At 38.0% G+C, this 230002-nt stretch overlaps 3 protein-coding genes and 1 pseudogene across 12 annotated transcripts; 1 reads left to right on the forward strand and 3 right to left on the reverse strand.

Moving 5' to 3' along the window:
• Window positions 1-23671: 23671 nt before the first annotated feature.
• LOC136259142 (cell division cycle 5-like protein) lies at window positions 23672-40128 on the reverse strand. Of its 8 annotated transcripts, none has more exons than XM_066052575.1 (12): window positions 40058-40128; window positions 38725-38804; window positions 38372-38459; window positions 36237-36480; window positions 36026-36187; window positions 27657-27753; window positions 27479-27601; window positions 26529-26699; window positions 25217-25414; window positions 25084-25167; window positions 24763-24887; window positions 23672-24563 (listed from the first exon to the last, which is right to left on the reverse strand). In XM_066052575.1, the coding sequence occupies exons 6-12, from the start codon at window positions 27702-27704 to the stop codon at window positions 24557-24559; spliced, it is 756 nt and encodes a 251-aa protein (XP_065908647.1). In that variant the 5' UTR covers window positions 27705-27753; window positions 36026-36187; window positions 36237-36480; window positions 38372-38459; window positions 38725-38804; window positions 40058-40128; the 3' UTR covers window positions 23672-24556. The 8 variants fall into 8 exon arrangements, 7 of the variants coding, with proteins under 7 accessions (XP_065908647.1, XP_065908648.1, XP_065908649.1 ...); XM_066052576.1 differs by having other exon boundaries at window positions 38365-38459; XR_010703224.1 differs by lacking the exon at window positions 38372-38459 and having other exon boundaries at window positions 24763-24901; window positions 25082-25167.
• A 3343-nt stretch (window positions 40129-43471) lies between these two features.
• On the reverse strand, window positions 43472-51923 carry LOC136259143 (cell division cycle 5-like protein; annotated as a pseudogene).
• A 9900-nt stretch (window positions 51924-61823) lies between these two features.
• Window positions 61824-216283, forward strand: LOC136259139 (uncharacterized). 3 transcript variants are annotated; one of them, XM_066052560.1, is made up of 10 exons: window positions 61824-61923; window positions 75336-75434; window positions 120262-120360; window positions 166384-166482; window positions 175253-175351; window positions 179955-180035; window positions 206327-208492; window positions 208548-208611; window positions 214455-214523; window positions 215577-216283. In XM_066052560.1, the coding sequence occupies exons 1-10, from the start codon at window positions 61909-61911 to the stop codon at window positions 215870-215872; spliced, it is 3087 nt and encodes a 1028-aa protein (XP_065908632.1). In that variant the 5' UTR covers window positions 61824-61908; the 3' UTR covers window positions 215873-216283. The 3 variants fall into 3 exon arrangements, with proteins under 3 accessions (XP_065908632.1, XP_065908633.1, XP_065908634.1); XM_066052561.1 differs by lacking the exon at window positions 175253-175351; XM_066052562.1 differs by lacking the exons at window positions 61824-61923; window positions 75336-75434; window positions 120262-120360 and adding an exon at window positions 146850-146930 and having other exon boundaries at window positions 215577-216282.
• LOC136258336 (tigger transposable element-derived protein 6-like) lies at window positions 109993-111791 on the reverse strand. Its single transcript, XM_066051658.1, has one exon. It carries the CDS (start codon window positions 111789-111791, stop codon window positions 110133-110135), a length of 1659 nt encoding a protein of 552 aa, XP_065907730.1. The 3' UTR covers window positions 109993-110132.
• Window positions 216284-230002: the final 13719 nt, after the last annotated feature.

Genomic DNA, 230002 nt, shown 5'->3' on the forward strand with positions numbered 1-230002 from the left:
ACCATTTCGAGCAGCCAAGTGTAAAGGAGTCCATTTTTTCTACAAGATACCATTACGTGTGGTAGTATTTAGATGTATGGAGCATATGATTTCTTATTTATTTCTTATCTATTTTTTTGACACTGAGCAGTCAGCTGCTAGTATAGATGCTCAGGAAAAAAAATCACACACACACATATTGACCATTGAAGTGAAGCCATCAGATTTATCAAACGGTCTTTGTAACAACTAGTGTAATCATTCAAGATGTATTTAGTGGCACGACGTTGAATTTTTTTAAGGTTTAAAATGTCTTTCATTAAGTGAGGATGTAAACTTGCGTAAAGTAGAGTAACTGTGATCTTAACAAAGAAACATACAGTCTAACCAATGTGGAAGATGGATGGGTGGGGGCAAAAGTACGGCGAATTAGTCCAAGCATTTTGTATTAATTTAGATTTTGTATTTTAGTACAAAAGTTTGATAGTAAGAGTGACTGACTGCAGACACACCATTCCCTGATTTAATTAAGAATACATAAATTCATAATTGTATCATAGCTGACACCATTTTGTTAATATTACTATTAAGGATCAAACATATATGCTCAATCTATTACCTGCTACATTTTGTATGCATAGTTTGTTGAATAACTATTAGTTTACTGCTGAGTAGGATCAGAGGCAGTGTCTAGGAGGGGCTGGGGGTCTAGCTTGGTGATACCTTGGCCTAGTTGTAAGTCGAAGACAAAAAAAGGTCACTATCTGCTGGCAATAGTTGCCCTCCACCAATTAGACTATATCTCCTATAACTATATATGTGGCTTGCTACACTGCTCCTCTAAAAATACTGTGACTGCTCTATTACAGTATCTCGATCTTAACTGCTCTATTAGAGTACATCGAATTACAGCTACAGATGATTTTAGGGGGCTAAGCCCCCCATCCTTTTTTTCACAGGGGCTGCAGCCCCCCTTGCTCCCCTTCTCCGCTACTCCTGAATAGGACTGGGTGGTATTGGGCGTTTAGTGCTCAATATACAGGGGCGGATCTAGGATTTATAAAAGGGGGGGCTAACTCAAGGTACTGATCTCTTGGGTAGAGGTGCAAAGCACACTTCCCAGCATGCAAAGCATGCTGGAACTAGGGGGGTCTGGGGGCATGGCCCCCCCAGGAAAATTTTGAAAAATAGATACTAAAATACTGCAATCTGGAGACATTTCCACATAAAATTCATACTATTTTCTGCCTGTAGATATTTTATATACTGCCTTTAGATTATAGGTATGGCTCTCTGAAGCATTTTGTTAATGGAAAAGTTTGGGTAGGTACAGACAACCAAGTACATGATGCACCCCTCTTACAATTGCACAACACTGAATAGGTGCATGTTAAAATAATAATGTTGAAAGTGGAAAATTTTGAAATTTGAACAATACAAGATTGAATTTGAGAGCATTTTCAATGGAAATTGTGTACCTGAATCAAGTATTGCCATACATATTAACTACACCCTTTAAACAGACCAATGCACTTCATTGTATGTATAGATGCAGGCAGATTTGGAAAAATTCCATAATGGAACCAACTATATGCTTCCAGTGAATGTTCTATTAGAGTAGTTAGGTGACTGCTCTATTAGAGTATCTCGATCTTGTACGCCTCCAATGCTGATCCGGGTCCTTGTTGCATAAACTTTAGCCACTGATAATACCTTGGAAAGATGTTTATAAGGTGGTTTTATGAGTATCTGTATTATTAGTGATCATATAATTATGCTAAGACAAAATTTCATTATAATACTCAGCATATTGATCAAGTAAAGCCTAAAAGTGAAAGGGGGGGCTTCAGCCCCCTAACCCCCCCCCCCCCCCCCCCCTGAATCCGCCCCTGAATATAGCTATAATGTATATCAAGACACACGGTAGTGTGTCGTGCGGCCCAAGAAGTCGGCGCGCCACACCGTGAGTATATTAACAGGAAGAAATAAAACGCAATTTTCACACCTATGTAGCTCTGTGATCCCTCTTCCGATTGGAGCCAAATTTTCTACAGACGTGCCGCCCAGTTAGGGGAGTCTACATACCAAATTTGAAGAAAATCTCTCCGGCCAATTCTGAGATACGAGCGAACAAAATTTCGTTTTAATTTCTTGGTTTTTTTCTTCTTCATCTTCATTTCGCACACTTCGCAAAATTCGCTATAAAACACGAATGCGTCTCGGATTGGACTGAAATTTGGCACACTTAAAGGGCTCATTTAGGCGGATCTCCGTACCAACTTTGGTAGGAATCCGATGAGCATTCACGGAGTTATGACCGATTATTTGCGTAAAATATGGTTGAAGGTCTGTCACGCCTACAGGGTAAACCCCTTGGAGGAATCAGTTGAAAATTGAAATGTAGATGGAGCAACCATTGTAGGAGTGCCTTTTTGTAGTTTGAAAGGAATCGGGATAAAGACCATGGAGATATGACACAAACCCCAACCTGTGTCAAAATTACGCGATCGATTTTTATGAATAAAAAACTATTAGTTTTCGTGTCTACAAGGCAAACCGCTTAGAGCAACGAGCTGAAAATCAGTATGTAGCTGGAATAATCATCATAGAAAGTCCTTGCAGTAGTACAAAAGAATCGGATTACAAATCACTGAGTTATGATTTGAAAGGCAACTACGTGCAGCAAATGCGAGATCGAGATACTCTAATAGAACAGTCACCCTAATAAAGCATTCAGCTGCATTTATAATTTACTCAGTTATATTACATTGCAAGTTATTCTGTAGGGAATTCAGCTACAAACAAGTCACCCTGTAGTCAGATCAGCTAGAAGAAGGTAGGGGGACAGAGAGTTCAGCTACAAAGAAGCCATCATGTAGAGAGTTCAGCTCAAATAAATCACCTGTAGAGAGTTCAGCTAGGAACAAGTGACCCTGTACAGAGATCAGCTAGAAGAAGTTACCTTGTAGAGAGTTCAGCTACAAAGAAACCATCATGTAGAGAGTTCAACTACAAACAAATCACCTGTAGAGAGTTCAGCTACAAAGAAACCATCATGTATTGAGTTCAACTACAAACAAATCACCTGTAGAGAGTTCAGCTACAAACAAATCACCCTGTAGAGAGATCAGCTAGAAGAAGTTACCTTGTAGAGAGTTCAGCTACAAAGAAACCATCATGTAGAGAGTTCAGCTACAAACAAGTGTATACAAACAAGTGGTCCTGTAGAGACATCAGCTAGAAGAAGTTACCTTGTAGAGAGTTCAGCTACAAAGAAATCACTATGTAGAAAGTTCAGCTGCAAACAAATCACCCTGTAGAAAATTCAGCTACAAACAAATTGCCCTGTAGAAAGATCAGCTAAAAGAAGTTACCTTGTAGATAGTTCAGCTACAAACAAATCACCCTGTAGTGAGATCAGCTAGAAGAAATTACCTTGTAGATAGTTCAGCTACAAGCAATTCACCCTGTAGAGAGATCAGCTAGAATAAGTCACCTTGTAGAGTGTTCAGTAATAAATATATGTATTATATATATATATATATATAATTTGTACATTTACTGATAAAATCAGAAATATTTTAAGTATTTAACATCTGCTTCATCTTTTCTTCTTCCTGTGGTAAAGAAAAAAAGATAGGTTAAAAAATCCCCAAAGCCGGCCATAGACCAGCTTTGTGGTATACAAAATACAAAAAGAAGTGAAATCTAATCAAAAACAGCTAAGCTGTAAAAAAGGTGCAGCCCCCAAAAAGGCCATGGTGAAAAAAGATGTGAAATCCAAGGTGGCGGCCAAGAAATGGCTGTGATGGTAGGTTAATGGTAAAAATTTTAATAACAACAATTCAGGTGAATTTTGTGCCAAGACCAAGCGGCACCAAATTCACCTGAATTGTTGTTATTAAAATTTTTACCATTAACCTACCATCACAGCCATTTCTTGTCCGCCGCCTTGGATTTCACATCTTTTTTCACTATGGCCTTTTTGGGGGCCGCACCGTTTTTTGCAGCTTAGCTGTTTTTGATTAGATACATTATACAACAATAACTTTGGGCTTGCACATACTGGGCACTTGTCTTCAGTAGCATCATGTGCTTATTTGTGCAATAATCTGCTGGTCTCACAAATACTTAATGGTGAAAACTGCAGTATACCGATGTCATGACCTCGTGTCATAATATTATTGATGTTTCACTGAAGTCTAGACAATACAGGTATTGTTTCATTCTAATACCACAGTATTACTATAATACCGATATACTCTCCAGCTCTACTACTCACCAAACAGACAAATGTAAGAAAGCACAAAATATTTTAATGCCACTTGGGACACAATCATAACTGCACTTAACATCATAGTGTAAGCATAAATTTCTGCTTTATTCATAAAGCTATCATATAGTAGTGCTGTTTTAAGCTAAGACTACTTGAGCATTAAGATGATTCTTGTAACTGTGTTTTATTGGTTGTAATCCATACATATAATACAGGGAGTGGTACATGGAAATTGTCAAGGAATGAAATTTCAAGAATTTTGCAATTGATGACACTTTTATGTAACTATAGGTTACATGTATCACCATTGGCTGTTTCTGAACAAAAATATGAATACCTTGTTTTGTGAAGTCTATGGCTGTGCGATATTTCTTCTTCTGCTGTTATTTGTACTAGTAATAGCATGGGTAGCAGTGAAATTTGGGATAAATATCACGAGTGTTGTATTGGAAATGGGGATAAATTTCACGAGGCGAAGCCAAGTGAAATTTACCATTTCCAATACAACAAGAGTGGTATTTATCCCAAATTTCACTGCTACCCATGCTATTCCCAGTTAATACCATACTCGCTGCATATACGCATGCTGTGCATTAGCGTTGCCATGTACGCAATTTGTCACTATGTACTAAACACGCGTCGACACTAATTGGTGCTACATTGTTAACATAAATTCTAGCCAATGAAATTGCAATTACAACTTTTTCACTGCTGTCAGTGAAATACGGGATAAATTTCACTGCTACTATTGAGACTTTTGTATGGGCAGTGAAACAGGTATGGTATTATACATTAAACTTCACACCCACTCACCACTTGAACAGCACTAACATCAGCTCCTGATTTGATAAGTGACTCAACAACTTCAACATGACCATTTCGAGCAGCCAAGTGCAAAGGAGTACATTTTTTCTAAAATATGTACATGGCACATTTTAAGACAAATCTTACCATATTCGACTTCATTGAACATGCAATATATTTTACCTCTTGAACAGCACTAACATCAGCCCCTGATTTGATAAGTGACTCCGCTACTTCAACATGGCCATTTTGAGCAGCAATGTGCAAAGGAGTACATTTTTTCTATATTTAATGCAGAGGACACAAAATGGTTGTAATTAGTTTACCATAAAACCATGTTAACTATCTGTCTTGTATATAATCACTGGCATAGCTACCAACAGCTTATCCAATGTGTGCATTATACAAAAGTCTGATCAGGTTTTAAGCATAATGTTATGTTGATGTACAAATACAGGAAATTTTATAAAAATCATATTATTCGGTAAGGAAAGGGGCAACATTATTGTCATGGATCACTCCTTATTTTCAAGCCAAACTAAATTGTTTTTAATGATGCTCAATTTCATGAGCATAATAACCTTATCATGCCTATGCACACATAATGGTTGTACTTACAACAGAAAAGTAAAAAAAAAAAAGGCCATATACATCATAGATACACACTTTGTGAACATGTGCATGTTCTGTTACAATTACAAACTAACTTCTTCCACACCCCTAACTTCTACTCCATATTTGATAAGTACATCTACCACAGTAGCATGACCACTTTGGGCAGCAAGGTGCAGAAGATTCCACCTTTCCTAAAGTGGAACATTATAAATGTATGCTTTGCTTGATCATTTCACTTTACACATAAACTACTATTGACTCTGCATAAAATTATGATTTACTTCAGTAAGGACTCTAACATCTGCTCCAGAAGAAATAAGAGACTCCACTGCATCAGCATCACTATTCTGAACAGCAAAGTGTAGACGGGTTTCTTTACTTGCGAACTATGTATATACATTAAACACATACATAATTATGTGCAGATACTGCATATCCTCGTGTATTATACTGTATGAATTACTGTCCAGTGGTTGTTTGATATGTTCAACTAAGTACACAATTGAGTAGGTCTTGGTATTTTACCACCTATCCATAATCCTATACATGCAATATGGAAGCACTACAACTTTCAATCAGGCATCCACCACAAAATTGGGCATCCACTACAAAATTTGGTATAGGTAGTTTTCATGTGCACAACTTTTCAAACAATTCCCAATTTCTCTGCTATAGTCATGGAGAATTTTTTTTTATGAATGCATTCAGCTGGATGCTTTGAACTGAATTACTTTACTAACACATACATGTACTATCACAAAATTGATGAAGATTACAGTAGTTACCTACCAGCCAGTTATTGTTATTGTTATTAGCACTTTACAGTGACCAGCACTGAAGGTCTGACAGCAACATGTTCTGCAGCCTTAGGATTACCTAACCTAATTGTAAGGACTTAGACTTAGTGACAGTGCATAGAAACTACACAGAGATAGTTATGTATCTAACCTTAAGGTGACTAACTTTAACGATACACTATATAAATTTAGCAAATTTGTATATCGGCGAATTATGCACTTGTCAATTTCATACCCCACCCCCATGCGTCCCCACACCCCAGGTGGGGATTTGACATTGCTTCTTGTCCCCACCCCTGGGGCAATTGACAGTTGTCCAATTCACCGACCGATTTTCGGTAGTTGCATTTCTAAGCAATAAAATTGCACTTGCTATAATTTTACTAGCTACAGGGCAGGTTTATTACTAGTCGCATGCATGAAATATGCGCTTAGTCATCCTTGAAGTGTTGTCAAATCCCCTACTATGAAGGTGGGGCATGAAATTGACAAGTGCATTAGCGCAAACAAAATTTAGCAATTTTATGAATTTGTGAATTGGTGCAATTAACTAAGCATACATTTTGCAGGTTTAGTGTGTACTAAATTTAGCAAAAAAAAACCAAAGTCACTAAAATCGCTAAATTTAGTATATAGCTAAATTTAGTCACCTTAAAGTATATGGACTCAGTTGATCCTGATTAAATGCTACTATATTATTGATAATATGCTTATTCCACAAGGTAAATACATAGCTATAAATCCTCCAAGTAGTACAACCATGGTAATAATGGTTTTATATGAAAATGGTTTCCTGCACTTGCTTGTCACGCAACTACAAGTGTTTCTTCTTTGCTACATACCTAACACAATATACACATCTTTCACAATGTGATAATTGGTAACATGTAGTGTTTACATGTCATCACACCAATGTCAATGTAACCAAAAATGCTAATCTGCAAATTTAGGAAGTATTTATAATATAAACTTGAACATAGTAAACTCACATCATTTCTTGCATCAAGCACAACTGTTGAAGAGATTTTCAAGTACGCAAAACTTTTTTTGATAAACTCAGTAATGTTTCTAGTAGCTGTTTCTGCCATGTATGAAACAGCTGTCTTAGGAATGATAAATTCCAGCAGTAAAGAAGACACAGCTGCTTTGCAAAATGGAGGAATCACAAAAGGCTTAACTCCACAGTATCGGCCAACAAACTGTTTGAGTTCATCGTATTCCTTTTTGGTAATACGATAGAATATTTTATTGCTTACAATTGCTACCATTTTATCATAACCCTTAGGAACCTTTTGCTTTTCAGACATACAGTAGTTGTAAATTTCTTGCAATTTCATTTGACTGTTTAGTTTTTGCTCATATTGTGTTAGCATTTGCTCACAGCGATCAGCAGATTCCAGTGATTGTATTAGAATTTTGAGCAAAGCAAAATCATCCCATCGCCAACATCCACGTAGATTTTTAATGAACATTATTCTAATACATTTGCAGGCTTCTATTTCTTTGAGTTGATCTTCATTAAATAAGAGCACACTTGAATCATCCTTGATAGTCAGATAAGAGCATACGTTCTTTATGACCTCTAGATTCTCATGTTCGTTCAGCTTTAATTCTCTAATGATATTTGATATAAGAATTCCAAATTCACCACTTGCTTGATGTGGTGTGGTGATCAGTGCTGATGCTGGAGAAGTATTGCACTTGATTTTCAATTTATCAGCATTTACCTTGCAATTGTCTGTGAATAAATGCATAGATACATACAGAATATTGTACACATGAATGTAAAAACCGGCTACATATTCATAGATGGATCTAGGAGACACTGTTGGGGGGAGGGCATGGGAAAGGGGCAAGAAACTTTATGGTGAAACATTGTTTATTTTACTAGGAGGAGAAAATATAACTCTATCAGGAATTGTGGTAATTATTCTTATTGGGCTTTCATACATACACATTATTTCTTGTAATTGCATTTTTTGGTGTAAGCCACTAGGGCATTACTTGTATTGTGGTTAATTGTACATAGGTCTTACTTTTTGTATGGTATTCAGTTGTCGTAGTTGTCTTGTAATTTTGTGTTTCATTATATTCTTTGCCATTAGCTGCTATCTAAGTGGGTTACTACATATTGACAATGACGACCCAAGTGGCTGCTCCAATTCCTGCTGCTATTGATGAACTTTACAGCCAAGTTGAGGACCGGCAATCCTATACTGAATGCTTGCAACAATATTTCATGGCTGCTAGTGTTACGAATAAAGCTAAACAGCAAGCTATATTGCTAAGTGCATGTGGTGCATGCGCTTACAGACTAATTTGCTCTCTATCAGCTCCTAATAATCCAAAAGACACCTCTCTGTCTGATTTGATCAAACTGATGTCTGAACACTATCAGCCAAAACTGTCTGTTACAGTACAGCAATTCAAGTTTCATTCTCATTTTTATACTGTACATAGAGCATCAGTGGCAACCTATGTCGCTGGACTTCTTTCTTCCCTTTCAGGTGGTCAAGAATTCACCAAACTAGATTTGGCACATGCTTATCGCTATATTCTTTCACATAACTTTGGTTGGCATGGCTTGATGAATGAAGAACACTTACATCCTAAAAGCCTATTTGTGTGTCTTCTGAGAATTTTGTTTAAATTAGACTTTCTAGTTTGAATCTGAGAGCACTTTTTGACAGTTATTGAACTAAGTGTACAGTTCAAAAAGCATGTGTTAACTTAAAAATATCTTTCTGAGATAGAATCTGCTTGATCACTTGGTGCATTTAATGAGCTAGTGTGGTATAATTCAATTAGAATAGTGACTGTTCTATTAGAGTAGTGACTGCTCTATTAGAACACAGTATCTTGATCGTGGCACAAAATGCAAACTTATTTGCCAGAATTTCTTCATATAGCATTTAGTTTATACATGCATTTATAACTTTGTCTTCTATTTACTCATTGGCTGTCAGTACTTTAATATAGTGTGAATAATTCCCAGCCTGTTCACGGTAAGTGATGCAGCTATACAGAGTGAATAATAACAATATGGAAAGCAGTAATTGCTTTATGTGCTATTTTACAATTACATGCACTGTACCTGTTTGCAACTGAATCTTCACATTTACTGCCAATGAATTCAATCCAACAGTGGTCAGTGCAGTGACTAACTGACTCCAACTAGCATCAGGCTTCATCATCAGCCACTTTTCGAACATGATAGTACAGCACTTGCTAGCATCATTAGGATGATCAGCTTTGATCACATCCAGTACGCCAGTGGCATTGTCCAGTAACTGTACACCTAGATCATACCACTGTGCTGCTACCCCACTGACTTCAGGTTTCAAAATGGCACGAAGCTGTTTTTGAGTTGGATAATCGTGATCTATGTAAAATAAATTTTTAAGGATAAAAATCTCAGTTAGTAATACTGTTTATGCCATTTTATTGCAGGGCTTGTATATTGTTTTGCCTCACCTCTCAAGTCTTGGATGTCTTCCATCAGTGAATAAACTGAATCACTACAGGAAATACCCACATACCTATATAGTCCATTAGCAACACAATACCCATCTCAAGCAATACACTACTAGTGAGTGTATTTATAAAATAATCAGGTAAGGATCCATGTAAAAACAAGCGGCATGATTCATATAAATCTTGTAGTTATAAGTTGTTCTAAGTAGCTACTGTATGCCAAACTATGTATGGGTTTCTCACATAAACATTTTGGTATACAATCATACTCATACTTCTTGTTTCACTATACTCTTCTCTTGTAGATCCAAACGTAACATGACATTTGATAATTTTAAATACACTAGTTTGCTTACTTTTTGCTATAGCTATCATGGAGCATTGGGCAATGGCAATATCCCGGATATGCATGATCACTCAGTGTTGGTGTAACACACAGGATATTATTTTTGACTGGTTGAAAATTAAAATTGTTCACAGTGTGCTCTATACTATGCCATGAATATATACACTACCATATTTTCCTATAAACTTTATGAGTGGTTTTGTTGATGAAATTGTATTTGCTTATTTCAGCTTTCTTTGTAATTTCAAATGCATTTTGTACATCGGAGCACTCCTGAGGAGTACGAGCTACTTTGCTGATGACCCTTCACTTTTAGATGCATTACGCAAACAGTATCCAATTACTTTAAATGTATCACTTTCACACTTTATTGTAAAGAACAAAAAAGCCAGTGTATATATCACACATTCAACTAGTTTTTGAAATGGCATTGTGCGAATACAAGTACATACCTCAACTGTGCAATATTTTGATAATGCTGATATTAGTTATCAGATTACCTTGATGAACTTTTCTTTCTTTTGCTATGTCTCTCCTCAGTAATATAGTCACACCTCACAAGAATTAATTTTTCTTTTCTTCATCAAAGCCTTAAACAAAAAATGATAATTGCAGGTTAGTTTTATGTTACTGTTCTGATATTAATCAGACACCTGGCTCGACATCACATAACATGGTTTGACTAATGGATTGAGCCATAAGTGTATTCACAAATTAATAGTGATTGTGAGTACAGTTAGCAAATGAACACACTTTTGCACAATGCACTGATTGGAATGCAAGTTGATAAGATTGTTTTAATAGTAGCTACATAGTGCTAATCAACCTTGTCATATGCTTAACTTGTGTCATTATCCCTATATGTTCAAACCCTTAAAGCAGTTGTTGATATCCCATAATGTTTATCCTAAATTCACATGGAATACATTTGGGAAATGTGTCTGCACATGTAGGTAATTCACTTATATACTACAGGAACTTGCCATGACATCTGCACAAGCCCAATAGATACAGGCCCAAGGAAAAGACTATGAATGTGTTATTCAAGATGCTACTACCAAGTGGAATTCCATCTCATTCTTGAGTCGTACGCTTTGCTCTGTTGCACTACGAGCAATGAATAGAAGGGAACCGGCAATTTACATAATGTATAACTTGGAAAATACTATATCTACACAGTACTGTGACTCTTTTACCACAGTTATATACCTACTTAATATAATTTTTAGCTAGTGCTATAGACAATATTACTATATATAGCGTACAAGTGTGTGAGTGTGTGTACACTCCATACCATTACTTGTGTTAACAGAAGCTTTAGATAGAAATAAATCCCCTTTTAATTTGAGCAAATTAATGGTATCAATATCGTGGTTTCTATTTGCACAGATAACCTTATAGTACTACACAATTGAACAGATGGCTACAAGGAAGTATGTACATTGTGTCCATTGTGGCTTCTATTTCATAGCTACGTAATTATTAAAAGGTCTTGGAATGGTGCAGTTAGTATTAACTTAGCTATCTACAATACTGAACCAGGATTTAAAGATCCACTTGAATCTCTTAGCCCTCTATAGGGTTGTGTTCCATTACATTATTAGCTCTTCTTATTTAAGCCATTTTAATCATTTAGAATCAGAGCAAATTCTGGTTATACAAATATTTAATGGATACAAGTACCACACATACTGTGAAAACTACCTGACTAAAAAAACAAATCTCTGTGCTCCAAGAGCATTGATGGTACTAGTACAAGGTGCATTTAATAATTCATATAAAATTTAAAGCTACATGCTTTTAAAAGAAATTGCTGACTTTTCATTATCAAGATGATAAGGATAGTATGTCAATTTCTATATCATACTCAAAATTCCAGCTCTATGGCAGGTGTACATATCTCATCTCTAATGAGAACTACCAGTTTTCTGTTGCATTATACTCCCATTTATATTTAGTCAAATACTAGCTACACCAACCTATGATGCTGATAATTACATTAAACAACACATACACTGATATGTCTATGTGGGCTGCCATCTAGTCACAATTAAGATATTGATCCTTATATAGCCATAATAAAAACAGAACACTCTTCTATTGATTGAAACCCCTACTATGACCTGTTTACATTGTTCCCCACACTGTTCATGCAATCATATACATGCAGTATAGCTAATTGTGTATCGCAAATATCTCTTTTATCTGTCCAATATTTACTTGCAGATTTGAATTCAATTCCATGTATGATATATAGCTATACATATCTTAATTTTCGTTATGGCCATAACCTATAGCTGGGTGCTTCACACACTGGTGAGAAGAACTTGCATGCTACTTTCACTGACACTTTTATCACACATGCCTTCTCTTCACTACAGTTTAACATATATATTACAATCATGGGACTAGCTCGCTATATATAGACCACAAAACACTTAAAAACGCAAAATAGAATTCGTGTAGCTATCAATCATATGTAGCTAGGCTAGTTCTCTTCAGCTTAACTTCCCTCCCATCCCCCTCCTCCCCCAACTCCTTCCGTTCTTTAGAATTACGTTTTAAGAAAGTTTACAAGGCGACAAACAAGTACAAGGCTACAACTTACAGCTATAAGTCACATGTAGCTATAGAGCTAGCAACAATGAACTCACTAACTACACAGCTATAGCCTCAAGCCTGTCGCTACTGTCCGGAATTGGAACTAAAAATTAAACACAATTTTTTTATGTGTTCCAGTTTAGTTAACGCTGCGGGATGAAATATATGGATTCCCATGCAGCAGCGGGTTAGTCTCGCGTGGCCATAATCAACTCTCCACCTGGCGTTTATCGATTACTGAAATAAATAAATAAAAAGCGCCTGCATTAATCTCTAATCGATAAGCGCCGCGCGGATAGTTGGGTGTGGCTACGCGAGACTAGTAGCGGATACAGTAATTCGGTTTTTCTGGCCGTTTTCCAATGTATTACATTGGTTTCCATACACGGAAGCACCCTGTACGCTAGCTCACGCGAGCAGACCAGTTGCAGTTTACGGAACTATCGATCGGCTATGCATGCGCAGCTAGCTATTCCGAATAATCGGTATGCCCTATACCATAGATAATATATTGTGACAGTTACAAAAAAAGGGCTGCTTCTTTTTCAAATGGTTCGATTCTCCGCAAACTTTAATTGTGGGTTTTGTTTTCTATAGTTCAAATAATTATGGCTATAATTAGATAATTGTATGGTAAGAGACACTTGATGATTACGTAATGGCAGATTCAGGATGGGGAATTTGGGGCAAATGCCCTCACCCCCCACCTTGTGGAGGAGCCATACTTCTGATTAAAGTATACTAAACTTAAGATCAGCTCATAAAATTCACAAAAATATGCACATTTTACTAGAATTTATTATAAATTCACCTGAAACCAAAGTGAACCAAAGTCAAATTAACTATGAAATTTGTATTAATTCATAATTATTCAAGAAAATAAATATCCTCAGTTAAATTAATTTAGTGGTCATCATTTACTTTACGAACATGGTTGAAATCCATGCAGAATTTATATGTTTTACACCTTCATTAATGGTTTTTATTTTACTGCACACACCATACTGTATAAGTACGTACTGTACATTTAATATGTAGCAATTTTAGCTACACCTCTACTGTACATTCATATACTGTAGACTGCCAGAGTCCAGAGTATTTGGTGATTATCAAATACTATAGTAAACTGATTGATACCCTTACTGCTAAAAAGTTAAGTAGTTATTTTGTGTCACACAATACTGTATCATATCAACAAAATGTGAAGAAGAAATCACAAGCCTACTACATCATCAGTGCAAGCAGCTATACTCTACTGCTTAGTAGAGTTATTATTCCATTGAAGGAAGGATTTGAAAGTTGTACCAATATGCATTTCTTGACATTACCAACCAATATGGCAGTGATTACATTAGACATCTATCAGCAACTATCAGAGAGAAAGTAACTGAAATGAAAACAGAAGCTGATACGAAAGGTGATGTGTCTAATGTGCACATAATTTAAGACAAGTGTGCTATCATGAGTCCCTTTTAATTAAAACCGATTCATTACTGAAATATTAAGGAAGCCCTATATCGAAGACAAAAACTGGAAGTATACAGTATAGTTAAATCTCCGATATAGGAAGTTTTCTGAAACTCAAGTAGGTTCTTATGACAGACATGCACCAAAATGCCTATTTTCCCACATGCTTTGTGTTCACAGGCCTAGTGGCACACTCTTGTTTCTCTGAATAACTTAGCTATAATTATTATTGCTGAAATGTACAAACTGCCCAATTTGTGCCTTTAACTGTACCTACAGGAACACAACTCTGAGGATTTTTCTATTTCTTAACTGCTCACAGTGGAATTGAAATAAGCAAAGGCTTCATCATTCCCAAATAAAACAACAACAAGTACCAGGGCAGCACACTTCTTGTCTTCTCAAGTAACGCATGAACACATCAAAACATGATCAAACAACTTGAAACTAAACAACATTTGATCCTAAAGGTGGTGTTTAACTATAACCTGTAGATATATGTACATTATATTCAGCTTGTGCAAACAAACAGAGATGCTGTACTCTAATAGAGCAGTCACATAAATAAGTTGTGTGCAGTCTAACATTAATAACAAAAGATAATGCAGATTGTGATACTTTGTAGCTTTTGAATTGTCATGTCCCACCTACTAGATGGAAACCACGTGTGTTCAGTGTTGTACCAAATCCTCCCTTTTTCAAGTTAACAGCTATAAATTGCAATAGGCTAAAATTAACTGAACTTATTTATTACATAGTCATGTGGCACCGTACCATTCTTATACTTGTTAGAGCAAAAGTGTACAGAGCCACAACATTTGTTTATCTAATCATTACCTGTCCATGATTCCCATGAATAATATACCATGCATATACATAGTTATTGTTGCATGGAACCATATTGCGTTACAATACAATTGCCGCAGATTGATACATATGCAAACATGTTGTAGTCTTAAAACAGATTTTATAAATAATTGATCCTTATGTACTACTGCAGGTAGAGATGATAAGAGTGCAGCACTAACCATGCACACAGGTGGACAACAGCAAAATCTTAACTGAATATTTATACACAATTACACATTATTTAGCTATAATTTAGTTTTCCCTCCTAAAACAGAGTGAGGTTTAATTTTTTTCACATTTTCAGTATTCTTGTTTGCTACGTATATATATAGCTAGCTATAGTAATTATATCTTTATGCAGTTTCATATACTTTTGGTACTGAAAATTAAATATAGCTTTGCACAACACTTTTTAAATTATAAGGGTATAATTGGTATTTTATATGTACATATATACATTGTTTGAACAGTATCTAAAAATCAGGTCATGTGGTCTGTTAATTCATCAGGTGATGGGCATTTGTGCTATGCCATTATTCTATGAGCTAGTTACTCACTTCATTAATAATGCTTGTGCTGTTCTAGTTTATTAGAGTATAGCCTGCACTATACTGACTGTCTATTATATTGCAAGAAGGATTAGTCTCACATATACACTATTTTTTCTACTATATAGTTTGCGAACTGTAGCTCTAGATTATCAGCTTTTAGTGGTAGTCTTTGTTATCTCCATGTACTGCTCTGCACATTTGCATGGAAATATTCTAACATGCTTCATGTTTTCAAATTTTGTGTTAGCTCATGCACTGCTTGCAGCAAGAAATGCTCTATAGTGGTCAAAAAATTGTCATAGGCAATTATCATGCATGAATCCAGTAGAAATTAATAATTGTTCTACATGCACCACTTGACATTATTTGCATATAACCAAACTACACTATCACTTAATAGGTTTAGAAATAGTTATAGCGATGAGGAAACATGTGCAGTAAGATGATGCACCAGGGGAGGAGGGGAAGAGCCTAAATAACCACCAATAAAAATACACAGGCCTTTAAAAATCAAAATCCTTTGTGTATACATATGTAATCATGTGTTCTCACCAGTGTGACACACACTCAGCATGAGCATATACTGTAGCATGTTCCAGTGAAGGAGTCTGGGGGGCATGATCCTCCAGGAAATTTGAAAATTTTACAAGATTGAATCATTTTAATGGATTGAAAATTGTGAAAAAGTGTAAGAAAGGATTAATATCTGGATGCATCCTTAAGCAAATAGCTAGCCATATTTTAATTAGCCCCTGAGAGATACAATAGAGCATGCCAAAATAATGCTTTAAAGCCTACACTTGAAATTTTTGTGCACAAATCTCTATTCAGGCTCAAGAGATATGGTACGGAGTATGAGAAATATACTGTAGGTTCCATCACTTCTAGAATTTAGAAACCATAAATTAAGAGTGAACAGCTAAGCAAGTTGTTAGTTGCAATTGCTTGCTGCAATATAAGAAAATAGTTTGCTGCCTTACATCACATAAACTAAACTTGTGTGTTGCCAAACTGTTTAAACTAGCAAGTCAAATATGCTCAGAATTTTGCCCAAAATGCTTTCAGCATAATTTCCCAAAATTTTTCCTACTATGCTCTTCAGTGTTCCCATTATGCTTGCATTATGCTCCTAGGTTAGCAACATTTCTTACCAATTATCTTGTAATCAGTGAATGCTCTATTAGAGTATTTCACTACAAAGTGACTGTTCTATTAGAGATGTATCAGAGCTATGGACTTTGTTATAATTATTATGTTTAACTGTGTGTACACATGCATACAACATATTGAGAGATGCATTTAATAAGAATAATAGACTCACCTTGTGGACCAGTCCTTGTCCCATAGTGGGGGAATCCCAGCCTGTTACAGAGAGTATCAATCTAAGGAACTGTGTATAATACATTTGAGTGCTCTATTGCAGTTTCCACTAACTGCTCTATCAGGGAGTATCAGTCTATTTTTGTGGAATTAACTCCATAGTTTGAAATATCCACCTATGTAATATACTAACAGTATGCTGGCATAGTACTCCAGCCACAATAATTATGCTTTTTATTATGCTGACATATTTTACACAGGCCTACTAATAAGTGTAGCTATATAGTTCTTTTGCAAATTATTTTAATTGCTTGCCCAAACATCAATGTACACTAGAAGAGTTTGTATTAAAGCATCCAGATGTTGTAAAATCTGCTGTTACTCTTATGTAGAACACATTGGGTAGAAGGAATAAATGCTTTGAAAGTACATATTGCTAGATAGATATAGATCCATTGGAAGTTGTTTTGAAAATTTTTGTCACATTGAAGAAAATTCTGGAGTAGAGAAAGTGTCATTCAGGCATCGTCACTCATAAAGAGGATTGATTTTGAATTCATCATCAACATACAGCACAAAAGGTAATTGTTTATATAATTGTAATGACAATATTTCTACAGAAAAGAAGAATTGATCTGGCCAAACCAAGTTCAGTTGGCAATTAAAACTCTTGAAGATGCCAAATGTTTCAAATTTTCACCATGATTTCGACAAACAAGCCACTAAGCAAGCAAGTGTAGATGAGACAATCACATTACTGAAATGTTTTGTCAACCACTGCAGGTGAAACACCACACAGATGGTCATGGGTTACTTTCAGGTTATTGTACATAACTATTCCATTCCTACAGTATATAATATTATTACAGGTTTACAACAGAGATTTTCTGATGGTCAAGATACTGCAATAAAAAGAACTATGCTATTGACATGCAATGTTATTACTAACCCTGTAACCCAATCTGGAAGAACATTTCAGGAAAATTTTACTCTGATGAGGTTCCTAGGTTCCCTGTTGCCATGCATGGTGTTGAATCAGAATTACAGTGGTTTAGTAAAATGCATGTAGAAAGATCAGTCAGAGTTCTATCAGCTTTGAAAGAATACTTGAACATGATTAAAGTTAACATTACATTAACCACTGCTACCCTGATTTGCCCAAACATTTATTATATTATAACAATTTTGGCTATTTTTTGAAGCAAAACAAACATATTCTACTTTATAATGCAACTTAAACATGAAATACAGTGGAAAATACTGTAGTAGATTTACCAGTTTGGCATGCACTAATGCATATTCACAGAGACATGCCAGTAGATACATACCACATGTATAGATAATTGTAGAGTTTGCTATTAAACACACCTGCACAATCAAATTAAACAACAATCTCACTGATAACTGATGGTCCTTTCTCTTGAAATCTCAATGAGTGTTTGAAGTGTATGAAAATAGTAAATGCAATCTGAGAGCTTACATTTTCAAAATTTTCCTGTGAAGCCACCCATGCAGAAACCCCTAAAACTACTATGCTTCACATGCAGGGTGCTGTGCATGTGTTCTTATATATGGATACCAATCATCAAAATTTCTAGAGCTGCCATTCATTGGTTGAATTGTACAGGGTGGCTTTCTGTAGTTGAACTCTCTACGAGATGTGGAAAACTCTCTACTGGGTGACTTGACTTGTTTGTGGCTAAACATTGCATTGTGACTTGATTGTAGTTGATCTCTCTATGAGGTGATATCTAACATAGCTAAACTCTATCTAGTTTAGCTGGTGACTTATTTGTGGCTGAACTCTCTACAGGGTGACTTATTAGCTGAACTCTCTAGGATGACTTGTTATGTAGTTGAACTCTACAAACCTCATAAGCCAGCTTTGGGGCTTGCAATTACAAAAAGAAGATATCTACACCAAAGTAGTCAAGATGTGAAAAAGATTAACACAGCATAATTCATACACAAATACTGACTGTATTTATTCCGTCTATGTTTTGGTGTTGGAACCAATAGTCCAAAAACTCTACCTTGGCTCAAACATAAACAGACCACAGCCCCCAATAGTGAATAACATTAGAGTCATTTGTAGATTTGAGGTTCGTTCTGTCTCATTATAGGGAGTTTTTAAAAATAGTTGTTCCAATACTGAATAAATATGGGGTTAGAATAGGTAGTATTTTGGAACACTATTTTTGCTGTGTAACACCCTCCAAAAAAGGTTTAAAAGTTGTGAAATTAAAAATGGCGGCCATGAAATGGCTGCAATGATGCTAATACCAATCATTTCAATCATGATGGCATGATCATTGGCATAAGCATCATGCCCCCACTTTTGATTTTGCAATTTTTATCACCTATGGTCTTTTTAGGGCCACAGCATTTTTCCACAGCTTGGCTTTTCTGGCATAGATACCCTGATAGAACAGTCAGAAATGTTTTACTATATAGTAGCTAACTATCCATTCAAGGATCTACATTGACAGCCTGTGAATTTGATTGATTATTACAATAGCTGTCATAGATTAAGTATATAGACTAGCTAAGTCATCAGCAATGAAAGCTTGCTACTCCTTTGAAACCATAAACATTTTAAAAGATTCAACTATTAAGCATATAGAAGTTTACAAAGTATTCTATTAGTTAGGTTGCTTAAAGCCAATTTAAAACTAATGTGCAGCTAAAGACACCAGTCAGTCAGTAAAAATTCAACTGATAAAATTTCATAGCAGCATTTTGGAAATGTTTCAGGTCATGCTTAAGGTACTTTTGAGTGTGGTGATACCTCACCAATACTGCCCGGTAGGTTTGAGCAGTCTATTATGCTCCAAAATTTGCCTATCATATTAAAAGTGTAGTATTCATTACAATACTTTCCCAAACTTGTAATGGAGCCAAACCATACATGACTTAAGGAGTGGCTATTATCACTAACCAATGACTCTAATTGACGCATATATACAATTTTTTTTCTAATTCCCATCAAACATAAATTATGGAACCAACTCCCTGCTGATGTAATTAATTCCTCTACCCTAATGAGTTTTGTAATAACTTAAGTAATTTTATGATCACGTACACCTGTTCATTATAATCTTTCGATTGCTGGACTGTAATAATTATAATAGTCTATTGATAACACTTTTACTGTCACCACACTAATCATCTGGTTGGCTGAAATGTTAATTCTCTTGACAAAATTCACTTTTCATTTTTAGCTATTTTTCAGGATCCAGCTCAATTTGTACACACTTTAGTTTTTGGAATTTCCCCAATTTTTTGTCTATTGATTATGCTTGCTTTTATGCATTTCAGAAAAATATATACAATATGCTTTTATTTGTGAGTTTTATCTTTGTGCAGAGACATTTTCATATAATAAACTGTAAACTGACTTCATCTGCAACATACATATTATAGCAATAGCTTGTAGTGTTGCACCGATAATCGGATCAGTTATCGGAAAAACCATATATCAGCTTGTTTTTTGTATATTGGTATCGGATTGGCACCACACTGAAAAAAGCAGCAAATACAGATAATAATGTGTATGTATTTATAAATACATGATCATGTACACTGAATGGTGTTTACAAATGCATTTACCGTAGATTGGAAAATATGTGACAGTAAGAATATTTCGTGGTTGCTTATACCAATGAAAATAAATTATGTGAAATATTTTCACTCTAGAATATTTTCTATTTGAGAAAGGCTGAGCCGTCAAAATCAAAGTTAAAGCACTCGAGGAATGAGTGCACTGTTGGAGAAGAAAGACTAATGGCCTACTGTCAGGGTTCCAATACCTAGTCTCACGTGGCCAGTCACAGCTGGGCAATTTATTTATTTTTATTTTGGCAAAGCGGCTAAAATAGCCTGTACACCAAATCATGATAGAAAAACATACGTATTATTAGTCCGATACATATCCAGCTCTGACTTGAAGTCATTCAATGAGTGTGCCTCAATAATATGCTGTGGTAAATTGTTCAGTCCAAGAATTCACTACATAATGAGAAAAAAAGTTACTTTGTAGCAAACAAGAATGGCACTTGTAAATTTTTAAATGATGTCCTCTTGTAATTCCTGATGACTGTGTGAAAAATTCAGTTACATTGATATCCACTAAATTATTAAATATCTGATATAGAAGTATCATGTGACCATGCTGACGACAATAATTAAGTGAAGGCAACCTTAATTCTGTGAGTCTTGTCCCATAGTCACTATCATGCAAATTGTTTATCAATTTTGTTGCTCTTCACTGGATTGCCCGTTCAATGTACAATAGGTACCCGTATATCAACTTTTACTAATCGTATCTTGCAAGTTCATTTCTGGCACACCAGCGTAATTATTTGCTGTACAGAAAAATTCGCTAGTAAAATATTTTCATGGCTTAGGCTGTCCACGAAAATATAACATTGAATTTGTTTTTAAACTAAATTTTCTCGAATGAAAATTTCCCAATTTACAGTAGTGGCATTTCTTGTATCACAAATGTTGTTATTTCTGCTTCAGTGTACTGTCAGCTGTTGTTGTAGCAATACTGCTGCTATAAACAAGCTAAATTGGTCCTTCACAATCAAATGTCAAGTAAAAATTGCTTCAAAATAGATATGATGTGCTATATCTGATCTGCTACATTTATCAGCTTGAAAACATTATTCAATATTGGTTATCAGGATATCGGCAAAATAGCTTGAAAAGGGAATGTCCTCCAGTTAGTATTCATATTAGAACAGGAGGTTGGGGGCCATATTTGTAATCCCTTAGATTCTGAAGCTATAGACATTTTATTGTCTAATAAATTATATTGTTTTTTATGCAAATAATTATAATAACGTATGTGTATAAAATATTATGCATGCTTTCTGAATAGCTTGGATTCATCTACTAGTGCTGGGTGATATAGATTTTTCTTATGTCATGTCATGGCAAAATTTATTCACGATATGAATGTATAATTATATCACGATATAACGGTTGATAGCTTACAAGTTACAATATTTTAATAGTCTTAAGGTTGAATCTGCAATACCTTTGTCATCTTATCTATTACAAGTGTAATTGAATTGGTTCTTTGAACTACTGTTCTTACTGCTAACTGCATTGTATTGACCATTGTAAACATATTTGTTTATTTACCTAGCACCTTTTAAAATAGAAAGGATACTAGATTGGGTGTACATGTTACCAGAATATCTAATGGTACAACTACACTCTCAATGAGGGTGCAGTGCAAGGCTTGGAAAAACTAGAGACACCATTTTACAAGCTTACATAGTACTGGGTAGATCACGTGAGTTCTATCATGATAATAATTTCTAGCTATCATATCATGACATAAATAAATATCACAATACATAATATATTCATTATATTGCCCGGCACTATCATCTACAGAGTTGTAGTAATAAACTAGGATAGCAACTGCTCGGTAATTGTAACTTGCATTTGCAGCATCCCACGCCAAGAACATAATTTAGGCATTCACCAGCCATCAATATCATCAGAGATTCACTGTATTGTCTTCCAATAATCATAATCATCAAATCATATTTTGTTTAAAATCAGACAATGAGATGTGCTAGATGAAACTGCTTTGGTACTACTGTAATTGGCACATGACTGAATGTGTCCTATAAAACTCAAACCCACAATAAAAAGCATTCATTCCATCGAACATAAACTTGCAGTAAGACTGTAGTGCATCTTTCTACTCATTGTCATGAATCATTTTACCATCCAAAACAGATTAGCCCTCAACTGTTATTTGTATTGTGGCAGAAATTTCCCCATTATGCTGCTAATTATGCTCCGTTATGCCAGTATTTTGCTCTATACTTTCATCCCGTTTTCCCAAAAATTACGCCGGCATAATTGACACAAGCTTAATACTGCCCAGGCACCATGAAGGTATTATGAGGCTGGTTTAAGGGTAATAATTTGGCTTAGTACATATAAAAACCCAAACCTTCATGATCCAATACTATCGTATTGCACAAAATTTGACAGGGTAAACCCTCCCATAAGCCCCCTCATCCAAGTTCCTTGTGATCTAGTTTGGTAACTCCTTTCAGAACTAGACCTTGAAAATCATCACTGGAAGCCATTTTAAATTCTCTTGGAAGACAAAAGATGGGTGTGGCTCACAAAAAAATGTGCATGCATCATCTATTATTAGCCATCTCACAAATTATAGCACAAACCAGTGACTGTTACCTGCATACTCATCATAATAGACTACTTGTCTCTGCATCTAGGCATATTAGCGTGTGGGTGAGCGATCCATTACAACAGTACAAGACTGGCAATATTGAGTGCTTCCTCTGGAGCATTTCTTTTAACTAACTCATGTAAGCCCAGAGTGGCGGAACAGAGTTTGATGATAGAGCAGTCGATACCATTTCAGGCACCAAAGCCATTATTGATAGCAGTCAGTGTTTACGCTAAGGGTGGTTGGGAGGGACTTCCCCTTAAAATTGTGAGTGCACTTATTTTTAAGGTTGTTTTAAAAATTTTACTTACCAACAATCCTTTTGAAAGATGATTGTGACAGCAAAAACAGTATCCCTAGTGTCCACCATAGAGAGAATACTTGGGTAGTATTACATAATATACACAAGATACAATGTGAAACAAGTGTGTCATAGCAAAGATGAAATATCATACGAAACATACACATACATACACTGTTACAAACACACTGAGTTACACTAAGATATATGTCCCTGTATAAACAAGTGTTGTTTGTCCATACTGAGATTAGCATATGTGACTGGATCTACGAAAACTGTTCTTATCGCCCAAGACAGAAAGTTTGATTTTTTCACACAAACACAAAGCTTAATGAATGCACTATCAAGTTTCACTACCACAGTCGACCAGAGTAAAGTGATCTGCTTTTGCTGTCTGCTTTTCTAAAGCACAGTAGCGAGCCGTACGAGTGGTCTGGAGTCTTGATGGAGCTCTGGCCAACTAGGAGATGGCTGTGTGTGGCTGTGCAGCTCCGTGGTGCTGGACAATGACCTGTGCTGTAAATTTCCTTTCATTTTAGCCAGTTCTAAGCCCTGAATGGCCCATAACTTGGCCTAATTCACCCCAACACGTTTCTTTTCAATTTTTGAACACCATCTTGCCTGCCTTCTAGGGCCCCCACCTCCCACCCTTCTGGAGCTTGCCTGATACAGACAACCTCAGTTTAAAAACTATCTAAAATGGCGGGAAACTTAGCTGGTGACTACTTCTTCACTGGATGATCAGGAAGGTAAGAAATTGTTGTAAAATGTGTGAAAATTTAGTATGCATAGCTACCACCATTGGCCAGCAGGTATACGTAGCCACTCTGAATATTTAAAACTGACATTTCTCAATACTTTTAAATGGGCGATAAGACCGGTTTTCTCAGAGACAGTCACATATTTCATTTGTAATTGGTTCTGTTGATCCATCTGTCTTTGAACCTCTTCTTTCAATTGCTGTAACAAGAAAATGTGTGTATATACTGTATGTAAAATCACTGAAACTTGTCCAATAAGGTCACATCAAAGGGATGACTAGTGGCAGTACTAGGTGGGTTGCTCTACACAAAATAATGATTTTCTGGTTGGCTGTTTATACAGGTGACCTTATTACACAATGAGCAGGTCTCACTACATATCATACACAAGTTATTACCTGTATTCTTTGTGGGATAGCTTGTGGTTCTTGACTTCGCAGACCTTCAAAAGTATCCAGTTCCACAAAACACTGCTCCACATGTTCATGTACATCTGATATCTGTTAAGGCTGGCAGCATGAGACTGTTTTTAGAAACACCCAATAAGTAAAACAAAGTGTGTGTATACCTGAACATGTGCGATGTGTGTATGCATGCACGTACTTACGTATATACTGTATGTATACATGGCATTGCAAGTGTGCACTGTACGTAAGTGTCTCAGCTGCACTTTGTGAATTCGTATGTGTACTGTGTGTGAATACATTGTACATACGTACCTGGTAACTGCCTGTAAGTATTTTGAGCTTCTTCTCCAACTTTGCTGCCTTCTTAGCTTCCTTAGACATTAGTGACCTGTTATCCTAAACACATACACATCAACTGTCACCATTAATCTAGCCCTTTACTTACTTGTAGTTTCTTCTCCAAGGACTCTAGCCGATCTTTATTACTGGCCATGGAGGCTCTTGTGTACTTGTTAACACCAGGGATGAACAGTACTTGCTTGTAGCACTCCTCCCATACAGTGCTGTACATGTCCGGTGAGATCTCACCATGGTTCATGCCATGTTTTACAACCTCCATCTCTGCCTCTAGTAACTGGTGTGCCTTTAGTAGGAATATAGTAACACTTCACTTAATGGTCAACACAATAAGGACACCTCATTATAATGGCCATGTTTTGGTCCCATTACGGTTGTGCTGTATATTAGGGATCATGGAAGTTTGGGTTTTTCTGGCCAAAAATATCACCAAAAAATCAGCTTCACAATGCCATCCTGGTACCTTGGTAGTATTTACAACCAAGCCAAAAAGTACCTTCAGCAAGACACAAAAAATGCTTCCAATAGGTAGCTACATATTATTTAAATATTTATTCAATGAAATTTTCTACTGACTGACTAACTGCCAGTCTGATGTCTTCAGACAAGTGTAACTCGATAACAACTAAGGCTACGGGCTTTATATTTTCACCGCTTGATCCTGCTTTGTCCCGGAGATGTGCCTTTTGGCATACCACAGTACATAAAATGCATGCATCACGGACTTACCTTTGTCCTCCTTTGTGTCCTACTTCGACAGCACAAGGTGTTGATTTGCAGTAGCGTGATGCATGGCTTCCTATTTGTTAATGGGAACCGTCCGTATTTTCCGTGGTGACTGGATTGATTGCAGAGGCACTTCTTCTACTGTTATTCGTTTGTAGTGCTGTGTAATGGGCTGAACATAGCTGAAAGCGAAACACTATGACCACTTCACTTTCAAGTCAGTAATTCCTGCAGTAATTGATACTTGGGAAGCACGTTCAGACAAAAACATTAACTCTGGTGCCATCCTTTTCTTTGATGTGGTATGCGCAGGTTCACCAACCTAAAAAAAAGTAAACAAACAAGTATAAGGAAAAATGAGGAATTTTAAGGTATCATAGAAAAAAAAAGGTCGCCTACACCTGCAGATATACTAGTGAACATTTAATCCTAATTGAAGTCATGGCTGTTGGGAAGTAGGTATTAAACGTTCACTAGTACATCTACAGGTGTAGGTGACCTCCTTGTTTCCCTACTTTTTTTCCCTATGATCTCTAATCGAATTTTTAATTCCTTATACTTGTTAACGATGCAATATAAAGGGTTCATCTATAGACAATGTATCTTTGTTTACACTCAATATACAATCAAATCATTTACAATAACCAAGTTCTAGTCATACAGCAGTGTTTTACCATTTGCATATCCTCCAGTGATATCACTTCATAAGGCTTCTCCTCTAGTACCTGTTTGGCCTTCTCTATAGCAGCCTCGTGTTTGACAGTACTACCAGCTTGTGGGATAGGGAAGTTGGCCAGTTCATAATGTAACGCATGCAGTGTCTCCTTCTTGATTAGCTCCTCTGCCTACAAGTACACAATATTATGTACACTGGCACCTCATCTGTTCTAGACAAGTTATAGAGGAGGTGGGACATGTGTTGTACACCACAGATTTAATTATATTTGGTAGGCTCAATAATCACAAGTACAAAACCAGCAAACCATGGGGTTCACTTGGGCTCAGTGGATATTCAGATAGCACTTCGTGTAAGCTTCAACCCTTACACCAACAAAGAACTTTTGGGAAATGCATGGTTACACAATATGGGCACACACGGTGACACTAAGTGGGATAACTTACCCTACAACTACACATTGATTAAAAGTCTGTTCACTGGGCTACTTGAAGAAGGTTAAATGAATACTGTAACTACAGCAACTTACTTGTTATGAAGCAATGAACAACAGCAAGTCACCTCTATGGGCTTTCTAGCCACGTGTTTAGCTTGATCGTGGATTTACTCATGTGAGTTGTATATAACCTGATGGAAATTTAATGGCAAATCAAACGGAACTTGTTGCAAGGTGATAGGAGCAACCACCATCAAGTCATGGATCATTTTATAAAGATATGTAAAGGGTTTGCACATTTCTTTACCGAAAATTAATTTACACGGCAAAATGTACTTTATTATTTTGAAACAGCCTCTTGATAAGTGCAGGTAATAGCATTTTTTTTTTTGCTACTTAGCCAAGAAATCTTACGAAACAATGTACATCACTGTTAAAGTGTTATCTGAATATCCACTGAGCCCCAGTGACACCCATTGTTTATTGGCTGGTCTCACACTACAAACACATACCTCATACAGTGACTTCATCTTCTGATCACGATGAACAGCTCCTCGTAATATGGTGGTGTTGACATCATTAGGACGAGGCAATGATCTCTGTACTGCTTGAGACCGCAGTAAAAAGTCTTGCTTCTTTGTAAGGCAATAGATAACGGTATTACACATTACTGCAGACACTAATGTTTACCTTTCTCTTGTAGTCTTCTGGTGTTCTCCTCATCCAGTTCAGCAGCATCTGGAGTGATCACATCATCTTGATCAGGGTGTTCTTCTGTTAGTAGCTCCTGTGGTGTAGACAAGCAGTGTATTGGGGACAAGAAAACTGGGAAATTTTAGCTGCATATTGTACCTGTATGGCTGAGTAAGTAATAATGGGATCACAGGTGAAGAGCTATCATATCAATAAATCATGTCAATGACATTATTACCAGTGAGACCACTACAGCTACCAGTCACACCAGTACACCTGTGATACCAATGAAACTATCAGTGAGACATGACCATTAGCCAGACCCATCACCACTGGCCATGCAGCTGAGCAAGAAGCCGAATGTTTTGCAAGAATAAACCCAGCTATGTGATTGTTTTAAGGCTTGTACCACCTTATCCCAAAGAATTAGCTCCAAAAGTCACCCCAAAACCAATTACTAATATGCACAGCCAATATAAGATGGCAATCATGTAGCAACTATGGTTCACACATATAGCAGGGTGTATTACTGCTTCCAATTTTAAAGTGACTGCAGTTACAAATAGTTGTATGTTTTTATTTGCCACCTTTGGTATCCTGAGAACCACAAGTTGTCTACTACAGCTACAAGGTACTGTATAAAACTTCATTGTTAGGTAGCCTTACTTTAAGAGGCAGAGGACAGAGGCACACAGGTATAGGGCTCATAACCAAGAATTGCAGTTAGGCAATTACCACCCTCAGGAGAGGTGGACAGATCCTGGAATGAGAACAGTGCCGTTCCCCACATTGCCGCCACACTCATGTATGCAGTAGTTGTGGAGGAAATCACCAACAGTGTGCCCCTCTTAAAGAAAAAAATCACGTGACAAATGATTTAGGACAACCAATTTCATAATTTCTGTTCATAAAATTGTGAATAATTGGTAATTGGAGAATGTCTGTTGGGTATCAGGGGTCAGCATCGTAGCACAGATCACAATAGTGTAGGGTAAATAAAAGGAAATTGAGTAGGATGAATTGCAAGGGCTGGCACTCCGGTAAGAAGGACAAGGGGCCATTTGACAATAAAGTTTGCACACATAACAGTATAGGCAATGAAGACAGTTAATGATCATTGCTACAGATGACATCAGAGACCTGTGTCAACTAGATGATTGTCAACCACAAGAACACAGGATGGTATCCACATGGATGACAGGCGTTATAACCCAGTTGAAGCGAGAAATGTGGGAGCAAGCACTCGCGCATCATGCGGACCACCAGTTCAGGGACTATATTTGAGAGGGATTCAGATTGGGTTCAACTACAAGAATGACTGTAAGCCATGCAGCTAGTAAGAACATGAGGCCAGCAATACAAGCAAGGTCATTGGTCCACCCCATCAGGCTAAATCCGGTTCAGGGTGAATCCTAAGGGAACACCAGGTAAATGGCGATTCATAGTAGATTTGTCCTTCCCTTGATGGAGTAGACTCTGAAATACGCTCCTCCAGTATGTCAAGGTTGACGATGTAGCCTGAAAAGTAGCAAGGCAAGGTCATAATGCAAAGATCAATGTCCAACATGCTTACAGAAATGTCCCTATCCATCCACAAGACCGGTAGCTTTTGGGAATGCTATTAAGGTTTCATTGACATGACAACGCCTTTTTGGACTTTGTTTGGCACCAAGATTTTCACCACCCTTGCTGATGCAGTGGTATGAGTGCTAATTAAGACAGCAAGGAGTAAAATTTGTGATTCATCACTTAGATAATTTTCTTCTAGTGGGCAGTACTGAGTACTCAGCCTGTGCAGCTTGGCTTTGATGAACTAGATTTACAGATAGCCATGAATATGTTGGAGGGTCCAACATCCTGTCTGACATTTGCGGGATTTGAATTGGAGTCAATAGCAATATATGGAAGTACGATGAACTTAATCCCAGACTGAAATGCAAAGAGTCATGCTAAAAGGAACATGGAATCCTTAGTGGGAAAGCTAGCTTATGCATGTAAAGTGGTGAGATCAGGAAAGACGTTCTTACGACACTTGTATCAGAAACTAGCTGTGTACTGACATATTCACTTTAATGTACCAGTGCAATTAGATCTATTGTGGTGGGCAATGTTCATACAGTCTTGGAATGGAGTGCCAATGCTGAGGGAATACGAGCCATAGCAGGTCAATTGCAAGATCTAGATGGATGCATCAGTAACCAGGCAGTATGGGGCAAACATTGGCTACAGGCTAGGTGGTTAAGTATTTACAGTGACTCCCCTTGCAAGCGAGAGGAAAGCATTTTGGGAGGAAAAGCAAAATCTACTGAAAGAACATATAAAGTCAGGGAATAAGCGATATCTAGATTTTTGCTGTAAGTTTGGTTTAAGTCTCTTCCTAATGGTGGAATCCAATTTGGCAGATTTTGTGGTGCTTCTTTACGAGGGGCTATCGGCAGGAACTGTCAAGAACTACCTGTCAGCAGCAAGATACACCCTTGGGTTTTGGGGACTATAAAATTGCTGGAATATCGCAACTAGAGTTTGTCATTAAAGGCTTAAAAAACAAAAGAGCAACCGGACAGAGTCGGGCAAGACTACCAATAATCCCAGAGAATTCACATGTATTGAAAAGGATCTGTTATGCTAAGGGAAGCAGTGCGTGTGTGTGTGTGTGTTTTCAGTTTCCTCTGCTCAGGCAAAACAGTAGTCCCAGTGAATCGTAAATATAATGCAGAAGTTCATTTATCATCTGGTGATGTGAGGGTTGACAACACAGTGGACTCACAGTGAGGATTAAGGCTTCAAAGACTGGCTCTTTCAGGAAAGGGGTGACAGTGCACTTGGGCACGACACCTATGCCCTGAATGGCAATCCTGGCATACATGGTGAAGAGAGGCCCCCCACAAGGGGCCATTTACTTTCGGTTTGCAAAGGACAGTTTGCTTACCTGGGAGTGCTTAGTGGCTGCAATATGGGAAAATGGGGATGGACTCTCAGAGGTATATGCAGTACGCAAAATAACGGTCGGTCACTAGACAATATCCGGAAATTATTAGCACCTGTCCGGACGAAAATTAGAATGCACGGAAACTATGTCTGGACATTCCGATTCGAGCAAGAAACGAGTGTTAACACGTAGAACAGTTGAAAAGTGGATTGTAGAGAATGATAAGGAGTTGGATACAACGATATGGCTGAAATATGAGATGGTACCTGGCGACCGCAAGCACGTGTCTGCTCTTAAGTGTGGGGTTTGTATACAGTTTAACGACCGACTAATTTCGCTGCGAAATTATAACCCGGCTTTTGTCAATGGATCAAAGAATACAAGAACATCGGCATTTAAGGAACACGCCAATACAGACATGCACGCGCGTGCTATGCTGCTGTACAAGAAACAACACTCTACAAATGTGTGCGAGTACGCACCAATAGCTAAAGCTATTCTACAGCCATCGATGAATGAATCAACTAGGCTGAAACTGAAGCGTAAGTTCGAGATCGCTTACATGATGGTGAAGGAAAATCTAGCTTTCAAGAAAATGAAGCCTTTGTGTGACATGGAGGAGCGGCATGGAGTGGAAATTGGTGCAAGCTATCGAAATGATATTGGCTGTGCTTCATTTGTAGAATCCATCGCTACAGACCTCAAAGGAGATTTAAAATATAAAATAGCAAAAGCCAAGTTTTTTTTCTCTGTTGATAGATAGCAGCACTGATTGTGCTAATGTAGACGAGGAGCTTTTCTTAGTTCTGTATTTTGATCCCTACTCTGGTTCAGAAGATGGCAAGGTTCATGTGAGGGATAAATTCTTTGCAGTTCGTCATCTTGCACGGGGGACTGGAGAAGGTCTTTATATTTGTGTCAAGAAAACTCTGGCCTACATGGGTGTGACTCCATTAGAATGGCAGTGCAAGATGATTGGGCTGGGGTGTGATGGTACTAATGCCAATATAGGAAGTAGGAATGGTCTTAAAGGATATCTCACGGAAGACATTCCATGGCTTATTGTATCTTGGTGTCTTGCTCATAGGCTGGAGCTTTCTGTTAAGGATGCTTTAAAAGACACATTTTTTTAAGGAGATCGATGAGTTGCTTTTACAAGTATACTATGTATACGAAAAATCACCCAAAAAGTGTCACGAACTAAAGGAAATTGTGGACAATCTCAAACAGTGTTTAACAGACACAGAAATGCCAACTAAGGGGGGTACCCGACCACTTCGCGCAAGTGGGACAAGATTTATAGCACACAAGGTGTCTGCTCTGGCAAGATTGGTTGACAGGTATGGGGCTTACCTTAGTCACTTAATCACACTATCACAAGATACAGCAGTTAAATCATTAGATAGACAGAAATTGAAAGGCTATGTCTTGAAGTGGAGGAAGTCAAAAGTCTTATTAGGTTGTGCTCTTTTTCATGATGTGTTAAAGCCTTTAGGAATACTTAGCAAAGTGCTACAGGAAGATGAGTTGTGTATTGTAAGGGCAATAGAAGCAATGGTTAAAACAAAAAAATGTTTGGATGAGCTAAAAACAAAGAATTTTGAGGACGTCCTAACTGTTAAAATTTTTTTGACCAGAATTCAACAAAATGAAATACCCACTGATACAGGCACTAAAACAGTCTACTGTTATCAAGGTGCTGATTTGCGCTATCATCCTGAGGCTCTATCTACTTTGAAGAAAAATTACAAGGTTTGGATCACTGCTATTGATGAGTGTCTTGTGCATCGACTGAAAGCACAAGAGGAAGAGCTTGCACTGTTCACACATGCTGTGACACTGCTTGCAACTCATGGTTGGGAGAGGACTGCTACTCCTTGTTTTGGGCATGCTGCATTAGACGTCGTCAGTCATAGGTTTGCCATTTCTTTAGAGAAAGCTGGCATAGATACGTCTGCTGTACAGGAGGAATGGGATGATATGGTGGAGTATAGCAAACGATATCTTAATCTGGTGCAAGATTATAAGAATGTTTGGTGGAAATTGTTCAATTGTGTGGACTCCAAGCGTTGGTCCAATGTATTAGGGCTAATAGAGCTTTTGTTTAGTCTCCCACTGTCTAATGGTCACTTGGAAAGAGTCTTTTCTCAGCTAAAACTGATCAAGACTGATCACCGCACCAACTTGTCCGAGAATAGGCTAGACCAGCTAGTAAGGATTAATGTTGAAGGTCCACCATTGGAGAAGTGGGATGCCTCCAGTGCTATAGATACATGGTATAATGACAAATCTAGACGGTTGACTGCCAGCAGTAGAGCTACCAGTACCACAAGTCATGGGTCCAAGGATACTCCTACTGAAAGAGGTGACAAACATGCTTTTTCCTTGGATGAATGGAAGGATTGGGTACAAGTTAGCATTGATGAAGAGCCTAATGATGATGATGATGACGACGAGGAGCCTTTAAGTTTTGTTGATGATGAGCCTTGTGAATCTGGTGATGACGAGCCTTGTGAACCTGGTGATGATGAGCCTTGTGAATCTGGTGATGACTGTGTGATTATAGAGTAAGTGTAATCCACACCAGAATATACAACACCTTACCTAATTGCATATCATAAGTTTGTGATTTGTATTTTGTGATCTTGTAATATTGTTGTGCAGCTGTATTAGACAAGTATGTAGCCTTTTGCTTTTTGTAGTAGTGTAAAACTGTCAGTCTCTGTGATGTGTGTGTGTGTGTGTGTGTCTCAATATCATATACTTAGTTGTAATTCATTATATTGTATTTTAATTTACACCATGAATTTTATAACCACTGTGCATACATGAACTTTTTAATGATATAATATAAATTTATTATGAAATAGTGATGATGATCATTCAAAGTATATGTCCGGACAACTTTGAAAATGTCCTTCCAACTTTTATTTTGTCCTGACAGTAAGTCAGGTGGGGTCCCAAAAGTTATTTTGCACACTGTATATGGAATATAGTTTCCAGATTGGGACAGCAACAACAGCAGCTTGATGCTCCCAGATCAAAACACTTGGGAGATGGGAGAGTGCAGCATACACATTGTACGTCAAGATTTAACAAGTTGATGTTGTGCTATTTCTATAAACCAGGTGCCATGCAGCCAGCTAACTCATCTGGAATTAACCAACTATGTATTATTTATTACGTTGTGCAATAATAAATAATTAATTTACTGTAATTCTCGGATTTCATAATTCATGAAAATTTTGTAATTCTTCAATTGGTTGCTATGCACTGCTAAGGAAGCACTTGTTAAATAAACCTCTTTTAACAACATATTACGAACAGAAGTATCTTCTATACTGTTTTATAGTTTGACTATTGTGTTCCCCCCCCCCCCCCCCCCCCCCACAAATTCTCTTGACAAAGCCTCGAAGCTGTTCTTCATTTTCGTTTGCGTATGTTTGGGATACGCCCCCTTTCCAACTGAAGGGATAGGCTATTCTGGATAGTCTACGAGGCCTGCACTGTTATTTCTCAATTGTTAAATGCCTCTAAAAACCGAAGGGAAGGTAATTCACGAAGTCTGAGGAGAGTTGCCATACCCTTATTTCAGACTGCCGAAAAGAAACCACAAAGTTTACCAGTATGTAAGTTAATACAGACTTCATTTTGCTTTTACTTCTTACACGTAAACACTGCTTTAACATTTAATGATTTTGCTCACAACAATTAACTGTGTGATACATGAACAAATGTGACCGTCTCAGCTAAAACCCACCTAGTTTGCACCACAACTTCCCTTTCTCAGTGTTGTTTCTAGTGTCCAAGAAATGGATCACCATACCTGTAGTTTCAGCCTATTGTGGTACATAGCTTTGGAATTATATATGTGCAAGTGACTACAGGACTACAAGGTTGATTTTCCTATCCATGGTGACATTTTAAGCCAATTCCAATGCTGTAGATTAATACAAATGGAAGTTATGATTGCAAATGTAAGAGCCTGTAGTTTATTCAAGAATAGTTGCTCTACAAATCGATTTCCTTGCTCTTCCTAACCAGTATACAGAAAAATTTGGAATTTTCAACTAGAGTAGGGACCATAGCACATCGATAAAAAGCACTGAAACAAGTTGGAGTAGTTCACGATATTAAATCACAGTAAAACAATAAGAAGTGTTATATCCCTACTGTGCTCATGTTACTGTAATTTAATATCATGGACTACTCCAACTTGTTTCAGTGCTTTTTATCAATGTGCTATGGTCCCTACTCTAGTTGAAAATTCCAATTTTTGCGTATACTTGTTTGTTAACTTTTTTTGTAAATAATTATTATGACTCGGTGGTGAACCCACGTATACTGCATCTGAAATGGCACAGTGTGCGTCAATTATCGTCTGAAAAGTGAAGTGTCCATTACACTTCATTGTCAGCTTTGTTCAACCTGTTACGCAGCATTTTGAATCAAGAACTGTTCGAAAAGCACCTCTGCATTCCACGCATACCAAAAGAAATGGTGCCGCGCACCCCAGTTATATCATTATCATCTGAAAAGTGAAGTATCCATTACGCTTCGTTGTCGGCTATGTTCAACCTGTTACACAGCAGTATGAATCAAGGACTGTTTGAAAAGCACCTCTGCTATCAAATAGCCACTATGACAAATACGGACAATTTCCGTTATGAAGGGAAGCCATCATGTGCTATCGCCAAATCAACACTTTTCGCTATCAGCAAAGATGAATGAGACACAAATGAGGACACTGGTAAGTCCATGAAGAATGCATTGTACGTACTGCGGTATGCCAAAAGGCACCTGTCGGGCCGAAGCGACGTCGAAGAGTGAAAAAATCAACCTCGTAGCCTTAGCCGTTATCGAGTTACGCTTGTCTGAAGGCATCAGTCAATCAGTCACTAGAAAATTCCATTAAATAAATTATTTTTAAAATTCTGTAGCAACTTGTTGAAAGCGTTTCGGGTTGATCTGAAAGCTTGCTTGGGCTCAGTTTTACCTAACCAGTACAGCCTCATCGTCATCAGGGAAAATAGAAATAGAGGCTGTTTTTTGGGTGATATTATTTTGTTGACCATGCCTACTCCTTTGTGGTCCCTACTATACAGTTACTATTGTACTGTATGATGTCTAGTGTTAGGTATGAAGGCAGTATTGTGACGACAATCTTGTTTATGTCTATCATATTGTAAACAAACACATGTGACATGTGTACTGTTGGAGCTACAATAACGATTTTTAAACTATCCATGAGCAGGCTAATAATACCGTATACTGTATAGTTTTAATCGATTTGAGTCTTCCCTCTCTGAGTAATGGCTCAAGTTACATACTTTTTCCTTTGTAGCATGCATAATTTCACTAAGTTTAAATTACCAAAGCACATGCTTGTGTGAAATAAGCGGTTTTTTGCTGAGACGGTCACAAACGTTATGCTTACCCTCAGCCTGAGGTGTTCTGTAGGGAGTTCCAATAACAACATTAGGGGTTTGAACTGCCTGCCTCTTTGGCATGGCTCCTTCAAAACTCATTTCATGTAGTGGTGTGTTCTCTTCTCCCTTCAATGGTGTTGCAACATTTTGTAGTGCAAGTAAATTTTGTGCTTCGTACAAAATGCACATATGGAATTACCATTTAAAAACAATGCATACCTGTAATATAACATCTTGAGCTGCTGGTGTTCTGGGGGTCCTGGCTGGAGTGATTTGTGGAGTGACTGAGTAGCTAGCTAGTAGATCTTGTGTAGCCATCTCACTGGCTCTTGTGTCTTTAGCTAGTAGTCTAGACTTCTCACTAGTCATGCCCAACTTGACCACCTCTTCTAGCTCTGAATCTGATATCTATGATGCTGGGAGAACTAGCTTACTATGCTTCTAAGCATCCAGGTTATGTGCCCTACAAACATTACAAGACTTCTTAATCATTACAAGAACTAGGGTTTTTAACCTCAATTAGAAAGTAATGAAAAGTAGTGAAACAAGGGAGGCTGCTCATACACCTAAGATATACTAGTGGACATTAAATCCCTAAATGTCCACTAGCGTTTCTTCAGGTAGGTGTAGACAGCCTCCACTGTATCACTACTTGTATCACTACTTTTTATTTCTTTGATCCTTAATCAAACCTCACTCGCCCCAACTACCAATTACTGAAATAGCGAAGTGGCCTTACACTTTGTTTTCAACTATGTTCAGCCTGTTACACAGTGAAGGAAGAACACTACGAGAAGGACCTCTGCAATCAATTCAGTCACAACGACAATCTCGGACAACACCAATCTCGGACAACACCTGATACAAACATAGGGAAGCCATCATGTGGCACTATTACAAATTGACACCTTGCACTGTAAGCAAAGATAAAAGGGACACAAAAGAGGACAAAGGTAAGTCCATGAAGCATGCATTGTATGTACTGTGGTATGCCAAAAGGCACCTGTCAAGCTGAAGTGACATCAAATGGTGAGGCACCATGAAGGTGTTGTGAGACTGATTCTAGTTAATACTGTTTTAGTGAGAAAGCCCAAACCTCCATAATCTAATATACACAAGTACACAAAAAATTTGGAATTTTCAACTAGAGTAGGGACCATAGCACATCGATAAAAAGTACTGAAACAAGTTGGAGCAGTCCATGATATTAAATCACTGTAAAACAATAAAAAGTGTTATATCCCTACTGTGCTCAAGATACCATAACGGAAATGCACAGTAGGGATATAACACTTCTTATTGTTTTAGTGATTTAATATCATGGACTGCTCCAACTTGTTTCAGTACTTTTTATCGATGTGCTATGGTCCCTACTCTAGTTGAAAATTCCAAATTTTTTCGTGTACATGTTTGTTAACTTTTTTTGTAAATAATTTTATTATGACTGGTGAACCCATGCATACCGCATCTGAAAAGGCACCGCGCGCCCCAGCTATATCAATTATCGTGTGAAAAGTGAAGTTGGTGTTGTCCGAGTACACTTCGTTGTCAGCTATGTTCAACCCGTTACACAGCATTTCGAATCAATAACTTTTCGAAAAGTACCTCCACAATCCACGCATACCAAAAGAAAGAAATCGTGCCGCGCCCCACAATCATTGTCTGAAAAGTGAAGTATCCATTACGTTTCGCTGTCGGCTATGTTCAACCCATTACACGGCAGTACGAATCAAGAACTGTTTGAAAAGCACCTCTGCATATCAAAATAGCCATGATGAAAAATACGGACGATTTCCATTTCGAAGGGAAGCCATCACGTGCTCGCGCCAACTCGACACCTTTCCCTGTCAGCAAAGATGAATGGGACAAAAAGGAGGACACTGGTAAGTCCATGAAGAATGCATTGTACATGCTGCGGTATGCCAAAAGGCACCTGTCGAGCTGAAGCGACGTCGAACAGTGAAAAAATCAAACCCGTAGCCTTAGCTGTTATCGAGTTACGCTTGTCTGAAGGCATCAGTCAGTCAGTCAATCAGTCAGTCAGTCAGTAGAAAATTCCGTTGAATAAAAAAAATTTAAAATTCCGTAGCAACTTGTTGAAAGCGTTTCGGGTCGATCTGAAAGCTTGTTTGGGCTTAGTTTTACCTCACCAATACTGCCTCATTGTCGTAAGGGATAATTGAGGCTGATTTTTGGGTGATATTATTTCTTGGGCCACGCCTACTCCTTTGTGGTCCCTACTATACAGTTACTATCGTACTGTATGATACAGTACTATTCAAGGTTTGGAAATATTTCACAAAGGATGTAGTATATAAAACATTTTTGTCTTTTACTGGTGACCTACTGTATACCTTTTCTTCTCCACACTGGTTATGTGGCTAACAGTCACAGGAGCAGGTATGATGTCATTTCACACGCATCAGGCAATGTGCATACTCCCTAGACAGAGTAAAAGAGAAAGCAACTATCATACTTCCTTTAACAATGTTCTCAGGTTAACTACTACAGAAACAGCCTATAGAAAAGCCTTTACATTTCAACAGAGTATCAGACTGTCAGTCACTATTACAAACACAAAGTAATGGTTTACAGAGAGGTTTGACAAAATAGTGACAATCAAGGATGCAAAACCACCACAGAAATAAAGCAAACACAGGATAATTTACAAGTATCACAAGTCTACAGACATGCACACATTACATACTTGTTCATTTGCATTACTGCTGCAGGTAAATCAGATTCTTTCCTTTTCTTCTGCTTCAACTTGTCTTTTTGATGTTCTTTCTAAAGTGTACAGATGACAGCACAATAAACAAGTTTCTATTAGTACCAATAACTAAGGGGTGGTCCACAATTTTCTGCTTTTTAGCGAGCATACAAAGAGTACTCTTTTTTCTAACCCCCTCCTCCCCCAGCCCAAAGCGTACTGTATAAATGTTGACATATTGATGTATTGTAAAGCAGAACAAACACATGGATACTTTTTAATATTGCAAAATTCATGTATGGTATTTGTTTTGTCTTTTAGCTTATCATTTTGATGCTTTTGAAGCTGATATATACCCTGGAAGAAACATTCCTACACACAGCAGGCATTAGTACCTGATACACATTTGCAAATGTGTACAGAGCTACACATCATAGAAACAGTTCTTGACTATCTTCAACGTGTTCATACGGTACAAAACCATCCCAACACTGGCAGTTGCAACAGTAGTACTAGTTTGTTGGGTATTCACCATAGTCTGAGGTGGACTTGAGTCAGGAGTTGTGGGTACACTTTGCAGAGACAGGTTTTCTCTATTAGCAACCCACAACTACCACAACTATGTAGTGTAAACAAATTAGTACCCACATAATCCAGCCTCCCATACCCAACAGTATTCCTAAACCCACAACAACACCTTCTGCAGGTAAAAAACAAAAGCAACAAGCAGTGTAGTACAAGCTATTCAGTTGTAACTGTTTATCAGTGTTAATTGCTAGGCTAAGACTAAGGAGAAAGAAAAGTAAGTGCTGTTATAAAAGTATATAAAGCCTGTAGTACGTGTTATCATGCTGATAACTGTCTTACCTGTAGATTCAATGAGCTTTATCTTTCCTTTCCTTTAAAAAGGTTCTTTTCATTGGTAGCTAACCTTAGCTACACTACTGCTTTCCAGAGTTCGCCGAAGCACAATTTCGTCCAATCATGTGTAGGCTTGGGCCCATACATTAACAGCATCAGCTTGCTTTAGTCCACCATTTATAATTGGACACTGAATATGTAGCAGTAGACGTTTACTACTAGAGCCTTATTACTACATTTGGATTTCTCGCCAACTAACGTGATCGACATTTTAAAAAAGCGTACATGCGATTTTACCCCCTCGCGTACGGTTTGTACGCTCACGAAAAAGCAGAAAATTGTGGACCACCCCTAACGTACATAGTACACTAAATATTCTAGCACCCTGTGACTAAAACACCAGTACCCCATGACTAATACACATCAGTACTCCGTGACTAATATACCAGTACCCCACATACAAATTCACCTCCTCTTCAGCACTTTTTCTTACACCATCGACATCTGAACACTGCATCTTCTTGAAGTCAGGCTCTTCATTTTCAACAGTTTCTTCAGACGTATCATAAACCCTGGAACAGGCTTCTTCTCAAACAGGATCTCTGCATTATAATAAATTTGTTGATTCCCTTTACGGTAGTAATTCTCGACCCTGTAACAGAAAAATTAAACCACCTCATTACAGTGACCATGTCAAGTAAGTCCACATAGCTAAAGGTGTACTTCATGACCACATTAATAAGACCACCTCATTATAGTGACCACGTCAAGTAAGTCCACATAGCTAAGGTGTACTTCATGACCACATTAATAAGACCACCTCATTATAGTGACCATTTCAAGGGCCTAATCTATTCTGCGGCCTGGATTCATTGACTCGTGGACTGATGGACAGAAGGGGAGCAGCAGCTAATTCATAGCTTGTGTATTGTAATTAAGATAGCTTTTGTATAATTACTTTTTCAAACCAACCAATTCACACATACATTGTAGTATTAGTAGGAGCCACATCTAAGTCTAACATCTGCCCCAATTTATTTGAATACAAATCCGTACTGACTAAATCTTCACAACCGATTTGCCGTGGCCACCAGTTGTGGTGTTATTAAGTTGTTGACCAGGTATGGAATGAGATGTCTATTCGTTCTGTATTCTACCCAGGATGATAAAATTTGAAGTTTCTGTTAACATACAGGATTCATCCGACCTAGCACAAGGCCTTTGTAGAAGCTGCTTTATGCTATAGGCTGGATGAATTCTGTCTACTGACAGAAATTTCACGTTATCATCCTGGGTAAAAAAAAAAGAATTACAGAACAAACAGGCATCTCTTGGCCAACAACAATAACACTGCAAACGGTGGTCACACCCACAGCAAAAATCAATCATGAATATTTAATCAGCACGTATTTATATTCCACTAAATTGGGGCAGACGTTAGACTGACTTCGATGTGGCCCCGACTAGTACAATATACAAGTAGAATTAACTGCATCTTTTATAGGCTATATACAATCCTGAACTTGCTGAGCAGTGTAATAAATCACCGAGCAAATCAACAATTTTGCTGTATCCGGTCTGACATGCATCTGAAACTTATTTCACTTTTTGGTGGACTCTGTGACTGCATGTATTAATACAATATCATTCCTTCATGCAGAGAAGGAGATGTTAGCTGAGGCAAGAGCTCGTCTAGCCAACACTCAAGGGAAGAAGGCTAAACGGAAGGCTAGGGAGAAACAGATGGAAGAGGCCAGGAGATTGGCTTCTCTACAAAAACAGAATTACAAGCAGCAGGAATTCTGTAAGATATTATGTTAAATAGTATACACTTAACATGTTATAACTCGATCTGTTTTGATTGGCAGCTTGCATTATAATGGAATATATTAATGACATTACGAAGCTCACCTTAGCTATGTTTGGGACCTGCATGAAATGGGCCTACGAACTGGACTGGCAGACTGAAGGGAAATGTATTTTCTGTCGGTTGAACTAGTGAATTTAACAGAAAATAACCTCCTTCTGGAGCATGTGTGAACATTCACGTGCCAGACAAGTGAGGTGCTACTTAAAGTTGTATGTGTGAACATGTGCTCACTTTTACACTGTTATTTGTAAGTGTAGGGCTACCATTGGATTACAGTCGATCTTTTTTTCTTTTTTTTTGGCCCTTTTCTGTTTCACTTTATTGTTAGCTAGGTCATGTAATCTTTTAAGTCTCCAGTTCCAGTTTGTTAGGTTAGGTTAATCCAAAGGCTGCAGCACATGTTGCTGTCAGACCTTCAGTGCAGGCCACTGTAAAGCTTTAATTATACAACCAAATACTAAGAATAATAACGAAATGCGGTTAAAATTACATCATAAATAAATACATAATAATGAATAAATAAATAATGTTTGAGAAAACTATGAGGTCTAGAGACATAAACTAACCAGGGATCGATTCGCCTGTGAACGAAGGCACAAACGTATAATCATTGCACCTGTTCATGCTGATGACTTGACCATACTTGTAATTCTACATAACGCCTAGTACCACACCCTTGCTTAATTACAGATTGCGTGAAGGAGAAGATTGGCAAATGTCTGTGGAGTGACTGCAGGAGAGCCAGAGGCCACTATACACGTAAACAAGATTACAAGTAAGTTTTTATGTTTGTAACACCTCGAGTCTCCATGCCAGCTGCCAGTCACATAAAATATTATGTAATTAATTAACAATACAAGAAAACATTAAAACTTATGCCATGCTCTTTACAATACAGTTACATATAAAATACAAGTAAACAATCTTGTCTTGTGCAGCTGGCATGGCGAACTTTCTTTGTGTTGGTGTCAGGCAATTCAATACATGCTTAATCTATTTTGCCTTCATCTGGTATAGCTACTAGGCTCTGGCTGGCTTGGCTGTCTTCCTTTATCTGGTTCATCTGGCTTGCATACTCCTACAGTATTGTGTAGCTATCTCCTGCAAGTTGTGTATGCATAATTATAGTGTGTCACCCGTCACTGTGCCATTGCTACACCACTGATGAACCTTATTTCGTTCTAGTTGATGTTGATACTGTATATTGGCTAATAATTTTTATCCAGTGGCGGATACAGGGGGGTTGCAATGGTTTCAGCTGAAAACCCCTCTGAAAATAGTGCACGCCCCAAATTTATTGACGAGTCGTCATGTGAGTGATAAAATCACCATGTGTGTTATAGAAGGACTCTGTACTGGCGAAAAACTTCATACTTTAGCCTTTGAAATGAAACCCTCTCTGAAAATTTCTAGATCCACCACTATTATCTGTTGATGTTGCCTATAATGTATTGCCGCATACAATACTGCAATAATGTATAGTTATCTCCTGTACATTTTGTATACATAATTACATATACTGTGTACACATCACTGTGCCATTACCACACCAATGATGTACTGGCACTTAGCTACTGGTGGCCTATAGTTATGATGCCACTATTGTGTTGCATCTAACTGTGACATATTGAGTTGATTTGGGGATAGTGCCTTCACCACCTAATAGCCTCACCAGGGGGCTGTCACGTTGGTGTATGTACTTGGTTGTATGTGACGTGGTCCTAGTTATACAACCAAGTACTAAAGATAATACGAAATGCAGTTAAAATTATGTCATTAATAATGAATGAATAAATAAATGCTGATGGGCTCGTAAACAACCAGCTGGAACAACAAGGTAATGAGTAATGTAATACTTGTACCAGTAGTTGTATTATATATCCTTCATCTGGTTTGCTAGCGGTTGGAATTATTTCCCACTCGGCTTAACTACTACTCTACTGTGAGTCTGTAATAACTAATCAAGAAGCCAATGCAGTGCTGCATATACAACAATGTGTAACTATTTCCTGTATGTTGTGCATGGCTGTATGCATAATATTATAGACTGTGATCACTGTGCCAATGCCACACCGCTGATATACTGGCACATCACCAGTGGCCTCTAGTTACAACAGAGTCTGTTGTGCCATATTGGCTTGATTGGGATCAATTGCTAATTGTGCCTTCACCATGTCCCTTGTTCTGCATAGCCTCACTCCACCGCTGAGTCATCTTCAGAGACACGTCACACCTACAATATATAGTTACTTTCAATATAGCTAACATAACTTGGTTTTTGTGTAGGTTGTGTTTTAGTATTGTGGTTTTCTGATGCCAGTTAAACTCCCTTGCCTGTGTATGTATGCATATGTATCATTTCCACCGGTACACACACACTGCTCTGAGTGCTGCCTATGGCACTGTTTATACTTTCCCAATGGGTAGGTTGCAATGTTGGTGTATGTACTTGGTTGTATGTGACGCGGTCTTAGTAATAATAATAATTATATAACCAAGTACTAAGAATAATACAAAACGCGGTTAAAATTACGTAATAAATAAATAAATAATTAATGTTTGAGAAAACTACGAGGCCTAGAGACATGAACCAACCGGGGATAGATTCGCCTGTGAATGAAGGCACAAACGTATAATCGTCGCTCCTGTTTGTGCTGATGACCTGACCATACGTGTAATTCTATATAACGCCCAGTACCACACCCTTGCTTAATTACTTACATATTGCGCGAAGAAGATTAGTGATGTCTGTGCAGGAGAGCCAGAAGCCACCTGTGTAAACAAGAAGATTACAAGTAAGTTTTTATGTTTGTAACATCTCAAGTCTCCATGCCAGCTGCCAGTGGATTCATTCATGTAAATAAACAATACAAGAAAACATTAAACTGACATATGCCACGCTCTTTACAATAAGCTTACAGTTACATATAAAATACAAGTAAACAATTTTGTCTTGTGCAGCTGGCATGGCGAACTTTCTTTGTGTTGGTGTCAGGCAATTCAATACGTGCTTAATCTTTTTTGCCTTCACCTGGCGTAGCTACTAGGCTCTAGTGGCTTGGCTGTCTTCCTTTATCTGGTTCATCTGGCTTGCATACGCCTACAGCATTGTGTAGCTATCTCCTGAAAGTTGTGTATGCATAACTATGGTGTGTCACCCATCACTGTGCCATTGCTACATCACTGATGAACCTTACTTAGCTCTGGAGGTTCCTCTGGACTACAGTATAATGGCCTAGTAAAACACTAAAGCTGTACCATTAACACATACCCCCAGTGCTGGAATTGTAATGCACAATGACTGACTCCAATGATACTAGCTAGTCTTTTAAGCTTCAATACTACCAGCACATTCAGCCTGGGATAACTACTCTTTAAGAAATGTGATCTTTTCTGTGGCACTGAAATTTGGCCAGCTGCTAGATCAAGGTCAAACCCCAGTTGTTCCACAGTATGCCACTAGTCCTCACTTGCTTCAGCCTTTCCTCACCTTCAATCCCATCATAAAGGTACAGAAGGGCCTGGAGTCTCTGCGTTCGTCATTACTTAACAAAGTTTAGTGAATGCATAACAGGCTGTAGGCCCTAGGTACCTGCAGGCTGACCTTGCCATACTTCTGTCTTAAACTGCCAAGATAGATCATTACCACCCTCATAATTTGGTAATTACAGTCTTATTAGTTCCACAAGCATACACTATGCATACAGTACATACATTATCCGTACCACTCTCGTACATTGTACTATTATGTTAAAGGATAGCGATGATTGGCTGGGCAGAACCCGAATGTGGCCTACCTGGAAACAAGGTCCCAGTGGTCTACCTGTAGTGGCCACCCCCCTAGGTGGTAGTAGTAAAGGCACTGGGGGAGGGAGACACATACACATCTGAGTGTATGGTGGTGGTGTGCTAGTAGCTCTGGTACATATGGCCTTTTACTGGGCACCTGAAAGTTGATGTTGGCCTTCCTTTTATTAATTCCTGCCAACTGGTCTGCATTTACCATGTTCTTCTGGCTTTTCTTACTTGACATCAAATCATTACCTACGTACTGTATGCTGCAACTGCACCCCAGCTGTTTTCTGACTTGGTTAGGCAGATATGCTTTTAACGTATAGCCAAAGCTTCTTCCAACTTTTTTCTATGGAATCTGGTGCAATCTTGCTGAGTTGCTGTACAGCGCAGCAAGATGGTCCTGCATATTTTCATTGAATGCATTTCATGATCCTTCTGGCAGAACTCGTAGGGCTGGTCGCGCTTCACCTTGTGTAGCGTGCGTCCAGTAGTTCAACCAGGCTCTCCTTCATGGTGGCTACTTCCCCTCTAACAGATATGGGTTTTTGTCAAGGTTCTTGCTAGCCACTTTCTGGACTCTTTCTTGCTGTTAAAGGACATGAATAGAGTGTCCAATTTTTTCTCGGTAGTAGATATCGTGAATATACATGCATGTATATAATTATTATTATTATTATTATTACTAGGACCGCGTCACATACAACCAAGTACATACACCAACGTGACAGCTCCCCGGTGAGGCTATTAGGTGGTGAATGCATTATCCCCAAATCAACTCAATATGTCACAGTAGTGACAGATATAACACTATAGTGGCATCGTAACTAAAGGCCACCAGTAGCTAAGTGCCAGTACATCATTGGTGTGGTATAAATGGCACAGTGATGTGTACAAAGTATATGTATACAAAACATACAGGAGAGAACTATACATTATTGCAGTATTGTATGCAGCAATACATTATAGGCAACATCACCATGCAGATAAAAATTATTAGCCAATATACAGCAATGCATATCAACATCAACTGCCACCACTAAGTACCTCAGAGGCTATAGGAGATGGAAGTAGTGGATACAAAGGTCCCAATATTCCTGACACAGGTAGGGGTGCTTTATTTACAGCATCTGGGTGACACCAAAAGATCCAAATCCCCAGTGGAAGAGGCTTGGCATGCATGGCTCACTCATGCCAGGGATCCCACTTTCACGGACTTGCTTGTCCAGACTGTTCAAGAAATTACAGTGAAACCTGTCTATTCCGGTCATCATAGGGACAAAATTTTTTGACCTCATAAAGGAGGTAGCTGCATTAAGCAGGTCACTTTGTACACAGTTACCGTACACAAGGAAATTTTGACGCCACAAAAATTTGACGAATTTGACGAATGGGTTTAATTCGTCAAATATAAGCGCCCTTAAAAGTACAGGTTGTGCCTACAATTTCTTGATTTTCGTCAACATTTTATTTGTCAAATCTGAATTCGTAAAATTTTTTTTACGTCAAAATTTCCTTGTGTATGGTAGCACATGGGGGGGATTTTTATAATGGCCAGTTTAGACAGGTGACCTCATTATGCAGTGACTTGATTAGACAGGTTTCACTGTACTTACAAAATCACTCAAAAAGAAAGCTCCAATAAGTCTTGCACATAACCGTTCTTTATGTTTTCAGATCTATATATGCTGTGTCGTTTGAATACATGGTCTGGTACTACTGATTCTTTGAAAGACCTGAATACGGGTTACTAAACAATTGGGTCTGTGAGAACGAGGACTGAGGGTAACCTTGTGTTAGTTAACACACTACACCCGCTCTTTATAACCTTAGCAGTGTTTGGTAATAATGAATAAGGTAGCAGCTACATTAGCTAATATGGTGATGTATGTTGAGTGCAAAGAAGGAGTAACTAAAGTGTAGGAATTCTCTGCATATAATACTGGCTAAATAGTGGTCACCACTCAAACCTCCAATTTTGGTATACACTTTGTAGTTTGTACCTCAATGTAGCTTAGCGTTACGAGAGCACAACAGCCAGCTTTCAAGAATTTTAAAAATTGTGTTAATACAAAGTGTGCAACACCACCACCACAATTCAGTGAATACTCTCTCACCTTTAGGAAACATATCCAGGGATGTGCCCACAGTGGTCAGTACCGACCACCACTCGAATGAAATAGCCACCATTACCACTCAACAACCACTACAAATTCACCTCTGCCATACACAAGTTAAGGCCCCACACAACATTTTTGGACTCATCCCTATCTCTTGTAGCCACCACTATTCTAAACCTGAGCACATCCCTGCATACCCTGACTATAATGACTGTAAAGTGCAACATACAGGTCACTTTAAACTGGCTGGTCAAAACAGTTGACACGACAGTGCAAGTAATACAGTATGCTTAAAATCTCACCATCTTCATCCATATCAATAGGATTAGGTCTGGCTGGTTTTGTTTCAGGATTGAGATCAATTTCTCCTGGACGAAGTTTCCTTGGATCATCAATCTCTGACTCCTCTTCTTTCTGCTGTGCTTTATCCCTAAATACACAAAAGTACAAGTTTAAATTGTATACTTAAAGATGCCAATGACAATATTGCACTGTGGGTCCTTTTGGGACTTAGGCTGACATTGTAAGTATTACAGGTTTGGGATCTGAGGATCACTAACTAGCTAGCTGAGTGTAGCACTGGATAATTTTATCCCCTCTCCAGGTCCCTTCCCATTTATTCCTTTCCACTATCTCATAGTATCAAGCTATGGCCAGTTAGTGATTGGGATGGCAATTCAGCTTGGATGGACCAGTTAAGTTGGTACATACCACTAAATATACCAGCCAAACTTATATTATAGATGAATGACCCAACCTTGATCTCATCATATAGTACGATAGTACTGTATGGTAGGGACGATGAAGATGTGGACGTGGTCTACGAAGATAAATCAAGCCAAAATCATCTTTGCAAACCCTTCACGGCCACTTGACAGTATTGGTCAGGTATAACCAAGCCCAAACATGCCTTCAGAACGACCAGAAGCATTTTTGATTAGGTGCTATGAAGTTTTAAAAAAAAATTATTTTCACAAACTTTCTATTGCCTCACTGCCTGCCTGCCTGCCTGCCTGCCTGCCTGCCTGCCTGATGCGTTCAGTTAAGCGTAGCGGAAAATTGGCTACAGCTACAGCCTTACTTCTTTGGTGGAAATGCTTCGAATTTCATGGAGATGAAACTTTTAGTATTTTAAATATCCTACAATGTATGCGCTATTGCTTACTGATTTTCCTTTGATCCTTCTTTATCGTGGCCATTGCTCATCAGTAGGGCTTCCATATCAATAGGGCTTCCATAATCATTGTGAATACACCTGTTATCGCACCAAACTTTTAGAATACGTTTGTGATTTGACGATTGGACCTATCATACGTCCTGGACAAGATAGATGCATAAGACATCTTGTTTAGTATTAGTGTGTTTGCAGTATTAACACTTCTTTATGTATCCTTGCATGTGCTTACTATTGTCTACACAAGTCAGCAAAACCATATACATACATGATTGGAATAGTCAAATAACTATCTAAAGCTGTTAACACTATTAAGTGTAAAATGCATATACAAAACTTCTAATTCAATGCATGAATAATAATGTATTAAGTGCATAATCTCATAGAAACCCTGCATATTATGTTTTGTCACAATTCCCTGTCAGTCGCTCCAGCAGCATCGTCCTTATGTGCAACAATTACTTATTGTGTTCCACCATATTCCCACTACAATGATCAATGTGTACTGTATAGCTAACCTATGACAGGTACAAAGAAAGTATAGCTTATTTGGTAACATCATTGTTAACAAAGTTATAGCTAACGAATGTGTAAAAGGTAGAGTAGGGCTTATCATACAGTACAATGGTAACTGTATAGTAGGGACCACAAAGGAGTAGGCGTGGCCCATAAAATAATATCACCCAAAAATCAGCCTCAATTTTCCCTTACAACGATGAGACAGTATTGGTGAGGTAAAACTAAACCCAAACAAGCTTTCAGATCGACCCGGAATGCTTTCAACAAGTTCTTGATTAAAATGCTGTGTAACGGGTTGAACATAGCTGACAACGAAGCGTAATGGTAACTTCACTTTTCAAACGATAATTGATATAGCTGGGGCACGCGGTGCCTTTTCAGATGCGGTATGCGTGGGGTCACTAGCTATAATAAAATTATTTACAAAAAAAAGTTAACAAACAAGTACACGAAAAAATTTGGAATTTTCAACTAGAGTAGGGATGACAGTACATTGATAAAAAGTACTGAAACAAGTGCATAGGGGTAGTGAACAATACTAAAATACAGTTAAATAATAAGACGTGTTATATCCCTACTGTGCTTAAGATGCCATAATGGAAATGCACAGTAGGAATATAACACGTCTTATTATTTAACTGTATTTTAGTATTGTTCACTACCCCTATGCACTTGTTTCAGTACTTTTTATCAATGTACTGTCGTCCCTACTCTAGTTGAAAATTCCAAATTTTTTCGTGTACTTGTACAGTATGACACCTAACAGTCGTGTCTTAGGAAAATAGCACTTTACAACCTATTCTCCCAATCTCAATACTTTACAATATGACATACACTACACCAGAGAAATACTAAACAGTACCTTGTAAATTTCTGACCGACAACTTATCATACAAGAATTTTTAAACTATCAAAATTTCTTGTTAATGCTAGCTATAATGCTATATGGATAAGCAAGATAACACAGTTAACTTACAATAAGAATTCAGTGTTCTAAACACTGGGCTGGAGTTCTCCCAACAATTGGTCCAATGGTACACCACATACATGGCATCAACTTGGCCAAGTGAAGCAATTTCTTTTCTTCCTCTCTGCTCCATTCAGTCTATAAAAAGTGATAGGTTACAATTGTATGTGTTTACAGAAAGCTTTGTGTGGTATACAGTGTGTGTGTGTGTGTGTGTGTGTGTGTGTGTGTGTGTGTGTGTGTGTGTGTGTGTGTGTGTGTGTGTGCGTGTATGTGTGTGCGTGTATGCGTGCGTGTGTGCATTTAAATCATGAGACGTGTGCTGTGTAGCATACTGTACATATAATGACTATTGGTACTCACCTTTTTAATGCTAGGGTCAAACCACTCATACCTGTCAAGAACACAGTGTAATATACAGAAACATTAATTTGCAAAATTGCCCATACTCAAATTCCACCTCACTGGAAACTTCCCTCATTACAAAAATTATAAATGCTCTAACTCCCTACACCCTATTGCAACCAAAATCAACTGCAACAGGACATGCTCTACCATTCACCAAAATGTTGAATAAAAATAGTCTTTCCAATGTATGATAGAATTTATACTGAGAAATTCAACTGTGGGTAGCAAATTTTCATCCTTGACCATTAACTTGGCACAAATTTGGTGGCCTTCACCTGTGACTTAGACTGCGGTCACACATCTATCTACAGTAAATACCTGTGTGTCAACCCCTATGTTACTAGTTAGTCTGGCGCAGCCGACCCTAAAAGCGCCCCGAAAATAGGGTCTGGTCTGTCTAGCATTCAGGACTTGTGTTTAGGAACTGTAATTACACTGCGGCTCGCGTTAACAAACATATCGAACAGCGAAGAATTCAATCACAACAGTAATGTTTTGAATTCAATCACAACAGTAATGTTTTAAGGGTTTCAATCAGTTAATTTCTATGAGCAGTTGATGTTTAGGCTGTGGAGACGACATTTCTACTTTCCAACGGAAGGTATCTATTACACACGAATCGTAAATGGAAAACCGTCACTGGGTTTATTCAACCTGACACAAAAAGAGCTCACGTAACTTTCGCCCCAGTATTTACTCACGTCGTGCGGCCAAAATACATTTAATTGGCAATACTGCGATTTGATTGGACGCGCCAGTTTTCGGTAACGGTGGCACAAGTCCTTGATTCTAGACAGACCAGACCCTATTTTCGGGGCACTTGTATAAGCGCCTAAATAGGGTCGGCGGCGCCAGACTATTTACTAGTGACAGTTTTGCCCACCGTTCTAATTATTGCTCACCATCTTGCTTCGCATTGTTTGGCCGACTTTTTATGCAAAAGTGACGTCTAGACCACTGGGGGTTCAACCCGTACTTCATAACTGCAGCCTTCAAAATCTCATCCTAAACAGTAAAACAGATTTAAATACACGCGCTATTGTAGACCCTATTCCTATACCTCTACGTTGGTCCAAATGCTTCCTTTAATCATAATACGAGGCATCTTGGCGGCTGTTGTAGCTAGTGCAACAAATGCAGGGGCGTAGGTAGGATTTCCAAAAGGGGGGTTCTGCCCTAAGTATAGAATTTCGTAGGTGTGCACATGTAAACACGTGTACACGTGTATTCTTATAAATTCATTCGCAATAGCGAGTAGAGGTACTTGAATTCCTCTGCCTGAAGACCTGTAGCTACCCATTTCAGTGGATTTGTGTAAGTTCTAGTTAACCAGTATCACGATTTTAAAAACTTAACTCTGAAAAGGGGGTTCGTCCGAACCCTTTGAACCCCCCCTGGCTACGCCCCTGAAATGCTCACACTTGCTCTTCTTAGCAACTTTCCCAAAAGAAACGTGGATACTCAAAATTTCGAAATGGAAGTCGGCGTATTTTGCAATGTTAAAAACTGGTGTGTGGGCGTAAATGGTGCTGGGTGAGCTGCAGTGAGCGGTAAAACCTAGTGTGGACATGTAACTCGACGTGCGAAGTGTGAGGCTTTTCACTAACCATATGCACTAACAGACATGATCCTGTAGCTTTCTCAGTGCTATTGTGATGGCTACTGGATGATTACTAATGGCCGGCTTGACTAGAGTTCATCTGGTAAAGGGGTTGTGAGTATTGTGTACCCATAAGTACATTATCAACATTAAACCAAATTGCACACAACAACATAGCCTTATTGTTTGCAGCTACTAGTGTGGCTGTGCTGAGAAAAAAAGTGTGCATTCATTGTGAATCATGTCCGATAAAAGGATGTTACACAGTAGGTAGATCTGCAATGGTGTCAATGGTCATAGCCACAAAATCACTTAAAGGTTAAGATCAGATGAAGAGTTAAAATCCACAATCGAAACTATGTGTATTAAAAGCCAATTATACACAACTCACATGACGTAAGAATCTCCAATAATGAGATGTTTCAAAGCTCCAGCAGACAGTAGTGTGATTGTGAAGATTTTTTTTTCCACAGCTGTTGGTAGCACACATCAAGAAATCATACTAAATTACAAGCACATAGAAAATTAGGAAATAAAATGGTAGTAGAGAAACGTCTAAAGTGAGTAAAGTCACAGGTAAGCACTGATAGACAGTTCAAGCCACAAAACAAAGTGAAATTTTGCCCGGTCAAGACTTTGACTGCAGCTACAAATCAACCTACAGCACTTACTTAGATGATACTTCCTTGCTATGATCATGCCTGCACTAATACTCAAAGTTTTAAGTGCTGTTACAGTAGTTGCACAACTACATGTGAAACAGTAATTGGGAATTGTGTATATAGTTTTTATCCTTGCAATTGATTTATTTTATTGCCAAAAGGGCTGGGTAAATTATTTCTAGTTGTGACTTAAGGAGCGATTTCTTTGTAACCACCAAAAAGGATAGTTCATGTTCATAGGAGATTGGTCACACGTCATATCCCTGTGACTTGCAATTCAATTGTGTACCAAAACATTGTGTGAGATGTTTGAAGGAATGTGCATGTGGTACTAAGAATGTAAGGGCTCTGGGATGCATTGACATGTACAGTATGAGGTGTTCATGTTGAATTCATTCAAAACACTTCTTTGAGATCAGAAATAATGAAACACGGCCAACCTTCATTTAGTTTTGTGTATGCAGGTGCTTACCAATTGAAAATATATTGCCAGGGTTATTGGTCAGTCACACAGTGTTTACCTCATGATATTATTATTTTGTTAGGCCACTTTGTTGTTTCTGGCCACTGTGTTGTGCTGCAGTACTTCATCAACCACTGTGATAATTTGCTTAGTGGATGGAAGAGTTTTGTCGATCTTTATCACTGGATCAAGTGTTGACTGAAATCAAGTTAATGTAATATTATGGCGATACCTTGGTTACCTGTAGTACCACTCATTGTCTACTGGCCTTCATTAACCTATTACACTAGCTATTTAGCAGACCTATAAGGGGAATTAATCACAGTGTAACCACACCATCCTCCTTGGACACTTGCGTCCTAGAATGCTCATTTCACTTAACTACTCTAATAGAACATACACTTCACACACCTATATAAAAAGTGTGAGGGACTACTAGAGCTGTGAAACTGTTTCACAGAATCTCACAAACTGTTGGCTATCCAGTTAACAAAATTTAATTTCCTGCAATTTTTATGCCGTACCTAGCATGTAAATTATGTAGCCTTAAAATTTGTAATACAGTTTGTCAGATTGTCCTTACAGTGGCCAAAGTAATATGCACCAAGTGATCATACCAATAGCAGAATCCTTATCAATGTTAACAATGAGAAAAGTACCCAAAACATACATTTTGAGCAAATATCTTAGAAATCAGTAATCCAGTTATGCAAAAAAAAACAAAAAAAAACTGGAACAACTGGCCAGTTAATTGGTTTACCCAGTATGGTGTCACAGTACTAGGGACTACCGTAAGGCTAGAATCTAAGGCTCACAATGAAACCTATACTGCTGTACTGATTGTAGTATTGTTATAAATATTGGGCTATTACTACTGTTATTATCAGTATCGTACCAATTATTAGTATAGCGGCACAACCAAAAAATCATGCACTTTTTCAAAGAACCATGAAACTTTCCACATAAATAGTAGCCCTCAATACGACATGTAATTTTAGATATATTTCCATCGCTGATTTGATCTTTGGTGACCTTTACAGCCATTTTGTGATCATTTTTGTCTTTAACTCCCTAAGGCAATGATTAACTTGTTAAAAAAACATGGTACATACCAAACAAGAGAACTTGCTGAAAGAAACAACTTGGTTTTTATTTGAAGTCAATAGATAATTTCATTACAAAGTAATGATCATTTTTATTAGCTGCAAAATTTGGTAAATTTATGTGCAATCTGCCCACAGGTAATTCACACCTGGAGGGCAGAATATATCGAGTTTTGCAGCTAATAAAAATGATCATAACTTTGTAATGAAATCACCTATTGACTTCAAATAAAAACCAAGTTGTTTGTTTTAGCAAGATCTTTTGTTTGGTTTTAACAAGTTAATTACTGCCTCAGAGAGTTAAAGACAAAAATGATCAATTTTTAATACAAAAATGGCCCTAAAGGTCACCAAAGGTCAAATCAGCAATGGCACTATATCTAAAAATACATGTATCGAGGACTACTATTTGTGTGGAAAGTTTCATGGCTTTATGAAAAGTGCACAATATTGCCAATTTTGGGGGCTACGCTGCTATACTATATGATTATGTGCAAGAACAAAATGGCTATCGTTTGTGCCAGTCTATTATTCTATTGGTTTGTTTACCTAAAAGTGGCAAGCATAATGGGCACAGAGTTATTTTCTATGCTGAAGCTCCTCTGCAAGAATGCAATGAGGATCTATAGAATAATATTTCTGATAAAGGTTGTACACTGTTTTATTAGAATATTATAGGGTATAGTTATAGATTTCTGTAAGCACTGCTCATTATCTGTCAGTCTTCAGCACCTTAAGCAGAAGTACAGTGTGGTACAGCGCAGATGATTACCTGGCTTTTTAAACAGAAAGCTGTTACAAAAGGATGTGTTTAAAATAGCTCTCACAACATCTTTAACTTTCCACTATTAAAGCAGTAGTTTATTTTATTGGGCATATCTACCCAGGGAGAAATGAATTGCAAGATTCTTGGAAGGCTGCATAGTGACTTGCAAGATCTTGCAAGAAAAGTGACACTTTCCGTGCAAGAATCTTGCTTACAAACTTTCATGTCTTGCACATCATTTCTCTTTAGTGCATGTGCACACCCACCAAAGGCGTCTTCATTTGATAAAAAATTTTAATATTTTTTTCCCTTCTCCACCTGAATGCCATTTTTTCCAAGCTCCTGGGTCCACCTAATGGTTGAGGTTTCACTGTAAGTGTTATGTGCAGCCATATGTACTGCTTATTTATGTTTACTGCATGTAGGTCCCAAAAGGCTTGGACCACAAGAAGATAGTTTTGAATCCTTGCTAGGATCACCTGATACTAAGTCAGATCGGAACACACCTCAGTCCATCAATGTTGAGCCTCACTGCACAGTGATAACATGGTTTACTGTAGTCTGTATACTCCTAATGCATTGTTATTGGGTGGAAATATTCTACTGTTAAGTTTACAATCAAAAATCTTACCCAAGAACAAAAGTGCTACTTGCATTAATGGTTACAATGCTTCTTCATCATCAGAGTATTTTCATAACTTTACTATAACAAGTGAATTTAATTGTTCTTCAATGTTAGTTATTTATTCAAGTTGTTGTGTGGCTGGCTCAACAAGTACCTTGGTTTATAATCATCTTTTAGTATCTTTCTTTGGTCCAGATGTGGCATTGTGTAAGTCCCTGTACCTATGTGTGATACCAGTTCTTGTACTAGTGAATTGAAGTTACATTTGCTATTATCTCTTGAGCAAGCATTTGTGGACATTTTTGTAGTCAGACTTTGTTGGCCACATTTATACTATTGATGAATCATACTTGACAGACTATTCTGCCTAAAAAGGAAATGACTTACAAAAGGTGGTAACTCAAGTGTGTGAGATTTCAAAGAAAGTTGATGGGTTAAAAGATAACTTGAAGGTTACAGAAACTTCGATAAAAGAAGTGAATAATGTTATGGCACTTTTTCATGACTTAAATATTGGAATTGGCAGCTTCGGAGAGTGTCTGTTTACGTGGTAGTTGCTACCAAAAATATACTGCAAGGACATTGGTGTTGAGCTGCAGTCGACTTATCACGGAACTCTAATACTTTCTGATGATTGGTATATATGTGTGTGCTTTACGTTCCCCAAGTTTCATCACCAACTCTTCTTCCGTTTACCACACCTTAATGGAGGCAATACTATCACTCATTTAATGAAGGTAGCAGAAAAGAGTACCATTTTGCATCAAATGTATACTATATCATATTCCTAATGGTACTAGAGCTCCTGTGGGTGTTAGTGTGGTATTGAAACGGCTAGGAGATGTTTGATGTACTGAAATTTGTGAAAGTTTCAGACAAAAACCTGCCACATTCTTCAGCTTGCACTGTAAAAGGTTGCTTGAGAGTGAGTAAACATTCTTTGAAAAAGTGGGAAGATGGCATCAGTACCAATGACGTTTCAATGACAAATAATTTGTTTTCTTGCAGAAGGATGGGTAAAGGCCAGTTAACATTCCAAGATTCTTCCATGATTGCTAAGACTGGTGACTCAGCTGTTGCTTATTTGTATAAAACCATTCAAGAACACTGTAGTTGTTAACTTGTTGACTAACTCACCTTCTTTCATTTGTGAATTAAGAGCAGCCATCTTTGAGAGATTAAAGGTAATCATAGCCAAATTATTAGATTTTAATTGCACTGTTGCTTTGCTAATCTTTTCATTGAGATACCCCATCATTTTTAAGCTGCACGTTACAGATGAGAAGTCAACTACAGGTGAGTGATCATAGAGTGTTAAGTAAATTATACTGACTGACTTAAATGTGTCTTAACAGATTTACAATTGTTATTTTCTTGTTAGAGTATTCTGAATCAAGTACAGCAAATTGGTAACCAAATGAGCGTGGCAGTTCTCAACAGAGAGAATCTTGCTAAAGGACTGTTTGGCATCTATCAGCAACTACATGAATTTTAAATGATTCATAATTTAATAGTTATTTGTGTTCATAATATGTATGGGATTTTTTTCTGACCATTGTGGTTGCAGCAAAAGGTACAGTATTAAAAGAACTCGTTGAGTTCATAAGGCCATACCTATTTGGAAAATTATTGTTTGGACCCAACTGACCTTATCTTGTAAGCACATGAGCTGCAACTTTCAAATATGTATGACCTTGAGTGAAACAAACCATGTACGTAGCTTGTGCTCAGCATGTATGCATATAGATTCAGGGAGTTTTTCTTCTTTTTGCCTACTGACTGACCCATTTTGCTGTAAAAACAACCCTGTATAATCCAAGAGTAAAAACATCCATGCATGTCACAATGTGGCTATTGCATAATATAATGATAACATAAAAATATATACATATAAAATGTTATTTTGTACATTATTGATGGGATCATAGCTGAGTGACTTTATGGTGGGTACTTACTTTTCTCTCTGATGATTTGAAGAATTTCATTCTTTTCACTAAAGATGATCGGAATGCATAAATGTGACTGAATTTTGGAAAATCACCCATATGGGTGCGTGTGAAATAATTAGAATTTTCATGTTTAGTGGGTTGCTAATAAGAGCAGGGCACAGTTTTAAAAATATTTCAAGAATTTTCTTGTAATTTAAGGTATTGAGAATGGCTTACAACCATTAACAAATAGGCTTGCACTATAAAGTTTGTGATGTGATTATTAAATATTTTAGGTGTCAAATGCGCCCATATGGTTGATTTTCCAAAATTCGGTCACAAATATGTGTCAATGTACTTTTGTCGTCTCACTTTCTAAACAAGTAATGAACAGGTCGAGCATCATGGCAGTCTTTCTGAACCAACTGCCACATACCTGTTACACCTGTTGTACATACAGACCAATTGCAGTAATACATTGTTGAATTATTATCACAGCTGGGAAATAGCTTAAGAAAAATTATAGGAAAGGTTTCGTTGGATTTGAGAAAAGGCCTTGTATCCACTAAAGATCTCTAATGGTCTGATTCCCCTTGGTGGTTTATGCCCTTGTGCCAGTGTGTGTATAAGGTGTAGGTGAATTTTAGCATCATGTGATCTATATACAATGCATTCACACATCCTTACCATCGGAGTCTGATAAATCATACACAGAAAACTGCTCAAGTGAAATTGCTGCTGAGAATTTACTCTCTTCTGGTTTCAAGAGTGTAGCCTGAGGACAAAACATCAATAAGTGTTTTGTACTACTATTAGCTGTTAACACAACATGTACCAACAGCTTTCTAGTAGCCTGCATCATATTGTGATGACAAGAGAGTTTATAATTGGTGTATTAAAATCTATTTTTAGTTTAGTTTGGTCACAGTGGTTGGTATGGTATTTGAATAGCTTATATAGCACTAGAGTGACAATTACAAAGGTCACTCCACTATATACAAACATGATACAATTTTATTTGAATGGAATTACGTCTATTCTATGAAAATTTACCTTTGATTCTCTTCTTGTTCTTTTCTTTTCCAGAGTAACAACAATTGCAGACATGAAGGCAACTAAATACACAAAAATGGTATGTACAAGCTTGTCACGTCTATTAATTTCTGTGTCCATAAAAGATTGTATAATACCATCGTAGTCTTGATAGATAGAAATAAATCAATTAGGGACAAGGTGCTCTATAATTGCATACACCAGTGACAGATCTAGGATTTTCGAAAAATGGTTTCTGGGAGGTGTTTTTTATTTTTCATAATGCCTTTGTAAATGAGCTTGTATAACGTTAACATTAGCTAGCTATATGTTGTTACACTATTGTGCTACCATTTAGACATCCTTCTACTTGCTCAAAAAATCAAGAAATGTAATGACATTGTGTTTTTCCTTACTTTAAGTTCTCATCAGGGTCTCTTCTCTTTCATTTTACTCACGCAGCAACAAATGCTTGAAAATAATTATCGAGTAAGCAAGCTACTTGTGCATTTGATCATAGATATTATAATACCATTTATCTTGTTGGGCTCAGAGATGAAAACGAACACATTCTGTATATAAGTTAAATGTTAGTGTTATGATAAAGAGCGATTTACAACAGAAAATGGCTTATTCAGCCAGAATCATTTTTTTTGAAAGTGAAACTTTGGAGGGGTTTCTGTCAAAACTACTTAAATCCTTCTCTAGATCCACCACTGTGCCTGCTATAGTGCAATACATCAGCATATCCAGGATTTTTCCAAGGTGGTTACCAAATTTGGTAGTAAGTTATAGGTGTGGGAGTCTGAAGGCAACCCCAGCTACTGGCAAATTATGTACATAAAAATGCTTCTAGATTCATGATTTTATGAGTGATAAACTGTTTTCATGCTTGATTCCCTTTAGTCTATAAGGTCTCAAAACCTTAATCACTATATTTACTGGCCAGGTAATGTAATAATCCAAACGGCTAAATATTCACTAAAAATTAAAAAAACTCATTATTATGCTGATCTATTAGAGCAGTTTGACTGCTAATACACCTGACAGGTCTATTAGAGTATCTAGTAAAAGTTTTTCGATACATAACCTTGTATAAGGTTCCTAATGCACTGTAGCTATGTGATGTTCTTATTTATTGTGAATATTCAGTTGTGCTGCTAAATTAGACAGTCTGGTGCTCTGAAAGGAAAACCATCAGTAGGATGTTTAAAGCAAACAGAGTAACTAAGTATTAATGTAATTACATCAGCCACTGATTAGCTGTGTATATAGGAGGGTGGAAGTCCCTCCACTCTTGTTCAACAGGGTGTATCCTGGCAGCTTTCAAGATCGAGACACTGTAATGGAGTAGTCAGAAACTGAAATAACAAGACCAAAGTGTAGAGTAGGTGATGGTATTATGAAATGGCAGGTATTACAGGACACCATGCTGTATTGTCATTCTCGTCATTAACACTTGTTTATACTTACTGTGAAAATATGTGCTATAATACATTCTCCAGTATTGCAGTACTCAAAATTTATAGCAAAAGTGGGCCTAGCTAAAAAAATGAGATGAATTTAAAGCTGCACATATGCACTGCTATACACACATTAGCTAAGATTTTTGATTGTGTGAACACAGTGGCAACCTGTAAATGTGAGAAATGCTATTGGATAATTAAATTTCAACTATTTGAATAGTTGGAATTAAGCTCGCAAATCTGTGTTGGCAGCAAAGTTTACACACTAAAGAGGCATGGCTCAAGTATTTTATAATTAATATCATCAGTGAGCTGAAAATAATACAAGAAATCATTTTCTTCCTTATTTGCAACAGTAAACTACATTGAGTGTATGGTGTCTCATAATTATTGCAAGTGTCCCAAAATTAGCTGATTGAGCGTATCTTTATTTAAAAAAATATATAACACCACCAGATAGAGCAGTTACAGTGACTATAATAGCTACGTACATCTCAAGTTTCAATGCTTTGGGTGATTTCCTTTTGGTTTTACAAAGGATTATGTGTGTCCCCATAACCCATCCAAGATCCCATTATTGAATCATTGACCATGCCATGCTCTATATACTGTGTATTGCTCTGCTCAGAAGAATTATTATTGAGATTAAATACCACGCATAGAATAGATATCAGGATAGGTACACTATGCATGCCTTAAATTTGGAAGTCTGAAACTATTACTCTTTTGAACAGCACGAATTTAAATTTTCATGTCTCTGCTCTTCATAACTGCAGCATCAACTCTATAGTTAATAATCAATAATCACTGCATCAGTTTTTGATCCACTGGGTGACGAGAATCAAGAAATATGTGACTGGATCTGTGAAAAGGGGCCTTATAGCCTTTCCAAATTCCCATGTTTACTATAAGGCTATTTTTATTAATTTCTTGTTTCCCATCACCGCTCACATCAATTTTTAGGCAGCCACACTAAATTTTAATTATTTGATTATAGATCATGTGAAAAGCACCATTTTGTGATAGAAGGAGGCACAGAGTGACCAAGGTTTAAGGTAAATGCATTAACTGTGCATAAACATAGCAGAATTAGGGTGGAAGTGCCTCCACTCTTGATTAGTAGGGTGCATGGGTGTACAGTACTGACAGCTTTCAAGATCAAGATACTCTAATAGAGCATTCAGAGACTGAAAAGTATATCATTAATAACCAATAATAGCCTCCTGCCAGCATCAGTTTTTCTTCCATTGGGTGACGTGAAACAAGCAATACAATAAATGATGGCCTAACCATAACTCGTCATGTTTTTAATATACTGATCATCATAGACAATATGCACACTTTATTACTCCAACGAAAAATGATTAATTAAGCGTAGACGGCGCAAAACTCAACGGTGACTTACAACCGGAAGTTCCATACAAAAGTATGGGGAGCAAATGCGGCTCGAGCAATAACTCACCACTCGAGCTAAGGACAGGCCATCTAGCCATACACTTCTTTCTGTGCAAAAGAAGTGTATGGCAAGCGTTTGCGCCGTCTACGCTTAATTGATCATTTTTCGTTCGATTAATAAAGTGTGCACACCAAGCCATAGTGCTGTGTTCCGAGTATCAAAGTTCAGGGCGCTGTCATGTTCAATTGTCAAGTTATGGAGTTATGGATCGACAACTACGTGCAATTGGAAAGGCTATTCTCTGGCGCGGCCGCCCTTTAATCTAATGGGAAGTGAAATCACGTGATCATTTAAGGCGTGGCGTTTCTCTACCGCGGCCGAGACAGAGGCAGAGGACTCTCGCACAAAAATAGCTCTTGATGAAATAATATGGCGAAAAAGGAGGTACTTTAAATACGTAGTGTAACTCACACAAATACATACAGCACGTGTAAGTCCGTATATATGCGCAGCCGGTGTTATTCTTTTGATGTATCGATACCATCTAAGAGGAAGTGTGTTTTATATTCCATAATATGCTAAAGTGTATTTGTCCATCAAAATCTGTCCTTGTATGGCAATGAAGCACACTTTGTGTGGGGTAGTTGGAAAAGGCGGATAAGGTCGGACGCGGACACGGACACAGACATTTTCAAAAAGGACTTTTACATTTATATAACAATTATTTTCATACCTAACGCTGTTTTTACCGTAGTCTTCGCTTCCAGACCCAGGCATCGATCTTGTCATAGCGCTTAGGCCACTCCAAATAAATTCTCTGTTTCCCGTCCTGGGCTCAGGCATATTTGCATGTTGGCGGGCGGTCCATTTCCATTATTCCATTATAAAATTGGCAGCCTTTTCAGTCATTATTAGTCTGGCACAACTGTAAAAAGCTGTATAAAGGCATGCTTAAGCTTATACCTTCCTTTTAAGTTGCAAAATAACACCAACGTGGCACTGCTGACATGGCAAGGGGGTGTCACTCCAATAGGCACTGTACTACGATCTGCGACCGTGGTCAAAGCCGGTCAAAATCGATTTTCGTCTTTGACCATTGACTTTCTTCGAAATTTTGTCTTGGCCACTGACCTGGTACCGTTTATTTTTGCTATATTTTCGTGCACTACTTACTCGTGCAGCTTTGACCATGCTAAGAAAACAGCTTGACCGTTGTCCTCTGGAAAATTGGCTTTGTTCATTGACCTTTCGCTTTAGAATCTATGGGAGTGACACCCCCTTGCATGGGAGCTAACACTGTTACAAGATGGCTTTACTGAACCTGTACAGAATGCAAGAATAACCGGAAAATAATGGAAGAATGCGGAATAATGGAATATTTTGAGCTAACGGTAATCAGATACGGGCGGTGGATGGGAAACAGAGAATTTAGTTGGAGTGGCCTTATCCATTTATAAGCGCACGTGCGAAGGACTAGACCAGCACTCCACAGCATTCTAAAGACCATATTATAGTGTTGTACACATGCTCTAAAGTCTAATACAGAGTTATATAGTTGTAGAGATTAGCTTGTATGCCCCATGAACTTAGCTTAGCAGGCCAAATCCACAATCTTAATCCTTTTAGTATAAGGCGCAGGTGCTTATACCGAGTGTTGAGGGTTTCAAGGACCTGGCCTATGAGATTAGGTTGAAACATGCCAGATTAATCTCTGTGACCCTGAATTAGATTTCTAGAGCACGTATACAACACTATAATACTAGTATACTAAAAATTATAAATTTAAAAATAAAGTAGGAATCCAAGCGATAAAAAGTAGTGAAACAAGAGAAGAACGATGGTAGCTATTACAGCATAGCTCGGTGGGAAATCCCTACTTTGGCGTGGTATAGCCATTGTTTTGTGTTCAATGCCAAAGTAGGAATTTTCCACTGAGCTATGCTGTAATAGCTACCATTGTTCTTCTCTTGTTTCACTACTTTTTATCGCTTGGATTCCTACTTTATTTTTAAATTTATAATTTTTAATATACTAGTTAGTTTAGTTTTTTGTTAAGGCATACAGCTAGCTATAAACATGTGACTGTTCTATTAGGGTGACTGCTGTGTTAGAGTATCTCAAGGCAGCCTGCAAGACGTGTGCTTGCCCAAAAGGGGCTTGGCTTCAATCGATTATAGAGTATGTTGAGTCAGCCTTCCAAATTGAAGGTGTGGTCACTGAAATACAGCTAGTACAAAAGGGGTGTGTCATCGTGGTTTCAATCGATAGATGGATAATGCGTAGAATGAAGAATGGACGTGATCTTGTGACCTATCGTGAAGCTATCTAGTACCAGTACCTCCGTACAGTACCCTCCGTCATAGATTATATCAGTAAGGAATATAATCTATTCCTCTGTACAGTAGCGTAGCCTAAGCGCCTTAAATAGTCTTGTTGCGTCTATTATGCTGTTAAAAAAAAGTGTTGATACAGAAAATTAACGCCTCGATATGGTTTCGTTGGATGAAGAAGAAGGCAAGCAGCCTGATTGAAGATAAAAGAAAAGACAAGGTGCAGAGGGCACACACTTGTCGGAACCCCAAAAGGCACATCCCACTGGTGAGTTTGTTATTGTGGCGTAAAGTGGTTGCCGTGTGCTGCTTTGTTTGGCCTGTAGCCTTGCGAATGTGGTCAGTGAGGCAGTGAGGCTAAAATTCAAGTTTTGGCGATTTAAAAAAAAATTATATCTGGCCACCTGTAATTGTTTTGTTGTATTTAATGCTGTTTATGTACTATATGGACTAGTACTATTTTGTAAAGGTGATATTCGTCTCGTAAGATATCTCTAGAATAATTTTTAAAGGTGGAATTTTGGGCGGCGCTCAAAAATTTCACCTGGATTCCTACTTAAACGGTATGACCGTACCTTTTGATTATGGTCTTTATAGAGTGCTAGTCTATCCTTCGCACCTGTGCTTATATTATATATGGATAAGCACTGTGACAAGATCGAAGCCTGGGTCTGGAAGCGAAGACTGCTGTAAAAACAGCATTAGGTAGGAAAAATAACTTGTATAAATGTAATTTTGAAATTGTCTGTGTCTGTGTCCGCATCCGACCGTATCCGCCTTTTCCAACTACCACTTTGTGTAAATGTGATGCAACCATAAACGCGACCCACAGTGACACCGGAATGACCACAATCACACCCACTAACAAAGCTGTCAACAACGTTACCATAGCAGTTAACAACAAATTAATGGCTACCCTCACAAATGTTTGTGATTTCACTCCACAGCCTTATTTAATATTGTCCACTAAACTAAACTGTCCATCATTGTAATAGCCCCTTCATATCAGTTAAAGTTTTCAACTTTGTCTAATTGATGGCAGCACTCGAAAACAACAAGTGGATAGCTGTACAAGCTGTCCATTGCTCACATACACTGTAGCTAACTTTCCTCAGTTGTTCTCATCCTCCAGTCTCACTACTAAGTGAATTGTGGATCTGATGTATGTATCACATGTCATGTGATCACCTTTTGTAGTTAATCATGTGTACTTACTAGTTTCTCACAGCCCGTGCACTACAGAACATATACGTAACACTCTGGTTTGGCCATGCTCCACATATAGCACTTGGCTTCACCTCATACTATGTTTGTCTCTAGCCTGCTATATTTTTTATATTGCACTTGCTGCGGTACTTTAACTAGTGTGTATGTCAGTTCCACCCACCTTTAATCACCACAATACATAGCCCTACTGAGGGGTCTGGTTAGTCTTGCCCCTGAGACTGCTTGGCAAGACTAGAATCTGGTGATGTTGGAACTCGAATCAGAATTATTAAATAATAGTTAGACACCAAGGCCAAGGGAACTAAGCAATTTAGTAACCCCAATGGCATAAGGATGTAGCATCCTGAGCACAGCGAGGGTGCTACTAAGGACCAGAGTGGTTACTAAATCGCTTAGTTCCCGTGGTATCTAACTTATTTAGACTATGTTTTAAAGTACATACCTTAATAGCTAGAGCATGAGTGTGGGGTGAAAGAGCAATGCAGAACAACAGAACGGTTTCTTCCTGAAGTCCTTACAGTGCCTACAAAAATAATTATTCGACCGGTAACCAAAATAATGGCTAGAGCTACAGTACATATGCCGGTTTAGTCTACGATTTGTCTAGAATTATTTGTGCAACACGGAGAAGAAGACCATTACAATATATCAAGTACTGCAGTGTGCCTTCTGTGTTACAATTATTTATCATGTATAAAATTGCTCGAGGGCGGGTTAGTAAATGAGCATGTCAGGTGACTAAATGAGCATGTCAGGTGACTAAATGAGCATGTCAGGTGACTAAATGAGCATGTCAGGTGACTAAATGAGCATGTCAGGTGACTAAGTGTTTTAGTAAACCTGTAAATGAGCCATACCATAGTCTAAATCACATTGGTGTAGCCAATAATCTAACAGCATGTAAGCATATGTGACCGGATTTACGAAAAGGTATCTTTTCCACACATTTTACATACCAGCAAACAATACTTGGGTCCTTACACTGATTAACTTGCTTTTAGTATCAGAATGCACTTGGATACTATACCTGTAGCTATACCCATGGTAAATTTCAGGCAAATTTACAACATGATTAAAAAGTTATGAAGTTTCAAAGTTCAAAAAATAGGTCAAATTTTGTGAATATACAACACGGAATATCAACATCAACTAGAGCTACATAGGGTTCATCAGTGGTGTAGCAATGGCACAGTGATGGGTGACACACTATAATTATGCATATACAACTTGCAGGAGATAGCTACACAATACTGTAGGAGTATGCAAGCCAGATGAACCAGATAAAGGAAGACAGCCAAGCCAGCCAGAGCCTAGTAGGCCAGGTGAAGGCAAAAAAGATTAAGCATGTATTGAATTGTCTGACACCAACACAAAGGAATTTCACCATGCCAGCTGTACAAGACAAAATTGTTTATTTGTATTTTATATATAACTGTATTGTAAAGAGCATGGCATATGTTTTAATGTTTTCTTGTATTCTTTATTTACATGAATGAATCCACTGGCAGCTGGCATGGAGACTTGAGATGTTACAAACATAAAAACTTACTTGTAATCTTGTTTACATGTAAAGTGGCTTCTGGCTCTCCTGCAAAGTGGCCTCTGGATCTCCTGCATGGGCATCGCTAATCTTCTCCTTCCTGCAATCTGTAAATAATTAAGCAAGGGTGTGGTACTGGGCATTATATAGAATTATGCGTATGGTCAAGCCATCAACACGAACAGGAGCGAAGATTATACGTTTGTTCCTTCATTCACAGGCGAATCTATCCCCAGTCAGTTCATGTCTTTAGACCTTGTAGTTTTCGAGACAATTATTTATTATTTATTTATGACGTAATTTTAACCGCATTTCGTATTATCTTTAGTACTTGGTTGTATAATTCTTTTTTTTTTTAGTAGAAGTCAAGGGATTATTTGACTTTAAATGCTTTGACTGAGGACAACACAATGCATTGGAGTGCTACCCCTTGTAAAGTCAAGATTGACCATGTACTTAATTTGTTTTAGGTGATTCTGAAATCTCACAGGTCATTAAAATTATATTTATGTATTTCAAGAAGTGGGCTCCTCCCCCACTACTTGGTTTGTGGGATATGATGTCTGAATATGTTTGTCATGCCCTTTAAGGTAGTAGCATTTAATGAAAAGGCACAAGTGGTGCTGGACACAATGATATAGTGACGTGATTAATTTACTGTTTAGCTTGGGGGATCAAGTTTGCTCTGTCAAGCTTTGACAGTTTCACTGCTGTAACTGGATTTTTCTGGTGCAGTGGAACAAAATATGTACTCATTGCAATTCCAACGTGCTGATGCTTCTATTGTACTGGGGTAATTGGAAACAGTGGATGAAAAATTGAAATGGTCAAGTTCTTGTATGTATGTATGTGTGTATCCTAGAGCAAAAACCTCACTTAATAGTCACGTCTTAAATACCACATTGTTCTAGACAGCTAAGACATACTTAATGATCTAAAAGATTAGACCACTTTATGGTCACCTTTTATAAAGACTACTTCTTTACAAAGACCACCTCATTACATGGTAATATTTGGTAAGCTCCAAATGTGCATTTCATGACTTATAGAAAGGGGTCAATGTCATCTCCCATATTTTGGTCCACACTTCACTCAAGTCACCTGGCTATCTGTATCAATTAGGTTGTACCAGAATGTGTCATGCAAAAATAGTCCACGCAAGTGAAGTGTATATAGCTACTGTAGTACACTATGATCTACTGTATCAAAGTCTCATAAAGGAGGTGGTGACCTTGAGAGCCTAGCCTTTTCTAGCTGTTATGATATAGATGTTTGGAACTTAACAATGTGAAGTGGTGGTCTTTGTAAAGAGGGTGGTCTTTTATGAAGTGATTTATTTACATATAAGTATGTCTTAACCATCTTTGAAATGTAACTATAATGTGGTCTTTGTACAGAGGTGGTCTTTGTAAGAGTATGGTCTTTTAAAGGTGGGTTTTACTCTGCATGTGGTACATTTATATGACAATTTGACCATTTCCATTTTGTTTTCTGTTCCTGTTTCCATTTCCATTGTTTCCAACCATTCACATGTGTATATACACATGCGTTACACCTGAATTGTGATAAATTTGAAGAAACCAGCCGTGATGATGATCACTCAGTAAGAAGACATTATAAGCTATGTAGTTCATAATTTCGTACATTGTAACACTGGTTTATGAGATGCTTTATTTGTGGCCAACTACGTTTAAGGCTGTTTCTAGCAAATTCTGTGGTTTTGTTGTGTCATAAATATTTTGTGGTTTCATTTATGTAAATAAAACACCATAGTTAAGATTGTTATCCCATAGTGTTTACTTAGAGGTGTAACCAAGTAGTCTAGTGTACAGTGAGACTTATACAGTTTAAGTTGGCATGCCTTGTGTAAAGTGTACCATAAAATTTGTCTGTTTCTAGTGAACTGAGGGAAGTAGTGGTCCCTTACAAAAGTGTTTTATATTGTTACTTACTTAATACAGACATGTATGTATTGCTTTATGGTCTGTGAACTGCTTGCTACAAGTAGTAAGATTGTTACATGACTGTGTAGAGCTGTTGTTTTTAGTTAGCTAGTACTACTGACCTGTAAGGATCACCTAAGTATGCCACAGGCCTGTTATAAACACCCTCAAATTCAAATAATTATATCCTGTGACTCTCATACAGTAATTACAGATGTCACAAGCCTATGGTATTATCCGTATGCACAAATTATCCGTAGTTAAAAATATTGTCATTTCAATTTTCACAATATCCTTTTGTATTGTATTAGATGTGTATACTGCATTTCGTGGTACATTTTCAAAATGATTTTGTAAAATTTAATCTCCACTGTCAACTAGGAAATCCATCAAGCTTTTAAAATTACCAGGATTTTGGTCTGTATTTGACTCTCTATGTCCCCGCAAAGAAATATTCTGGCGGCCACAAAATAATTATTTGTTTTCTGTTCCGGTTCCATCAATGCATTGTTTCCGATTGCCCCTAGTATCGTACATTTTATAGAATGATGTGCTTATCTTGAAATGAACGTATCCAAAGAGGATTCATTTTGGGGTGGCCAGATTATTTCCAGGATGGGTCCATTTACAGGATGGTTCCATAATCCGTCCCCTTGTGGATGGTAAGGGGTAGTATTGGTTTTCTGAATCTGTAATAGTTTACACAACTCTTTAATGATTTTACTTTCAAATTGCCTGCCTTGGTCCGAATGAAGTCTATCTGGCAAAGAGAACCGAGAAACACATCTCATTTAACAATTTACAAGCAACTGTCTTGGCTTCCTGATTAGGTATGGCCCATGCTTCCAACCATTTGGTAAAGTAGTCCTCAGCTACCAAAATATAACAGTTTCCATATTCGTTCTGAGGAAAAGGGCCCATAATGTCTACAGAAATCATTTCCTTAGGGTACTGAACCTAAACAGGCTGCAAAGGAGCCCTACCATGTGGTGGTATAGTTTTCCAAGCAAATACACTTGCTACAAGTAGCATACCAACTCTGAACATCATTAAAGTGGCCCAGCCAGTAAAACCTTTCTTTCAACTTTGCAACTGTTTTCTCCACTCCACCACCAACATCTTCATGGACCCACTCTTTCTTGAGACTATCAGGAACAATCAATTGGGCCACTGCATTGGTACCTGCCACATTCTCAAAAAGTTGACATAAGATCCCATCCTTAACCAACAGCTGATCCCAAAGCTGTACCAGTTTTCTCAATTTCGGTCCTCCATGAGCAGATTGGAGGCAAGTTACCAGCTTCCTTAGCTCTCAGAAAAGGTCCCACAAGGCTGTCCTCCAACTGCTGGTTTCTCAGGTCTTGAAAGGTGTAAGTAGATGACGGATATAGTGGCTACCATCTGATCAACCAAAGCATCCGCATTTTGATCACAAGGAAGGCGAGATAGTGCATCTACATTATTATGCAACTTGCCACTACGATGTACTATTTCAAAATCAAATTCTTCCAACTGTTCTAACCAGCAAGCCAATTGACCCTCTCGCTCCTTAAAGTTCCTAATCCACACCAGTGGGCCATGATCTCTACGTAATTTAAATTGCCTTCCCAGCAAATATGGTCGAAAATGATTTAGAAATGTAACCACTGCTAACAACTCCTTACGAGTAACACTATGCCTCCTCTCAGCCTTGGTTGAAGAATGACTTGCGTATGCCACAACATGTTATTCACCATTGTGTTCCTGAGAAAGAACTGCCCCAACACCGTGGTTACTAGCATCTGTGTCCAATATAAATACCTTAGAGCAGTCAGGAAAAGCCAGTACTGGTGCAGATACCAAAGCCCTATATAATGCCTCAAATGATTCCTGACACTGAATGGTCCATTTAAAAGGGCAATAAAATTCAGTAAGCTGGTATAATGGTCTTTAAATCTGAGCACAATCTTTAACAAACCTTCTATAATAATTGATGAAGCCCAAAAACTGCTGCAACTCTTGTTTATTTATTGGTGTTTGCCACTGGAGCACCTTTACCACCTTCTCAGGGTCAGTGGCAATACCTTCAGGAGAAACAATATGCCCTAAAAACTTTACCTCCTTCTTACAAAATGAACATTTCTTAAGTTGTACCTTGAGATTAGCATCACGGAGCTGGTTAAAAACTTTAATTAAATTCTGGAGATGTTCATCATATGTGTGGCCCAATACAATAATATCATCAAGGTAAACTAAACAATCATGTCACTGTATCCCAGGCAACAAAATATTCATCAAATGCTGAAAAGTTGCTGGGCCATTACACAACCCAAATGGAAGAACATTAAACTCATACAGGCCTTCTGATGTAATGAATGCAGTCTTCTCTCTATCGTTTGGCTGCTCTTCTACCTGCCAGTAACCGCTGGCTAAATCTAAAGTGCTAAACAATTGTGAACTAGACAAAGTTTCCAAAGTATCCTCCACTCGTGGCAATGGATATGCATCCTTTCTGGTGATGGTGTTAAGTTGATGATAGTCAACACAAAAGTGGCTAGTGCCATCTTTTTTCTTAACCAAAACTATTGGTGAGGCTCATAGACTATTTGATGGCTTAATAATCTTCTTTGCCAACATATCATTTAGAAGTGTGCGCATTTGTGGTGACATTCTACAGAATCTTTGATGAATAAGTGTAACATTTTCGGTAACAATCTCGTGTTGTAAAACATCTGAACGACCCAGCTGATCCTTTGACACAGCAAATATATCTGCATAATCCATCAGAAGTGTAAACAAAAGATGCTTCTCAATGAAGTATTTTCTACTAATTCCTGAAAAATATCTTCAAGAGCAGACAATTCCTTGCCAATATCATGCGACACAGTGGAGACAGATATTCCGCTATCTAAATTAATATCATTCACTGACTTGTGATTATCAACAATTTCAACAGCTTCCGACAAAGTGAACACTTTTGCTCCTGAATGTAGAGTGATAGGCTTCCCTGTTGGATTCAACAGATGTATAAATACAGAACTACCACTTTTGACCAGTGCTCTTGCCACAAACAAATCAGAATTCCTTAATTACTCTCTAACACATAACAACTGCTGAGATTCTGGGTGCACCAATTAACACAAGCTAAAATTTCCATTTCAGTGTAGCTAGGAATTCTAACATTATCTTGCACCTTGACAGAGAAGACACACAAAGACTTCACAGATAGATCATCCACCTCCTGATTGTGGCAAGTTAAACTATCTTGTTGAAACAACTCGACATTACTCTCCTGTTGGGGTGACTCAATGTGTTGGGATGACTCGAAATTACTACACATATATGATGTTGCATCACTACCACCAGGGTCAGCTTCAATCTGATACACATCAACAAGCTCAGCTGTCAGTTTCATGTTCTGTTGTTGACAATGTAAAGTGACAACATGTCCAACACCTGTTTATGTAACAGATCAACAGTACATTGTGACAGCAAATCCAAACCAAGGATGGCCTCTGTTACTAAAGGTTCAATAACTACAACTGACAGCTGGAATTTCTCACCCTGAATATCCACAGTCACTTCAGCAGATCCAAACACGCGCAACTGACTACCCTCAGCACCCACAAACCTCTTCTGATTCCATGGCCTTAAATCCTGTCCAGATTCTTTACACTTCTCCCAAGTGTCCTTATGCATGGAGTATAGTCAGGGCAGAACCTGAATCTACCAAAAATACCACTGCACTACCATTTATTGTGGCTGTAACTGAAAAAGACATGCTAGGATTAACAATTGACACAGCAAAGTTAAACAATTCAAATGCTCTTGTCATTTCCCTTGGGGCCAGGGCGGTCTCCCCAAGGGTTGTCAGTTTCCCTGACTCGAGGACTTCTTGGGCTGGGCACAGCTCCTAGCAAAATGCCCTTCCTGTCCACATTAACATACCACTACTCTTTGCTTTGCTGTTGTCTCCCGGTCTAATGGGGGTTCCTCTACCCTCCTCTTTGGAGCCACTTGTTTAGATGATTGTTCTTCCAGCTAATCCAATCGTGCCATTAACTGTGTCATCATTTCCAACAAAATGCTATCATTTGATTCAACACGCACTGGTACCACTGCTCCAGCACTCGCAGAAGTGGACTTAATTAAGAAAGACTCACATTCCAAAGTAATACTGACAGCAGCCTCAATAGTTTTTGGCTTCCTCTGTTTCACACTAAAAGCCACCTGTTCGTTATCTAGCTGAAATAAATATCTCTGAAGCGCTAGCTGTTGCCGAGCTTCATCATCCAATGAAGGATATGTCTTGTCTACCAGAACCCAAGTCCTCACCAAAGTCGGGCCAACTCTCAGTCTTTGCCTTATATCGCGTCTGAAACTCTGTAAGATACAGATCCTTATGACTTTAGGGTTTAAACCTTTCCTGTAAAGCTTTCTTAGCATTCTTAAATGTTGAACGAGCAGTTACAGAAAACTTCTTGTAAGCCATCAAAGCCAAGTTTGATAGTTGTTTTACCAAACTGAAATCTTCTAACATCTTCCATCAGTGTAAATCTGTTAGGTAGTGATGAGTTTGCTATTTTGTTTTGGCATGGTGTGTTTTGTAGACTGGACTTATGAACTGAGCTGGTAACAGTGTTAATAATCCAGGCATTATCTGGCTCCTGTAATCCTGAACACACCATTATCAAGCTACAACTGCTGGTACTGCTCTTCCTTAGGGTTACTACGTAGTTTTGCAATTGGCACCTATGTAGTTTTCAATGAAGCACTATAATGTTGCTTTTCAGTTGCTCTGTACAGATGCTGTGTATGAGCTCATGTGAGTGTGTTGTACCTCCTCTGATTTGCAGGTGTACATTCATATTACAGTAATTAAACTATAGGAATAGCGAGTACTGACACATTTTGTATATGTGTTCTAATTAATTAGTGCATGCATGACCTTTGTTACTTATAAGGAAGAGCAGTACCAGTGGTTTTAACTGGATAATGGTGTCTTCAGCATTATAAGAGTTAGATAATGTCTAGAATATTGTTTAAGAGACTGTTTCTAGCTAATTCCATGAGACCAGTACACACAATGAATTATGCCAAATAATTTAAACCAGGTGTTCTCCTATAGCTGCATGGTTGTAGGTATTTATTCTGTGTAACCACATGTGTGTGCCTATCTGTACCTACCTACGTACCTACCCACCTATCTAAGTTTGTCAAAGCCCTCTCTCATGTGAGCAAACCATTCAATGGTAAAAGTGGTCAGCACATGAGAAGGAAAACTTTCATGCAGCAAGCTTTGCTTTGAAGTGGACGGGTTTTTTGCTGGTTTGAAATTACAGGTACATGTAGCAGCTCTCAACGGACTTTGTGAACATCTTTCCCCCATAGCCACAAAGCAGTACTTGTAGGCTACCAGCAATAATGTATTACTAACAAATAGATGAATAAATAAATAAATAAAAATAAACTTTGAGTTGAAAGGGGCATGTACTCTTTGTATGTAGTGTAAGCAATCGATTATCAACACCCTTATTACCATGGAATGTACCATCCACTGCAAACATTCCTCAGACACAAATTTCAGTGGAGGTATTCCCCTAGATATAATTGTGCTGTGCCCTAAGTTTGACGTCAGTAGCTGCCTTCCATAACCAGTAATAGATAAAAAGGTGCGGAGTCGAAATAACCAGTTACCGGAACCATAACTCGCTTACCAGAGCTCACACATGCTTGCATGTTTCAAATACAGAACAGTATCTAACCACTAATGAAGTGGTTACAGTAATAAATAGCGGAACAACAAGCTTCCAACTAATTCTAGATCCTTTGCTTTGCACTGTTCTCGATCTCTCAGTTTCAGATGTTTTGTAGGGATAGTGTGGCGGCATACTACACTTTCAGTGATGAAATTGAGTACCCACGCTTTTTAACAGTTGGTGTGATTGTAGTACACTATTCTAGACTGTATTCTCACTAATCTCTGTCTTCACCACAGCCGCTATGTCCTCTTTGAGCATGCCAGTTCAACTCCCATGTTTGGTAGTAGCCATATCCAATGTTTATTCGTGGAAGTTTCATCGAATCCTGGCCTTCACCATGGCTTGCCTTGTTTCTTTTATTGTTTGGTGACTAACATCGAATCAGAAATCAACAGTACTCTCTCATAGTGACGGAGAACAAATGGGTGCAGGATAAACTTGCATCCAAACACAGCCCCAAACCTATATATAGTACAAAAGTCAAACAAACTGTAAACCTTTGTCCATTCCTTTATCAGTAGAATTATAACCTCAACAAACATAAAACAGTCTTCGTCAACCATTCCACTTCTTTGTACTACGGAATTCCACCATTTTTATTAGTAAATGCCCACCAGATAGTTGAGTTTCCGGTAATTGAGTCAATCTGATAAATGATTGCTTATGCTATATGAAAATAATGAGCAGTCTTGATTGAGATTTCTCTAGATCATTTGTGTGTGAAAACATGATATACAAAACATGATATACAAAACATGATATATATTACAAATAGTGGTTTGTCTGAGCTACTTTCCTTAGCAGTACATGGCAATGTATACATATAATGAGTTACAAAATATTTTGTGAATTACAAAATAATTATTATTAATGTATCATTACAAAACAATACCTAATAATCAGGTTGTGGATTATTTGTATAGTTATTAATTCCTTATCATCTATCAAGGTAGTCATCCACTTGTTATAGGGATAAAAATTACACCTCTAACTTACCCCACCATGTTGTGTATTGTGTCCAGTAGTGTAGCTGTATAGTACATGACATGTTATTTGTTCCATATGTACACTATAGTATACCATTGAGGGATTAACATATGCTGCTTACAATGGCAGACTTTATGGAGTACAACAGCACCTGCAGTATGGTGTAGATATCAATGGGAAGGATGAGGTGGGTGATACAATGTGTAGTGTGTTACTATATATGTTACCATATATTGTATGTAGTATCATGTTTACACATATTAATGTTTGTATTGTGTGTAGTAATAGATTTCACACATTTAACTGTTCCATATAGTTTAGTTGTTATGTACATGTTTGTACAATGGATCATTTGTTAGGTGCACGTGCTTAATATAGAAATGTCCCTGAGCATATTATGGATTCACTTCTCTAGGGATGGTGTTATCCATGGTGAACACATTTGTAGTGGGTGAATATAACAGAAGGTAGTGCAATTTGGTATACAGTAGTACTACAGTAGTGAAATTTGTATCATACAAAGCTTCTAGCATTTCTTTAATATTAGCTACACCTCATGTTGGATCTTCATATTTGGACATGGTTAACAAAGTGAAAGAAATTACAAATGTAAAGAAAATTTAGTAAATTTTACAAGCTTATATCAAACAGTGTGGTAGTACTATTTAGTAAGGTACCCCTGAAGTGACGGGCATTACTAAAATTCCACTTCTAAAAACCATCATAGGAATATCACATACAATGAAAATCACCTTTACAGAATAGTCTTACTCCATTCAATAATTGAATACATGTTAAAACAAGTACAAGTACTGTACATAGTTAGATATTGAATCTGAAAACAATCATCAAAAATTGAATATTGGTCTTCTAGGCTGTCAGTCTTCATGCCTGCCTAACAGTTGTAAGGCTAGAGACCAAACAAAGCAGTACATAACCAACATTTTATTTTGTGGTTCTCATGAATGTCTGCCTTCGGTGCTTTGCCATTCCTTTTATCTTCAATTAAATAGTAACCGTCATGCTAGGAAACCATACCAAGGAGTTAATTTTCCATATTGACACTTTGAGTGTATTTATATTAGATGCCTCAAAACTATTTGTTAGAGTTAAAGCACTGCCACGCGTATGTACAGAAAGTACAGTACGAGAGTGTGTGTCGAGAGACTAATACAGCACGAGGTGAAGCCAAGTGCTGTATTTGCCTAGAGACACCCCCCGAGTACTGTATTTTTCGTACACACAAGCAAGCTGGTGCTTTAAGTGTTATATTGTACTTCCTGGTCGCATCTGGCTCGGAGCGATTTTCTCTAGTACTCAAACCACTACGATTTTCGGTGATAAAGATATCAGTAAGTGTTCATATAATCTATTTCTAGTCGTAGAATAAACTAATAGGATTAGTTTGGCTAGTTTTAGTGATTTACAATGTCACACACGTGATCAATCATGCTGTCTTAGTGGAGTCGTGTTTAAAAGCTTTGTGATCAGACGATCAGTAAGTGTTTATACAACCTAGCCGTAGAATGAACTTGTAGGATTAGTTTGGCTGGTTTTAGTGATTTCCAGTGTGTTGTTTACGTAACATTCCTTAAATAAATTCTCCGCATTACTGTACAGTATTTGCCCAAGTGTGCTGTATTTGCCCAATTAGCTGCATAACTGTACTGTATGACTCATACAGTACAGTTATGCAGCTAATTAGTACTGTATGGACAATATAATACTCGGCATCGCTTTGATCCTCCCACGCAAAGTACAATATGAGGCATTTAAAGATTGTAGTATCCCTAGTACCAGTTTGACAAAGGCTTATGCTGCATACAGTTTGACAAAGATTACTGAACAAAAAATGGCTGCAGTGGTGTCATTAAAGTTGTAATGTTCTTGTTAAATTTTTTTTTTACATTTACATCACTTTGGATAACATACAGTACTGCTCAAATGCAACTAGCCTACAAAAATGTTTTCACAGTTAATTGCCTACCAATAATTGGCAATAACTGGCAGGGGCGTAGCTAGCCTTCAGGGTTGCCCGGGCACTAAGTACAGCAGTCCCCATGCAAGCTACTTAGTAAAAACACGAGCCCATCTCTGTGGACTCTTTATTACACATTTGCTTTTGAAAAATTGTTTAAAAGTGCGTACGTGTACCTAGCTTGCTACCACACTGCTGTTTATGCAGCTAAGCTATTAATATTACTGCATGAATATTATAGAAACAACTGACTTAATTAATGCTCCAGCCCCAGTAGCGATTTCTTTTTCACTCTTTCGTACTTGTATACAACTTTTCTTTAGGCGTACTTCATATATCCAAGTGCTTTATATATATCCAACACTAATATTTTAATCGAGATTTTAATCTTGCTTCCGGAATCCTTGACAATGACATGACCACAGCTCTTCCCACCACGACCTGGAAGATGACGGTAGCCACAACATTTGTCAGTTTTTCATCGGTCTACCATTACTGTTTTCAACTAAGAAATTTCACCAAAATCGCGTGTGCTCAATCCGCAACCGCTCAGATTTCAAAATGTAATCACGTGATGCTGTGCATTATATAGAACTGTACAAAGGAATCTTCAAAATAGGCAATCTTTGATGATACGTAACAACTGCTCAAAAAGTGTCATAGATGCGCAAAAAAAGAGCAAGTATGTATTTTAGTTCATTTCAGTAGGGGCGTGCCAGGGCAGGCGCTGTAATTTATTATGCTCGTAGCCTGGGCACCAGCAGTGATTACCCAGGCCTTTGCCCAGGCAGGCCCGGGTGTATCCACTCCCCTGATAACTGGTTAATTGGCTTGTGTATATTGGCAGACATAATACAGTATGTACTCAACAAGCCTGCTGGTACCAAAGTGACCATCAACATCTTGTCTTACAATAACAGTAATTACAGTCAGATATCTATACATATGCTTTGAGGTTATGTTATGATGTTAATGTAGCTCCAGAGGAGGTTGGTCACGCCATCTTGTGATCTCAAAGAAAGGGTTGAACTAATTCAACCTTCACACCTCTTAATATTCTAAAAGACAGATTTTATATCCATACCAGCATGTCCCAGCACCCTTACAAACCTTCTCAGTACAATGTGCTGCTTTCATAGCTGCTAAACAAGTCTTAACACCTAGAACAATGCTTGGTTGTGTAATGTTACATCATAGGCTGATGAGCTTGACCAACTTCCTCTGATGTACATAGCTCCTTGCTGTTAGAACAATAAGCCGCTAGTCTGATCCTGTCGTGAGTCAGTTGCCACCATCAACAGATGGTAGTTGTTTTGGTAAGGTGTGCAGGGTTTCACAGATTCTCCTATAAGCCTTATAATAGGTCCATGTTCAGAACACGTTTTTCTAAACCTTAGTTAATACTGCATGTTTTACTAGGATGCTTGGAGGTAGGAATTCTTGGGACTCTGTGGAAGCCACAGGAATTTCAACAGGCCCCTAGGTGAACACCTGCACTTTCACACCCTGAGCTAATCTCAGGATGGATAATGAGGGAAGTGGAATTGCATAAGTCACACCTTCTGTACCAAATAAAACAAATAGAAAAGGTTCCAAGCAGTGCTGCCTGTTTTGTTACAAACAATTTCTCTTATCACAGTAGTGTGACTACCATGCTTGAACACTTAAACTGGCTGTCACTTGAACACCGGAGAAGCTTCTTAAAACTGGCTTTGTTTGTCGAAATATTACCTGGTCTTGTTGACACAATTACTGTACATCATCTACGTACCTGTAGACACAGCAAGTGCTTCACTATTTTGTTTACCAAAACTGACACATATTTAAATTCTTTCTTCCCTTCTACCATCAAATTGTGGAATTCTCTACGTGATTCTCTGGTCGTACTGGATGATATTAATCAATTGAAGGGGTCAGTGGAAAAAGGGGACATGTGCCATTTTAAATTTTCCTGACCATTTCTAATAATTAGAATGGCTTGTTTTAGCTATGTGAATAATGTTGTCACTAAGTAAAGAACAGAATTTTAAAATTCATGGTAGACTCAAACTAATTTTTAGCAAATGTTACAATAATTCAATTATGTCCCAAAATTCTGTTTAATGCCCACTACATAGTTACCTAATTTTTCAAAGTGGCACTTGTCCCCTTTTTGCCGCTAACCCCTTCAATTTAAAGATGACGTGACTTATCCTTGTACCTCTTCTTCCCTTAACTGATTTATGTATAATTATCTCAGGGCCGTAGTAAGGTATGTTGAAGTGGTCCGGCCAATTTTCTGTGAGATAGCTAGCAGCTGGTCACAGTTGTGTAAAGCACACAACCGACATGCGAAGCATGGAGCTGCTAGGGGGGTCTGGGGGCACGCTCCCCCCCCCAGGAAAAATTTTAAAAATTAGCACTCTGAGATGGAATCTGGTGCATTTTCTGACTAGTTTTTGACACTTAGACTATACTGTACCATGATTTTTTTATTATTTCATATTTTATGTATGCCACATTGTTTGGCATATAATTGTAGCTCATGCACATTGAAAATGATTTGGTGATGGTCATGATCATGATGTACTTATAATGTAATAATAGTGTTACAACTGAAATGATGAGAAATGCTAGTTATATAATAATGCAGGGTAAAAATCAATTGCAAAACTGATCCATATAATTATACACACTACATGTCACAACAAAATAAGCATGAAAGTCACAACTGCAGCTATAGCTATTATGCATCATATAAGTCTATTTACAACAGGTACTGCAACCCAAGACTTTTCCACAATTAAGGCAAACACTTACACCTACAGTATCTCTCTCAGTAAATTTCCCGAAGATATATACTTAATCTGGGTTCAGTAGATTTGTTGCTAACAAACTCGTTAGCTACTTCAATGAGATGCAACTGGTCAGTTAGTTCTTTGTGTACAAGTAGTACCATTAGGAAATTGAATCTTACTTGAGACATTGTTGACCTAAGGTAACTCTTAATTCTGCGCAATGCAGAAAAATAACTAAAGCATCATTTTCCTATTATTAGCTTTCTCTTTTGCATGCTGCGAGGAAAGCAACTCAGCACAATCTTCATAATCTCTGGGCAGGGCTACTACAGTGTGAACAGCTTCTTTATGGCATTTAGTTCGTTTGTGATTTCTAAAGGCTAGCTACTTTGGCATCTTTCCAATTAGAAAACCCTGTAGATATAAAGACCTTGTCTGCACACCTACTAAGATTTAACGTGTTCTTCCTTACTGCCTTCATGCAAAGGTAACAAAACGCTAAATCTTTACTTTCATCATAGGCTGTCGAACCAACTTGCATTTAATCCCCGCCTAACCACCTTTTTACTTCCACTGAAACGAACGACGTGGAAAATGGAATGAACGAGGCTGGTGAGGAGCATCAAGTATTTGTGGATAGTTGAGACTGTCAGTGTGACGCTGTGATACGAGGGACGTGGCGAGCTGTGATGGGGAAGAATCGTTTTGTGATGCGAGGCGGGAACCGGATGTGGCGAGCTGTGATGGGGAAGAATTGTCTTGCTTGGATGATGGCACCAATGATGACGATGGTGAAGATACTGTAGATGATGATGAAGAGGATGAGGTAGACGCAGAACTTGACTTTGAAAACCAGGAGAATAACGTTGCCATTTTCAGCTGTCGTATTTATCGAAATGCATCAAAATAATTGAAATTACGAATTCAAACAACACGATTATTGTAGGGTTGCAAAGTGGTCCGGCCATTGCCGGACAAACCGGACCGATTCCTACGGCCCTGTATCTGTGTTTTTATACTCTTGTTGAGTTCTACATGGTAAATAACAATAACATTCATGGTCACCCTCCTATGCTGTAAAAATATTGTATCACCTAGCAACCAAGTGGTTGTTATTATATATAGTAGAATAAACAACCACTAAACAGGTAAACAGCAACCTTTAGGCTCCATCTTTGTGCTTTCATTGAACCCAAACTTCCTTCATTATGATCAATAGACTACAAGCTCCACAAGTAATTTAGGCTGTACAGACAATGGAGGTGCCCAGATAATAGAAGTCCAGATAAGGGAAATTCCACTTCAGTGTTTCAGTAACATGTTTCTGGCTCTCTGTATTCACAGGCTTTAGCCTTCCCACAGGTCCCTAGTGGGATAGCATTTAATAATAACACTGCACATTGCTTATTAGAAATTAGTGTATGATTGATCTCGCTACCAAATGCTGTTGTGTTCCATGACTTAAGGTGAATAGCGTTGTCAGAAGGTATCATGTTATAAAGATATGTGGGTTCCAGTTATTGGAGAGATCTTATTCTGTGAACAGGAACTTGAAACAAAGAATGGATTGTTTTGTGGTAGCCATAATGTCACACGATTATATCATTATTCACTTGTTCCCTGAACAATTTCACATTTGCTACTTCATCCAGCTTTGAGGTAGGATATCATGTGATGTCACTGGGAATTGTTAGTGCTCAATAGATCTTCATCAGCTACAGGTGCCAAAAAATCAGCATGTTTATAATTATAAACTTTGTCTTGCTTGCCAAAATTTCGAGCATGTTGTGTTAAATACATGGAGAGTGTTGTATATTTAGATATGCCAAGTTTTAGGGTGATGATATAAAAATAGCCCTTTTTGTCGTAGGAAAAGCTATAGACACAATACTAGTGTATTGACATTCAAAAATACTGTAGACAGGACACAAAGGTAGATCCATAATGTGTGCACTGTATGTACTGTACTGCAGTATCCTGTTGAACTGAAACAACATGTAGTATTGAAAAAATTAAGCCCGCAGCCTTAGTTATTATCAGGTTATTTTTGTCTGAAGTCATCAATCGGTCATGCGGTTAATTTGTTGGTAGTGGTATTAATTTTAATAAATTAGAAGCAACTTATTGTAAACATTTCAGATCGCGATAAAAGTCACTGCGCTTACTTATAGCTATAATACTGCCAGGATGTCATGATGGTATTGTGAGGCTGGTTTCTGGTTAATGATTTTATTACAGTAAAACACACACCTTCATGATTCCTATTGTACAATACTACTGAACTACACACATAATAGTTTATAGGTCAAAACCAGATAGTGTGGCCACAATGTATTATATTATACATACATATTATACACCCAATGTAAACTGTCATTGATATGTGCTCAATATACACCAGATTGCATGTACTACGTATTCATCATCTGATTGAGGTGGTACACAGTGTTCAAAATATGTTCAAAAATTTTCTAGGTAATATTGCATATTTCTGGTTAGGGATATGCCGATTTTGCCTGCAAAATGTTTGGAAAAATACGTTGGTAAGAGCAAAGAGCAAAATGCTAGAAAAAAAGGTAGAAAATTGGAAAAATGGGCACCAAGGAATGGCAACTTAGCACATTTTGCATGATAAAGATCAAGATACTCTAATATAACAGTCACACATGGTATTAGGACAATAGGAAACGGTGACTAAAGATTGAGATATTCTAATAGAGCAGTCACTATGTATGAAATTCTAATATAGCAGTTACACATGCTTGTAAGCTTGGATTTTGTAATTAATTGTTACTAATGTTCAGCAAAACAGAAAAAAAATTGAGCAAAATATTGAGTAAAATAAGTAAGAAATAAAAAAAAATTGTTGGAAAGAAAAATAGGTGGAAAAAAGCAAAATTTACTCATTCCTATTTCTAGTCAATTTCATTTCTGTCCACAACACTTTAATCTGAGTGACTTGTACCACTCTACACCTACTAGAGGGCAGCCATACAGTTTAGTGGTATTCATTAAATGATTTCTTAGAGTTGAATGTAGGTGACTGCTCTATTAGAGTATCTCAGTCTTTTTGAGTACTGAATCATGACACATGGTAGTGTGTCATGAGGCCAAGAAAGCTGGTGCACCATGCAGTGAGTATATTTACAGGAAGAAACAAAACACAGGGTTCATGCATATGTAGCTCCGTGCTTACTTCTTGAATTGGAATCATGTTTATACTGCAATTGCCCTCCACCTTCAGGACCCCACATACCAAATTTGAGCAAGATTGCTTAACGCAATCGTGAAATATAAGCCTTCAAAATTTGGCTTATTTCTTCATTTTTTCTTTGTTTGGTGGGCTCGGGTAGCTTAGATTATTCTTTTCGCACACTTTACAAAATCCATTATAAAATGCAAAATTGCAGCTCAATTGTCTGAGCTTTGGTACACTTTAAGAACGTATTGTGGCACAATCACGTACCAAGTTTGGTGCAAATCTAATTAATATTCATAGAGCTATGGACAGTTATTCGTGTTAAAAAAGGCTGACTTGTCATGCCTACAGGGTAAATCACTTATTGGAATAATTTAAAAATCAGTATGCATATAGGTTAGCTCAAACCTTTTGTGGTTTAAAAGAAATTGCATTGACAGCTACAGAGTTACAAAGCAAAAACCAAACAACTATAAATCGTGGAGTCAAAATACTCTAATAGAACAGTCACCACGTGGTAAAAAATGTTGAAAAAAGTTACTGACCAGCGTTCGAACCAGGGACCTCCATACTGTCCTTAACCACTAAGCCACTGCTATCACGGCTGATGATCTCACTTTATTTCTACTTTATAAATGAAAATCCTAGCTAAAATCTACTCAATAGTCAAGTTCATAATTTCATAGATCTACCAATGGAAAATCTAGATTGTTCTAGAACATTCTACAAAAACTATGAAAGCCGTGTCATGCAGCCAAGTACAGCCAGTGTGGGTGGGCGATATACTCGTTTTATGTAACCAGAAAATACTGTTTTCATGCATCCGTTGCAGCCTCTTTACAGGTGAGACCCGTCCTTAAATATGCAGCAGCAGCAGCTAATAATGATGATGGAGCTCGTGTAGATGTTTATGCTCCAGGATTCTTGGGAAGTACGTAAGCAAACATCTGAAGGAACTTTTTTTTGATGTCAAAGTTAAGGCTGTTGCACCTTCATATCATGATACCCAAGTATACTCACCATAGTTTATTACAATTTGAACGTGAGAAGTAATGGTAGTATGAACAATGAAATTGAGATAGGTTCTTTTACCCCACTTGTATTTTCAACATTAAGGGCTGGTATGGGTCATGCTGCTCAGTGCTATATTTCACAAAAGACTTGCTCTCCTTGTCTCTTTTCAGGAGTAGTGTCATATCAGTGTGTGAAATGACTTTTCAGACATGTCCTGCCGTACTGTCAGGGTATTGCAAAATTTGAGTGGACATTTTAACTTTTACTGTTTCTCCTTACCTGTGTTTCTACCACTGACATGTTTGTTTCAAACATTGGGGCCACCAATGTACTGCAGAGCTGATTACTTATCAAACACTCACTGATACTGATAGTACAGCAATTTAAAGAGTAGTTACTGGTCTCATGAAGGGCTTCTATGGAATCAATTGGACCTTTGTAGGAAAGGAAGTCATAAGACTTCAGTCTAGACCATCTGCTTGCTTTGGAATGATACAGTTATATGGTCAAACTTAGCTTATGCTGCTATGGCTTAGAAAATGGTATGCATAATTAACTCTTTGATCTTTGGGAGATAATGAGATGCACTAATGCCTTGTTCATTCTAGCTTAAAAACTGGTTGTGCAGGTGATCTTGAATACCACAAGTAAAAGTACTAATGGCAATCAGGTTATAAATAATAGTTATATGGGCACAATGTGGAGTCTATGAAATTTATAAACCCTCAGGCCCTTAGTAGCGCCCTCGCTTCCCTCATGCGCTACAGCCCAGGCCTTCAGGTTTATAAATTTCATAGACTCCACATTGTGCCCATATAACTGCTTTAGACTCTATTTCACATTACACTCATATTACTTACCTCATCCATGGCTGTTTCTGCTGTAGGCTCAGCAAAAGCGGCTGGTTTTCTTGTGATGATACTAGCGCCATGGCAACTATGTATCCTCAAGTGACAAAATAATAGTGCTTGTTAAATCACTGCACGTGAACAATGCATAGCGATTGGATAAACCTAGATTTTGAACATATGTTATATTGTGCCTGAAGGCGTGGAGTATATTAGAAAACAAGGTGGAGTATATGAGATTTATTACCCGCCCAAAACAGCCTAAATAGAGTCTAAATACATTTTACTACTGCAATAAAGGTGACTGATACAAGTAGGATGGCACAATGTAGTAAACTGTTAACCTCAGAGGTTAACTTGGGCATACCCTTGTGGTCAGTACAAGCCAAAAACATATAACTTAATTACATGTCAATACCATCATGTCTGGCCTCCCTCCTGGGTAAGTAAAAACAGTGGACCCGGGACCAGTGGAAATCCAACTCTTCTCAGAATTTTATACACTTCACAGTATTCTATACTTGTACTGGGTACCTCTGCAAGTAGTCTTGCATGGCCAATCCACTTTTCCCCCCTCGTGGTGTCTCATACGATGTTTACACCAATTAGAAATTATAAGCGCCTCTGAAAAAGTGTCTGAACCTGACTGCATTAATTATAGGTCACTTGCTATTCCCCAGAATATGTGTTTGCACAATGTTTCTAAACTTTAGTAGCTAGGTGACATAATAGACTAGCATGCGCATTGTGTAGTGGGCGAGCAATTACTAGCTAAGTCGAGCTACAGCAGCTCTTCATACGTCATGATGCATTTACACAATGTCCCTAAACTACTCTAGTAGCTAGGCGGCATAATGGACTAGTATGCTTATTGTGCAGCAGGCAGTGATCTATAAATGCAGTCAGCTTCAGATTTATTTCAGACTCGCTTATAATTTCTAATTGGTGTAAACATCGTGCGAGATGCCGCCAGGGGGAAAAGTGGATTGGCCATGCAAGACTACTTGCAGAGGTACTGTACCTACACCCTGTAGTACAAGTGTAGAATGTTGTGAAGTGTATAAAATTCCAAGAAGAATTGGATTCCTGCAGGTCCCCTGGTCCTGGGTCCACTGTTTTTACCTACCACTCCCTCCTAGCAAAATCCTAACTTTGAAAGGACAGTACTTCCGGACAAATTCAATCATGGGCTGACACCTGGTGTAATTGACAGGAAATTGTCCAGTGACCGAACGTTATTTTGTGCACTGCATATAGTTCTGTGATGTAAGGGTGGTGGCAAGGGGTGCTGGTAACCCTGGGAATAATAATAAAAAATCTAGATAAACAAGTTTTCATGTTTCCGTAGCTCCATTGTGCTTGAACAGTATAATTAACCATTTCTGCAGTGGAAGCTTCCTCAGGGTAGGACATCTCCCATTCCTAGTTTGGACTGAATCTGCCCAGCTATCATTAGGGTATACTTACCCTCAAAATTCATCTTAATTCTGCTCTTCATATAGCCACACAGTCTACGATGATTCCTGTAATAAATGAAAAAGGGTTAAAAGGAATTATCAAGGTCAACCATAGGCTGGCCTTGGACAAAAAGAAGTGATACCCGCACAAAAACAGCCAAGCTGTGAAAAAAGGTGCTTCCTTAAAAAGCCTGGGTGAAAAAAAGTTGTGATTTCAAAGGTGGCGGTCAACAAATGGCTGCAATGATGTTAATGCTAATAAATATAGTAATGGCTGTGCATTGTTAAAATTTATCTAATCCAAAACAGCCAAGCTGTAAAAATAGTGTGCGGCCCTCAGAAAGGCTATGGTGAAAAAAGTTGTGAAATCCAAGGTGGCGGCCAAGAAATGGCTGTGATGGTAGGTTAATGGTAAAAATTTTAATAATGACAATTCAGGTAAATTTTGTGAAGCAGCACAAAAATTCACCTGAATTGTCGTTATTAAAATTTTTACCGTTAACCTACCATCACAGCCATTTCTTGGCCGCCACCTTGGATTTCACATCTTCCATAGCCTTTCTGAGGGTCGCACACTTTTTTTACAGCTTGGCTGTTTTGGATTAGATTTCATTTCTTTTTGTATTTGTATACCCCAAAGCCGGCCTATGGCCAGCTTTGGGACTTTTTTAACCTATGTTTTTTTTCTTTACTACAGGAAGAAGAAAAGATGAAGTAGATGTACTTTAAATATTTTATCAGTAAATGTACAAATTATATATATAATACATATGTGACCGGATTTGCGAAAAGGTGCCTTCCACACACATTCAATTTGCCAACTTTGACAATTGATAACTTCAGAATGGAAAGAGCTATTGCCTTGAAATTTGGGCAGTGGTGATTTCTTTGCAGCTGAACTCTCTACAAGGTAATTTTTTCTAGCTGATCTCTCTACAGGGTGATTTGTTCGTAGCTGAATTCTGTGCAGGTGATTTGTTTGCAGCTGAGCTCTTTACAGAATGGTTTCTTTGTAGCTGAACTCTCTACAAAGTAACTTCTTCTAACTGATCTTTCTACAGGGTGATTTGTTTGTAGCTGAACTATCTACAAGGTAATTTCTTCTAGCTGATCTCTCTACAGGGTGATTTGTTTGTAGCTGAATTCTGTACAGGTGATTTGTTTGCAGCTGAGCTCTTTACAGAATGGTTTCTTTGTAGCTGAACTCTCTACAAGGTAATTTCTTCTAGCTGATCTCTCTACAGGGAGATTTGTTTGTAGCTGAACTATGTACAAGGTAACTTCTTCTAGCTGATCTCTCTACAGGATGATTTGTTCGTAGCTGAATTCTGTACAGGTGATTTGTTTGCAGCTGAGCTCTTTACAAAATGGTTTCTTTGTAGCTGAACTCTCTACAAAGTAACTTCTTCTAACTGATCTTTCTACAGGGCAATTTGTTTGTGGCAGAATTTTCTACAGGGTGATTTCTTTGCAGCTGAACTCTCTACATGATAGTTTCTTTGTAGCTGAACTCTCTACAAGGTAATTTCTTCTAGCTGATCTCTCTACAGGGAGATTTGTTTGTAGCTGAACTATCTACAAGGTAACTTCTTCTAACTGATCTTTCTACAGGTAGATTTGTTTGTATCTGAACTATGTACAAGGTAACTTCTTCTAGCTGATCTCTCTACAGGGTGATTTGTTCGTAACTGAATTCTATACAGGTGATATGTTTGCAGCTGAGCTCTTTACAAAATGTTTTTTTTTGTAGCTGAACTCTCTACAAGGTAACTTCTTCTAACTGAACTTTCTACAGGGCAATTTGTTTGTGGCAGAATTTTATACAGGGAGATTCTTTGCAGCTGAACTCTCTACATGGTGGTTTCTTTGTAGCTGAACTCTCTACAAGGTAACTTCTTGTAGCTGATCTCTCTACAGGGTGATTTGTTTGTAGCTGAACGATCTACAAAGTAACTTCTTCTAGCTGATCTCTCTACAGGGTGGTTTCTTTGTAGCTGAACTCTCTACAAGGTAACTTCTTCTAGCTGATCTCTCTACAGGGTGATTTGTTTGTAGCTGAATGATCTACAAGGTAACTTCTTCTAGCTGATCTCTCTACAGGGTGGTTTCTTTGTAGCTGAACTCTCTAAAAGGTAAGTTCTTCTAGCTGATCTCTCTACAGGGAGGTCTGTTTGTAGCTGAACTGTCTACAAGGTAACTTCTTCTAACTGATCTTTCTACAGGGCAATTTGTTTGTGGCAGAATTTTATACAGGGTGATTTCTTTGCAGCTGAACTCTCTACATGGTGGTTTCTTTGTAGCTGAACTCTCTACAAAGTAATTTCTTCCAGCTGATCTCTCTACAGGGTGATTTGTTTGTAGCTGAATTCTGTACAGGTGATTTGTTTGCAGCTGAGCTCTTTACAGAATGGTTTCTTTGTAGCTGAACTCTCTACAAGGTAACTTCTTCTAACTGATCTTTCTACAGGGCAATTTGTTCGTGGCTGCATTTTCTACAGGGTGATTTCTTTGCAGCTGAACTCTCTACATGGTGGTTTCTTTGTAGCTGAAATCTCTACAAAGTAACTTCTTCTAGCTGATCTCTCTACAGGGTGATTTGTTTGTAGCTGAACGATCTACAAGGTAACTTCTTCTAGCTGATCTCTCTACAGGGTGATTTGTTTGTAGCTGAATTCTGTACAGGTGATTTGTTTGCAGCTGAGCTCTTTACAGAATGGTTTCGTAGCTGAACTCTCTAAAAGGTAACTTCTTCTAACTGATCTTTCTACAGGGCAATTTATTTGTGGCTGAATTTTCTACAGGGTGATTTCTTTGCAGCTGAACTCTCTACTTGGTGGTTTCTTTGTAGCTGAACTATGTACAAGGTAATTTCTTCTAGCTGACCTCTCTACAGGGTGATTTGTTTGTAGCTGAATTCTGTACAGGTGATTTTTTTGCAGCTGAGCTCTAAACAGAATGGTTTGTTTGTAGCTGAACTCTCTACAAGGTAACTTTTCTAGCTGATGTCTCTACAAGGTGACTAGTTTGTAGCTGAACTCTCTACATGGTGGTTTCTTTGTAACTGAACTTTCTACAAGGTGACTTCTTCTAGCTGATCTAACACAGGGTGATTTGTTTGTAGCTGAACTCTCTACAAGGTAACTTCTTCTAGCTGATCTCTCTACAGGGAGATTTGTTTGTAGCTGAACTCTCTAAATGATGGTTTCTTTGTAGCTGAACTCTCTACAAATTAACTTCTTCTAGCTGATCTCTCTACATGGTGATTTGTTTGTAGCTGAATTCTGTATAGGTGATTTGTTTGCAGCTGAGCTCTTTAAATAATGGTTTCTTTGTAGCCGAACTCTCTCAAGGTAACTTCTTCTAGCTGATGTCTTTACAGGGTCACTAGTTTGTAGCTGAATTCTCTACATGGTGGTTTCTTTGTAACTGAACTCTCTACAAGGTAACTTTTTCTAGCTCATCTTTCTACAGGGTGATTTATTTGTAGCTGAATTCTGTACAGGTGATTTGTTTGCAACTGAGCTCTTTAAAGAATGGTTTCTTTGTAGCTGAACTCTCTACAAGGTAACTTCTTCTAGCTAATGTCTCTACAAGGTCACTAGTTTGCAGCTGAACTCTCTACATGGTGGTTTCTTTGTAGCTGAAATCTCTACAAAGTAACTTCTTCTAGCTGATCTCTCTACAGGGTGATTTGTTTGTAGCTGAACGATCTACAAGGTAACTTCTTCTAGCTGATCTCTCTACAGGGTGATTTGTTTGTAGCTGAATTCTGTACAGGTGATTTGTTTGCAGCTGAGCTCTTTACAGAATGGTTTCGTAGCTGAACTCTCTAAAAGGTAACTTCTTCTAACTGATCTTTCTACAGGGCAATTTATTTGTGGCTGAATTTTCTACAGGGTGATTTCTTTGCAGCTGAACTCTCTACTTGGTGGTTTCTTTGTAGCTGAACTATGTACAAGGTAATTTCTTCTAGCTGACCTCTCTACAGGGTGATTTGTTTGTAGCTGAATTCTGTACAGGTGATTTTTTTGCAGCTGAGCTCTAAACAGAATGGTTTGTTTGTAGCTGAACTCTCTACAAGGTAACTTTTCTAGCTGATGTCTCTACAAGGTGACTAGTTTGTAGCTGAACTCTCTACATGGTGGTTTCTTTGTAACTGAACTTTCTACAAGGTGACTTCTTCTAGCTGATCTAACACAGGGTGATTTGTTTGTAGCTGAACTCTCTACAAGGTAACTTCTTCTAGCTGATCTCTCTACAGGGAGATTTGTTTGTAGCTGAACTCTCTAAATGATGGTTTCTTTGTAGCTGAACTCTCTACAAATTAACTTCTTCTAGCTGATCTCTCTACATGGTGATTTGTTTGTAGCTGAATTCTGTATAGGTGATTTGTTTGCAGCTGAGCTCTTTAAATAATGGTTTCTTTGTAGCCGAACTCTCTCAAGGTAACTTCTTCTAGCTGATGTCTTTACAGGGTCACTAGTTTGTAGCTGAATTCTCTACATGGTGGTTTCTTTGTAACTGAACTCTCTACAAGGTAACTTTTTCTAGCTCATCTTTCTACAGGGTGATTTATTTGTAGCTGAATTCTGTACAGGTGATTTGTTTGCAACTGAGCTCTTTAAAGAATGGTTTCTTTGTAGCTGAACTCTCTACAAGGTAACTTCTTCTAGCTAATGTCTCTACAAGGTCACTAGTTTGTAGCTGAGCTCTCTACATGGTGGTTTCTTTGTATCTGAATTCTCTACAAGGTGACCTCTTCTAGCTGATCTTTCTACAGGGTGATTTGTTTGAAGCTGAATTCTCTACAAGGTAACTTCTTCTAGCTGATTTCTCTACAGGGAGATTTGTTTGTAGCTGAACTCTCTACATGATGGTTTCTTTGTAGCTGAACTCTCTACAAGGTAACTTCTTCTAGGTAATCTCTCTACAGGGAGATTTGTTTGTAGCTGAACTCTCTACATGATGGTTTCTTTGTAGCTGAACTCTCTGCAAGGTAACTTCTTCTATTGATCTCTCCACAGGGCGATTTGTTTGTAGCTGAACTCTTTACATGGTGGTTTCTTTGTAGCTGAACTCTACAAGGTGATTTTTTCTAGTTGAACTATCTCTTTCCATAGTTGCATGAACTCCCTACAAGGTAACTTCTTCTAGCTGATCTCTCTACAGGGTGACTTGTGTGTAGCTGATCTCTATACAGGTTTCTTATTTCTAGCTGATCTCTTGAATTCTCTTCAGGGTGACTGCTCTATTAGGACGACTGCTCTATTAGAGTATCTCGATCTCGCACTTGCTGCACCAAGTTGGATTTCGTGTTATACCTCCGTGGCTTTAAGTCTGATTCTTCTACACCATTGATGAGCCTTTCTAAGATGATTACTCCATCTGTACAACGATTTCCAAAGCATTACCCCAAGCGGTTTATCTGGTAGGCGTGGCAAGCAGTCGTTTTTTTTATTAGCTAATCTCGATTGCGTAATTGTTACATACTGTTGGTTTTTTCGTTGTATCTTCCTGTTTTTTAACTCGATTTCTTTCAAACCACATAAGGTTTGAGGTTCAATAGTTAACCTATTCACCCACCGATTTTCAGCTTCTTCCCATACGCGGTTTACCCTGTAGGCATGACAACATATTGGTGTTATTTTTCTTGAATAATCGCTCATAACTCTTTGCCTGTTTATCGTATTCCAGCCAAAGTTGGTACGGAGATGCGCCTTTATATCCCCCTTCTGTGTGCCAAATTTCAAGGCAATCGGATATGGCGTTCGAGTTTTATAGCAGTTTTTGTAAGTGTGCGACAAGAAAAAGAAAAATAAGAAGAAAATAAAACGAAGAAACTGAGCCAATTTTTGAAGTCGCATATCTCGGGAACGCACAAAGTGATTTTGTCAAATTTGGAATGTGGAATGCTGCTGTTGGAGGGCATGTCCACAGCAAAAATCGTCTTGTTTCATCAAGGAAGCACAGAGCTATGGAGGTGCGAAAATTGCATTTTCTTTCTTCCTGTCAATATACTCACGGGTGTTACACGCCGGCTTCTTGGGCCGTACGACACACTACCATGTGTCTTGATTAGTATTAACATCATTGTAGCCAGTTGTTGGCCGCCACCTTTGATTTCACAACTTTTTTTCACTCAGGCTTTTTAAGGCCGCACCTATTATCACAGCTTGGCTGTTTTTTGTGCGGTTATCTTCTCAGTTTCATAATTTTACCAAGGCACACTTCCTTGGATGTCTCAATTGTAACTACGCCACTGAGCACCATCCTACTTTCATCTTGATCTTGCTTCTATTGAGGTACAAAATGTATGTATATACTTGGTTATTGGTCTGTTTGACTTGTGAGATACAGCAATTTTATTACATAATATATACACTATTTGGATACTATACCACATGGAACAAGTTGATTAACCCTTAAAACTGCATGCAATTATTAATAAAATTAAACTGAAAATGTATAAGCCGATATTTTGGCTGTAATGCGTGACTGTAAACAAAGCATTGTAACTTCCGTACAGTAAGTGCAAAGGCTACGCAATTTGTACCATTCTATCTGTGATGTAATAAGAATTAAAACAATACATAGGGTTTTACCCTTTGGTAAAAACATAAGGCCAAAACTCGCTGTAAATACTAGCTGTCACAAAGTATGAAAACAACTCATTACATACCTTCAGAAAACGGTTGATAACTTCTTCACAGTGTGTCCTATGGAGTTTTTATAGGGACTATTCAATTCTCCATTCAATGACAATCACATCATATTAAGCTGACGTGAGTCAAACAGTTTTATAAATGGCTACCAACTTGATGCGTGTGAAGCAACAGGAAATACAGTCACTGTTTTTCATGGTGTGATAATAAGTGAGCAATTGCTGTTACTATACTTTTTAAGTAACTCAATGAATAAACCTTCCATTGATATAAAGCTTTCAGTTAATATCATTAGACAACCTCGTCTGTACTGGCTGTTTAGTATGGTGTGCCATTTGTTTCAAAATTATGCACTGGCAATGGTGATAATATCAACTCGGTTTGATTGCAAACCGAGTCGGTCCTAAAAAAATTCACTTGGTTTTGATTGCAAACCGAGTCAATCCTGAAATAAACCGACTGAGTTCTGAAAAAAGCCGACTTGATTTTAAGTTAGAACCGACTCGATTCTGAAACTAACCGACTCGATTCTGAAACTAACCGACTCAATTTCAAGTAAAGAGCCTCGGTTAAAACCGACTCGGTTTTGAAATAAACCGACTTGATTTTAGTCAAAATCGACTGTTTGCAAATTCATGCAAATATTTAAATCACAAATTTTGTAACGCTTGTATGCGCCCATTAAATAATTCACGTAAATGAGACGTGGCTGTACTATGTAGTTGTCAATCGACCCAGTATCAGACCAGTACAATTACGCAGTAGTAACTAAACAGGTATGAGACACACTTTAGGGTTTAGTGTTACAATTACGCTGGTTAGTGTTGTACGTAAATTATGTATCCAAATTTCATAGTTAAAAATCATAACTGGCTTGACACTTAAAACATTTAGTACCTAAATCAACAGTTTTTGAGATTTTATTTGAAGAATTGGGATATAATCCAGTTACTATATACCCTCACCCCTGTAAATTCCATAGAACATGGTGGTTCATAGTCACCACAGCTCATCATTTTACTGATTACATGCAACTCAGACTTGAAACAAGTATGTCAGTATAAACAATGCTGGTTACACCTCCCTCTAATTATTCCAGTTTCTACTAACCGATTGTATGCTCATGATAAACAGTTTTGTAAAATGTTGATAGTTAAAAAAGAGACGACAGTTGGCTAAAGTTGGCCATCCTAGATGGTTCAGCAAGGCAGACACACTGCTATGAGACACAATGCAACAGGCAGCCCGCTGAATGTTCTTGTCCAATTAAGGGTCCCATATACTGGTTATGAGTGTTCAAACAAGAAGATTGGATGCACCAGGCTTCTGTATTGCATGGATTGACATCTTCAGTGCACTCACAAAGGTTGCATGCACTTATTGAAATTATAGATGCTTGGGTACAGATGTTACTTACGTCACAACCATTGAGTTGGTAGATAAACAGGGATAGTATTGCATTGTGACCTGCTACCATATAGCCTAGATATGTCAAGGTAGAAAATTTTTGCTGATTTTGTGGTTTTAGGGGTTACCAACGAATATTTTAGCCTTAAAATATTTAGATCTCCATATAGTCTAATACATTTTGGGAGTCTGCAAATCCGCAAAATTTTATTTTTAGCAACATTGCTCAACCTCGAAAAATCTAGGCTATATAGGGTATACTTAGTAAGATTACACACTTGGCTATGTTAATCATATTTGCCAGGTTACATCAAGTGTACAAAATATTGTTACTGCATGGTTGAATGCATGCCTAGTACATTTCACCGCACTTCCAGCTATACATACACGCGCACAGTGATATAAATTTTATAGGGACAAACATTGCCTTATCACACAAAATTACAAACAAAAATTCATGATTTCATGGTAGTAAAATAAAATATTGCACTGTGTAATGTGTTACTGAAATATACATGTACATGAAAATCTGTCTACTCTTAACGATTCGTTTACATTAGTTACAAAGTAATCTGGTAAGTGTGGTTTGTGTCCTTATACAGTTCTGCAGATCCATGCAGAGGAGGTTGGAAGCATGTACACGAGTATAATTTTTCTGAACCTCAGGCTACGGTAATACCTCCTGCTTGATGGATATGAAGAATCCATCATGTAAAATTAAAGTGCAGTATTGAACTTCGATTTCTGTAAAATTAAAGTGCTAAGACCATTGGTATTGAACTCCGATTTCTTATTGAGCTCAACTATGTCACCATTATTCTGCTGTACTATATTATCTAATCAAAAACAGCCAAGCTGTAAAAAAAGGTGCGGCCCCCAAAACGGCCATGGTGAAAAAAGATGTGAAATCCAAGGTGGCGGCCAAGAAATGGCTGTGATGGTAGGTTAATGGTTACATTTTAATAACAACAATTCAGGTCAATTTGATGCCAAGACCAAGCGGCACAAAATTCACCTGAATTGTCGTTATTAAAATGTAACCATTAACCTACCATCACAGCCATTTCTTGGCCGCCACCTTGGATTTCACATCTTTTTTCACCATGGCCTTTTTGGGGGCCGCACCTTTTTTTACAGCTTGGCTGTTTTTGATTAGATATCACTTCTTTTTGTATTTGTATACTGCAAAGCCGGCCTATGACTGGCTTTGGGGCTTTTTTAACCCATGTGTTTTTCTTTACTACAGGAAGAAGAAAAGAACTTAAAGAATAATTTTAGTACTTCAATTATTTTTGATTTTATTAGTAATTATAAAAATTATATACATATATTTATTACATGCCCATTATTCCCCACAGGATATTTTTTTGCAGCTGATCTCTCTACCGGGTGACTTTAAATGTAGCTGAACTATATACAGGATGGTTTCTTTGTAGCTGAACTCTCTACAAGGTAACCTCTTCTAGCTGGTCTCTCTACAGGGTATTTTGTTTCTAGTTGAACTCTCTACAGGTGATTTGTTTGCAGCAAACTCTCTACATGGTGGTGTCTTTGTAGCCGAACTCTCTACATGATGGTTTCTTTGTACCTGAACTCTCTATAAGGTGACTTCGTCTAGCTGAACTCTCTACAGGGTGATTTTTTTGTAGCTGAACTCTCTGCAGGGTGATTTGTTTGCAGCTGAACTCTCTACAAGGTGACTTCGTCCAGCTGATCTCTCTACGGGGTGATTTGTTTCTAGCTGAACTCTCTACAGGTGATTTGTTTGCAGCTAAACTCTCTACATGGTGGTTTTTTTTGAAGCTGAACTCCCTACATGATGGTTTCTTTGTAGCTGAACTCTCTACAAGGTAACTTCTTCTCTACAGGGTGATTTGTTGTAGTTGAATTCTCTACAAGGTGGTTTGTATGAGGCTGAACTCTCTACATGACGGTTTCTTTGTAGCTGAACTCTCTACAGAGTGATTTGTTTGCAGCTTAACTCTCTACATGATGGTTTCTTTGTAACTGAACAGTCTACAAGGTGACTTCTTCTAGCTGATCTTTCTACAGGGTGAATTGTTGTAGCTGAACTATCTACAAGGTAACTTCTTCTAGCTGATCTCTATACAGGGTAATTTGTTTGTAGTTGAATTCTGTACAGGTGGTTTCTTTGTAGCTGAACTCTGTACATGATGGTTTCTTTGTAGTTGAATTCTCTGTATGATGGTTTCTTTGTAACTGAACCCTCTACAAGGTTACTTCTTCTAGCTGATCTTTCTACTGGGTGATTTGTTTGCAGCTGAACTCTCTACATGGTGGTTTCTTTGTTGTTGAACTCTCTACAAGGTGAATTCTTCTACCTGATCTCTCTACAGGGTGATTTGTTTGTAACTGAACTCTGTACAAGTGCGTTTTTGTGGGTGATGTCACTGCAGGTTGATTTGTTTGTAGCTGAACTCACTAAAGGGTGATTTTGCTTGTAGCTGAACTCATTGCATTGTATCTAGTTTCTAGCTGATCTCTCTACAGGGTAATTTGCTTGTAGCTGATCTCTCTACAACTTGATTTGTGTGTAGCTGATCTCTCTGCAGGTTGATTAATTTGCAGCCGATCTCTCTACAAGGTAATTTGTTTGTAGCTGAACTGTCTGTAAAGTGATTTATTTGTAGCTGATCTCTCTGCAGATTGATTTGTTTTAGCTGAACCCTCTACAGGGTGATTTACTTGTAGCTGAACTCCTTACATTGTGTCTAGTTTCTAGCTGATCTCTCTACAGGGTGATTTGTTTGTAGCTGATCTCTCTACAAGTTGATTTGTGTGTAGCTGATCTTTCTACAGGTTGATTTGTTTGTAGCCGATCTCTCTACAGGGTAATTTGTTTGTAGCTGAACTCTGTACAAGGTGCTTTTTTGTAGGTGATCTCACTGCAGGTTGATTTGTTTGTAGCTGAACTCACTAAAGGTTGATTTGCTTGTAGCTGAACTCCTTACATTGTGTCTAGTTTCTAGCTGATCTCTCTACAGGGTGATTTGTTTGTAGCTGAACTCTCTATAAGGTGATTTGTTTGCAGCTGAACTCTCTACATGGTGGTTTCTTTGTTACTGGACTCTCTACAGGGTGATTTGCTTGTAGCTACTCTCTACAGGGTGATTTGTTTCTAGCTTATCTCTCTACAGGTTGATTTGTGTGTAACTGATCTCTCTACAAGCTGATTTGTTTGTAGCTGAATTCTCTGCAAAGTGTTTTGTTTGTAGCTGACCTCTCTTCAGGGTGATTTGTTTCTAGCTGATCTCTCTACAGGGTGATTTTTTTGTAACTGACCTCTCTTCAGGGTGATTTGTTTCTAGCTGATATCTCTACAGGGTGATTTGTTTGTAGCTGATCTCTCTACAAGTTGATTTGTGTGTAGCTGATCTTTCTACAGGTTGATTTGTTTGTAGCCGATCTCTCTACAGGGTAATTTGTTTGTAGCTGAACTCTGTACAAGGTGCTTTTTTGTAGGTGATCTCACTGCAGGTTGATTTGTTTGTAGCTGAACTCACTAAAGGTTGATTTGCTTGTAGCTGAACTCCTTACATTGTGTCTAGTTTCTAGCTGATCTCTCTACAGGGTGATTTGTTTGTAGCTGAACTCTCTATAAGGTGATTTGTTTGCAGCTGAACTCTCTACATGGTGGTTTCTTTGTTACTGGACTCTCTACAGGGTGATTTGCTTGTAGCTACTCTCTACAGGGTGATTTGTTTCTAGCTTATCTCTCTACAGGTTGATTTGTGTGTAACTGATCTCTCTACAAGCTGATTTGTTTGTAGCTGAATTCTCTGCAAAGTGTTTTGTTTGTAGCTGACCTCTCTTCAGGGTGATTTGTTTCTAGCTGATCTCTCTACAGGGTGATTTTTTTGTAACTGACCTCTCTTCAGGGTGATTTGTTTCTAGCTGATATCTCTACAGGGTGATTTTTTGTAGCTGACCTCTCTTCAGGGTGATTTGTTTCTAGCTGATCGCTCTACAGGTTGGTTTGTTTGTAGCTGAACTCTCTACACGGTGATTTGCTTGTAGCTGAACTCCTTACATTGTGTCTAGTTTCTAGCTGATCTCTCTACAGGGTGACTTGTTTGTAGCTGATCTATCTACAAGTTGAATTGTTTGTAGCCGATCTCTCTACAAGGTAATTTATTTGTAGCTGAACTGTCTAAAAGGTGATTTGTTTGTAGCTGATCTCTCTGCAGGTTGATTTGTTTTAGCTGAACTCTCTACAGGGTGATTTATTTGTAGCTGAACTCCTTACATTGTGTGTAGTTTCTAACTGATCTCTCTACAGGGTGATTTGTTTGTAGTTGATCTCTCTACAAGTTGATTTGTGTGTAGCTGATCTCTCTGCAGGTTGATTTGTTTGTAGCCGATCTCTCTATAGGGTAATTTGTTTGTAGCTGAACTCTCTACATGGTGGTTTCTTTGTTGCTGAACTCTCTACAGGGTGTTTTGCTTGTAGCTGATCTCTCTACAGGGCAATTTGTTTGTAACTGATCTCTCTACAGGGTGATTTTTTTGTAGCTGACCTCTCTTCAGGGTGATTTGTTTCTAGCTGATCTCTCTACAGGGTGATTTTTTGTAGCTGACCTCTCTTCAGGGTGATTTGTTTCTAGCTGATTGCTCTACAGGTTGATTTGTTTGTAGATGAACTCTCTACAGGGTAATTCACTTGTAGCTGAACTCCTTACTTTGTGTCTAGTTTGTAGCTGATCTCTCTACAGGGTGATTTGTTTGTAGCTGAACTCCTTACATTGTGTGTAGTTTCTAGCTGATCTCTCTACAGGGTGATTTGTTTGTAGCTGATCTCTCTGCAGGTTGATTTGTTTGTAGCCGATCTCTCTACAGGTAATCTGTTTGTAGCTGAACTCTCTATAAGGTGATTTGTTTGTAGCTGATCTCTCTGCAGGTTTATTTGTTTTAGCTGAACTCTCTACAGGGTGATTGCTTGTAGCTGAACTCCTTACATTGTGTCTAGTTTCTAGCTGATGTCTCTACAGGGTGATTTTTTGTAGCTGAACTCTCTTCAGGGTGATTTGTTTCTAGCTGATCTCTCTACAGGTAGATTTGTGTTGATTTGTTCGTTGCTGATCGCTCTAAAGGTTGATTTGTTGCAGCTGAACACCCTGCAAAGTGTTTTGTTTGTAGCTGATCACTCTAAAGGGTAATTTGTTTGTAGCTGAACTCTCTCCACAGAGACTTGTGTGTAGCTGAATTCTGTGTAACTGAATTCTCTAGAGAGTGACTTAATTGTAGCTGAATTCTCTACACAGTGCATGACTTGTTTATAGCTGAACTTTCTTCAGTGTGACTTGTAATGTTCTGAATCTCTATAGTGATATATTTGCTTAACTCTCCACATGGTGACTGTCTTCTTGCTGAACTGTCTATAAGATTAACTGTTTGCAGCTGAACTCCCTACAGAATAACTTGTGATGTAATAAAATTCTATAATGGAGTAAATAAATTAGCCGAATGCTCTATTAGGGTGACTGTTCTATTAGAGTATCTTGATCTCGCATTTGCTACACGGAGTTGGCTTTCGAATCATAACTCAGTGGTTTGTAATCCGATTGTTCTGTACTACTGCAAGGACTTTCTATGAAGATTATTCCAGCTATACACCGATTTTCAGCTCATTGCTCTAAACGGTTTGCCTAGTAGGCGTGAAAACTAATACTTTTTTATTCATAAAAATCGATCGCGTAATTGTGACACAGGTTGGGTTTTGTGTCATATCTCCGTGGTCTTTATCTCGATTCCTTTCAAACCACAAAAAGGCACTCCTACGATAGTTACTTCATCTACATAGCAATTTTCAACTCATTCCATGAAGTGGTTTACCCTGTAGGCGTGACAACACATCGATCTTGTTTTACGCGAATAATCGGTCATAACTCCTGAACCATTCATCGGATTTGTACCAAATTTGATGCTAGGATTCGCCTTTGGACTCCCTTTCTGTGTGCCAAATTTCAAGGCGATCGGAGTACGCGTTTGCTTGTTATAGCAATTTTTGCAAGTGTGCAAAAAGACGAAGAAGAAGAAAAAAAAACGAAGAAAAAAAATGAAGCTTTGGCAGCTCGTATCTCGGAAATGGCTTGAGCGATTTCCTTCAAATTTGGAATGTAGACTCCCTTGGCTGGCGGGCAACTGTGTAGCAAATTTGGTTACAATCAGATAAGTGATCACCGAGATACAAAGGTGTGAAAATGACGTTTATTCTTCCTGTCAATATACTCACGGTGTGGCGCGCCGGCTTCTTGGGCCGCACGACACACTATCGTGTGTCTTGATAAAGTTGAAATTCTATATACCTTCAGGCACTTATACATAGGAATTTATATTATTTTAAAAACCATTCCAAAGCCAAGTACTCACATAAATGTAGCTACATACGGTAATGAATACTCTCAGTTTCAGCTACAGTATAAACTGAATGTTCAGGTTTACATTTACATGCACAAATACAATATTAATTCTTGAGGTATCTTATAGGGATACTCATTCAGAATTTACAGACACATCTTCATATAGTAATTCCAGGAATTATTTTATTGAATAGTGTATCTTTCCGATATTTACTGCAGAAAATTTAGTACTCCTTACCATCCCACCCCTAAGTAATTTTCTAGATCCATCCTCTTGTAGAGGGGAGTCCCAATAGAGAGATAGTGTGAACAGTCTGCCAAGAAATTAGCATATAGTGTACAAGTAATCTCTTGTGCTTGACTTGGGAAGTGCACAGAACTACAAAACAGCAAAGAGAATCCTCGTTCGAGGGCAGACAAATGATGGTCACCACTCAATGCTGTTGCTATAATTCAATGCTACGACCTTAGTGAGTTGGAATCTTAATAATTTTCATAGTGCTTATGATGCTTCCAACCCCCTCGACTTCTTAGTGGTTCTGTACTCCTCTTGTCCGCAATCTTGGATTCCATCATGTAACTTCTGCCCTATGAAAACACGAATTGGACTGTGACACATGATTCACTATGACACTGTTTAGACCCACACTATGACCATTTACAGATCAAAAGTAAGTAAGAGGCCACTTTGAAACACAAATTCAACTCAGTAATCTACACACTAATTGAAGAGAAGTTATGTAGCTAATACTTATTACTTAATTATCAATTTCTATAGAACCAGACGCAATCCTCTGTTACCACACTCATGCCATTACATTGAAACTTATGTCATGTAATAACCGTGATGTTTTACAGAACCTAGGTCACTATGGACGTACAAAACATGGGACGTTCTATTAGCATCTCAAAAACCACCACTGCAAATCGGCTTTTGTTGTTATTCACTATACACCCATATTGCCTGTGGAGTATTGTGGCTAAAGCTGCTTAACTGTGACTGTGGAACGAATTTCGCATTTGGTCAAAAACTTCTTGATGATTAAAACATACTTTACTTATTTTCTCCAAAATTTAGCACAGGATATTTTCAGGGCCACCTACTGGGGGGAACTGGGGCAATTTTCCCTGGTCCCAAAGCTACATTAACTGTAGTTATAGGGTCCCACATTCTTGATTTGCTCCAGGCCCCCTAAATTTTCTTGGATTCTCTAGGCGGCCCTGGATATTTTGTTACTATATATATACTGACAAATATCCCTCTTTCACTGTTTCTACGAACAGTCTCTAATAACCGTTGCTGAGTTGAGTTACAAAAAGTCAAACGTCTGGAAGTCTGAAGAGCATCAATTATTTCAGATGACTTCCAATATTTCCACATGATATAAGATCAGACCTAATGGCATCCCATAAATATTAGTGTTTTCGGATCCTCTATACAATAGGCATACAAAAAAATTATTTACCACTGTACTCAGCCCATTTGCTGAACTAACCAGTAATGCAGTTAACATGGCCTTTTTGTGTGGTGCGGGTACACTTTAATTGAATGCATATTGAAATATTTTACTACGCTGGATAACATGACACAAAACCCTAAAGTGTGTCTCATACCTTTAGTTATTGCCACGTAGTCCTATTACCACTGGCTCCATAACTAGAGTACAGCCACAACTTTCACTCGTTTGAATGAATTATTTTAATGGGCGCATACAAGTGTTACAAAAATTCGTGATTTAAATATTTGCATGGATTTGTAAATTGAGTCGATTTTGACTAAAATATCGAGTCGGTTATTTCAAAACCGAGTCGGTTTTAACCGAGGCTCTTTGCTTGAAGTTGAGTCAGTTAGTTTCAGAACCGAGTTGGTTCTAACTTGAAATCGAGTTGATTTATTTTAGGACCGACTCGGTTTGTAATCAAACCGAGTTGATATTATCACCATTGCCTGTGCATAATTTTGAAACAAATGGCACACCATAGTTTAGAAGCCATTCTTTAAGCATGCGTTACTTAAAATATTTGTACGTTTTATGTGCTTTAAAAAAATGGCCGATATATCAGCCTATGCGGCTTTAAGGGATAAACCTGCTGGAGTTCCTGATTAATTGATAGATGTACTATGTCAAGAAAGTCACCCGAACAAGTCTGAAAATCATTTAAAGCAGTGAGTACTCATGTTTAATAGATCTTTTACAAGTAACATTGTATGTGCCAAAGTGGAATAGAGTACCGACCAGTGTTGAAACTGGATCGCTACCAGAGTTGGGATAGTATAGTAACCAGTTAATAAACTTAGTTACAGTTTCTATTTAGAAGTTGCATTACTAGTTACCATATTTCCTTTGTTAAACTCCACATCTATATAATAGTCATCACATCTGAATAGTGGCTGCATTGCACCTTAAAAACAGAGTATAAATTCTGCCTTTGAATGAAGCTTCGGCTATTGTTTGTATCCAGTAGTCCCTTATTGTTCTAAGAAGTTGTCTGCTTGTACATGGTTCAGAAAGTTGAAGTAGACTGCTATTCACAGTACGGAAAGAGCACTAGTCATTGTAGTGTGTCTGGAGGCCATATCTTTCATCTGCTGTTCCCTTTTAGTGCACATCATACTGAAAATATACTAGAGCTAGTAAATATGATTTAAATAAGTAAGTAAGTAAGTAAGTACATGCTCTTGTTATAAAACAACAGTTTATACACTGTATTTGATATACTGAATAGTCGTCACACTTAACAACTGCTTAATGCTATAAATGCTGCCTTTGATTAATGGCTACCTTTGCATAGTAGCCACATAGATTTTTGACACTAGGTTATCTGAGGCATTTAAATAATACTTTCATAGTTACGTATGTTTGTTTATTAATTTTCTAATACGTTTGTATGTTCATTATGCTCAGATTAAAACTGTACATATGTGGACTTCCTAAAATAATGATTTTGTGGCTACTGTATTTCTTCAGCTCAGTTTGAACTATATTGTTCTGTCTGTTACTCAAGCTGAAACATGTATAACAGTATGGAGAATATGTCTATCTTGTGACCAGATGTTACAAAACCAATCCAAATCGCACATCAGGCAAAGTCAAACTAACACTTCCAGTGGATACGTATCTACGCTATCGTACTAGTAGTTTTGACACTCAGTACCACTCAAACTACTCGAGGCTGGTTTCAACAGACGCCTTTTCTGGGGGGTGTCTAGAGCTCGAATGGCGGTTTTAGGCCTTGTGAAGGACCTGGCTTGGCTAGAATCAGTGGTTTACTGGTGGACAGCCTGATAATGTAGGCCAGACTTTTTTTCTGTGGAGTTTGCTACATATCAACCACTAAGGAGCCAGCACAGCCCTGTAATCTCCTCTCTGGACTCCAATCGTGGTCTACCTCCATTTTGAGGTCTAACCCTTTCCCAACCTGCCACCCCCCACCCTCCACCCCTTTGTGAGCACTCGTGATACTACTTCGCTCATCCAACAGCTCAGATTTTCTATCTTATTTGGTGGGAAACTCTACAAGCAGCTACAAGTACTGGAAGTGGCCTGAAAGGTAACAGATTGATGAATCTTTAGTGTAAATTTCATATGCGTGCTTGCTATCCTTGGAGAGTTATTCTGGCTTGAATTCTTTAGAACTGTTTGTCTCGAAATTTCTAATATGCAATTTGGATCGCTTTTCCAAAATCCAGTCACAGTTACTGTTGTAACTTAGTTACTTGATGGACAGTTATTCCTAGTTACAATTACTAGCTACAAGAGATGTGACTGGTTACATTACTAGTCACTGTACTTTAAAAGTATATAACTAACTCTGGTCACTATTGCTGACCCAGATTGTTATCTGGGTCACACCCGGCAACTGTATACGACAACTACACTGGTAAGTTTAATAAGCACTGATCATTCAGTGTGTAGTTCAAAATAAGTTTACAGACAGTAAAACACATGTATACGCTATAAATAGGTGCGGCTTTGTTAACTTCCATACCCCTTACTAATAAGGCTTCATGCCCATACAGACACTATCACACATTCCCGATAATTGGACGTGACTCGCAAAGGAAGAATTAGGGTTTGTGAAACACTAGACTATGTGCGACTCATAAAATAATTCTATTTATGTGGTCACATTCCAAATAATAATAATAATTATTATTATTTAGTAGGCATGACTCCACGTAGGCTTCAGTAATCAAACACTGAGTACAAGGGTCAGGCATCAGTATCAAAAAGCAGTAAGGTATCATGATTCGTGCACAACTACAAACTGTGCTACAAATGGGATTGGCTCCACAGTCTACAGATATGACCACAAAATCAGATTAAGTAAGCGTGGCTCATAAAAAGAAGCTTATAGTAGGCTATGAAAAGTTACTACACCCATTGATATTAGAGTACGTAAAAGGGACAGGGAGCATGATTTCTGGTTTGATTTCTGTCACACATGACTAGAACAGACAATACAGTTTTGTGCTCAAGTATGAGAATTAGTGTTCTAAGTAGCGTAAATAGTAATCCAACAGACTACAGCAAGTATTTAGGTCTTTGTGATAGATTTTGGTGAGAGAATTCAAACCATAGAATTAATTTTGTATCATAGTAACTGTGCCTCATTGTTACCTTCGCTCATAGTACCTTCATGTCTCATCCATATCACTTCTTTTATAGCCGGTTCCACTTTTGAGCACTATTGGTAAGCTAGGTGTGTCACCAACACAGTTTTGTACCCCTGCATTGTACTGCTAATGGTTTTTAACTTTTGCTAAAATAAAAGGGACCCATTTGTTTGTTTCAGCAACTGTTCCTGTTTTGCTTTGATATTCCCTCTGGTTCTCTCTGTTAAATGGTAAGGAAAAGGATTATCACAGTTAAAAATATAATTATACTATATGTGACTGGGCCTGTGACAACACAGAATGTGGGCACAAACTACACCCCGTCACACAACAGGTCATATCTCAGTACCGGAACAGAATATCTAAATTCTGTAACTTGTATCATAAAGCCAATTCAATGATTACCAAGAACTAAATATTGCATTGCAGTAGCCCATTGTTATAAAAAGTTATCAGTGATGGAATCAAATCATCATGTGCCTATGCACATGGCCTATTTTTGCAGGCCCAGTCACATATTTGCGAAAAAAAAGTTATGTTATTTAAAGTACACATACTTTTTGGGCCTTTTTTTACTTTCAAACTAATTTTATTTTGCGTATAACTTCCTTGAGGGTTGGTACCATCCTAGTTCCATCAATTACTTTAGTTCATTGTAGCAAAGTTTCACAATCTTTGGCTACAAAATTCTCTCATTACAACATTTTTTTCTCTTTGTTACAGGCACAGCAACTGTAACAAGTATGTTTGTGATGTAATACATGGTAGAAATGTATGTATTTAGTGACATCACGTTATTGGGTTTCCTATTCTTATGCCATTTTGACATTCTACGTAATTAATTCAATAATAGCATGTCACACCTAAATCCAATCTGAGTCTGACCTGGATATGTTTTTTATAATGGGTCAGACCCAAAAAACTAAAAAAAAATGTGACCCAGTTGACCTGGATGACCTGACCCAGTTGAACACTGGTGCCACATTGACATTGTTTGTTGGCATAGACAATTACAGGTTTTGCAATTGAATTCATCACCTTTACAATTGACTTTGTCCCTTTGCAGTAGAGTTTGTCTCCTTTGCAGTAGAATTCGTCCCGTTTGCAATTGAATTTGTCAGTTTTGCAATTGATTTTGTCAGTTTTGGAATTGATTTAGTCGCTTTTACATTAGAATTCATCTTGTTTGCACAAGAATTTGTCATTGACTGCAAGAAATTTTCTGCTCATCACAAGGTGAATCATTTTTGCCATGGAGAATACCACTTGAGACACTAGAGAGTAATTGAAGCTGGTTGTAAAGCCATTAGCTGCCTGTAAAGTTAATTAACTTGTTTGCGAGTGACCACACCCATCGCCAGTGGTGAAGCACAATTGGGAATGTTGCTGAAGAAGTCCCTTGCCCACCCCTGGTAGAGTAACATTGAATTAAAGACTATCAAACTTAAGTGTAGTCTACTTCTACTGTGTTGTTTTCAAAGGTAAGAAATTGGTATAAACGTGTGAAAATTTGGTAAACACAGCTTCTACCATTGACAAGCTACAACACACTGAATACTTAAAACTGTCATTTCTCAGTACTTTCAAATAGGCAATAAGACCATCCCCCCCCCCCCCCCCTGGGTCACATACAACTACTAATTTGTAGCTAGGTACTCCAGAACAGCTAACCTACCAATTTCATCCTTTAAACACGTCCAGAAGCATTGCTAGCCACTTAGATCAGCCGCACAAGCAAGTTGACAGCTTTGTATTATTGGGTGCATCACGTGACACAGTTGTATAAAACCATTCTTATTACCCACGATAGTAGATTTGATTCTTCACCAAGAATAAAATGCTAAACTATCAAATTTAATATTCACACTTGAGTGGTCTGCTTTTGCTGGCTGCTTTTTCACAAGAACAGTGGCATTCTGTACAAGTGGTCTGGGCCCCCAATGGAGCTCTGGCCAGCCTGGGGATGGCTGTGTGTGGATGTACAGTTCTGTGGTGTTGACCATTACATAATCTTTTGTGACCAGATATGCGAAAACCCGACATAATGGTGCAAGCCTAAATTTTCAGTATAAGCCATTGATTTCAATCGGTAAAATATTTGTGTAATCGAAAAAATAAAATCGTAAAATGTTTAAATGCTTTGTTCTTTGTGAAGAAAGGGCCCAATGATAAACACCTGGATATCATCTTATTCGCATACTCAAGAGGAGTTCAAAAATCTTTGTTTTGTTGCAGTAGACTAAAAGGATACGTAAGTTATGGGCATTTGTTTATGTCATGCCGAAACAATTGTACGCGATTGATTTTTCTTCACTGATTTCATCTCTGTATTTAGTGAAGAAAGGTAATAGAGAAGAAACAACTTACCCAGTAATGAACTCCCCTATTCATGGCGAACACAATGGTGCAAGTTGCAACTCTATACTGCATTGTGTTTGTAAGTTACAGCCGTTTTTGTAAGTGCATGTAATTTATCTTCCCAATACTTGTTGTACAAATCGATCTTTCTGTTGTTGCTACTTTGTAGGGCTGTAACTCCAAAAGTTATTGGCATACAAGGCTAAAACTTGGCCAGAGCATACACTTGGCTAAGTAGATTATAAATATTCTAATATTAAAGAATTTGAAAAATGCACCATTATGTCAGGTTTTCGCAGATCCGGTCACCTTTAACAATACTTTCTCACATAATATATTTTGTTACTGTTAGCTATTTGTAAATTTGTGACAACACTCAGCCTACAAAATGCAATCCCACAATACAAAGCTCTATGACACTTAATATAAAGAATGATATCATACCATACCTTTGAACTGGCTTGTCATCAAAGGCTCTTGTAGCCAGATATAAACTGATATACAGTGGAGAGTGGATTATCAAAACTAATAGCGTAAGCAACCAATTATGATTATATAGATTACAGAGAACTGTAACTTCGGAAGCGAAAGTTGTATGGATTTCCAATTTAGACCAAAAATAAAGTTATAGGCTCCTTTTACTGCATGTAGTTTTGTAGGTGCCTAGCATATTTTGTTTAGAAGCCAGGGACGTTTCATTGTAAAAATTGAGATTTATCTAATATCGTCAGGCGTAACGTAATAATTTATTGTCACCGCAATCAGTATACTGTATCAATTGTCATCAGTTACCAGTTTAGTGCTCTATATCTTGCTTGCAGTGAGTGATAAAAATTGTTCTAAAATATCCCTGTGTTCTGTATATGCATTGTAAACCTTTTATCCGTAATTTGAAAGCATTAGCACCAATTACCAGATCAGTGTGATTTTTCAAGTGAAACTGTTACATGTGCACATACACACTACATACATTTAAATTGGTAAAACAGTTTCCTGAACTTAACTTAGCTACGTATCATTTCAGCTGCAATTTAGTAATGTTAGTGTAGTTCAGTGCTCATGAGTCCATTGCTTGCACACACCCATAGCTAGGATTTGCTCCATACAAATCAAACATCACAGCCTTTTCTTTTTTAGCAAATGGCGAATTTTTCTAGCAGCACTTGAAGCACATCATGGGCTGGATCTTTATTGAATGAGAACAGTTCTGTGGTATTGCTACTTAATTGCTTTACCTCGTAACTGCTGGATTGTGGTAATGCAATCTAAAGAAGTAATCGGCTGTCTGCTGGTAACTGCAGTGACTCTCTACTAGATTTTTCTTTGCCAATTAAATTAATACGCATCCACCCATCGTGTTACTTATGTCATGCAGGTACTTCTGCTATCTTTTTCTTTGGATGGTAGCTAACAAGCTTTGTTTCTTTTGCAGATTTTTCCATGTGAGAAATACGTACAACCAGCTTTTGGCTCCTGTTATAATAAACTGTAGTTGTTTCCACTAAAATAATACTCTCCTTAGGTTGATTCAAGTATGGCTGGAGTCCAGGATTACTGCCATGCCTCACTACTCTTCCAAAATTCCATCTTGCAGTGTCATTCTTGACACTCCACACTCATGTGCAGCACTAAATCCATTCCTACTACCCTCCACGACTTTATAGGTGGAGTTAAATTGCTTTTCTTTCCATATCCTTTGATTCTTTGAAGGATTGGTGACTGTCAGTGCCGGTGAGGATCTACTTCGAGGCTTCCACGTGGCTTTTCCATTTGTTCAAGCTGTCTAAATTTTTGTCTCTTATAAGGTAGCTTCATAGTATCAGCCCATATACCACTTTAGCGTGGGCGTTCAAAGGCGCCGCTCGGTGTTTAACTTGCATATTGCCCGGGCAATATCATGGGAAAGTGGTTTGCCAATGACTTTGATACCTAGCCAGTTCAAAGAATCGATGCGCTTTGACTCATTATATTGAGTGACATAGAGCTTTGTATTGTGGGACTCATTTTTGTAGTACAGTGGAACCTCTATATAGCGGACACCCACGGACCAAGCTTAAGTGTCCTTTATATGGAGGTGTCCTTTGTAAGGAGGTTGAAATATTTTATGCATATAATATCATACACAGCATAATTATAATGTTTGAAGATTGATTACACTATAACAACAGTTCACACCTATGCACATAGTCAGTCACTAAGCTGTTCTTCACTCTGCTTTGAAAAATAACTATCTAAAGTTGTTTGCTTACTAAATACAAGAGATGAACAATACAGGCGAGCTACAGTAGTAACCATTGAACCAACTTTCAAAGCTTCTTCTGTAAAACCTTTGTTTTGTAGAAATAGTTGGACATCTTCTAGATTTTTCATTGCATCCTTGAATGTGTCAATCTTTGGTACAGCTTCAACCACTTCCATTTCTACGTCACCTGCCACACAATCCTCCTCATCGTCTATTGAATCTGGCTCAGAGGAGCAGGCTGCAGCAAGGAACTCTTCTTCCCAGTGCTCCTCAGATAGCTCACGGCACACTGGTAAAGATCCATCACCATCAAGGTACTCGTCAACAGAACAGGCGCCATCACTTACAACTTGAGGGATCAAATCATGGAGGTGAAATTCGCTATCTACTGCTAGGAATGGATCAGCATCATCTTGACCCACATTACAAGTAGTGACATTGAGATCTTTGTCAAGTACACCAGCTGACCGAAAACATTTGCATATAGTCTCTGGTTTCACCTTTTCCCAAGCTTCACTGACAAAGTGGATGGCCTTCAAAACATTCAGCGACTCTGCTACCTGTGATGCAGTATCACATTCTTCAATTTTGGTAAGAACATATTGCAAAAACAACTGGCGATAGTGAAATTTGAAATTCTTAATTATCCCTAGATCTAGTGGCTGCAATCGAGAAGTGGTATTTGCTGGAAGGAATACAACCTTAACATTGCTGTACTTATCTTTTATTTCAGGGGGATGGCATCCAGCATTATCCATCAGTAAAGCAACAAACCGAGACTGAGCCCTCAAACTTTGATTTATCTTTTTAAGAATCCTATCCAAGATATCCCCAGTCATCCATGCCTTGGACTGGCTGAAATAAGAGACAGGAAGAAGACTCTTATTAAGATTTTTAAAACATCTCGGGTTCTCATACTTCCAGATAACAACAGGCTTTTCTTTACCACCATCTGCATTTGCGATGAATGCTATGGTAAACCTTTGTTTGCTTTTCTTTCCACCTTTGCAAGACCGACCTTTTTGAACAAAACCACGTTCAGGTAATGCTTTCCAAAACACACCAGTTTCATCTAGGTTCCATATGTCCCTTTTTGCATAGCCTTGCAAAACCTCAGGGAGTCGCTCTTTCCACGAGTCCACAGTTGCACCAGAAACATCACCGCTTTCTCCACTTACTGTCAGTTGTTTAATATTGTATTTTCTTTTCCATTTCTCCAGCCATCCATTGGAGCCTTTGAATTCGCCTCTCCCTAGACACTCTGCAATTTCTTTTGCCTTCACTGCAAGCTGTGGGCCTGCTGGGTAAATGTTTTTAGAACAAGCCAACAGGTACCACTTATACAATACTTCATTTACTTCACTGAAGTCAGACTTTCGCGTGCGGAGGCTTACTTTGCAAGATTTATCAGAGGCATTACTTTCATACAAAGCCAATAGCTGCTCTTTCTCTTTTAAAACAGTTGCAATCTGAGTCTTCCCACAGTTAAAACGTTGACATAAACCTCTGACCCCTAGCTTAGGATTTTTCTTTGCCTCTTGTATAACTTCTATCTTCTGCTTGAGCGTCAGGTGCTTTCGGCGTGTTGAGCAAGAATCCGCCATTGTCACTGATTATACCAATTAGTTATAGACAGGTGCAATCATTGTCGCCAATTAGTTACTGACAAGTACAATTAGTTATAACACGTGTTTATTGCGTGTAGAAAGTGTAGAAAAGCGTCATCATGGCTCACATTGTTGCTCATCCTGAGCGTGTTGTTGTCTACGAGTTTGATTCATATATCCGAGGGTACCATGCATACATGGATAAGTGGGAATATGAAGTTGGCGAAGTTTTACCGTTAAGAAGAGAGCCTGACAATGAAGTCGATGTTAACTCTGTCGCCATCATGAAAGACGAAGAAATAGTTGGACATGTCCCATTTAATTTAACTAGATTAATATCACAATTTCTTCAAAGAGATGTGAACGTAGGCTTCGTGGAAGTAACCGGTGAGAGAGTTAACCGAGGAGCTGGCTATGGCGTCGAGTTACCCTGCAAATACCGCTTGTATGGACCTGCACCTTACATTAACAAACTGAAGGAATTAATTGCACCTTTGAAAGAAAAAAAGCTATTGTAAATTGTGTAGAATATGTAAATATCATTATAGCTACTATAGTGATTCCTCTCGAGCACCTAAATTAAGCGCTTCAGTGGCGTCCGTTATTTAGAGATAAGAGCATACGCGTATGGTACCAGAGGGTACTTGTCGACTGTCCGTTGTCCGTTACAAGGAGGTGTCCGTTGTGCAGAGGTTATTAATACATTGAAAACAATTAGCAAACGGCTGGGACCATAGTTTACTGTCCGTAACACGGAGGTGTCCGCTATTCGGAGTGTCCGTTAATAGAGGTTCCACTGTAGTTGCTAAGCTTAGTTCATTTGCTAAGATAGACTAGTTGGTTGTTACTAAAGGATAATGAAGGCACAATATAATTGTTTGGGCGATTGTGGATGCGTATTTCTACTCACCACGTATCAGCCCATGGAACAGTAAAGCTACTACTGCTACGTTGAAATAGGTTAGTAACTTACTGTCCTAAGTACTTAATGTAATAACTTACTTACTGTCCCAATAGCGAAGTTAGTTGTGGCTTAACTTCGTACAAAAATGATAACAATATAAACTCCATCCCACAATCGCAAGTTTTCAAACATTGCGTGTTGAAGCATAGTAATGTATTAATGATGTTTTAACGTATGGACAACGTTTTGATGGCTATTAGCCTACACTATTAAAACCACAATTGATCTTCAGATGCTACTGTATAAAAAAAACGGGATGAGTTCTCGTTAGTTCTTTCACCTATTAGGTGAGTGCACCCCCCAAGTGATATATATCACTTGTACCACAGCTGCTTGGGATTTTGCTGACATATACACCCACAGCCATGGTATAACTATTACATGTACTTCACCTATAGGGACAAAAAGGAGACATATTTGTAGAAAAAGAATGAAAATAACTTTGCTTTGTCTAGGCAAGATATCCGAATTCTGAGATATTTACCATAAATGCAACCAGTTTTATTTTTATTAAAGTTTTGTGACAATAATAGGTGATTGACAATAATTGGTTGCCTACACTATATGAGGTATTTGTATCGCTTAAAATTGCACACCCATTCATATACAGAGCTTTGTACAATTACTCTAATAGAACATACACCTGTTTACAAAATGCTCTAATAAAACAATCACTTTGGTGTTTGGATAATTGTTTGTATCATCAACTATCCGCTATACTTATATTTTCAACCGCTCTGTATTCACAGTGATGGGCTTGTAAGAGATGCAGGTGGTGTCTTTTCACTTTGGTGGTTGAATAATTAGGATTGTGGTGAACTGCTGTTTGTCTTGTTTTGCATTACATTGTTGCTAGGACAACCACCAAGAGTGGTATCTCTCATGGTCTTTCCCTTCTTCATCTGCTGGAGCAACACTCTGTTTGTCTTTAGCACCACAATGCTTGAATGATTATACATCTGTTCAGTTTGTTGCTTGGCATTGTGGGAATTACCACCAAAAATATTTTGCAAGTAGAAAATATTCATCAGCAAAAATATTTTGTGTAATTTATTTTCACTGGTCAAGTTAGTCACGAAATATTCTTACTGTTCAATATTTTCCAATTTACAGTAGTTCCCTAAGGCTTGTCTGGAGAATTTACAAACTAAAATTTGATCTACAAAATTTAAAAATGTCGAAAGAATATGTCTTTGTATTTGTAGTTTATATCAAATAATATGTTTAATTACTTGTATAGTACAAGACCTATATCAAGACACAAGGTAGTGTGTCGTGCAGCCCAAGAAGCCGGCGTGTCACCCGTGAGTATATTAACAGGAAGAAAGAAAACGCAATTTTCACACCTATGTAGCTCTGTGATCCCTTATCCGATTGGAACCAAAGTTGCTAGAGAGGTGCCGGCCAGCAAGGGGAGTCTACACACCAAATTTGAAGAAAATCGCTCCAGCCATTTCCGAGATACGAGCGAACAAAATTTCGTTTTAATTTCTTCGTTTTTTTCTTCTACTTCTTCATTTCGCACACTTTGCAAAATCCGCCATAAAACACGAATGCGTGCTCGGATCGGGCTGAAATTTGGCACACTTAAAGGGCTCATTAAGGCGGATCTCCGTACCAACTTTGATAGGAATCCGATGAACATTCACGGAGTTATGACCGATTATTTGCGTAAAATAAGGTCGAAGGTCTGTCACGCCTACAGGGTAAACTCCTTTGAGGAATCAGTTGAAAATTGCTATGTAGATGGAGCAACCATCGTAGGAGTGCCTTTTTGTGGTTTGAAAGAAATCGGGATAAAGACCACGGAGATATGACACAAAACCCGACCTGTGTCAAAATTACGCGATCGATTTTTATGAATAAAAAAGCTGTTAGTTTTCGTGTCTATCAGGCAAACCGCTTAGAGCAATGAGCTGAAAATCAGTATGTAGCTGGAATAATCATCATAGAAAGTCCTTGCAGTAGTACAGAAGAATCAGATTACAAACCACCGAGTTATCATTCGAAAGGCAACTACGTGTAGCAAATGCGAGATCGAGATACTCTAATAGAACAGTCACCATAATAAAGCATTCAGCTGCATTTATAATTTACTCAATTATATTACATTGCAAGTTATTCTGTAGGGAATTCAGCTACAAACAAGTCACCCTGTAGTCAGATCAGCCAGAAGATGGTACCTAATAGAGAGTTCAGCTACAAAGAAATCATCATGTAGAGAGTTCAGCTCAAACAAATTGCTCTGTAGAGAGATCAGCTAGAAGAAGTTACCTTGTAGAGAGATCAGTTACAAAGAAACAATCATGCAAAGAGTTCAGCTGCAAACAAATCACCCAGTAGAAAGTTCTGCTATGAACAGATCACATTGTAGAGAGTTCAGTTAGAAACAAGTCATCTTGTAGAGAGATCAGCTAGAAGAAGTCACCTTGTAGAGAGTTCAGCTACAAATAAACCACCATGTAAGAGAGTTCAGCTGCAAACATATCACCTGTAGAAAGTTCAGCTAGGAACAAGTCACCCTGTACAGAGATCAGCTAGAAACAAGTCACCCTGTAGAGAATTCAGCTACAAACAAATCAACTTTTGAAAGATCAGCTAGAAGAAGTTACCTTGTAGAGAGTTCAGCTACAAACAAATCACCCTGTAGAGAGTTCAGCTAGAAACAAGTCACCCTGTAGAAAGATCCGCTAGAAGAAGTTACCTTGTAGAGAGTTCAGCTAGAAACAAATCACCCTGTAGAGAGTTCAGCTACAAACAAGTCACCCTGTAGAGAGATTAGCTAGAAAAAAGTCACCCTGTAGAGAGTTCAGCTAAAAGAAGTTACATTGTAGATAGTTCAGCTACAAAGAAACTACCATGTAGAGAGTTCAGCTGCAAACAAATCGCCCTGTAGAAAATTCAGCTACAAACAAACCACCCTGTAGAGAGTTCAGCTACAAACAAGTCATCCGGTAGAGAGATCAGCTAGAAGGATAACCTTGTAGAGAGGTCAGCTACAAAGAAATCACCCTGCTTCATCTTTTTTTCTTCCTGTAGTAAAGAAAAAATGATAGGTTAAAAAATGCCTTAAAGCCGGCCATAGGCCAGCTTTGGGGTATACAAATACAAAAAGAAGTGAAATCTAATCCAAAACAGCCAAGCTGTTAAAAAAGTGCGGCCCCCAGACAGGCTATGGTGAAAAATGATGTGAAATCCAAGGTGGCGGCCAAGAAATGGCTGTGATGGTAGGTTAATGATAAAAATTTTAATAATGACAATTCAGGTGAATTTTGTGCCAATAATACCAAGCGGCACCAAATTCAGCTGAATTGTCGTTATTAAAATATTTACATAAAACACGAATGCGTACTTGGATATTGCTGAAATTTGGCACACTTGAAGGGCTCATTAAGGCGGATCTCAGTACCAACTTTGGTAGGAATCCGATGAACATACACGGAGTTATGACCTATTATGTGCGTAAAATAAGGTCGAAGGTCTGTCACGCCTACAGGGTAAACCCCTTGGAGGAATGAGTTGAAAATTTATATGTAGATGGAGTAACCATCGTAGGAGTGCCTTTTTGTGGTTTGAAAGGAATTGAGATAAAGACCATGGAGATATGACACAAAACCCAACCTGTGTCACAATTACGCAATCGATTTTTATGAATAAAAAACTATTAGTTTTCACGCCTACCAGGCAATCCGCTTAGAGCAATGAGCTGAAAATCGGTGTGTAGCTGGAATAATCATCATAGAAAGTCCTTGCAGTAGTACAGGAGAATGGGATTACAAACCACTGAGTCAGGATTCGAAAGCCAACTACGTGTTGCAAATGCGAGATCGAGATACTCTAATAGAACAGACAACCTAATAGAGCATTCGGCTACATTTATAACTTTCTCCATTAAAGAATTATATTACATTGCAAGTTATTCTGTAAGAAATTCAGCTACAACCAGTTAATCTGATAGACAATTCAGCTACAGGTAAGTCACCCTGTAGAGAGTTCACCTAGAAACAAATCACCCTGTAGAGAGATCAGCTAGAAGAAGCCACATTGTAGAGAGTTCAGTTACAAAGAAACTATGCACCATGTAGAGAGTTCAGCTGTAAACAAATCACCCTGTAGAGAGATCAGTTAGAAGAAGTCACCTTGTAGAGAGTTCAACTACACAGAAACCATCATGTAGAGAGTTCAGCTGAAAAAAATCACCCTGTAGAGAGTTCAGCTAGAAGAATTCACCCTATAGACAGTTCAGCTGCAAATAAATCACCCTGTAGAGAATTCAGCTACAAACCGCCCTGTAGAAAGATCATCTAGAAGAAGTTATCTTGTAGAGAGTTCAGTTACAAATAAACCATCATGTAGAGAGTTCAGCTGCAAAGGAGTCACCCTGTAGAGCGTTTAAATCACCCTGCAGAGAGTTCGGCTGCAAACAGTTCACCCTGTAGAGAGATCAGCTAGAAAAAGTTACCTTGTAGAGAGTTCAGCTACAAAGAAACCACCATGTAGAGAGTTCAGCTACAAACAAATCATCCTGTAGAGAAATCAGCTACAAACAAATTGCTCTGTAGAAGATCAGCTAGAAGAAGTTACCTTGTAGAGAGTTCAGCTACAAAAAAACTATCATGTAGAGAGATCAGCTACAAACAATTCACCCTGTAGAGAGTTCAGCAAGAAGAAGTCACCTTGTAGAGAGTTCAGCTACAAAGAATCCATCATGTAGAGAGTTCAGCTGCAAACAAATCACCCTGTGGAGAGTTTCAGCTACGAAAAGATCATTCTGTAGAGAGTTCAGCTAGAAGTCACCTTGTAGAGAGCTCAGCTACAAGAGATCACCATGTAGAGAGTTCAGCTGCAACCAAATTACATTGTGGAGAATTCAGCTACAAGCAAATCGCCCTGTAGAAAGATCAGCTAGAAGAAGTTACCTTTTAGAGAATTCAGATACAAAGAAACCATCATGTAGAGAGTTCAGCTACAAACAAGTCACTCTGTATAGAGATCAGCTAGAAGAAGTTACCTTGTAGAGAGTTCAGCTACAAACAATTCACCCTGTACAGAGATCAGTTTGAAGAAGTTCTTTGTAGAGAGTTCAGCTACAAACAAATCACACTGTAGAAAGATCAGCTAGAAGAAGTCACGTTGTAGAGAGTTCAGTTACAAAGAAACCACCATGTAGAGAGTTCAGCTACAAACAAATCACCTGTAGAGAGTTCAGCTACAAACAAATCACCCTGTATAGAGAGATCAGCTAGAAGAAGTTACCTTGTAGAGAGTTCAACTACAAACAATTCACCCTGTACAGAGATCAGATAGAAGAAATTACCTTGTGGAGAGTTCAGCTACAAAGAAATCATCATGTAGAGAGTTCAACTGCAAACAAATCACCTGTAGAGAGTTCAGCTACAAACAAATCACCCTGTACAGAGATCAGCTAAAGAAGTTACCTTGTAGAGAATTCAGCTGCAAAGAAACCATCATGTAGAGAGTTCAACTTTAACAAATCACCTTGTAGAAAGATCAGCTAGAAGAAGTCACCTTGTAGAGAGTTCAGTTACAAAGAAACCACCATGTAGAGAGTTCAGCTACAAACTAGTGACCCTGTAGAGACATCAGCTAGAAGAAGTTACTTTGTAGAGAGTTCAGCTACAATGAAACCATCATGTAGAGAGTTCAGCTACAAAGAAACCATCATGTAGAGAGTTCAACTACAAACAAGTGACCCTGTAGAGACATCAGCTAGAAGAAGTTACCTTGTAGAGAGTTCAGCTGCAAAGAAAACCATCATGTAGAGAGTTCAGCTACAGTTCAAACAAATCCTGTAGAAATATCAGCTAGAAGAAGCCACCTTGTAGAGAGTGCAGTTGCAAAGAAACCACCATGTAGAGAGTTCAGCTGACCCTGTAGAGACATCAACTAGAAGAAGTTACTTTGTAGAGAGTTCAGCTACAAAGAAACCATAATGTAGAGAATTCAACTACAAACAAGTGACACTGTAGAGACATCAGCGAGAAGAAGTTACCTTGTAGATAGTTCAGCTACGAAGAAACCATCATGTAGAGAGTTCAGCTACAAACAAATCACCCTGTAGAAATATCAGCTAGAAGAAGTCACTTTGTAGAGTGTTCAGTTATAAAGAAACCACCATGGAGAGTTCTGTAATAATTATGTATTTTATATATATATATATATATATATATATATAATTTGTACATTTACTGATAAAATATTTAAAGTACATCTGCTTCGTCTTTTCTTCCTCCTGTGGTAAAGAAAAAAAAGATAGTTTAAAAAGTCCCAAAGCCGGCCATAGGCTGGCTTTGGGGTATACAAATACAAAAAGAAGTGAAATCTAATCAAAAACAGCTAAGCTGTAAAAAAAGGTGCGGTCCCAAAAAGGCCATGGTGAAAAAAGATGTGAAATCCAAGGTGGCGGCCAAGAAATGGCTGTGATGGTAGGTTAATGGTAAAAATTTTAATAACGACAATTCAGGTGAATTTGGTGCCGCTTGGTCAATTGGCACAAAATTCACCTGAATTGTCGTTATTAAAATTTTTACCATTAACCAACCATCACAGCCATTTCTTGGCCGCCACCTTGGATTTCACATCTTTTTCACCATGGCCTTTTTGGGGCTGCACCTTTTTATACAGCTTAGCTGTTTTTGATTAGATGTATTTCTACAACACAAATTTGGTTGGCAAACAATGTCAAAAAAGGCCGTATGTGTGTGTGTGTGTACGTATATATATATGCACCTGAAATTATTTAAATGACAGTAATACAAAGGTTGGTTGATTATAGTAGAAGTTACATTTTGAACTCAAATAGTTCTCACTAGGTACAGATTTAAGCTATGTAGAAATTCCTGTTTGAACTTAATTGGTTGTATAGTATTTTGCTAAAATAATGGTAAAAATTTCACCAAAAGTACACCAATTTCTTGCCTTTAAATACGATCATCAAGTGTTGAAGAATCTTTCTTTAAAATTTCCTACCATTTTAAATATGTTGTTCAGTGGTATTAGTGAGGTGGGTGGGTATTTTACACTAGTCGAAGAGGAAATGAGCACCATAAACCATCCTTCAAGATAACAGCCACACTGATCAAATTGATAATAGCAGTAGTGGACTAAGATTTACCCATAAATGAATAGTACATGAGAGTAGGTACCTGTAACTACTTTTAGAGTTACAACAAGTCAAACTACATTGTGTTGGTTTATATTGAGACAGTCACATTTTACTATTGTTTATATGTTTGTTCATACCCTACTCTACAGTGTGTACAGGTACTATTGTTATCAGTGTGATACATTGTAGACTACATATAAGCATAACATGGTTCATAGGTACATATGACTGTAAGTAGTCAATGTCTTGATTGTTAGTACTGTAGAGTACTCTAATATCAAAGATTGTTTCTACCCTATTGTGATGTTACAATAGTATAAAATACATACATACACATGTTATGACATGTTGTGATTGTACATGTTGTTATTATATAGGCTGGATGGACTGCCCTACATTGGGCAGCTCGTGCAAGAGAATTGGGCATTGTTCAGTTTCTCTTGCAAAGTCAAGCCGATATATCAGCTACTACTAATGTAAGCAATATGTTTACCACTAGTGTATGTAATAGTTATACCACAACTTCTCAGTATTTGCCTAGTGTATACACCTGGAGCCTGAGGGTTCCATGACTGAGGGTTGATGGTGTCTGTGTCACATGCTCCCCAAGAAGTTGTGGTATAAGTGATATATACCACTCTGTATTCATTTAATAGGTGAAATGATAAATGATCATTTGTCCCATTTGTTTTATTTACTTCTGTGTGAATATTAAAAGTTTGGACTGATAACCATCAGAATGTTATTGATCAAGACACACGCGATAGTGTGTCTAGCAAGCTATATTGGGATCTGTTCGCGATAGGTTGGTGACCACGCTCGTCAATGAAAGATGTAATAGTGATAGAGTACGGGGACCATATCTCTTAACAATCTAGCTGTTTACTTAACAGTAAACAAGATGACCTCACCCCTTATTGGTCGCGGCTAGCTGCTGATGCACACTTCTTGGCTGGCTCGAGATATACTCTAATACAACATTCATGTATGGTATTCTATTTGAACAGTAGTTACATTGTAGCTAGCAGCAAAAAAAAAAAAAAACTAAACAAACTAGTATTTTAAAAACTGTTAATTAAAAAGGAAGTAGGGATCTTAGCATTAAAAAGTAGTGAAACAAGAGATGAATGATGGTATTACAGCATAGCTGAGTGGGAAAGTCCCTACTTTGGCATTGAGCAAAATAATTGTTATAGCTAATGTGTGAAAGTAGGGACTTTCCCACTGAGTTATGCTGTAATACCATCATTCATCTCTTGTTTCACAACTTTTTATTGGATAGATCCCTAATTCATTTTTAAATTAACAATTTTTAAAATGCTATTTGATATATATAGCTTAGGTGTGCGGTGCCATTGCTTTCTTTTGATGTGGTATGTGTGGGTTTACCAGTCATAATAATTATTTACCAAAAAGTTAACAAACAAGTACACAAAATATTTGGAAGTGAAAATTACAATTTTTGTGTGCTTGTCAAGAGTTAATTGGGGCGAGCCTGAGCCCCACACTAGGGAGTCAGCGGTGTAAGGGACATGTTTACAATAAAAATTATGATATAAAGTGGATACCTTACATGTGCTTCCAGACCATTCTCCTTATACGGTGTGCACAGTCCATACAAGTGTGTGTAATCGTTCATTCCACAGAGGAGTTAACGGCGTAAATTACTGCTTAGCCATATTTGATATGTGTAATGGTTTATTCACGAAGCAGTTAATGGCGTAGATTACTGCAAAGCCACATTTGGTACGTTTAATGGTTTGAGCTGGGCGATATACCATATTGTTAGTAATTAATAAGTACTGCCAGTGATATACAATATACAAGCCAACACCAATCACTCCTACCAAAACTCTACAATAGAGGTTTGGCAGGTTTGGCAGCTGGGTGTAGGTAAAGCTTTCAACATAGGGTTCTTAATTGAGGGCCCCTCTCTGTTATGCTTATTCTCTACCCTTTGCCTTGGGTAGAGAAGTGTACAAGGATGTATTTATCTCTATGACAAAGCTTAGCCCCTTCAGCTTGGAGGAGAATGAGTGAGAAGGGCCCCCTTCCACTACACCCAGGGGTGAGCTCCTGTCCTTCTGTTTTTCGATACCAGGGCAGGAGTGAACCTCACCCAAGCTGACCTCCAACTTCCTTCTAATCGAATGTCTGTATTGTTAATTATACAATAGGATCGAAAGCAATATCCATCCCAGCACACTGTTAAATTTGATGTGGACATCATTTCTTGCCTGTGTCTTCAGTTGGAATGCTAGAGCTATATACTCTCTGAGTTTCAAGTCACAACCTGCTTACCATCTAGTCAACTATTTAAGTGTTTGAGTTAATTACATTAGGGAAGAATATTCTTACATCGAGATCATGTAACAAGGATTACATAGCCGAGTGTGGTCTTTTACCTATTATGCACAATTATGCCTTCTTAGATTTACATTTCTGAAATTAATCTTGTGCAAAGGTCCTCATATGTTACAATTAACATACAAGTGTCTTGCCAAGCAATTAGGTAGACCCTGTATCACATTAAATATATCACACCTCCAAGGCTACCTAAGAAGTGCACTGTAAGTACATGCCATACTGTACACCACAGTATACACTAGCTGAGGGACAAATCCTGTAGATGGTATCAGTGTTATTGTATTGTCAATTGCATCCACCACCTTTTGACACCCAACAGCAGTACTCACTAACCTGATTTGAAATAATCAGATAGCTGTGCTCGTGCCTGCTAAAAAAATGATATCACAATGATTGGTTACAGTATTGTATGTCCTTTCTTCTTTCTCCAAATAGAAATTGTACTTGTGGCCCCCACAACAGGATTGCCTGTGGCCGATGCCAAATAGTAGTGCACGCATTGCTTCTTGTAAAGCAAAGAGGTGCTTATAGCACTATTAAAATCTCAAATTTCATGTAACACAAATTAATTGTCTATAAAAAGACAGTAAACTTAGGTTGGTGTCTGCTTAACATCTGAGGTGTACCTAGCTTGGGCTTACCACAAACCATGACCAAATTGACAAAATAACTGCCAGCACTTGTTACCTGTTTAGCAGCACTCTCCCACAAACACAAAGGTATAACTACACATCCTGTATAGTGTTGACATCAACACTGCAGCCCATATTAGTTAAAACATGTGGCCTCTCTATGCAAGTAGCCTTCTGTGTGGCTTCAATTTGCTTATAAAATAGGGTTATTGCATACATGCATCATAACCTAATGCCATTGAAGTACTCTTTGGTCATTCTACTGAAACTACTATATATATTTACTGTTACGTTAATATGTATTTGACCACTGTATGCTAATATGTTACACATAGTCCTATTGCATCAGAAAAATAAATATGGCCTTCCATTGCATTTAGCAAAGTCAAGACCACCCCCTAGTACCTTTCTCATACAATATAATAAACACTTCAGCTGTATATTACTCTTGTCGCTATATACAGGCATCATTGCTACTACCAGTTGATCCGGACTGTACTGCAGTGTAATACCATTGATACTTTGGTCGACATTCTTGTAATGTGATTCTTATTGTACAGGGGTATGGTTTCCTTCAATCAAGTGCTGTGGGCCCATACTGTAAATTATACACACAGCCCACCAATAATAGTGTTGTACCGATTCCCACTTTTTAGATATCAGATTTATTTTTACCCTAGCCCGTTTTACCGATAGTTAACCGATACCCGATTGTAGGTCTCTACAGGTTATACTTGTGCATACTCCACTAAAAGTAGTGCTAGTAAAGCCAATGCTGTGAGATTGTACACTTACCTCAACTCCAAGTTGTCTAGGGCTCCAACCATCACTGTTTATCTTAGTGGTTACCACAAAACATAAACAAATTACCTACTGTATAAGTACATGGTAGAACCTTTTTCACCAGCCCTCCAGTGGGGGACATTGGAAACAGTGGAAATTGAAAACTGAAACTGAAAACCGAACCTAAAAAACTGAAACGGAAAAACTGAAACTGAAAAACTAAAATTTGTCAAAACTTCATATTAACAGGTACCTCTTAACAAAGACCACCTCTATAATAAGACCACCTCTAAAATAAGACCACCTCATTATAGTAGTTATGTCAAGTAGGTCCAAAAATATGGCTAAGGTGTACTCATGATGTAATAAAGTATCAATCAATCAGACAGTACTTAAAAGTTGAAATGACAGCTGCAGGGTTGTACAAAAGGATTTACTATCTTATCATGCCAAGACCTAAAATCCATGGTCATGTCACAGATGAAAATGGAGCAATTGCATGCATAATTGAATTTGATAATGGATTTCTCATGAATATTATTGTGCATGATTTAGGAGTTGCATAGTTACAAAATCAACATTAATGATTCTTGACTTTGTGTCTTAATAATTGTTAGGCACACGTAATAAGCATCCTCGAATATTTAAAAACCTGAGGTGACATCAGTGATTACCGAGGCGCAGGTAATTATTGACAAGTTTTTAAATCCTCAAAGACACCTATCACGAGTATCTAACTATTACCAAGACACAAAGTCCAAGATCATTAATTTAACTATGCAACTCTTAAATCATGCACAATTCATGAGAAATCCATTATCAAATCCAGTATCAGCAGAGTAGTTGTGCATGCAATTACCCCATTTTCATTGTGACGTGACCATGGACTTTAGGTCTTGGTATGGTAAGATGGTATATCCTTATGTACAACCCTGCAGCTGTCGTTTTAACTTTTAAGTACTGTCTGATTGATTGATACTTTATTACATTATGAGTACACCTAATGGCCTTTTTGTTGGACCTACTTGACATGACTATAATGAAGTGGTCTTATTAGAGGCATCTTATTATACAGGTGGTCTTATTACAGGGGTGGTCTTTGTTAAGAGGTACCTGTTAATATGAAGTTTTAACCAATTTTAGCTTTTCCGTTTCAGTTTTTCAGTTTCAGTTTCAGTTTTCAATTTCCACTGTTTCCAATGTCCCCTCCACTCCAGGGGTACTGCAGCTGCTGAAATAATAATCTACTGGCCACAGCCCATTACAACTGATTTCTGATTATGGTAAAACAGCTGTTCTGATTTTTGTACAACTGTAACCAGTAACCATTAAAATTGCAATGCAAACCCCCAATTAAACAATGGTTGCAGTTCCACTAGTGACTGCATGTTAACGGTAGCCAGAACCATTGCAGCCATTACAGTAGCAGGACACTGGCCGACCATTAATCCAGAGACCTGATACAGGTCCGTAATTTTCGAAGTCTGCAATCATTGGGCACTGCGTACTTCAAGTTGCTCTTGGACATTGATATCATCCTTAGTAGAACAATCCAACTCCAGTAGATGGACACTGGTCCACCCTAATCCTTAAAGCTCCTATATTTTTTTACCAAAGTAGAACTGTTCGCTGGTTTTTAATTTTAATTTTAATTGATTTTTAGAGATTGCTAAATTAATCAGTTGTAGTACTGGTTATACTTGTAACACTACAATGAATGCATGCTTGCAGAGCTACATAATATAATGCTGTGGTGTTGTGCCTGTCTACAGATAAGAAGCTAGGCCTCCAATTGTGACTGTGTGTCTAGAGGCTGGCTCACTGTCAACATAAAAAACCAACTTGCTTGAATATACAGCACTATGCAGACATACCTGCATACTCATCTAATTATCTGAGAATTATTTCTAAGGATGCTGCCGCTGGAAAAGAAAAGAAAAGCAGCAGATGCAGATATATGTATTATTTAAAATACATGCATGTGCACCAAGCCATGGAATTTTACTGCTGTGCAGTGTTGTTACTACTGATTAAAAGTATTGTCAGCTATTTTTGTAGCACTACCACCACTACATATTTCCTTTATAAACAAATTTATGATAAAATTCACTTAAGAATAGACATGCGGTATTGTATCAGAATATCAGCAAAATATCACATCGGTGCAACACTACACTGGAACACTTCAATCATTAATGCCACCAGGTGCTACCATTTTCATAGCTGATCACTGGTCCACTTCAATTGTTAATAGCACCAAGTGCTACCACTTCCATACCTGGACGCTGGTCCACTTCAGTTATTAATGCTGCCAAGTGCATATAATTCCATAGCTGGACGCTGGTCCACTTCAATCATTTATGCCTCCAAGTGCTACCATTTCCAGCTCTGGACGCTGGCCCACTTCAATCATCAATACCACCAAGTGGTACCATTTCCACAGCTGGATGCTGGTCCATATAGTAATACCCTTTGTACCACACTGACTAAACATAGGATATTATCAGTAATGCTCTTAGGTACTATAGCACTAGTGACTGGGTGCTGGACTAGTTAGTTTATTTGTACTATAGCACTACAGTTATTGGCTGCTGGACCATTTAGTACATATACTAGTGCTCTTAACTACTACAGCAGTACAATAATTGGACACTGGTTTATTAATGTCCCTAGGTACATACTGTTGGCTGGACGCTGGTCCACTTAGTTTATTTGTGCTGTTAGGTACTATACCACTAGTGCCTGGACACTGGACTCCTTTCTTAGTTAAAGTCCTTAGGCGAAACATACTGCACCTGCTTGAACTTAGTTCATTAGTTTTATTTATTTATTATTATTATTATTATTATTTTTATTTATTTATGACGTAATTTTAACCGCGTTTCGTATTATTCTTACTACTTGGTTGTATAATAAGACAAACATTTTACATAGCTGAATGCTGATCCTTTCTTAGTATTCTATAGTACCACCTATATACAGTGTAGTTGCTGAAAAGAATGGGTTCTGTGGTACATCAACAACACACACACAGAGGAGACCTTCACCTGTTTTGATCTAATTAAGATGGCAGTAAGGGTTGATGAAGAGGGGGGAGGGGGGGGAAAGACTACTTTTATTGAGCTGAGGCCTCTTCACTCATGACTTAGCAGGGACTTTCGCCATCCAAATAGACTGCGTACCATATAATTCAGCTTGCTCAAACATAGTGTCAAAGGATGGAACCTAACTTAAACCATATAGTTTACCTGTTTGGTTTATGATTTGTGCTGCTAAACATGACTACTGCTTGGTTGCTAGATTAATAATATTGTTTTAACTATGTAAAGCTAACTCTCTGTTCATGGCTGACATCCTACCATCACCAGTTGAGCCTGCACATGATAGGGCATTATGGGCACTCTAATGTAAAAATGAAATATTTGCTTCTGATTATAGCTTTATACTATTTGTTTAAGGGCAACTTAAAGAATGCTTATGGCATAACCAACATAAGAGGAATAAGCTATCATTATGACACCATAACTTGACAAAAACATACCTTTCACTCAGAAACCATACCCCAAACAAACACTGAGAGTGCCACATTAGAAGCATTCTTTAGGTTTTGGGATACACACCACTGAATAGCAGTAGCCTTAGTGTCTCACAATAACAAGCTAGTCCTAATGTTTATATGTAGTAAGCACCTCTAAAAACAATTAACGACTGAGTGGAACAGTAGGACCAGTTTACTATGTGATAGCACGCTGGAGGTAGACTAGGTAGGTGTTATAATTAATTTATATTATAATTAGTTAGAATTCGCTGTTCTAACAACGTGGGTGCACCACTGCACTTAGTCACTAGACGCTGGTCACCCTTTGTGGCACTCATGAGCTCCTGGTATTGATTAATTTGTGACTGGGATAGGTAGTTTGTCGCTGATAGTATCCCAGTGGGTTGAAACACCACAGCTCCAGTACAACAATGTACAATAACTGAACAACAACAATGTACATGGTATCATACACTGCTGCTGCTTGTGCCTGAGCAGTCGGGCGAATTTCCCTAACATTCATGGGTTGTAGAGGCTGCTCTCCCTTGTAGCGGATATCAACCGCATGGTTTAGTTGTGGGAAAATGAATTCAATGCTGAGTACAAAGGCTCTCACCCCATATGGGGGAAGGCTTCGTCAGTATACTCTGAGTGCTTACCATACCAACGCGACGCATCCCGAATTGGCAGAAAGATGGTTTTGGCGGGATGATGAGTGTCTTACTCAACCTGCCTCCTGGCTGCTTAGGGGTTGTGTCTATTGTATCGCTGACTTTCCCTTCGAGGGTCATGAGGGTGACGAAGCCCAAAGTGATTTCTAGTAGCTGCTCATGAACTTAGCGTCTTTAGTTTCTTTCACCGTCACCAAGAAAGCTTGCTGGTTAGCTTTCTGATTTTCATTCTTTCTTTTAAATTCCACCTTCTCACGCGGTTCCCACAACTATATGCACGTGCGCACAATAAGACCTTGGTTGGTTATTCCAATAAATGCCCTCATGCAAGCCGCACGTCCCTCCATTCTTATTAACCTTGGTTAACTAAAGTTAACCTTCATTCTGTGATATTTAAGTCATACCAGTTTTGATACCGCCTGTTTTTTTTTAATGCCACCATACCATCTGGGCAATATGACCACGCTTTGGGCTTGTTCATCCCATATTTAGAAGGTAACCAGACATGTGACAATGTTTGTAGGTAGGTGCTGATGTAGTCAGCTAACCAAACTATGTAAACAAGTTTGTTTGTGGTAATTTGTACCTGAGGTTTGCTGAGCTACCATGGGTATTTGGTGCTTTTGTTGAGGTAAATGGCAGTTACTTTAATACCAATAGCTTTAACATTAATACTGTGATATTTAGTAATACCGTGATACTTTTTATGGAAGGTATACCGTTTGCTATTTTTCAATACCGCCCAGCTCTAGTAATGGTTCATTTCACAGAGGATTTAAAGGCATAGATTACTGCTTAGCCATATTTGGTATGTGTAATGGTTCATCTCACAAGAATTATTGGTGTAGATTACTGTTATGCCATGTGAGTGATGCCTGGCCACGTGTAACTATTGAATGGATATGGAGGAACGTCTTCAACGTAGGAGGGAGCAGTACAAGCTCAGAAGGGATGGAGAAACTCCTAGAGAGGCAGAAAGGAGTAGGCATAGAAACCATGAATATATGCAGTGTCGAATTCGAAGAGCTGCAATGACATGAAAAGAGGTGGTTAAAGTAGAATACTCTCAGATCAAAGACTTGACCTTATCAACACCTATCATACCATCAATGAAAGATTTGCAGATGTGTACATAGTGAATATGCACAGGCTATATTGATTATTAGACACTCTCCTCCATAAAATATTATGCATAAAATATTGTAAACTCTATATGCAATTCCAGAATTCCTCAGTAGTTTTTACTGCCATCAATACTTCAAAAATATACACTCAGGCTCACCCCACGATGCTGTTAGCATCTGTCTAGTAATGGTGTAGGGACTGACTGACTGAGTAACTGACTGATGGCTTCAGACAAGCAAAACTCAATAACGGCTAAGGCTACAGGCTTGATTTTTTCACTGTTCAATGTCGCTTCAGCCGGACATGTGCTTTTTGGCATACCGCAGTACATACAATGCATTCTTCATGGACTTACCAGTATCTCCTTCATGTCCAATCCATATTTGCTGATAGTGAAAGGTGTTGATTTGGCGGTAGCACATGACGGTTTCCCTTTGTAACAGAAATCATTCATATTTTTGTAGTGGCTACTTTGATTGCAGAGGGGTGCTTTTCAAACAGTTCTTGATTTGTAATGCTGTGTAACGGGTTGAACATGGCTGACAACAAAGCGTAAATGATACTTCACTTTTCTGACGATAATTGATAGCTGGGGCATGTGTCGTCATTTCTTTCTATTGATGCAGTACACGTGGGTTCACCAGCAGTTTTGTTTTACAAGAAAAGTTAGCAATCAAGTACACAATAAAGTTTTGGAATATTCAATCAGAGTAGGATCCATCAATAAAAGTACTGAAACAAGCTGGAGTAGTGTACAATATTATATCAAAGTAAACAATAAGAAGTGTTATATCCCTACCCATTATGGTATCGTGAGCACAGTAGGGATATAACACTTGTTATTGTTTTACTGTGATGTAATATCACGTACTTTGTTTTGGTACTTTTTTTAATGTGCTGTGGTCCCTACTCTTGTTGAAAATTCCAAAGTTTTGTGTACTTGCATGCTGAAGAATGCACAACTAGTACTGCCTTATTTCAAAATAGATGTGGTACTCAGTATTGCACATCATTGTAAGACCATCATTATTAAATTCTTGTTTCCCGCCACTGCTTGAAACAATTTTTAAATGATTATACATAGATCACATGAATGCACCATGTCATGATAGAAGGAAGCACAAAGTGACCAAGTTTTAAGGTAAATGCATTAGCTGTGCATATAACTATAACAGAAAGATGGAAGTTCCTCCACTCCACTCTTGTTCAATAGGGTGCATGGGTGTACAGTCTTAGCAGCCCCTCAAGATCAAGATACTCTAATAGAACAGTCATATGCAAGAGTCAAGTATATAATTAATAGTCAATAATCAGCTCCCACCTGCATCAATTTTTGTTCCATTGGGTGATGGGAAACAAGTAATGTAATAATGATGATGGCCTAATATTGTGTACAGGTGATAATATTGAAATATTTCCCAACCCTATAAAGTATACCTACCACAATAGTTTTATCAACTTGCAAAAGTCTTGTCTGACCATCTTGCCCGAGGAATGCAGTATGTATGTCATCAACAAGTGTTTACAATAAAAATTTTATATCTGAGTAGGAACAATCATACAGTGTGGTATTACTGTATTACCGTACTGTATATTAGGAATCATGAAGTTAAGGACTTTTTTACCCTTCAAAATCACCAGAATTACAGCCACAGTTTTCCTTCAAAACAACTTGGCAGTACCGTAAAGTCAGGTTGTTAAGCGCATGTGCTTATAATTTTCGGATAAAATCTTTTTGTAAAAATCATACTATCTGTTAGGTACATACAGCACAGCTCACAGGTAACGTCGTGAGTATACACATGTGAGTAATGCTCATGCTTTCTCACGGGACCATTCTTTTGCAATGTACTGCACAATAGTTGTGAAACATCGCGTGGATATGCACTAGCCGCGCAAGAAACTTGAGAACACTCGCTACTGAGTTTAGTAACTTCATACAGCACTTAAATCACATAAACCTTTGTGACTGGTCTCATATGTTCGTGCAAGCCTAGCAAGCTAATTTTACAGTAGAATGCAATAAATGCACGCTGGGCCCGCAGAACGCAATGGGTGGAATATTTACGAAATCGAAAACAAATTGTAAATTCTAAAGCGCTTGTTTCACAATGAAGAGAAGTGATAACACCAAAAACCTTGGTAGCATGGTGATCCCGAAAGCAAGAGGAGTTCCAAAATCTTTGTCTCGTGTCAGTACTCCCAAGGAGATGGAAAATATCAGCGTTAGTCTGCCTTGCATTGGACGAGTGGTTCACTGTCGCTTTTTCTCACGTTCGTTTGCCTTCGCCGATCTCCCTGGTCGTAGGAAAGGCCTGAAAGACAAAATGTACCCAGCAATGGATTTGCTTGTTCATGGAGAATTCGATGGTGCAAGTTGCATCTTGGTAGAGGACTGCATCCGTATGTTATAATCATTTTATTAAGCGCCTGTAGTTTATTGTCACTGTATAAATCGATTTTTTGCTGTTACCACTTTGTAGCGCTGTAACTTCGAAATTTCTTGGCTTTTAGAGTTGAAACTTCGGTTGACCATTGCTTTAGCTAACTATATCTAGATAAAGAAAATGTGAATTTGAAAAATGCACTAACTGGGGTTCTGTGGCATTTCTTGGCGACCAATCCATCTAGGTCTACGGTAGCTACTTCTAGCTACAGTACTGACTGTAGTTTGTGATAGGTCAAGTCAGTAGCTAAGTGACCAAGTATTCGGTAGCTACAACACAGGCATTGCAATAGGAGACTTCAGAGCTGGTGGAACTGAGCCAGCGCTGCCTCCCAATACTATAGGTGAGACCTGTTATCTCGTCTTGCGTGATGCTCTCGAGTAAAATTAACTATCGTTGAGCATTCCTGTAGCCTTGCTGCATCCACGTGGGTCACTCGAGCACATCTCACGTGCGTCATGCGTGTACACGCGACGTTACCCGTGAGCTGTACTGTACACCTAATAAATAATTATGGTGAGTGTAGTGCGGAATCACTACGTTGTAATAGAGTAGTTAATAGTTTGTGCCGGTCACCCCGTCAGTATGTAAGGATATTTGACTCCATTTCTGGGTGAGATCCTTTGTGATGAACGAGATTATCACTATCCAGATGGCTGATTTGCTGTATACATAGCGAAGAGAAACCTCAAGGGAGGCGTAAGTGCTTGAGGAGACATTAATTTTCAGTACTTTCAGTTTTTCTTTCCATTTTCTTGCTGTATCAGTTCTATCATCGCGTTTTGCCATGTGTGCTTATCATCCATGGTTAATTACAAGAAATATGTATGTGCTTAACAAATAATATGCACTTAATAGAGATACATGAGCTTAGCAGCAACCCAGCATATCCAAGCCCAATTAAGAGCGTTCCAACAAGTTTCTACAGAATTTAGACTTTTCTACTAGTGATACTTTCAGCCAAGCATAACTAGACAATGCATAAGGCTACGGGACTAATTTCTTTCCCAGTTCAATGTTGCTTTGTCCTGAGATGTGTCTTCTCCAACCGTAGTATTGTACATACCGTACATGCATCACAGACTTGCCTTTGTCCTCTTTTATGTCCCAGTTCTTCTTGCTGCAGATGATGCAAGGTGTCATGATGCAAAGTGTTGATTCACAGTAGTATGATGGTGCTTGGCTGTGGTGGCAGCTACTAAGCTACTCACCTGTGTTATTGCAGTTTCATATTGTTCGTCATTTGTATTTCTGTGTAATGGGTGGAACATAGCTGAAGATGAAGCATACAGTGGCTACTGCTCTTTTCAGTAATTGATTATTGGGATGTGTGTTCATATATGAATTTTTATTTTATGGCATACCTGGTGTCATACTTTTTTTGAAATGGTATATTCCTAATTCAATTATAGTTTATAGACTTAAGTGTATTAGGGATTAAATCCCATTACAGTGGAACCTCCCTTATCCTGATCTCTATTAGGCCATGAAAAGTTAATTATATGTTTCTGGTTCCCTTCCTGGTCATTTTTGCTGAATGAATTGCACAATCACCATATGTACAATAATTTATAATATTTTGTCTGTTGAAAGGTTTTCATGTCTTGTAAACATTCTTTTCTTATAAAGATGCATTAACTTTATACTTTGACTTTGTTTTTCCCTATGGCTTCAATAACTATTAGCTTCATTCAGCTGTAGCTAGCTACATACTGGAAATTTGGGTTTAAATGCTATTTACATACAACTACTATATTGTCAAATGTAGTGTACCACATCTAAGAGTTGTACAAAAAAAAAGCCTGGTCACCTGGTCGATTTTTGTGACTTGGTAGGACCAGATACATATAATTAACTTTGCACAACCTTATCCTGGCACCTTGATTGTCCAGACATTCCAAATTAGTATGTGGCTTGTAGTTTATTGACCATAATGAAGTTTGGGTTAGATAAAAGCACAAGGAGGGAGTCCATAGGTTGCTGTTTACCTGTTAGGTGGCTTGTTTATTCTACTAATAATAACTACCACTTTGTTGCTAGGCGATAAAACATTTTTTATAACCCAGGGGAGTGACAATGAATGGTCTCTACTGACTTCCCCTTCTACCCACTAAACTATTACAAACTGGTAGCAATAATTTAAAAAAAAAAAACAAAAAAAAAAACAGTTACTTCAGTGTTATTGGCATGCATTTCTTAATTACGGACACTAAGATACAGACAGTAGTATGTACCAGACTGCTGGGATCAGAAAGGTTTCACTGTAGTATATATATGTGCACTACTTTTTTGCTGTTTCCTTGTTTCACTACTTTTTTATTCTTTGGTCCCTAATCCAACTTATATTTCCTTTGATGTATACAATTGCTGCACTGGCCCAGTAAACTGGACTGGTGTACTGGACTACTGGACTGTTTGTTTAGCACATATTTGACCAACTATAGCTGGTAGTAGCTATTGTTACATACTATGCAGGTGGGCCTGTTTCCCTCAGCATTCATATCAGTGTTATGTGCAATTAGTTTAGTTGAGCAAGTATTGTTTGCTAATCAGTGTTGAATTGTGATCAGCAGTTGTTAGCTACACTACTGACTTTAAATTAATGATTAAAAATGCATTTACCATTTTACAGTCAAACTTTTCTCTGCATGTTGACATAATCTCCATTGTGTATAGTTAGTATGTCAGTTAGGTAGTGTCTAATCACTGGACTAGACTACTGGACTGGAATACTGAAATGGACTAGTGGACTGACATATGTTAAAGTTTTACACATTTTTAAGGATGGGGTTACTGTACATTTGGGTGACTTGTGACAACATTTCAGCACTGAGTGGTGGATATGGTACTAAAAAGCATAATGTAGCTGTGATAAGTCAATTGGGTTCAATTAAATTTATTCTAATTACTGCTTGACACTATCTACTGATATAGATAGTTGTATCACAATGATCACGTGTGCCTAACAGTGAGAGAAACATTTTTGGGCATACACACATGTCGGTATATCTGCTATATAGTAACCTTTGGTGTGTGTGTGTGTGAACACACAAACTAGATCCCATTGCATAACTTGTTATATTTTGTTACTCTAATGAAATGTCTGTATTCTGTTAATCATATTACAATGTCATTTAGCTATTACTAAGAGTAGAAAATTGGATAGTCATAGCACAATGGCATACAGTACGGCACACAATACGTACAAGTTTTAAAAGTAGGTTAATTTAATGTGTTCCCATTGCACACCATTACATATCATGGACTTCAGTGACTAGTCACAATACACATATGTTATAGAAAGTTGTATCACAATAATCACGTGTGCCTCTAATAATGAGAGAAACATTTTTGCGTACACCACTATCCCTACATGTCAGTATCTGCTATTACAGTAGAGTAGATAGCGTCAAGCAGTGAATAGAACACATTTCATTGAAGCCATCTGACTCATCACAGCTACTTTTCAGTATCGTATTCACCACTCAGTGCTGAAATGTTGTTACCCAAGCCACCCTAATGTACAGTAACCCCACCTTAAAAATGTGTAAAACCAAAAAAAATGTCAGTGCAGTAGTCCAGTCCAGTAGTCCAGTCCAGTAGTCCAGTCCAGTGATTAGACGCCACCATGTCAGTTAGTAGTTTAAAGGATTTTGAGGTCACTCTGAGGAATTTTTGGGTTTGGTTATGATGACCAGCTGTGATGAAGGAAAGTGAGTCTGTTTTTAGGTGAGAAATCCTAAACGGGCGTTACTATTCAGTGGACTGAGCTACTGGACAGGAATAATGAACTGGACTACTGGACTGACATATTTTTGGTTTTTGTACATTTTGTGGTTGCTAGTAAGCTATCACCCTTAGGGCACATACAGCCCACTCGAACGCTGAAGACGAGCAGTGGAATATTAGAAAACCGTTCATTATGCCACTATTACTTATTACTTACCCTGTAATGCTGCAGGCAGTACAGGGAATGTGACAGCAATAGTTAACCAGCGATCAACTTGCCAGTATACAATATCCTTTGAGATATCCTTAGAACAAGCTCGAGGAGAGGGCTAGTCTGGGCCTCTAGTTCAGTGCAGGGGCTTACTAATTAGATATTTTTCAGCATGGGCATTTATAGCCTTTAATTGATAAGCCCCTACACTGAAACAGAAGTCTGGAAGCAAAACTAGCTTGCTCTAACGATATCTTGAAGGATATTGTCTACTGGCAAGTTGATCGCTGGTTAATTATTTCTGTTGCATACCCTGCAGTGCCTGCAACATTACAGGTTAAGGAATAAGTGATGTATAGTGGCATAATGAATGGTGAAATACAGTTTTCGTATATTCCACTGCTCATTTTCAGCATTTGAGTGGGCTGCATGTGCCCTAAGTGTGCTATCTTACAAGCAAGACTCCATAAATCCAACCATAGAATGTGAAAAAGCCAAATATATGCCAGCCAGTCCAGTGTTCCAGTCCAGTAGTCCAGTGTTCCAGTCCAGTAGTCCAGTGTTCCAGTCCAGTAGTCCAGTCCACTGAATAGTAACACCAAGCCCAAACCTTCATTATTCCTACCATATAGCAATACCATACTGTATGATACAATACTATGGTAGGCTTTTGCTATAATTGAATTATTGATATGCTTGTAGAAAGCTGTTAATAACACTAATATTTGTAAGAACATGATTATATGTAGAAGAGGTATGACATACTGTAAGTTGCATGTTGCTTATCAAACGGTACAGTAGTACCATTTAAGTAGGATTCTCCCAAAAAATTTACTGCTCCACCAAAAGTTCCACCTTCGCGAATCATCCTAGAGACATCTTAATGAGATGAAAATCACCTTTACAGAATAGTACTAGTCCATGTGATATATAACACAGCCTTAATTATAATAAAACACTTAAGGGTGGCTGGATATAAATAGAATTTTTTTTTTAATTACCAAAACTTGAATTTTAGACTGACTGCCTGACTGACCACAGTCACAAGGCTAGAAAGGCCAAATGAAGCAGCATACAGCCACCATTTTATGTCACAAAAACAAACTCACCAGTGGGATGTGCCTTTAGGTGTCCTGATGAGTGTAGGCCCTCTGAGCTTTTTCTTTTCTTTTATCTTTAATGAGGCTGTTTGTCTTCTTCATCCAACGAAGCCATTTCGAGGAGTTAATTTCCGTATCAACACTTTCTTTAAGCAGCATAGTAGATGCTGCAGAATTTAAGGCACTTAGATTATGCTACTATACGGAGGTACCGATACTAGATAGCTACCTGTGTCTTCACAATAGGTCACAAGGTCATGCTCATTCTTTATTCTATGTATTATCGATCAAAACCACGATGACCACACCCATTTTGGCAAACACACGCCTTTGCAGGCTGACTCAAGATGCTTTAATACAGCAGTCACTTCAATAGAACAGGAACATGCTTATAGGTAGCTGTATGCTTTAACAAAAACTAAACAAACTACTGTATCAAAAATTATAAATTTAAAAATGAAGTAGGGATCCAAGCCATAAGTAGTGAAACAAGAGATGAACAATGGTAGCTATTACAGCATAGCTCGGTGGGAAATCCCTACTTTGGCATTGAACATCCATGCAAAGTAGGGATTTCCCACTGAGCTATGCTGTAATAACTACCATCGTTCATCTCTTGTTTTACTACTTTATTAAAGATGTTGTTTTGTATAGGCACTTGGATTTCTTGATGAAATAGTGAAAAATGTGCTTTCCATGCTTATCAAGGAACTCTTCATAGTTAACGGCAATTTTTTACAAATGTAATTAGTTACACGATAATGATACTTTTGCTGTAATGAATAATACAACATGCTACACAAGAGGGAAACATAATGGACGTTACATCCGGAAATTGTAGTATAGTGCGTCGGCAGATCAAATGCTGCTGCCAGTGTTACAAATCAGTTGTAAACTGGTTTACAAATAGTTGTAAGTGCCTCCTTTTAGCGACACAGTCTGGCCACTACTTAGTTCTAGTCTTCAAACAAAACCAAACACCAGATTAACACAGGAAGTCACAGTACAAGGATAATACATCATGGAGGTAAATCGCTCTGAAATGACTGTACTCACAACACTGCACTTGTCTGAAAGAAAGGGAAGCAGTACATTTGCCTGTGCTGAGTCGGTAACTGTATACACAGGCTCATTTGCCAATAAATTAAGCTAACCAAGGTTGTTATAGTGCTGCACTACTCAACAATGAATATCAGAAACTTAGGCTACACCCGTCTAAATGATGCGAAACAGTACAATGGCTGTAGTGATTAGCATAGATGATGGCACCTTGTTCTCGCACATGGAATACACACTACCAATAAATAAACTAAACTAGCTAACAATGAATTAACTAACCATCAAGACAGTAATTAGAGAGTAAAATCGTTCCTTGTACACAGCACTCAGTGGTAGCCAACATTAGCCTTGCTTTCATGTTCCTTCCATGTTACAAATGGTGCCTTTGATCTGCGCATGCCCCATACCACCAATCAATTATAAGACACCCATTTGGTTTGTATCTGATTTGTAAACACGGCGCCCGAGGGCCACATGGGTGTATTACAACTATTACTTGTAGCACATTACTTCTTTTTGATGCACATTGTATCCCACACATGATTCATGATGACATGGTTGTATTTTGGGTCCAGACAGTACTGGAGACAACCTTTCAGTTATGAAAAAACAGTGATAGTGTATGGGAAGTGTCCTTGAGACCAATATACTACAGTACAACAAAGTAATTTTTTTGGGGCTGAACCACACTAGAAAAATGCATATACGTAGTTGGATATTAAATCTAGAATCAATTGTCAAAAATTGGATATCGGTCTTACAGGCTGTCAGTCTGCATGCCTGCCTAACAGTTGCAAGGCTAAAGGCCAAATGAAGCAGCACACAGCCAACATTTTATGAAACAACATCAAACTCACAAGTGAAAGATGTGCCTTTTGTGGTTTTCATAAATGTCTGCCTTCTGTGCTTTTGTCTTCAATGAAATGGTCATCTTCATGCCAGGAAACCATACCAAGGAGTTAATTTTCCATATTGACTCTTTGAGTGTATATTATATATTAGATGTCACAAAACTATTTTAGGCATTTAAAGATCTGCTAGTACCTACTGTAGTATATGGTAGCAGCTAAACTGGGCTTGATTATGAAAGAACACAATAGGCCATGCTTGCTTAAACAATTAGAATACACAATCACACAGTATCTCATATATTAAGTGCTAAAGACATGCTGCTCAATAATCTAGCTCAGTATTGTGCCATGCTCCCTAGCATAATCTACCGCATAGTAAGATCAAGATACTCATCACGTGCAAATCAAGATAGTTTAATAATGTTATTAATTGTGGTTTCTATTTTTATTTAGTTGTTGAGATCCTTAATATTATCTTTGAGTGATTGTTACAGTATTCAAAAGCGATGTAGTTATGACATTGATCGCCCTCCTGGATGATATAGACAGTCACAGTATATCTATAGCAACTTTTCTTGTGTATTTCTGATTCAATGTCAGACGATTGATCCTGGAGTGTTGCAGTATGGTCGTTCCACCTCAAGGCATTTCTGTTGGTCCGCACATGCACACAAGCGTTTCATCCAATGAACATATACGCACATATATGCATATATGCATAAATGCACACAAGCGAATCACGCCACACTTCTGGAAAACAGCCGACAGTGATTCTTGGCTGTCTTAGCCTATCAATAACAATCCAGTGGACTTCAAAACATGACTATCAACTCAAGGATGCATGGCAGTCATCTTTTCTAAGAAGAAAAACTTTGCGATATTATGTAACAAACCTGCAATAGTGTGCGAAGGATCCGGTTATCCCAGAAACGGGCCCTCTGTGGGCATGCGCGTTTCAGGGTAAGTGCATCGTACTATAAAACTCATGATAGAAGTGGTAGTGCATTAGAATTGCACTCGAAGCACCTTTTATAGCATCAAACCGGATAAATCCGGTTGAAGCAGTGAAAGGGTTACACCACATAAATATTTGTGACCGGTCCCATATGTTCGTGCAAGCCTAGCTACAGTAGAATACAATAAATGCATGCTGGGCCTGCAGAACACAATGGGTTGAATATTTACGAAATCGAAATTTTTTTTGTATATTCGAAAGGAAAGTGATAACACCAAAAACCTTGGTAGCATCGTGATCCCCAAAGCAAGAGAAGTTCCAAAATCTTTGTTTTGTGTCAGTACTCCCAAGGAGATGGAAGATATCAGCATTAGTCTGCTTTGCATTGGAGAAACGGTTCACTATCGCTTTTTATCATGTTCGCTAGCCTTCACCGAATCCCCCTGGTCGTAGGAAAGGCCTGGAAGACAAACCTTACCCTGCAATGGATTTGCGTGTTCAGGGAGAATTTGATGGTGCAAGTTGCATCTTGGTAGAGGACTGCATTCTCTACCTTATGATCATTTGTGACCTAATTTTAGAAAACCATCGATATCCGCACAATTTTCAAATTGCATTTTATTTGTTCTTTGTTTTCTACAGGGACAGAGGAATGGACTAGCCAAGTTTCAGCTTCCTAAGTTAAGCGGTGTTGGAAATACAGCACTAGACAGCCAGACGAGCAAATAATTTGATATGTACAGAAGCTATCGAGAAAAGAATCTACAGTCGCTTACATAAACCATCATAACTTACTGATACAATGACGTACAGAATTGAATCTTGGTTCATTGTGTTCACCATGAATTTGTGCATCCACCAAGGTATAGTTTTTCCCCAGGCATGCTTCTTTGTTCGAGAAGGAAGGCAAATTCACTGAACAACGATTGCCGGTGAATTCTTTCGTCACCGCAACGTAAACAAACATCTGTAACTTTAGAATCTGTTCGTGTATGGAGATGAAACAAAGATCTTTGTACTCCCTATGGATAGGAGAACACAATGATTCCCAGGATTTATCCATTGGCAGCTTAATTCGCCCACCAGCGAGGCAATAAAAACTTGTGTAATTTGTTTTTTGGATCTTGCGTTTTTTACCCATAGTTTTTAAATGTGTTTTATTACAAAAGTACTGTTGTGCGTATATCGACGGTTTTCCAAAATTCGGTCACATTTTATTAAGCGCCTGTAGTTTATTGTTTTATTGTCACTGCACAAATCAATTTTTTGCCATTGCAACTTTGTAGCAAGATAACTTCAAAATTTCTTATCTTCTAGAGTTGAAACTTTGGTTGACCATTTCTTTGGCTATCTAGATAAAGAAAATATGAATTTGAACAACGCACTAACTGGGGCTCTGTGGTAACCAATCCATCTAGGTCTACGGTAGCTACTGCTAGCTACAGTACTGACTGTAGTCCGTGACAGGTCAAGTCAGAGTAGCTAAGTGACCAAGTATTTGGTACAACACAGGCATTGCAACATGAGACCTCACAACTGGTGGAACTGAGCCAGTGCTGCCTCCCAACGCCATATAGTTGAGTCCTGTTATCTCATCTTGTGTGACGTTCTCGAGTAAAGTTTATTATTGTGGAGTAGAAGTAACTTATTGTAAACATTTCAGATCACAATAAAGTCACTGAACTCACTTATACCTATAATACTGCCAGGATGTCATGATGGTATTGTGAGGCTGGCTTTTCTGGTTAATGATTTTATTGCAACAAAACACAAACCTTCATTAGTTCTACTGTACAACACTACAGAACTACATACGTACATAATAATTTATAGGTCAAGACCAGATAGTGTGGCCACAATGTATTGTATTATACATACTGTACATATATACCACCCCTGTGGTTGAGATCAAAAGTGCCGCGTTGTGGTATATAACTGATATACCACTCTTTGTAGCTACATTTACCATATATGGTGTAGCTTCACACATTCCACGAAATCCTTATCTAAATGGTAAACAAGTCTCTAGTAACAAGCGTCAACAATTATTCACCTGAGCAATTTTCGATGAAGTCTTGTCTTCTTCACTAACTCCTGTCTCCTTCAATAATCACCAGTAGATGGGCGTGGCATCGATTTAGAGTCTAAAACGTCTGATCAATCAAGGATTTCAAGTCTTTAATACTGACAAGTGCCTAGAATCATTCACCTGAGCAAGGAGTATTTATGATGAACTCTTGTCACCTTCACTAACTCTTGTCTCTTTCACTAATCGTGAGTAGATGGGCGTGGCACTGCTAAAGAATCTAAGATATCTGGATGTCTAGACAACAAGTGCTGTTTCACTACAGCTTGCTATCTATAATCGTTTCATCTGCTGGTGTGTAGAATATAATACAGTAGTTATAACATGATTACTCTGGTGTGAGCGCTCGTGCATTAATTTTTGTCATATCCTTTGTAAATGTGCTATAACTATAAAGTATACACCCAATGTAAACTGTCATTGATTTTTGCTCAATATACACAGATTGCATGTACTACAGTACGTATTCATCATCTGATTGAGGTGCTACACAGTGATCAAAATATGTGACCGGATCTGCGAAAACCTGACACAATAGCGCATTTTAAAAATTCCTGTTTATTAAATATTTATAATCTACTTAGCCAAGTGTATTCTGTAGCAATGTTTCAGCCTCATATACCAATAACTTTTGGAGTTACAGCCCTACAACAGAAAAATTGATTTGTACAGCAAGTATTGGGAAAATAAATTACAGGCGCTTACTAAAGCGGTTGTAACTTACGAAAGGATGGATGTACTGGGCTGAAATTTTCATCGTCGTGTTCGCCATGGATAGGGGAATCGTTTACTGGGTAAGTTTGTCCTTCTATCACCTTTCTTCACTAGATACAAAGGCAAAATTCATGAAGAAAAATCAATCGCGTACAGTCGCTTCAACATGATGTAAACAAATGCTCATAACTTGCATATCCTTGTGTCTACAGCAATGAAACAAAGATTTCCTAATTCCTCTTGAGTAGGCGAATAAGATGATATCCAGATGTTTATTGTTAGTCGTTGCCTTCACTAAGAAAGAGGGATTCAAAAAATTTACAGAATTTTTTCAATAATATGTAGAGACCTGACTTGTCACCTGATTTCTACTGATCATGAGACTAACAATAAACAATGATCTAGAAATAATAAACAATGTAATATAGTGTCATAGGTCAACTGAACCTTGGGTATATAATGCTGTACTCTAACTGTTTTAGTTGTAGTTGTAATACTAAGTCATAGTGAAAGATATGTTGAATAAAGCTGTAAACTATTCCTTATCTAAGTTTGACTGCAAGGAAGGGGTCTTCTAAGCTACAAATACACAAATATTTCACCAATTGTTTTCAATGTTGTATACTGGAAATTTAGGCTTGCGCTATTGTGTCGGGTTTTCGCAGATCCGGTCACATATATTCAAAAGTTTTCTAAGTAATATTGCATATTTCTGGTCAAGTTCATTGCTGTCCAGAACACTTTAATCTGAGTGACTTGTACCATTCTACAACTACTAGGGACAGCCATAGCTTAGTGTTATTTCGTTAAATAATTTCTTACTCTGTTAGAGTTGAATATAGGTGACTGCTCTATTAGAGTATCGTATTCTTTTGGGGTCTGAATTATCTTCTCAGTTTTCTAACTTTTCCCAAGTCGACTACTGCCTTGGATGCCTCAATGATAACTACGTATGCCACTGAGCACCATCCTACTTTTATCTTGATCTTGCTTCTATTGAGGTGCAAAATGTATGTATAAACTTGGTTATTAGTCTGTTTAACCCTTAAACCCGCAGAAAACTTTTCGGAAATGCGTGTTTACACAATATGGGCATGCATGGTGACACTAGGTGGGGCAACTTAATTCTTACAGCCTACAAATACACATAGATTAAAAGTGTGTTTACTGGGCTACTTGGATAAGGTTAAATGAACACTGTAACTACAGTGGCTTACTTGCTATGAAGCGGTGAACAGCGACAAGTCACGTCTTCATGTTTCTAAATTCTTGTCACATGTTTAATTTCGATTGTGGGTTTACTCACTTGAGTTATATATGGCCTGATGCAGCATTTCACAAAGAGTTGAATGAAAGTTGTTGCAAAGTGATAGGATCAACTACCATTGAGTTATCGACCATTTTATAAAGGTATGTAAAGGGTTTGTGTGTTTCCTTACCGAAAAGTTTTCACGGCTAGTTTTGGCTTCACCATTTAGCGTTAGGGTAAAACCTTAGGTATCATTTTTATCCTTGCTATACCATGAGTAGAATGACATAAATCGCATAGCCGTAGGATGGACACTTCGAAAGTTACAGCGCTTTGTGCAAAGCATGCGTATTTATTAAGTGTAAATCCAGTTTTCTGGATTATGCGGTTTAAGGGTTAACTTGTGAGATACAGCAATGTTATTACATAATACACTATTTTGACACTATACCACATAGAACAAGTTGAGTAAACCTGCTGAAGCTCCTGATTGAGTGATATATGTACTATGTCAAGAAAGTCTCCTGAACGAGTATGAAAATCATTTCAAGCACTGAGTACTAGTGTTTAAAAGTAACATTGTATGTGCCGAAGTGGAATAGAGTGCCGACCAGTGTTGAAACTGGATCACTACCAGAGTTGGGATAGTATAGTAACTAGTTGATAGACTTAGTTACAGTGACATTTTATAAGTTGCATTACTAGTTACCATTTGTGACCGAATTTTGGAAAACCGTCGATGTACGCACAATAGTACTTTTGTAATAAAATGCATTTAAAAACAATGGGTAAAAATTCAAGCTCCAGAAAAAATTTACAGAAGTTTTCATTGCCTCACTGGTGGGTGAATTAACCTTCCAATGGATAAATCCTAGGCATCATTGTGTTCACCTGTTCATAGGAGGTACAAAAATCCTTGTTTCATCTCCATACACGAAAATGTTGCAAGGTTACAGATGCTTTGTTTTACGTTGCGGTGATGAAAGAATTTACCGACGATTGTTTAGAATGAATTTGCCTTCTCTCTCGAACATGTAAGCATGCCTTAGTAAAAACCTATACCTTGTTAGATTCACAAATTCATGGTGAACACAATGAGCCACAATTCAACTCCGTACACCGTTGTATCAGTACGTTATGATGGTTTATGTAAGCGCCTGTAGATTCTTTTCTTGATGGCTTCTGTATCAAGTAATTTTCCCGTCCGGCTGTCTAGTGCTGTATTTACAACACTGCTTAACTTACAAAGCTGAAACTTAGCAAGTTTCTCTGTCCCTGTAGACAACAAAGAACTAATAAAATGAATTTTTTAAAATGTGTGGATATCGATGGTTTTCTAAAATTAGGTCACATATTTCCTTGGTTAAACTCCACATCTATATAATAGTCATCACATTTGAATAGTGACTGCATTGCACCTTAAAAACAGAGTATAAATTCTGCCTTTGAATGAAGCCTCGGCTATTGTTTGAATCCAGTAGTCCTTGATTGTTCTAAGGAGTTGTCTGCTTGTACATGGTTCAGAAAGTTGAAGTACGTAGACTGTTATTCACAGTAAGGAAAGAGCACTAGTCATTGTAGTGTGTCTGGAGGCCATATCTTTCATCTGCTGTTCCCTTTTAGTGCACATCTTACTGAAAATATACTAGAGCTAGTAAATGTGATGTAAAAAAGTAAGTAAGTAAGTACATGCTCTTGTTATAAAACAACAGTTTATATTTGATATACTGAATAGTCGTCGCACATAACAGCTGCTTTTTGCTATATACATATACTGCCTTTGATTAATGGCCACTTTTGCATAGTAGCCACATAGATTTTTGACACTAGGATATCTGAGGCATTTAAATGATACTTTCATAGTTACGTTTGTTTGTTTGTTTGTTAATTTTGTAACAAGTTTGTATATATGTTAATAATATGCTCAGATTGAAACTGTACGCATGTGCACTTCCTAAAATAATGATTTTGTGGCTACTGTATTTCATCAGCTCAGTTTGAACTATATTGTTCTGTCTGTTACTCAAGCTGAAACATGAAGAGCAGTATGGAGAATGTGTCTACTTAATCTATCTTTTGCATATACACTACAGTCCATTTATAACTTCACACACGCATGACATGTTTTGCATGACGCCACGCAACTTTTCCCGTGGCAAAAGCAAAAATTACACTTGGTACTGGTCATTTCCATGCGTGGAAAAAGATTTCCAAACCACGACAATGCAATGCGTGGTGTCCTCTGATTTCCACTCTTGGAACCATTGCCACATGTGGCTAATATTAGCCAATTCGCTTCTTAAGCTTTGTCTTTCTAATACTATTTAATTTAATAATTTTCTAAGCATTTGGAAAGTGCATAGCAGCAGTACTGAATGACACGATTGATCAACTGTAAATGGGTGTGTCCACTATACTGCAATCATGCATAGGTAAACACCAACTAATGGCTAAAATGACATTACCATGCATTATCTATCACTTTACAAGCTGTTCTATGGCTACAACTATGGTTGCGATCTAAACTGCAATGTTTCAAAAGTGGGCATGGCACATGAAGATCGACCGCAAAGAGACGAACATCGATACTTTTATAATTTGAAGTTTACTTAGTTTCCAAACCTATGAAACATCCGAAGCTTCGTCCCAGCCCAATCGTACAGCACTGTATATGTAACTACTGTTGGCCAGGGCTCCATCAAGACCCCAGACCACTTGTACGGCTTTCCACTGTGCTTGAAAAAGTAGTCATCAAAAGCAGATCACTGTACTGTGGTTGACTGTGACAGTGAAATTTGTTAGTGCATTGAATAAGCTTTGTGTTTGTGTGAAAAAATCAAACTTCCTGTCTTGGGTGATAAGACCGGTTTTCACAGATCCAGTCACATTTGTCAAACTACAGTGTGTTGGTTTGTGTTGAGACTGTCACATTTTGCTATTGTTTATATGTTTGTTCATACCCTACTCTACAGTGTGTACAGGTACTATTGTTGTCAGTGTAGTACATTGTAGACTACATATAAGCATAACATGGTTCATAGGTACATATGACTGTAAGTACAGTACAAACATGCGTAATTACTTAGTTATCACACCATAATTACAATTACAGAATGTAAACGTTTTTCGCAACCTACTGTAATTATAACACAAAAGGCTCACTGCAGTACTTGATAATACTGTAATACTCTTCTTCTCCGTGTTCTGCAAATAATTCTGGACAAATAGTAGACTAAGCGGCATATCTACTGTAGCTCTAGCCGTTACTCTGGTTACCGGTTGAATAATTGTGACCTGGTCTGACAAAACCGGGCATATCACCTATTTACAAGTATTGAAGTATACTGGTTTTAAGTTTTCAAAGTGTTGTAGCTCGCCAATGGCTTTAATTACATGTACAAAATTTTCACATGTTTTTCACCAATTCCTTACCTTTAATACTATGTAGTGAACAAGTAGCCAACAGCCAAGTTTCCCACCACTTTAGATAGTTTTTTTACTGAAGTTGACCATGGCTTGGCTGTATCAGGTGAGTATTGCAATGGATGGTGGTGGAGGGTGGTGGGAGGGTAAGGGGCTAATGAAAGAAAGTGAAAGAGGAAGGTGAAGGGATGAAATTTTCACATGTTTTTCACCAATTCCTTACCTTTAATACTATCTAGTGAACAAGTAGCCAACAGCCAAGTTTCCCACCACTTTAGATAGTTTTTTTACTGAAGTTGACCATGGCTCGGCTGTATCAGGCGAGTATTGCAATGGGTGGTGGCGGGGGGTGGTGGGAGGGTAAGGGGCTAATGAAAGAAAGTGAAAGAGGAAGGTGAAGGTGAAGGGATGAATAAGACCAAGTTATGGGCCATTCAGGGCTCAAACCTGGCTAAAATGAAAGTAAATGAATAGTACTAGTCTTTATCCAACACCACAGAGTTGTACAGCCACACACAGCTATCTACTTATTGACCAGAGATCCATTTAGGCCAAAGACTGCTGGTATAGCTTACCACTGGGCTTGGAAAAAGCAGCCAGTATAAGCAGACCAGTTAACCCAGGCTGATTGTGACAGTGAAATCTGATATTGTGTTCTTGTAGCTTTGTGTTTGTGACAAAAAATCAAACCTGCTGTTGTGGGTGATAAGCCTGGTTTTGCTAGACCAAGTCACAATTATTGTTGTGGGCACTGTGAGGACTTCAGGAAGGAACATTCTGCATTACTTTTTCACCCAACACTCATGCCCTGGCTATAAAGGTACGTACTTTAAAACCATAGTCTAAATAAGTTAGACAACATGACCAATGGGAACTAGACAATTTAGTAACCCCTCATGCCCTTATTAGCGCCCTTGCTGAGCTTGGGACGCTACAGCCCCAAGCCATCGGGGTTACTAAATCACTTACTTTCCTTGTTCCTATTAGAGTATTTAATTATTGTATTAGAGTAAAAACCTTCTTTGATCTCAGAATTTGGACCAACAAGGAGTGGGCACATTTTCTTGCACCCTCCCCCATTTCCATTTTTAGCTGAACATCAGTATCATCAAACCAATCATTATTTGTACAGGTGTATGGTTAAGTATTGTACTGTGTATTGTAGGAGGTGCACTTCCTCCATGTGCACTCCCAGGATCCACCTTTGATGTGTGCCTAATCACACAAGCACTAAATTCTAAAGAGAGATGGTACATGCATGATGCAAGTCATTCTGTATTTTGTTTATATATGGCTTAATAAATTTTTTGCATTAAATTGCATCATGCTGTAAAATGGCCAATTTCTAGCGATCTTCTAAAAGGTAATTGCTTTATCTACGTACATAGTAGGTGAAATAATCAATGAGGATTTGTCTGTTTAATGTTTTTGTTTACTACTGTGTTAATATTGAAAGTGTGGGCTGATAACCATCAGAATGTTATTGATATGTTTTACATTTCAATACACAGTGATAGTTATTAACTAGTATATATACAAGTGCTATAATTTAGGATTGTAAATTTGAAAGCAAAACTGCAAAAAGTTTGAATTTTTTGTAATGATTAAAACCCACAATTAGAGTTTATAGTACATGTATATTGTATCAAAGGAATAAAGAATACCTATGTATTGTAAAACTTATTGTTATAGGAATTGTACACACTTACTTATTGAAATAGTGCTTGTAAAGTATAGTAAGTATATAAACAATTGCATAATACAAGATTTTTTTCTGTTGACTATTTCATACCTAACATTTGTTACATTTCTGGCTTCACATACATCTGACTGTAGACATCAGGCTGTTAAATGTGTGTAAACAATAGTGAAGTACAAGTTTTATCACAGTAAGCAACTTGAATCTGGGGAGTATCCTGTCCTGTAGTTCTCTCAGTTGCATGCACACCTACGTAGTTATAATCACTGGTTACCTGCCTACAGGATTTAAATGCTTTGATTTTACATTTGATTGCTCTTAAATGAGCAAATCTTTGAATTTCAATTATACTTTTGTTTGTGCACTAATCTTAGCAACTGTGGGAATGGTGTATTTGAGTTGTACATACCTTGGTAAGCCAACTAATATCATTGTGTAGACAACAAAATTAATAATAATGGGTTACTGTAAGCACACTGACAAACTTAGTTAATTATCTTTGGCCAAAATACAGCATGAGGAAGCATGTCGAGAGGCTAATACTGCACAAGGCAAAGCCAAGTGCTCAAGACACCCCTGAGTACCGTATTTTTCATACACACAAGCATAGGCAATGCTTTAAGTGTTATATGTGACTGGATCTGCGAAAACCGGTCTTATTGCCCAAAAGACAGGAAGTTAGATTTTTTCACACAAACACAAAGCTTTATGAATGCACTATCAAATTTCAGTCACAGTCGACCAGAGTAAATTGGTCTGCTTTTGCTAGCTGCCTTTTACAAGCACAGTGGCAAGCCATACAAGTGGTCTGGGGTCTAGATGGAACCCTGGCCATCCAGGAGATGGCTGTGTGTGGCTGTACAGCTCTGTGGTATTGTACAATGACCTGTGCTGTAAATTTCCTTTCATTTTAGCCAGTTTTGAACCCAGAATGGCCCATAACTTGGCCTAATTCACCCCAACACGTTCCCCTTCAATTTTGGCGCTCCACTTCCCACCCCTTTTGGTTGTCATCTGATACAGCCAACCTCGGTTAAAAATAACTATCTAAAATGGTGGGGACTTAACTGTTGCTCACTTCTTTAGTGGATGAACTGGAAGGTAATAAATTGTTGTAAAACATGTGAAAATTTGGCACACATAGCTACCACCATTGGCAAGCTACAATACACTGAATATCTAAAACTGGTGTTTCTCGATACTTTTAAATGGGCGATAAGACCGGCTTTCCCAGAGACAGTCACATATTGTACCTCCTGGTTGTCTGGCTCTGAGTGATTTTCTCTAGAACTCAAACCGATGTGATTTTCAATGATCAGGATATCAGTAAGTGTTTGTATAGTCTATTTCTAGTTGTAGAATGAACTAATAGGATTAGTTAGGCTATAGTTTTAGCGATTTGCATTGTCATGTACCTGACCAATCGTGCTGTCTTAGTGGAGTCGTGTTTAAATAGCTTCATGATTAGACAATCAGTAAGTGTTTATATAGTCTATTTCTAGCCGTAGAATGAACTGGTAGGATTAGTTTGGCTGGTTTTAGCAATTTACAGTGTGTTGGTTTCGTAACATTCCGTAAATAAATTCTCGACATAACTGTACTGTATTTGCCCTATTTAGTGCATAATTGTACTGTAGTTGCCCAATTAGCTGCATAATTGTTTTGTATGACTCATACAGTACAGTTATGCAGCTAATAAGCGCTGTATGTACAATACAATATGCGGCATAGCTTTTATCCACCCACGCAATGTACAATATTATTCTACATTGTACTTAGCATGGAAGGATCAAAGCGATGCCACATAGTGTATTCTTCATACAGTACTTACAGTATTAGTATAACTGTACTGTATGAGTCATACAGAACAGTTATGCAGCTAATTGGGAAAATACAGTACAGTTATGCACTTAATTGGGCAAATAAAGAACACTTGGGAAAATACAATACAGTTTTGTGGAGAATTTATTTATGGAGTATTCGAAAACAACACAGTGTAAAACCAGTCCTACTAGTTTGTTCTACAGCTAGAAATTGAAAGCTATTTAAGCATGGCTCCACAAAGACAGCACAATTGATCATGTGCGTGACATTGCAAATTGTTAAAAATAGCCTAACTAATCCTATTAGTTTGTTCTACACCTAGAAATAAATTATATAACACTTACTGATATCCTGATCACTGAAAATCACTGCAGTTTGAGTACTAGAGAAAATTGCTCCGAGCCAGATGACCAGGACTGAGTAGCTACAATATAGTACTAAAAGCATGGCCTGTGCTTGTGCGCATGAAAATACAGCACTCGGGGGGTGTCTTGAGACAAATACAGCACTCAGCTTCGCCTCATGCTGTATTAGCCTCTCGACATACCCACTCATGCTGTATTTTTTGTACACACACATGGCGGTGCTTTAACTATAACATTATGGCTGCCATGAGAAAGACATACAGTGTATGTAATACAAGTATCATTACATAATCACTTTGTGATACTTTCATTTATTTTGAGACTTTTATTTTCAATCATTTACATTACACATAGGCTTGCCGCTCATCTCTGTCATTACTTATTTCCCTGCGATATTTCCTTGCAAACCTGTTGTTGTCCATGGTATGTTGTTGAGGTAGGTCATACTCAGACAGCTGCCTACCTTCCATGGAAATGACTCTCTCCTTAGTACCAAGTTAAAATGTAATCACTCTAAGTGCTCATCACTATATACAGCACATAACTAGTATAAGAAGTCTTCAGCCATTGCCTTTTTGTGGGTGTCATTATATCTCCAGTGCCAATATCAGACATACTTGTTGGTGAGTTGTTATCTATTGCCTCCTCCATTTCCAAGTGATATTAATTGTCATCTCCAAGCAATTCCAGTTTGATACATACCTTACAAAAGGAAGTGCACAGATTACCATTCAACAGATTTTCAGGTCATCAAATCACTGTGGACCCTTAACATTAAATACTGTAGGAAATAAAAGCACTCTCATTGATGTGCACTGATGGGGTAGACTCTATTCAAACCTTGGGCTTGCTTAGCACCAGTATAGTCAGTAACCTCTATTCCTTGTTTCCTCTTCTCACAAGTTCTAGTTATATCACGGTATGAGTATGATATCGTAGTTATTACATGAGTCTGAGGTGAAGCCGAGGACGAGTATTAATAACTATGATATCATACGAGTAAATGTGATATAACTGGCTTGTACCATGACTCACCACACTGCAGACTGGACTCACGGGTTGTGCTGAAAATAGCTTCTTAAACCCATTCTCTCTTGTATTACTGCTGCTACTCCTCTTCCTTACAATTCACAAGTTGTGCATGCACTAATTTATTAGAACAAAGTTACATAAACACATGTATCCATGTGTACTAGTCTACCCGGTACTAGTAGTGCGCTGTAGCAATAGAAGCTAGTTAAAGCTATGGTTGAAGCATAGATTCATTCCTTTGCTCCTGCAGTACTTAGCATGAAGCCAACTATATTTGCTTACCTGGTGCTGTGTCATTGATACCTCACTTTGACTCGTGTTCAAACTGCCAGCTAAGCATGGCCTAACTAACACCCAGTGATGTATCTTAGTTATACCATGGCGACACACTTTGATCTGCCCACGCACCATGGTACAAGACTTGTTATTCTATGTATAGTGCTCTAAAACATCAAAATAGAGTAGTATCTTGTCAAATTGAGGAAACTGTGTCAAAGGAGGTTCCCTGAAACTTGATCCCTTGTTATGTGCTCAATGTAGTAAACGTGACAACCATACTCAAAGTACACAGCTGCTAGTTGTACAGGAGAAAATCTTTTGTAGATGGGAAACTGTTTGATATCCCAGGCTGCTTTACTCTGCTGGTGTAGCAAACATTGTGATACACAAAGATCTTGTCCACTTGGCCTGAGCATAGTGCCAAGGTTGTCTGATCACAACCTTCGTGTACATACTTCAGTACACACTTGATGGAAACTGATGGACATGCAAACTTAAACAATGCAGTGGCAGTTTAATACTCAAAATAAGCACTAGCCTGTTGTCAATCTCCTAGGTAAACCAACAGCCACTTCTGCTCATTAACTCCATCAAAATCTACCAAATAGCCGTATTCCTCCTCACCAAATGGCTAAAATGTTTCCATTATTAATGTTATTATGTGTCATGATATTTTCCAGAAAGCTTGGCGAGTGTTTGGCTTTGTAAATGAGTGAAAATGGACAGTAAGAAGGTCAGAAAAGATCGTCAGCATAATCCCAGGAAGAAGTTACTGAAGTACAGTAATTTGGCAAGACGTAGAAGGGAGAAAGAAACATAGCCTATCAGCCTCAGTCTATGAAATGTGGTCTGTTACTAGCATTCAAGAAATTTGTTATATGTTAACCCTCCTGAAAGTGGCTGCTGTTTTACCAAGTACAGCTATAATTAATACTGATGGTACTCGGGATAAGATTAGCACTACAGTAGAAGAAATGACTGACAGTGCAACCAGAACTATTGAGAGCACTCCTGGAACAGCTTAGGACACTTCTGGAAACAGTTGAGGATGTTACTGGAGCAGTGCTGAAATGATTGTGAATGGACAAGTACCAATAGAGGACACATTTGAGAATAGATAAAGGTCAATGTAGGCACACTTGATACAATTGAAGATGCAGATGACGATGCATAAAATGACAGGATATTTGACTCTGTGAGTATTGGAGATACATAAATACCTGTATGGCGAACAAAGTAAGAACCAAGTGGTGGGAGTACTCTACGTATTTGTATGGAGCAAAATGGAAGTGTCTTTTTCTAAATCGTCTTGTGATGATATAGCACATCAGATGTTAGTAGCTCAAAGTACTGTCCCATACTAATGGAAAAGCATAGCTTAGTTCTGTAGACCTTGACTGTCAGCCAAACCACCCATGTACAGTATTTTTTTGATAATATAAATGATTCTACAGTAGTTCATGCTATATATACTGGCAAACTTAGTGAAGCATACCGTACATGTATTCAGTATTGTATTACTACAATAGTAACCTTGATAATTCAGTAGACATCAAGTTCTTTAATGTTCACCTTGTAGTTTGCCTTTACAGTTTGCTTTTGTAGCAGATAGTAGTAGTACACATGCACAATACACCAAGATTTTAAAACAGTCTGTCACATTATGTTATACCACAAGTACACAGAACAATTTGGAATTTTCAACTAGAGTAGGGACCATAACACATTGATAAAAAGTACTGAAACAAGCTGGAGTAGTGCACGATATTAAATCACAGTAAAACAATAAAAAGTGCTACATCCCTACTGTGCATTATGGTATCTTGAGCACTGTAGGGACATAACACTTCTTATTGTTTTACTGTGAATTAGTATCATGCACTACTCCAGCTTGTTTCAGAACTTTTTATTGATGTGTTATGGTCCCTACTTTAGTTGAAGATTCCAAAATTTTTTGTGTACTTGTTTGTTACCTTTTTTTGTAAATAATAATTATGACTGGTGAACCCACTCATACCGCATCTGAAATGGCACCACGCACCCCAATTATCATCTGAAAAGTGAAGTATCCATTACACTTCGTTGTCAGCTATGTTCAACCGTTACACAGCATTTTGAATCAAGAACTGTTCGTAAAGCACCGCTGCAATTCACGCATACCGAAAGAAAGAAATGGTGCCATGTGCCCCAGTTATATCATTTATCGTCTAAAAGTGAAGTATCCATTATGCTTCGTTGTCGGCTATGTTCAACCTGTTAAACAACAGTATGAATCAAGAACTGTTTGAAAAGTACCTCTGATATCAAAATGCACTATGACAAATATGGACGATTTCCATTACGAAGAGAAGCCATCATGTGCTATCGCCAAATCGAGTACACAAAGGAGGACACTGGTAAGTCCATGAAGAATGCATTGTACGTACTGCGGTATGCCAAACGGCACCTGTCGGGCCAAAGTGGCATCAAACAGTGAAAAAATCAAGCCCGTAGCCTTAGCTGTTATCGAGTTATGCTTGTCTGAAGGCATCAGTCAGTTACTTACTTACTTAGTCAGTAGAAAATTCCATTAAATATATTATTTTTAAAATTCCATAGCAACTTTTTGAAAGCGTTTTGAGTCGATCTGAAAGCTTGTTTGGGCTTAGTTTCACCTAACCAATACTGCCTGATCGTCGTTAGGGGAAATTGAGGCTGATTTTTGGGTGATATTATATTGTGGGCCACGCCTACTCCTTTGTGGTCCCTACTACACTACTATTGTAGTGTATGATTAAATCTTCCATCCTATTGTTGATGCTATGCTTGTATATATGTATGTGCAATGAAGCTACTAATAAAACTTATGACCAAGTCTGCATGTAGGCCATGTGGTTCCCCACCATGTGTCCTCGTATCTATTACCAAGTAGGCCAAAGTAGAGATGAAGGCTCATGATCCAACAGTTGTTGGTAGCTGAAAATGAGCTTTAAGTTCGTCATAACAATGTTTGCTTGATAATAGGAAAGAATTACTCATTCACTGTAAGAGTGTTACCACCATAAAATATATTAAGTGACCGGGCCTGCAATAACTACATCCTGTCACATAACATGTCAAATTTCAGTATTGGGCTAGAATTCTGTAACTTTATTGTAATGCCAACTAAATGTTTTATTATAAGTGCTTATAATTTCATGGCTACACAGTCATGGAATACAAAGTTATGTCAAATCAAAATTTTGAAAAGTTGGCAAATTTTATGTGCCCCCCTATTTTTGTAGGCCCAGTAACATTTTTCTTGTTCATCTCAGCATGCAAGGAAAACGTGGTGCATGGTAAAGTTCCTTTGTTGTGGGCCATGCTGTAAGTATTACCTTTAGCAAAGGCAATGATGAAGGCATGCATATTGAAGATAAGATGCAGACTCCTCAGCTGCCAAATATTTTATGCAGTATTATCCTGACTCACAAGTAATGCTCTGTGAAGGGCATGGTGCCAGAGCTCATACAAAGCATTTAGGTAAGCTAGGTAAGCAAAAGAATTTTTCCTGCTCTGCAAGATACATACAAACATTTCCTGATGTGCTTACAGTGAAATATCATTGTCCCAAATGGAATTCTAAATAGTGTGGCTGTTTGACTAAGAGTTTCTTGTGTGGAACCTATAACAACCTTTCCTACTGTCTCATGCAAGCTGGGCCAGACCCCAGTACCTTTGCTTCCTGTTTACTTCTACTAGGTAAATACCACTCATGTGATGTTTACTCATGGATTAGGTTCAGTGTGACTTTCATGTTCTATTTTATTATACATGTAGTAACTGTTTAGCTGATGATGTGTTGTGTTGAGGTGAAGAGTAGAGCTGGGTGGTATTGAAATAATAGCAAATGGTATACCTTCTCTAGAAAAGTATCAGTGTTACAAAATATCACAGTATCAATGTAAAAGCCATTGGTATTAAATTAACAGCCATTTGCTTCAATAAAAAACACAATACCTGCTGTATTCAGGTACAAATTACCACACACAAACTTGTATACATAGTTTGGTGTGCTGGCTACATCAGCACCTGCCTATAAACATTGTAACATGTCTGGTTATCCTACAAATATGGGATGGAACATGCCCACTACTTGGTGGGTGTCTGGATTCAGTGGAATGGAATGGTGGACTTAAATGGTGGAATGGACTGGAATGGTGGAATGGAATGGTACTTAGGTAATTTCAATTAGTGGTCACCTCTTTTAAAAGACCACCTCTTTACAAAGACCACTTTACTGTAATATCTGAATTGTTGTTTTAGAGCCCTATAAGACAGTCTTATTAATGAATTGTGTGTCACATGTTATTTCCCCTAGAAAAGCCAGTGATATCTGATTTATGATACAATACATGCTATATACCCTATACAAAAAACAGCTTGACTATCCAAAAAAATATATGTCCACGAAACTAAAAGCATGCAACTGGCAACTAAAGGAGCTAATATCTAGAAATGAATGTCAATATATACTGGCAACTAAGTATAATTTACAAAATCTTGGTCCTTTATCATTGACTTGTGCAGTCTGACTGTATTAATTCCCTGTAAATCTAATTGGCTAGTAAATTGGTACCTTTCTCAATAGTCCGGTGTTGTAGAGGAGAAAAAAGGCAGCTAGTTCTAAGTCCTTGAATTAGGTTAGGTAATCCTAAGGCTGCAGCACATGTTACTGTCAGACCTTCAGTGCTGGTCACTGTAAAGTGCTGATAATAATAAATTACTAGCCAATTAGAGTTACAGGGAATTAATTAGGAATGCAGCAAGACTGTACGAGTGAATGATGATGGACCAAATTTTTATAAATTATAGCAAGTTATTTGTCAGTATTTCTTGCTGTACGAGTGAATGATGATGGACCAAATTTTTATAAATTATAGCAAGTTATTTGTCAGTATTTCTTGGCCTCACCCAAATAATAGCTCCTTTAGTTGTCAGTTACTTTTAGTTTGATGGGGACATCACTTCATACAGCCAAACTGTTTTTGCATGGAGTATATTGCTATATTACAATCAGATATCACTCTAGGCATGTGGCGCACAACTGATCAATAAGACCATTCTATGGGGATACACTCTAAAACAACAAGATAGCAGCACTTTAAACATTAAAGTAAAATGGTCTTTATAAAGAGGTGGTCTTTATAAAGAGATGACCACCAATTGAAATTACCAAAGTACCGTTCCATTCCACCATTCCATTCCAGTCCACCATTCCAGTCCATTCCACCATTCCATTCCAGCCCATTCCAGTCCACCATTCCATTCCACTGAATCCAGACGCCCCTGGTTGGCCATACTTCACAGGTCAAAGCCAGTATTATTAAATATCACAGTTTACTAACAATACTGATCTCGTATATCACCCAGCATTAGTGAAGGGTACAAGCCAAAGAATCTGCCTACCTCCCCATTTCATTTCCTTGCATATGAAATAGAGTAAGCTGCTCAGGAATCACAGAATATTCACAGTGAGTTTGGAGTTCAGACAGTGGCATTCTGATTACTGTACCCTAGCTGAAGCTTCGCATATCGTGCTGACAATCTAATCCTTCTTAGAAAATTTGTAGACAAAAGTCAAATGACATGTGAAATTAGATTTACACACACACTCACACGCACACACACACACATATCAAGACACACGATAGTGTGTCGTGCGGCCCAAGAAGCCGGCGCGCCACACCGTGAGTATATTAACAGGAAGAAAGAAAACGCAATTTTCACACCTATGTATCTATGTGATCCCTTATTCGATTGGAACCAAATTTGCTGGAGACGTGCCGCCCAGTTAGGGTAGTCTACATACCAAATTTGAAGAAAATAGCTCCAGCCATTTCCGAGATACGAGCGAACAAACTTTTGTTTTAATTTCTTCGTTTTTTTCTTCTTCTTCATTTCGCACAATTCGCAAAATTCGCCATAAAACACTAATGCGTGCTCGGATTTGGCTGAAATTTGGCACACTTAAAGGGCTCATTAAGGCGGATCTCCGTACCAACTTTGGTAGGAATCCGATGAACATTCACGGAGTTATGACCGATTATTTGCATAAAATAAGGTCGAAGGTCTGTCATGCCTACAGGGTAAACGCCTTGGAGGAATCAGTTGAAAATTGATATGTAGATGGAGCAACCATCGTAGGAGTGCCTTTTTGTGGTTTGAAAGGAATCGGGATAAAGACCATGGAGATATGACACGAAACCCAACCTGTGTCAAAATTACGCGATCGATTTTTATGAATAAAAAACTATTAGTTTTCGTATCTACCAGGCAAACCGCTTAGAGCAACAAGCTGAAAATCAGTATGTAGCTGGAATAATCATCATATAAAGTCCTTGCAGTAGTACAGAAGAATCGGATTACAAATCACTGAGTTATGATTTGAAAGGCAACTAGGTGCAGCAAATGCGAGATCGAGATACTCTAATAGAACAGTCACCCTAATAAAGCATTCAACTGCATTTATAATTTACTCAGTTATATTACATTGTAAGTTATTCTGTAGGGAATTCAGCTACAAACAAGTCACCCTGTAGTCAGATCAGCTAGAAGAAGGTACCTAATAGAGAGTTCAGCTACAAATAAGCCATCATGTAGAGAGTTCAGCTCAAATAAATCACCCTGTAGAGAATTCAGCTACAAACAAATTGCCCTGTAGAGAGATCAACTAGAAGAAGTTACCTTGTAGAGAGTTCAGTTACAAAGAAACAATGATGCAAAGAGTTTAGCTACAAACAAATCACCCAGTAAAAAGTTCTGCTATGAACAGATCACACTGTAGAGAGTTCAGTTAGAAACAAGTCATCCTGTAGAGAGATCAGCTAGAAAAAGTCACCTTGTAGAGAGTTTAGTTACAAAGAAACAATCATGCAAAGAGTTTAGCTGCAAACAAATCACCCAGTAGAAAGTTCCGCTATTAACAGATCACACTGTAGAGAGTTCAGTTACAAAGAAACCACCATGTAAAAGAGTTCAGCTGCAAACAAATCACCTGTAGAGAATTCAACTACAAACAAATCACCCTGTAGAAAGATCAGCTAGAAGAAGTTACCTTGTAGAGAGTTCAGCTACAAAAAAAATCACCCTGTAGAAAGTTCAGTTACAAACAAGTCACCCTGTAGAGAGATCAGCTAGAAACAAGTCATCCTGTAGAGAGTTCAGCTAGAAGAAGTTACGTTGTACAGAGTTCAGCTACAAAGAAACTACCATGTAGAGAGTTCAGCTGCAAATAAATCGTCCTGTAGAGAGTTCAGCTACAAACAAATCACCCTGTAGAAAGATCAGCTAGAAGAAGTTACCTTGTATAGAGTTCAGCTACAAACAAATCACCCTGTAGAAAGGTCAGCTAGAAGAAGTTACCTTGTAGAGAGTTCAGCTACAAACAAATCACCCTGTAGAGAGTTCAGCTAGAAACAAGTCACCCTGTAGAGAGATCAGCTAAAAACAAGCCACCCGTACAGAGTTCAGCTAGAAGAAGTTACATTGTAGAGAGTTCAGCTACAAACAAGTCACCATGTAGAGAGTTCAGCTAGAAGAAGTTACCTTGTAGAGAGTTCAGCTACAAACAAATCACCCTGTAGAGAGTTCAGCTACAAACAAGTCACCCTGTAGAGAGATCAGCTAGAAACAAGTCATCCTGTAGAGAGTTCAGCTAGAAGAAGTTACCTTGTAGAGAGTTCAGCTACAAACAAATCACCCTGTAGAGAGTTCAGCTAGAAACAAGTCACCCTGTAGAGAGATCAGCTAGAAACAAGTCACCCTGTAGAAAGGTCAGCTAGAAGAAGTTACCTTGTAGAGAGTTCAGCTACAAACAAATCACCCTGTAGAGAGTTCAGCTAGAAACAAGTCACCCTGTAGAGAGATCAGCTAGAAACAAGTCACCATGTAGAGAGTTCAGCTAGAAAAAGTTACCTTGTAGAGAGTTTAGCTACAAACAAATCACCCTGTAGAGAGTTCAGCTACAAACAAGTCACCCTGTAGAGAGATCAGCTAGAAACAAGTCATCCTGTAGAGAGTTCAGCTAGAAGAAGTTACCTTGTAGAGAGTTCAGCTACAAACAAATCACCCTGTAGACAGTTCAGCTACAAACAAGTCACCCTGTAGAGAGATCAGCTAGAAACAAGTCATCCTGTAGAGAGTTCAGCTAGAAGAAGTTACATTGTAGAGAGATCAGCTAAAAACAAGCCACCCGTAGAGAGTTCAGCTAGAAGAAGTTACATTGTAGAGAGTTCAGCTACAAACAAGTCACCATGTAGAGAGTTCAGCTAGAAGAAGTTACCTTGTAGAGAGTTCAGCTACAAACAAATCACCCTGTAGAGAGTTCAGCTACAAACAAGTCACCATGTAGAGAGTTCAGCTAGAAGAAGTTACCTTGTAGAGAATTCAGCTACAAACAAATCACCCTGTAGAAAGGTCAGCTAGAACTTGTAGAGAGTTCAGCTACAAACAAATCACCCTGTAGAGAGTTCAGCTACAAACAAGTCACCATGTAGAGAGTTCAGCTAGAAGAAGTTACATTGTAGATAGTTCAGCTACAAAGAAACTACCATGTAGAGAGTTCAGCTGCAAACAAATCGCCCTGTAGAGAATTCAGCTACAAACAAATTACCCTGTAAAAAGATCAGCTAGAAGAAATTACCTTGTAGAGAGTTCAGCTACAAACAAATCACCCTGTAGAGAATTCAGCTAGAAACAAGTCACCCTGTAGAGAGATCAACTTGAAACAAGCCACCCGTAGAGAGTTCAGCTAGAATAAGTTACACTGTAGAGAGTTCGGCTACAAAGAAACTACCATGTAGAGAGTTCAGCTGCAAACAAATTTCCCTGTAGAGAATTCAGCTACAAACAAATCACCCTGTAGAGAGTTCAGCTACAAACAAGTCACCCTGTAGAGAGATCAGCTAGAAACAAGTCACCCTGTAGAGAGATCAGCTAGAAACAAGTTATCCTGTAGAGAGTTCAGCTAGAAGAAGTTACATTGTAGAGAGTTCAGCTACAAACAAATCACCCTGTAGATAGTTCAGCTACAAACAAGTCACCCTGTAGAGAGATCAGCTAGAAACAAGTCATCCTGTAGAGAGTTCAGCTAGAAGAAGTTACATTGTAGAGAGTTCAGCTACAAAGAAACTACCATGTAGAGAGTTTAGCTGCAAACATATCGCCCTGTAGAGAGTTCAGCTACAAACAAATCACCCTGTAGAAAGATCAGCTAGAAGAAGTTACCTTGTAGAGAGTTCAGCTACAAACAAATCACCTTGTAGAGAGTTCAGCTACAAACAAGTCACCCTGTAGAGAGATCAGCTAGAAACAAGCCACCGGTAGAGAGTTTAGCTAGAAGAAGTTACATTGTAGAGAGTTCAGCAGTTTAGCTGCAAGCAAATCGCCCTGTAGAGAATTCAGCTACAAACAAATCACCCTGTAGAAAGATCAGCTAGAAGAAGTTACCTTGTAGAGAGTTCAGCTACAAACAAATCACCTTGTAAAGAGTTCAGCTACAAACAAGTCACCCTGTAGAGAGATCAGCTAGAAACAAGCCACCCGTAGAGAGTTTAGCTAGAAGAAGTTACATTGTAGAGAGTTCAGCAGTTTGGCTGCAAACAAATCGCCCTGTAGAGAATTCAGCTACAAACAAATCACCCTGTAGAAAGATCAGCTAGAAGAAGTTACCTTGTAGAGAGTTCAGCTACAAACAAATCACCCTGTAGAGAGTTCAGCTACAAACAAGTTATCCGGTAGAGGGATCAGCTAGAAGGATCACCTTGCAGAGAGGTCAGCTACAAAGAAATCACCCTGCTTCATCTTTTCTTCTTCCTGTAGTAAAGAAAAGAATGACAGGTTAAAAAGCCCTAAAGCCGGCCTATGCTAAAGCCGGCCATAGGCCGGCTTTGGGGTATACAAATGCAAAAAGAAATGAAATCTAATGCAAAACAGCCAAACTGTAAAAAAAGTGTGCGGCCCTCAGAAAGGCTATGGTGAAAAAAGATGTGAAATCCAAGGTGGCGGCCAAGAAATGGCTGTGATGGTAGGTTAATGGTAAAAATTTTAATAACAACAATTCAGTGAATTTGGTGCCGCTTGGTCTTGGCACAAAATTCACTTGAATTGTCGTTATTAAAATTTTTACCATTAACCTACCATCACAGCCATTTCTTGGCCGCCACCTTGGATTTCACATCTTTTTTCACCATAGCCTTTCTGAGGGCCGCACACTTTTTTTACAGTTTGGCTGTTTTGCATTAGATATATATATACTTGAGTAATAGTATTTGCTAAGCATTATAGACATGTTTGGGACTTGAAAATGTCATTGAATCAATGCAGCCTCATCCATTAGGCTATACAAGTGTAAAGAAAAAAAACAAGCTATGCATAGTAGAAATCATTACCATAAAAATGCTTAAACAAGGGAGAGGGTACATTTAGTCCATACCGAATTCCTGATGCTTGCTTGTTCTTCAATGTATAAGTATATCATTAATGAATTTCTATTACATCACATCAGAGGAAATATTAAACAAGCCATATGGATAAAGCTGTACAGTAATTGTATGACATTACACAAACCTCTATACTAAGAAGTACATAAAAAATTTGGAATTTTCAACTAGAGTAAGGACCATAGTACATCGATAAAAAGTACTGAAACAAGCTGGAGTAGTGCATGATATTAAATCACAGTAGGCAAAACAATAAGAACTATTACATCCCTACTGTGCTCAAAATACCATAACAAAAATTCACAGTAGGGATATAACACTTCTTATTGTTTTAGTTACTGTGATTTAATATCATGCACTACTCCAGTTTGTTTCAGTACTTTATATCGATGTGCTATGGCCCTACTCTAGTTTAAAATTCCAAATTATTTTGTGTACTTGCTAGTTGACTTTTTGTGAATAGTTATATGACTGGTGAACCCACGCTTACCACATCAAAGAAAGAAATGATGCTTCACGCCCCAGCTATATCAATTATTGTTTGAAAAGTGAAGTGTCCTTTACGCTTCATTGTCAGTGATGTTCAGCCCGTTACACAGCAGTATGAATCAATAACTGTTTGGAAAGCACCTCTGCAATCAAGTAGCCACTATGAAAAATATGGACGATTTCAGTTATGAAGAAAACCATCAGGTGCTACTGCCAAATCGACACTTTTTGCTTTCAGCGAAGATGAATGGGACACAAAGGAGGACACTGGAAAGTCCATGAAGAATGCATTGCATGTACTGAGGTATGCCAAAAGGCACCTCTCGGGACAAAGTGATGTTGAACAGTGAAAAAATCAAGCCCGTAGCCTTAGCCATAATCGAGTTATGCTTGTCTGAAGGCATCAGTCAGTCAGTATAAAAATTCATTAATCATTAACTTAATTAATCATTAATTCATTAATCGTCACTACCCTAAATTAGAATTTTCTGTCAAGGCTATAGGATAAACTGAGTATTGAAATAACTCTGAAATTGGTGTGTACATAGGGTGATCAATGTAGCAATGCTTTTTGATGGTTTGAAAAGCATTACATGACCAGGCCTGCAAAAACAGGGCATGTGGACACAAACTACACCTCATCACATAATAGCTCATATCTCAGTGCTGGAATAGAATATTTGTATTCTGTAACTTTTAGTATGAAGTCAATTAAATGTTTACTATAGGCTAAGAATTGCATGACCATAGCGCAGTGGCATAAAAAATTAAAAATTTAAACAACTGGGCAAATTTTATGTGCCCAAATGTTCTGTTATCACAGGCCCAGTCACATATAGTTACAGCTACAAAGTTATAAAGCAAAAAGCAAACAAGTGTATAATCATGGGATTGAGATACTCTAATTGTGTAGTCACCGAGGGAGAAAAGGAAGCACAAAAAGGTTGGAAAAGCTTAACAGAGGGACCTCCATACTGAACAGCCACATTCTTAACCACTGAACCACTGCTATCTTGGCTCACCACTTCACTTAATTTCTGCTTTATAAATAAAAGTTCAAGTCTATTGATAATAAAGCTTATCATTTCACAGATCTACCAATGCTCTATTAGAAGACCTAAAAAAATTTGCACTCTATTAGAGTACAGTGTATATAGTAGAATAATAGTACCAAATATTGAAGTAGACCATACAATAGATCTACCATTAAAAGTTCTACTGTATAGCTAGTATTTTTCGAAAGGTTTTTATTTTTGGTTATTTCGAAGAGGCCCTTCTTTTCGAAAATAAATGTCCATGTCTGGTTGTTCTTCAAAAATAAATTCCCACAAGTTAAAGCAACGATCCAACTTTGGCGATTCGCTTGTGTATTCCTCGAGTTTTAGCTCAGTATTGCTGATGATAATGGATAAACTGTACCATTACTGTTCCAATAACCAGAAAAGAGGTGATCCAGAATGAGATTTGATGCTGTCTGCTCTAGAATCTATTAGAGCTGTACCGATATGGGATTTTGGCATGTACCGATATCCAATATGGATACCACCAAAAGAAGCCAATAGCCGATAGTCGATCCGATATTTGCATTACAAACAAAAGTCATAGTTAATCTATGCAAAAGTGTACAGTTACCTACTCTACAACAACATGTGGATATATCCATTGCTCACTCTATGCCTGTGGTAATAGTGGCTTGGGTTTTTTATTGTGCAATCCAGACAATTAGGCACCCACAAACATTTTTATGCATACTCCCGTGGAGCCTTAAATGGATATTTCTGCATTACTCCGCATTTTATTGGCTTGTGTGAAGGCTGGTACAGTAGGTTTTCTTGTGACTGTTCTTTTATTACAAAGGTACTATATATAACTGCTTCATTTATTTAAGACTGATAAGCTTTCCAGCAACAAACACTAGAATCGCGTGTATTTGTATGGCTTCTCGTAGCGTAGCGCTTGCTGTCCAGTGAACAATAAGTCACTGCTACTGAACAGCCACGTGGATAACGTAGAAAACCAATATTATAATCCGTTTATGTACAAACTATTGCTGTATAAATATCGGTAACGATATCGGTCCTCGTACTGTTCTGTACCGATGCCGATATTGGTAAAAATTGCCATATCGGTGGCCGATATTTTGGCCGATCCGATTATTGGTACAGCTCTAGAATCTATGGTAGGTAGCAGTAGCTACGATCGAGCACAATCAAGCCAGTGAATTTACTCCACTCGAGACTCCCTCAATCTTCTCTCCAGTGCACAGGGATGGGGGATTATTCCATCAGTAAGTCAGTTTTTAGCAAACATTCACACATCTTCATATTTTATTGTGACACGAATTTCTGTTTATTTGAAATCCATCCAGACTTCGAAATATGCACTCCCCGAAATTAAAATCCTTCAAAATTCAGATTTTGCTTCTTGTACGAAATTTTCTGTTTCGATATGGTAGATAGTTCTAGATAATCATCAGTCTTTGTATATTCTATTAGAAGTCAGTATTACAATAATATTACCAAACATTGAAGCACAACTCTTACAATAAAAGTTCTATATATGTATGTTCCATTAGAATTCCTCAAAAAAAAGGTGCTCTGTTAGAGTATTATAATAATATTACCAAATATTGAAGTAAGTGTGCATTACACATTTATAAGTCTATTTTCAGTGATCATCCTTGTGCCTGTATAGATAAGAAGAAATGTAAATAAAAATAAATCCCGAAGTAAGCCATAACTGGCTTTTTGGGACCAAAATGCAAAATGAAGTGAAATCTACACAAAACAGCCTAGCTATGAAGAAATGGAGCAGCCTTACAAAGCCTGGGTGGAAAAAAGTAAAGGTGGCGGCCAAGACATGGCTGCAATGATATTAACTAATATAATATATTTTAATAATTGCATTGACTACACTCTCAAGGTTTCTTAGCATTGTTAACATCATTGCAGCCATTTCTTGGCTGCCACCTCACCTTTAATTTCATAACTTTTTCACTCAAGATTTTTAAAGCTGCACCATATTTTTACAGCTTGGCTGTTTTGTGCAGATTTCTGTAATTTAGTCCCAAAAACCAGCCTATGGCTTACTTTTATTTTTATTCACATTTCTTCTTATCTATACATTAACCTGTAATTGTATCTTCATCAACAAAGCCTGCAAGTTACTAAACTATTTAGACCTTTACATTTATGTGTGTAGCAGTTATCCATAATGTATTAGTACTTGCTAAGTGACTATACAATAATACATTAACAGACCTAGTAGTTTAACAACCGTTTTGGTACTGTTGGGGTTGGGCTGTATAAAAGGGGATCTGGTATAATTACTTATTAGTACACAACGATAATTATACAGTGTCAAGTGTGGTATAGTTTGTGGCACATGTGATTATTGCTAATTTTGTTATAGTATGGGGATACTCCACTACATGATGCTGCCTCAAAAGGTTACCACAGTGTGTGCTCGTTATTATTACAAAATGGAGCTAACATGGAAATGAGGAACAAAGTAAATTTTCTTTTTCAGCTTGTTATATTACTGTGTGCAATAATATCAATGGATGCCTCTAGAGGAATAGTTTGTTTGTCTATCATGTTAGCTGGTTGTTTCAAGTATTCAAGCTTTGGGATCAATAATTAGCTGTAGAATTGAACACTTCTCACCCACATATTGACAGTAACAGCACAGAAAGTGCAGATTTTAGAAGGGTGCTTACATCTTTAATCAAACGTGGGGATTTAATGGGAAAGAAGTCATAAGGACTTCTAACAAACCTTAAAAAGGCTACCTGTGCTCAAACATTCTAGTGCTGCTATTATATACATATATAGAGCAACTCTGTCACCTCACAAAATGTAGTTCATGATTGTAAGAGATACACTGATTTATTGTGCATTCTAGCTTGAAATTTTAACTGGATATACAGATGTATACCACAAGTAAATGCTAATACAGCTAGTGAATAAGTAGGCTAGCTTGTACCAACTCAGAGTTAACCTTGCGATTGGTTATGGCTTTTGGTCACCACAAACCAGCAACACATATCTCAATTACATTCCAATACCATTATGTCTGGCCTCCTTCTTAATCTAACACTATACAATAGTAGAATTTTAGGAAATAGGAATGGAAAGTGGGAATGAGAATGATCAATGGGAAATACCTGATAATGATCATCAGGTTGATATTATACAGATAAAATTTGTATCTTTGCAGCATAGTTGAATCCTTTCTCTACAATCAAAACATTCTTATAGAGCAATCATATAGCAACCAAGAATGTTTTGTTAATAATTATTGCTTTGAAAGCGATGACTATAGCTGGAAGTATATATGTAATCGTAAACCAAACATTAATTGTGTATTTGGAACCTTTACTATGTATTTATAATTATTTCACTTGCCAAGTTCCTGTTCCTATCCCATTCCTGTTTTCCTCACTAAAAGTGTATTCTTTCTGGACTGTTAGTTATATACAGTATTAGGTCCCATAATTATGTGTTTTTTCACATGGTGAATATTAAGCTAAAGTGATGATCATAGGAGAGCATAGTTCAGTCATCCATGTGATGAAATTATGGAACATTCTAATACATGCTTTTGTGGGTTCCTGCATTTACTTTGAAAACATTAAGTTATGGTAAATATATTGTATTCATCTCCATAAAATAACACACGCGTATATGGGCACACTTGAGGGAGGCTTTTCAGCCTATAGTACTGTACAACATTAACTGCTTGTGATGAATCCTCTCTGCTAGGCCCCAGCCAGTTATGCTCAAATTTTTTCCTATTATGCTTTTGAGCAATGCAAGTCAAGCCTGTTATGCTGGATATTGCATATTTAGAAACAAAGATTGGGATAAAAGCTGATTGTATTATTAGAGTATATCAGTATTTCCTGACTATTGTAAGTGACTGCGCTATTAGAGTATCTCAGCTAATAAGTGAAGAAACATTTAACTTATTATAATGAAATGTAGCAAATATTTGTAATGTAATTCTTTCGGGGCATGCACTAAAAATTTATTATGCCTATTATGCTAGCATTATAATGCTCAATGCTTTTGGGTATCTATTACACTAATTATGTTTGTACAATTGACCAGGGCCTTATCTATACGTATGCAATAGCCATACCTATGTAGCTAAATACTTTAGTAGCTAGATGTGTGTTGATGTATAACCATACACTTACTGTATTTGTAATTGTAACTCTCACAATAATTATTACTTTGCCTATTTTTGATCATTGTATCTCTTGTTTACATAGTGTTAGAAATTCTGCTAAATTTTAAGCATCAAATGTGACCAGGTTTGCAAAAAGGTACATTTTCTGCATATTTTGCATACCAGCAAACAAAATGATGTAACACTTGAGTCCTTATGCTGATTAACTTGTCAAAATGCAGCCAGATATCACAGCTACACAATGATAATTTTCAGGCAATTGTAAAACCACAATTAAAAAGTTATGAAGCTTCAAAGTTCAAAAAATGGGTCAAATTTTGTGTGTGAAAAGGTACCTTTTTGCAAATCCGGTCACAAATGACACTCCTTAACACTCCTTATTGTTTTACTGTGAATTAGTATCATGCACTACTCCAGCTTGTTTCAGAACTTTTTATTGATGTGTTATGGTCCCTACTTTAGTTGAAAATTCCAAATTTTTTTGTGTACTTGTTTGTTACCTTTTTTTGTAAATAATAATTATGACTGGTGAACCCACTCATACTGCATCTGAAATGGCGCCACGCACCCCAATTATCATCTGAATAGTGAAGTATCCATTGCACTTCGTTGTCAGCTATGTTCAACCCGTTACACAGCATTTTGAATCAAGAACTGTTCGAAAAGCACCGCTGCAATTCACGCATACCGAAAGAAAGAAATGGTGCCACGTGTCCCAGTTATATCATTTATCATCTGAAAGTGAAGTATCCATTACGCTTCGTTGTCGGCTATGTTCAACCTGTTAAACAACAGTATAAATCAAGAACTGTTTGAAAAGTACCTCTGATATCAAACTGCACTATGACAAATATGGATGATTTCCATTACGAAGAGAAGCCATCGCCAAATCGACACTTTGCTGTCAGCAAAGATGAATGGTACACAAAGGAGGACACTGGTAAGTCCATGAAGAATGCATTGTACGTACTGCGGTATGCCAAACGGCACCTGTTGGGCCAAAGCGACGTCAAACAGTCAAAAAAGCAAGCCCGTAGCCTTAGCCGTTATCGAGTTATGCTTGTCTGAAGGAATCAGTCAGTTACTTACTTACTCAGTCAGTAGAAAATTCCATTAAATAAAGTATTTTTAAAATTCCATAACAACTTGTTGAAAGCATTTTGAGTCGATCTGAAAAAGCTTGTTTGGGCTTAGTTTCACCTAACTAATTCTGCTTGATCGTCGTTAGGGGAAATTGAGGCTTTTTTTTGGGTGATATTATTTCGTGGGCCATGCCTACTCCATTGTGGTCCCTACTATACACTACTATTGTAGTGTATGATTAAATCTCCCATCCCATTGTTGATGCTATGCTTGTATATATGTATGTGCAATGAAGCCACTAACAAAACTTATGACCAAGTCTGCATGTAGGCCATGTGATTCCCCACCATGTGTCCTCTGTATCTATTACCAAGTAGGCCAAAGTAGAGATGAAGGCTCATGATCCAACAGTTGTTGGTGGCTGAAAATGAGCTTTCAGTTCGTCATAGTAATGTTTGCTTGATAAGAGGAAAGAATTGCTCCATTCACTGTAAGAGTGTTACCACCATAAAATATATTAAGTGACCGGGCCTGCAAAAACTACATCCTGTCACATGACATGTCAAATCTCAGTATTGGGCTAGAATTCTGTAACTTTATTGTAATGCCAACTAAATGTTTTATTATAGGTGCTTAAAATTTCATGGCTACACAGTCATGGAATACAAAGTTATGTCAAATCAAAGTTTTAAAAAGTAGGCAAATTTTATGTGCCCGCCTATTTTTGTAGGCCCGATAACATTTTTCTTGTTCATCTCAGCATGCAAGGAAAAGGTGGTACATGCATGGTAAAGTTCCTTTGTTGTGGGTCATGCTGTAAGTATTACCTTTAGCAAAGGCATTGATGAGGCATGCATATTGAAAACAAGATGCAGACTCCTCAGCTGCCAAATATTTTATGCAGTATTATCTTGACTCACAAGTAATGCTCTGTGGAGGGCATGGTGCCAGAGCTCATACAAAGCATTTAGGTAAGCTAGGTAAGCAAAAGCATTTTTCCTGCTCTGCAAGATACATACAAAAACATTTCCTGATGTGCTTACAGTGAAATATCACTGTCCCAATTGGAATTCTAAATAGTGTGGCTGTTTGACTCAGAGTTAGGCATGCGTCTATTATGCCGGCATAATTTCGGGAATAATAGGTACCGAAAAGCATTGGGGAATATTCCGGAATAATTGAATGAATTTTAAGAATAATTGGTACAAAATTATAAGTTTTTGTTGTGGTGTAGTGTAAAAATCTTTTAGATTTATTACCAAAACAGTGCAAGCATAAAAACGGTGAAAACCATCGAGATACTCTAATAGAGCAGTCAACTTCGAGTCCATAATTCTAATAGAGCAGTCACTTGTTTAAAAACCCTAACAAAAATACAAATTTGGCACACATATTTGGGAATAATTTGAGAATAATAGGTAGACTCAGGAATAAATTTAAGCATAATAGGTGAATAAAAAAGAAGTGCCAGAAAGAATAATAGGAAGATTTTGGAGCATAATAGACTTAAGCCTACTAAGAGTTTCTTGTGTGGAACCCATAACAACCTTTCCTACTGTCTCATGCAAGCTGGGCCAGACCCCAGTATCTTTGCTTCCTGTTTACTTCTACTAGGTAAATACCACTCATGTGATGTTTACCCATGGATTAGGTTCAGTGTGACTTTCATGCTCTATTTTATTATACATGTGGTAACTGTTTAGCTGATGATGTGTTGTGTTGAGGTGAAGAGTAGAGCTGGGTGGTATTGAAAAAACAGCAAATGGTATACCTTCTCTAAAAAAATATCAGTGTTACAAAATATCATAATATCAATGTAAAAGCCATTGGTATTAAATTAACAGCCATTTGCCTCAATGAAAAAACACAATACCTGTGGTATTCAGGTACAAATTACCACACACAAACTTGTATACATAGTTTGGTGTGCTGGCTACATCAGCACCTGCCTATAAACATTGTAACATGTCTGGTTATCCTACAAATATGGGATGGAACATGCACACTGGTTGGCCATACTTCACAGGTCAAAGCCAGTATTATTAAATATCACAGTTTACTAACAATACTGGTCTCGTATATCTCCCAGCATTAGTGAAGAGTACAAGCCAAAGAATCTGCCTACCTCCCCATTTCATTTCCTTGCATATGAAATAGAGTAAGCTGCTCAGGCATCACAGAATATTCACAGTGAGTTTGGAGTTCAGACAGTGGCATTCTGATTACTGTACCCTGAAGCTACGCATAATGTGTTGACAATCTAATCCTTCTTAGAAAATTTGTAAACAAAAGTCTAATGACATGTGAAGTTAGATTTACACACACACACACACATATATATACTTGAGTAATAGTATTTGCTAAGCATTATAGTCAATGACTTAAAATGTTTCTGGGATTGAGTGGGCAACTTCACTGATGTGTACCACCTCTCAAGTATTATCCTGGTACAGTAAGCACCTAGGCAAATTGCTAGCATGATAAACGAATAACTTTTTCCATAGCTACATGTATATTCGAAGTTTTCTGTAGAAATTCATTGATACCAGTGTCTTAATTTATTATCATGGTGTTCCTATTAAATGTGTATAGCAATGAAACAACATCTTCGTATTAGTACTTGCATTTTAGATATTTACCAGGTAAGTACATGTTTGGGACTTGAAAATATCATTAAATCAATGCAGCCCTAATCCATTAGGCTATACAAGTGTAAAGAAAAAAAAAACAAGCTATGCATAGTAGAAATCGTTACCATAAAAATGCTTAAACAAAGGAGAGGGTACATTTAGTCCATACCGAATTCCTGATGCTTGCTTGTTCTTCAATGTATAAGTATATCATTAATGAATTTCTATTACATCACATCAGAGGAAATATTAAACAACCCATATGGATAAAGCTGTACAGTAATTGTATGACATTACACAAACCTCTATACTGAGAAGTACATAAAAAATTTGGAATTTTCAACTAGAGTAAGGACCATAGTACATCGATAAAAAGTACTGAAACAAGCTGGAGTAGTGTATGATATTAAATCACAGTAGGCAAAACAATAAGAACTATTACATCCCTACTGTGCTCAAAATACCATAACAAAAATTCACAGTAGGGAAATAACACTTCTTATTGTTTTAGCTACTGTGATTTAATATCATGCACTACTCCAGTTTGTTTCAGTACTTTATATCGATGTGCTATGGCCCCTACTCTAGTTTAAAATTCCAAATTATTTTGTGTACTTCCTAGTTGACTTTTTTTGTGAATAGTTATATGACTGGTGAGCCCACGCTTACCACATTAAAGAAAGAAATGATGCTTCACGCCCCAGCTATATCAATTATTATTTGAAAAGTGAAGTGTCCTTTATGTTTCATTGTCAGTGATGTTCAGCCCGTTACACAGCAGTATGAATCAATAACTGTTTGAAAAGCACCTCTACAATCAAGTAGCCACTATAAAAACTATGGACGATTTCAGTTATGAAGAAAGCCACCACGTGCTACTGCCAAATCGACACTTTTCACTGTCAGCGAAGATGAATGGGACACAAAGGAGGACACTGGCAAGTCCATGAAGAATGCATTGTATGTACTGAGGTAGCACCTCTCGGGACAAAGTGACGTTGAACAGTGAAAAAATCAAGCCCGTAGCCTTAGCCGTAATCGAGTTACACTTGTCTGAAGGCATCAGTCAGGCAGTCAGTCAGTAGAAAAATTCATTAATCATTAACTTAATTAATCATTAATTCATTAATCATCACTACCCTAAATTAGAATTTTCTGTCAAGGCTACAGGATAAACTGGGTATTGAAATAACTCTGAAATTGGTGTGTATATAGGGTGATCAATGTAGCAATGCTTTTTGATGGTTTGAAAAGCATTGCATGACCAGGCCTGCAAAAACAGGGCATGTGGACACAAACTACACCTCATCACATAATAGCTCATATCTCAGTGCTGGAATACAATATTTGTATTCTGTAACTTTTAGTATGAAGTCAATTAAATGTTTACTATAGGCTAAGAATTTCATGACCATAGCGCAGTGGCATAAAAAGTTAAAAATTTGAACAACTAGGCAAATTTTATGTGCCCAAATGTTCTGTTATCACAGGCCCAGTCACATATAGTTACAGCTACAAAGTTATAAAGTAAAAAGCAAACAAGTGTATAATCATGGGATTGAGATACTCTAATTGTATAGTCACCGAGGGATAAAAGGATGCACAAAAAGGTTGGAAAAACTTAACAGAGGGACCTCCATACTGAACAGCCACATTCTTAACCACTGAACCACTGCTATCTTGGCTCACCACTTCACTGCTTTATAAATAAAAGTTCAAGTCTATTGATAATAAAGCTTATCATTTCACAGATCTACCAATGCTCTATTAGAAGACCTAAAAAAATTTGCACACTATTAGAGTACAGTGTATATAGTAGAATAATAGTACCAAATATTGAAGTAGACCATGCAATAGATCTACCAATAAAAGTTCTACCGTATAGCTAGTATTTTTCGAAAGGTTTTTATTTTCGGATATTTCGAAGAGGCCCTTCTTTTCGAAAATAAATGTCCATGTCCGGTTGTTCTTCGAAAATAAATTCCCACAAGTGAAAGCAACGATCCAACTTTGGCGATTCGCTTGTGTATTCCTCGAGTTTTAGCTCAGTATTGCTGATGATAATGGATAAACTGTACCATTACTGTTCCAATAACCAGAAAAGAGGTGATCCAGAATGGGAATTGATGCTGTCTGCTCTAGAATCTATGGTAGGAAGCAGTAGCTACGATCAAGCGTAATCAAACCAGTGAATTTACTCCACTTGAGACTCCCTCAATCTTCTCTCCAGTGCACAGGGATGGGGATTATTCCGTCACTACGTCAGTTTTAGCAAACATTCACGCATCTTCATATTTTATTGTGACACGAATTTCTGTTTATTTGAAATCCATCCAGACTTCGAAATATGCTCTCTCCGAAATTAAAATCCTTCAAAATTCAGATTTTGCTTCTTGTGTGAAATTTTATGTTTTGATATGGTAGATAGTTCTAGATAATTCTTTGTATATTCTATTAGAAGTCAGTATTACAATAATATTACCAAACATTGAAGCACAACTCTTACAATAAAAGTTCTATATATGTATGTTCCATTAGAATTCCTCAAAAAAGTGCTCTGTTAGAGTATTATAATAATATTACCAAATATTGAAGTAAGTGTACATTACACATTTATAAGTCTATTTTCAGTGATCATCCTTGTGTATAGATAAGAAGAAATGTAAATAAAAATAAATCCCGAAGTAAGCCATAACTGGCTTTTTGGGACCAAAATGCAAAATGAAGTGAAATCTACACAAAACAGCTAAGCTATGAAGAAATGGAGCGGCCTTACAAAGCCTGGGTGGGAAAAAGTAAAGGTGGCGGCCAAGACATGGCTGCAATGATGTTAACTAATATAATATATTTTAATAGTTGCATTGACTGCACTCTCAAGGTTTCTTAGCATTGTTAACATCATTGCAGCCATTTCTTGGCTGCCACCTCACCTTTGATTTCACAACCTTTTCACTGAGGATTTTTAAAGCTGCACCATAGTTTCACAGCTTGGCTGTTTTGTGCAGATTTCTGTAATTTAGTCCCAAAAAACCAGCCTATGGCTTACTTTGGGATTTATTTTTATTCACATTTCTTCTTATCTATACATTAACCTGTAATTGTATCTTCATCAACAAAGCCTGCAGATTACTAAACTATTTAGACCTTCACTTTTATGTGTGTAGCAGTTATCCATAATGTATTAGTACTTGCTAAGTGACTATACAATAATACATTAACAGACCTAGTAGTTTAACAACCATTTTGGTACTGTTGGGGTTGGGCTGCATAAAAGGGGATCTGGTATAATTACTTATTAGTGCACAACGATAATTATACAGTGTCAAGTGTGGTATAGTTTGTGGCACATGTGATTATTGCTAATTTTGTTATAGGATGGGGATACTCCACTACATGATGCTGCCTCAAGAGGTCACCACAGTGTGTGCTCGTTATTATTACAAAATGGAGCTAACATAGAAATGAGGAACAAAGTAAATTTTCTTTTTCAGCTTGTTATATTACTGCGTAAAATAATATCAATGGATACCTCTAGAGGAATAGTTTATTTGTCTATCATGTTAGCTGTTTGTTTCAGGTATTCAAGCTTTGGGAGCAATAATTAACTGTAGAATTGAACACTTCTCACCCGCACATTGACATTAACAGCACAGAAAATGGTGCACAAATGGTGCAGCATTTTAGAAGGGTGCTTGCATCTTTAATCAAACGTGGGGATTTAATGGGAAAGAAGTCATAAGGACTTCTAACAAACCTTAAAAAGGCTACCTGTGCTCAAACTTTTCTAGTGCTGCTATTATATACATATATAGAGCAACTCTGTCACCTCACAAAATGTAGTTCATGATTGTAAGAGATACACTAATTTATTGTACATTCTATATAGCTTGAAATGTTAACTGGATATACAGATGTACACCACAAGTAAATGCTAATACAGCTAGTGAATAAGTAGGCTAGCTTGCACCAACTCAGAGTTTACCTTGCGATTGGTTATGGCTTTTGGTCACCACAAACCAGCAACACATATCTCAATTACATTCCAATACCATTATGTCTGGCCTCCTTCCTAATCTAACACCATACAATAGTAGAATTTTAGGAAATAAGAATGGAAAATGGGAATGAGAATGATCAATGAGAAAAGCCTGATAATGATCATCAGGTTGATAATCATACAGATAGAATTTGTATCTTAGCAGCATAGTTGAATCCTTTCTCTACAATCAAAACATTGTAATAGAGCAGTCATCTGCATTACAATAGCAGCCAAGAATGCTTTGTTAATAACTATCTAAACCAAAACAGCCAAGCTGTAAAAAAAAAAGTGCGGCCCCCGAAAAAGGCCAAGGTGAAAAAAGATGTGAAATCCAAGGTGGCATGGTAGGTTAATGGCAAAAATTTTAAGTACGACAATTCAGGTGAATTTGCATTGCCTCCTCCACTAGGATTCGGAACCAAATTCACCTTAATTGTCGTAATTAAAATTTGCCATTAACCTACCATCACAGCCATTTCTTGGCCGCCACCTTGGATTTCACATCTTTTTTCACCTTGGCCTTTTTAGGGGGCCACACTCTTTTTTTACAGCTTGGCTGTTTTGGTTTAGATATCACCTCTTTTTGCATTGCAAGCCACAAAGCTGGCCATATGGCTTTGATGCTTCCTTTTAACTTGTTTTTTGATTCTTAGAATTGTGAAACAAAGGAAGTAATTGTGTGCATAGCTTTTGTCTGATGAAATATTTATATATTTAACATTGAATGATGATTATTACATACTGTAGTTAATAAGGTGACTTCTTGCATAACTGAACTGTTGCTGAAACTCTCATTGTTTGTAGCTGAACTCTTTTCAGGGTGATTTGTTTCTAGCTGAACCCTCTACAGGATAATTTGTTTCTAGCTGAACTCTCTACAAGGTGACTTTTTTGCAGCTTAACTCTCTACATGGTGGTTTCTTTGTAGCTGAACTCTCTACAACGTGACTTGTTCTATATAGCTGAACTCTCTACAGGGTGGCTGAACTTTCTACAGGGTGATTTGTTTGCAACTGAACTCTCTACAAGATGATTTGTTTCTAACTGATCTCTCTATAGTGTAACTTGATTGTAGCTGATCTCTCTACAGGGTGAACTTGTTTCTGGCTGAACTCTCTACAGATGATTTGTTTGCAGCTGAACTCTCTACATGGTGATTTCTTTGTAGCTGAACTCTCTGCAAGGTGATTTCTTCTAGCTGATCTCTCTACAGGGTGATCTGTTCATAGCTGAACTATCTGCAGGGTGATTTGTTTGTAGTTAAACTCTCTCAAGGTGATCCTTCTAGCTGATCTCTCTACACGATGACTTTTTCTAGCTGAACTCTCTACAGGGTGATTTGTTTGCAGCTGAAATCTCTACATGGTAGTTTCTTTGTAACTGTCCTGTCTATAAGGGGATGTCTTGTAGCTGATCTCTCTACTGGATGACTTGTTTCTAGCTGATCTCTCTATAGAGTTATAACTTTCTCTATAGAGTTATAGCATGTTTGTATAGCTGAACTCTTTACAGAGTTGTTTTTTTTTTGATCTGTTGCTGAACTCTCCAGCTACACAGTGACTTGTTTGTACTACAGAGTGACTTGTTTGCAGCTGAACTCTCTACAGAGTGACTTACTTGTAGCTGAACATTGTATAAAGTAACTTGTTTGTAGCTGATCTAGATGAACTCTCTCTACTGGATAGCTTTTTTTTGTAGCTGAACCCTCTACGCAGTGACTTGTTTGTAGCAGAATTCTCTACAGAGTGACTTGTTGTAGCTGAGCTCTCTACAGGATAACTTGTTTGTAGCTGAATTCTCTTCAGTGTGTATTATTCTGAATCTCTACAGCAACATATTTGTAGCTGAACTCTCTACAGGGTGACTTGCTTGTAGCTGAATTGTCTATAAGATTAACTTTTTGTAGCTGAACTCCCTACAGAATAACTTGCAATGTAATATAATTCTATAATGGAGTAAGTTATAAATGTAGCTGAATGCTCTATTAGGGTGACTGTTCTATTTGAGTATCTCGATCTCGCATATGCTACACGTAGTTTGCTTTGGAATCATAACTCAGTGGTTTGTACTCCGATTCTTCTGTACTACTGCAAGGACTTTCTACTGATTTTCAGCTCATTGCTCTAAGCGGTTTGCCTGGTAGGCGTGAAAAATAATAATTTTTTATTCATAAAAATTGATCGCGTAATTGTGACACAGGTTGGGTTTTGTGTCATATCTCGATAGCCTTTAAATGGATTCCTTTCAAACCACAAAAAGGCACTCCTATGATAGGTACTCCATCTACATAGCAATTTTCAGCTCATTCCTTCAAGCAGTTTACCCTATGGGCATGACAGACCTTTGACCTTATTTTACGCAAATAATCGGTCATAACTCCATGAATGTTCTTCGGATTCCTACCAATCTTTGTACTGAGATTCGCCTTAACGAGCCCTTTAAGTGTGTCAAATTTCTTCCCGATTGGGGTACAAATTCGTGTTTTATGGTGGATTTTGCGAAGTGTGATAAAAGAAGAAAAAAAACAAGAAAAAAACCCCAAAGTTTGGCCGCTCGTATCTCAGAAATGGCTGCAGCGATTTTCTTCAAATTTGGTATGTAGACTCCCCTACCTAGCTGGCACTTCTGTAGCAACTTTGGTTTCAATCGGATAAGGACTCACGGAGCTACAAAGGTGTGAAATTGCATTTACTTTCTTCCTGTTAATATACTCACGGTGTGGCGCGCCGGCTTCTTGGGCTGCACAACACACTACCGTGTATCTTGATTGCTATGGAAGCGATGACTATAGCTGGAAGTATATATGTAATCGAAATTGTGTAAACTGGACATTAATTGTGAACCTTTACTATGTATTTATGATTATTTCACTTGCCAAGTTCCTGTTCCTATCTCTTCCTGTTTTCCTCACTGAAAGCATATTCTTTCTGGATTGTTATTTATGTACAGCATTAGGTCCCATAATTATGTGTTTGTCACATGGTGAATATAGGAGAGCATAGTTCAGTCATCCATGTAGTAAAATTATGGACCACTACATGCTTTTGTGAGTTCCTGCATTTACTTTTAAAACATTAAGTTATTCATCTCCACAAACACACACTTATATGGGCATACTTGAGGGAGGATTTTCAGCCTGTAGTACAGTACAACGTTCACTGCCTGTGATGAATCCTCTCTTATGCCCCAGCCAGTTATGCTCAAATTTTTTGCCTATTGTGCTTTTGAGCAATGCAAGTGAAGCCTGTTATGCTGGATATTGTGCATTTAGAAATAAAGATTGTGCTCAAAAGCTGATTGTATTATTAGAGTATATCAGTATTTCTTGACTATTGTAAGTGACTGCTCTATTAGAGTATCTCAACTAAAGTGTAAGTAATAAGTGAAGAAACGTTTAACTTAATTGTAATGAAATGTAGCAAATATTTGTGATGTGTTCATTATCATTCTTTTGGTACATGCACTAAAAAAATTATTGTGCCTATTACGCTGGCATTTAATGCTCAATGCTTTTGGCTATCTACACTGTATTACACCAATTACGTTGGTATAAGTGGCCAGGGCCTACCTAATCTATACATACATATACAAACCTATGTAGCTAAATATAATTTTTGTTAGTAGATAGATGTGTGTTGATGTATAACCATACACTTACTGTATTTGTACTTGTAACTCTCACAATAATTATTACTTTGCCTATTTTTGATCATTGTATCTCTTGTTTGCATAGTGTTAGAAATTCTGCTAAATTTTAAGCATCATAATACTGAATAGTTTACCAGGGATGGTGGCTAGGGTTGCACCCGAGATACCTGCATCTGTTTAATAGGTCATTTTCATTTAGGAAGATATTTGTGTACAACTATTGTACAGTCTATTATTCTTTGTTAAAATGCATGTTCATAATTTGAACACCACACTCTAAAAGTTCAGTCTGCTCTAGGGCCCATGTAAAAGTAGTTCTAAACCATAGATACATGATATTGTACACTTAACATTGTACAATAACTATCAAGCTCTAATTTACCATATAGGATAATAACACACCACTTGATATGGCTAAAAATGGAAGACATGATAGGGTGGTACAGTTGTTCAAATCATATCCACAAAAGGTTTGTACAACATAATCATAATATACTGTACATGTGATCACTGCTCCATGTTGAAAAATTGTTGTTTGGTTGAACCATGTACAATCACTTCATAAACACTCTGACTGTAATGAAGCATGAATTTCAGTGATCAAAAGTTTGCTTGCTACATGATACTACTAATTTGCCTTCAACCTCTTATACACTACCTAAAAATGCTTGGTAACTTTAGCCCCTACATAAAAACAATTTTGTTCAGGATGTTTGTCATCTTGGAATCCATGTGATATTCATGTTATGGTTTCTATTGTACCAGACTTTGGAAGAGTCTGATTGTTTTGTGACAAAATAATGTGCTAAAAATGATCAGTCATGGCATCTGGTAAAAGCAGTGAATTACATGTCAAAGTATTATACCAAGTTATAATATAGGATAAAACTGATGTGCTATGGTAGCACCTAAAAGTGGTAAATTTTTGGTCAAAAAATACCACTTCTAGGTACTACCATAGCACTTTAGTTTTAATAGCATATACATGGAACTAGTTTACCAATTACAATACTGTTATCACACAATTTATACTTTGTAATGCAGTACACTGTGTATCAAGACGCACGGTAGTGTGTTGTGCGGCCCAAGAAGCCGGTGCACAACACCCGTGAGTAGATTGAGAGAAAGAACAAAAAAGCAATTTTCGCACCTCTGTAGCTCTGTGCTGCCTTGATGAAACAAGACAATTTTTGCTGTGGATATGCCTGCCAACTTCAGTACTTCACATACCAAATTTGAGCAAAAATTGCTTCAGCATTCCCAAGATATGCGACTTCAAAAATTGGCTTAGTTTCTTCGTTCTTTTTATCTTATTTTTCTTCCTCTTTTCGCACACTTGCAAAAACTGCTATAAAACTCGAATGCCATATCCGATTGCCTTGAAATTTGGCACACAGAAGGGGTATAAAAGCAGATCCTGGTACCAAATTTGGCTGGAATACGATAAACAGGCAAAGAGTTATTAACGATTATTCACGAAAAATAACACCAATATGTTGTCATGCCTACAGGGTAAACCGCTTATGGGAAGATGCTGAAACTCTTTGGGTGAATAGGTTAACTATTGAACCTCAAACATTTGTGGTTTAAAAGAAATCGAGCTAAAAACCAGGAAGATACAACGAAAAAACCAATAGTGTGTAACAATTATACAATCGAGATTAGCTAATAAAAAACAAACCACTACTTGCCACGCCTACCAGATAAACCGCTTGGGATAATGCTTTGAAAATCACTGTACAGATGGAGTAATCAACTTAGAAAGGCTCTTCAGTGGTGTAGAAGAATCAGACTTAAAGCCACAGAGGTATAACACGAAATCCAACTTGGTGTAGCAAGTGCGAGATCGAGATAATCTAATAGAGCATTCATCCTAATAGAGCAGTCACTCTGAAGAGAATTCAAGAGATCAGCTAGAAAGAAGTAACCTGTATAGAGATCAGCTACAAACAAATCAATGCATGTGCACCAAGCCATGGCATTTTACTGCTGTGCAGTGTTGTTACTACTGCTTAAAAGTATTGTCAGCTATATTTGTAGCACTACCACCACTACAGTTTTCCTTTATAAACAAATTTATCACTTAAGGATAGACATGCAGTATTATATCAGAATACCAGCAAATTATCACGTCGGTGCAACACTACGCTGGACCACTTCAATCATTAATGCCACTAGGTGCTACCATTTTCATAGCTGGACACTGGTCCACTTCAATGTTAATAGCACCAAGTGCTACCACTTCCATACCTGGACGCTGGTCCACTTCAGTTATTAATGCCACCAATTGCTATAGCTTCCAAACCTGGACGCTGGTCCACTTTAGTTATTAATGCCACCAATTGCTATAACTTCCAAACCTGGACGCTGGTCCACTTTAGTTATTAATTCTGCCAAGTGCTATAACTTCCATACCTGGACGCTGGTCCACTTTAGTTATTAATGCGGCCAAGTGCATATAATTTCCATAGCTGGACGCTGGTCCACTTCAATCATTTATGCCTCCAAGTGCTACCAATTCCAGCCCTGGACGCTGGCCCACTTCAATCATCAATACCATCAAATGCTACCATTTCCACAGCTGGACGCTGATCCATATAGTAATACCCTTTGTACCACACTGACTAAACATAGGATATTATCAGTAATGCTCTTAGGTACTATAGCACTAGTGACCGGGTGCTGGACTAGTTAGTTTATTTGTACTATAGCACTACAGTTATTGGCTGTTGGACCATTTAGTACATATACTAGTGCTCTTAACTACTACAGCAGTACAATAATTGGACACTGGTTTATTAATGTCCCTAGGTACATACTGTTGGCTGGACGCTGGTCCACTTAGTTTATTTGTGTTGTTAGGTACTATACCACTAGTGCCTGGACACTGGACTCCTTTCTTAGTTAAAGTCCTTAGGTGAAACATACTGCACCTGCTGGAACTTAGTTCATTAGTTTTATTTATTTATTATTACTAGGACCGCGTCACATACAACTAAGTGCATACACCGACGTGGCAGCCCCCTGGTGAGGCTATTAGGTAGTGAAGGCACGATCCCCAAATCAACTCAATATGTCACTGTAGTGACAGATACAATTAACACAATAGTGGCATCGTAACTAAAGGCCATCAGTAGCTAAGTGCCAGTACATCATTGGTGTGGTAATGGCACAGTGATGTGTGCACAGTATATGTAATTATGTATACAAAACATGCAGGAGAGAACTATACATTATTGCAGTATTGTATTCAGCAATACATTATAGGCAACATCAACAGATAAAAATTATACAGTAAGTATCAACATCAACTAGAGCTAAATAAGGTTCATCAGTGGTGTAGCAATGGCACAGTGACGGGTGACACACTATAATTATGCATACGCAACTTGCAGGAGATAGCTACACAATACTGTAGGAGTATGCAAGCCTGATGAACCAGATATAGGAAGACAGCCAAGCCAACCAGAACCTAGTAGCTAAGCCAGGTGAAGGCAAAAAAGATTAAGCATGTATTGAATTGCCTGACACCAACACAAAGGAAGTTCGCCATGCCAGCTGTACAAGACAAGATTGTTTACTTGTATTTTATATTGTAAAGAGCGTGGCATGTGTTTTAATGTTTTCTTGTATTGTTAATTAATTAGCTAAATATTTTATGTGACTGGTAGCTGGCATGGAGACTTGAGATGTTGCAAACATAAAAACTTACTTGGAATCTTCTTGTTTACGTGTAAAGTGGCCTCTCGCTCTCCCGCAGTCACTTCAGGGACATTCGCTAATCTTCTCCTTCGCACAATCTGTAATTAAGCAATGGTGTGGTACTGGGCATTAAATAGAATTACACATATGGTCAAGTCATCAGCACGAACGGGCGCAACGATTATACATTTGTGCCTTCGTTCACAGGCGAATCGATCCCCAGTTAGTTTATTGTCTCTAAGCCTCGTAGTTTTCTCAAACATTAATTAATTCATTAATTTATTTATGACGTAATTTTAACCGCGTTTCGTATTATTCTTATTACTTGGTTGTATAATTATTATTTTTTTAAGACAAACATTTTACATAGCTGAATGTTGATCCCTTCTTAGTATTCTATAGTACCACCTATATAGTTGCTGAAAAGAATGGATTCTGTGGTACATCAACAACACACACAGAGGAGACCTTCACCTGTTTTGATCTAATTAAGATGGCAGTAAGGGTTGATGAAAGGGGGGGGGGGGGTGGAGAGACTACTTTTATTGAGCTGAGGCCTCTTCACTCATGACTTAGCAGGGACTTTTGCCATCCTAATAGCCTACATACCATATAATTCAGCTTGCTCAAACATAGTGTCGAAGGATGGTACCTAAACCATATAGTTTACCTGTTTGGTTTATGGTTTGTGCTGCTAAACATGACTACTGCTTGGTTGCTAGATTAATAATATTGTTTTAACTATGTAAAGCTAACTCTCTGCTCATGGCTGATGTCCTACCATCACCAGTTGAGGCTGCACATGATAGGGCATTATGGGCACTCTAATGTAAAAATGAAATATTTGCTTCTGATTATAGCTTTACACTATTTGTTTAAAGGCAACTTAAAGAATGCTTATGGCATAACCAACATAAGAGGAATAAGCTATCATTATGACACCATAACTTGACAAAAACATACCTTTCACTCAGAAGTCATACCCCAAACAAATACTGAGAGTGCCACATTAGAAGCATTCTTTAGGTTTTGGGATACACACCACCGAATAGCAGTAGCCTTAGTGTCTCACAATAACAAGCTAGTCTTAATGTTTATATGTAGTAAGCTCATCTAAAAACAATTAACGACTGAGTGTAACAGCAGGACCAGTTTACTATGTTATAGCATGCTGGAGGTAGACTAGGTAGGTGTTATAATTAATTTATATTATAATTAGTTAGAATTTGCTATTCTAATAACTTGGGTGCACCACTGCACTTAGTCACTTGACGCTGGTCTCCCTTTGTGGTGCTTATGAGCTCCTGGTATTTATTGATTTGTGACTGGGATAGGCAGTTTGTCGCTAATAGTATCCCAGTGGGTTGAAACACCACAGCTCCAGTACAACAATGTACAATAACTGAACAACAACAATGTACATGGTATCATACACAGCTGCTGCTTGTGCCTGAGCAGTCGGGAGAATTTCCCCAACATTCACGGGTTGTAGAGGCTGCTCTCCCTTGTAGCGGATATCAACCGCATGGTTTAGTTGTGGTAAAATGAATTCAATGCTGAGCACAAAGGCTCTCACCCCATATGGGGGAAGGCTTCGTCAGTATACCCTGAGTGCTTACCATACCAACGAGACGCATCCCGAATTAGCAGAAAGATGGTTTTGGCGGGACGATGAGTGTCTTACTCAACCTGCCTCCTGGCTGCTCGAGGGTTGTGTCTCTTGTATCGCTGACTTTCCCTTCGAGGGTCATGAGGCTGACGAAGCCCAAAGTGATTTCTAGTAGCTGCCCATGAACTCAGCGTCTTTAGTTTCTGTCAACGTCACCAAGAAAACTTGCTGGTTAGCTTTCTGATTTTCATTCTTTCTTTTAAATTCCACCTTCTCATGCGGTTCCCACAACTATATGCACGTGCGCACAATAAGACCTTGGTTGGTTATTCCAATAAATGCCCTCATGCAAGCCGCGCGCCCCTCCATTCTTATTAACCTTGGTTAACCAAAGTTAACCTTCATTCTGTGATATTTAAGTCATACCAGTTTTGATACCACCTGTTTTTTTTTAATACCGCCATACCATCTGGGCAATATGGCCTCCCTGTGGGCTTGTTCATCCCATATTTAGAAGGTAACCAGACATGTGACAATGTTTGTAAGTAGGTGCTGATGTAGTCAGCTAACCAAACTATGTAAACAAGTTTGTTTGGTAATTTGTACCTGAGGTTTGCTGAGTTACCATGGGTATTTGCTACTTTTGTTGAGGTAAATGGTAGTTACTTTAATACCAATAGCTTTAACATTAATACTGTGATATTTAGTAATACCGTGATACTTTTTATGGAAGGTATACCGTTTGCTATTTTTCAATACCGCCCAGCACTAGTAATGGTTCTTTTCACGGAGGAGTTAATGGCATAGATTACTGCTTAGCCATATTTGGTATGTGTAATGGTTCATCTCACAAGAATTATTGGTGTAGATTACTGTTATGCCATGTGAGTGATGTCTGGCCACATGTAACTATTGAATGGATATGGAGGAACGTCTTCAACGTAGGAGGGAGTAGTACAGGCTCAGAACGGATGCAGAAACTCCTAGAGAGGCAGAAAGGAGTAGGCATAGAAACCGTGAATATATGCAGCGTCGAATTCGAAGAGCTGCAATGATGTGAAAAGAGGTGGTTAAAGTAGAATACTCTCAGATCAAAGACTTGACCTTATCAACACCTATCATACCATCAATGAAACTTTGCAGATGTGTACATAGTGAATATGCACAGGCTATATTGATTATTAGACACTCTCCTCCATATGGAGTTCAACCTGTTAAACAAAGTTAATGGAGGGAGATAATTTGTGTGTGTGTTTGGGTGGTGTAGCAACACATTGCAGCTATCTAGGTACGTAGCACACCTGCATCACAATACTAGATGTAATATAGAACAGTAGGTATTAATTGGAAAACATTATGAACTCATGCGTGGGAAAAATACCGCGTGTAGGGGTCATTCCAATTGGGTGACCAGGTGGTACGAAAATAATTAGACTGCATGCGCGTTGCTGAACTGGCTCGAGTGGGGGCGTGGTCACAACGTTTAGACACGAGAATTGTGCTGTCATTTAGTTTAGGTACTAAGCTGGATGTGTCTGTTACAGTTAATACACAAATATGATGGGGCTGGGTGAGCAAAGTTAATATTGCATGACTAGCACTGATTTTAATAGAGTATTCACACCATATATGCTACTAATCGTTTCCCACTCAGGTTAGCAACTGCAATTAGGGGGCACTAATCCAAATAGCAATCATTGTAGTGTCCATGTATATTATACGGAATACCCCGTAAAAAAAAACAAAAAAAAACTGTTGGAATTAATGTGTGCAGTGGAACTGATTTAGCTACATATATTAGTCTAGCAGACCAGCAATGGATCATTTGTGCTGCAGGCAATTACAATTGTACTCAGGGATCATTTGTGCTGTAAGCAATTACCACTCTACCTTTGGTGCCCAATAGGCCCGATGACAAGTTAACACTTCTTGGTCTCAGGGCCCCCTGGGATTTTCATTGTGATGGACACATGCACCTTTGTAGCACCCTGTGTGTGCCTTCATAGCATTAAATAGTGTGTAGTACAGGTGCCAGTGAGTTGGCTCACTGAGGGGAAAAAATGTTGGTTAGTGAAGACTACTAAGCAAGTGGTATGTGTTCTAGTAGTTGGCTGGCACTGGCATGATCCTCATTTTTAGTATATGTGTAATACAGGTGGCAGTGAGTTGGTTCACTGAGAGGGAAAATGTTGGTTAATAAGAATATTAAGCAAGCGGTGTGCGTTCCAGTGGTTGGCTGGCAATTGCGTAGCTCTTATTTTATTTGTGAGTAGTATAGGTGCCAGTGAATTGGTTCACTGAGGGAAAAAATAAATAAATAAATAAAAAATGGGTAAGTAAGGAATATTAAGCAAGTGGTGTGTGTTCCAGTAGTTGGCTGGCACTGGCATGGCCCTCTTATTAATTTTTCTTTTGTTTTGGAGCAGCCTACCCCTTCTTCTCTCCTTCCACAAAATAAAAATAAATATAATCCCCGTACTTTCCAACTGGTTACATTGATTGTATTAATCCACGACTGAATTACAGTATCGGTATAATATCATAAGAAATGTAAACAATGGTCATTTGCATTAGGGTACTACAGACAGTGGGGTCGGTATGTGCATGTGTACCATATGGGCTGGTGTACAATTTCAATCCAAACTATTCACCTATGTATGAGTAAACATATGCTCTATTAGAGTAGTTGATTGGAATTGTCTTTACAAATATGTTAAAGTTATTTTGAATCACTAGTTCATTGGCGCTGGTCTTAAGATTGTATGGCTAATGTTAATACCACTGGTGGAGCTATGTCAATGGTCTAATAATGGGAGGGTACTTCAAATACGATTGTAATACTTCTTGTATAGCAATGTATTGTATATGATTCTGGAAGTGTGGCTTGCTGCAGGGTGTGTATTCAGCTATCTATGGCTGTATGACTTGAGCCGGGTCAGTAGAAATTACATCAAACAGCAGACTCGGTAGATACCGTAGGCACTACAACAGTACTCTTCCTTCGGTGCCCAAAGGGCCCATTCATAAGTTAACACTCCTTGGTCTTAGGGGTCCTGGGGTTTGCATTGTGATGATCCACCAAGGGACACACATGCACCTTTGTAGCACCCTGTGTGTGCTTTCATAGCACTAAATAGTGTGTAGTACAGGTGCTGGTGAGTTGGTTCTCTGAGGGGGAAAAATGTTGGTTAGTAAAGAATAATAAGCTAGTGATGTGCGTTCCAGTGGTGGGCTAGCACTTTCGTGACCCTCTTTTTATTTGTGTTGAGTATGGGTGCCAGTGAGTCGGTTCATTGAGTAAAAAATAAAATAAAAAAGTTGGAGCGGTGTCAGTGGTCCAATAATGGTTTTCATTGTAATATTATTGTACTTATAAGTTATTATTGTAAACAATGTAGTGTATATGATTCTGGAAGTGTGACTTGCTACAGTAGTATGTATTTAGCTATCTATGTATTGTATGCCTTGAGCCGGATTTAGTATAAATGACATCAAACAGCAGTCTCAAAAGATACGGTATTTACAATAGTTTGTGGGTCTTCATCTGAAGTTTCTCCTTACTAGTCATGTACAGTTTTTCCTTGATGTCAATTGCACATATAACAAGTGGTTATATTACTTGGCTTGCCCATTTTCATTCCTGAACAGTTCTCCAGTATGTGGGTCAACTGTATTTGAATAATTCACATCCAGTGTGGAGGCCATAAGACTGGACAACAATTACATACAAAATAGTGCATTGGACTAGTGTTGGACAACAATTACATGCAAAATAGTGCAGTGTACTAGTACTGGGATATCACAGTATTATCACCAAACTGGTTCAAAGGTATTCATTTTCAAACATATGGGTAGTATTGGTATAAATGCCATTGGGAGTATCATGTTATTAAAGAAGCCAGACATTGGGTCTTTGGCATTTAATTGATTTATGTGTTGATGAAAACAAGTCCTGCCTAACAGTAAATTGTGAGGTTTCAGGTTACAGTGTAGCACTAGCCTACTAGTATGCAACTGCGCATAGCAGTTAGCAAAAGGCATTTATAACCTGGTAGACACCAACAACTTTCACCTGTGGTAATCTCATTTACAGATTAACTGCTGACTGTTTTTAACACAAATAACATTACCAGCTTGATTTAAAAGTTGATTACCAGAATATCAAGGTATATGTCTCAATACCGGATGCAGGAAGCAAAAAATGCAGTACCGCCCAGCACTACATGGTATGGCACGGATATTGCAAGAACATAACGACAGTGTAAAAGTGCAAGTGGTACTCAGAGGACCCAGGTGAGCCAAAAATGTAGCAGTATTTGTAGTCGGTATTCAATTAATATTGCAGTATTGCAAGTATCGCTTAACACTAGGTACACGTATCTGCTGTATGACAATATCCACCATGCATACTATTCATACTTGGTTAGCTAGTTCTATCAGGGACACAGGTTATGAATTAGTGCTATCTTATCCACCACCCCCTCTCTCTCAAGTACATACAGTATTCACTTGTACACACCTGAGGAAGCTTTTGTTTGTTGTGGTCATCAATGTTAGCACCACCTAGGTAAAATATGGAGCTGCCTTGTTGGATCAGTATAAAAATTCTGGAGGCACAGCCACAACTATCATTATGTCTCACAAACAAAGGCGAGCACCCAAAGTCCCATCTGGCCATTGGGGTCAGTGAGCATTCTCATTCAAACACTGGATACACTTTATACGTGTGTCACACATATATTGTATACCCAGATGGGATACATGCACATACAGTTGTATATGAAAGTGAGACTACCATAATCGATGCAAAAGTTCAATCCATATGTACCTACATAAATACCTAACACTACACATCGATACCTGCAATCTGACACTGGCAGGGCTTGTTCAACATGTTCTCCTAGTTTCACGCCAATAAACCAAAAAAATAAAAATAAAAATGTACATACATGCACTCTTTAAGTATCAATACATGCTCAGTAATTATCACCAGTACCAGTCTGTATCACTGACAAGCACCCCAACTGGCATGTGTACACCCAATGTAGAATTCTGGGGGCAATTGGGTATGCAAAGTATATATGGTCAACAACTGACACATTATGCACTACTATTTAACACTGCAATGCCGACAGGAAAAGGCTGTAACACTGTTGCACACAGTTGATGTTATTGGGCATCACAGAGCATTTGTCATCAACGTGTACATAATATAGAGTGGCACAGAGTACAACCTCAAGTAGAAGATCTCAGCACAATTGGTTGTACTCTATAAAGGCGTAGTTGTTTTAAGTTTCTGTTATTATTCACACAGACACAGTGGACATTCTCTGTAGCTGACTGCTTAAAAATATCACATACGCTCTAAATACTGTTACTGAACGTCGGTTTATACCTCTTATGATATTACCTCAGCATATAAATACATTGCTAGTATATTGTCCTAATGAGTGTACCACATTGATACAAACAGATATAAGGACTGAACCATACCTACGTATCTTTGTTTGAGATTATTGACTGGGATACGAGCATGCACAATACCCAGGATAAACTGTCCACCGTTTAGATTATTGCACAGTGCTTACAACACGATGCACACGATTACATGGATTTCCTGTCTTCACTGCATTAACCTCCTCATCAAACCAATTCCCCCTATATGCACAGTACATGAATAGTTGCAACACTCGTCTATTGTTTTCCGTCCGTGGCCCAGATAGTTCATGATGCCCCCTTGATAAGGGTAGATACTTCATTGCCTACTCTTGGTGGCCTAGTGAGGAATGGATATTTACTACCTGGGACTCAGGTTCTTGAATCCTCTATTACATCATCATGCACAATACTTCATTCTTATAGGTTACGCCCTACAATATCTCTTTTTATCAATGCAGGGATCGGTGTTCTGGTTATTGGGTACAGTGGTACAGTGTGGGGTTCCTATATATGTGCAGCTTGGCGGGAAAGGCTGTAGCCTTTCTATGGTCTTAGAAATCCCTGTGGCTTCAAAGTTGGGAACCCCCAGGTATTTCGCCCCCAAGCCTCATGCAATTGACCACAATTTGTGGCTGATCATATCAATGGTCCTATTACGAAATTGTATAGGAGAGCCATGGAACCCTGCACAACTACCAAAACAACCACCATCATTGGACGGCGGTTGACAAGTGAACAATATCAGCTTGACACAAATGGCTGATGGTTTGGGATTCTTTATTTAACGACCGACATTAAATGGAGTTTAACTTGTTAAACAAAGTTAATGGAGGGAGATAATTTGTGTGTGTGTTTGGATGGTGTAGCAACACATTGCAGCTATCTAGGTATGTAGCACACCTGCATCACAATACTAGATGTAATATAGAACAGTAGGTATTAATTGGAAAACATTATGAACACATGCGTGGGAAAATACCGCGTGTATGGGTCGTTCCAATTGGGTGACCAGGTGGTACAAAAAGTCCCCTCCCATAGCCCACCCCTAGGACTAGGAGAATATGTTGGAAATGAGTACATAAAACACCAGTTACGTTAGTGCTGGTGTTTTATGTACCCAAACACCAATCAAATAATTTCCCATCCCTACACTATATCTAATGAATTTGGTGACTGTAAGCATGGGTAGGTAATGGGGGGGAGGGTTGCAACACATGGCAAGCAACTACGACATATAGATATACCAGTAGTGCCGGACTGTACCAGCGTTGAAACCGGGTCACTACTGCTGACCCGGATTTGACCCGGATGTGACCCGGATTAAACTAAGCCGAGGCGCGCGAAAGAGCTATGTTTCGGGTATTCTCGAGCGAGCGAGACTGCGTTTTGAGCGTTCGATTCGTGTTGAGTAAACGAGTAGTTATGTGATAACTAAGCCGGTAAGTTTATAATTTAAAATCAGTCAGTGGGTTTGGTTCCACGTAGCTACTGTGAGTTTACAGACAGCAATTGGGTGTGGCTTCATACATACTTAGTATTGCAATTTCCCAATATATTAAAATGGGTGTGGCTCACAAAAGCACTTATCCTGCTGCAAGACTAGACCTAGACTATATAAAACTCATACATTAATCGATTAGTGGGCGTGGCTCCACGTAAGCTTGCAGACAGAAACGGACAGTTTCATGCTACAGACTGCACTTACTAATAAATGGGCGTGGCTGAGCGTATGATAAGTGGGCGTGGCTCACGAAAGAGCTACGCGACTAGCGTTTATAGGTTCCACGTCGTTAAACGATCAATTTCGTTTCTCACGTCATCCAATCCGGGTCAGACCCGGATAATTTGTAAACCGGGTCAGACCCGGATGACCCGGAGAAAATGTGACCCGGATGACCCGACCCGGTTTCAACGCTGTACTGTACCACTGCTAATTTGGCTAATTGTGTGAAGGACCAATAAACTAGCACTGTAAGAACTAGTAAAGGAATCACTATTAGGAGTAGCTGTGGGAGAATAGGAAGGGGGATTCTGAACTTAGTCACAAAGTTGGGGGTAATGCACTACATTTACGCGTTATGTATTATTTTTGTAGTAATGAGTAATATAATACATATACCATGTTACATGATGAAGTAGCGAGTATTATATAATCGATAATGCATCCCAAAAATTGTAGCTCGTTACTTCTTTTCAAGGCGCAGTTTAGTCAGCCTCGTGGTCGATTGTTGTTTTTTTTTGGTGTTGTTTGTTTTTTGTTTTTTTATCCAGACGGCGCTAGAGACAGAGTTGCACACATGAACAAAGAGTGCATGAGTAGTGCCATTGAGACCAACACACCACAACAAAGTATGCTTTCGTGGCTGAATTACACCTTGCTAGTGTCACTTGTAGGCTGGTAGCTTGTATTTAGGAGGCTGGACTAACTTATAGCTATAGTAATGAATAAAAATTAATGTAACACATTACTAGTTACAGCTGTCCAAGCAACAGGCAATATATAACTTGTCACCCCTTCAGTTGAACAATATGAACCACAGCGTGCCACATGGTGTAGAAGCAACGAGCAACAAATCACCTTTCTAGAGTAATGACCCCAACTCTGAGTCATCAGCATACATGAAAATAATCAATTATTTCTAGGCATTAGATTATTATTATTATTAAGGAAGCTATCCTTATTCAAGTCAACAAACCTTTGCTGTATCACAAACTCTCACAAAAACTTGGCTCTTTAAGCAATCAAGCGTTTTAAGTGCCTCTAGAAATAATTATCGTACCAGTAATGTTAACCCTTGAAAGCTTTCCATAACCTTGTAAAGGTAAGTTATCTCGAGACTGGAAACAAGTCAGCAACTTTCTAGAACTTCCATGACCACCACAATCGCTAAACAAGGCGAAGTTACTAGAAAAGAAAAGCACCTGTGAACACCTGATGCAATCGGATGCTGAGATCGCCAATTGTGCCAGACGTCAGAAATTCCTTAACTAGCCACAATCATACCGGTGCAACACTACGCTGGACCACTTCAATCATTAATGCCACCAGGTGCTACCGTTTTCATAGCTGGACACCGGTCCACTTCAATGTTAATAGCACCAAGTGCTACCACTTCCATACCTGGACGCTGGTCCACTTCAGTTATTAATGCCACCAATTGCTATAACTTCCAAACCTGGACGCTGGTCCACTTTAGTTATTAATGCCACCAATTGCTATAACTTCCAAACCTGGACGCTGGTCCACTTCAGTTATTAATGCCACCAATTGCTATAACTTCCAAACCTGGACGCTGGTCCACTTTAGTTATTAATTCTGCCAAGTGCTATAACTTCCATACCTGGACGCTGGTCCACTTTAGTTATTAATGCGGCCAAGTGCATATAATTTCCATAGCTGGACGCTGGTCCACTTCAATCATTTATGCCTCCAAGTGTTACCAATTCCAGCTCTGGACGCTGGCCCACTTCAATCATCAATACCACCAAGTGCTACCATTTCCACAGCTGGATGCTGGTTCATATAGTAATACCCTTTGTACCACACTGACTAAACATACAGGTAGGCTATTATCAGTAATGCACTATAGCACTAGTGACTGGGTGCTGGACTAGTTAGTTTATTTGTATTATAGCACTACAGTTATTGGCTGCTGGACCATTTAGTACATATACTAGTGCTCTTAACTACTACAGCAGTACAATAATTGGACACTGGTTTATTAATGTCCCTAGGTACATACTGTTGGCTGGACGCTGGTCCACTTAGTTTATTTGTGTTGTTAGGTACTATACCACTAGTGCCTGGACACTGGACTCCTTTCTTAGTCAAAGTCCTTAAGCGAAACATACTGCACCTGCTGGAACTTAGTTCATTAGTTTTATCTATTTATTATTACTAGGACCGCGTCACATACAACCAAGTACATACACCGACGTGACAGCCCCCTGATGAGGCTATTAGGTAGTGAAGGCACGATCCCCAAATCAAGTCAATATGTAACAGTAGTGACAGATACAATTAACACAATAGTGGCATCGTAACTAAAGGCCACCAGTAGCTAAGTGCCAGTACATCATTGGTGTGGTAATGGCACAGTGATGTGTATACAGTGTGTAATTATGTATACAAAACATATAGGAGAGAACTATACATTATTGCAGTATTGTATGAAGCAATACATTATAGGCAACATCAACAGATAAAAATTATACAGTAAAGTATCAACATCAACTAGAGCTAAATAAGGTTCATCAGTGGTGTAGCAATGGCACAGTGACGGGTGACACACTATAATTATGCATACGCAACTTGCAGGAGATAGCTACACAATACTGTAGGAGTATGCAAGCCTGATGAACCAGATATAGGAAGACAGCCAAGCCAGCCAGAACCTAGTAGCTAAGCCAGGTGAAGGCAAAAAAGATTAAGCATGTATTGAATTGCCTGACACCAACAAAAAGGAAGTCCGCCATGCCAACTGTGCAAGACAAGATTGTTTACTTGTATTTTATATTGTAAAGAGTGTGGCATGTGTTTTAATGTTTTCTTGTATTGTTAATTAATTAGCTAAATATTTTATGTGACTGGTAGCTGGCATGGAGACTTGAGATGTTACAAACATAAAAACTTACTTGGAATCTTCTTGTTTACGTGTAAAGTTGCCTCTCGCTCTCCCACAGTCACTTCAGGGACATTCGCTAATCTTCTTCGCACAATCTGTAATTAAGCAAGGGTGTGGTACTGGGCATTATATAGAATTACACATTTGGTCAAGTCATCAGCACGAACGGGCGCAACGATTATACATTTGTGCCTTCGTTCACAGGCGAATCGATATACAGTTAGTTTATTGTCTCTAGGCCTCGTAGTTTTCTCAAACATTAATTAATTCATTAATTTATTTATGACGTAATTTTAACCGCGTTTCGTATTATTCTTATTACTTGGTTGTATAATTATTATTTCTTTAAGACAAACATTTTACATAGCTGAATGTTGATCCCTTCTTAGTATTCTATAGTACCACCTATATAGTTGCTGAAAAGAATGGGTTCTGTGGTACATCAACAACACACACAGAGGAGACCTTCACCTGTTTTGATCTAATTAAGATAGCAGTAAGGGTTGATGAAAGGGGGGGGAGACTACTTTTATTGAGCTGAAACCTCTTCACTCATGACTTAGCAGGGACTTTCGCCATCCAAATAGCCTGCGTACCATATAATTCAGCTTGCTCAAACATAGTGTCGAAGGATGGTACCTAAACCATATAGTTTACCTGTTTGGTTTATGGTTTGTGCTGCTAAACATGACTACTGCTTGGTTGCTAGATTAATAATATTGTTTTAACTATGTAAAGCTAACTCTCTGCTCATGGCTGACATCCTACCATCACCACTTGAGCCTGCACATGATAGGGCATTATGGACACTCTAATGTAAAAATGAAATATTTGCTTCTGATTATAGCTTTACACTATTTGTTTAAGGGAAACTTAAAGATTGCTTATAGCATAACCAACATAAGAGGAATAAGCTATCATTATGACACCATAACTTGACAAAAACATACCTTTCACTCAGAAGCCATACCCCAAACAAACACTGAGAGTGCCACATTAGAAGCATTCTTTAGGTTTGGGATACACACCACTGAATAGCAGTAGCCTTAGTGTCTCACAATAACAAGCTAGTCCTAATGTTTATATGTAGTAAGCACCTCTAAAAACAATTAACGACTGAGTGTAACAGCAGGACCAGTTTACTACGTGATAGCATGTTGGAGGTAGACTAGGTTGGTGTTATAAGTAATATATATTATAATTAGTTAGAATTCGCTGTTCTAACAACATGGGTGTACCACTGCACTTAGTCACTAGGCGCTGGTCTCCCTTTGTGACGCTTATAAGCTCCCGATATTGATTGATTTGTGACTGGGATAGGCAGTTTGTCGCTGATAGTATCCCAGCGGGTTGTAACACCACAGCTCCAGTACAACAATGTACAATAACTGAACAACAACAATGTACATGGTATCATACACTGCTGCTGCTTGTGCTTGAGCAGTCGGGCGAATTTCCCCAACATTCGTGGGTTGTAAAGGCTGCTCTCCCTTGTAGCAGATATCAACCGCATGGTTTAGTTGTGGTAAAATAAATTCAATGTTGAGCACAAAGGCTCTCACCCCATATGGGGGAAGGCTTCGTCAGTATACCCTGAATGCTTACCATACCAATGCGATGCATCCCGAATTAGCAGAAAGATGGTTTTGGTGGGACGATGAGTGTCTTACTCAACCTGCCTCCTGGTTGCTCGAGGGTTGTGTCTCTTGTATCGCTGACTTTCCCTTCGAGGGTGATGAAGCTGACAAAGCCCAAAGTGATTTCTAGTAGCTGCCCATGAACTTAACGTCTTTAGTTTCTTTCACCGTCACCAAGAAAACTTGCAGGTTAGCTTTCTGATTATCATTCTTTCTTTTAAATTCCACCTTCTCATGCGGTTCCCACAACTATATGCATGTGCACACAATAAGACCTTGGTTGGTTATTCCAATAAATGCCCTCATGCAAGCCACGCGCTGCTCCATTCTTATTAACCTTGGTTAACTAAAGTTAACCTTCATTCTGTGATATTTAAGTCATACCAGTTTTGATACTACCTGTTTTTTTTTAATACCGCCATACTATCTGGGCAATATGGCCTCCCTGTGGTCTTATTTAGAAGGTAACCAGACATGTGACAATGTTTGTAGGTAGGTGCTGATGTAGTCAGCTAACCAAACTATGTAAACAAGTTTGTTTGTGGTAATTTGTACCTGAGGTTTGCTGAGCTACCATGGGTATTTGCTACTTTTGTTGAGGTAAATGGCAGTTACTTTAATACCAATGGCTGTAACATTAATCAGGCTCGCCCCACACTAGCGAGTCGCCCACATAAATTTCTGTCATCAACCATGCGCAAACAATTACAAAAGAAATCGGAACTTACTGAATTAATGCCCACTATACTCCATGCCACGGTAAAGTAAACTGCGAAGATTACAGCACTTCCATATATGCTCATGTCATTGACCATATCACGGAAGAATAAACGGCATAGATTATGGTGCTTCCATATATGCTCGTGTCATCGACCATGTCATGGAAAAATAAACGGCGTAGATTACAGTACTGCTCATCTCGTCTACCATGCCACGACACGTCGTCAGCCATGAAATAAACGTCGTTCTCCATGATGGATAGGGAAGAATGCCTTAGAAGAAGAGAGAAATATAGATTGAGAAGAGATCGAGAAACTCCAGAGGTAGCAGAAGAAAGACGAAGAAAAAACAGAGAATATCAGAGAAGACGTGCTCAATTTACACAAGAGCAAAGGAACACAATTGTACAGCAGAGAAGGCAGGATTAGTACGTTTGTTGTATATAAATTTTGTAAAACTTACAAAAATATTTGAGTATATTATGATCTAATCCAAAACAGCCAAGCTGTAAAAAAACAGTGTGGCCCTCAAAAAGGCTATGGTGAAAAAAGATGTGAAATCCAAGGTGGCAGCCAAGAAATGGCTGTGATGGTAGGTTAATGGTAAAAATTTTAATAATGACAATTCAGGAGAATTTTTGTGCCGCTTAGTCTTGGCAAAAAATTCACCTAAATTGCCGTTATTAAATTTTTTACCATTAACCTACCATCACAGCCATTTCTTGGCCGCCACCTTGGATTTCACATCTTTTTTCACCATAGCCTTTTTGAGGGCCGCACTGTTTTTTTTACAGCTTGGCTGTTTTGGATTAGATTTCATTTCTTTTTGTATTTGTATATCCCAAGGGACTTTTTTAACCTGTCTTTTTTTCTTTACCACAGGAAGAAGAAAAGATGAAGCAGATGTACTTTAAATATTTCTGATTTTATCAATAAATGTACAAATTATATATATAATACATATATTTATTACAGTACTCTCCATGGTGGTTTCTTTGTAACTGAACACTCTACAAGGTGACTTCTTCTTGCTGCTCTCTCTACAGGGTGAATTGTTTGTAGCTGAACAATCTACAAGGTAACTTCTTCTAGCTGATCTCTCTACAGGGTGATTTGTTTGTAGCTGAACTATCTACAAGGTAATTTCTTCTAGCTGATCTCTCTACAGGGTGATTTGTTTGTAGCTGAACTATCTACAAGGTAATTTCTTCTAGCTGATCTCTCTACAGGGTGATTTGTTTGTAGCTGAATTCTGTGCAGGTGATTTGTTTGTAGCTGAGCTCTTTACAGAATGGTTTCTTTGTAGCTGAACTCTCTACAAGGTAACTTCTTCTAACTGATCTTTCTACAGGGCAATTTGTTTGTGGCTGAATTTTTTAAAGGGTGATTTCTTTGAAGCTGAACTCTCTACATGTTGGTTTCTTTGTAAATGAACTCTCTACAAGGTAATTTCTTCTAGCTGATCTCTCTACAGGGAGATTTGTTTGTAGCTGAACTCTCTACAGATGATTTGTTTGCAGCTGAACTCTCTACATGATGGTTTCTTTGTAGCTAAGCTCATAGGCGATTCTAAGGGGGTGCCAGGGGGGGCCAAGGCCCCCCCTGTTAAAAATAACTTTTTAAAAATCTTGGGGAAAAGTTGCTGTATAGATTGGCATTGTTATTTTTAGCATTTTTCATGATTTTAGAACAAATTTTAGGCTGTTTTCAAGCCTTTAAATTGCAAAAATCCTGCAGCTTCTGGGGTTTGCACCCCCAGGCCCCCCTGAAAATTCTACTTTATACTCTAGCCAAACAATAATAGTTATGCCAAACAACAATAGTTATGCCATTCCCTACTGGGCCCCCCCTGTAGGTCAGGTCTAGAATCGCCACTGGCTGAGCTCTGTACAAGGTAACTTCTTCTAGCTTATCTCTCTACAGGGAGATTTGTTTGTAGCTGAACTCTCTACAGGTGATTTGTTTGCGGATTAACTCTCTACATGATGGTTTCTTTGTAACTGAACTCTCTGCAAGGTGACTTCTTCTAGCTGACTCTCTACAGGGTGATTTGTTTGTAGCTGAACTCTCTACAGGTGATTTGTTTGCAGCTGAACTCTCTACATGATGGTTTCTTTGTAGCTGAACCCTCTACAAGGTAACTTCTTCTATTGATCTCTCTACAGGGCGATTTGTTTGTAGTTGAACTCTCTACATGGTAGTTTCTTTGTAGCTGAACTCTACAAGGTGATTTCTTCTAGCTGAACTATCCCTTTCCATAGTTGCATGAACTCCCTACAAGGTAACTTCTTCTAGCTGATCTCTCTACAGGGTGAATTGTTTGTAGCTGATCTCTCTACAGGGTGACTTGTTTGTAGCTGATCTCTATACAGGTTACTTGTTTCTAGCTGATCTCTTGAATTCTCTTCAGGGTGACTGCTCTATTAGGATGACTGCTCTATTAGGATGACTGCTCTATTAGGATGACTGCTCTATTAGAGTATCTCGATCTCGCACTTGCTCCACCAAGTTGGATTTCGTGTTATAACTCCGTGGCTTTAAGTCTGATTCTTCTACACCATTGAAGAGCCTTTCTAAGATGATTACTCCATCTATACAGCGATTTTCAAAGCATTACTCCAAGCGGTTTATCTGGTAGGCGTGGCAAGTAGTCGTTTTTTATTAGCTAATCTCGATTGCATAATTGTTACACACTGTTGGTTTTTTCGTTGTATCTTCCTGGTTTTTAGCTCAATTTTTTTCAAACCGCAAAAGAGGAAGAAAAATAAGAAGAATAAAAATTTGAAGAAACTAAGCCAATTTTTGAAGTCGCATATCTCGGGAACACTTGAAGTGATTTCGCTCTAATTTGGAATGTGGAGTGCTGATGGTGGAGGGAGTGTCCACAGCAAAAAGCATCTTGTTTCATCAAGGCAGCACAGACCTACGGAGGTGCAAAATTGCGTTTTCTTTCTTCCTGTCAATATACTCACGGGTGTTGCGCGCAGGCTCCTTGGGCCGCACAACACACTACCGTGTGTCTTGATTAGTAATTGCTGTTCATAAAATATTAAACTGAATCCTATACAACTGATAAAAAATACAACTGATATACGATCTAAATTCACTACCACATTCTTGCAGATGGTTTATTTGTGCATATTACACTAACAATAACTATTGTGACTCATTTTCATGATTTGTTTATATTGATAGTGCTTCAAATGTTGGTGTAGTAACAAATACTGATGTGAATGTGGACCAATCACAACATGTCCAGCATCATGTGCCAGTTGACATTAGTGACCCTGCAGTGATTGCCAAGATTACAGAATTTCATGCTGAATTGGCTTCATTGAATCCAGTCCACTGTTCAATATGTGTTGAAAAATTCCCAAGCATTTTAACAACCCTGCCCATACCTACCTTAAGTGGTGGGTTAGTGCTCAAGCCATATTTGAACGCCATACTTTTATATAATGTGCTTATCTTCCATTAGCATGAATGGCTAGATAATAAGAACAACATTCAATTATGAGTTCAGGCTTGCCCCACGATGCTGCTAGCATCTGCCTAGTACTGTGATATTTAGTAATATCGTGATACTTTTTATGGAAGATATACCGTTTGCTATTTTTCAATACCGCCCAGCACTAGTAATGGTTCATTTCACGGAGGAGTTAATGGCATAGATTACTGCTTAGCCATATTTGGTATGTGTAATGGTTCATCTCACAAGAATTATCGGTGTAGATTACTGTTATGCCATGTGAGTGATGTCTGGCCACGTGTAACTATTGAATGGATATGGAGGAATGTCTTCAACGTAGGAGGGAGCAGTACAGGCTCAGAAGGGATGCAGAAACTCCTAGAGAGGCAGAAAGGAGTAGGCATAGAAACCGTGAATATATGTAGCGCCGAATTCGAAGAGTTGCAATGATGTGAAAAGAGGTGGTTAAAGTAGAATACTCTCAGATCAAAGACTTGACCTTATCAACACCTATCATACCATCGATGAAAGCTTTGCAGATGTGTACATAGTGAATGTGCACAGGCTATATTGATTATTAGACACTCTCCTCCATAAAAGATTATGCATAAAATATTATAAACTCTTTATGCAATTCCAGAATTCCTCAGTAGTTTTTACTGCCATCAATACTTCAAAAATATACACTCAGGCTCGCCCCACGATGCTGTTAGCATCTGTCTAGTAATGGTGTAGGGACTGACTTAGTGAGTAACTGACTGATGCCTTCAGACAAGCGAAACTCAATAACGGCTAAGGCTACCGGCTTGATTTTTTCACTGTTCAATTTCGCTTCAGCATGACATGTGCTTTTTGGCATACTGCAGTACGTACAATGCATTCTTCATGGACATACCAGTATCTCCTTCGTGTCCAATCCAGATTTGCTACAGTGAAAGGTGCTGATTTGGCGGTAGCACATGACGGCTTCCCTTTGTAACAGAAATCATTCATATTTTCGTAGTGGCTACTTTGATTGCAGAGGGGTGCTTTTCAAACAGTTCTTGATTTGTAATGCGAACATGGCTGACAACAAAGCGTAAATGATACTTCACTTTTCAGACAATAATTGATAGCTGGGGCATGTGTCGTTGTTTCTTTCTTTTGATGCAGTACACGTGGGTTCACCAACAGTTTTGTTTTACAAGAAAAGTTAACAATCAAGTACACAAAAAGTTTTGGAATCAGAGTAGGATCCATCAATAAAAGTACTGAAACAAGCTGGAGTAGTGTACAACATTATATCAAAGTAAAACAATAAGGAGTGTTATATCCCTACCCATTACAGTATGGTATCTTGAGCACAGTAGGGATATAACACAGTTACCAGTTACTTTTCTGAGCTGTTTTTTCTTTACATTGGGTTCCAGGTACTGGTAGTTTCTTGGATACACCTTTTTTCACAGCGAAGGTGTTTTTGGGGTGGATGGTTTTTCGCACTTTACAAAACAGCCTTGCTATACATTTTACTCGAAAAAACCACTTGGAATGCATTAGTGCTGTTATAATAATGCTATAGCTTGGGTAAACGAAGTGAAAAGTCGAATGTTTCAATGTATTGTGAGTTTTAAAATTTTTGAAATTCACCTGCATTTTATCTGCCTGCCTGCCTGCCTACTGTAAGACCTGGTACTGCTAGGTGTATGGCTCCAGAAATTTCAGACAGCCAAGGTAATGATGGCGGATCTATTGTTCCGATTACGTTCTGTCCACTGCACCATGCTGTTTGCTTTCATCATTCATTCATGTCTTCGTTCTTCTCGAAGGATAATTAATATTTGCGGCACTAAATAGTTGTAGCGCGTTCCACAATCCAAACACATCATTTTAGCAAAGTGTGAATGCGTGTGCGCAAGATGAGGGTGAATGGGTGTAGTACCCAAGGGGATCCTCTAGCATTTATTAACACTGGGTAGTCATTTTATATCAGGACCAGGGTAGTGTATCGTGCGTCCCAAGAAGCCAGCATGCAACACCAGTGAGTATTTTGAAAGGAGCAATGAAAATGCAATTTTCGTACCTCCGTAGCTCTGTGCTGCCTTCATGAAACAAGACAATATTTGCTGTGAACATGCCCGCTAACTTCAGTACTCTACATACCAAAGTTGAGCGAAATCAATTCAAGCGTTCCCAAGATATGCAACTTCAAATTAGTTTCTTCTTTTTTCTTCTTATTTTTCTTCCTCTTTTTGCACACTTACAAAAACTGCTATAAAATGTAAACTCCATATCTGATTGCCTTGAAACTTGGCACACAGAAGGAGGGTATAAAGGTGCATCTCGCTGCCAACTTTGACTGGAATACGATAAACAGGAAGAGTTATTAGTAATCATTCACGAAAAATAACACCAATATTTTGTCACGCCTACAGGGTGAACCGCTTATGGGAAGAAGCTGACAATCGGTGGGTGAATAGGTTAACAATTGAACCTAAAACCTTTTGTGGTTTGAAAGAAATCAAGCTAAAAGCCAGGGAAGATACAACGAAAAACCAACAGCGTGTAACAATTATGCAATTGAGATTAGCTAATAAATAATGACTACTTGCCACGCCTACCAGAAAAACCGCTTGGGGTAATGCTTTGAAAATTGCTGTACAGATGGAGTAATCATCTTAGAAAGGCTCTCCAATGGTGTAGAAGAATCAGACTTAAAGCCACGGTGTTATAACATGAAATCCAACTTGGTGTAGCAAGTGCGAGATCGAGATACTCTAATAGAGCAGTCACTCTGAAGAGAATTCAAGAGATCAGCTAGAAACAAGTAACCTGTATAGAGATCAGCTACAAACAAATCACCCTGTAGAGAGTTCGGCCTCAAACAAATCACCTGTAGAGAGTTCAGCTACAAACGTAGATAGATCAGCTAGAAGAAGTTACCTTGTAGGGAGTTCAACTACGGAAAGAAATAGTTCAGCTAGAAGAAGTCACCTTGTAGAGAGTTCAGCTACAAAGAAACCACCATGAAGATAGCTCAGCTACAAACAAATTGCCATCAGCTAGAAGAAGTTGCCTTGTAGAGAGTTCAGCTACAAAGAAACTATCACGTAGAGAGTTCAGCTGCAAACAAATCACCCTGAAGAGAATTCAGGTACAAGCAAATCACCCTGTAGAGAGATCATCTAGAAGAATTTATCTTGTAGAGAGTCTGCTACAAAGAAACCATCATATAGACAGTTCAACTGCAAACAAATCACCTGTAGAGAGTTTGACTACAAATGTAGAGAGATCAGCTAGAAGAAGTTTCCTTGTAGAGATCAGCTACAAACAAATCACCCTATAGAGAGATCAGCTAGAAGAAGTCACCTTGTAGAGAGTTCAGTTACAAAGAAACCACCATGTAGAGAGTTCAGCTGCAAACATATCACCCTGTAGAGAGTTCAACTAGAAACAATTCACCCTGTAGGGAGATCAGCTAGAAACAAGTGATCCTGTATAGAGATTAGCTAGAAGAAGTTACCTTGTAGAGAGTTCAGCTGCAAACAAATCACCCTGTAGAGAGTTAAGCTGCAAACATATCACCCTGTAGAAAGTTCAGCTACAAACAATTTACCCTGTAGAGAGATCAGTTAGAAGAAGTTACATTATAGAGAGTTCAGCTACAAAGAAACCATCATGTACAGAGTTCAGCTGCAAAGCAAATCACCGTGTAGAGAGCTCAGCTACAAAACGTTCACCCTGTAGAGAGTTCTCTAGAAGAAATCACCTTGTAGAGAGTTCAGCTACAAAAAAGTCATCACGTTAAGAGTTCATCTGGAAACAAATCACTCTGTAGAGAGTTAAGCTACAAAAAGTTCACCCTGTAGAAAGATCAGGTAGAAGAAGTTACCTTGTAGAGAGTTCAGCTAGAAAGAAACCATCATAATTACAGAGTTCAGCTGGAAACAAATCACCCTGTAGAGACACCAGCTAGAAGAAGTCACTTTGTATTTAGAGAGTTCAGCTACTAAAAGCCACCCTGCAGATAGTTCGGCTACAAACAATTCACCCTGTAGAGAGACCAGGTAGAAGGCTACCTTGTAGAGGGTTCAGCTACAAAGAAACCATCATGTAGAGAGTTCGGCTGCAAACAAATCACCCTGTAGAAAGTTCAGCTCTATGAACAGACCACCTTGTAGAGAGATCTGCTAGAAGAAATTACCTTGTAAAGAGCTCAGCTACAAAGAAACCAACGTGTAGAGAGTTCAGCGAGTTCAGCTACAAAGAAACCATTCTATAAAGAGGTCAGCTGCAAACAAATCACCTGTACAGAATTTAGCTACAAAAAATCGCCCTATAGAGAGAATAGCTAGAAGAAGTTACCTTGTAGATAGTTCAGCTACAAGCAAATCACCTTGTATAGAGATCAGCTAGAAGACGTTACCTTGTAGATAGTTCAGCTACAAGCCACCATGTAGAGAGTTCTGTAATAAATATATATATTTTATATATATATATATATAATTTGTACATTTACTGATAAAATCAGCAATTTAAAGTATTTAACATCTGCTTCATTTTTTCTTCTTCCTGTGGTAAAGTAAAAAAAGATAGGTTAGAAAAGCCCCAAAACTGGCCATAGGCCATCTTTGGGGTATACAAATACAAAAAGAAGTGAAATCTAATCCAAAACAGCCAAGCTGTAGGGGCTATGGTGAAAAGAAGATGTGAAATCCAAGGTGGCAACCAAGAAATGGCTATGATGGTAGGTTAATGATAAAAATTTTAATAACGACAATTCAGGTGAACTTTGTGCCAAGACCAAGCAGCACCAAAATTCACCTGAATTGTCATTATTAAATTTTTACCATTAACCTACCATCACAGCTATTTCTTGGCCGTCACCTTGGATTTTACATCTATTTTGCCATAGCCTTTTTGCGGGCCACACTCTTTTTACAGCTTGGCTGTTTTGGGCTAGATAGTCTTAATTACCAGTTTAGCTTTTCTGTAAGGTAGCTAGTCTTTGAGGGGCGGATCCACCTCAGGATCCAGACTTCTAAAAGTGAGGGTTCCACTCTTGTAATGGTGGACTCTCCCGTGATGTTTTACTATAAAATCATACAAACTTTAGGCCATTACAAATGCAGCTGAAGCCTTTAACAGTTGCTGTAGTAGCTTTAAAAGACAAAGTGATAATTATTTTTAGAGGTGCTTATTGCATATGAAGGTAAAAGATAGCTGCTTCAAGTGATATTTATACAATGTGGAATATAAAAAGAGTATAATATAGCTACTAGCTAAAGAAAAAAAAAGTAAACAAACTAGCTATTTAAGGAAGTGGGGGTTGATATAATAGTATTCTAAAAAATTGTTATAAGAAATGAAGTAGGATCTATGCAATATAAAGTAGTGAAACAAGAGATGAATGATGGTATGTCACCTAATATGTTTCATTTAGTTTTTCCTTATATATACATCAAGGTATTTATTTAAAATCAATGCAGCAAGCATTATGTATTCAAATTTGTCTAAGTAGTCTAGTCATAGCTACTTTTGTACTACAAAATGTAAACAACTTGTATATACCTTGTGTATTACAGAAACTACAGAGAAAAAAAGAAATTATGGCATCACTTCAGAAAAGCTTGAACAAAGCAAAAAATCAACATGGAAAAATATCTGTCCGGTTTATTAAAATTTTGTTAACTGGCTCTGGAGCTGCTGGTAAAACAAGCTTCTGCAATTTACTAATGAAGAAACAGTTTAATGTTAAGCACCACAGTACAAATCTCATTCATAACAAACATGCTATATCAGTAAAAAAGGCAATTATGGTTGGATCAAAACTGACATATGATCAAGGTGTCACTTGGTTAGAAATGGATGATAGTACTCAAATTTCTCACTTGAGACAAGTGTTACTGCAGTCAAATATATATAAAGAACAAAGAACTGTTACAAAAAATGAATCATCACAAGTGAAATCTGCCAAATCTACAACAGCAGGTACAAGGCTATCTGGTGCAACTAGTGCAAGTAAAGCAGCTCAACCTGTAGCAGACAGTTCGCAATCGTCTATCGGTGAATGGTTTACTGGATTGTTTCAAACCTCAGTCAAAAGTGAAAAATTGACAAGTTTCAGCACTTTAGTAGAAAATACTATTACCACACCTACAACTTCATTGACATATCAACCTGGAGAAGTGTTAAATATTATCACCATTCTGGATACAGGTGGACAGCCCGAGTATATTCATTTATTGCCCACTGTGAATATCAACCCAGTGATAACATTTATTGTTCATGACTTATCCAGAGGTCTTGATGAGCAAGTGCTGGTGGAGTATAGTGAGCATGGCAAGCACACTTTTGAACCTTATCATCTTCAGTACTCTAATCTAGACATGATAAAATTTCTGATGTCCTCAACTAATGATGCATTGGAAAGACCCTTGTCCCAAGTTCCACAATTGGTGACAGTCCCTGGAAAAGATACTACTTCATATCTATGCTGTGTAGGGACTCATGCAGACAAAGTTGCTTCAAAAATTGTTCATAAGATTAACAGAAAGTTAACAAACATGGTTGAAAAGCTTGACTGCAAAGCAGCTGTATGGCAGAACAAAGATGGCAGTGTACTGTTCCCAGTTAACAACACAACTTCCGGAAGCAATGATGCAGAAGATCCAATAGCAACTTTAATCCGCAGTGAAATTGAAATGCTGTCTTCAAAAAAAGATGTTTATGAGTTACCCATTACATGGATGTTGCTAGAGTTTGAAATACGGCAGGTGTGCACTGAAAGAGGAAAGCCCTACATTTCATTTCAAGAATGTGTTTCCATTGCTTTAAAAAGTAAGCTGATCAGTGATGTGGAGCAAGTGAGAAGTGCTCTACTGTATCATCACCTGCTAGGAGTTCTGTTGTACTACCCCGAGGTGCCTGGCTTGTGTGATTATATCATCACTGATCACCAGTGGCTCTTTGACAAGCTTAGCCAAGTAGTGTGTTTTACATTCAAGCGATCACTCAGTACTGAGTTGGCTACTAACAAGCTAAAACACAGTGGAATTTTGTCAAAAAAACTTTTGCAAATGTTGCAGTGGGAGGATGAGTTGAAACAAGAGTACTTTATATTTTTACTTTGCATAATGAAAATTATAGCTCCACTACCTAGAGAAGATGGTGATGGAGAGGATTATTTTATACCATATGTTCTACCAACTTTCACCAGTCAACCAACAGATGATATACTCTCCCAATATGGATGTCTACAAGGTGAGCCACTGCTGATTCAGTTTATTTCCAACCTTCTCCCAAGAGGTTTCTTTTGTTGCCTAATAGTGGAAATCTTGCAACATTTACCAAGTGGTTGGGATCACTTGATCACTCAAGAAGATGCTTGTCATGCTTACAGTAACTTGATAACATTCAATTTGCCACATGCATACTTTCTGTCACTGATGGATAAATTTTCATATTTGGAAGTTCAACTTCGACATAAAGAAGAGCATTACTATAAAAAGTGTCCTATCCACCTGTCAGTACAGGATGTTCTTGCCAGTGCCTTAGGAAGTATTTGTGAACAGTTAAATTTTAGCCAAGGTCGACTCCAATATGGATTCCATTGTCAATGTGGCAAGTCAGATGATAAGCATATAGCAGTGCTCACTTCATTGATTCCTCCATTTGATTATGCTCGGTGTAGCCATGGTAGCCTAACATCTATTAAGTTGCAGCATTCTCACATAATTTGGCTTGTACAGGTGAGTTTATTACAAGTACTGTAATCTGCTGACATTATAGGGAATTTTCTTCTAGGAGAAGCATGATTCTGCAGAAAATACTGTAATCAAAAGCAAAGCAGCTGAAGGGAATCTCAATGGTCAGCATTTTTCTTAAATGTGTTACCGTAATTTGTTTTTGTTTTGTTGTAAAATAATTTTCATGTGCAAAACTTGTATGAAAATTTCTTACACGAAAATTTTACATACAGTAAGATCAAACTAGTCTTAAAAAGCATCCATTCATGTAAATCATACGAAAATATTATATTTTACATGAAAATTTTATCGCGAATTTTTTTTGAACAAAAATAAAGTGAATTACGGCATATACTTTAAAATGTATGCTATGTGAAAAGTTTCCTATTGCTGCAAACTTAGCTTGTTTAAGCTACACCCCATAAAAGGTCTATAATTACAAATACAAAAAAATTTAGAATTTCAACTGGAGTAGGGGCCATACATGTAGCACATCGATAAGAAGTACTTCAACAAGCTGGAGTAGTGCATGATTATTAAATCAAAGTAAAACAATAAGAAGTGTTATATCCTTGTGCTCATAGTGCAGTACATAAGCCCTAAAAGTGACATAATCGTTCACTTTTTGATAAAAACACCTTTTTTTTTTACAGAGCATATGGAGCGTGCACTAAGTGTTTTAAGAAGGGGAGGTATGTAAAAAGTCCTCAGGAACACCCCTTTTTGCACCCTGACAAGAAAACTATTTGTTACTATTAAAAATCAATTATGTTTCTATCAAGTTAACTGCTGGGCCTAGTATCATAGTAGTACAAAGCATACAGCTGGAACATAATAGCCTATTAGTAATCTATAAAATAAACAAATAGTTTTTTCACCTAGGCAGTAAACAAAATCACTAAAATTTCCATTTGCAGGGATTCTGTTAAATTTTGGACGTTCAATGCTGACAATTGTGTAGTATTATGTACAAGGATCATTCTGATGTGTATCCATTTCTTTATTGAAGGGGTATAACAAAAGTTATTTAATGCTAAAGTTTTAATAGGTCACAGGTGGATATCTCAACAGAAAACCATGAACTACAGCAGTTCAATTATCAAGCACAGAGATTGAGCAAAAGGTCCCTCATCCTTATACTGGGCACCATATGAAAGGTAATTAAATTTCTAGTTTAATGAAGGCAGTTGCAAGTTGTTTCAACATCTTGTTCTCAAGTTACAGCACTTTCAATTCAGTGTAATATAGCATAAGCAAGAAAAGCACAAGGATGTGTCATAAGGGTCATTCCATACCAAATCAGCAAAAAAAAATCCTGACCCCTTTTGATTTTTATGAAATTTGGCATAGACATGGACTCTACTAAGAAACTTTCTCACACCAAAATTTGGCCAATTCTATTGATCTCCCTTTAAGATATGACCACTTCAAGTTTATTGCAAAATACTACACTGGTTTAATGAAATTGCGATAACTTTGTCAGTGATATCACAATACCTTTCTGTTTAGATTTTTGGAATGCTTATTAAATTCTCTTTCAAGTGATATATAATTCATTATAATTACTCAAAGGAAAAGGTCAAACCACAAAAATGTGACTTTTTCCTTTGATCTTACTTTTTTCAAAAAGGATATTTCTATTACTTTCATTTTTTGTTCAGATATTCTTCTAATACCCTTCTTTCATGACAGTAAGTGTGAAGTTGGGATGGCAAGTAGATCATGAGTTGTGGTTACATACGTAATTTTACATGCTACCGGGAGTACAAGTATGAACACTACTATAACAATGCAAACTTTTAAATTAAATTATAGTATGGAATCTCATCAGAACGTGGCCAAGTTGCAATACGCATATAGTTGGAGGCATAGTATAGAAGTATTATAAGGTGATTAAACAGAAGTATCGATACGCACCATTGTTGAAGACACACCAATATCCCCTATTGCTATGTATATTGATGCAGTTATGATAACAACATGATTTTGGTGCAAACACCATCACGAGTCCATAATAGAGATTTTAATGAACTCCTGATGCCATATAGTGGGAGAGTTTAGTAGCAAATTATCTTATGAAAGGTTTGACAAAATTGTGGAAACTTCACATTAACATGATGAAGCTGGAGGGTAAATCATTCCTTATTTACCAAATCCGCGAATTCTTCAGCTAAACTTTTCTGTTATTTTGTAGGACATCTGTACATGTCAGCAGACACTACATAATAACAGAACAGTTTGGTGGAGGAAATATTTGGTGGAGAATTTGGTAAATAAGGAATGATTTACATTGGAACCTATCTAAGCCAGTCAAAACTTTAGGCCAGTCACCTTCAGGCAGGTGGCTGCTTTTGAAAGGTGGAATAGTGTATAGATATCTCATTTGGAAAATTTATAGTTGGCCCTTATAAGGTGGCTTTTCTATACAGTCACTGTACCAAATCAAAACCCTCCAACTTCATAATTTTAATAGAGGCCTATTGTGCACAATTCTGTCTAACCTTTCTCTTATAAAACTTACAGTATCATAAGATAATTTGCTACTAAGCCCTCCCACCATATGGCATCAGGAGTTCATAAAATTTCTATTATGGACTCGTGATGGTGTTTGCACCAAAATCATGTTGTTATCATAACTGCATCGATATACATAGCAATAGGGGATATTGGTGTGGCTTCAGCAATGGTGAGTATTGATGTTTCTGTTTAATCACCTTATGATACTTCTATACTATGCCTCCAACTGTATGCGTATTGCAACTTGGCCACGTTCTATAATTTAATTTAAAAGTTTGTATTGTTATAGTAGTGTTCATACTTGTACTCCCGGTAGCATGTAAAATTACATATGTAGCCACAACTCATGATCTACTTGCCATGCCAACTTCACACTTACTGTCATGAAAGAAAGGTATTAGAAGAATATTTGAACAAAAAATGAAAGTAATTGAAATATCCTTTTTGAAAAAAGTAAGATCAAAGGAAAAAGTCACATTTTTGTGGTTTGACCTTTTTCTTTGAGTAATTATAATGAATTATACATCACGTCAAAGAGAATTTAATAAGCATTCCAAAAATCTAAACAGAAAGGTATTGTGATAATCACTGACAAAGTTATGGCCATTTTATTAAACCAGTGTAGTATTTTGCAATAAACTTGAAGTGGTCATATCTTAAAGGGAGACCAATAGAATCGGCCACATTTTGGTGTGAGAAAGTTTCTTAGTAGTGTCCATGTCTATGCCAAATTTCATGAAAATCCAAAGGGGTCAGAATTTTTTTTTGTTGATTTGGTATGGAATGACCCATAAGGTACTTCTAACACTGCGTTCACATTAGCACGGTTCAGTTCGACTTGGTTCGGTATGGCCCAGTATTGCCTCTGTTCACACTATGCAGTCCCGCTCGCTAAGTCATCTGGTTTCCATAAGCGCACAATTAAATATTATTTAGTTTACTTACTAAAACTGGATGCAGCTCTTGCCTTTCAAGCCTCTTGTGCTGGAATTCTTTCACTTCAACTATATAGGCGGCCATGTAGCTGAAACTGTGACTGCAGAAATCATGCCGCGAATCGAAGTGAGTGAAACAGTAACTGCCACGACGACAAATAGTTCATAACTGTCGTTAGGGTTTCTTCCGTGCTGAACCTCGTGTCGAACAGTGTTCCTGAGCCCTTCTTCATTGCATGTACAGTTTATAAAATAATTATTTTGTGTGCCTGGTGAGTAGTAATCGTACCGTACCGTGCTGGCCAAGTTCAATCGGGTGGGCTGGCTCGGTTCAGTTGGGCCCAGTACGGACGGTGTTCACATTGCACTTTTTGTCGAGCTGTACCGTTCCGAACTGTGCTACTGGGCTAGTGTGAACAGGGTGTTAGTGCTCAAAATCTCACTTCATTGGAACCCAGCTCCTTTATGCTTATTTTGAGCATTATCACAGCACTAAGGAATACCTTAATACTCATCCGTGTGCTTTTCTTGCTTATGCTATGTTACACTGAATTGAAAGCGCTGTAACTTGAGAACAAGATGTTGAAACAACTTGCAACTGCCTTCATTAAACTAGAAATTTAATTACCTTTCATATAGTGCCCAGTATAAGGACGAGGAACCTTTTGTTCAAACGCTGTGCTTAATAATTGAACTGCTATAGTTCATGGTTTTCTGTTGAGATATCCACCTGTGACCTATTAAAACTTTAGCATTAAAGAACTTTTGTTATACCCCTTCAATAAAGAAACTATACACATCAGAATGATCCTTGTACATAATACTACACAATTGTCAGCATTGAACGTCCAAAACTTAACAGAATCCCTGCAAATGGAAATTTAATGATTTTGTTTACTGCCTAGGTGAGAAAGCTATTTGCTTTTTATATATTACTAATACTAAATTGCAGTAAAACAATAAGAAGTGTTATATCCCTACTGTACACATTTTCATTGTGGTACCTTGATAGTCCAGCACCTCAGCCAAATATTCGTTCATTTTCTGATAAAAGCACCAAATTTTTTACAGAATATATTGAGCATGCACTAAGTGTTTTAAGAAGGGGAGGCATGTAAAAAGTCCTCAGGAACACCCCTTTTTGCACCCTGACAAGAAAACTATTTGTTACTATTAAAAATCAATCATGTTTCTATTAAGTTAGCTGCTGGGCCTAGTATATAACACTTCTTATTGTTTTACTGCACTTTAGTATCGTGCACTACTCCAGCTTGTTTCAGTACTGTAATACAGTGAAACATTTGGTCAAGTTAGATCAGACATTTCCGGCCTTTATAATACAGGTAGCTGTTATAGAGATAAACATGTATTGAGTAGTATATCATTCTATAGCCACCATGACCATTATAAAGGATAATAATGGAATTACTATTAAGAGGCTCCCATAATTTTTTGTTTTGTTTTGTTATTTTTGCAGCACACAAAAGACAAGGTGATTGTTATGTTGCTGATGGCTACAGATTATATTTTTTAGTTGTTACAGCAACCCCATTAGGAATGGGGTTCATGCACACTATTTGCTTTGCTTACATCAATTTTGGTACAGAAATTAACCAGCTAAACACCTGTATATAAGTTTAAAGAGCATTAAACAACAGGCTTCATTTCAGAGAAAAGTTTTTGTTTTCCTCACATAGCTGGAAATGTGCACACACAGAGTCACAGTCCCACACACAGCATCACACAGTCACATACACAGTCACGCAGTGATTGAGTGATACAGTCACACAAACACACACACAGATTTCCTTAAACTACAGGAACCTACTACTAACTACTAACTTATGTCTCTGCCTAAGCATAACTTCATTATGGTTGAGGCTACAGGCTTGATTTCTTTACGGTTCAAAGTCAGATTAGTGGCTGGAAACATGCCTTTTCACCAACGCAACAGCTACAATGTATGAATTATGGCTTCATCTTTCTTTGTGCCTAGTTTCTTTATTCACTGCTGCATAGGTGTTTATTCACAGTGAGACACGTTATAGTATTATTTATGAGAAGAGTCTCTTTTGTAGTGACTAGAATATGTGTGGATATATTTCTCATAATTATTTTCTTTGTTTGTAGTGGTAACAGGTGTACCTTAGCTGATAACAAAGCAGAACGGCAATTTATTATTTGATATATAGTCTGGGCACATGTTCAGTTGTGAGAATTTGTAGCATGTCACCTTTCTGTGGTGTGCACTGGTTCACAATGTCACCTTTCTGTGGTGTGCACTGGTTCACAATGTCACTTTTCTGTGGTGTGCACTGGTTCACAATGTCACCTTTCTGTGGTGTGCACTGGTTCACCAGTGAACAAACAAATGTACAGAATATAAGTTTGAGTAGGGATCCTAGAAATAAAATCATGTAAAAGGGTAGCTAATTAGCTAATAATCATATAATACACATTTTAAAGTCAGAGAATTATAAAAGTGAAGTGAACTATTACCTTTTTGTTGATAGAATCACCAAATGTTGTATTTCAAGAAGATCCATTGGCTGACAAGACACCTGATCAACCAGTCATTAAAAGTATGTAGCATATTAATGGCATGATGATGGGATATATGTACCAATAATGCATTAGCAGTTTAAAGATTATACTCTTTAGTTATTAAGTTATAATTTTACCAGTGATATTTTGTTTTGCTTAGTACATATTATATAAGTTGTGATACACTGTACATGCTTACCATAGAATCACAGAAACATCAATGATTATAATTTACGTTGCATTGTGTGAAGTGGTTGGTATGATTGCATAAGAAGCTAAGACTAAACATTTTTGTCTTGTGGTGTTTCTGTTTTATGTGCACTGTACTAGTGTTGTACTGATTCATACTTTTTAGGGAAACTGATATCCAATATATTTTTACCTTGTTTTACCAAGTTAATCGATACCCAATTGTAGGTCTCTACAAGTTATACTTGTACATACTCCACTAAAAGTAGAGCCAGTGCTGTGAGATTGTACACTTAACTCAAAGTTGCTAGTCATTTGGCTAGGGCCTGAATCATCACTGTTTATCTTTGTGGTTACTACAAAACTTAAACAAATTACCTAATTAAGTACATACCAGAGTCTTTGACACCAGCCCTCCAGCTACTGAAGCTGAACAAACTAATAATCTGCTGGTCACAGCCAATTACAACCGATATTTGATTATGGTAAAACAGCTGATTATTAGTTTCTACTGATTACCCATCTGATTATTGGTAAAGCTCTACACTGCACAACAAGCTCACAAATTCTCAAATTGAAACATGTCTTATCATTTTTTTTTATTAGAATACTGAGCTATTTCAGTGTTTTACCAGAAATTTTGTAATTGTATATTATCGTATTATAGTACTTTCAAGTGTATATAGACGTTATTCTTTAAACCTTGGCCTTGATTATGATATATTGACATAATATTCAATGAGCCATGTATATATTTTGAAGAGTTCATTGGCTGGAGGCTGTTTTGGCAATTTGTTGGAACTTGCACATAAACCAACACTTCAGTAACTACTGTACTTTTGACTGTTGCATGTTTGCCTTGTAGTGGTATACATAAATATATTATGCTGTTTTCAACTTAGGACCTGCAATGAGGTTGCTCCATGAGGTGGTAATTCCCAGAATCGCAGCTGACTGGAGTTTGGTGGCTGATTATTTGGAGTATGAGGTGGAGGATAAGAAGGTTATACAAAAGAAGCATCACAATGATCCGATTGAATGCTGTGTGGAACTGTTGGAAAATTGGTTATCCAGTAACAAAGGTGTTTCCCCTAAATCTTGGTCCAAGTTGATTGAGGTTCTCGGACAAATTAAAAGTCTTACATCAACCACTGAAAAAATTATCGAAGATTTAGCTAAAGCAGGAGTATTTGTATAGAACTTTAAGCACTGCACATGCAACTGAAATTATGTATTTTTATTACAGCACATACACACATACAGTAATTACACTCCACAACACACATCCAAACACAAATACATGCTGAACAGTTTTACACTTGCACTTGCACATGCATGCACATGCCACATACATATACGTTATACTATGCATACTTACACACACTAAAAGCACATTAACACTTAATATACATGTACACAGCAGCTGCATTTGTAGAAATTATTAGAGACTAAATGTGTAGCTAAGAATGTAATCTTAAATTAGAACTGTTGTTAGTTTTGTAGTTGCACGAGTTCAGTGTATCCCCCTTTTAAAGTAATAATTATTTTATTATTGTTACTTTTGGTGAAAACACTTCATATATAGTACAGAATAATATTACTATTGTACACATAGCTACACTAAAACTGCACAAAGATATGATGCTTTTGAGCTATAAAGTGTAAAGCAAATTGGAAAATTTTATATATGAGTAGAAATTACAAGTATAAAAAGCTATATGGAAGGTCATCTCCACCTGCACCTATACTATGACCAATGTAGTGATTAAATGCCCACTAGTACTTGACCTTTTAATCTTGAAATTAGGGTTTTTATAGCATGTTCCCTGATCAAATATAAAGGTTATACATTTGAACACTTTCTTTTACATTTAGTAACATAATTTTGATTGGTAATCACATCGAAGGGTGAGCTTCTGACTCAACTCAAGTGATTCGCACGAACTTCCCAGCAAAAACGATCCTGCAGGAATCCTGCAAGTTCCTACAAGAAATGACCAGATTGGGTGGTACAGCATTTGCAGGTTGACTCTCTAGATGGATGGAAGAAATTGCTTCAGAAGACTGAACATTTCTGCATGTCATAAGTAATGCTATAACTTATATAGCTACAGTATACCTTACTTCAATTATTAGACTAGTGAAATTGCACTCAACACAAACTGAATTAGCCACTCCAAAGATATTTTGAGTGATCAGGCCATCATGGACTGCAAGTCATAGTCATGTACACTACTTTTTTCAGTATTGATCTGATGTGATCATTTATCTCTTTGATGTGATGCTCAACTCTGTGTGCTAAGCATGTCAAACTAGGGAATCTGGGGGCATGCTCATTTAAGGAAAATTTTGAAAATATTGCTTTGAAATGGCATGTGGAGGCTATTTTATAAACTGCTAATGCATGATAAATTGATTAACATATAAGAGAGAGAATAAACGTCTTAATGATTAAGACAAAATATACAAGCATACAGGTCCTAGACACAGGGATACCATGTGCTGATGGATTTTTTTTTGTGCTGATGGATCAGTACAGGAGCCCTAGCAAGACTTAAAATTAATTACAATACACCAAATATATATATATGTAATACTTAAAGTTTACCTAAGGTGGTCTAAAAGATCCCAGTCCGGGCCACACCGGGGAAGCTCTAGAATTAAAAATTCTGTAAGAACAGGACACAGCAATGCGAGCTGCCTGCTCAAACAAGGATCTTACAGTTTTCTTTGGCACTTCACAAGCAGTAGCCACTTGAGCAATTGTTTCTGACAAAACGTGGCCTAAACAACCAATTTCAATGGGAACATGCTAGGTTGACAGTTAACCCAGAAGGCTGGAGGTCATATTGCAAGGAGCTATATCGATCTTCCTTTCTAGCTTTAGCAGCAAGAAGATGTTGCTGGGTATTAGTTGGTGCTGTCAATTCAAACAAACAAATGGAATCATAATAATTATAAGTAAATGATTTAGACCAGGCAGTGTAACGAGAACAGTGGCTATAATCTGTACTGAATGTTCTATTAGAGCATTAAGACACACAGTAGTGTGTCGTGCGGCCCAAGAACGGCAAGAAGCCGGCGCGTAACACCCGTGAGTATTTTGACAGGAAGAAAGAAAACGAAATTTTCGCACCTCTGTAGCTCTGTGCTGCCTTGATGAAACAAGCCAATTTTTGCTGTAGACACTCCCTCCACCTTCAACACTCCACATTTAGGCATGAGGCTATTATGCTCCAAAAATTGAGCATTATGCTTTTGAGCAGTGCTCAAAAAATCACCTATTATGCTTTTGAGAATTGCCCATTATTCCCAAAATTATGCCACCATAATTGGCTAATAATGCCAGTTCATTGCTGTATCAGGCTATTTTCATTGATGGTTAAGCTTCAATAGTCTTGAATTCTTTAACTGGTTGCTGTATTAGAGTATTTAATTTCAATGTGACTGCTTTATTAAAGTAAATAATATTCAGTGACTGTTCTATTAGAGTTTCTGACTGCTCTATTAGAGTATCTCGATCTTTTTTAACGGAACTATGCAATCTACAGATTTTCCTACTGTTAAAGGCTAAAGAAATTTAAAGGCTAAAGAAATTTACCATCAAGGCTAAACTAAAGAAATTTATGTGGAATCATTTTGTAACTCATTTTGACGATGACAATCACTGTACCTACCATTATCTATGTCCGTGCAGCAAATGTCACAATCTCTCGCCACCATCAAACTTTCAAACACTATAGCTAAGTTATAATTAGTTAAAGTAATTATAATGTATGTATAACTTGTGTTTTTAGGCTGCAAGCACCAGTTGCTTGCAGACCCTTGGCATACTTGCCATAAAGTAATAATAAAATAATAAATAAAAAATAAAATAAAGCTTTATAATCACCTCAAAGTGCTAGCATAATTCCTGATTCCCACACATACCTATTATTCCCGAAATTATGCCGGCATAATCGCCGCATCCCTATCCACATTCCAAATTAGAGCGAAATCGCTTCAAGCGTTCCCGAGATATGCGACTTCAAAAATTGGCTTAGTTTCTTCGTTTTTTTCTTCTTATTTTTCTTCCTCTTTTCGCACACCTACAAAAACTGCTATAAAACGCGAACACTATACTTATCCGATTGCCTTGAAATTTGGCGCACAAAAGGGAGGTATAAAGGCTCATCACTGTACCAACTTTGGCTAGGATACGATAAACAGGAAAAGAGTTATGATCGATTATTCACGAAAAATAACACCAATATGTTGTCACGCCTACAGGGTAAACCGCGTATGGGAAGAAGCTGAAAATCGGTGGGTGAATAGGTTAACTATTGAACCTCAAATCTTTTGTGGTTTGAAAGAAATCGAGCTAAAAACCAGGAAGATACAACGAAAATCAAACAGTGTGTAACAATTACGCGATCAAGATTAGCTAATAAAAAAACGACTACTTGCCACGCCTACCAGATAAACCGCTAGGGCGAATGCTTTGAAAATCGTTGTATAGAAGGAGTAATCATCTTAGAAAGGCTCTTCAATGGTGTAGAGGAATCAGACTTAAAGCCACGGAGTTATAACACTAAATCCAACTTGGTGCAGCAAGTGCGAGATCGAGATACTCTAATAGAGCAGTCATCATAATAGAGCAGTCACCCTGAAGAGAATTCAAGAAATCAGCTAGAAACAAGTAACCTGTATAGAGATCAGCTAGATACAAGTCACCCTGTAAAGAGATCAGCTACAAACAATTCACCCTGTAGAGAGATCAGCTAGAAAGATTTACCTTATAGGGAGTTCATGCAACTATGGAAAGGGATAGTTCAGCTAGAAGAAATCACCTTGTAGAGTTCAGCTACAAAGAAACTACCATGTAGAGAGTTCAACTACAAACAAATCGCCCTGTAGAGAGATCAATAGAAGAAGTTACCTTGTAGAGAGTTCAGCTATAAAGAAACCAACATGTAGAGAGTTTAGCTGCAAACAGATCACCTGTAGAGAGTTCAGCTACAAACAAATCTCCCTGTACAGAGATCAGCCAGAAGAAGTTTCCTTGTAGAGAGTTCAGCTACAAACAAATCACCCTGTAGAGAGATCAGCTAGAAGAAGTCACCTTGCAGAGAGATCAGCTACAAGAAACCATCATGTAGAGAGTTCAGCTGCAAACAAAACATCTGTAGAGAATTCAGCTACAAAAAAATCTCCCTGTAGAGAGATCAGCCAGAAGAAGTTTCCTTGTAGAGAGTTCAGCTACAAACAAATCACCCTGTAGAGAGATCAGCTAGAAGAAGTCACCTTGCAGAGAGTTCAGTTACAAAGAAACCATCACGTAGAAAGTTCAGCTACAAACTAGTGACCTTGTAGAGACATCAGCTAAAAGAAGTTACCTTATAGAGAGTTCAGCTACAGAGAAACTATCATGTAGAGAGTTCAGCTGCAAACAAATTCACATAAAAGAGTTCAGCTACAAGCAAATCTCCTTGTAGAGAGATCAGCTAGACGAAGTTTCCTTGTAGAGAGTTCAGCTACAAACAAATCACCCTGTAGAAAGATCAGCTAGAAGAAATTACCTTGTAGAGAGTTCAGCTATAAAGAAACCATCATGTAGATAGTTTAATTGCAAACAAATCACCTGTAGAGAGTTCAGCTACAAACAAATCTCCCTGTAGAGAGATCAGCCAGAAGAAGTTTCCTTGTAGAGAGTTCAGCTACAAACAAATCACCCTGTAGAGAGATCAGCTAGAAGAAGTCACCTTGCAGAGAGTTCAGTTACAAAGAAACCATCATGTAGAAAGTTCAGCTACAAACTAGTGACCTTGTAGAGACATCAGCTAAAAGAAGTTACCTTATAGAGAGTTCAGCTACAGAGAAACTATCATGTAGAGAGTTCAGCTGCAAACAAATTCACATAAAAGAGTTCAGCTACAAGCAAATCTCCTTGTAGAGAGATCAGCTAGACGAAGTTTCCTTGTAGAGAGTTCAGCTACAAACAAATCACCCTGTAGAAAGATCAGCTAGAAGAAATTACCTTGTAGAGAGTTCAGCTATAACGAAACCATCATGTAGATAGTTTAATTGCAAACAAATCACCTGTAGAGAGTTCAGCTACAAACAAATCTCCCTGTAGAGAGATCAGCCAGAAGAAGTTTCCTTGTAGAGAGTTCAGCTACAAACAAATCACCCTGTAGAGAGATCAGCTAGAAGAAGTCACCTTGCAGAGAGTTCAGTTACAAAGAAACCATCATGTAGAAAGTTCAGCTACAAACTAGTGACCTTGTAGAGACATCAGCTAAAAGAAGTTACCTTATAGAGAGTTCAGCTACAGAGAAACTATCATGTAGAGAGTTCAGCTGCAAACAAATTCACATGTAGAGAGTTCAGCTACAAGTAAATCTCCCTGTAGAGAGATCAGCTAGACGAAGTTTCCTTGTAGAGAGTTCAGCTACAAACAAATCACCCTGTAGTAAGATCAGCTAGAAGACATTACCTTGTAGAGAGTTCAGCTACAAAGAAACCATCATGTAGAGAGTTCAGCTGCAAACAAAACACCTGTAGAGAGTTCAGTTACAAACAAATCTCCCTGTAGAGAGATCAGTTAGAAGAAGTATCCTTGTAGAGAGTTCAGCTACAAATAAATCACCCTGTAGAAAGATCAGCTAGAAGAAGTTATCTTGTGGAGAGTTCAGCTACAAAGAAACCATATTGTAGAGAGTTCAGCTGCAAACAAATCACCTATAGAGAGTTCAGCTACAAACAAATATCCCTGTAGAGAGATCAGCTAGAAGAAGTTACCTTATAGATAGTTCAGCTACAAAGAAACCATCATGTAGAGAGTTCAGCTGCAAACAAATCACCTGTAGAGAGTTCGGCTACAAACAAATCTCCCTATAGAGAGATCAGTTAGAAGAAGTTTCCTTGTAGAGAGTTCAGCTACAAACAAATCACCCTGTAGAAAGATCAGCTAGAAGGAGTCACCTTGTAGAGAGTTAAGTTACAAAGAAACCATCATGTAGAGAGTTCAACTACAAACTAGTGACCTTGTAGAGACATTAGCTAAAATAAGTTACCTTGTACAGAGTTCAGCTACAAAGAAACCATCATGTAGAGAGTTCAGTTGCAAACAAATCACCTGTAGAGAGTTCAGCTACAAACAAATCTCCCTGTAGAGAGATCAGCTAGAAGAAGTTACCTTGTGGAGAGTTCAGCTTCAAAGAAACCATCATGTAGAGAGTTCAGCTGCAAACAAATCACCTGTAGAGTTCAGTTACAAACAAATCACCCTGTAGAGAGATCAGCTAGAAGAAGTTACCTTGTAGATTGTTAAGCTACTAACAATTCACCCTGTAGAGAGGGCAGCAAGAAGAAGTCACCTTGTAGAGTGTTCAGTTACAAAGAAACCACCAATGGAGAGTTCTGTAATAAATATAATGTATTATATATATAATTTGTACATTTACTGATAAATCAGAAATATTTAAAGTACATCTACTTCATCTTTTCTTCTTCCTGTGGTAAAGAAAAAAAAGACAGGTTAAAACAGTCCCAAAGCCGGCCTATGGCCGGCTTTGTGGTATACAAATACAAAAAGAAATGAAATCTAATCCAAAACAGCCAAGCTGTAAAAACACAGTGCGGCCCTCAAAAAGGCTATGGTGAATAAAGATGTGAAATCCAAGGTGGCGGCCAAGAAATGGCTGTGATGGTAGGTTAATAGTAAAAATTTTAATAACGGCAATTTAGGTGAATTTTTTGCAAAGACCAAGCGGCACAAAAATTCACCTGAATTGTCGTTATTAAATTTTTTACCATTAACCTACCATCACAGCCATTTCTTGGCCGCCACCTTGGATTTCACATATTTTTTCACCATAGCCTTTTTGAGGGCCGCACTGTTTATTTTACAGCTTGGCTGTTTTGGATTAGATATATTATAGAGGAACTCACCTAATATCGGACGGGCTCCAAAATCGGACGCAATTACTCGAGCTACAACAGGAATTTTTGAACAACTCATATATCTTTAGATAGTTCAAGACTGTGGGACTTTGGACACCAAGTATCAGCTTTCTCGACTTCTTTGTCTGGTGGCAGCAGCCCTGCAAAGTCATTTCCGATTAATACGTATAATCGGAAAAAACAGTCGATTCACGGACACTCACCGTCTACATATCAGACTTGCATTCAATCAACAGCTTTCTACCTTAAAGTAGTAGAGTAACTCATCTACTTTCTAAATATCCCTGGTTTATTAAATCAAATCCTTTTAATCACGAATTACAAATCAAATAAAATGAGACGTCACTGGAGTAATAATCGCACCATAAATTTAAGTATACGGAAACTTGATTAAGTATACGTTGTTTGAGATACGTATACGGGAAATGTTCACCGTATACTTTTACAAACACCGTTTACTTCCGTATACTTAAATTCATAGTGCAATTATTTACTCCAGTGACGTCTCATTTTATTTGATTTGTAATTCGTGATTAAAAGGATTTGATTTAATAAACCAGGAATATTTAGAAAGTAGATGAGTTACTCTACTACTTTAAGGTAGAAAGCTGTTGATTGAATGCAAGTCTGATATGTAGACGGTTAGTGTCCGTGAATCGACAGTTTTTTCCGATTATACGTATTAATCGGAAATGACTTTGCAGGGTTGCTGTCACCAGACAAAGAAGTCGAGAAAGCTGATACTTGGTGCCGAAAGTCCCACAGCCTTGAACTATCTAAAGACATATGAGTTGTTCAAAAATCCCTGTTGTAGCTCGAGTAATTACGTCCGATTTTGAAGCCCGTCCGATTTTAGGTTAGTTACTCTACGTTGACTGCATCTCGATCTTTCTACAAATTCAAGTAGCTGAATAGAGTAGTATACGCCACCAATGTTCGACCATCATCGGTTCGGACGCGATTTTTCTTTAAACCTGCAAAGAAAATTTCTGCTCTTGCTATGCCTTTTGAGAGATCTAGGCCATAAACGTTTGCATGCAAAATTTCAGACCTGCAGCTTTCTTCGTCTGGCTGCAGGAGCTGCAAAAGTGACCTGTCCGAATGTTCTCAATTCTCGGACAAAACTATGTATTATCGGTCGAGTGGCACTGCTCGTAATGCTTGAAGCTGATCAAGTCTTTCTGTGCTTGATATGAAAGAACAACTCTTATACTCTCCAAATATATGCAGATATTTGGCTTAGTCCTTATTGGCTGTGAATTACAAAGCTCCAAAGTCACCAGTCTGTCGAGCAATCTTAAATTCGCCACATGTGAAGCTCGTACAAATCAAATAGTTACCTATATCGAATTCAAAGCTATTTATATGAACATTGAGAGCATCAGCTACCATTCAATAGTAAATAGATACATGCACAATGACCGCACCTTGATTTTTTCCCGAATAACTACATTGTATTTAGGCGTCTCTGACAGCTAGTAGCAGCCTACCTACTGCACCCAACACACATATACAGGGCCGCCCAGAGAAATTAAGGGGCCCAGGGCGAAGAGTTAAAGTGGGCCCTTCACCCAAGCTGTAAGTTGAAGACTTAAAAAAAAAAAGGTCACAACTTACTGACAATGACAATAATTACCCATCACCAATCATATCAAGACACACGGTAGTTTGTCGTGCGGCCCAAGAAGCCGGCGCGCCACACCCGTGAGTATATTGACAGGAAGAACGAAAACGTCATTTTCACACCTTTGTATCTCAGTGATCACTTATCTGATTGGAACCAAATTTGCTACACAGTTGCCCGCCAGCCAGGGGAGTCTACATGCCAAATTTGAAGGAAATCGCTCCAGCCATTTCCGAGATACGAGCTGCCAAAGGTTGGTTTTTTTTTCTTCGTTTTTTTTTCTTCTTCTTCGTCTTTTCGCACACTTGCAAAAATTGCTATAACTAGCGATTTCCAACCAACCAATTTTTCACACATATTTTTGCTACTTAAAGTACACACCTTCAATAAATGTTTCACAAGCTGTCGTTCCAGTTAATGGTAGTCGGTGCTTCGTACTTCGTAATGCACTTTACTGGATTAAAATCCATGCGGTATTTATTGAAATATGTCAAATCAAAGTTTGAGAAATAATAATCCCCATAGGAATCCCATACAAATAATTGCGTACGTAATTCTAATTGGAAGAATACGGCACCGGTGATAGCCAAAGTTTCCGAGTGTTTCCGCGTGAATCTGTGGCAGATGAGGACGAAGAAAGTGGTCCTGGGCAAACCGTATATGCTGATTTCGATTATTCCATGTGTTTTTTTGATTGGAAGACGATTGAAGTTGGATTACGACGAAAATATTGCCCTTTTAAAGGTAAATCGCCATCTAGCACTGTTCAGAATTCAGCATTACAATCACCCTGGGCTTCAAGGCATCCCTCTGCATCGATGCAAGTATAGTTGGAAGGTGAGCAGTTTGTTGTCTTGCGCGGAATTGTAATATAAGTTTCCAGGTTGTGCATAATCTTTTCAAAAGTGGAGACTGGCGGCATGTGATACCAACATTACATGGCTCCACACTTACCTGATGTTATATTCTGGTGTATTTACTACTGTTTTGATCCATTTTATAGCAGCCTCGGTGATGGTAATTTTGATCAGAAACTATTTATAATTTCTCTTTGTAGCATACAGTGATGTCATTGTGTTATATAATAATTATTATCCTTAGTGCTTACAATATGTGATAAATAAAGCTGAACAGTGTCCAAACAAATCTATTTTAATAACAATATTGGTCTTACATTTTGTTATCTGATTGTCGTGTTTCCGAAATATTTGTTAATTGTGACTTGTGATGCCATTACTATATTACTGATTTTTCTAGTTAGTTATCCTTGAAAATGCATTGGGTACCTGTGTATGCTTAGTGTTGCACAATACACACAGTTTTATTTGCGAATCACTTGCTTTATTCATGTAATATTCTGAGTGGTCAGTCTACAAAGAAGTGGCCACTCTTGAGAGGTTTTACCTAGCTCATATGCTGTTCTCCATAAAATAGTTATGTGGTGAAAATTTCATGTCATTATTAGTTTCCTATCTAGATTTATGACACTTTGAATATTGTGTTTGGTGCCATGCGATATATGTAAAATGCATTGAATATACTGTACACAAAAATCATCACACTGTGAACTTCTTTTGCTTATATCTTTTGATAGGAACCACCAATTGAGGTGGGGTTTGCACTAAAATGACCCTGAAAAATAGCACAATATTTGTCATACGAATGAATGCATGGAATGTTAATTATTTAATTTAGTTGGAAATCTCTACTATAACAAGCAAACGCGTACTCCGATCGCCATGAAATTTGGCACACAGAAAGGGAGTCTATCGGCGAATCCTAGCATCAAATTTGGTACAAATGCGATGAGTTATGACCGATTATTCGCGTAAAACAAGATCGATTTGTTGTCACGCCTACAGGGTAAACCGCTTCATGGAATGAGTTGAAAATTGCTATGTAGATGGAGTAACGATCGTAGGAGTGCCTTTTGGTGGTTTGAAAGGAATCGAGATAAAGACTATGGAGATATGACACAAAATCCAACCTGTGTCACAATTACGCGATCGATTTTAACGAATAAAAAAGTATTAGTTTTCACGCCTACTAGGCAAACCGCTTAGAGCAATGAGCTGAAAATCGGTGTATAGCTGGAATAATCTTCATAGAAAGTCCTTGCAGTAATACAGAAGAATCGGAATACAAACCACTGAGTTATGATTCTAAAGCCAACTACGTGTAGCAAATGCGAGATCGAATGCAAATGCTATTAAATAATAGCTAGTTTTTGTTTGAACTGATCAATATCATTGGAGTCAATCACATTTTGGGGTAGATCATTCCAGATTTTGATTGTCAAAGGGAAAAAGGAGTACATATAAGAATCAATCCGTGCCATTGGTTGCATAAATCTCATATTATGACCTCTGGTATACTATGAGTGGATATGGGTGTCAGAAATGGATTTGCTGGGATATCAACAAGGTGGTTAATTTGCATCATGCAGTAATGCAAATTATATCTTAATCGCAGTAAAGCTAAATACATCTCAGCTCTAGAGAATAGAATAGCTAAATATGATTGCTCTATTAGAGTATCTCGATCTTCACTGAACAGAAACCGCTAAGCGAGACTAGCGTCTCCCCCCTCCCTCTTCCCCTAAAATAAATGAAAACAGAGTGCCATCCGGGGCAGTCAATAGGCATGGCAGTGCAAAAATCTTCTGCTTGATATTATACGCATACCAGGTTAGCTACTGTATACTCAGATGGTATGATTTTCCGTACCATACGCGTATGGTTGTACCGTACGCGTATACGCATATGGTATGTACCATACGCGTATGGTACAAAATACGCATATGGTATAGAACAGAGATACTCTAATAGGACAGTCACCCTAATAGAGCATTCGGCTAATTTATTTACTCCATTATAGAATTTTATTACATCACAAGTTATTCTGTAGGGAGTTCAGCTGCAAACAGTTAATCTTATAGACAGTTCAGCAAGAAGCAAGTCACCATGTGGAGAGTTAAGCAAACATATCACTATAGAGATTCAGAACATTACAAGTCACACTGAAGAAAGTTCAGCTATAAACAAGTCATGCACCCTGTAGAGAATTCAGCTACAATTAAGTCACTCTCTAGAGAATTCAGCTACACAGAATTCAGCTACACACAAGTCACTGTGGAGAGAGTTCAGCTACAAACAAATTACCCTGTAGAGAGATCAGCTACAAATAAAACACTTTGCAGAGTGTTCAGCTACAACAAATCAACCTTTAGAGCGATCAGCACTGAACAAATCAACACAAATATACCTGTAGAGAGATAAGCTAGAAACAAATCACCCTGTAGAGAGATCGGCTACAAACAAATCAACCTGCAGAGAGATCAGCTACACACAAATCAACTTGTAGAGAGATCAGCTATAAAAAAATCACCCTGTAGAGACATCAGCTAGAAATTAGACACAATGTAAGGAGTTCAGCTACAAGCAATCACCCTGTAGAGAGTTCAGCTAAAACAAATCAACCTGCAGAGAGATCAGCTACAAACAAATCACCTTATAGAGAGTTCAGCTACAAACAAATTACCCTGTAGAGAGATCAGCTAGAAACTAGACACAATGTAAGGAGTTCAGCTACAAGCAAATCACCCTGTAGAGAGTTCAGCTAAAACAAATCTACCTGCAGAGAGATCAGTTACACACAAATCAACTTGTAGAGAGATCAGCTACAAACAAATCACCCTGTAGAGAGATCAGCTAGAAACTAGACACAATGTAAGGAGTTCAGCTACAAGCAAATCACCCTGTAGAGAGTTCAGCTACAAACAAACCAACCTGTAGAGCGATCAGCTAGAAACAAATCACCCTGAAGAGAGGTCAGCTACAAAAAATCATCCTATAGAGATATCAGCTAGAAACAAATCACCCTAAAGAGAGGTCAGCTGCAAAAAATCATCTTGTAGAGAGATCAACTACAAACAAAACACTTTGCAGAGAGAGTTCAGCTACAAGCAAATCAACCTTTAGAGCGATCAGCAACAAACAAATCAACCTGTAGAGAGATCATCTAGAAACAAATCAACCTGCAGAGAGATCAGCTACAAACAAATCAGCTTGTAGAGAGATCAGTTACACACAAATCAACCTGTAGAGAGATAAGCTAGAAACAAATCACTCTGTAGAGAGTTCAGCTAAAATAAATCAATCTGCAGAGAGATCAGCTACAAACAAATCACCTTATAGATAGTTCAGCTACAAACAAATTACCTTGTAGAGAGATCGGCTACAAACAAATCACCCTGCAGAGAGATCAGCTACACACAAATCAACTTGTATAGAGATCAGCTACAAACAAATCACCCTGTAGAGAGATCAGCTACAAACTAGACACAATGTAAGGAGTTCAGCTACAAGCAAGTAGAGAGTTCATCTGCAAACAAATCAACCTGTAGAGCAATCAGCTAGAAACAAATCACCCTGAAGAGAGGTCAGCTACAAAAGTCACCCTGTAGAGAGAAACAAATCACCCTGAAGAGAGGTCAGCTACAAACAAACACTTTGCAGAGAGTTCAGCTACAAACAAATCAACTTTTAGAGTGATCAGCAACAAACGAATCAACTTGTAGAGAGATCAGCTACAAACAAATCAGCTTGTAGAGAGACCAGTTACACACAAATCAACCTGTAGAGAGATAAGCTAGAAACAAATCACCCCGCAGAGAGTTCAGTTACAAGCAAAACACCCTGTAGAGAGTTCAGCAACAAAGAAACCACCATGTAGAGAGTTCAGCTGCAAACAAATCACCTTATAGAGAGTTCAGCTACAAACAAATTACCCTGTAGAGAAATCGGCTACAAACAAATCGACCTGTAGAGAGATCAGCTAGAAACTAGACACAATGTAAGGAGTTCAGCTACAAGTAAATCAGCCTGTAGAGAGTTCAGCTATAACAAATCAACTTGCAGAGAGATCAGCTACAAACAAATCACCTTATAGACAGTTTAGCTACAAACAAATTACACTGTAGAGAGATCGGCTACAAATTAATCAACCTGCAGAGAGATCAGCTACACACAAATCAACTTGTAGAGAGATCAGTTACAAACAAATCACCCTGTAGAGAGATCAGCTAGAAACTAGACACAATGCAAGGAGTTCAGCTACAAACAAATCACCCTTTAGTGAGTTAAGCTACAAACAAATCAACCTGCAGTGAGATCACCCACAAAAACGCACCTTGTCAGGGGCGGATCTAGGATTTATAAAAGGGGGGGCTAACTCAAGGTACTAATCTCTTGGGTAGAGATGTGTGAAGCATGCTGGAACTAGGGGGGTCTGGGGGTATGCCCCCCCCAGGAAAAATTTTGAAAATAGATGCTAAAATACTGCAATTTGGAGACATTTCCACATAAAATTCATAATATTTTCTGCCTGTAGATATTTTATATACTGCCTTTAGATTGTAGGTATGGCTCTCTGAAGCATTTTGCTAATGGAAAAGTTTGGGTAGGTTACAGACAACTAAGTACATGATGCACCCCTCTCACAATTGTACAACACTGAATAGGTGAATATTAGAATAACAATGTTGAAAGTGGAAAATTTTGAAACTAGAACAATACAAGATTGAATCTGAGAGCATTTTCAATGGAAATTGTGTACCTGAATTAAGTATTGCCATACATACAAACTGCACAAGTAGATGAATGAAGCACTTTAAACAGACCAATGCACTTCATTGTATGCATAGGTGCAGGTAGATTTGGAAAAAATCCCATAACAGAACTAACTACATGTTTCCAGTGA

Source organism: Dysidea avara, chromosome 6 (genome assembly GCF_963678975.1).
Source record: "Dysidea avara chromosome 6, odDysAvar1.4, whole genome shotgun sequence".
Classification (NCBI taxonomy): Eukaryota; Metazoa; Porifera; class Demospongiae; order Dictyoceratida; family Dysideidae; genus Dysidea; species Dysidea avara.

Bases quoted from the DNA above. Each gene is read 5' to 3' on its own strand.
- LOC136259139 (XM_066052560.1), top strand. The intron at 208,493-208,547 runs GTGAGTTTATTA...ATTTTCTTCTAG, and splicing joins ACATAATTTGGCTTGTACAG to GAGAAGCATGATTCTGCAGA. The intron at 208,612-214,454 runs GTCAGCATTTTT...TTTTGTTGATAG, and splicing joins AGCTGAAGGGAATCTCAATG to AATCACCAAATGTTGTATTT.
- LOC136259142 (XM_066052579.1), bottom strand. From the start codon at position 27,704: ATGCTGCTGAACTGGATGAGGAGAACACCAGAAGACTACAAGAGAAAG. The intron at 27,602-27,656 runs GTAAACATTAGT...TGCCTTACAAAG, and splicing joins CAGAAGACTACAAGAGAAAG to AAGCAAGACTTTTTACTGCG. The intron at 24,888-25,083 runs GTACGTATGTAC...TTCTAAAAACAG, and splicing joins TACTTACAGGCAGTTACCAG to TCTCATGCTGCCAGCCTTAA.
- LOC136258336 (XM_066051658.1), bottom strand. From the start codon at position 111,791: ATGGCGGATTCTTGCTCAACACGCCGAAAGCACCTGACGCTCAAGCAG.